We start from the raw sequence: 243793 nt of genomic DNA on the forward strand, positions 1-243793 counted from the left end.
ACAGTGGCCAGGCCACACTCACTGGTGCTGTCACATTTGCGACATAAACATTTGCATTGTTTATGATGCCAGAACACTTGTCCCATAACAACATAAACGGCCCATAGGATTGGGCGTAAGGTTCAGATTTTAGGACTTACTGAGGAACATTCCATAAGAACATAAGAACAGCCCCACTGGATAAGGCCATAGGTCCATCTAGTCCAGCTTCCTGTATCTCACAGCAGCCCACCAAATGCCCCAGGGAGCACACCAGATATAGAAATGCTTAGGACTGTGCTGTAATCAGGCTCCTTTGCAAGTACTTCTTGACTGCCTAGTTCTTGTTCAGTGTCTCAGTTCTCTTTCTGTTAATTTATCCTTTCAATCCCATGAGATCCCTTTCAATCTGTTTCTTCTTTTTTTTCTTATCTTCTGTTTTTCTTGTCAAATTTTTGGCTGAATTTGAATGTCCTAACAATCACTTAGGGCTAGACAAAAAAGTGAGTTTAAAACATCGTTTTATTGATATCTTGCCCTTTCTCAGGACATTGCAAAATGTTCTCTCCCCATGCCATTTTAACCTTACAACAATGCTATGCTATGCTATGAGGTGGGCTGGGCTGGGCTGGGCTGAGAAACAGTGCAACTGGCCCAGGGTCATGCAATCAGCGTTAACGCTAACTAGGGATTCAGACTTGGACCATGGATGGGATAAAGAGAAAGGGCAAGGCAAGAGGACAGAAAAGGCCAATGAGTGGCAAGCAGATAGTGGGAGAGAGAAGTGGATGAGAAGTGGGAGGGAGAAGAATAAGGACAAGGCAGACAGTGGGAGAAGAGAGCCTGGGAATGGGAGAAGGCAATTTCCCGCTGGAGAGGGGACAAACAGGAAGCAAATGAGGTCCCAGGAGGACAGAAGGTGCAGCAGAAGGAGGTGACAGGACAATAAAAGAATGAGGCACAGCAACTAGTCCCTGGAAGGGCTAGTTCCTGGGGGCTATATGGGGCTATAAGACTGTTGCACACCTCCTGCCACTGAGATCACCCAAATATTTCCAGGCTTGCACAATCCCCAAACCCCACCTGGGGACCTTCAGGGTGCATAAGGCCCCCATATCAAGGTCCTGCTCATAGAGGCGCCAGAATTCGCTCCAGAGGGTGAGGTGAGGAGGCCCTGGGAGTCCACCAAGTTGATAACAAAGTAATGAGGGTGTCTAAAGAGTTATTCAGGAACCCATCCCTAAGAGACTGTAAAAGAAACCCCACAAATAACCCATCCTGAGCAGCATGTGACTACAGTGAGACCTTCTTCTTCGACTGTGGAGGCAGTATGGTCAAGTCTTTCCCAAATCCCTATGAGGAAGCAAAGCACAGGGCATACCATGGCCTCTGTCTCAGCTTCTCTCTCTCTCTCTCTCTTCCATTCTTAAATTTCTTCCTAACTCCAACTTTGGGGAAAATTCCAGTTTTGGGGACAATTTTCATTAGAAAAACAGCACTGAGAGAAATGAGAATCTTTCCCAACATCACAGGCTCATCCCAAACTAACCACCCTTTCCCCCACATCAGGTATTTGCAAAAATTTAAATAAATGTAAGATCCAGTCTTCATTTCTCATCTTGCAAGGCATGGCTAGAGAACCTATTCAGATTGTTGACCTACTTCAGCGTGAGACCTCAAGCTGAGTTCTTGCACACACCTGGGTAGATTGGTGATCAGTAGCCAATCTCACATGGAGACGTGTGGTAAAATGATCATTTGCATGCCTGTCCAAGAAGGGCTATTTACCAGTGGTGGATCTAGTAATAGACAGCAAAGAGGAGGGAGTTCAAGCTATGGATCAATTGTTTGGGCAGATTAAACCTTAAGGCTAGAAACTCTTAGCCTTGAAACTTCTCAAATGGGGAAGAGAAGGTCAGCTGAAACTGAAGTATCCCACCAAGTCAAGTTAAACCAACAAGTAAACCAATTTGCACTGCAGTCTTACCTTGCTTTTTAACTTTTCCTTTGGGGAAGGTGTAAAAGGAGTCAGGCTGAGACTAATGCACACAAGTAAATAGGGAAGCCTTCCTCTCACTGAAGTCCTTGGTCTCTCACTGAGATGTGGTGGCCTCTGTGACCCCCTTCTTGGTTCTGCTGCCATTGAGCTATCCCAGGCAGGCCTTGTTCTGTCTTCAAACCAGGTCTGATTGTGAAGTAGGTTGATGAGTATCAGAGGGACGAGAGGCAGCAGTCATCTGCCTGGGATCAAGTGCTAGATCAGGTAGAGGACAATAATCTAGACCAGTGATTTTCAACCTTTTTTCCTCTCCCAGCACACTGACAAGGTACTAAAATTGTCAAGGCACACCACTGGTTTTTGGACAATTGACAAGACACACTAAGCTGTTGGTGGGAGGGGGCTCACTTCCCCCAATGCCCCAACTAATAAATGACCCTTCCCCAAATTCCTGCGGCACACCAGCAGACCATTCATGGCACATCAGTGTGTCATGGCACAGTGGTTGAAAATGGCTGATCTAGACATACATAGTTCAACTGAATTCAAAGGTCAGTCAAATGATTTTGCTCAGACTGAGAAACTAAGCCTGGAACAACTATTATACTGTATAATATATCTGGCAGGAATCCTGCCAGATTCCTGTGACTCCTAAGGTGATATAGGATGAAAAACTACAGTCCCATTTCCAGCTTATATGCAAATGATGTTTATCAAACCCTGGGAACTACTGTGGTAGGGCAAATTGTGCTTGATTTCTACATCCATAGTCCTTGGTTCAAGACCTTGGGATCCTACAATCACTTATAAGAAAGAGAGACATGTTGGTAGCAAGCTTTTAACTTCCTGATTCCCCATGTGCAGATGCAGGTAATTGTGGGCTGTACATGGGCTGCATGAAGGGCATGCATGCCTGTACATGAAGGGCACTGTTGTCTTCGATGGCTCCACATCAGACCCTTTTGACATCCGAAGCGGAGTGAAGCAGGGCTGTGTTCTTGCACCAACCTTGTTTGGGATTTTCTTCGCTGTCCTGCTGAAGCAGGCCTTTGGAACTGCAACAGAAGGCATCTATCTCCGGACCAGATCAGACGGAAAGCTCTTCAACCTCTCCAGACTGAGAGCAAAATCCAAAGTCCAGCTGAAATGTCTGCGTGACTTCCTCTTTGCCGACGATGCAGCTGTCACTACCCACTCTGCCAAAGATCTCCAGCAGCTCATGGATCGTTTTAGCAAGGCCTGCCAAGATTTTGGACTGACAATCAGCCTGAAGAAAACACAGGTCATGGTTCAGGATGTGGACTCACCTCCCTGCATTACAATCTCTGAGCATGAACTGGAGGTTGTCCATGACTTTGTGTACCTTGGCTCAACGATCTCCGACACTCTTTCTCTCGATACCGAGCTAAACAAGCGCATCGGTAAAGCAGCTACCACGTTTTCCAGACTCACAAAGAGAGTCTGGTCCAACAAGAAGCTGACGGAACATACCAAGATCCAGGTCTACAGAGCTTGCGTCCTGAGTACACTTCTGTACTGCAGCGAGTCATGGACTCTTCGCTCACAACAGGAGAGGAAACTGAGCGCTTTCCACATGCGCTGCCTCCGACGCATCCTCGGCATCACCTGGCAGGACAAAGTTCCAAACAACACAGTCCTGGAACGTGCTGGAATCCCTAGCATGTATTCACTGCTGAAACAGAGACGCCTGCGTTGGCTTGGTCATGTCGTGAGAATGGATGATGGCCGGATCCCAAAGGATCTCCTCTATGGAGAACTCGTGCAAGGAAAGCGCCCTACAGGTAGACCACAGCTGCGATACAAGGACATCTGCAAGAGGGATCTGAAGGCCTTAGGGATGGACCTCAACAAGTGGGAAACCCTGGCCTCTGAGCGGCCCACTTGGAGGCAGGCTGTGCAGCATGGCCTTTCCCAGTTTGAAGAGACACTTTGCCAACAGTCTGAGGCTAAGAGGCAAAGAAGGAAGGCCCATAGCCAGGGAGACAGACCAGGGACAGACTGCACTTGCTCCCGGTGTGGAAGGGATTGTCACTCCCGGATTGGCCTTTTCAGCCACACTAGACGCTGTGCCAGAACCACCTTTCAGAGCGCGATACCATAGTCTTTCGAGACTGAAGGTTGCCAATACAATACATGGGCTGCACAGCCATCAGCTTTGGAGAATCATCAACATGTGTAGGGAACACTTGGCCCAATCTTCATAGAACCAATGGATTGGGCATTAAAGTAAAGTCACTGTTCCCATAACAAAATGTCCCAGAACTTCTCATATGCTTACAGCTTTGAGGCTTGTACACAGCATATTGTCATCAATATTTGAATGTCCTAAAAAAGAAAGACAATTTTAGAAGTATAATTCCTTGTGGCAGCTATGGGACTAGTTTAGAGATACACATATCTCTATCTTATATTTAAGAGAAAGAGATGGAGTGAGGCCCCTTACAGCCCAATCCTATGCTCCCACCCACTGACATAGCACTGCTAGAAGCACTACCACTGCATCCTATGGTGGAGGTCTTCTCTGAGAAAGAGAACAATTGTAAGCCTCCATGACATGCGGGGGTCTACCTGAACCTGCGCTAACTAAAGAGTTGGCACAGGTCTGCAGTGATGCATGCCGGGATCAGGTCTGGGAAGGGGGATAGGATTTGGCAGCCGCTGCTGCCACCAAACCCACCCCCTTCCCAATCCACCCATCCCCATCACCATTCCACCCTCCCCTACACAGTTCCACCAGCACCCTACCTCCTCCACCATCTTGCCTGGATCCGCAGGTGTCTGAAGAACCACTGGCACTGACTGGAAGGTACAGGCCTGCATGTGCGCTAAGTAGCACACTGTCAGAGCGCCATTTACAACTGGCACTGACTGCTTTATAATAGTCAGTGCCAGCAGAAGACGCCAAATGATAAGTGCTGGATTGGGCTCTTACTTACACGTGGATGTCCGTGTGTGTAAAATCAAGAAATTAATAACAGAAGCAGCTAATGGCAGGGAGTGAAATTACAGCTTCTGTTCCTTCAAACTAGCTCATGCTGTTCTAATCAATGCTGGTATTCTTCTCTCTTGCTCTCTCTCACTGCTGGGAGGAAAGACATTTAGCATTCCAGCATCTCCTTCACATGGACTACTTGCTGAAACTTGGTGAGCAACCATCCAAAGAAAAGAAGCAATGAAGTTTTTTTTGTTTGACAGTGACCCTCAGGGCACAAGCCTAACCAGATCTACTCAGAAGTCAGTCCTATTTTGTTCAATGGAGCTTACTCTCAGGAAAGTGTGGTTAGGATTGCAGCCTTAATCATTTTTGTTCTTTATTGTTCAATCACAGTGGTGGTTGAAACCATAGCAAAATATTTAGCCACCACCAATGAAAACCAGCCTTCAAGGGGTTTTGGTGCAGTGTTTTCCTTCTTCACCACTGCACTGTGAACACAAGAAGCAGCCTTGATAGTGAATCATAAAGGTGTGCCATCTTGGTCAGTATTGTCTATATACTGACTGACAATGGAGCTCCAGGATTTCAGACAAGGGTTTTTCCTTTTGCTATCTAAAGATGCCAGGGATTGAACTTAGAACCTTTTTCATGCATTGCATTTGCTCTACAGCTGGGCTACATTCCATCCCCAGTGTCATCTTACAGGCTCCTAACCCTACCCACCCATCATGTATTGTCCTTGCAGTTTGGGATTGGCCTCTAAGATGGTATTTAATCTCCTTCCATTCCCTCCACTGCTGTGCAAACCCATCCATCCAAACCAAGTACTATTCCCCTTACAAAGGATGCACTAATCAGACACTCTGCTAGCAACCTTTCCTGCACTCTAATATGGTTTTCCTATTGGTGTCGTGTAGTCGTACATCAAAAACACAGCTGAACAGATGAAATAACCCCTAGTGGAAACCAATGCCACCTCTGTCCTTAAATTTGGAATATGGTTTGTGTAGCATGGTTGCATTGTGTCAATTAGTACCTCCTTTCTCCCATATAAATTAATTAACCATATCCCATAGCAAGATATATAGGAATGCAGGAGGCTAGTCCAGCTCCAGGGTTGAGGGAGCACTTGGTAAGATTGTCTTGTGGACCCTCTCCTACATCACTGGGCTTCTTAGGTTCATAGGGGCCTAGCGTTTGGTGGCACTAATAGTGGGTCATGTTTTTACCACAAACTGTGCACTTCTTGATGCTAGGTAACTAGCAACCTTCATCATGGTTTTTCAAGATGTCTGGATTGTTGCATAGTTTGGGGCATTCTGGTAGGGCCAGAACAAGACCCCCTAAGGCAGCACATCAAATGCTGCCCCTTACCTGATGATGTACATTAGTTCTAGCTCAGCACTCTCTTCCCCTCCATATTTTCTCTTCCTCTCTGTATCCCTCTTTCATTATAATTCAGAGGCTGGAAGGAGAAGGAAGAGCAGTGAAGTAAGCAGATGAATAGAGATGGACATTGTCCACCAACCTGCTCCCTAAGGTGACCAGTTAGTCTCATGGATGGGCTGGCTCTGCATTCTGGGAACAAACAATAGCTGCTACTAGTACAAGATACTATGCCTTTATAGCAGCAACCATTATTCCCATTGCTTCCAAGAACAATATCTGGGGCATTGTAGGACACCAAGATGGCAGCTGCCAGCCACCTGGAACCAAGAGTAATCCTTAAATAAAATAAATAAATAAATAAATAAATAAAGTCCAGGGCAGGAGATGATAGTGGGATTTGCCAAAGCACTGGGGTTCCAGCAGCTGCACTAGAGGTACTGGTTGTACATTCCAGGCTTTAAGAAGTTCAATTAGGCCTGCAGCTCAGAACATTTTGTGTTTCTTCATAAACATTATGGGCTGGGCAAGAAGTTGCAGTGACTGCTTCTCCAGCCTTGTTCCTCCATTCATCACCTCTTCCCCTGGCTGCTGTAGCAAGCAGGATATACCAATTCATTCCCACACCCGCTGGGGGAGGGCGGGAGAGAGACCACTGGAAGAACAGGGCCGAAGAAGTCACAGGTGCACGGTCTCCCGTATCTCAGGACTTTTAGAGAGAAGCAGAACATCTCCACAATGCAATCTGGCAAAGCAACTCTGCTTCCAGACTCTAATATAGTTTGCTACTATGCAGCCAGCTCCATACCCACCCTAGATAGATAAGCCTTTTGTGTAATTGTCTGGCTTTTACGCGTATCAGTGTTCCTTGGAACTGATATAGCCAGTGCTACTTGCATGAAATCTGCCATTATAATAATGCCTTACATATTTTGCTGGATGCTGCATGCTGAATTAAATTTAACTCAGAATTTCTTTTCTTCCATTGATACAGAATGTCTCTCAGACCAGGCAAAGTTCCAAGAGCCGTTTATTTTCCTCCCAGGACCCCAGAAACAGCTGGTAATACAATGGCCTAGTGGAAGGATTAAAAAAAAAAATCATTACCTACCGCAAGGCAGAATAGATTTAAAGCAGTAAAATGAAGGGGGAGGGGGAGTGGGAAAGTATTTATTCAGGTTCATAGTAAGGTAGTATGCCTCGCAGTCAAAGCTTTCACTCAAGAGGAAACTGTCAAAATATTATTTGCAAAATATTCTCCACTCCCTTTCAACAGAATTGGCCGATGCGTCAGAAAGAAAATTCATCAGAAAGAAATTTCAGTTCATTATGATGATCATATGTCTATGTTTTTTCCTACAAATACACAGTAGGTAGGCTCTATTGCAAATCTACTTGTAGGTGATGAAATTCACTCATGTATTTTTGAATTGAGCACTAATGCTTGGGGGGGGCAGCAGGAGTAGTATGAATGAATAGGTAAAAATTCTGATTGTCCCTGCAAACAAGAAAGAAGACAGGAAAAATGCTTTTCATTACATTTTGATGTTCATTTTACAAATGTTCAATTTATGACTGTATAACTCCATGTAAGCTTAGGGAAGTTCTGGGCTTCTTTAATGTCATTCAGATTTCTAGTTCATTATAGCAGTGATCTAACTGTAGAAGAGCCATAGTACTAATGCCATGTCCCTTGAAAGATGCATCTGTGTGATCTCAAAGTGATGGGTAAAATAGTTAAGTTAGACAGAATAAGAAACAGTGGGCATTTTTTAAATGCATCAGATAGTTGCATAATGTGTTGTTTTGCTCATACTCCACTTCCTGAGAAGTAAGATATTCGAGGGGCTGTGCTGACCGGATTCTGACTTCCTTAAAAATCACTAGAGGCTTAAGTGTATTTGTAATATTTGATTAATTTACAAATACATGGGATGAGCATGGGATGGAAGTAGATCACAGAGCAGCCCTTATGAATAACAACAGGTTTCCCAGAAAACCATTTTTGCCCCCTATAATTGCTGCTAACTTCCAGCTCCTTCTGATAGCTTCCATTTCTGATCAAATCAACCCTCTGTCTACTTCAACATAGAACTTGCTAAAAACACTTCCTTTGTTACATTACTCACACAAGGTGGGGGAGATGTTGCATTACTCACACAAGGTGCACCTGCTGAAATTCTCTCTCCTACACATTTGTTAAAGGTCCAGGATCCCTAAAGTTGAAAGTTTGCCCATCCCTTCTATAGACTATATTGAGGTAGATGAACTAATTAGGATAGCATCACATATTCACCAGCTTAATTCAGAGGGCATCTTTGCCGAAGTAGAAGAGTAGCCTGGGACCCACCTGACCTACATGGATATTTTGGCTAGAAGGTTACACAAGAAATATTTCAGTATGTGCTGAATACATATGGAGTAGCATTTTAAGGAATAGACAAGAGTAAGCAATCTGGCTGATATAAAATTGAGTTTGGACAGATTTGAGATTTTGAGACAGAAGATATTTCCCTTCACAAATGTCATTTCACTAAAGCAGGGGTGCCCAAACCCTGGCCCGGGGGCCACTTGCAGCCCTCAGGGACTCACAATCTGTCCCGTGGGGAGCCCCCAGTCTCCAGTGAGCATCTGGCCCTCTGGAAACTTGCTGGAACCCATTCTGGCCTGACATAACTGCTCTCAGTGTGAAGATGACTGTTTGATCTCTTGCATGAGCTGTGGGACAAGGGTTCCCTCCCCTGCTTGCTGTTTCACATCTGTGATGCAGCAGTGGCCTTGAAGGAAAGGCTAGCCTTGCTTTGTGCAAGGACTTTTACAGGCCTTGAGCTATTGCAAGACCTTCATTCATTCATACAAGTTCCATCTCTAATATATTCATTTATGCAAATTTATTCACATTTGAAATGTAAATTAATTTGGCCCCCGACAGTGTCAGAGAGATGATGTGGCCCTCCTGCCAAAAAGTTTGGATGCTCCTGCACTAAAGCATCAGTTATAACCATAAGCAAAATGGGATCATTGATTTTGTTGCTCTTTTTCAGCCCCATATTGTAATTTTCTAGTTCCTTCCAAATACTAAACGTCCTGATAAAAACCTTCATCTGGGATAGATTTGTCTGAGTCTACAAGGCATGATCCTATTCTTGCAATGGGAGAAATTTGCAGAACCTTGAGTAACGAAGCTTTTTAGTGTGTAATATGTCTACTTGTGTGTTGTTGCTTTTGTGAGCAAGTAATATTTTTATAGCTTTACTTACAACAAACTCCATCCTAATACAGTCAGTATAAAAACTGAAGTGCATTACATGATAAAAATTCACAATAATTCTGTAATGCTCTTATCAGGAACATATTAAATCAGAAAGATTCTCTCTCTCTCTCTCTCTCTCTCTCTCTCTCTCTCTCTCTCTCTCTCTCACACACACACACACACACACACACACACAACATACTGTATCAAATGTAACTAGGAACAAAGACTAGAGGGAACAGAATTTAATGGATTGTGATTACTGTTCTGGAACAGAGTGAACCTCCTTATAGCCCATGAGAAGACGATGTGAACTGAATTCAAACAAAGGACAGATAATGGATTTTACTGCAAGCAATGCAGTTTTGTTTTTGAAAGAAAAGATGCTCTTATAAGTTACCTCTCTGTAAGAGTCCAATGTTAAATAATAATGATGATGATGATTAATTAATAGTTATATGTAAAAACACATGCAAATATTTTGCTCATTATTTTATAGCATTTGTCCATGTAAGAAATATATTAATTCTCCTGGTTGGATGAATGCTAACATTGTTACGTTTAGGTTATTCGGTACTAATTTCATTTCATGTTGTTTGCTGCGGGAGCTTCTCTTCCTACCTCTACACAGCATACTTTCTATTTGATAACGAGCAAATCAGTGGTGCCTTAGCCAGTAATTTAAAGAGGTATAATTTTTGTTGGCAATTCCATCTTGTTGTCTGCCTCACTCCAAATCAAATGTTTGGACATTTTGTTTCCCTTTATCAGCAGGTGATGGGAGAAAACATGATTGCCTCGTTGCCTTCATGTCCTGCTTATCGGCTTCCCAAAAGACACTGTAGAAAACAAGATGCTGAACTGAGTGGATCTTTGGGCTGACCCAGCAGGGCTGCTCTTACGTCCGATGAATTCTCATGTAAACATATCAGGGACAATCCACTTAAATGTTCATTTGCACAAGACACCTTAAAAATGAATGGAAATTGTGTTAGGTAGAAGTTTGGGTGAACTTTCTGGTGAATTATAAATTTTGTTCTTTCTTGATCCACTGCAGGGGAGTAAGGAAGACTGGGAACAAAAATGATTATCTTCTATAACTTTGCTACTAAATGTCCTTCCTAAGGATGTTATCCTTTGGTTTTTCTCTGTTGTTATTGATGCTAGGATGGGTTTCATCTTACCAAAATAGAACTATGGTATTCTGCTACTTCCTGGGTAGCCATCTGTGTTTCAGTCAATTACTATAAACAAATTAATTAACAACACTGCGCTGAAGCAGGCTGTTCGGTGGGTTGATGCCTCCCAAGAGAGACCACACTACCATGTCTTTACAGCGATATCTTATCAAGAAGCCCTGCTTGTGGCAAATGGTTGTGTGGTAGCCCCTCTGTGACTCTGGATGGTTTAATGCATCAAAGCCATCAGGTTCAGGCCAATTACTAGGCACTGGTTCTTTTTATCCACATGGCTTTGCACATTAGGAATCATTACATCTTGGTTAATAGAGACAAATTCCTCATATGTCCACATAAAACAACAGGTGAAGGGGCTAGTTCTCTAGTCTGCACCACCAACTGAAACAAAACCTAGCTACATACAACACACATACACATTCATTCATCCTTTGTTACCCTTGCTTCTCTGTCCTGTCCCCCTAGCTTGACTGTTGATTTTCTTTCCTCACTTTCATCTAAATGCATATATTTTTAATCAGAAATGCAAAGGACTGAATCTGGAACAACCTGCATGCAAACAATGTGCTCTATTTACAGTGCAGGCCTATGCCAGTTTACTTAGAAGTAAGTTCCACTGTGTTCAGCGTGAAACACTGGGCTCCACCGTGTTACTCCTCTGCCACTGAGTAAGTGCAGCTTACTCCCACAGTAGTAAGCACAGGATTGCAGTTTAAAGTGTATATTAAGGTTGTAAATTACCCCAGGCAGGGACCTGTCTTTTATTTATGATACTCTTTAAAGTGCTACGTATGCTTATAGTGCTGCATAAATAATAATCAAAGGGAAATCATTTATCACAAGTCTTGTTTTATTTTGATGGTGACCAGGACAAAGCTCTGTAAAAACTGGCTGTAGTTCAAACCATCATGTGTTAAGAAAACGTGACAACCCAAATGATAGTGAATTTGTCATATTCCGACTCACGTTAATGTTTTCCTATCGCAATGGGAGTGGGTATATTTTCTTTTCCCTTGAGTCGGCCTGCTCTCTCACCAACGCCTACACACTCTTCATTTTTTGTGCTTTTTTTTTTTTTTTGTACTCTCTGCCAGCCTAACAGGCATTTCTCGTAGAAAGACTCATACAATTACCTAATGGTGCAGAACAAGCACGACAGCCCTCTCTGCTGCGCGCTCCATTTCAACAAGGATATGTTCGGTATGACTCAGAATGAATCAGGCTGGAGAAAGAGAACTGCAGTCTCACAAACAATAGATGACGGTCTACAGTTTACAGCCAGAATACTGCACTGCCTAATAATCATTATCCAACTGCTAGTTGGGCCATTCATTGTACATCTGTAATAGAATTTGTGTGTATGCCATGGTCGTGTCCAGGAAAATAAAAGTCATTGATTAACGACACCAAGACCCAAATCAGTCATAATCTGTGGTTACAAAATTGTCCGTATTATTGAAACCAAACAGTAAGTGGTATAATGAAATCAAGTTCTTCAGGCAGCCTTCATGGGCCCTGGCTCTGAAACGAGAGGAGAGGAGTTGGGAGGAGCACAGAAGCCTCTTTGCTCACTTACCACAATCTGGTAAAAAATCAGCGCTATCCAAAAGTCCATTCCGTTCCTACAGAATGTCATCACAAAGACATGCTGTATTTTAGACACAGCTCCTGTGCAGTTGAGAGTGACAGTCATCTGCAATCAATAGGAGTGGGCTACTTAGCTTCTTAGACGAGCAAGCCACCAAGATCGACCCAGAAGCTTTTATTGGGACTATTACCTGGCTGATGGTTGCAAAAAAAAAAAAAAAAGGCTAGTCTGGTGGGTCTTCTGGCAGTGTCCTCCCTTGGCCAAAGATCAGGTGTGGTGTTTACAATGAATGAAAGACCTAGATGATACTTTTCAGGTTACCAGCTCAAGTGCTATTGTGAGATCAAATTCTAACACAGTGAGACCAAAATAAAGAAAGTTTAATAGGGGAAATAAATAGGTTAGTGTAAATAATGAGCAAAGAAGAACCTGGCCAATTACGCAGGCAACCCAGTCCTATTCCTCATCAGCACAGAGCACTCAGCACCACTTTCACAGTCTATGCTACATGCTCTGGAACAGCCCAGGAGGGGTAAGTAAAGCTCTCCTTTAAAACGGCAATTCAATTCATAAAGAAACTCACAGGTGGCAGAGTTTGGACTATACAGTATTTTAAAACCATGAACCATTTCCACATGATACAGGACATGTACCTGATGTGTGCAGGTCTTAGTCCCTGCCTTCAGTTCCCCATGAGTTTCTTGTATGTGGGGGGGGGGGGGTTTCCATATAGCATGGAGGTTCCATTACAGCTAGATCTCCATGACAATGCATAAGTTTAATGCATAAGTCACGTATGCATCATGGGACTAAATACTTCCATTTGATCGAACCTATTGTCAATCAATTTCATTTGGGAAGCTCTTGAGTTCTAGTACTGTCCCTCCCTCCCTCCCTCCCTCTCTCTCTCTCTCTCTCACACACACACACACACACACAGTCTGTGTGTGTGTGAGAGAGAGAGAGAAAGAGAGAGAGTGAGTGAGCGAGCGAGAGATTCTCTTGACTTGTAGCATCCTTCATTTTAAGCCTCTATCATGTCACTCCTTGTCAATTTTTTTCAAAGCTAAGATTGAAGTGATTTTTTTTTAATGATTCAAAACACTGCAAAGAGAGGCAAAAGGAAAAAAGTAAGGTGCATGTAGCCAGGCAACAGAAGAGCCCAACTGCCAATGCTGAGCATTTCTCTGCTCTTAGACACTAAAAAGACTTGCAGTCCTGGGAGGTTATGGAGGGGAGAAGATGCCACCTTTTATGTTTGCAATATTATTTTTATTCTAGTGCAGGGGTGCCCAAACCCCGGCCCTGGGGCCACTTGCGGCCCCTCAATGTGGCCCTCAGGGATCCCCCAGTCTCCAATGAGCATCTGGCCCTCCTGAGATTTGTTGAAGCCCACTCTGGCCTGACACAACTGATCTCGGTGTGAGAGCGACTGTTTGACCTCTTGTGAGCTGTGGGATGAGGGCTCCCTCCACTGTTTGCTGTTTCACGTCTGTGATTCAGCAGTGACAGCAAAGGAAAGGCCAGCCTTGCTTTGTGCAAGGCCTTTTATAGGCCTTGAGCTATCACAAGACCTTCATTCATTCATTCAAGTTCATCTTTAATATATTCATTAATGTAAACTTATGTCAATTTATTCAAATTTTAAATGTAAATTAATTCTTTTTTCCCTGGCTCCCGACACAGTGTCAGAGAGCTGATGTGGCTCTCTTGCCAAAAACTTTGGACACCCCTGTTCTAGTGGCTTATTTATTCCTCCAAACCATACTTTTAACAAGTTGTAAGTTTCTCAGGGACAGAGCTACTAATATTTAGAAAAAAATGATGTAAGCTGCTCTAAGTCCATAGGGTAGAGTGGAGTATAAGTAAATCAAAATAAATGAAAGTGAAACCACATACCATAATTTCGATCACTACATAGGATATATAACAACTACTGTATAAGTGCGCAGGTGGGTGGATAGGTGTAGTCTATGGCAGCAAAAACAATAGTCTGTATGACCTGCCCTACAATGGAGCCACTGGAGTTCAGCGCAAGAGTCGAGTGGACCACCCAAAAGGTTACTCATGCCCTTGCCTTGAAAGTTTCTCTTCACCCCCAGAAGACAATCTGCACTCAAGCAGGGTCAGGGGCTGCACAAAAGCAGGCGCTCTCTGGTGGCTTTAGAGTCCATGGAGTCTATATGAGCCTCTCCCATTCCGATGCCCACATCCTGTTGGGTCATTAGTAGGTCAGGGGTCATTCCGTCCTCCTCCAGGTTGAATTTGCCAGTCTTCTCCTGGTGGGTGTGGGATGCTGCAGACCCTCTTCCCACCAGGGCAGAACTAGGGCATTTCCCTCCACTGCTCTGGGCAGCATTACAGTTTTTATGTGCCAGCCAACCAGGCATCAGTGCTGAGGCTGGAAGTCTGCATGTACTTGCAGCTGGCTCTGGCCACAAGAGTGTGGTTAACCTTGCTCCAAGTGGATTTGGCCAGTGCTCAGCATGCCTGAGCATCCCAAGCCTCATTGCACTCAGGGATGGCACTGGTCACATCTTAGTAGGCCAAGAGGCCTCTGATAGCATGTGGTAAGTCTGCAGTCCCCATTCTATAGCCTTATAGCACTGTGGTGATGGTGCAGGGGGGGGGGAGAAGTAGTTATGCCAGATCCCAACCCCCTTGAAGCTTAGAGTGGCTTCAAGCAGCTCTGCTCTCCACCTCAGGAGGTGGCACAAGTCTGAGGAGACCCATTGGGGCCAGGGTGGCTTACCCAGAGGTAAGGTGAAATGTTTCCCCTTACCTCTGGCTGAGCCACTTTGGGCATCTATCCTGGGCTGAATCCAGTACAAGCCTCTTGGCTTGCCTGTTCCAGTGCAAGATAGGATTGCGCCCTAAGAGAGAGCTCAGCCAAAACATCTTGCTGCTTGAATTGACATTCCAAATGCTGCCCCCTCCTTTCCTGGTGCTCTTGTCAGCCTCTGCTCCTCTTACGACATGAGTTTGAAGTGATCCATCTCCCTCTTCCTTTTCCAATCAAGGCAGTAAGAGGAGCAGTAATGCAGCCCCACAGTAAGGGAACAAACATTTCCATACCTTGAGGAGGCCTCTGTGACTGCCACCCCACCACAGGATGCGGTGCACACCTCACTGGCACTGCTGAACCGGTACTGAAAATTGGACAGGATTTGGCCCTTAGAATTTTTTATTACCATCTCCTTAACTTTTCCCCCCTGCTCCTTACCATGATGTGGCTCTCAACACATATTGACATCCATTATAAGAACAAAGCCCATTTGACCGTAGTAAGAATCTTTATCACCTCTGCTCTAGTAAAACCAGTTTATAGCTGTTTCTTCTCACAGTGCCTTGTGTATTCCAGTCACTTCTCCAGCCCCTACAAGAGATCATCTGTCAAGTCACTGGTGCCTGAACAGTATGATGTGTTGCCACCTGCTGTAAGTGATGAACATTTCCTCTGAGAAAGAACAGTCATGCATTTCCAGCTCATGCAACAGCTAACTCATGCAATGGCTTAACATGTTTATAGTGGAAGTCCTTCAGCTTGTTGTTTTATATTACAGATAACTGGAATAACTGATTGGATAAAAGTTGAAGCTATAATGTAGCAGTATAGCAACAATAAAAGTTAGCTTGTATAGTACTGTATATATGTTAAGGAAAAGGACCTGGGAGAAGACAGGGTGACTAAGGAGAGTAGTGCCTAGTGGTTAGTATGTACACACCCCTTACTTTCCCTTTACTGGATCAGCAGCTGAATGGGGAGGGGAAACTTGGTAGTTTTCAACACAATCATAGGCTATAGAGACCAGGCAGGAGATCAAGAGCACACTGAGCCCCTGGGGGTTTTGGAAGCGCCGTGCTCTGGAGCTCTAACTGTAAACCAGAAGTTGACTCCAACTGCAGATTGGAGCTCTCTGCTGTGGTGGGGGGGGACTCACCTAGGGGACTGCAAGCCTCCAGGACCCTCCAGGGGGCTGCACAGTCTCCCTGGGTATGTGAAAATGCTCATAAGAACAGCCATGCTGCATCAGGCTATAGGACCATCTAGTCCAGCTTCCTTTATCTCACAGTGGCCCACCAAATGCCTCATGGAGTATACAAGACAACAAAAGACTTGCATCTTGATACCCTCCTTTGCATCTGGCATTCTGAGGTAGGGGAAGGGAGGTAGGACTCCTGGGTGCCCGCAGTGCAACGGGGCAGTCATTTCCCGGTCACTCCCCTTAAGGGGAAAGTGTCCCTTTTATGTTTCAATGGTAGGTCAAGACCCACCAGTTTGAGTACTACTGAATTCAAGAATTAAATAAAATGGGGGAGGAGAAAGGTGAGTAGAAAAGGTACAAACATGCTAATGGAAAACACCATAACTCAGCTGAAAAGGACAAGCTTTTTGCTTGTGGGTGCACCAATCACACCATCAGACACCACAAGCAGAACCTAGCAGCACACACACTTGAGCATTGCTGTGCTTGGTCTTTAAAAACCTACATTTGATGATGCCATCAAGTTATGATTGGAGGAATGGAACCCACCCGCCACACCATCACACCTCTTCAGTTAGTTAGAGAGTTTTGGTTGCTCAATGGCACAAGCCTGCCACTACTGGAGGGACGGTTGCCATTCCAGACAGGAAGATCCCCAATCCACATTCAGCACATGGCTGGGGAATAATGGAATGTCAAATAAACAAAGGACAAAGGGCTGCTTATAGAAGGATGCCCCAGCAGCATTTTAGGCTACTGAACTTGCACATGGGAGTTTAACTCTGGGGAGTTAAAAATGTCCAAAATTAAGGAAAAATAGGCAAAAAAAAAAAAAAAAAATAGGGGGAAGATGGCATTGTTAGCAACATCAACTACACTTGTTTGTATTGCTAAATGAAGGACCCTACTGAGGTGTGGGCCTTAATAGGTGCCAACTGCCAACCCCTGATGTCAGCCTTGCTCATACCCTATGTCCCAAACATAGGGACATGTTTCATGGTTCTTATCCAAGAACCATAAAGGGCTCTGTTTAGTCATTTATTTCTGTTTGAGTAACAGAAAAAAAAAAATCTTTCTTATAAGAGTATTTGCAGTCACTAGGGTTCGCGACACCCGGTATGGGATGCCAGCGCATCAACCCCCATGCAGTGGGCAGAGCAACACCCCAGGTGGTGGGCGTGGACTCTGCCCCCACTGGTTTTTTGCCTGTATCTTTTGATAGAACAAAGACAGAACACATTCTGCATGAAATTACACATTGATATAATATGATAGTATTTTTCCAAATTATGATTTTGGTCACTAGCGGTGTCACACACACACACCCCAGGTGTTCAACTTACAAACACCTTATTGCAGCAGTTCTCAAACGTTTAGCACTGGGACCCACTTTTTAGAATGACAATCTGTCCAAGACCCACCAGAAGTGATGTCATGGTGGAAGTGCCTTCTTAGGCCAATTAAAATAAATCAGTATAAATAATTAAAGTACAACAAATAATTAAACAAGCAGAAGCCATCCCTGTTCCACCAAGTAAATTTCCTCTGTGGCCTGCCTGTAATAACACCCCCCCCCCCAAATCAGTAAGGTTTTCAGCCTGTCGTACACTCCCAGGATTTTGGGGTGCTCAGAGTTCTTGGTTCTTGAACCCTAGAGCCCTCAAGGACCCCTGTTCGGTAGTACTGCCACCACCCTGTATGTGCCAGTGTCTCAGTCCAGGGACACTGAGACCCTCTAGGCTTAATTCTATCCCTTGCAGGCACTGAGCACTTTCTTTAATTAAAGCCTCAGTACTCAAGTTACTAGTCCTCAATGAGTATTTGGAAGCTTGCTGAACGGCTAGGCAGGATTCTGAACCTTTGTCCCCAACAGACAATGAAACAGTAAAAGGATTTTTACTTTAATAAACACATAGGGTTACATAAGTTACAAAAGGCAACAAATGCTAGAGGCATAAAACTTCTAGGAAACATGTCAGCATTAAAGTAACAAAGCTAACTGGCTATCTCTATTATTCCCTAACTCTCACCTGGGTCAGCTTTCCTTTGTAGATCTTTCAGCCAGGTTACCTAAGAGGCCACATGGCCCTGGTGGAGCAGGCTCTCTCCTGCAGGATGTTGCACCCACAACCTTTTCCACCAAAAAAGCCCACACACCCCTTTGGGCTTTGTTCTTATACTTCTCAAGCTAACAGGACTGAGGTGACTCTGTACTCATTTAAACTGTCCAATCACAAGTTCTTGGGGACAGAATCTTCCCAAAGTGGGGCTGGATGCTACCCCTCTCAGCTCTCCCCTCCCCACTGGAGGTCTACAGCTGCATTCTATCTTTGATGGGCGCCTTAGGTGCTACATTATCACCTTCCATTGAGTTGTAAATTCCGTTGGCTGTTACTCACATCCTTGCAGCTAGGAACTGCAAGCCACTTCTCTGTTACTGGTTTACCTTGGTTCAGGCTCCACATGCTACTAGGCCTAAACTGTACATATTCATGACACATCCCTACCCAATGCCCGGTTCAGTTTAAGAACTTCTGTTTAAACCAGATCACTGTCAGGATCCACCAGGCTTTGCAAGTCTCAAAAAGGTTCACCTTATCAGCTGAAGCCTGTGTTTTGATCCTTTTTAATTGGGAGAGGGGAGGCTGCCTTCTGGAGCACTTGTTTAACTCCAGGTGCATAGGTTCAGGACCATTCTGGTAGCCTTGCAGTCTCCTTCACCTGATCTTCCACACCAGCCAAGACACATTTGCTTACTCATGAGTAAACACAACCATGAGGCTTAGTTTTGCTTTCCATAGGGCTCAATACATTAATCTGCTTGTAGGGAGGGACTTCCTTCTCAGGTGTTTTTGGGAGCTGCATTCATTGGATCAGGACAATTCTGGTGTTGTTGGATTCCTCTCAGCCTGCCCTTTCTGATGGACTAAGGCTGTGGTTTTCAAACTCTGCAGGGGGAGGCTGGGGGGGGGGGGGCAGGGGGAGGCAGCGACACAATCCCCAGGATGGTGTCCTCAGGGGGCTGCAGGGACTGGGATGCACCCACCAGTCCCTGCAGCAGCCATCCCTGAGTGCAGGGAGCCCTGCACGAGCGCCTGCAGAGCACACCAGGTCAGGGAAAGGGAGCATGGAGATTGCCCCACTCTCCCTTTCCCTGACCTGGGGAGCCCTGCAGGCACTCACGCAGGGCTCCCCGCACACAGGGACAGCTGCTGCAGGGACTGGAGGGTGCACCCCAGTCCCTGCAGCCCCATCAGAAGGGAAAGCAGAACGATCGTGCTCTGCTTCTGGTTTTGCAGAGCGGGGCACGATTGCTCCGCTTTCACTTTTCCTGACCTGGGGAGCCCTGCTGAAGGTTGCGCAGGGCTCCCTGCACCCCCAGGAGGCTGCAGGAGGCTTGGGCAAATGCACCCAAGCCCCTGCAGCCCCCCTGAGCAGCACGATCCTGCTGATTGCGCTGCTGCCTTCCCCCTGTGTCCTGGCTGCCCCCACCCCTTAAGGGGGTAGAGGCCAAGACCCACAGCCTGGGGCATCACGACACCCCAGTTTGAATGCCACTGGATTAAGGCAAGGTTGCCTACTTGTGAGTAAACATGCAATACAGCTCATTTTCACTTTCTATATAGATCCATGCATTTCTTGTTCTCCGGTTTTTTGGCCATAACATTTGATAGAAAGGAGATATTTCACTCTGGTTTTTTGCATTGCATTCCGCTTGAAATTCTGCATCCAACGCTATATAATATGATGGGGTTACCCCTAACCACCATGATTTTAGCGTGTCACCCCCAGTGCGCGTCACCCGGTGCGGCCCACACCCCTAGCAACGCCACTGTTTGCACTATGATATATTAATCCTTGTTTATTTACATCTCATTTCTGTTCTATCCCAAGCTCTTAGAGTGGGTTTTGATATAAAACTGTCCCTCATTATCCACTGGAACTCCTCTTGGATAAAAAAAATCTGTGTATAAAAAAGAACCAGTGGAAAAATAGATTTAAAGACCCACTTCAGATTTCTTGCCCCTCCGTTGCTCCTAATGGAATAAGGTCTTTCCTCAACATCCGCAAGGGTTTGATTCTGGGACTCCCTGCTGATACCATAAAATGTGTTAAGTAAAAGCAGTTTAACAAAATAAAGTGCTTCCCTTTAAAATTGTGGCTTAAAAACAGCTTTTCTTACTGTTGTAAAGAGGCAGTCAGCAATTAGAAATGCAAAGGACTCCCTACCTTTGCCTGGTGCACCTGAAGAACGGAATGGATTGCTTGCATGACTATCTCTCTACAACATTAAAAGCAGTTTTTTAAACTGTGATTTTAAAGAGATACATTTTTCCCCCTTCTCCAGGGATCAACACATTCTTTCTCATTTGCAGTAGCCATTTGTGCCGAGTTAAATCTGTTTATTAAAAAATCCATGTATAACAAGGTGGACCTGTACTGTATGTAGGGATGGACACAGCACGTATGTGCAACCTCAGTTCCCTATGCATTTGGAGCTCAGGTGAAGCAGCAGATTCTTTTAATATAGCCATGTTTTTCTAGACAGGGAAGGGTCTCTACGAAACCAACTTCCAGGGAATGCACTACATAGGGAAATGCAGGCATACGCTTGCAAACAGAAAGAGAAATAATATTTAAAGGACATTCAAAACTTGTAAACATTATCACTGTGATGTGATGTTTAAATGTTACGTATTATTTTTTATTATTAGGGCTTTGTCCAAGAAGGTGAGCATAAATCACTGTCTAGCCCAAATTCTCCCTATCCTGCCAACTATGCCAATTTGTCCCATCCAACTATACCAACTCCCTTCTAATGCCCACTTTTTGACTAATTAACACCCTCCTTTTCCAAGAACAACATAATAATAATAATAACAGGTATTTATATACCGCCTTTCTTGGTCTTTATTCAAGACTTTATTCAAGGCGGTTTACATAGGCAGGCTTTATTAAATCCCTATTAAATAGGGATTTTTACAATTTCAAAGAAGGTTCTTTCTTTCAAGAACGACTACATTCAAGGTGTTTCATTCCGATCTGGCTTCACATTCTGGCCTCCATCCTCCCACATTCAGAGCAGATGGAATTGCTTGGCTTCAGCTTGTCAGCTGCTCCAAGGTTGCCCAGTGCCGGTGGCCTCGAACTGGCGACCTTGTGGATGTTATCTTCAGGCAGACGGAGGCTCTACCCTCTAGACCAGACCTCCTGCCCTGACCAACAGCTGTGGTGTTCAAAGAAACAAATAGAGCTCCTTATCAATTGAGCAATTAACAAGAATTTATTACTACAAACACATACACTCCCTGCAAGTCCTCTTGTCCAGAGACTCTTCCTCTCCAAAACACCACTTAACTCAGTGGGTAAAGGTCTGAAGCCTCATCCAAGTCCAATCCAGTCTCCAAACCACAGTCCAGTCTTCCCAGGCCAGTCTTCTGCAGCCAAGTCCCTCCTCTGTGTCCTCTCCAGCAGAGTGTCTCCTTCAGCAGGGTCTTGGCAGTCCTCTCTTCTGTGCTCTCCAGCAGGGTCCTAGAAGTCCTCTTCTCCTGTAGGTCTGGGTCAGGTAGCCTTGCTTCTTCTGAAGCTGCCTTTTATCCTTGTATGTCCCATTAAGTCCAAATTAGGCTCAGGTGAGCCATCTCTTCAGTCCATGTCCATTCAAAGTCCCATCAAGGTCAAATGAAGCTCAGGTGTCCAACCAGGTCTCCATTGGCCTTGATTGATTACAGCTGTGCAGCCAGCCCTGCCCTTCCCAGAGCTGTCAAACAGCTGTCAAAACATGGGAATCACTGTCAACACCACATCATCCACCTGAAGATCTTCGGATCTTCCATTACAATCACCTTCACCTCTCTTACGGTTCAATCCAACTTTCCAGTGCTGATGCAGCTATGCCAATGTGGGATGCACTGCATCCTGTGGCAAGAGGGTAATCATGCAAGCAGATTGCCCTGAGAAACATTTGTTCCCTTATCTCAGGGCTGCATTGTGGCTCCATCAGCACTGGAAAATTAGGATCCGGCCCTTATTCTGTTCACTTTTCCTGCTGCCTCCTACCATCTCCCTGAACCACCTCTCTGGAGAGGTACCACCTCTCTCCTTTCCTCAAAACCCACCTTTTATACATGACTTTTAATTATCCTCATTCCGAATGGTGACCAATCTTTAAGATTATGTTACAGCATTGGCCCATGTTTTCCCCTCCTTGCCTTGTCTGTCCCTGCTGTCTTTGTTGCTTCCCCAGTATCTGCCTTAGACTGTAAGCTTCTTGGAAGCAGAGACATGCTTATGTTCCCTATGTATCCCTGTAGGTTTCCATGTACACAGATGGTGCAATAACAACAACATCAAAGGGTCTGAACAGGTGCAGGGGGAATGAAATTGCACCCACTGTTCTTGCTCTTGGCCTCTTCATGTACGAGTATATACAACCCGCATGTATACAAGCAGGTCTGATAATGAGGAGAGGATCTACATGCATACAGGCTTTCCACACATAAGGTCTGTGCACACAGAGCCCATGAATATGTGGATGTCAGAAGCAAGAGTAGTTGGCAATCTCCTTCCCCTTCTAAGCAGTCTATATTATATCCAACTGTACCTGTTGGCAACCTTCAGTCTTGAAAGACTATGGTATCGCGCTCTGAATGGTGGTTCTGGAACAGCATCTGGTGTGGCTGAAAAGGCCGATTCGGGAATGACAATCCCTTCCACACTGGGAGCAAGTGCAGTCTGTCCCTGGTCTGTCTCCCTGGCTATGGGCCTTCCTTCTTTGCCTCTTTGCCTCAGACTGTTGGCCAAGTGTCTCTTCAAACTGGGAAAGGCCATGCTGCACAGCCTGCCTCCAAGCGGGCCGCTCAGAGGCCAGGGTTTCCCACCTGTTGAGGTCCACTCCTAAGGCCTTCAGATCCCTCTTGCAGATGTCCTTGTATCACAGCTGTGGTCTACCTGTAGGGCGCTTTCCTTGCACGAGTAACCATAAAGGAGATCCTTTGGGATCCGGCCATCATGTATCCAACTGTAATATTCTAATAAAAAACATTTATTATTCGTTTTATTAGAGTCCTGGGAAGTCTCATGACTGAGTACCAAGAACAGTACTATTGCCTTATTCCCTGCAATGGCACAATCCTGCACATGTCTACTCAGAAGTAAGTACCACTGTATTAAATTTGGCTTACTCCCAGCAAAGGGTTTGTAGATTGCAGTCTAACTGTGGAGCTGAATTTGGAGAGATTTCTATTTGACAGCTCCACTGTTTCAATTCCTTTATTACAACAGAATTATAGTCTTTGAAATTTAATTCTTACAATTTTTCTTTTCTTATTCATCATGTCACAAAAATCATGTTGCAAAGAAAGGACTTTTTCTAATGGAAACTTTGCTCAGTTCTGGCTACCCAATTGTTATGCTTGAGAATAATCTTTGCAGCAGTTCTGTAAGTTGCATGGTAGAATTGTCTGCAGCCTACCTTTAAAATGGTCCATAGATGGCTGCAAGCCACAAAGGCAAAATAAAAGCAAACTTCCTTCCTTGTAAATAATTTTTAATAATAGATCTGAGTAGAAACCTCAGCTGTTGTCTGAAAGATGTTGATAATGTGCACTTTATGGCTCTTTGCCACTCTCGGTAGCAGTTGGAATCCGTAGAGCTTGAGGCAAAACATCTCATCACAAATATGTTCTTCAAGTACATACAACCATTAAGAGACCACTAGAGATGTTGATCTTTTGATCTTGTATCAAAAGTGATTTTGCTGGTCACGTGATGTCTTCCATTTTGAAAGCATCTTTGCTCCAGAAGCATGTAATTTTCCGCTGAACAGAATGTTTTATCACATTGTGATAGTGAGAAACTTAAAAAAAAAAACTTTTAAAAAGTTGCTACATTTAAACTAATTAAACATTAGCATTTTTTCTGTTTATATGCTACAGCTCTGTTTAAAATAATTTTACAGCCCAATCCTGAGCTGCCTAGGGTGCCCAGGCTCGGTGGCACTGAGAAGGGCTGCCACCAGCTCCTGTGCCTCCTGGGCTACTGTGGGAGGCGCCTCAGGAGAAGGGGACTTTTGTCCCCTTGCCCCGAGTAAGGTAAGCAGCCCCGCAAAGTAAAGGCGCTCGTGTAGGGCACGCAGCCCTGGACAAGTGTCTTGGATCCTGCAGAGCGGAGCTCCGCAGATCCGCCTCCCATCCCTCCCCCAGGCACACCTCCAGTCTGCCCCCCTCCCCATGTCACACCTCCCCGTCACGCCTCCTCCCTGCCCCTGCCCCCTCCTACCGTTCCGCAGCTCGGTGGTCCAGGAGACCGCCAAGCTGTGAAAGCTGGGCGACCGCCCCACACTAGCCCAGCACCAGCTGGTGCTGGACTAGCACTGGCCGGCGCTGGGCTAGCACCGGCAGGAGCCCGGCGGTGAGGCTGGCAAATGTGCCTTATGGCACGTTTGCGACAGTGCTCGGTGGCACAGAGCCATGCCGCCGAGCACAGGATTGGGCCCTTAGTCTGCAATCTTATATACAAACTTACCTGGAAGTCCCACTAAACTCATGGGGCTTACTTTTGAGTAGACATACGTAGTATTCCTCTGCAAATGGCTTTTCTGAGTTTCATGCACCCACACTGCCTGTGCCACAATGGGTTAGTATAGTGCAGTGCCAGAAGCCCTGACAGTGGTGTGGGTGTTGAACAATTATGCCCTTTTGAACATCAACTTGTTCCCTTCACTGAGATAGAAGTTAAACCATCTAAACAAACAAACTTTTATGATTGTATCCCTGGCAAGTCATTCCTACAAATATTAGAAGTCCAAGAAAGAAGATGACTCTGAGAGTGCAATCCTATGCATGTTTATGCAAAAGTAGCTCAGTTTAATGGGAGTTACTGGGAGGTGCATAGGATTGCAGTCTAAGGGCCCAATCCTAGTCAACATTCCAGTGCTGGTGCAGTCGCAATGTAGCTCCGAAGAAAGGGAACAAACATTCCCTTATCTGGAGGCAGCCTCTGTGAATGCTCCCCACCACAGGATTCAGTGCATGCCCTGTTGGCATGGCTGCATCAGCACTGGAAAGTTGAATAAGGTTGGGCCCTGGGTGGAATTAATTCACTCTACACTACAAACTATTGGCTAATAATAAGAATAAAAAGAGCAAAGATCAGAGACAAACAAGGGGCTGTAACCTAGCACTAGAAAAATTGTGTTGCATGCAGCTGGTTTAAGAATGGCAGAGAAAGAACTCTGTCTGAAACCCAGGAGAGCCACTGCCAACCACTGTGTAGGCTAGTGTTCTTCAGTCTTGGGGTTGGGACCCCAATGACATTGTGAAGCCTCAGCTATGGGGTTGCAACAACTTATAGGAATGAAAAAGGTTGAAGACCACTGGACTAGAGTATCATCAGGTAAAGGGGGAGGTATCTGGTGTACCCCTTCAGGTACCAAGAGATTGTATCCCAGTCATGCTCAGGTCCTTAGCAATTTCATTAGTGAAAACAAAACAGCTTTCATTAGTGCCAGGCTTCATAGTAACTTTTTCTGTTCTAACAAGAATATTTGGTTTCAGTAAATAGTGCTTGGTAGGGTATTACTGGAGTGGGAGGGGTGACAGGGGTGGGGGTGGGCAGATAGGTCCTGGGATTGGGACAGGATCGGCAGTGGGGTCCCCAGTTTCATACTGGTGTAGGCCGAACTGAGGTAGGTGGTCTGACTCAGGCAGCTTCCTACAGACACCTAAATTAAAACCATTCACTGTACAAAAGGTAAAAGAAGATGACAGTGGTCCTACTGGCAGGCTGACAATCTAAAATTAGACAAGCACTTAAAAAGATAAAATAATACAAAGCTTTACAGAAAGCTATATATAAGGTGTATAAAATAAGTCAGGAACCTCACAATCTCCAAGAACCAATACTATCATTGTCATACACAGAAGTTTGATTTTTATAGACATATCCAGTTTTATATCACTTTACACATTTACCCTCATCTTGTAAAGCTACAGCTAATCTTGCATCAAAAAGGTTGATCTGACTCCTCACAACAAATGTTGCACAAGTTCCAAACATTTCTTTTTGTCTAGTCAAAGGCAAGCAAGATACTTGACATCACCATGCTATTTTTTTTTTTTTTTTGTAAAACTATACACTGTCCACAATGATGTGATTTTCTGAAATGTTCTAGCACTGAACAATCCAAGCATTAACACATGGGTTAAATTTAACAGAATAATTTAGCTTGAAAATAAGTTGGGACTTCATTTTATTTGAGTTGTTAGCCTTTCAGATAGAAAGGTCATATTTTTAAGCTTTTCTGTTCATGCATGAATGACAGAAGCTTACTTTTAAAAAATGGAACTCTTACATTAATGATTGTATTAGCTAAGAGGCTTTGATAGTAGAAAGTACTGCAGTATTCTTCATGGAAATTCACAGGCTGGCATTGCAGATCCTCTGGAATGGAATAACACAGGTACATATTGATCAAGAGTAGTTGTTTGAGGAGCAAACAGTACAGAAGCACACCCTGTTTCAGCACACCATTGACTCCCTCCCCCAAACACATATTAACAAATGTTCCCTTACCTTGAGGAAGCTTCCATGACTACCCCTCCCATTGTAGGATACAATGCATACCCCGTTGGCATAGCTACATCAGCACTGGATAGTACTGGGCCCTAGGTCAGGTATGGTTCCAAAAATATGTAGCTACACTAACATGCCTAAAATGCCTTTATTAACTCATGTGGACTTTAGAAAATGTTTACCTTTTAGTTAAGAAAAATGACTGAGAGATAGGAAATGATAGAGGTTTCCAAAATTAGACATGGTGTGGAGGAAGTTTTCCTCTTCAGTCAGGACAGCTCAGCCATGAGGTTGACTGAAGGGCTTGCTTCAAGCAGTGAGCTGCAGCGGGTAGCAAACACCCAAGACCACCTACCCAAGGTCACCTTCCCTGATCCACTTGCCATACATCCCTGCCTTGTCCTCCTCGGAAAGGGAGAAGATTGGGGGGGGGGGGAGAAGATGAACCTCCACCAGCACCATTGCCAAGACTCAATGCTGCTGAGCTAAAGAAGATAGTAGTGGTCATACAATCTTGTTCCCTAGGATGCTCTTGAGCCATAAGGTAGATCATCACTTCTTTATCTCTTTGCCCACTAATGTTTCTTCAAAACTGGCTGGCACAGGCAAGTTTTGAAGAAGTGCCAGTACAGGAGTTTGATGGCAGTGATAATAAGGGGCTAGGCATGTGTGTGCCTGCACTAAAATGGGGCAAAAAGGGGGCAACAGAATTGCACCATCTCAGGCAGTTGAGCTTCAGCTGAGCCTGCTTGCAATACTACGAACATGTGATCACCCAGTTGGCAGAAGGCTCAAGAAGTTTTTCATAAATTGTAAGATGAGCCCTGCTGAATCAGGCCAAACACCCATCTAAGAAAGCAATCTGTTTCCAGCAGGGGCTCACCAGTTGTCCCTGTACAGCCCACAAGCAGGACCTGAAGGCACACCCTCTTCTGCTGTTGCTCCCATACAACTTATATTCAGAGGCATATTGTCTCAGAACTTAGAGGTGGCACAAAGACATTGTGACTAATAGTGAGTGATAGGCTTGTTCTCCATGAAAGGAAGACACAACAGGACACATAATTCACATACAGAATTTGCTTCCACAATGTGTTGTAATTGCTGCTCCCTTAGATCAATGTTTCTCTATGTTTGTCCTCCACTGTACCTCTTCACATGATCCACCTATTTGAAGTACAGATCATGCTTTGTTATCCACCAGGGTTCTGTTTCAGAACCCCCAGGGGATAAAAAAAAAGTGGATACCAAATCAGTGGAAAAATACTTTTAAAGACCCACTTCTATGTTTCTTGCTCTTTTACTGTCGCCCCAGAATGCACTGGTATAGCGCCAGGACCCACTTTTTAGAATGAGTCTGTCAGGACCCACTGGAAGTGATGTCATGCCTGGAAGTGACACCATCAAGCAGGAACATTTTTAACAATCCTCTGCTGCAATCCTACCTACACTTACCCAGGAGTAAGTCCCATTTACTATCATTGTTAAAAGAATATACATAGTAGCTTGTTAAAAGTACAAGTCTGTAACATTTCTCCAAATGCAGTGACATACCAGGGTAGCATCAAGTCTAATATATTAAAAATAAAATATTGAATGAAATGAACCACCTGAAATTGGCTCATGACCCACGGTTTGGGAAACACTGGATAGACTGTATATACATGGTATATACTGCATTCAGCCACTAGATGGGGTGAATAATGGAATCTAATGGAACGAAATTATAACTATTTAACAGAGTGAAGAGAGGAAATTGGATTTTGATGCTTTCTTCCTTGTTTCAAGGCATTTAAAGGTGGAGCTCGGTATGAGTGGGGAGTCAAATCAGTGGATACTGAGGCACCGCTTGTACCACCAGATGACATCATTGCCAGTTACTTCTGGGTCGGGAGACCAGAAGCAACCGACAAACACTAGTAAGAGGCTCAGGGTGGACAGGAGGGCTTTATCAAGCACGGAAAAGTGTGCTTGGGAGCTCCGTCCACTGAGGCAAGCCTGCAACTGCTGTTTGTTGTGTCGCATTGCTGGTCTCGTTGCCAGGAGGCAGGTGTCCAGGGGTTCTGTGAGTACCACTAGACACCACCTCAAGTACCACTGGTGCAGGGACATGCGGTGGGTGGGGAGGCAGGTGAAGCAGAGCCTCCCCACAGGAGTCGTGCGAAAAGTGCCGCCGCCCTGTGAGGCAGCCAAGCTGTCTCAACCCACGCACACTGCCTTAGAGGGTGGGGGGAATAAGGCAAGTTCATGGAAGTCAGTGGTGCACAAGGGCTACCTCCATGAACAGAGTCAGTACACCAGTGCATGCCAGAAGCTGGAGACAACACATGGGAGGGGGCTGCTGCTTCCACACCCTGTCTGTGGGCTTCCAGAAGCACCTGGCTGGCCACCATGGGCAAGATGCTGGCCTAGGAGGCCCTGTGACGTCACCCAGCAGAAGCCTCCCAAAGTAACGCCTCCTCCTTTCTACTCCCCGGGTCATGTGACCTCTCCCCTAACTGCCTCTTCGTTACCCGCCTCCAAGGCCCGGGCTCCTCTCAACGGACCAATCAGCGCGCGGAAAGAGCCCGGATTCTTACGTCACACAACCCCCGAGCTGGGAAACCTGGACTCGCTGAACACGCCCGAAACTCGAGGGGTTTTGATTGGGTGCCATCAGCCTTCAGGTCCCGCCTCAGAATGCGTGTCCGGCGTGCCGATTGGCTGCGGCGTGACTAGGAAGTGTTGCCCTGTAAGCGGGGTTTTAACAAAAGGGCCTGGGCCAATCAGAGGAGCCGTTTCTCGCCTGGCTGGCCGTTTGAAACTGTCAGGGTTGCTGTGCCTGGGAAGTCAGCAGTGGAGGCTGCACAGGTGAGGGGGGGCTTGGCTGCGAGGGGGGTCGCCCCAAGTGGGGTGCCAGGTGGGAAGACGGGCTGTGGAGGGCTGCACGGCTCTCACTTCCCTGACACCCCACAGCCTGCTGGAGCCCCAGGCTGCTTTCCCAGCACTGTGCCTGCCTGGACCCGGGGCTGGCTCTGCTCTTCACCCGCCTCCCTCTCCACGGTGCACGTCATGAGTCTGAGCCCGGCTGCATCCTTTGCTGTGCATAGTCCCCAGCCTGTAATTAGTCTGTGGAACTGCTTGCCACAGGATGTGGTGATGAGCATCTGGCCATCACCTTTAGATGCCTTTTAAACGGGGATTGCACAGTTTTGTGGAGGAAAAGGGCTTCACGGGTGACAAGCTGGGATGGGTCTGTGCAACCTCCTGATTTTAGAAGGAGGCTATCTCAGAATGCCAGATGCTAGGGAGCGCACCAGGATGCAGGTCTCCTGTTGTCTTGTTGCTCTCTGAGGCATCTGGTGGGGCCACTGTGAGTTACAGGAAGCTGGACTAGATGGGCCCTTGGTCTCATCCAGTAGGGCTCTTATATTCTTATGGTGCAGCTGGCTCATAGAGCCCTGCATTTCCATTGATAACTGTATAGAAAGATCAGAGCTTCCCTGTTGTTTTTTCTCTCTCTCTCTCTGACTTGCAAGTATGGGCTGTAAGGAAGGGCTAGAAGTACATAAGCATGGAGTAGGAATTGCTAGAGTAATGTAGCTACTAGAGCAAAATGCAGCAAAAAGAGAAAGAAAAAATGTGGCTAAGTCTGTCATAAGTAGTTTCTCAGTCTTGTCATCCTGTTGTTCAGTAAACCCAAAACCTCCGTAGTAGTAGTAGTAGTAGTAATAGTAGTAGTAGTAATAGTAACTTTATTTATACCCCAGCCTTCTCCCCAAATGTGTCTCTTGCATTAGTGCAGGTTCTATCGCCCTTTCTGAATATGCAAAGCATACTTGGAACACATGAGTATAGTCTATAGTCGATTCTCTTTATACATGCGTTCGCTTAACCTCAAGGGGCAGAATTTCTACCTTCTCTCCTTATCTGCACCTCGTTATCTTTGTTATCTGCTATGCAGAGGCCTTCCAGAGGCTGCAGGGACCTTCAGGATGGTGCCTGTGACTAGTGTAGAACCCTTTAAAAGCAGAAGCTTCTGTCAGTAATTTTAAGGGGATCTGCATTGGTGGGGGGGGCATTCTGAAGGTCCCTGCAGCTTCTGGAAGGTCTCTGCAGCATTCAGAGATATTTTGTCACTTCCTGTTGCACTCTGCTGGCTTCTTCTGGAAGGTCTCTGCAGCATTCAGAGATATTTTGTCACTTCCTGTTGCACTCTGCTGGCTTCTTCTGATGGCAGGGAAAGTACCACTTCCCCTCCTAGGATACCCCTTGTACCTAGCCTCATTGATCCCATAGGAAAAAGTCTTATTTTTGAATTTGGTATCCGCTAGGGTTTCCAGGAACCTAATCCTAGTGGATAACAAGAACTGTTTATTACTTTGATGGAATTACCTTAATGTTTATTACCTTGATTGAATCCTTACAATATCCCTTTAAGGTAAGCAAGTATTGTTACCCCTGTTGTAACTGGGGAGCTGAGACAGAGAGGTTGTAACTTACCCTAGACCACTTAGTGAGTTATTAGCAAAGGAAAGCTTTGAATCAGGGAAACTTGATTCACAGCTTAGGCTCTTGGGACCCAATCCTATTCAACTTTCCAGCATCAATGCAACAGTAATGCAGCCCTGAGGTAAGGGAACATTTGTTCCCTTACCTTGAGGAGGCCTCTGTGACTGCCTCTATACCACATGATGCAGTGCATGCCCCATTGGCATGGCTGCATCAGCCCTGGAAAATTGGATAGGATTGGGCTCTTGAACACTAAATTAAGCCATTGCATCTGCAAACTGGTATAAGCCTGAATACAACTTTGCCTGCAGGTAAATAGTTCCAACCTGTGTATTGATTTACTAGTCTAAGCTCCTTGTCTTATAACTGCTACTCATTTTTTAAAATCCTCATCTGTAAGTAGAGAGAGTGGTTTAGTGTAATGGCTAAGTTTGTAAGTTGGGAGGTGTCTCCAGCTCAAGTTTTACCTGAACCATGTGGCTGACTGGCTGATCTTTGTCACACTACTGTGTCAGTGCCTCTCTGATGTACGGAGGTGACTATTCTCAGTGTGGTCGCATGGTTAGAGGGTGGTTGTTGTAGTAAATGATGTACTGTATTGCAAATGTTCTGAAGTGCTATATAGTTACTAAATATTATCATATTATACATTTTTCATAGTATATGCCACATATTTTATACAGTATGCACCAAGAAATTGTAATGTTTGTCATAGACTTCTGTCTAGTCAAATAATAACCTACAGGTACTTACCATAGCTTATCTTGCACATTTTTATGATGGTTGGACAAAATGATATTCTGTTTTTTCTCACCCTGTGTTCCATTTGTTGTGTACTAGCCTTAAGCAACATCTTGGAGCTGATTAAGATAAAATGTTAATCCTAAACAGGAGTTGAAGGAATGCTGTTTCTGGAGGCTGCTAATGCCTGGATTTGAGTAATGTTTCCCCAAGAGCAGTGAGATACTCCATTTGTTTTAATCAAGGTCTGCAGACTCCCCTGTGGCCTTAGATGATTCTTTCTGCAGTGATGCAAAAGGCTTCTGGCTCCCAGGTTAGAGCTATTTTGATAGTTGTTGGGGTTTGTGACAGGGTGGAATCCTGGGGCTGCGCTGGTAGTAAGAAGGTGACCTTAAGGGCCCAGTGCAGGCTAACTTGCTTCTAATTTGAGAGATACAAGTTAGATTTTTCACAAAACAATCCTTTCATTACAAATAAGAACTGGGCAGAGGCAAACTGTCAGGACATGTTTCATTTGAGGATGGTGCTATACTTTTTGCCTCTTTTTTCTGTTTATTTTTTGACAGCTCTTTACTATTAAAACAAATGCTGAAATAAATTCATTAGTTTAAAGGTGCCACAGAACGCCTTGTGCTTGATGCTACTGATTAAACTGGTCACCCCTCGAACATTTCATTTCCATTTCATTTTTTTCTGGAATTCTACGGTAGAAAATTCCTAAATTTTCTACCTGATTTGGACCTTCCCATCCCTTTAGAAAGTTCTTGTGTTGGACCAGCATTCTGAAAGGGCTACTCAGTGCAGTAACCATGCTTGCCCTTTTTGGTCAGTTGGGTGAGAGGAACTTGACTTTGACTCAACTCATAGGACAGTAATGCCCACCTGATTTCCAGGTGCAGGAAATTCAGAGACTTGGCAGAGTCTCTGGGCATGAGCTTGGTGGGATTGGACTTTACCGTCCAGTGAGTTGACTCAAATTTAAGTTCTTAGGGAGGAAAAAGAAAGGTAAACAGCAATAGTTCAAACATGGCTACTACATTCAAATCAGCAGCCCCTTCTGGATGCTGATCCAGCAGAAGCCTCCCAAGGGGATAGGAAGATCCCAAATAGTTTTTTTTAAAAAAAGAAAGAAATTTTCACTGCAGAGTTCCAGAGGGATAGCTGCATTAGCCTACAACAGCAAAAACAATTGAAAAAGTTATAAAAATCAGACCCATGACCATGTGCTTTCCCAACATGGTGTCAGCAGTCGGCCATCCCAGTTTATTGTTGAAACAGGCAAGAAAGTAGACTGTGCTTGTCCATCTGTTACAGTAAACATGGAATATGGGGAAGTCTTTCTGTTACTTTGAGCATACAGTATATAGAACAGCCTCTATATGAACCATCTGACATAATGTAATATGAGAGAGGTCAAGTTTTGGATTTCCCTGCAACATATTTTTATTTCAGTAATAAGTTTGTGGGGTGGTGGGTTGTTTGGCATTTTCAGAAATTTCTTGTGGTTGATTTGTTTTGTGTATCTGTGTGTCAGTGTCATGGTTTTGTGTATCATGCCTTGAGCGCTATCGTATACAGGTAAAAAAGGCTTACAAATCCTACATGGGATGTGTGAAGAGAGTTTATTATTGCAACTGTGGACAGTGTCCAATCAGATATTACAGGGAGTCTGTGCATTTTCATAAGGCAAGAAGGGAAAACACTTTGTTTCTCTGTGTGTGCTTGTTACCTATCCATCCTTTCTTTTATGTAAGCACCACTGGAAACGGTAGGACCTGTTTCTGGTAAATATATATAGAACTTGACTAGAAGATAACTTGGTTGTTGACTCTCATTTGTGACCCAGAGATGCATTCAGTTTAAGGATAGCTTTAGATCTATCAGCTGTGGACTCAATGGAAGAAAAAAGCTATGTAGGTTTGACTGGCTATCTTTTTATTTCCTCTACCATGGTCTTCCCATACAAGCAGAAGGACAGTGTCCTGCCCTGAAAGCTATGCTCAGAAGGGAGTGAACTGTGTTGTGATTCATAGTTCAGGTCATGCACCCACGCAAATGGAACTAGAACTGCTCAGGAAAACATTTGTGGCTGCTTAAATACCCAGTCCTATTTGGTCATGCTGGTAGTGGACAGCCAGGATGATGTAGTGGTTCTGAAGTTGGATTTAGACTTGGAAGACCAGGTTCAAATCCCCACTCAGCTTTCTAGCAACCTTGCGCCAATCACATCTCCCAGCCTAACTGACTGCACAGGGTTGTTGTGAGGACAAAAGGAGGGAAGGAACTATGTACACCACCTTGAGCTCCTTGGAGGAAGGGTGATATAAAAATGTAAAAAATAAATAGCACATAGTGCTAGAGGAAATTTTGTCCAGTAGCAATAAACGGGCTTGGAATGGAAAAATAAGTTCACTTTCTGGAACTTTTTTTATAGGGTTGCCTTAATGCAGGATGTCATCCTCTGAGGAGAAAAGTACAAGTCCTGTTTTGCCAAAAGATTCTGATCGAGGCAGTTCTGTCTCTTCAGATCTTCAGGTAGGCCAGAAATAGTCTTGTCTGGAATTGCTGCAGTGGTTTTTTTAATATATAAAAGTGTGTATTTTAGGAACTGTTATTTGTAACTTTTCAAATTCTATTTAATGTCTTTATATTTTTAACCTGCCTTTCTCTTCTCTCCGAATGGGCATCTGTGGCAGCTTACAAAATCAAATCTGCTTATGGGAGGCATAGGAGATAATTTAACCCCTGATGTATGCTTTAGATGCCTGCCAAGCGGATAGCATCAGACATTCCTGGAATCTCATAAAGTGCACTGAATTCAGTGAGCTCACCTTGTACCTGTGAAACGAATGATGCTTCTTTAAGTAGGAAATAATTTCCCATCTTGGAGAGATCTGGGCCTAGAAGAAAGGGACATTGTCCAGAGCATTAATCCAAGATTGCTATGGTGTCTATTCTATAGTTATGAGTTAAGGCAAGTAATGTTTTAAAAACAAAAAGCAAGTCCAGTTGAAACAGATTTTTATGAGTACGTGAGAGAAAAGTATAATCCTTAGAGGGCAGAAAGCACTAAATATCAACTAGATTTAATTCTTGTTGAAGAATGTGCTATTTACCCTGAATGTTAGATTTCAAGGAGCAAGAAGGTACATTATGATCAAGGCAGGAGTCCATAATCTCAATAAATTCTCCCCCAATATTATGTGATCATATACAAAAGAGTGGATTTGGCCAAAATAAGTGTCAGAAAAAAGGTGAATTGAGATCTGGCCCTTTTAGATTTTGAACACTTGAAAGCACCATTAAAACCCGGAGATATCTACCTTTGGGGTCAGTGATCAGACTTCAGCTTTGCAGAAATATTTTATGAAGTAAGATTGCTACTCCCTTGGCTTTTGCACATTCCCACTGACAAAGACCTTTCCCACCAATGGAAAGTCTATGCTGCTCTCTAGCCAAGATATGAGTCTCTTGCCAAAAGGCAATCAATGCATGCAGTTCTTTCAGTTTGGTGAAAACTCTTGTTAGTGTTCCCCAAGCCTTTAATATTCCACATCAAAACATTATAGGCCAGGGATGTCAAACTCATTTCATACAGTGGGCTGAATAGCATTCATGATGCCTGCTGAGGACCAGAAGAGATGTCATTAAGCAGGAAATGTCATTAATCAGGTCACAACCAGGCATAAACACTTTTTTCCTCAGGAACTCGTTATATGCACATGACAGAAAATACACAAATCTTGATGATATTTTCAAGATATGTGAGAGCCCAATTATTACAAGGACTGCCCTTTCAGCCACTGCTCAGCACAGCTCAGAAGCTAAGAGCAGTGTATGGTGGTGCTGGGAGAGCCCAGGGGTCAGATAAAGTGCTTTCATGGGCTGCATCTGGTCTGTGGGCCTTATGTTCGATACCCCTGTTATAGGCCACAGATCAGAGTCCGAGTGAAAAAGTCTAATAGTCATTCCATAAGAGTAGCGGTCTTCGACTAGGTGCTAGATGTTTTGAAGTAGTTGGTTTCAACCAAAGGGAGTAAAGGGGTGGGAGAAATAAATAAGACCCAAATAAGCCTCCAGAAATTTCATGAACACAATCTGTACAGGATGTGTTCCTTATTTTAAAAGCGAAGGGACATGCTAAGTCTTGTGGACCTGGGGGAGCAATGTACTCCTGCCAGTTCAAGTGCATCGTCAGCAGGCAATGATCACGTTTGAAGTAGTGATGTAATAAATGCCATTGGATTGCCCTGTTCCAGTTTTTCTGTAACTCCTACAATTTGCGAATTTCAATGGCAAGAGCACACTTCTAGTTCTGCCATGTTAAACTTTGGAGTCTGATTTTTTCCAGGCATAACCCTTCAACAGCTGGCACTATGGCTTGGCTTCAATCTTCCACATCAGAGGTATGGCCCTTGGCTGTGTCTACCCTTCCTTCCAGTTGTCACACTGGTTTGAAGTGTGGAGACTGAGGTCTTGATTGAGGCCACATCAGCCACTGTTTAAAAAAAAAAAAAAAGTGTATAGGTTCTCATTATCCCAGGGTCAAAAGGGAGGCACAGGTGAAGACTTTATGGTCTTCTGAAGGCTTTGTGGTTGCCATTAGGGCTTTAGAAGTCTGCTTCTTCAAATGCACCATAAGAGTGCAAAAGAGATAAGAAGTATCAATCAAAGGAGCACTGATCAAAGGCACATTTAAGGAGAGCAAGCCCTGTCTCTGAAAATAAGGTGTTTAAGGTGCAGGAGTTAATTTTGTGGAGATAAATGCCTGAATTCAGTCTGAAATTGTTATTATAAGGCTGTTTTAACAAGGAACACACTGTGCAATGTTTGTTCTCCCTGCTATTTTTGCCACAGGTAACACTTCATGCATCTACTGAAGTAGACTGTAGTCCACTAAAACGTATGCCACAATAAATTTGTTCCTTAGGTGCCACAAGACTCATTAAAAAGAAGAAGCACATTTGTTTTGAAATTTAAATTCTTCCTCCAGGTTCCCTCCCCCTAGCAATTCATGATCCAGTCACATCCTTCTCCCACAAATATTTTAGCTTACTTTAACTCTCCCACAAATATTTTAGCTCACATACCATCCACATCTCTGTGTTGTTTACTTGCTTACTGTATTTGTATTCTGCCTTCCTCCCAAAGGGACCCAAGGTGGCTTACAACATAAATAAAAATACAAAAACTTAAACACAATTAAAACAAATATCTTTAAAACAGTATTCAGAACATTAAAAGAATAAAAAGGGCAACTGTAGCAATTTTATAAAAGCCCCAAGCCTGAGAGCCAGATGTTAAAAAGGCCAAGGACTCTGAAGGCTTATCTAAAAAGAAATGTCTTCAGGCCTCTTGGGAAAGTTGCAAGAGAGGAAGGTAGTTTGTAAATCAAGGGGGAGGGAATTCCAGAGTGTTAGTGCCACTACTAAGAAGGCCCTGTTTCTTGCCACCTTGTGTTAAAATCATGAGGTTCCTGTTTCATCTCTTTTCCTGACTTTTTTTTCTCCCAGACCACACTATTTGAGTGTGAGTGCATACCCATGGAGTCCTTCTCCTTTGCAATTCACTGGCCATTTTCGCTCCCACTTCGTCCACCCAATCTCTGACAAATCACACAGAAGTTCTTTAAGTGTATGCCCACTTCCAGTGCAGCCCCTTTCTCAGGGGAAATGGTTGACCTCGCCGCTGTTAAGGGTTCTTGGCTGAGTGTGAAGTAAGGTTTGGAATGACAGAGTAACATGAGAAAGGCAAGAGCCAAGCAGAGGCGAGTGTGCCACACCAGTGTTGTGTAGAAAAGCTGCTGAGGAGAAAGCTGTAGCATCTCCCAACAGCAGCAAGTGAGATGGGGATTAAGAAGAGGGTAGAGTTGGCAAGAAATGGGAGCAGACAGATTTCCACTTTGCTTCATGTGCCCACCCCACTGCCCAACTGCCTTGGAATGTGTGGGTGTAATTGCTGATGACAATAACTTTGCTAGTGGGCACTCTGTGCCCACTGTGCTGTGGCAAGATGATGGCCAAACTGATAGCAGCAGTGGAATATAATCATTGGGGCTGCACTACAAGTTGGTGGGGGGGGTGAGAGAAGGGTAGAAGAGGAGTGACACAAATATGGAATGAGGTTTGACTGTATATATCAGTATTGTGTTTTGTATATGAGAGAGGGTAGAGGAGTACCTGTCTCAGGACAAGTGGCTGGTTGCTTAAGCTTACATTTGAAATTACCTGCCTGCACTTTGGCAAAAAGCAGCCTTTAACTTTATGCAGTATTGATGCCCCATCCTATGGTGTATATTCCAAAACAGGGCTGTTCATTGGGGTCTTTTCTCAATACATATATGTAGGATTGTATCCTCAATTTTTTTTTTTTACTTTGCTTCATTTTCTTTATTGATGTGGTATCTCTGAAGAAAGGAACAGAGACTCATCCACTTACATGCTTTTCTCTTGGCATCATTGTCCCCTTACTGAAAAGTACTTAAGGAAATTGCACATATGTGTCACTTGACCTGCGCTCACTTCCTTTAATTATCTGCTCTGTTGGTGTTCTCTGCCATAGATTCACTGAATGTCCTTGAGATGAGTCTCTGCCCAAGTGCTTTCCATCTTAAAATGGGCCAAAGCTTTTTAAAATGAGAACTTTCTCATTTTACTTTCTGAGTGTGGCTCAGTTCTAAATTGATTTTTGTTGTGATGTAAAGGGGTTGTATTGTTTGATGGCAGAACACTTGGAAGAATCTATAGTAGGTGACCCCTTACTACTGTGGTTTCTGAATTTCCTTGTAAGGAACAGTTTTGTGCTCTAGTTACTCATTAAGGAAAGCTTCATTCAGCCTAAGCAAAGATATTCCTTTGGTAAGTGATAAATCCCTAGAAGTTGAATGGAGGTTGACAAAATTAAAAAACGAGATTTGACAAGTAGGATACCTTTGGATCATAAGCTTCCCTGGTGGAAATGAGCAGGTTTGGAAAAGGATGGGAACTGGCTTTGGATGTACCTGGTGATTTGAATTCTTCTCTGTGGAGTTCCAGTCCCCTTACACTGTTTCTCCCAGACTTTCCTATTGACACTGCAGCACAATGGCAGCCATGTGTTCCAGCATCCATTTCTGCTCCTCACTGCATTAACCTTTAGGTTTCTTCTTCCCTGATGTTTAACACATGAAGGGCCCACTTCTCACAACTCTCTAATTTTCTGCTTCCCCACTCTCTCTCTCTCTCTCTCTCTCTCTCTCTCTCTCTCTGGAAGAAATTGTGGTGACATCATCAAGTACCAGCAATTACTTCCAATCTTATTGTGCCAATCTGAGGATTGCCTTCTTCTTCGTCTTTAAAAAAAAAAGTGCTGCTGGCTTGTTTTGCTTTGGAAAAAGAAGTCAAAAAGGTGGGGCGAGTGGATCACAGTGGTGCCCCCCACATGGCACCCTGGGGTATTTGCATCCATTGACTGCCCCTCCCTGGTACGCCAGTGAGCATTATAACCATTCTCTCTTGAGAGCAGGCAGGTAAATAAATTAAAAATAGTTTATTTGAAAGGCATATGGAACAAAACGCTGGGGGAAGGATAGAGAGGTTCAGAACAAGACATGCATCCAGAAGCAAACAGCGAAGAGGGAAAGCTGTTGGCAAAGAGAATCGGAACACTATTCACTTAACCACCCTCATTTTAATCTAACTACTCATACTCTTCCAGGTCCTGGTCCTTATAGTCAGAAAGCAGCAAGGTGAATAAGTCCCTGTAACACAACTGCAGCTTCCTATGGAGAACATACTAAATAGCCTTGTGCGTGACCTTAAATTTTGGGTTGATGATGTCCTAGGCCTATCTGATTGTATGATTAACAACCACCTGAGCAGCCTACCTGCCCTTTTAACATGTTCACGTGGTCTTGGAAACCCAACTGGCTGACACATGCCAGTCCCAGTGGATGATCTGACTAGGGATTATTGTCTTAGCTTAATGTACACAAGCAATCTAAAATGATATATTGGCTCTGCCAGGACTTACTGCAATGGTTTGATTTCAAAGAATGTCTGGGAAGCATCTGATAACAATGGCTATTGAATCAGAATGACTCAGCAGCCTGTTTTAGAATGCTAAAGCATCTCAGAAGCTTTTGGAGGGTTAGAAGGACCCAAAATAACAAAAAATCAGGGATTTTCACCACACCAAATGTGAACAAGGTTTGCTGAGCCGACCAAAAGGGACCCAGGTAACCTTTGGTGGTCAAACAGTTTGATTGTGCTTCTGGCCATGTCTGATGAATACTGACAAAGTGTTATGATTCAAATATTTACTAAAAGCTTTTGTGGAATACTAAATACATGGAAGTTAAGAAAGTATAGATCTAGTTATCAATTCAGAGCAATTTAACTTTCTTCTTTGTACTGCTCTCTTGACCACAAATTTAATGAATCTTTGACTTTCTTTTTATGTTAGGATGAATATGAGGAGCTCCTCCGCTATGCTGTAGTGACACCAAAGTTTGAACCAAGTGTATTGCGTCAGTCAGATTGTGTAGAGGTTCGTAGGACTCCAGGTAACGTGACAAGACAGAAATACTTATCAAGCCATGAGTTTGAAATGGGTTTTTTCATGCATCAGAACAGATAGAAGAACCTTGCCATTTGGGGAGGGGGGAGATTCCTGGATAGTGTGTCATTGCAACATAGTTATGCCAATGAGTGTATTGTGGTACAACCTCTAGCTTGTCTTTATGCTTCTGTATCTGATTGTTTCACAGTCTGGAAGAAGCATATTATTTGAATAGATGAGGATTGCTTTGTGTTGTACCACTTGAAAAATACTCAGTAGCAGTTTGCCTGATATTCACTGCACCTATTAATTTTCTAGTGACATGACAATTAATGCAAGATAACTGGTTCATTTATAATAAGATTAACTTCAAGGAGATTCAGCACAGATTAGTTTCTTAAGCAGAATAGACTAGTTCTAACTAAACTGTACGTACAGTTCTTTGTCTAGTCAATTCGTTCCTCTAAGCCTGTGCCCTTGTGGGTGGGGAGTAGAAACAGCATGCTTGATATTTAACAATGTGCTTCAGTCATTTTTTTAGTTAACAATTTATTTCATGAGGCATTTCTAAAAATAACATTTGCCTTAATCTCTGTTCCTTTGAACATGTAAAACAGTCTTAAGTCCTTTCATCTTTCAAGGCATTTGGAAAGTATGCCATTCCCATAGTCCTGGTGTTTACAGGCAATTTTTTCTTCAGAATTATGAAGGATTGTCTAATGAACCTCTCAACAGGAAAAAAAGCTAGGACAATTTAAATGGGAAGAATTGCATGGAATCAAAGGGTTGTATTAGTTTTCACTGGGTCTTGTTTTGTTTATCTATCTCTTCTCAACCTTTTAGCTAACATCAAGTGTAATCTCACTCATCTATACATTAGTTTGTTTACTGAGGCCATTGTCAGAGAAAGGAACTTCAAAGAGAAGTCGGGCTTACCAAACCTTACCAAGGGGATCTACCAAGTATCTAATGGTTAGCATGCACATACCCCTTCCTGCTTTTGGGTTTCCTTTTTCCAGACCAACCACTGAATGGGAGGAAACCCTTGGTAGCTTGCTGCCAGCATCCCAGGCTACAGAAACCAGGCAGAGGACAGTCACCTTAGGCATTTATCTCCAAACTTTTGACTGCTCCATTAGGAAAAAATCTGTCTGGGCGTGGCGCTTTCTGTTCCATGCTGCAGTCATATCTTTCCAGCCTAGGGTAGTAGTTCCCAAACACTCAGGGAAAGTTTGGGATCCTGTAAGTCTTTGTGGGGGAGGGGAGGGGGTGGCAACACAATCACATGATTGTGGCGCAGCTGGGGACAAAGTGTTTTTTCTACTTACCTGGGGGTCACTGTGGCTCTCCAAAGGGTCTGGGAAGCCCATGACCCCCTCTGCAGGCTTCCCTGTACCTTCAAACCGCTGTAAACAGCAAAAATACCCACTTCCAGTTCTTATTGTGAAACCAGAACTGACTTCTTTGCTGTTTACAGCAGTTTGGAGAGAGACCTGCAGAGGGGGGTCACAGGTTCCCCAGACCTTCTGGAGCCAGATAAATAGAAAAAACCTTTTGTTCCCAGCAGTGGCACTATCATGTCACCACTGTCACTGTCAGCCCACCCTTTAAGAGGGCAGCAACAGAGATTACATGACACCCCAGTTTAGGAACCTCTGGACTAGGGGCTGTGTTGGATATAACAGTGCCCCCAGCTTCTACTTGTGGGTCTTGAGGAATGGGTTTTGAGTTCATACATGCTGTTCCTACCCCACCATCTCTTTTCGGTTGGTAACCAGAAAAAGAGGGAAATTTTTAATTTTATATATTTATTTGAAAGGAATTCTGTAGGATTTTTTCACTTACTGTAGTAGAAGAAAAAGGCATTCAGATACTGATGCCATGTCATTCAGTTGTTGCACAAGTGATGGTTACACACTCTGGGGTAAATTGCTCCTGTTGTCATCGAGCAAGCATCAGTCCGAATACCTTGCTGAAAACATCACACGTATATACTCTCTTCAGCAGCGATTATGTATAGTGACCAAACTGCTAGGATTCAAATATTGCAGGACTCTAGAATCCTAAACAATTCTAAGAACAGTTGCTAGATGATCAGCAACTGGATACTCATATACAGAATGGAGAGGGATATTTTCTAAAGGTAAGCTCTGGTTGTACTTATAACCTATATGACTACCTAGTGTTAGGATTTTCTCTTCTGCAGCTACATCTCAAGAAAGATTTATGAGAACTGAAGTTAAAACTGGAGACAATTCCTGCTGCTAAGCTGACACCGAGGCCCAATATGGACCTCATGAGCAAGCTCGGGTCAGTTTTCCTTAACAAACGTACTTACAACATGGGTACCTCTCAGATTACAAGATCTTTGTTTACAAATTCTCAAAATAGCGGGACTTGCAAATTAGTACTGGAAGACTAATTTACACTGAATTTTTTTGAAATAATGCTGGACAATTAGCTTCTAATGAACAGCATTGGTAGATGCTGGCAGGTTCCTGTGGGTAGGGGAGTCTCTTCTAAAGCCAGAAGAGAAAATAGAGAAAGAAAATGCATTCACAGAGCTGCCACTTACCAGTTTCTTCGTTTCCTTGCCGGCATCTTTTTTTTTTCCTTTCATCGTTGCCGTCTCAGCCATGAACATCTGCAACCATTCCCACACCCAGTAGCTTTCTTCATCAACCCTTCCCCTGTGCCACCTTGGGCAAGCAGAAATTACCAGTCATTAGCCTAAGTGTTCAATGACTTTTCCTCTGACCTGTACCATTTACATAGGTTCCTATGTAAAGTATTTTTGCAAAGTATGATGACAATGAGTATTTTTAATATACTCATTGATTACTGAAAGCTTAACCTCCACAGAAATCAAGAAGTGCCTGTGTATAGAACCATTTGCCAGAGAGGGAAAAGCAAGACAGCTATGAGGCAGCCTTTGTATTAGCTCCCTTTTTTGTCAACGGAAATGATTTTTATAATAGGTTTGTGAGCAATAAAGTTGTTTTAATTGTAAAGTGTGTAATTGAATAAGTGTGCAAAAGTGCGTTTGTTTAAAATGTGTGTAAAAAATTGTCTGTTTCAAGAGGCATACTCTGCATGTTCTTCTATGCTTTTCCATTTTGAGTGTCCCTTAGTTGTGCCATGGGACTTGTTCACACGTTTTATCACTTGTTGACTTTTATAGAGTCAGAGTTGAGAATGGTCATATTCCCTTGTGGAATTTCTGAAGGTGAAATACCATGTATACAGTGCAGGGTCAGGAAAGCCATATGTAAGGGATGCGGACAGATGGGAAGAATGATGAGATAGAAGCCAGTGATTTTGCACATGCCCTTTCTATGTAGGTAGAATGTATTGCAGTTTGAACTGGTGCATTTCCATTTTTATGTGGCCCAAGCATCCAAGAAACAGACAAAATAAAAATGGTTTAGAAAATGCTCAACTATTATGTTTACTTAAATCAGACAGTTTAAAACACATTTTTTTCTTTAGTGCTCCTCAGCTTTTTGAATTAACATTCGATCTGTGGGATTGCCATTCTCTCATAGGATATTACATTGTTAGTTGTGTGAGCATCTAGGGGAGCTGATGCTTTTGCAAAAAATTTGAATTGTAAAACCTGTTCCGTGCATTACATTTAATACAGTTCAATAGGAGAATTCCAATTACTAATAACAAGCTTTCTTTTGAAATAATAGATCTAGGGATAAAAATTATCTTCCAAGGAAGTTCCTAGACTTATTAGGAAAATATCAGAATAAACCCTGCTGCACTGTCAAATCTAGCATTTAAATTTTTTTTAACACAAAAATTTAATTTCCTGTCCTGTGTTATCAGTTTAGTTAATTAAATCTGGGAACTTGTAAGACTGGCACAATAAATTAAGGAGCAGTGGTGGCTCATATCCAGACAACTAAGTATTGTTGCTTCTTTAGGTGCTGATCTTCTAGTATTGAACTGATGTACTTGAGTGACTTGTGTTTGATATATATTTCCAGACTTACCACTGTGTTTATTAGTAAACAGCTGTGATTATCCTTGAAGTGTGTATTTTTTGTGCACATTTCCCATTCATCAGAAATAACATGGAGAAATCAAAGGCCCTGGAACACACATTTGTGGTGATATTGTATATCCCAACTTGAGTCATGTTGGTTTTGATGGAATGTATTCGGTACGTGCGTTTAAAGTTCTAGCCTGCTTATAACTGCCACTTGCTTCTTCATCTCATATCCATACCACTCTGACAAGAGCAGGAAGCTCTCTCCTTGAAGATATCATGCTTCAGAAGATAAGAAGAGCCTTGGTGGATCAGTCCAAGGGCCCATCTAGTCCAGCTTCCTGTATCTCACAGTGGCCCACCTTGCAGCCCACAATGGCCTTGGGGAGCACTCAAGACAACAAGATACCCATATCTTATCACCACTTCCTTGAAGTGGCAACAGGGCCACTCCTTCTTGAATTTGCTTTCTTTTCTCCTATTTCTCGTAGCCACTGGAACTATGCCCAAGCAAGGATTATCAATTACCAACTTTCTTACCCACCAAGTAGAAATCAGAGGTTTTCTCAGTTGCCTAAGAAGTGCAAAACAAATATACTTTATGGTACTTTTTAAAATGTTGTAAGTTGACTTGAAGGGCCTCTTTGGAGGTAGAAAGGTGGGATACAAATGCCTAGATACATAAATATATTTTATTCCATCCTGTCTAAACCTTGTCACTTTTTGAAACAGGAAAAAGTCCAAGAATGGATGAACGCCGACAAGAAATTGTCGGAATAGAAACCTGCAGGAGGAAACGTGGACGAACTCCCGATTTCACAACTCGGACAACAAGAATAGAAGGTATCACAGTAACAGGAAATTGGTTTATACCTTTGTGCCTAAAAGCATGCGCTGGGATTCATCTTAATGCACACATTAAGCACAATGGAGAGTACGCAAGCTTATTAGAAATGAAACTGTGTGGTGTAGGTTAGGCTGGGAGATGGTGACTGGCCCGTGGTCAACCAGTGAGCTTCATGGGAATGTGAGCCCAAGTCATCGTGCACCAGAGTGCCCCCATTTTTCATCAGATCCAGCATGGTCTGCAGGTTTATGTGTTTGTACAGTGAGTAACATGGCTACTCTCCAGAGAAGCATGAGGGATGATTTATATAAGATTTATATATATCCTAATTCTCCCCTTTCCCTGATCAGTAGCCCCTCTGCCTCATCCCCAGCTCCTGCAACTACTTCTCCTTTTTTGTTTTTGTTTTAAAAGCAGATAATATGGGGGCAAGGAGATCCAAAGTCATGGAAACATCTTTGTAAAGGGTACTACTCAGCTGTGTTCATAATTTGCATGTATTGCTATAAATACACAGAGCTATGACTTTCTGTTCTAGCTTCACAGTGCTATCAAATACGCTTAGTTAAATAACAAGGCACACCTGACAATACAACAAGTTCACGTATAAAAGAAAACAAGACTGCGTTGTAGATAGTAGCCTTACTCATGCAACTGCTTACATAGTTTACAGTATCCATTTCCTTAGATCAGGGGTGCTCAATAGGTGGATCGTGATCTACCGGTAGATCGCGAAGCAAAATGAGTAGATCGCGGAGTGCCGACCCCCCCCTTCAGGTGCCTCTGGAAGGAAACGCCAGGAGTAAGGCCCATTGTACTCAATGGGGCTTACTCCCAGGTAAGTGTGGCTAGGATTGCAGCCTCACAGCCTAATCCTAGGCATGTCTACTCAGGAGTAAGTCCTGTTATACTCAGTGGGGCTCAAGGTATACCAACATACATGTTATATGTTATGATGGCATGAACGTTGTAAAAAAAACTCTGGTAGATCTCTGGGCCTTGCTGGGTTTCAAAGTAGCTCTCGAGCCAAAAAAGTGTGAGCACCCCTGCCTTAGATCATATATTTGATTTGGACGCAATGTTATGGGGAGGGAAATAATTGTTCTTTTAGATATTTAACCTGTGATTTGCATCCATCAAATTCTCAGATCCAAATGGCAGCATTTTCGTCCTTTTTAACCCCCAGTTTCAACATCAGTAAAGGGACCAGCTGATACAGATCTGGAGGGGCTTTGCCCAGTCCCTTCAGATGAGTCTTCTTCGCAAGGGTCCTCATCTAGTCCAAGAGATCTTCAAGAGTCAAATGTGACGGAGTTAAGCCTTTCAGATGAAAGAGTGACCCAAATAGAGAGCATACTTGATCTCTGGAGTGGGAGTCTGAAGGTATGTGATTTATGCAAATTAGAAAATCCTTCTGTAGATTGCTTTGGGTATTGTAACATATTTGATCTAGTAGCAAAATTGTGGCAGGGAAACTTGTATTAAAGGGCTTACTAGGCAATGCAGCCCTCCTTGATTGAGTGGCACTTGTGTGCTTGTCCTTCTGTGTAAAATGTCAGTATGCCCAGGTATCTGTGGGGGTTCTGTTCCGGAACACACACACACACCCACCCGCAGTTAAGTGAAACTGCGGATAACCAGGGATGCCCCTCACTTCCGGAGAGCTTTCTGAGGCTGTCAGAGGCCACAAACGACTGCACACGGAGTTTTCAGTCAAAAACCAGAAGTAATATTTTTTTCTATTTTCTATCATTCTGAGACTCACAGTAGCCGTGGGTGGCTGTGCATGGCCTCTGTGGGCCTCAGAAGACCCTCCAGAGGTGAGGAAAGCCCACCTCTCCCAGCAGGCCTGATTGTGGGTATATGAAACCTTAGATAAAGGATCCGTGGATATGGGGGCCCTGTATTGTTTGATTTCAGAGTTTATAGCTCTGTTGAATCAAAAAAGCAAACTGAGCCTTGCAACATGTTACATACAAACACATGTGAGAGCCGTTTTCTAAAAGTGAAGCAGAGAAACAGTAGAGGGACATACCTTATCCTTTCCTGAGCTGTGCATTCTTGGCTCCAAATCGCTCAGCATAAGGTGGTACTTGCTCTGCAGCATTTAAAATACTTATTTGCAAGGGCATCCCTTGTTACTTCTCTGCTCTAAATAGAATGCAGAGTTGCTTTCCTGATTTCAAAAATAGTATTGGGGCTCCAACATGGGTGCTTATGCATAAGGTGTAACTAAAGCCAAGGCTACAAACACGTGTATTCTTGCATAAGATAAAGTTCCACTGAATAGAGCAAAAACACCTAGGATTGAACTGCATATTGGAAAAGTGCACCTTTTCCACCAAAACTCTCCACAATTCTGAATTCTTGAAATTGGATTATTTAAGCGGAGTTTACTTAGAAATGAGCAGCATTTTGAGTGAGAAACTTACATTTTCATTTCTATGGCAAAACAAGTAAACATTGCATCTCTACCTTGTTTTTCTGAGCCACTGGACCACCACTTCCTATTTTGCTTCCCCTCAGAGAAGAGCATGTTCATCAGTGTTTGTGAGTTGAAATTCAGAAGAGTTTGGAGTTGAATTTTTTCACTTATATAATACTTGTCTTGGAGAATTTTAGTGTAGCCCTTTGTACTCTAAGGGGATAGCAGGTGAAAATCTTTCTTTAAGATTTTCTTTGTTTTCTTTGTTCTTTTCTTTCTAAGAGGTGTTTGTTTTCTTGATCAAATTTAATTTTTACTGTTTTTAATGGGTATGATTGCTGACTATAAAGGTGACCAGCAGCGCAGTCATAACTTGCACTGGAACAGGCAGGCTGGCATGCCTACACTATATCCAGCATAAGTTTGGGGCTGTCTGAGTCTCGACATGAGACCAAGGGAAACTTTTTCCCTTACCCCAGGGAGAGCTGCAGCAGCACCAGTAGGTGGTGCAAATTGATGCCGTAAATCCTAAATTGGTGCTGCAAATCCAAGCAGCCCTGAGCTGCCCAGGACTAAGGCTAGGATCTGGCATAAGTACCAGATCCTAGCCCCGCTTCCCACTCCCCACCTGTGCGCCTCTGTGAACACCCACTGCTTGCCCTCCCCCACCCCAAAACCCCTCTTTCCCACCTCTTCCCCGCCCTCCCCATGCGTCCCCCAGACTAGCACGAACTTACCAGACCCTGGGGCTTGTGTTGGCACAGGGAGGCTGCCACGCGGGTGCTGGCCTATCTATCCCAAGAGTAGATACTTTTCAGCCTCCCTTGTACCAGCTGAAGGGGTGCTCTGGATTGCACCCTAAGGCTGCAATCCTGTGCATACTTACCTGAGAGTAGGTCCCATTGGACTCACTGGAACCTTCCTCTGCATAGACATGCATAGGATTGTGCTTTGACTTTTTGTTTTTTAAAAACAGAAACAAAGCATAAAAACTACGTGGCACTCATCTCATGGAGATGACTTTCTTTCAGGTGCTATAAATTTCTAACTCCAAGACAAAAAAAAGGCACTAAAATAGCAGCCAGCTGGGGATACAGAAAGCTTCCTGCCCAGAGCAGTGCCTCTTCAGGGTCAGGTGTGTGGAAAGTAGCCCGTGGCCTTCTCCTGTCTTGGTTTGGCTCATTCTGACTTATTGTGTCATTAATGATCAGTATGCTGTTGGGTAATATGATGCTGCTTTTAGAAATTGTGGTGCTGCACATCAGTGTATTTTTGTGAACTTGACAGTTGTGTGTTCTCAGCAATTGAAGATGGGGAACGATCATTGTTTCTTCATCAACTCTTTCATTCTCCAGACAAATGTTCTGACTGAATTGAGGAAATGGAAGCTTCATTTTATAGAACATCATATGCTAGAAATGACACAGGAGAAAGAGAAACATGCAGCACATGTGAGACAGTTGACCAATCAGCTGGAGAACCTGAAAGAGCTGCTACATACATACGAAATTTCAATGGGGAGAAAGGATGAGGTGATGCATTCTGCTACACTGTTATTCCAACATGACAAAGTTTTTCATTGTTACAAACTAGCTTGGTAGCAAACAACTGTCCCTTAATAAAGTAGTACACATTTGGAAACTGGGAACCTGTGTAGCCCAAGACAACCTCATGGGTTCTTACCACTCACTTGGGCCACCATTGTTAGAATTCCTGTTCCTCCAATTAAATTGGGGCTTAGCATTCAAGTCCAACAGATGCTCCTCTGAAAGGGAACTGGTCTCAGAAGGCACTGTATGTGGCTGATGGCCTTTTTTCCAATGGCTGTTTACTCCAAGAAGCAATTTTGGAGTTCCTTTTCGGGGGCAAAAATGTACACATTAATGAAAGCTGCACCATTGTGTTGAAAATCTCTTGTTTAAGGGTTTGAATTTCTTCTTGCTTAGGGGTTGTACCTGTTTGGCACAACTTCTAAGCAAGAAGAAATTTGAAGATTTAAAACAAGAGATTTTCAACACAATGGTGCAGCTTTCAGTAATGTTTACCTAGCACTATCATTTCAGCTCAGAAATGGTCATAATAGGTATTATTATTTATACCAGGAGTTTCCAAACTAGATGCAGCCCATAGCAAGCCTCTTTCCGTCCCACAGCCAGCTTCTGATTCCCTGAGAGCCTCTGGCCCAGCTGACCAAACACAACCAGAGTTGTGCCTGTGGGGTGGGGAATTGGGGTCCATTTAAGTGTGTGCTTCATTTGTTGGTGCTTGGAGAAATCCCATTCATTCATTCATCTAAGCTCCATCTCTAAAGTATTTATTTAAATTTTATATTTAATTTTTTTCCCAGCCCAACACTGTGCTAGATGTTTGATGTGGCCCTTCGGCTGAAAAGTTTGGAGACCCCTGATTTATACTGTAATTAGAAACTAGGCATGATATAATAGTTATAATGTAGCAAACTTCCTGCAGGCTCACAGTTTAGTGTACAAAAGCAATAAGGAGAAGAATTCCAAGGACCAAAACAAACAATTCAGCCAGCACTTGAAATCCCATTCATTTCAATGCTTAAATCTCTTGTATTGAAATAAGTGGAACTTGAAAGTGCTTAACTTCAGAATGATTGTGCCCAAAGTATAATTGACTTTAACCCATTTTTGCCTGGCCCATGTGTGTAAACATTTGATCACTGTTGAGTATATGCAACTTTGGGCAGAAATGGCTTAAGCTTGCAGAAGCAATGAAGAAATTACTACAACCTAAGTGTAAGAGAAATATCACTGCTGAGATGAACTCCTTTGTAGTTTTGAATAAAACTTTACTCTCTTGTAGTTTTAGTACCAATTCATTACACCTTTTTATTAATAATAATTTATATATTGCTTTTCAACAAAAAGTTCACAAAGCGGTTTACCTACTAAATCAAATAATTAAATGACTATATTTGCTTATTCACATATCACTGAATTTTAATGGATCAGTTCAGTTAAACTTCTTTATTGCTGATAAATGTTATCCATGCAGTTCCCAAATATAGTTGTGGTTTTTTTGTTTTTTGTTTAGGTCATTGCCAATTTGACACATGCACTTGAGAAACAAAAGGATAGAATAGAGTTAATGAGGAAATTCATGAAGTGGCGCCTTCAGCATCTTATGGGCAGGCAAGAATCCAAACAGGAGGTATATGTACATGTGATAGTTGAACAAGGGGTCAGAACTACCAAAGCATTTGTCAATCAAGAGTGTCTTGCTGGGGAAAAAAATCATAAATTGATTATACCGTTCTTGTGAACCTCTTTGTCACCTGTGATGGTGCATCTACTTCCGCATACTCTATCTGTGATCAATGCAGAGATAATATCTTGGTCTTACAGAATGTCCATGTACCATCCCATGGGGTCATATATATGGAAATGTTAAACGTGTTTCCTCTTCTATTGAGTGACAATAAGGCATATTGATTTGAACTGTAACGTGACCTACATGGATGCACATGTTTAGGTCAAATTTATTGTAAACTGCGTGCACCAGCCCATCTGGTGTGCAGTATGTGTTGCGTGCTATACTGCTCCGCATTTTAGAGATGCACCCATCTACCTCATAACATTTTGTCCTGCTTCTGTAGCACTGAAGCTGTAGGGAAGGGTGATGTGATTGTAGCATAGCTACAGCCCTGCATGGAGATTTGTGTCCAGTTTACTGAAGAAGCTGATTTCAGTGAATGGGAATCCCTGACCTTGTGTGCTAATATATTGTTCTAGGTATACACAGAGAGACTGGCTGACCGACTGTATGAAATGGGTTTGTTGAAGAAAGCGTGGTCCATTTGGCGCTCTGCTAGCCATAAAAAATGGAAAGATACAATGGAAAAGGCCTGCCAGTCAAGTGCTGAATCTGTACGTGTTGAGCTATCCAATGACTATGAAACTAAAATTCAGGAGGTAAGCAGCCTTCTAAATGACTCTTCCCTGTTAAACAGTTCACAAAGGCGTTCTTTCTGCAGTGAAATAGGAAGTAATTTCTGTTCCTTATAATATCAGTGAGGGCATACTTTCTGGATTCTTCTAGTAAATGACATGGGGGTACTTCAAATAATTTGGGATCAAATAATGGTTGGCAAGTATATTTGCATTCACAGTAGTTAAGATTGCTGGGACCAGAATGGAAACTAAGAGCTTAACTAGATGTTGGGAGCACCAATGTATGTGCTAAATGCATGCTTGCCCTGTGTATAAGGGGATGAGTGGAAAATAAACTTTTTAGTTAAAAAAAAAAGAGTATATGGGGGAGGGGAGCAAACCCTTCTCCCACTGCAGTGTGCCATACTTGAGTGCTTTTAACTATCTTCATTCTTTTCTTGTAGCTGGGCCTGGCTGGGGAAAAACTGCTTAAAACAGCAGCCAGTGCAAGATAATTTGTGGGGCAAGTTTTGTTCCCCTTCCACACTTGCGCTTATACAGTTGTGCATTGCTTAACGACTGAGATGCAGACTGGCAACCCAGTTGTCAAGCAAGCCTTGACATTATATGAAGCCTCCAAAAGATGAGGGGAGCCATGCTATCCTTACCTCAGGAGGCTTTTCTGAGCTTTACAGAGGCAGCGCTCATCTACATGCTGTCTCTGCAAAGCTCAGAATGCCCATTTCAGGTGAAAAGACGCAACTTCTGGTTTCCCAGGAAACCAGAAGTCACATGTTTTCAGCTGGAATGGCTAGTCTGAGCCTCACAGAGGCAGCGCATGAACATGTGCTGCCTCTGCAAGGCTCAGAAAAGCATTGTAGAGGTGAGGGAAGTGCGGCTCCCCATGGCATCGGAGGCTTGGGGGGGTGAACAGGGACCAATGGTGGCCATCACATATGTAGGCTGTTGCTAGTCGAAACATCAGTAAGTTACATTCACCTGTATTATAAAATAGTCCCCTTACCCCCACATGCATATAATAAACACATGGTTGCCCCCAAGATCCTGCTTGGTCCGAAGGTGCTTGATTTTTCAAAAGTAGATTAAGGACAACTAAGGAATCTTGTTATCATGAGTTGAGTTAAGAATGCCAGCATAATTAACCCTTCCAAGCAGGACCTTATTATAAATTTGTTGGCTCCACATGGTAGTTCTCCTGTCTCCCGTTTCATGAAAGCATCAGGTACCTGGAGGATCCATCAGACTCTATGTTTAGAGGCACTTAGACCCCAATCCTATAGGTGGCTTTTTCCTGTCAGAATGAACATTCAAGCAGTGCAAGGTCATTTATGGCTGCATGAAAACCAGGCCACTGTTGCATGCTTTAGGGCCGCTGCCGCAAACAGGCAGTGGCATACACAGCAGCTCCAGAAGCTTCCATTGGCACAGAAAAGTTGGTGGCAGAGTCGTGCTATGGGTGGGGAGGGCAGAGTGGGGGTGGTCCTTGGGGAAGGGTGGAGCTTAGCAGTACTGGCGTGTGCCAGATACTTTCTCTTTACCAAGCTGCCTTGCCCCTTTTGTCCCCTTGGCAGCAAAACGACTGCCATAGGTCCAAGGAGACTCATAGTCAATTTGCAGCCTACCTGGGAAGTAAGTAAATTTTTTTTTTTACTTATTGCCTGCTGGCTGTATGATTGCTCTCTCCCCCACCAACCATTGGAAGCAGTGTGTGCTCCATCAGTGCCAATAAACAAATAGGCTCAGCAGTATGTTCTTATTGGGATGAAACTTCTCTTGTTTTCTTGGTAGTTGAATGCCGCACTGGAACAGGCAAGAGCTGAGCTTGCAGATGTGCAGAATAAAAGACAAGATTATGAAGATACTATGAAGAAGGCCTTCATGCGTGGAGTCTGTGCGTTGAATCTGGAAGCCATGACCATATTTCAGGGCAAAGAGGTCAAACTTGACTACGGTTAGCATTATAAGGATAGCAAAAGGTCATTAGGACCAGCGGTGGTAACATGTCAGTGCATCACTTTTGCATTTGTTCTAATTTCCATTTCTCTGAAAGTTTTAGGACCATAAAAGGGTTATCATTCAGTCAGATTAGCAGGCAAACAATCAAAACTAAATGCACTACTGTCCCAGTTTCCTGATTTGCTATAGTAAAGCAAGGTAGGCAATGATGTCAACCAGAAAATGTGTTCACCCAGGAGCACCATATGTGCATTTTAAACTGGGGCAGAGATGTGTAAATAATTTGATTAGCTACTCCACTACTGTACCAATTTCCAAGAATGATTGTATGCTAACTAGTTCGTAACTTCTTTTCCTTCCTCTCAAACATACTATCACTTCAACCTTGCTTCCTTTGAGGGTGTTCACAAAGCTAGTCCTTTGTCTTTTTTCCCTTGATGTTCACAAGGCATTGCTTGCTCTAAATTAAAACAAACTGACTTTGTTTTAGGATAACAACCATAAAGCACATCTGTAAAATATGCGGCATTAGCATAGTAGCAAAAAGCAGTCTTTGGCCTATTAAGGAGTGAATCTAAAATGTCCAGCTTTTGAAGGGAATGTCCCAGACCTTTAAGAATTCTTCAGCCTTCCTTGCTTGAATCAGGCTCTCTCTGTTTCCATCACTACACCACCCTTGGTAAGCAGCACAATGAATGGAGGCAGAGAGAGCCTGATGTACACCTGAAAGAGCACAGAGAAACCGCCGGGCCCCTCTGAGCAGCCACTAATGCTATGTCATCTGGTTCTAGAGGCCAATTCATAATCTGGTCTTCCAGATTAAGAACTGAATGGCAGTGGGGTTGGGGTATCCATCCAGCTCTAGCATCAGTCTGTACCATGATTCTCAAGACACTGTGGTGCTGGGCACATTAGGGCAGCCCTTTGCATATATGCTTTGCGATGTCTAAATTCTGGAAGCAGAAGGGATCTAAGAAGGGTGTCCAGTACAGAGTAAAGAGTTGGTACCTTGTATATTCCTCAGCATTACTAGCAGAAGCAAAATACTCTTGTCCAAAAAGAGTAGATAACCTAAGTTACAAAACTTGCATGGCTATGAAATTCAGATTTCCTTGGTACAGTATGTGGCTTGCACTTTGGCATGGATTTTGCATTTTGCGTGTGTACTGAAGGGTATGTGTGATAATCACAGTGGGTATAATGCAGGATAAGGCTCATTATCATGAGAAGCTTCTTGTTCTGGCACTTGCTGTTACTGTTTATTATGCAAAGAGGGTTTGGTTTTCTTCTGGGACAGCAGATGTGGTTAAACATTTGGAAGGTTAGTTCTGAATGTGATGTAGCTAACTTACCACATGGTGGCACTCTAGTCCTGTAGAAACTTCTGTACTATAGAATTCTGGGAGTAACTGCAAAGTACGCGAACATGTGTTTGGGCACACACTGCTTTGTGTGTGACAGCATCACTGTGTTTCATTTTGATGTGTCCCTTGTATCTCGGGGCTGTGTTATACGATGTGACAGTGCATGCGATGAGGTGCAGTTCTCTGAAGAAAAAGATCTCATGAAGAATAGTTACTGTACACTCATATGCTATCAGGCTAGCAACTGTGTTCATTTCTCCCTTGTATCTAAGCTGTATTGCAGTGATTAACAGCACAATCCTAGACATATCTACTCAGAAGCAAGTCCCACTGTGCTGAGTGGTAACAAAGCTTGCATAGAATTGCAGCCTAAGACACTGTCAACAACTACCGGTGATCTTTTGATCCAGCCTGGTTCTGGTATGACTTGGTGTATGAGCAATACGGTCAATATGAAAGACTGCTGTGGCACAAATATGCTTTGGCTTGCTCATTGCTTTCATAATGGTCTCCTCCTTAAACAAATCCAGCAGATAAGGTGCTTCCTCTCCCACTTCCTTGAGATCCTTCCTTCAAAATCCATTTTTTTCTGTGAAGCTCTGGCTCAATACCTTAATTTCCCAGCTAATGCTAAGTGCGTGTAACTATGCTTGTGTATCTTCCCATTAGCCTTGCTTCTGCCCATCCTCCCCCCTTACGTCCCATGCTGCATGAATTAAGGTTATAAACACTTCTGCGTAGGGACTTGGATATTTTCCTTGTAGTGTTCTGTAAAGTGCCATGTATTTATGTAATAATTCATCATCCTCACCTTGGTGTATTTTTACCATACTATGTTGTTGCCAGACTAGTGCTGGCAATAAACATGGCAATTCTACGGCTCTCTAAATCAAGAGTATAAATTGAACAAAACTAAATTTAAAAACAAGAAAATCTCAAATAGCTAGCTGACTTCTTAATTAAACACAAATGCCAAGACACTGGTATGATTTGGGTTCAGTTTTTTCTCTGTCCTTATGACTTTCTGTTTGATTTTTTCATGTTTGTTTACAGTGGTTGACCTATCGGATAAAAGAAAAGAACCTGGTGCTAGCACTGGTGGTTCTAGTGGTCCTACCCCAAAACTCCCCCCTCCTCCTCCATCTCAATTTGATCCTCCGTCTCAGTTTGATCCTCCATCTCCATGTGATCATTCTTTGCCTCTACCTCCGCCTCCACCTCCAACAGCAGCTCCTTCCTGTGCTCCTGTGGATAATTTGGTAAGCAAGGGAACAGTGAGAACAGCCTTGATCAGGAGCAAGCTCTCGGTTTCATCAGTCCTAGGTTACATTTAACCATGGCAAAAGAAGATCAGGCCTAGAAAAGTTCAGGAGTAGGCTCAACCATTTTAAGCTGGCATGGCAAATGCTGTAAATTTGATTATTCAGGAGGTGATGTGTGGCTTGGTTTACTGTTCTACACAGGGTTTCCTTTTGCAGAAGAATCAGAAACTGCAGCTGGCCTGGAATACTACAACCAGACTGTGAACTGGTGCTGGCATATGGGGAACATATAACCCCATTGCTGCAGCTGCAGCTTTGGCTGCTAGTCCAAGCGCAATTCAGGCTGCTGGTCTTGTCCTTTTAAAAACTGCAAGGCTTAGGATCAGGGTACCCAAAGACCTGCCTCTCATTCTGTATGAAAGTGCTGCAGAGGCGTTTTTCTGTGTCCTGTTAATATCTGGTCCCTGATGAATTGCTTTTTCTTTTGGTGCAATTGTGGGATTTTTGAAAAAATGTTTTTTAGCTTCCATTGTCCACTGCCTTGAGTGGCTTCTATTCTGGAGAGGAAAATGCAGAATATCAAATTTTAAAATAAACCAAACCTGAAGTGGGTGTTGGCTATAGTTCTTCCCAGATGCTGAAACTTCTGCCAGGGAGATCCATGGCACTTCTTTTCTGCTGACCCTCCTTTGCTCTTATCAAAACTTTAAAGGCTTTGAATCCAACAAGATGACTAATGTGTTATTCCTTCTTTGTTTTTGATGCATGTTTTAAATTCACTGCTGTTTCTTAGTTTATTATGGTTGAGGTAACAGCATAGTAGGCTATTTGGGGCACTGACTGCGGGTCCTTGGTCATCAGAGGACCCATAGAGCGGGTCAACCTCTGAGTCTTCTGTCCTCATGGCAGTGATAGTGCCCATTGCACCATCGGGGATGAGTGAGGGGGCACTAGAGAAGTCTTAGCACCAGGGCCCCCAGCAATCTGGTGCCAGCAGTTATTACTGTGTGGTTATAGTGTCTTAGTAATGGGAAGGTGGAATATAATAAATTGCTGTGCCCCAGCATGCAGCAAACTGTTATACTAGCATTACAAGGATAATTACCCAGCAAAACAGGCTTATGTGTTGGTGTTAATGTTTAGGAGTGGGAAATTGATGGTGTGCATATTTGATACTAAGCTGAATATTGCAGTAACTCTTTCCCATGGTTTTACAGTTTTCTTCTCACCAGCTGCACGCAGTTACCTCACAGACCAGATTAGACTTGACTCCTTTGTTAATAGGCTCCAGTGCTGCTGTTCAAAAACTGGTAACAAACTAGATTATACTTTTATCATAGTTACGTTCATAGTTATGATTTCCCGGGATATTTCCTGCTGAAGGCCCTATGAAATGGAGTTGTACAGAACTTGCTCATGATCATGCAGTAGAAGTTCCTCACGCACTATGCTCCACATGTTTTCTAACCATATTCCACATAGCTCCATGTCAGTGTTACATCTTGGGGGGAGGGTCAGATTATGTGGGAGTTTTATATTGGGGGATGTAGTGACCCAGGGGATGTAGCTTCAATATTTCAATGTTTGGGGGTTGAAGCTATGTAATATTCATACTTGGAATGGTAAACAGAAGCGGATAGTAAAAAGCATTGTGTATTCTTTATGTAATTACCATGTGTTTTGCTTATCCATAGCCCATGAGTAGGGTTGTTACATCAGCACAACAGAAGGCTGGAAAGACAATCACTGCTAGAATCACTGGTCGATCTGACCTAGGATCGAAAAATCGCTTTTGCAGCAACCTATCTGTATTGGGTGTAACTCCTCCCATGAGTTCTGTTGTTGTGGAAAAACATCTTCCAGTCACTCAAGTAAGTCATGGAAAGTTTGAATAAGTACATGGAAGTTTTGATTTTTTTTTTTTTGCCCAATGTGCATTACTTTACACTTACTTACATTGAAATGCATCTGCCATTTTGCTGTCCGTTCTCCCAGTTTGGAGAGGTCCTTCTGGAGCTCTTCGCAATCCCTTCTGGTTTTCACCACCCAGAAAAGTTTAGTATCATCTGCAAATCTGGCTACCTTGCTGCTTATCCCTGATTTCAGGTCATTTATGAACAAGTTGGAAAGCAGCGGACCCAAGACTGATGCTTGGGGCACAGAGCTTTTCATCTCTCCCCATTGTGAAAATTGCTCCTTGACCCCATTCTCTGTATCCTGGTCTTCTACCACTTCCTAATCCATAAAACGACCTGCCACTCCCTGACTATGGAGTTTTCTCAGGAGCCTTTGGTGTGTCAAACACCTTCTGAATATCCAGATATGTTACTTGGATTCGTGTTTTTACTCCTGTCACTTTTCTTTAACTGCAGCTACACAGAGGTCATTTAAAGTGTTTTGAAAGCAATGTTTCTTGTCAGTCATTGGTTTTAAATGGACAAGAATGACCAGGATCAAAGCTGACTAAGAGAAGATTGACAGTATTATTGTGTTACTTTCCCAATGACAAGCAGTCGGGCTTCTTGGCTGGTACACAGGCAATGAACAGGCTTTTTGTTTTGCTTGACTCTCATTTCACTCTTCCTTAAACATCCTCACTGAAGTGGTTTTTACACATTTTCTATAAAGGAAGAACACATCAAACCTATAGGCTGGCTTTCCTAGGACTCTCTAAAGAACATGCATAAGAATTGAGAGTTCAGTGCCTTGCAATGCTTTTCAACAACTGGTTGATCCAATAAGATATCATGTTGACTGGTATAGTGGAGGGAAGAGGAGTGTAGATGAACACAATCCTTCTAAGCTCATCAAGCTCGCAGGGACAGGTATAAAGAAACTGCCATTGAACAAAACTCGGAGAAGTTCCATTTTAATATTTCACAAATATGACTCTTTGGTAATTATCAGACTCTTTCTATAATTAAACAGAACCCACATATTCCTTGAATTCTCAGATTTCCATTTTTGTGAGAGTATTATAGTTGCCCTATGAAACGTTTGAACAGTGTGGAGAAGTTGGTCATCGCTTATATTGTCTGGCCAATGCAGGAAGGCATCCCATAGCCCCCACAATGCCACTGGCTATGTTTCTCACTTCACTGCCTACCCAGATAACTTATCTATGTTGCAGCAGACATGTTGATATGAATACTGTTGATCTAATTCCATCTCAAACAAGATTAGAGAGAATATTTGAGCAGTTTTACCCCTGTTGTCTTAACATCCTCACAAAGAAGCTTGATCAAATGCTGCTGCTTTAAGACTAGGCTGTAGATTATCCTTTTTGGGTGTGAAGAGAGGTTTAAAGGAACTTCCAGGCAGTTTTCCATCCAGCCAACAGTCCCCCTCCCCAGGTAGTAGTGCCCGTATCTGCACCAATTCATTCAGATTGTGTTGAATACTTAAGCTTAATTGATTTATATATCACACCTTTTGTAGTGAAAGCATGGGCTGTTGCAGTAAATCATTAGATCAGGTGTGCCAAACTCATTTCATGCAGAGGGCCGAATAGCATTCATGATGCCTGCTGAGGGCTGAAAGTGATGTCATTAGGCAGGAAGTAATGTCATTAAACAGTTCATGACCAAAAATAAGCACTTTTTCCTGACTTGGGGATTCATTAGCTGCAAATGACAGAAGAGAAAATATACATATCTTGATCACATTAAAGATATGGGAGAGCTCAATTTTCAAGTGGTCTTCCCTTTCAGCAGAAACATAGGAACATAAGAACAGCCCCACTGGATCAGGCCATAGGCCCATCTAGTCCAGCTTCCTGTATCTCACAGCGGCCCACCAAATGCCCCAAGGAGCACACCAGATGACAAGAGACCTACATCCTGGTGCCCTCCCTTGCATCTGGCATTCTGACACAGCCCATTTCTAAAATCAGGAGGTTGCACATACACATGATGGCTTGTAACCCGTAATGGATTTTTCCTCCAGAAACTTGTCCAACCCCCTTTTAAAGGCATCCAGGCCAGATGCCATCACCACATCCTGTGGCAAGGAGTTCCACAGACCAACCACACGCTGAGTAAAGAAATATTTTCTTTTGTCTATCCTAACTCTCCCAACACTCAATTTTAGTGGATGTCCCCTGGTTCTGGTGTTATGTGAGAGTGTAAAGAGCATCTCTCTATCCACTTTATCCTTCCAGTGCATAATTTTGTATGTCTCAATCATGTCCCCACCTCAGCATGGCTCAGCGGCTGAAGGCCGGATAAAAAGCTTCTGTGGGCCACATCCAGCCCCTGGGCCTTACGTTTGACACCCCTGCATTAGATGAACAGTCTTTAAGCTGGTAATGTTTGTACAACAATTTTAATGAAACTGTGTTTCTAAGAAACCCATAATCATTTGTATGTGTTTATTTTCAATACTTTGAGGCTGTGGGATAGGACAAAAAATAATTTCTTCTTTGCATGTTTCAGCAAACTATATCTCAAGCCATTGCTGCTAAATATCCTCGAGCTGCGCATCCGTTTTCCAGCATTGGCATGACAGCAAGACCTTCAGGACACAGTGGGAAAACACATACACAGCCCCACAACAACATCCAGTCAATAAAGGTTGTTGACTAGGTTTATTGGTTTAAAATGCCTCTGTTTGCCTTAAACATGTGGAAAGAATTTTCCAAGTTCCAGTTCAAAATACTCTCTAATGTTTCCAGATTGATATAACAGTGGCCTAAGAATGCATCATGGTTTTTTTCTTTCAGAAATACTTATTGATGTCAACATGTTTGAGGCATTTAGAAAAAACAAACCACCTGAGTTTGTGCAATGTAGTTCTTTGTAACTGTAAATAGGGTATACTTGAAATTCTTATTTTCATAACCTATTAAATGTGTATTCTTATTTAAGGAACCAGCTGAATTTTTTAATAAAAAGAATGAACTTAACTTGTGTATGCTAAGTAACATGAATATTTCTATATTGCCATACAAAGATCAATAGTGCCTTATGCATAATGGTGCTTTGTTCTGAAAAGCTATCTGAACTGGTAACATAGCAGTCAGAGCTGAAAATCAGAAAGAAATGGAAGAAGGTAAAATTGTCTTCATCTGCAGTTAAACTAAAAAACACTGCTCTCCATAGAGGAGAAACTAGCTACATACAACACAGAATAGGAGGGGGGGAAGAATATTTCTAATCCCTGACTTAATTTACAAGAAGATGAATAGACTAATGCCAAGCTATTTATACAAGAGAGAATGTCACCAACAAAGATTTCTGTGTCTAATTCATTGCATTCTGCTGTGGGACTCATCAAATCATGACTCTTGAGTTTTTACATTTCAGTTTCTTCATAATTTACTCTTATGCTGAAATTTTGAGTCCTGCTGGAGTGCGGCCACAAATGGGCATTAAAGCATAAAAGGGTTGAGGGTGGTCAGCACTCTAAACTGAGACAGGCAGAGATGGGAAAAGCAACTAATCTTATAGAGTGTAATTCTAAGCATGTTGTCTCAGAAGTAAGCTCCACTGAACACACTGGCATTTATTCCCTGTTAAGTGTTCATAGCCTTACTGCAGTGCTATTCAAACTGGGGCGTTGCGACGCCCAAGCCTGAAGGACCTGGTCACTGCCCCCTTAAGGGGCGGGGGAAGCCTAGAGGCAGGGAAAAGGCAGTCGCATGATCCTGGGGATTGACACGACTGAGTGGCACGACTCAGGGGGCTGCAGGGGCTTGGGTGCACTTACCCAAGCCTCCTGCAGCCTCCCTGGGGTGAGGGGAGCCTGGCGCGACTTCTGGCAGGGCTCCCCCCAGCAGGGAAAGTGGGTGCAGAGCAATCACGCTCCACTTCTGCTTTAGCGGGGGCGGGGCGCGATTACTGATTGCAAGGACTCACTGGTTCTTAAACTCTACCAGAGTTTGAGAACCACTGCTTTAGTGGGTAAATGCTACTATCTTAAGATCACTATAAACTTCTCAGGCCATCTGATACATCAGAAGAATCTGTTCAAGTGGGAAGAGTTCATGATTCAGCTTCTTCCTACAATGGTGGCTTGCAGCTACCTGGAATGATAGAGCTGGCATGGACAGAAAATGCATCAGCTGCTCTTGGGCTTGCAATATTATACTACGGATTTAGGAAGGAACATAGCAATGAAGTAACAGCAAAAGGGCCCTTGGGCTTGAACTGCACCCTGCGAACCAGTGGTTCCCAAAGTGGTGAGTCATGACCCATCATGGGAACCAGAAGCAGGGCATTACCCCTTAAGTGGTCCTGCTCAAATGGCAGTGATGGCATGGCAGCAATCACAGCTCCATCACTACCAAGGGGCTTATTTCTTACCTGAGGGGCAGAGCTGGGTCCTGGAGGCCCACAGACCCCATCCAATGTCCTCCATGGCTGTGTAAACAATCCTTATCTCCAATCAGCAGCTACCATTTTCATGTGAAAACAGAAGTAACTGCTGATTGGAGATAAGGGCTGTTTACACAGCCAGGTAGACATCAGAGGAGTCTGTGAGCCTCCAGGAGCCTGCAAGAGGCCAGCTCTGCTCCTCAGGTAAAAAACTAGCCCCTTGGTAGCAACACTCCCCTGTAGGGAGACCACTGTCTGGGGACCACTGCTGCAAATCCTATCAGTCACTGACTGTGATGACACAAACTTCAAGTGAAGCAGACATAGCAATATCACAGCCAGAACTTTCATGTTCCCTGATTTTCAAACCTTGAGCTTTTCAGCTGTATTTAGTTGTGAATCAGTTTGTTGGGAGATAATATTGTCTAATTTATACAAAGATAGACTTGATAAAGTGGGTGCTAGTCTAAAAAAAATGCCTTGATAAATTTCTTAAGTCTTCCTTTGGTGTTTGCATAATGTATGTGTCAGCTTAAGCTCCAAAGTACACTTGCTGAGAAGTATGGAATTGCCTTGATTTCCAATTAATGGTACTTGCAAAAATGTGTGTTAGCATTCTGGAGTTGCATTACATGTCCAGCTATAATTGACATGAAGTTCCTCGCCTGCAAATAAATACTACTAATTTTAATAGCGCTTCCCTCTGTATCTTTGTTTAATGTTATATTTGTTACCACAAGTATACTAATCAGTTTAAACTAGGATTCACATTCCACTACCAGGAAAGCTTAGAACAGCCACAGCACCCCTGCTATTTGTGTTCACAAAATTGTGGATAAACCAGAACATTTTTATTGACACTGGAACTGGATTTCTGTTGCCTTGTGAATCAGTGGTGATAGTGAAATGTTGATGCAATTTTATCTTAGACTTGTTATGTGGGAGAGACTCTTAATGCAAATGAGCTGCAGCAGGATGTCTTTGTTGCCACAAACATTTGGGACATTTTAATTTTTCTAATGAGTTAAAACCTACCTTTCAACTTCTAAAAACCCTCTCCCAGCAGCGTACGACAAAATCAAGCAATTGTAAGATTCAAACAATTCAGTAAAAGTTAAACTGCATAGAGAATAAGCAAGGGTGTCATGAAATAAATGAAACTGGCAGAAAAAGTCTCCAACTAAGCAACATAAAAGCAAAGCAGGGCCTGGACTGACCTTTCTAGACAAGGCAGCAAATTTAGCTTCCCACACATTATCAAGGTAATGCTGTTAATGAGGCTGAAGTGCATTGGATAGGATTGGGCCCTTACTTAGGGGAAATAAGGGGCTGTAGTGGGAAGCTCTCTTTTGTTCCTAGTATTTAAAGGTACAATTTCTCTTGTACCTATTCAGTCATTCTGGTAAAATGTTTCAAATTGGCAATAGCGTTTGGATGGTTACTGAGAGACATAAGAGAAAGGAAAATTAATCTTTGCTCAGATTATTCCTATAAGATTTGAAACAAACTTTGCTTGTGCAAAGAATTATCCTTGATCATAACCTCCATGCTGTACAGCACTAAATCAGGGTGGTCTAACACGAGGTCTATAGGCTACATGCAGCCTGTAAGGCAGTCCTTGAAAAGCCCTACCTCAGCTTCCACCCACCGCCTATTCCTGCTTCCCTGGCTTTTTTATCTCCCTGAATGTCCCATCCAGAATATTACATCTCCCTTCCAATGTCCACTTTCTGATTAATTAACACTTCCTCTTCTCCAGAAATGGCAGCTGCTGAGTGCAAAGGAATTACAGAACATCTTAACAAAAATTTATTGCTATACAAACACTCCCTGGTAATTCCTCTTGCCCAGAGGCATTCCCTTCTCCCAAATCTTCACTCAGTTTAAGAGGTGAGCAAGTCCACAGCAACTTCAAAGCACAGTCCAACAGAATCTTCCCAGTCCAGTGGCAAACCAGCAGCGTCCCCGCATCTGCCCTTGGATGGGTCCAATGCAGATCTGTCAGGCAAAGTCTCAACTTCCCCCTCCGTTTTCCTTATGCTCCTTCTGGGGCTGCTTTTATTCTTGCAGAGTCCCTGTTATCCAAAATGAGGCTCAGGTGTGAGCCACCTCTTCAGTCCATGTCAAAGTCTCCATTGGCCTTAATTACAGCTGTGGACACTAGCCCTGCCCTTCCCAGAGCTGTCAAAACATGGGAATCGCTGTCAACATCACATTATCTGCCCGGTGATCTCCTGATCTTCCATTACTCCGAAGCACAGCAGGGAGATAAGAAAGCCCCACTGCACCCACTGCCTGCTTTGGCGACTCAGAAACTGGAAATAATTGATAGGATGTCATCACGTCACCACCAATTACTTCTACATCTGTGTACTCTGGGGTGGTACCAAGGTCATGCACCCCCCAGCTGTTAAAAGTTGGACCACCCTGCACTAAATAGTGAACAAAATCAGTGCTAGTTACATGCATTAAGGTTAAAAATTATTACTACAAATATTTCATATGTTCTGTATCTGACACAAACATTCAGTTCAAACATCAAACATGAAATTAGCTATTGCAGGAGGGAAAGTAGCATGTTCTCTCACCAAAAAGTTGTCTGTCCAGAACAAACTGGGACTGATTAGGAGGGGAAAAAAATTTAATCCTTCCAGCCTCACAAATGCATATATGAATAATTTGCATACACAGGAGGAAATGTCTTTCAAGAGCAACTGGGCAGGCTTTAAAAGGAAACTGGTTTTTTTAAAAAGATACTGCATATTATTCTAGAATGTAGTTTCAAGTTCATTTCTGTGGACTGCTTCATGAAATTGCACATTTCTTGGGATCTATGCCAGCATTATTCTCTGCACGAACCTTCTCTGTAAGAGGAAATACTCTTGTTAGGCTTGTGGTGTTTTCTGAAGTTTATAATCTCTCTCAGATGTGAACCTCATTTAAGTTTGCGCAGAACTAGCAACCCAATGTTCAGTTGCCACCCACCCATCTGCTGAGATCCAGCACAAAGGAGAGTCATTAAAGTGAAACCAGAAGCAATTATATCCAAACTTCAAAAATAAAGTTTGCTTTGCTAGCATTTTGTTAAGTATTGAAATAACTTCAACTTTAGTCTTTCGCTTGCTGCCATCTGGTTTCATGTATTGTTGTCTTGTCTTCCATGTTCTGATGGAATAGATGAACAGTTGAACATATTCACAAGTCTTTGCACTGTTCTCTTCTTTAGGAATTGGTGCTGAATAGGACTGAACTAATCTTTAGAATTTGATCAAGATTCTGCTTCCTCAGGTTGCAGTTCTCTGACAACTGAACAATTTCATGAACTTTTCCTGTTTTAGACATCACACCTTTCCTTCCATCTCCATGAATTTTATTTAAAAAAAACAACAACCACCACTAGAAAATACAAGTACAGCTTTAACCCACAGAAAGCAACCCATTATCCATTAAATCAGCAGGCACCAAACCCATTGGCTGGATCTTGCACCTGCAGAAAATCTTCCTCGTTGTGAGCTAAGCTGACTGTTCTGCACTGCCCCATCTTATCTTGCCAACCAATCTTCTCACAAAATCATGCCAGACAGCCACTTTCTGGAGCAACTTTGTGAGAAGATCAGCAAGCAAGATAAGATGGTGTGACGGTAAACTCAGCTCACAGTGGGGAAGGCCTTTCGTTTATGTAGTGATCTAAGGTTTGAAGACTGTTGCATTACCTGAAGATAGGATATTGCACTGCTAGAACTGGATTTGAGATAACCTGTATGTCTCACTACAAATAACATGTTTGGATGTAGTCATCTTAAAATGCCTTACAATGCCATTCCCCCCCCCCATTCTTTAAGTCAGGGGTGCCCAAACCCCGGCCCTGGGGCCACTTGCGGCCCTCCAGGACTCTCAGTGCGGCCCTCAGGGAGCCCCCAGTCTCCAATGAGCCTCTGGCCCTCTGGAGATTTTGTTGGCCTGACACAACTGTTCTCAGTGTGAGGGCGACTGTTTGCTCTCTCGCATGAGCTGTGGGGTGAGGGCTCTCTCCACTGCTTGCTGTTTCACGTCTGTGATGCAGTAGTGGCAGCAAAGGAAAGGCCAGTCTTGCTTTGTGCAAGGCCTTTTATAGGTCTTGTGCTATTGAAAGACCTTCATTCATTCATATAAGTTCATCTTTAATATATTCATTTATGTAAACTTATGTAAATTTATTCAAATTTTAAATGTAAATTAATTCTTTTTTCCCTGGCCCCAGACACAGTGTCAGAGAGATGATGTGGCCCTCCTGCCAAAAACTTTGGACACCCCTGCTTTAAGTCTAAGGCTCATCCTTTTAACCACATCAGTCCATTCTAGAAAAGACTCAAACTGTAATGGCTACTCATAAGAGTTGCTTACCAGCTAGTTGCTTGAATCCACCTCTTACCAGGTCTTCATATAAGTGTTTAACTGGATTCTGGTCAGCCATGAGGACACCATGTAGCCAGATTAGAAACATTCTGTGTCCATGTTCCTTGTAGCTCTTTTTTCCTAGACAATCATATAGTCAATCATATATGACTAACAGTCAGTTAGTCTGTTGGTTAAGAAAAAAAATGTACAGTAATGACATTTTTCACAAAAGCTGTTCGTTGCCTTGTTGACTCTAGAGGTATTTCCACGTCTATACTCCTTGACAAAGATTTCAAAAAGCTTTCAAAAAGTAGCAGCTTACGTTCTTGCAGAAGTGATGGCAGGCTGCGAACTCAACCATGTTTTCCAATTGACAAGGAGTGAAATCTAAAGATTATGGCTGCAAGTTATACACACTTACTCAAAAATAAACTCCTCTGAACTCAGTAGGACATGCTTCTGACTAAACATGCCAAATGGTTGAAATCAGGTCTTCCTCACCAGCCATTCCAAAGCTTGCCTAGAAAGGACTTGCAACTAATTTTAGGAATACTTCCAATTCAGTCTGCATAATGCATGGCTTCAGTTTCTACTGATATGATGAACCTATGTCCATATTTATCACTTCAGGTTGCAGGTGTTGGTTTACATGGCTGAATGCTCCTTCATACAAAACATCTGTACATATTGAAAAAAATGAGTCTAGAGCTTCTTGATATCTCTTTTTCTATGTAGAGGGACTAGTTGCATGGGCAAGCATTCAATTGTGGGAGTCCCTTCTTGCCAGTGAGAGGTTCACCTGCACAAACAAGACATGGTTTACCACTGTTCTTGCAAGCTTTCACATGGGAAAGGTAATATAAGCTTGCTAACTCTAAGGATTTGCCTCCCTTTCTATCACTACCACCCCAGTTGTTGGGGCCTTCAAATACAAGATGTGCATGCTCCTTTATCACTGCCTTTACAGGTTCTCTCTTTCAGGCCTGACTAATCAGCCAGTCACCATGCAGACTTCCACAGGAGCTGTAAAAACTCTGCTGCTTCAGACTTTATTTCCAATATTGAGCAAGAGTTCTCAATACTGTTATTACGACAGCAAGTATCCTGTATCAGGATTGATTGCCTGAATTACATGCTACACCTAGCCCCTTTCACTTCATCTCTTCTCAAAGGAAAAAGGCATGGGCCGAGGTGGGGAGGGGGAGATGAGACAAAGGGCAAGTTCTCTGTTTCATAATCCCAGTGTTTAGGACAGTGATTCTCAAACTGTGAGCTGTGACTTCCTGGGAAACCACAAAAACCATCCATGGAACTTGTGAAAAACCTACTGCCTTATACAATGTATAGGATTATAGCCCTATTAAGAAGCCATGGCCAATGGCCCAATAGGTTGCCGGTCAAAAACGTTTGGGAACCACTGCCTTAGGAGAATGTGAAGGGGGTGCACTGAACAGAAAGCTATGCCTGGCAGCCCATTGCATCTCAATACTGCACTGGAGGACTGTTTCCTTTAGATTGGAAACAGACCCAGCTTTAAACTGAAAAGCAGTTGCAAGGAGACTGCCACATTCAGTGGAGGAATGCTGGAAGCACTGCTTAATGTATTCTTTTCCTGCTGTTTGTACACTCAAAATTGCACTCTCTGAGCTGCTTTTCTTTCTGCATAGAGAAAAAGCTATCTGATTGCATTTTAAGATCTAGGCTCAGCCAAGAAAACTCATCCATCATGGTGTAATAATGAACAAGTACAGGCTGTATGTTATTGTGTAAAGAAGACTGTAACAGCTTATTACATTTTCAATGCTAGTTTGGGAACAACTATCCAAACTTTTACTGCAATTAATGCAATAATTATTTTAACTCTAATTGAGGTTTTTTTCCTAATACACACAAAGACATAAGCAAGGTTGAAATTTTGGTGAAATGTTTAGACTAATGGAAAGCTGAAACGTTAATTCCTCCATAAGCTAATAAACTCTTTAATTCCTCCATAAAGCTAAAAACTCTAGTCCTAAAATTTCCTGAAATATGGCCCAAAATTTGGAGTGAAAATGCTGTAATTTTTCCATCCAGTATATTTATATTTACCTGTCCACTGTTCTTCAATAGCCTTCATTTGCTCATCTGTAAATTTCCAGAACTGTGCTATCTTTTTCCACTCCTGCATTTTTAACTGATTGTAAGCCAAATTCCAAATGGAGGAGCGAATCTGTTTGGTTTGCAAACTGTGATCTTGTTTAAAAGATAAGATATCATTTGGTGGGTCACCACCACTTTGGAGATGATCCTAGAAAGTAAAAATTCACAAAGTAACCTCCACAGGTTTAGCCACGTGATCTATCAGAATTATATACCCTTCAAGTTCATTTTTGGAAATCCTCAAATTTTAACCTTTTTAGACATGAAACCCCACCTTACCCCCAAAAGGGAAGAGAGAAGGAGCATCAACAGATCCAAAAACAGGAAATACAGTTTTACTGATGCAGGTAGCTGAGTATGGAGTAGAGCTCCTATCCAGGAAGCTAAATACCAGAATTCCTGGCAGTAAGCACCTCTATCTCTCCTCCACCTTTTTCTGTGCCACTGAGTACCTCCTTTACTCTCAGAGCATAGTTAGCAAATGGTACCTGATGCTGGTATACAACAGAATAGATTCCCACTACCACACTGGAATAACATTTTGTATTACTTTATCCCTGATGCAGAACTAAGCAGAATCTGCAAGAACAGTCCTCAGCCCTGCAAACCTGCCTTCCAGTGCAAGCATTCTTAATAAATCAGAAAGGTACTGTATTGATCCACAATACAATACTAAAATAGCAATACTTTGCACACCAGCAGCTTACAAGCTACAGTACTGTGGCTTCAGATGTTTTTTAGTTTTTTGTCTCGATTCTGCTAGTGCAACACACAGCCATTTACTCATGTCATATTTTTTTTACCTACCTTTACCAGCAGTCTAGGTACAAATCAGAGTGGATAATTTGTATGAAGCTTAATGGGGGGGGGGGCAAAGAGGAAAGGGCAATTTGCACTCGGGGACTGTACTTGTGTCCTTTGAGTTATGAAGGTGAAGGAAGCAGAGTTTACCCCACAAAAGAAAAATTCACACATACTTCTATTTTCATTGTATGCCTGTGTGCTGTCTCAGACATTTTCCAGATCTAATTTTAAATAACTTCGCAAAAGCAGCATGACCTCAGAGACAGAACTGAAAATAGCACATGACAATTTATGAACCCTGTAAAGCAGTGTTTCTCAAACTGTGGGTCGGAACCCACTAAGTGGGTCACAAGTCAATTTCAAATTTATTTTTAAAAAGGGAAAGAGGGGGGACCCAGGAAACTATAGGCCGGTCAGCCTAACATCCATACCGGGTAAGATGGTGGAATGCCTCATCAAAGATAGGATCTCAAAACACATAGATGAACAGGCCTTGCTGAGGGAGAGTCAGCATGGCTTCTGTAAGGGTAAGTCTTGCCTCACAAACCTTATAGAATTCTTTGAAAAGGTCAACAGGCATGTGGATGCGGGAGAACCCGTGGACATTATATATCTGGACTTTCAGAAGGCGTTTGACACGGTCCCTCACCAAAGGCTACTGAAAAAACTCCACAGTCAGGGAATTAGAGGACAGGTCCTCTCGTGGACTGAGAACTGGTTGGAGGCCAGGAAGCAGAGAGTGGGTGTCAATGGGCAATTTTCACAATGGAGAGAGGTGAAAAGCGGTGTGCCCCAAGGATCTGTCCTGGGACCGGTGCTTTTCAACCATAAATGACCTGGAGACAGGGTTGAGCAGTGAAGTGGCTAAGTTTGCAGATGACACCAAACTTTTCCGAGTGGTAAAGACCAGAAGTGATTGTGAGGAGCTCCAGAAGGATCTCTCCAGACTGGCAGAATGGGCAGCAAAATGGCAGATGCGCTTCAATGTCAGTAAGTGTAAAGTCATGCACATTGGGGCAAAAAATCAAAACTTTAGATATAGGCTGATGGGTTCTGAGCTGTCTGTGACAGATCAGGAGAGAGATCTTGGGGTGGTGGTGGACAGGTCGATGAAAGTGTCGACCCAATGTGCGGTGGCAGTGAAGAAGGCCAATTCTATGCTTGGGATCATTAGGAAGGGTATTGAGAACAAAACGGTTAGTATTATAATGCCGTTGTACAAATCTATGGTAAGGCCACACCTGGAGTATTGTGTCCAGTTCTGGTCGCCGCATCTCAAAAAAGACATAGTGGAAATGGAAAAGGTGCAAAAGAGAGCGACTAAGATGATTACGGGGCTGGGGCACCTTCCTTATGAGGAAAGGCTACGGCGTTTGGGCCTCTTCAGCCTAGAGAAGAGACGCTTGAGGGGGGACATGATTGAGACATACAAAATTATGCAGGGGATGGACAGAGTGGATAGGGAGATGCTCTTTACACTCTCACATAATACCAGAACCAGGGGACATCCACTAAAATTGAGTGTTGGGCGGGTTAGGACAGACAAAAGAAAATATTTCTTTACTCAGCGCGTGGTTGGTCTGTGGAACTCCTTGCCACAGGATGTGGTGCTGGCGTCTAGCCTAGACGCCTTTAAAAGGGGATTGGACGAGTTTCTGGAGGAAAAATCCATTATGGGGTACAAGCCATGATGTGTATGCGCAACCTCCTGATTTTAGGAATGGGTTAAGTCAGAATGCCAGATGTAGGGGAGAGCACCAGGATGAGGTCTCTTGTTATCTGGTGTGCTCCCTGGGGCATTTGGTGGGCCGCTGTGAGATACAGGAAGCTGGACTAGATGGGCCTATGGCCTGATCCAGTGGGGCTGTTCTTATGTTCTTATGTGGGTCCCCATTTATTTCAATTTTTTTAAAAAATATATTAGACGATGCTACAATAATATATGACTGCATTTGGGGAAATGTTACAGACCCGTACTTTGAACAGGCTACTATGTATATGCTTTTAACAATAATAGTCAATGGGACTTACTCCTGGGTAAGTGTGAGTAGGATTGCAGCCTAGGATTGATAAAATTCTTCCTGCTTGATGATGTCACTTCTGGTCATGACATCACCCGGTGATGGACAGATTGTCATTCTAAAAAGTGGATGCAGGTGCTAAAAGTTTGAGAACCACTTTACAATGTAAAGAACTGAATTAAAATCATGATGTTGAACATAAATGTTTATTTAAAATTCATATAGACTACTGAACTTTTCCAAAGAGTGATCTGGGAGGGAAGCTCTTATCTGCAGATCCTGTATACACAGTTTCACTTCTCCATGGATCAAGAATCCACTGGGCCCCCTGCGCCACCTCCAGAGACAAGGAGGTGCCACCGGAGGCTCTTCTGAGCCCCACAGAGGCCACACACTTCTGGCAAAATCGGAAGTGACTTTTTAATGCCTTTTAAAATGTAGTATGAGGGCCAGGAAAGCTCTCCAGCTTCACACCTCTAGAGTTAAAAAAAAAAAAAAAGGATTTCGTATTTATTTGGCAGCAGCGGCAGCTGGAGATGCCACAAAACCCAGGTTCTTGCAGTTGCCAGGTAAGGACAAATGCCCCTCCCCTTTTTCCTTTGGCAATGATGCAAACCTGGAAGTGGGATTGCCACTGAGTCACCATTCCCCTGTAGAGCCTTTCAAACACTCAGTGGTTCCCTTCCCTTGGACCAAAGGTTGAGAACCACAGGTCTATGATAACTGGAGGTTTCAGAGGAGTCCTTTATAAGATTTATGCAGAAACTCAGGCCTTGTTCCATTGCCCTTGTTCAACAGCTGTTTGCAGTGAAGTGTTCACTGTCTCCTTTTGCCTATTTCAGTTATAAACAGCTGCGGATAGATATTCAGATGATAATAACCAGGTTGTAAAGCAGCCATTCCATTCTTGCTGGTACAGAACGTAATTTGCTAGTTCTTATATCATTACCCCATATGGAAGTCAACTGTGAAGACCTTCTCTCAAATAAGGGCGCAATTAACGTACTGACACAATGTAATAAAAGCCAGACAACTTCAAGCTTATCTAGGCTGAACCTGTACATCATGTTCTCTTTCTGAAGTTTCCTATGTCTTCTTTGTTAGTGGGTGGAACAAGACAGGAGAGCTCCGGATCTGCCACTTCTGGAAAAAAGAGCTCTGTGCTTCAAATTCCCCATATCTTATCATGTTTATTATGTTTGTTTTTATCTTGCTCTTTCTGCACAGACCTCCCTTAGTCATCTTTGGTGCTACATTATGGGGGGAAGATGGGCCTAAATAAATAAATATTTTGGCTTACATCTTACTGTCACAACAATCCTATAAGGACAGTTAGTATGAGAAACAATGCCATGCCCAGAGATATCTAATGGGTTTCTTGGCTGAACAGATTTCCTACATCCAAATTCAATCCACACTGTTGACCTTGCACCACATTAGTTCTCTGTTAAAGGAACATAGAACTACAGCAGTACATACTCTTTTGGCATAAAAATACCATTCTGCCTTTTAAGGACTGTCTTTGAACTGGACTTTGGTTAAATAATTTGCTGCTACCCTCTTGCAGTGTGACCAAGATTACATGGTGGAATGGGAGTTCAACTTTCCAAGATCCCTGCTGCAGATTGATCTGCAATCAGCATTACAGTTAACTGGATGGACTCTTCATGGGAGGGACGGGACCAATAGCAAAGGTATGAAAAATGCCATAAACCCTGGGCATGAAACAATGTGGTCAGTTCAAATGATTGTTCTGTGGCCAGCTGATCTTTTCAGCCTGGCTTCCAGCACGATTACTGCATTCACCACTAGGAATTCCACTAAAAAGTAAACATTCCAAATATGCTGAGTGATTCTGCCAGAATATCAGCACGTATGCATCATAATGAGTAATTCAGACAATCTGTTTGTGCTAGTAACACACAACAATCTAATCTGCAAAAAACCTGTTTGGCTATAGAGTGACCCTAAGAAAAACAACATTTTGTCTTCCCAGCCATTGTAGGAAGCAGACTGATTACAAAGAGAACAAAGTATACAGGGGCCCCCATTATAGGTCTCCCCATTATATATTTTCCCCAAACGTATGTCCTCAACTTTTTGAGGAACTAGATGCAAGTCCTTAATGAGCAAAGGAAGAACCCTGCTGGATCAGGTCAAAGGCCCATCTAGTCTACCCTCATGTATCTCTCAGTGGCCCACCAAATGCCCCAGGGAGCAACCAAGACAATAAGAGACTTGCATCCTGGTGCCCTCCCTTACATCTGGTTTTCAGATATAACCTACTTCTAGAACCAGGAGGTGTAGCCATCATGGCTTGTAACTTGTGATGAACTTTTCTTCTAGAAATCTGTCCAATTCCTTTCTAAAGGCATCTAGTCCAGGTGCCACCACCACATCCTGTGGCAAGGAGTTCCACAGATTAATGACATGTTGAGTAAAGAAACATTTTCTTTAGTCTGTCCTGACTCTCCCAACACTCAATTTTAGAGCTGTCCCCTGGTTTTGGCATGAGAGGGAAAAGAACATCTCCCATCCACTTTATCCATCCCCTGCATAATTTTGTATGTTTCAATCATGTCCCCCCTCAGGTGCCTTTTTTCTAGTTTGAAGAGCCCCAAATGCTGTATTCTTTCCTCGTAAGGGAGGTGCCCTAGCCCAGTAATCATTCTGGTCATTCTGCACCTTTTCCATATCCATGATATCCTTTTTGATATGGAACTGGATGCAATACTCTAGGTGTGTCCTTACCATCGATTTGTACAATGGCATTATAATATTAGCTGTTTTATTCTCGGTTCCTTTTCTAATAATCCTAAGCATGGAATTAGCCTTCTTCACTGCTGCTGCACATTGGCTTGACAATTTCATTGAGCTGTCCATCAGCACCACAAGATCTCTCTCCTGATCCATCACAGACAGCTCAGAATCCATTAGCCCAGTGTTTCTCAAACTGTGGGTCACAAGCCAATTTCAGGTGGATCCTAATTCATTTCAATATTTTCTTTTTAATATATTAGAGGATGCTACCATGGTCTGTGGCTGCATTTGGGGAAAGGTTACAGATCTGTACTTTTAACAAGCTACTATGTATACCCTTTTAACAATGATAGTCAATGGAACTTACTCCTGGGTAAGTGTGGATAGGATTGCAGCCTAGGATAGTTAGGGCGCAATCCTAACCCCTTATGTCAGTGCTTTCCAGTACTGACATAAGGGCAATGCAGCTCCAAGGTAAGGGAACAAACATTCCATTACTTTGAGGAGGCCTCCGTGAGTGACACCCAACTGCAGGATGCAGCACACGTCCCACTGGCACCACTGTGCCAGTGCTGGAAAGCACTGACATAAGGGGTTAGGACTGAACCCTTAAAAATTATCCTGCTTGATGATGCCACTTCCAGTCATTACATCACTTCTGGTGGGTCCTGACAGATTCTCATTTTAAAAAGTGGGTCCCGGTGCTAAATGTATGAGAACCGCTGCTTAGCCTATATGTGAAGTTTTGATTTCTAGCCCCAATGTGCATTACTTTACACCTACAGTACTTACACTGAAGTGCAACTGCCATTTTGCTTCCTATCCTTGCAGTCTGGAGATATCCTTTCGCTTTATAATCCCATCTGGTCTTCACTACTTGGAAAAGTTTAATGTCATCTGGAAACCTGGCTACTTTGCTGCTTATCCCTGATTCCATGTCATTTATGTTGAAAAGCACCAGACCCAAGACCAATCCTTTGGGTATGGTGCTTTACACCTCTCTCCATTGTGAAAATTGCCCATTGAACCCACTCTCTGTTTCCTAATTCATAAGAAAACCTGCCCTCTTAGGCCGCAATCCTACACTCACTTTCCTGAGAAAGCCCCATTGAACTAAGGAAATTTACTTCTGAATAGACACACATTGGTTGTGCAGTCTTTTGTGAGAGATCAAATAAAATAAGCCTTTGGTGAGAGATCATGGCAAATGCCTAATGAAAATCTGGATGTCTAATATAAACAGGTTCGCCCGCATCCACATGCCTATTGGCCTTTCTCTTCCTCTCACCCTCCAAACTTTTAAATGGACAGGAAAAGAAATCACAGTGATTAAATAGAGATATTAGAGGAGGGTTTTTATTTAGATCAGAGCTCAAATAAGTTTGTTTAAAACAATGAGAGGTGGAATGCTCCTTGGCCATGTGCAGAGTGCCTTTCAGCAAACAATGATTTAGAATTATTATTATAAGTCATATTTTTACATATTTTTATTTCATGTGAAAATGTTCTCAAAATGCTCGTATTGATGTAAAATTCTGCAGGAGAGTCATTAAAATCATTACTGGTTCAAAATGGGAGTAGGTGCTATGTTCTGAACTGTTATAAATGGATGAGGGGCTGTCCTGTTTTATTTGTGTTTGGGACTGCATGCCTCTCTTTACAGTTCCTATCCCTACCTTATTCCATGGTTTCCTATGGGAGAAAATTTCCTTCATGTGCAATGTTGGACATGGACAAACACATGGCCCCCTTTAATCCCTATTTCTTATAGGAGAAAATTCCCTTTTAAATACTGTTTCACTATCAGTCCAAGCTTTTCAGTACCTTACCCCAACTCATTATAGTATTATTAAGAATATTTATACATGCAGTGGTTCGCAAACCGTGGGTCAGGATCCACTGAATGGTCATGACCTGATTTTTGGTGGGTTGCCAAAGGGTGATGGACAGATAACTAATTGCCTCAAGCCCCCAGGTTATTAAAAAAAATTAGACAATGTAGCTGCTAATTAATGGCAAAGAGCTCAGCTCCTGCAGTTTGCAAGTATGTGTAAATATAGGGAGATAAACGTTTGAGGGTCTTTGGTTATTATTACCTATAAATAAATAAAATATTATTTCTTTCTAGGTTTCTTAAAAGTCTAGTAAACCTAGGTGGCGCCTGACAGTGTCACTTTAAAACGTGGGTACAGGTGCTAAAAAGTCTGGGAACCACTGTTATGCAGTATACTGACTTTCAGCAAAAGGGGGCTCCATATGCTTTGAAGTAAAAGAAAATAACCTCTGGGGAGACATATCCTGGTGAAAAAAACAGTGATGGTTTCAAATACCATCAACTAAAAAAGAAAAAGGGAAGCACAGAGTTGATTAGGGTTTGGATTGATAGGTTCTTATCAACTTATCAATCACAGTTGATAAGTTCAAGAGGGTTTAGCTTCTTACTCAATATCACATCAGTACTAATGAAGTTATAAGCAAAATTGGCCAGGTGACTAAACAGAGCATGTCCTCCCTAGTGTTCTTTAGCAGTTCTGCAAGGAAGCCACTACCCAGACTGTGAAAATGGCCCCAGGACTCCTAGCAACCAGGCATCCACACAGGCATATTCTTGAGAAATCTGCCTTAGCAGATGGGTAGGTAAACTAGAGTTGCTTCTTACCTGTTTCCAAGAGTAATACCTCTCCGCTTTTATAATCATATCTACAACCAAGGCGTGATTGCTCCTGGAAGCAACAGCTAATGCAGTTTTTCCTTGCTGAAAATGCAAACAGTGGATCAGTAAAACAGACAAAAAAACTCAGGCCATAGATGAGAAGTGGAAATAAGCCAGCAGCTGGTTCTATGATGATCTGTAAAGCTACGGTTCCAGTGAATAATAGCAGAATCCAATTATGGCAAACACAATCTGATGGGTGTTTCAAATTCCTGAAAATTAAAAATGATGTAATCCTCATGGAAGTGCTGAACACAGCAACACATACTCAGACTTCTGCTGTGTTTACAGTTCCGTAGAGTGGGGTAAGAATTTTTATAATGCTTCCAATACTGATCAGGCTTCATCTCCCAACCTGTTATAATCCAATGCAAATTCTACATTTAAATTGGCTGACCAAAGAGATAAGCCTTGGGTTTTCACAGACTCTCTTTTTTCCTAGGCCTTCTCCTTAGAAGTTGTTCAGACACCACAAACCCAGGTGATTATACAGTAATTCAAACCATGAGCAAGTCTCTCTGATCCACCCCTTGGCTACCATGGAACTCATAGCAGCCTAAAAGTCTACTTGAAACACCTAGAGATATGGCATGACTGTGTTTTCTTAAGAAAATCTAAAGTCACCGCACAACTCACAATTTTCCAGGTGAACTCTGAGGTAGCAGTGAGTCACGTGGGAACCAACAGGATACTCCAATATCCCTTGGAGTAATGTCTTTCGGCTGCTGGGTCTGTGGGTCTTCCTAGAGACCAACAGGATCAGTGTCAGTTGGCATGGTTCCAGGCAGGAAAATCATCACCTGGGAGAATTCCAAGGTGGGAATTGTTCCCACCTGCCCTGCTACCAATGAGCCTTAGGCTGCAATCCTAACCACACTTTCCTGAAAGTAAGCCCCATTGAACAAATAGGACTTACTTCGGAGTAGACCTGGTTAGGACTGTGCCCTTAGTCAGGCTACAGGAGAAGCTGGGGGCAGATAGGGAGATAAGGGACATGACAGGTTGGAGACAGAGTGGGGAGCATACCTGGCAAAATGCAGGTAAAGGTACCCTGAATCAGGTCATCTCCATGGCCTGATTGGAAAGCATGAATACCACCATCCAGTTAAATCTGAGGAAGCCTGAACAGTTGTGTTTTGTTTTAAATGAGACATTGACTATGATAACTTAATCAGAGCTTTAAAAACACCTCTTAGTATTTGTTTATTCCCCTGGGGGCTGGGGATAAGAATAGGCCCTCAGTTTGGCTGTACTTGTCAAAAGAGGCGACTAAACAGCCACCGGGTAGATGGGACTCGTCAGCCTGGGAAGGCAGCTCATCTGAGAGAAGGAAAACTCTGATCCCAAACCTCCACTGCCTTGTGGCTACATCCAGTTATGGAAAAGGCTTCATGAGTCAACCTCGAGGCAAAATCCGGAGCCGGAGTCCCTGAGGCAGTTAACGGCTGAACACAGTCATGTTCTGGCAACTCCTGCGACGCCACTGGAACCAACAGTATTGGCCTCTGCCTTTCCATTGGACCATTTCAGCGATGTGGAGAGGGGGGATTTGCTGCATGGGTAACAGCCTATCTTCCATACCTACTTTACCCAGGCTTCGCGCACTGGAGAGGACACTCTGTTCCAGAGCCACCATTCAGAGCGCAATACCATAGTCTTCCAAGACTGAAGGATGCCAACACACAATAGTATTTGTTTAGTCCTTTCTGGGTATGCAAAGCATTTCATGTGCATTATTGTTATTGTTAATAATATATAATAATATACAATAAAATGTAATAATATATTATAATATAACAACAACAACAGTATTTATATACTGCTTTTCAACAAAAAGCTCACAAAGCGGTTTACAGAGAAAAATCAAATAACTAAATGGCTCCCTGTCCCAGAAGGGCTCACAATCTAAAAAGATGCAAATGAATACCAGCAGACAGCCACTAGAAAAGACATTGCTGGGGTGAGGAGGACCAGTTACTCTCCCCCTGTTAAATAAAAGAGGAGCACCCACTTGAAAAAGTGCCTCTTACCCAGTTAGCAGGGATCAAGATAACATCATTCTCTTGATGTTATCCTTACAACAACCATGTAAGTCTGCATGGCCTGACCATGTTGCAGCTGGTGAGATGAGGCTGAAAGTGAGTGGCTTGGCCTAAGGCCTCCTTGTGAGTTCATGGCAGAGGCTAGATACAAACAAGGAAAGTCTTGATTCACAGATTTCACAGTACAAGCCTATGCATGACTAAACTGTGCATACATTTGATAGAATGATCAAATTCTTCCTTCAAGGAAGGCCATGGGACTCTAAAGGCCCCTTCAAGGAAAGCCATGAGTCCTCACAGAATCCCTGCAAGATAAGTTAAGCTAACAGATGACTTGCCAAAAACCTAACTAACCCTAACTGTTTTTGGTTGTGCAGGGATATGAAATCAGATCTACCCAGTCACTAGCTACTACAGTATGCCGGCTTTTTTGGTTAGGTTGATCCTAACAAACAGTACAATAAGCCAGTGGTCTTTAAAACTCTCAGAGTGTTAATTGTGTGTCTTCTTGCTGATGCAATCTCACATGGCTAGCACAACAACTAAGAGCCCAGTCCTGTGGTCAGCAGCACGGAGCCGTGCCACCGACCACAACTGCAAACGTGCAATAAGGCACGTTTGAGGGGCTCACTGCCGGGCTCACACCAGTGCTAGCCCAGCACCAGCCAGTGCTGGGCTAGCATGGGCATGGGGCGTGTGGCGGTCGCCCAGCTTCTGCGGCTCGGGGGTCTCCCGGACCGCAGAGCCGCGGCACAGTAGGCGGGGGCATGGGCAGGGAGGAGGCATTCCAGGTAAGGGGGGGAGCTGGCAGGGGGTGGAGAGAGGGTGGAGGGAGGCATGCCAGAGGGCAGGCGGGAGGCGTGTCGGAGGGAGGGAGGGAGGAGGATCCGCAGAGCTCTGCTCCACAGGATCCAAGGCGCTTGTGCAGGGCTGTGCACCCTACACAAGCACCTTTACCTTACCGCTGACCTTTTGGTTGGCGGTAAAGTGAGTAGCCCGCAATGAGCGTCCTGAGCGTCCCCTTCTCCTGAGGCGCCTCCCGCAGTAGTGCGGGAGGTACAGGATTCGGCAGCAGTCCTCGGTGCCGCCGAGCTGGGCGCTCCGGGCAGCTCAGGATTGGGCTGCCCAAGAGTAATCAAGAAGGGTGGGTACAAATGCAGGAAGTTCAGAGGGCTTATTTAATTAAAAATAGTTTGTTTAGTTAACTGTGTCCTGACTGCCTAATAGCACTAATAGCAAGCCAATCTTGCAACAAAGCCTATTCAGACACATCACTGACAACTATGTTTAACTCTAAGTTACCTAAGAACAGTCCTGCTGCATCAGTTCAGATCAAAGGTTGATCTAGACCAGCATCCTGCTTCCCACAGGAGCCAACAGAAGCTTCCCAGGAGCCTCTCGGAAACATACAAGCAGGTTTTAAAGACAACAGCCTGCCTCACTATAGCTTCCCAGAAACTTGTATACAGTTGCATATTGTCTCTGTACATGAAAATTCTACATAGACTCCATGAATGATAGCGATTGATAGGCGAATACTAATTTAAAGCCATTGAAGCTAGTGGTCATAAACACATCCTGTGGCAGGTTTTTCAACAGTTTCAACTCCTGATCTTCCTTTACCATAAGGTTGGCTTAGTTTGCAATTTCTTTTGCTTAGCTTTAACTAATAATTCTGTTCTTTTATAATAAATGATTGCAATTGTTTGTCCTTAGATGTCCTAATGAGTGTGATAACAAACTGTAGATAAGTGGAAGTCTAGAAAACAGCTGCTGCTTTCATAGTGCTACATTCCAGTCAATCCCCTCCCTACCAGCCACTGCCTTATCTGTAACCAAAGTACATTCCTGTTATTGACAGCTCAAGGCCACAAGTACTTCTGTGACTTTATTCAGTTATCTCTGTAATCCTTTTATACCAGTGGATTACATAGAGAACAGCTGCCCGAAACACAAATCTCCCATTGTTTTCATATGTTAAAGAGTTTAAGCAGTAGTGGGAGGCAAACTCATTGTCTGGGATGCTAAAGATGCAACCCTAACCCAACCACATCAGTGACTGCAGAATGAACAGGGACAAAGATCAGGCAGAATCGCACTTTGTTTCATTCCCTAGAACAGGGGTCTCCAAACTTTTTGGTCAGAGGGCCGCATCAAATATCTGGCACTGTGTTGAGGGCCAGAAAAAATTTAAATAAATAGAGATGGAACTTAGATGAGTGAATAATTGAATGAATGGGCTCATTCATTCACCCTCTCTGACCCTCAGAATGCGCTCCAGATGAAACCAGAGCACAGCTCCGGTGGTGTTCACTTGAGTGGGCCAGAGGCTTTCAAGGAACAAGAGGCTGGCCGCAGACCGGATAGAGGCTGGCCATGGGCCGCATCTGGCCCCCAGGCCAGGGTTTGGAGACGCCTGCCCTAGAGCAGCAATTTTCAACCACTGTGCCACAGCACATTGGTGTGCTGCAAATGGCCCACAGGTGTGCCATGAAAGTTTGGGGGGAGGGTCATTTATTAGTAGGGCCATTGGGGGATGTGAGCCCCTTGCGGGCAGCATGGGGTGCTTTGTCAATTGCTAAAAGCTGATGGTGTGCCTTGGCAATTTTGTCACCTTGTCAGTGTGCTGTGAGATGAAAAAGGTTGAAAATCACTGCCCTAGAGGGCTAGAAGCATACCTCAAATGACAGTCATTAAACGATATTCGAATTTGATGGTTAGATATCAAGTTTCAGTGCTAGTTCCAGGTGTCAATGGACACTTGGGCAAGCCACCCTGAGAGGGCCTCCCTTCTCCTGGTCAATTTCACTGCTGCTTGTTCACTTGCCCCCTCCCTCGCTCAACTGATGACCACATAGAGGGAAAGGGCAAGGTGTGTGGAATCTCAGACTGCTTTGATTCACTCTCATCAGAGCTCACATACGTGAACAAGGCAGTAGAGCACAGGGTTTGCATGCAAAGCCCCCAGGTTCAATCCCCTGGCATTGTCATGTTCTCCTTACAAGAATCCTCTTTGATCCTATTCCTGCTGTTAGTGGGACAAGACCTGCCAGATGCAGCAGTTAAAGTTTCTGTCTCTAATACGGACTTTTAATTTTGTAATAAAAGTTTGTTTTATGCTTTTCTGCATCTTGAATTCTGAAAGTTCCTACTAGTTGCAGAAATCCAAGAAGCAGAATTCCCCTATTTTGAAGATCATTCTTTTAGGACCTGGGGAAGATCCGTGTCACAAAAAAAGAACACAAATGTATCAGAAAACAGACAAAGGGCTAATAGAATGCTCGTCAAGCTTCAGGTAACTCCAGAAGTTTACTTAGACATTGGACAATAAATTGAGTGTCTCTTCACGGACACTTCATATACATGATCAAATTCAAATTGCCTGGGAGGTCTGTGATCATTGACCTGATAGGTTTAATTTTCAAAAAAAGAACTTGGCAAGTCAACTTCAATACCTTGTGTTTTGGCTTCCATAGAAGAGATTCATTGTGCATCAGTCATCCATGAATGACATAAATCGCTTCAGATTCTGTTTTGGGGACACATGTCTCAATAGAAAGCACTGGCTGAAAAGTGTCAACAAACTTTGCTTGGATGAAAGGCCCCAAAATGGCTGCTAGGTGGCACAAAATGAATCAGAATGGGAAAGCCCTTTTTCAAAGAACAATGACTCCTTTATATTATGTGAGGCTTTACCAATACAAAGAACAATAAGTACTGTATTTTAAGTTTGACCTAACAGATAGCTTGGCACTGACTTAATGCCAGACTCCTGCAGCTTTTATAAAGGAGTTAAATCAGTAGCTATATTTTAATGAGCAGTGTTTGAAGAGAACAGTACAGAGCAGTCTGTACTGAATACCAAGACAAGTAGGGGAATAACATTTCCACAGAAATATGAATAATAGAGAGTACCTTATCCACAATGCTGAGATCACAGCCTGACCTTAGCAGCATTTCCATTACTTCTACATTTCCAAGGTCTGCTGCCAGGTGTAGAGGCGTTTGATGTCTCTTGTGGAAACAAAACCAAACCAAAGAACATTAAACAGAAATTATAAAAATACAACAAAGTTCAACATTCAGATCAAATTGCATAACAAGAATCCACTGGAGAATGAAGGTAGTAATTTCTTATTATTTCTTAAATTCTCTTTTTATGTAGGCAAAATACAACATCAAATCACAGATCAAATACATCTGGAACAGTTTGTAAAGTAACAGTTTGTAAAGTACTAGTATATTATTATCAGGGAAGGGGGGAGAGGGAGTCCTTGGAGAAGGCAGGCTAACCAAGGGGAATGGTGCTTGGTGCTTAGTTCATCCACACCCCTTCCTATTCCCTGCTTTTCCTTTACTGGCCCAATAGCTGGATGGGGGGGGGGAAACCCTTGGTAGTTTGTATCTTCTGTTACCATTCCAGGCTACAGAGACCACACAGAAGAGGGCTGGCTGGGAAGAAATTGAACTTCAGGGGTTCTTATTAAAAATGAAACTCACAGTAGGGTCTGCAGAGTGAAGAAATGTGACAATTCACTGAATTACTTATGAATATAGACTAGGCAGACAAGGGATCAAGATCTAACTGCAGGCACAGATCCAGTATCTGCAGATTCAGTTATCCATGGTTACAGGGAAACTCCCTTGAGCCTATTAACATGTTTTAAAGTCTTACTGGGGCAAAAATCTTCTTGCTTATTGGTATAAGCCTACAGTCTTATAGTGCCTTACAGGCTGTCTCCCAGCAGCCAGAATACTTGGTCAACAGTGAAGGTCAACGAGGTCAACAGTGAAGCAGTAACTGATCCATTACTACCATCGCCCCACCCCTTAAGGGAGCAGCAATGGGTTTTCCTGGCTGGAGCATTGTGATGCCCCAGTTTGGGAACCTCCGGATTCTGCCATAAGAAAAATAATACAGTCGGCCTTCATCTTAATGCACACTTTACTTGCATGAACTCAAGTTTAGGCACTCAGCCCCCCTTCCCCCTAAAAAAAAGCTCACAGCGCAATCCTAACTTGTGCTGGAACAGGCAGGACTTCTGATTACTAGTTCACTAGCCACTTTCCATCTTTACACATTTGTGGCAAATGAACTTTTAGTCAGATTTATGGCATTACAAGTATAATGGACATACTAAGGGCACAATCCAGGGCACAATCCCCAGTGGCCTGTGCTGTATGCTCAACAGCTTAAGAGGCTGTTGATCACCTTTGGGTAAGGGAATAGTTTTCCCCTACCCCTTGTAACACCAGCCACTCCTATGAAGCTACTTGGATCTGTGCCAGCTATTTAGCTGGCACAAATCCGAGAAGCATGGTGTAAAGCCAGAGAGGTTAGGATACAGTGTGTGTTGCTGCTGTCAATCCCATCCCCACTTGGGCCTGATCTTCCTCCAGCTCTGCCCTCCACCAGCCAAAAATGCCCCCTCTCCACCCCCAGCCCTGCTTGCCACCCTCTCCCAGCCCTGCACCAACTGTTGCCACACTCATCTACACTGGCCTGCTTGGGACAGAATCTTGTACTGGCAGGCTGGTGAAAGTCATTGTGTTGGTGCGCCCTACTCACGAGTCAGTGCAAACATGCCTTACAGCACATCTACAACACCCCTGAGCCTGCGTAAGGGGCCTGCGCAGATTCAACAATCACTTTGGATTGCACTGTAATGCTGTTAATTCAAGAGCTTCCTTTGATATCATTGCAGTCTAAGGAATTGACTCAACAGGCTAGCCAGGCTGTGATAAGTGTCAAGGCGTTCTTAATCTCCCACTCCCACACTCAAACACATTAGGACCTTGGTCATATAGAGAGAAAGTATTCACACTTGCAGAGAAATGAAAACAGAACATCTCTGAATTATATGGCCCTAAAGCCATACTCACCTCATTGAGAGCGTTTATGTCATGGTTGGCATCTAGTAAATTATTTACCACAGACAAGTTATTTTTTATGACAGCTAAATGGAGAGGAGAATTCTTTTGCTGTAGATGGAGGAAAAGATTATTACAATCAAAACAATGAATCTATCATCTCAGTATTATTTGTTTGACAGAGATTTTTCATGATGACTTCTTCAGTTTGGGAAAATGTTTACATTCCAGTGGGCATAAGAAAGCAAAATTCTTTCTGCAAAGGGAACTGTATTTTCTAGGTGTGCTGTCTGTAATCATGTGGCAAATTATTATACATAATGAATTGGAATAAGATGATAAATCTACCATTGTCAAAAGGAAGGCCTCAGTCAAAATAGCTGCCTTGGGTTCCCTCTGAGAGAGAAAGGCAGGATAGAAATATGATAAACAAACAAAATACACAATCTCTTTAAATGCCCTGTAGAAGGTTGCTTCTCATGGGACCCCCTACCTAGGTGAGCTCCTTATCCTGCCACACATTGCAATGGTAGAACACTTTCTACCCTTCACCATAGCAGCAGTGGCAACAGCAACAATGGCATTCTAGCCAGCAGCACCTGGCTTCCAGCCACCATATTTTTCCCCTAAGTGGACGAAAGGTGAATCAGGGAGATTAGAGAATTTGGATTCTATGTTATTTGTCCGGAATCTGTCATTGTTTATTTCTGGAAAAGCCAATTAAAATTTCCAATAACAAAAAACTTAAATCTTTCTCCTCACACCTCCAAAGTTGCTATTCACAACAGAGAGGGGAACATATGGTATAATTCCATGGCCAATAACAACTTCCAAGAGAGAAGGATTAAAGTCAAGGAAATGGTATGGTAGAAAGGTTTAACCCCTATATATCAGGGATGTGCTGGAGCCACAGCACTGAGACTCAAGTTGACTCCCGAGTCTCCACCCCTCCGAACTCGAGTTGCCCATGAGTCATACAGGCAACCATCGCAAGTCATCCAGAGCCATTTTTTGAGTCATTTTGACTAATCAAAATGGATTTGGAGAAGCAAGTCAGGCTGCCCAATCCTAACCCACACTGGAACGGGGAGGTCCTGATTGTGGGGTTGGAGCCGGTTATGGATCAGCCCTGGGCAAGGGGAATTCCTTCCCCTTACTCAGATAATGCAGCAGCAGCCCAAATGGGGCCACTTGGATCTGCACTACCTCAGGAGGTGGCAGCCCCATTCCCTGCTCACCCACAGCCCGCCCACAGGTCTGCCCTCCTCCCACCTCCCAGACCCCTGTACTGGTCTGACTTGGCTGGTGCGGGCTTACCTGCACACCAGCCCAACAGGGTTAGGGCCAGCCACTGGAAACAGTGCACACCTGTGTACCAGCCTCCCTCCTCCAGAGTCGTGCGCTTTACAGCACTTTTGTGACACTCTTTGGCTGGAGCAAGGGACTCGTGCCAGCCAAGGGAACTTTCTGGATTGTGACCTGAGTCTTTTTGAAAAGCAGGTCAAGCCCCAGAAGCAACAACAACAAAAAAAGGCAAGAAAGCAAGCATGTGCACAGAGTCACAAGCACACACAAAAGTGAGTCTTGAATTGAGTCTATTTGAGTATTTTCATTTTTAGGATAAAACCCCTGAGTCCCAAGTTAATGCCCAGGTCTTTGCTACGTGATTTCGAGACTGTACGAGTTGGAAAAACATGTGTTTTTGCAACTCAAGTCCTAGTCATCCGAGTCTTGGTCCATCCCTGGTATGTACACACACACCCCCAATTTGAGCCTCAGCCCAAATTGTAGGCCCCCACAACTGCTTTCGGCCACAGAAAATACAAGACATCCATTTATAGGGCTCTCATGTCATATAGCTTTCCTTGACAGAGTCACTTGTGTCAAAAACATGGGGGTGTCAGCACTGGCCTTCCTTAGTAGGTACTTGTCAGAATTCTTGAGAAAACGTGCTTATGTTAAATGATTAGAAGTACTACCTAAATATTGAGCATTATTATCAGCACCAATCTGTGAAGCTACTTATAGTCTTAGAGATCAGGCAGGAATTAAAATCCACATAAGGAATTAAATAAAAAAAAAGAAACCTATGACTTTTTTAAAAATTTAAATCTATAAAGGAGGTACAGTACATCTTCAGGATAGTCCTTTCTTCTTCAGAACATATCAACATAACATCTTTTGGAACCTATTAATTAATTTTTCCTCTTATTTTTACTGTTAGGAGTGCCTCTCACCCACTCGGTCTGCCTAACGGCCTCACCTCAATCTGACAAGGAGATTTGCTGCCAAGAATAAATTCTCACTGTGGGTGTGAACTGCTAGTTCCTCTTTATAAGTTAAACAAAGGTGGGGGGGGGGAGAGAAGCATGACTCACTTGTGCTTCTTTCTCATGTCTCTGCAGCATTTTATCAAATGGGTCAGAAAGGTAAGCATGCTAAAGGAACATTTTGCCAAATTATAACCTTGGAATACTGGAGTTTAAGGGATGTTGTTCATTACACCACAGAATGTCAGCTGCACACCCGCATTCAAATCACCATTCTGATTAGAAATTTACATTTCTTGGCCAGTCTAAACCCAATCTAGCTCAAAAGATTTTTGTGAGGCTACAGTGATACTAATACATGGACATAACCCTTAAGGTAAAAAGAAGATCAGGGTAAAAAGGTGATAAATAATCATTCAGAGAAACAGGTAGACAACAGGTGTGGAAACAGGTGTGCACTTTAACACTGGACCTTTTATACCCTAAAATCTGAAAGGAAAAATAGCAGGTAAAACATTTAGCATTAAACATATTAACATTAAAACATATGAACTAATTTATCTTCTTAACCTCCGCCCTTTGACGAAACATTTACACATTCTAGAGCTCAATCCTATGCATGTCTACTCAGAAGTAAGTTCCATTAGAGTCAATGGGGCTTACTCCCAGGAAAGTGTGGATAGGATTCGGCTCTTAGTATGCTATGGAGCTTTCCATAAATGAATCCAAAATATTTTTTCAGGTCAGTGATATGATGATATAAAACATGACGATATTTTTAGAAACATTATTAAATTTTGCCTCTAGGAATGAAAACTGTATTAGCCTCACATACCATAAACAGGTGGTGGAAAATTGAATAAACAAAACAGTACTGCAACATTATCCAAGATGAGGAAACTCTTTTACTAACAAGCAAAATAAACTACTCAGATGATGCTAATAAGGATTAAATATTTAACATCCCAATCCTAAGTAAATCCCCATGCAGCAATGCAGCAGTGCATGCTACACTGCATCCCATGGGGAGGTGTTTGGCTGCTGGAGGTCCCCTTGCCCTGGGATAAGCCCCAGGAGCTTCTATGGGTCAACTCAGACCTGCACCAGCGATATCACTGGCACAAGTCCAAGTTCATCCATGCAGGCAGATCAGGCCCAGGAAGGGGGTTAAGGATACAGTGTGCACCAGCACCACTGATTCTGTTCCTTGGACCAATCCGCTCACCCCCTGCCCCATTCCCTTCCCATTTTACCCCCTCCTCATGCCCTTGTGCTGGAATTACTCGGTCCAGCAGGCCTCCCAACAGCGAACACAGGAAGGCTCTGGCCTCCCTGCTGGTGCACCAGCTAACACTGCCACAAAGTGCTTTGTGGTGCTTTTGCAACAGGGCACACTGACAGAACATGAGTTCCACCAGTGCAGGCCCTGCATAGGATTGGGTCATAACTTTATTACACTTCATAAGAATCACATCCAGTACAGTCAGCTCTGTATATAATCTGGGCCCCAAATATGCTAGAATATTAAAATATCTCTAACAGTAAAAGTGTAAGTTTTACATATAAAATTGTTGGTAACAGAGCCTTGCATAATGATTCTGCTGTAGAAATTTTATACCAGCGTACCATGTAATACGTGAGCCTTCTGTGTGCAAATTTAGGTTATAATCCCATGAACTTTTACCTGGGTAAAAGTTCACGAACTTTTTCACACGTTATTTCACGAACACACGTACACTAGCCACGCAGTTATGCCATATAAAAATACATTTGTGGGCCCAATCCTATCCAACTTTCCAGTGCTGATGCAGCCACAATACAGCCCTGTCTGGACGCAATCAGACTTACTTACTTGCATACAGTGCTATAAACAGCAGGACTGATAACACTTTCCATCCCTTCTACCTCCAGTAGGTAGAGGATTGAAGTGCTGATGGGAGGGGCTTGTCTGATTGATTATACCAAAAGAAAGGATGGGCACCCTTCCATTCCAACCAGTATCATGGAGCTAAAGATCAAGCAAAATTTTCTATCTTTGCTGTTTTTCCAATGCTACAAGCAAGTAGGGGGAGGCAGAGGGATGAAGAATGTATGGAGGAGGAGGGCTCCACTGGGAGCCAGTCTAAGGGGCTTCCTCACCTCTTCCAAGATCTCACAACCCGCTGACATCAAAAACCACATGAGTTTACTCATCATACATTCAAAACCCACATGGAGGATTCAGAACTCTCGCAAGAAAAAATGAAAAAGGTATTTGAATATTCCATGGAAAAACACAGATTTCTTATGTACAAGGAAACCCACATAGGTTTTGCATCCAAACATGCAACTATTCCATGGAAAATGCTAATTTTCACATAAGTTTCTGCACATTGGGTTTGAGCCTTAGCTTTAGTTGCAGTACAGGGTAGGCACAAGGGTGTGGTGCCAAAGTCATAGTCATCATTCGCATGAATGGTTCATTATTTATATAGACTCAGGAGCTCCTCCTTTCATAATGATGCATACATGCATAAATAATTACCATCATTTTCAACAAATGCTGTAAAGAAACATTAAGGATGTGTGTGGAAATATTTACTTACTTACTTACTTACTTAGAGCCCAATCCTGAGGTCTGCAGCACAGCTCCGTGTGGCACATTTGCGGGGCTCACCTCTGGGCTCCCACCGGAGCTAGCCCAGCGCCAGCCGGTGCCGGGCTAGCATGCAGGAGTCGCCTGGGTTCTGCAGCTCAGTGGTCTCCTGGACCGCCGGGCTGTGGAACGGGAGATGGGGGCGTGATCAGGGGTGTAGAGGGGCATTCCAGGGAGGGGGGAGGCATGGCCGGGGGTGTGAGGGAGGTGTGTTGGGGGAGAGGCGGATCCGTGGAGCTGAGCTCCACAGGATCCAAGGCACTCGTGGAGGGCTGCACACCCTACATGAGTGCCTTTACTTTAGTACCAACCTTTTGGTCGCCACTAAAGTGAGCAGCCCCATTGTGGGGCTGCTTCTCTCCTGAGGTGCCTCCCACGGTAGCGTGGGAGGTGCAGGAGCCTGGGAGCTCCGGGCAGCTCAGGATTGGGCTGCCCCTTACTTACTTACTTATTTACTCTGAGCGCAATCCAAACCTCTTGGGCCAAGGGACATGGGCCTGCCTGGGAGGGTCGCAAACGTGCTGTAAAGCACATTTGTGCCTCCTTGAGGGGAAGCCAGGCTGGCACTCCGAGAAGCACCGGCTTGTGGAGGCTGACAGATGCCTCTGCGCCAGTTTCCCTTCCGGTGCTTGCATTGGCCCCGCAGGGCCAACGTAAGCAAAAAAGGTAGGCATGGGGGGGGGGAAGAGGAGGGAGGGAGGCGTTCCTGGGTGGGGGAGGGAGGACGATAGGTAGCCCTGGGGTGGGCGGGTGGGGAGTGGGAAGCGGGGCTGGGATCCAGCAGTTCTGCCAGATCCCAACACCCGTTCCCAGGGAGAACGGAGCGGCTTCAAGCCGTTCTGCTCTCCTCGGACTTGCACCACCTCAGGAGGTGGCACAAGTCCAAGGAGACCCATAGGCGCCAGCAGCCCTAACCCCGGGGTAAGAGGAAAAGTTTCCCCTTGCCTCTGGCTAAGCTGCTGCTGGCCACAATCCTGCGCTGGATACAGCGCAAGCCTCCTAGCATGCCTGTTCCAGCACAAGTTAGGATTGCGCCCTTACTTACTTACTTACTTCATTTATATTCCATCTTTCTCGCAGAAGGGACCCAAGGCAGCTTACAACAATAACTAAAACAACACAATTATAAACATAATTTAAAAACAAGGTGAAAATAAAGGGTATAATACAAAAAAAACCAAAAAAAAAAAACCCCCACAAACTCTTACCTGAGATTTAGGACCAAGATCTATATTTTTACTGATAAGAAATTTGACCAAAGGTGTATGTCCATTCTGGGTTGCAATATGCAAGGCATTGTTATTGTGCTGAAAGAAATACAAGGCAGAAAAATAAAATTCTTGTTTTTATTATTGTTAATAATTCAAAGTAATTAGAAAAAGAACGCTCTTTGAAGATACCAAATGAAATTTTATTGTAACCTTGTGTCACTGTCAAAAACTGTTAATAAAGTAGACCAGTTGGGTCGGGGCGACAGTACAGAAAATACGGTTAAGTTGCATTTTGAAGAAGCTTCTATTCACAAAGCATTGAATGCTCTCTCATGGCAACATTTGAACTCTTATGTTGCACGTGTTTTGCGCAAATGATTCTTCAAGTAAAAAAAAAAAAGATAGAGTCTTTTCATAAAGCCGTAACTACTTCTTAAACGTATGAATAACCAGTTCAGTTCTTAAACATATGAATAACCAGGTAGTCTGCAGTTCAGACTTTGACAAGATTATTTTTTTGGAGCAAGTGGTCTGTGGTTCAGCCTGTGGCTCAATATCAGTTATGACTCAAGCTACACATACGGTAGAATACAGTACTTGAATTCTGGACTGCTCCACTTCAGATTATGAAGGGGAGTCATATTTTGAATTCACCCCCATGAAAAAAAATCCTGCATGTAGTAAACTCACAAGATGAAGAAGAGTTCTGCCCTAAATAAGCTCTCCAGGGAGCTAATTTATTACATGCAAAGAGGTTTTCTGTATGGAGAAGGTGAATATGAAGTGGAACTGTCCAAAATGTTACCACCACAGCTTACCACCTCACTTGCATAATGTATAGATTGTGTCTATGACACAGAAAGCAGAAAAATACAGGAAAATTCCAAGAATGCCAATACTGTAGTTGCTGTTTCTCTTTCAGCTCTTCTAGGCCACTGATTTCAATTAGACTGTAAATGCTTTAGATTAAGATACCATTAGCAATTAATTGGACACTCCAATTTACATGCTTTAGAAACCTTATAGGAGGAAAAATTGTTTCCTTTCTAATTTTGCAAAAATGAGTTGGGCATAAATTTTCTTGAGGTTCCACATGACCAGACCCTTAAAAAGAGCAGGGTTGCGCTTCAGCTACCTTTCCAGGTAGCAACAGAACGAAGAAGCAAGCGATGAACTAGGTTACGAGCAATGAGCAGCCATGTGCCATGGTCTCAGGAAAGGCCCTAGCACTTGTAAGTCAGTTCAGGGGGCAGGTGGGGGCAGGGAGAAGAGAGCAACAGGGCAGAGACCAGGGAAGAAAGGGGGGAAAATTTAGGCCATGAAGGGAATAGTCTATCCCCCTTCCAGGCCTCAGTCTGCCTTCCCAGGTCCACCTGGACATGCCACAGCAAAATAGCTTGTGCAGGTCCAAGTAGACCCATTCAGACAGTAGAGGCATATCTCTAGGCAAGGGAACAAATGTTCGCTTATGAAGAGGAGACCACCAGGAGTGTCCTATGGGCCCACAACAAGATGCAATGCACTTTATCTGTGGGGAAAGGGGTTTAGATAGGATTGGGTTGCCAGTTTGTTAAGTGTCTGTCAGATTGCAAGCAAAATGGAACCACTCCAAAATAAGACAATAGTATTATTCAGGGGACTTCATAGGTACTTACAGCCCAATCCTGAGCTCGGCACTCCGAGTTTCTGCCAGAGCACACTGTCACAAACGTGCCATAAGGCACATCTGCAAGGCTTACCGCCAGGCCAGTGCCCATGCTAGCCCAGTGCTGGCTTGCGCTGGGCTAGTGCCAGGCAGGCGCCCGTCCTCTGCTGCTCGGTGGTCTCATGGTGGTCTGATTGTTGAGCTGCAGTACTGCCCAAAGAGCTAAAGAAGAACAACTATGGTCTCGTTTCTGGATGGGAGATGGATGCCAGGCTGATAAGCTGATTTTATCCATTGTGGTAGAATGGAGTCGCTGCTGAGTTGATGTCCCCCACAGTGAGAGAGCAGGGGAGTATGTGAGAAGGTCAGCCAGCAAAGAACGGAGAGCAGCCTTGATGACCTGTTGAGACTATGGCTGCTTCTGAAGTTTGATAGCATGCAGCCAGAAGAGATAACCACACTGTGAAGGCAGCATCTGGTAACTGAGGGTTCTGTGAGTCTTTCCAAGGAATATAATGTACAAACCCCATTGAAAAATGCTGGTTTAGATTAGCCTGTATAGGTAAACCTCCTTGAATGCTGTTTAAAAATAAAGAAAGGCAGTGTATGTATGTATGCATGGTATGTAATGCCCCCTTTATGGACAAGAGATGAGCCATTGCACAGAATTACACAAAGGGCGCAATCTTAACCCACTTTTTAGCTCTAAGGGCAGTGCAGCTCTGAGGTAAGGGAACAAGCATTCCCTTAGTTTGAGGAGGCCTCTGTAAGTGCCACCTAACTGCTGGGTGCAGCACACATCCCATTGGCACTGCTGTACCAGTGCTGGAAAGCTGGTTATGATTTGGGCCAAAATAATTGCAATTATATGGTGGATGGATTGTTTTCATGTTAATTTGAATGGCTCTCAGACCTACAAATGTTCTGTAACTTAACTGACACCAAGGACACCAAGCATATCTACATACTTTGTTTGAGATATTGATGTCACTTCCTGCTTCAAGCAGTAGAGCTGCACATTTTTCATGGCCTCCTTCAATGGCTAGATAAAATGGTGTTTCATCATTCTAAAAGAAAATTAAAAAAATTATTGACATTCAAATAATTTTGAATTATCACCAGACTTGTAGGCAGCTACTCAACTGCTTGCCTGTGATAAGTATGGTATGAATTTCCTTCAAATGATCGGTGGCCCAGGCTGCTCAGCATAAGTGACAGATCCCGGAACTGCCACCTGCTCCCTGCCCGCCCACCCACCATGCCACTGGCCTGCTGCCTCAAAACGCCTCCCTCCTGCCTTCTCCCCACCCCCCAACCCCCACGCTGGCCAAGCTTGGCCAGCATGAACTCACCGTGCCCCAAAGCCCACATTGGCACGGGGAGGTTGGCACATGAACATGAGCCAGCCTGTCTCCCCCAAGAGTGGCACAAAAGTGCTATATGGAACTTTCATGGCACTCATCAGCCAGCACAAGGAACTTGTGCCAGCAGAGAGGGCACTTTGGATTGTGCCCTTTGCTTTTTCATGTTTACTCTGTCATTCTGGGTTTTCCTTGTGTTTTTACCTGATTGAATTCATTTACTTCTTTCCACTCCTGCAGAAGAACTTCCACCACCTCACTGTGACCATTTTTAGCAGCCAGATGCAATGCGGTGTTTCCTTCCTTAAACATGTGCAGAAACATAATGTACATTAATATTAGCATGAAAAACAAGCATGTATGGACCACATAATATATAGTGCTCTAATAGTGTTCATATAGAGCTCTATATGAACTTGCTTCACAAGCTCAGGTTTGACCTGAAAACTGAAATCTGGCAAGGGATATGCAATATGGGGTATGAATTAATGTAGAATTCTGGTAAGTCTGTAGGCAATATTCCTTGAATTTTTAAAACATGCTTTGTACAGTACGTAGTTAGTTTGGCACATAATGATGAAAATAAATATAGTCTGGTGTGGTTCACTTTTGTAACTTTAAGGAAAAATAAATTTGTTTTTAATTGTAATGTTGCTACTCTTGTCAGTGTATGATACTTTTCTGTCTTATATTTGTTATCAATCACCTTGTACACAGTTCAGCAGAATATAAACTATGGGTATCATCTGGTTTCCCTTCCTTTGAAGAAAGGACTCTTTCTCTGAACTAAGGCATCTATATCCCAGGGCCATATGAATCCAGCATTATTATCGGTCTTCCATGGAGTAGAAACTAACAATCCAGTCCTATCCGCTCAGCACTATAGGCTACACCAAAATGGTCACCGCTGTATTCAGTGAGGCCAGGGCAGCAGCCAGAGGTCTCCTCTGGGGAAAGGAAGCTCCCTTACCCCAGGTAATGGCACCGCAGCTCCAATGGGTCTCCTTGGATCTGCACCCACTGTTGAGTGGGTGCAGTCTTGAGGAGGCCTGTCTTGTTGGGCTGCCCGGCCAGGGAGGGGGGAATAGTACACAGCAGCAGACTCTTCCACCATTTCTGCCCCCTTCCAAGGCCCAATTCTCCCCTCCTCCACCTTCCCCTCCCTCTGTTTCACCCTCCCCCTCCTTCCCCAGCCCTCCTCCCACCCTGGGAAGCGTCACTGTTGGCCGGTAGTGAAACTTAACATCCATGGCTGCCCAGCACTGAGGCCCAGTACCAATGCTCCCTCTTGTCAGGTGCTGCAAATGTGCTTTACAGCATGTTTGTGACATCCAGAGCCAGTGATACACACATATTGCTGGTGCTGGCAACTTTAGGATTGGATCCTAAGTTACTTGGATTCAGTACTTATCAAAACGAAGCACCAATTCTGAGCAGGAGCATCAATTCTGGCACTCTCAATACAGAAAAAATTGCTTTTAAATAAGCATGGTTATTAGTAAGCTAATCTCTGGCATGAACCATGCATAGGGACTTGTCAAACTGAAGGCCAGTGAATATACAAATAAATACTGCATTTGGAGAACCAAGATGGTGTCCTAGTTCAGGAGTCACACCTGGAAGATCGATGTTCAAATCCCTGCTCAGCCATGAAGCTTCCTGGGTGACCTTGGCCCAGTCACTATCTCTCAACCTCACCTATCTCACAGGGTTGTTGTGAAGACAAAAAGCAGGGGAGGAGCTATGAGCAGTGCCCTGAGCTCCTTGCAAGAAATGCAATATAAAAATCTGAAAAATAAATTTCAACCTTTCTAAATTTTTCTTATTGGTTTAACTATGAGAATTAACTCCCTGTTTTCATGTAGTGTTTGGCATCGTAGATAAAATTAGAATTTTTAATTGCAGAAGTCATTTCTGACAAAAGACACAGAGCAAAATAACAACTCTTCATTAGATTTATTAAAAATAGACTTACATTGTCCTTTTCTGAGGTAAATAAGTTAAGAGACATCAACTCATTTATCATTTCTACGTGGCCCATTTTGGCTGCCAGAAGAAATGGCTTTCTACCTTTCTAGGAAACAGCAATGATAAAAATGTTATCAGAGAAATAAAAACAACAAACACTCATGTACAAGTTTTGCTAACCATTAGTGTGCCAATATACATACATATGCACATTCACATCCAGGTGGCTTTAATCAGCTCTACAATGAATAATATATAGCTGAAAGGTGTTAATGTGGCTTGCCTATCATCTATCTGTCTGTCTGTCTGTCTGTCTAATCTGGTAACTCCAAGACCAGATACAGGGCAGACCCAAAACATTCTTCTGCCTGAAGCAAAGGATGAGATGATGTTGCCATCCCCTGCCCCAGTACAAAAACAGCATAAAATTGTAGATTCAAAAATATGCCCAGTTCAAAGCAGGATGATACTTTGCGACTTTATTTAGAACAAACTAGAAGTGTCAAAGAGAAAGCTTTTTAGTGCTACAAAACTATTCATCAGGCAAATAATTAGCAAAAAGACAAAGGGAGATAATGTAAGGGCCCCAACAGTCTGTACTTTATAAAATATAAAGTAGTACTCTACTTGCAGATTTTGATCAGTTCTAAAAGGTATGATAGCTTTGATACACACAAACACACACGGGGGGGGGGGGGAGAGTGAGAGCGTTGTTCCTTCACATTATGCAGATATGCAATAGAACAGCCCTGCTGGATCAGGCCAAAGGCCCATCCAGTCCAGCTTCCTGTATATTACAGTGGCCCACCAGATGCCTCAGGGAGTACACAAGACAACAAGAGACCTGCACCTTGGTGCAGGATACCTGTTCTGAGGTAGCCTACTTCTAAAACCAGAAAGTTGCACATATCTATCATGGCTTGTAACCTGTTATTGACTTTTCTTCTAGAAATTGGTCCAATCCCTTTTTAAAGGCATCTAGGCCAGATAACAAGAGCACACCTTGTGGCATGGAGTTCTACAGAGTAATTACATGCAGGGTAAAGAAATATTTTCTTTTGTCTATGCTAACTTTCCCAAATAATCCAGGAAATATTCACTTGGAAACAGTTTCCCTGATTTCATCTGAGTAGCATGTTCTTGGAGCCTTTTGCTGGCTCCATAAAATCTGGAGCCTGAGCATCTTGTGGAGGTGATGCAAGACCTTGAGACAAACATCAAGTTTTTGCAGATTAAAACACTTATTTTAGGGCTATACATTTTTCTATGTATGTTTTAAAGCAGTGCACTTCTACAAGGGAGTTGGGAGTACTGTAAGTCATTGCAGGGGAGAGGGGAAGGCAGCAATGCAATTCCCAGGATTGCGCTGCTGCTGGGGATAGGAGGGGGGTTTTCTACTTACCTGCAGTCAGCACTGCAGCCCTTTGCTTGGCTCCCCCATGCAAAAGTGTTTTTTTAAAAAGGCACCTGGTTTCGTCATGAAAGCTGGAAGTGCCCTTCCCCCGTTTTACACTTTTGCAGGCATGGGGTACCCTGCAGAGGGCACCCCAGATCTCCCAGGACTGCAGTGCTGGCTGAAGGCAAGTTAAAAAAAGAGAAAAAAAACCCTCCCATCCCCAGCATTAGTGCGATCTGAGGATTGCATAACTGCCTTCCCCCTCTCCCTGCCCCTTAAAGGGTCATTGGCCAGTGCTTCCCAGGCAGGTGGGTCACAATCCACCAGTTTGGGAACTACTCTTTTAACATCATCTTAATGGTATTGTTCTACAAAGACTTGCTTCAGAGTCTTGCTCTGAACCTTTGTGAGGAAAAAGGACTGCAAATACATTTGGGATCAGATCCTGCATGGGAGTATTTTTGCCCATGTGATACAAATGTATCACTTGAGAAGATAAGAGGAATCAGAAAGATCATTGGAGCAAATGTTTATTCTCCCAGTATTCAGAAAATACAGAGAAAATTTTAACTGTGACTACATTCACACTCATATTATGTTTTTGAAAAGTATTCACAAAAATATTACTAATGGTATCAAGAAGTACCCATTGTTAGATACTCTCTATATAGATACCTCATCAGGTTTGTTGAGATCCAATAGATGAAGATCTTGGATGAAATAATCCACTATTCTAACATTATTGTTCTGAGCTGCAAAGTGTAGAACATTCATTCCTTCCTAGGGAAAAGACAGAAAAACAATGTAAAATAGACTTTAAAATTTGCCTGTACTTAATGTCAGCTTACATTTGTCAGTAACAAACCTGATTCTTAGCTTTTTGATCAGCACCTGCTTTAATTAACATCAGCATTATGTCCAAGTTTCCAGACCAAGCAGCAAGATGAATTGCAGTAAGTCCATGCTTCAAATGAAAAAAACAAAAGGAAAGTGGTAACAAAAAATTGCTAGACATCACAATGAAATTTCAAACTGCCCTGTTTTATTAAGATCACATTATATTGTAAAATTAACAAACAAAAGTAGGAATTTTAAAAACTCAGTTCTGTAGAATTTAGGTTATTTCCACTTAAGCCTGTGAATCTGGAAGTGACAACATCCTGATGGATATGTTGATACCCTGACGCCATGTACGTGTGCACATATAAAGTTCTTCTCATGTATTTCAGTAATTTGAGAACAATGTTGTATAGCAGTGATTTTCAACCTTTTTCATCTCATGGCACGCTAAGCTGCGAAAATTATCAAGACACACCATCAGTTTTTTCACAGTTGACAAGGCACACTCAAGGCCCCCAATAGTCCTACTAATATGTTACCCTCTCCCAAACTCCAGTGATACACCTGCAGACCATTCAAGGCACACCAATGTGCCATGACACAATGGTTGAAATTCACTGTTGTATAGTTTGTGAGTTGGTACCATCATCTTCACAGTGTAGACAGGGAGCTAAAGAGCATGGTTTGTAGTAGTTAACATTTGAGGTGAGATTTCACACTCTACTCTATATGTTTACTCAGAAGAAACTCCCACTGCATTCAGTGATGCTTACTCTCAGGTTAGTGTATATGAGATTGCAGTCAGTCATTAGATAAGGACTTTTTAATTTCATATTTGCATAGTGTATTATGTAGATCTACCATCAAAGGACATGGAACAAGATCTTTGTTTTACTTAACAACAGACAGTTTCTAATAGTGATGATGTAGCAAACAGTACATTCTCCTTATTCCCTTAAGGATAAAGATACAAAAGGTTAAAAACTGTTACTGAAAACTTTATTGGTTAAAAATGTACGAATAATCCATGGTGTATAATATAAAATATGCTTTATTCAGAACAGGGAGAGCCTTAACTCCCATGTTATTCAACACATGATGGAAATCCCTCCTCCCACAATCATAGGATGACTCAAGTGTTTGAAGAAGGGAACTCCCAGAACCCTACATTTCATTCCATGCGTGACTTGCTGGAGTGCTTTCCTTTCTAAGGAGGAGTTTTGACAATTACAAATGTATCCTATGTTCAGATTTTGCCTATTAATTGGAGTATTTTGGGGCCAAAGTACTTCTTTAGCTAAATGTGCATTAATAGGTGTGCTTAAAATGGTAAATGATTTTATTAACCAAAAAGGCAGCTTGGGGACAGGACAGATCCCATGTGGGACAAGGCATGTGGGGAAGAAGTGGCTATTTCTTTCCTGTCACACCATTTTTCTGTCAAAAATCACCCCTGAAGTAGCTATTTGCAGCAAATAGTCACTTCATGGACAAATAGACACTTTGGGGGCATTTTTCAGTAGGAAAAGTGTTATCTTCCCCCTCTCTGCATGCCTTTGTCAGACTCAATCTTCCAAATCCCTCTGCCCAACCATGGATGCTTTTTGTTAACAAGAAGTCCTTCCTGTGTTCAGCATGCCTTTTAAAAATGCATTTAAAATGAATGTGTAGTTTAGCCCTCAAGATAAATGTTAGTAGACAATTTTGATATCAAAAATTAATAAAATAAATGTCATTTTATTTTTCACATATTTTTGAGGAACTTTCATACTTTTCAAACTGAAAAAAATATTATTTATATAATAATGTAGCTAAGGAAAGCTATCAATGCAACTCTTTCCATATTGGACTCCTATATGCCTGTGTCAGCAAGTGTTTAATATAAAGAAGCATTTTGGCTTACCATATCTGCTCTATCTACTCTAGCTTTGTGATGGAGCAGAAAGTCCACTGCTGATATATGATTTCCTGCAACAGCAAAATGGAGTGCTGTGCGCTTTTGCTACAAAACAAAACAAGGTAAACAATAAGCACAGAATACCATTAAGGGGTTTTAATTACTGTAGTATATGCCATTTAACAAATACATACTTTCAAAAACTAACAACTCATACCTAACCTGTGCTGGAACAGGGTGACCGGCTGGCCTGTGCTGTATCCAGAGCTGGGTTGGAGATGATTGTGGCTCAACTAAGGGCAAGGGGATATTTTTTCCCTTACCCCAATCACTGCCCCAGCCACTGCCATGGCTTGCATCAGGCAAGGAAGCTGGTGCGCGTCCTTGCGCCAGCCTCCCCGACTCATGGACATGACTTATGGAAGCATGGACATGACTTATGGTACATTTGTGATAGTCCTGGGCCAGCATAAGAGACTTCAGTTGGTATCCTTCAGTCTCAGAAGACTATGGTATCGCGCTCTGAATGGTGGTTCTGGAACAGAGTGTCCTCTCCAGTGCGCAAAGCTTGGGTAAAGTAGGTATGGAGGATAGGCTGTTACCCGTGCAGCAAATACTCCCTCTCCATGTCGCTAAAATGGTCCAATGGAAAGGCAGAAGCCAATACTGTTGGTTCCAGCGATGTCGCAGGAGTTGACAGAACGTGACTGTGTTCAGCCATGAACTGCCTCAGCGGCTCCGGATTTTGCCTCGAGGTTGACTCCTGAAGTCTTTTCCATAACTGGATGTAGCCACAAGGCAGTGGAGGTTTGGGATCAGAGTTTTCCTTCACTCAGATGAACTGCCTTCTCAGGCTAATGAGTCCCATCTACCTGGTGGCTGTTTAGTCGCTTCTTATGACAAGTACAGCCAAACTGAGGGCCTATTCTTAGCCCCCAGCCCCCAGGGGTTGATCTTAAGACCTTAAGGTTACGCTCTTAGTTATTATCAGCCTCTGTACAACTCTAATGGCCCAGTCCTAACTGGCTGTTACACCACTGGAACACACGTTCCAGCAGTGTAATGTGCTTTCCAGCTGTTGCAAACATAACACTGAACAACACTGGGCCTGGCTGCTTCTGGAAGCGGTGAGCGGCTGGATCCACATGGCAACAGACCAGGGATACCCACAGCCTCAGGTAAAGCCATGCAGGGGCCAGAAGGTGGGGAGGGGGCAGAACAGGCAGGAGGTGGGTAGAACAGGGAAGAAATGGGGGAGGGGAGATGGGCAAAGTGGGTATGAAAAGGGGACAGGACTGGCAGCAGTGGCATCCACCAAGTTCTACCTTCCTGGGCCTGATTTGACTTCATGGATTAATGTGGACCTGCTCCAGTGAAATTGCTGGCACAGGTTCAAGTTGACACACCTTTCAAGGTTGAAACTCTCCTGTGGGATTTAGCAGACGCCATGTTGATGCCATTGCATTGCGGAAAGGAAGTTAGGTAGGATTGAGCTGTAACTTTACAATTGTTTCTTAATTGTTCCTTAGGCAACAGGCATTTGATTTGGATTGCTAAATTCATCCCAAAAACACAAGTGAATGATCTTATCTATGTAACTAACTCTAATAAATTCAATAAACGTAGACAAGTAGGTAAATATTAGGTAAGAGTCTACAACTGCAATATTTGTTCATAAGGAGGTAAAAAGTGCACATACTTGCATATACCTGTATTTTATTAGAAAAGTATATGCAAATAAACTTGTTCTATTGCATCTCAAACTCTATGACCTGATGCACAGGTTGGAACAATATTTGTATTCCTAATCTTACATATTGGCACAACTGCTGAAAATGCACCATGTGATCCATGGTGCTCCAAATGTTTTTGGCATTGGAATAAGGTCTTACTAGATAGATGCTGAATTCTTACTAGTCAAAGAACCTGTAAGCTAGCAATCTGGTTGAAAGTTTTGCATGTTTTTGCTGCGCTTCAAAAACCTGTTTGACCAGAATTGAGGGAGCCTTGGGACCCTAAAATGATTAACATGTTTTTACTGTGGCACAAGGTTTTCTGGACTAGAATCTACTTCATTAGAAGCATGAAGTCAGTGGTGTACAAAGCAGATAGCTGGGAGGGGTTCTGGTATGCAGGGGAATGTCCAAGAAGCCAGTAGTGCATGGGGGGTGACTGAGGCGGCACGCCCCCCCACGCAGTGCTCTGAGTATTTCCCAGGCTCTCAGGGGACGAGCACAGTGCCCATCACTTAAAGTGGTGAGTGCTGTGAAGTTCAACCCACTCCTGCTCCCTCGCCTCCACTTGGCTTCAAAATTCAGCCATTCCAGAAGTATCTTGTATATGAATATCATGATCTTTCACAGCAGCAGTATTCTGCTGTATATATATTCTGCAGTAAAAAAGAATATTCCTAGCTTTCTCATACTATGAATGTGTTACTGGGAAACAAATCTTTGATCTTGATTAAGCCTTATATTAATACGTAGAACCAAATTTGTTGACAAATTCTAGGTCAGCAATCACCTTTGAAGTGGTTTTGCCCGTAAGTCATTTCTGCCCAATGTTGCACATATCAGTGTTAGGAACTAGAGTCAGTGACTCAAACTCAAGTCATGAAAAGGCGTGATTTGGGGTGACTCAGCAACTCGTGAGTTGCATGTGTGGAAGACTCTGAAAAAGACACTCGTCCCCACACATGCTGACTCGAGTCTGCCTGTGTCTGGGAGTGCCTGCTTACTGTTTTTGCTGTGTGGAAAACCTCATGGGGCAGCATTCTGATCAGCGAGAAGTAGTGAGTTCCAGCCAGGAGGCAGGAAAGGGTTAATGTTTGTAATGAATGGGAGGAGGTGGCTCTCTTTTCCCATCTCTGATAGGAAAGAAGGAACAGGTGATCAATGGACAAAAGATTGGCATCCTCATATCTCCATTGGTTGAGGGAGGGCAGGAGGAGGAGCATGGGAGGAGGAAGCCTCATTGAATGAACAATTGCAGAGGGTCTAATTCAGGTGCAAGGATCGAGTCATCCTGGTAAGCCTCCCAGCTGCTGCAGGTGACCCCTTTCCCTCCTCTTGCCACTTCTGTCCTGACTTTCACTCACTCAGTTTCTCCCACCCCTCCTGCCCTGTTTGCAGATGGGATGGGGCAGCAGGAGAGTAGAACTCCCACATACACACACAGCCTGGCAGCAGCCCCATTTTTCCCATGAATGGCTTTTAAAGGGGGCGGCTCAGCCCAGGGGGAGAGAGGAGACAAGGGAGGAGTTCATAGCAATTACACTTTGCAGGCATGGCTCTGTTGTTACTTGGGAGGGAGGGGGACCCTCATTGAATGAGCGGCTAAAGAGGTACTACTTCTGAGTGGAGCTGCAAGGATTGGGTCATCCTGGTAAGTCTCCCAGCTGCTGCTCATGACCCTCCTCCCTCTCGCCACTTCTGTCCTGGCTCTCTCACCCTTCCCACCCTCTTTACAGAAGGTGGGGACAGCAGGGGAGTGTTTGAAGGAACTCTTGACACACATACACCAGCAGCAGCCCTGTTTTTTCCATGGTGGGCTTTTTAAAGGGGAGGGGAGTGACTTGGTTTGAGTCTGTTAGAGTTACTAAAAGATGACTCAGAGACTAGGAAAGTGTTCCTGTTAGGACTCTTTTTTGAGTTGAGTTGTGGGGGGTGGTAACTTGGCGACTTGACTCAAGCCCTGTTGGGTTTTCCCAATACTGGCATATAAGCAAAAAGGACCAAATGGGTACACTTGTGGGTCGGACAAAAATGGGTTGATATTTTTCAGGACAGCAGCAGAGTGTCCTGGAAGACAGAAATGTTCTCCCTTTTTGTCTACTTTGCAAACATTGAAAATTTTTCTATCAGAGTTGTGTCCATTTATTCTTTTTGATAGAGACCAACTTGTGCATTCAGTAGATCACAAAAAAACATTGTTGGCATATGAGGGCATACAGCACATTTGAGCAGGTGAATGAGCACTTGATGCTGTAGCAGAGCTCAACAAAGGATGGAATGGTTCACCAGAGACAATGGTAGGATAAAAGAAATGAATTTCTGCACACAACAATGAAAGTCTAAAAATGTATTGTCTGCCTCGAGACTTGCATCTTGGCTTTTTATCCTGCACATTAACAGCTGTGAAAGAACAAAAGCTCCTAGGAATTTCAAACCACCACCATTCTTGCTTAATTTAGTGGAAATAGGATGGAAGAAACAGGATTTGTGTGCTTGGGGATTATTTACAGAGATTGTCTTACCCTTATTCAAAAGTTAAGCAAACTGGGGTCCAATCCTATCCAACTTTAGAGCGTAATGCAGAATTGCCAATGGGGTACACACTGCAATAGGGGGCAGTAATGAAAGCCCAAGGTAAGGGAACAAATGTTCCCTTACCTTTCTGCACAGGAATTTAATTATGAATGGACTGTTTAGGTCTTGTAAAGCTTATTACACTGTCATAAAGTATTTTATACTTACAACATTTACAGCATTTATATTCACATTTTTCCTAAACAATCTCTCCATAATGTCCAGATTATTAGTTTTAGCAGCATGCTGAAATTCTTTTTCATCTGGTAGCACTGCAAAACAAAACACATGGACAGTTGCAATATTAAAGAGAATGTGTTCCTGATAGTTGGAGAACCCTCAAAAGCAGGTATTGGAGGGATGAAGTACAGGAAGCTGCAGAGGGTTAGCAAAATCACTTTCTCCCTGCTGGCACAAACAGGACTTTTTCCTTAGGACGCAACCCTGTATGTTTTTCCATTGAGAAAGAGAGGGCTTTTCCTATTCAATCAATATGAAAGGAGGGCTGTCTTCTCCCATACTTTCCACCCCGTGCTTTTCATTTAATACAAGAAACCCTTATCAGGTTGCCAAGTGAGCAGCAGTCCATACTCCCTCAGGAGAAAGGTTTTTGCCTCAGTGGCACCATGTCCTGAAATCTCCTTCCTTCGGGGACTTGTCAAGCTCCCACTCTGCACTCCTTCAGACATCAAACCAGAACCTGCCTTTTCCAAAAAGCTTTTCACCTAAGCCAGTGGTTCCCAAACTTTTTAGCACCAGGACCCACTTTTTAAAATGACACTCTATTGGGACTCACCCAGGTTTACCAGCCTTTAAAAAAGACATAGAAAGAAATATTTTGTTTATTTATACGTAATAATAACTCCTCAGACATCTATCTCCCTTTATTTACACATGCTTGCAAACTGCAGGAGCTCAGCTCTTTGTATGGCAGTTAGCAGCTATCTTACAAACGGCAAGAGCTCAGCTCTTTACAGGGCAATTAGCAGCTATAGCAGTCATTTTCATTCAGCTCACGGCATACTGAAAAGGCACTAAAATGATCAAGGCACACCACCAAGTTTCTGACAATTGACAAGGCACACCATGCTGCCTGTGGGAGGGCTCACATCTCCCATTGGCCCTACTAATAAATGACCTTCCCCTAAATTCCTGTGGCACACCTGTGGCACACTTGCAGCACACCAGTGTGACATGGCACAGTGGCTGAAAATGGCTGAGCTACAGTATCTGATTTTTGAATAGCCTCAGGGCTTGAGGCAATTACTTATCTGAACTTTTCATCACCAATTGGCGACCTACCCAAAAACAGGTCACAGCCCACCAGTGAGGTCCATAGTTTGGGAACCAATGGCCTAAGCTGATATATGCTAGTTTTGATTGCTGGTTATAACAGATGAGATTTTTTTTTTCTGCTCTGCTATTATATTTTTTCTGCTGCTATTGTTTCCATGCCCCTGTTTTTTCTTTGTTGTTGTTTTATTGCTTTCAGTTTTGGCATTAACCCCAAAGAATGACTTCTTGTAAACTGCTTAGTGAAAAACTAAAGTACAATGGAAATGGGAAAAAAGGAAGCGTCATTTGTATTTTCTGTTTCTCGACTGGAACTAACTCAAGCAAACAGACAAGACAGGCTGGTACTTCAACATTCTTTTCCTCAAGTATTTTGAGTCGGATAGTGAGCTTTCGCCTACATTCCTTACTTTCAGTTTTCTGTCTTCATAACAAGGAACTAGAAAGATGTAACATGTAGAAATCCCAGTATCTGAGGAATTGCTAATATCTGAAATATCAATAGGGTTGCCAAGTCAAGATTAAGCTCTTCTTGGAAATTTTTTCCTCAGGAATTTTTTTTTCCTTCTAGGAAATTCTTGGAAGCCTTGCTAAAATCTCCAGGACTGTTTTCAGTAGGTGGATGGAGGAGGATGTCGATTCCTGGTGACTTTAGGCCATTCCCAGAGTGCTGACAATCTTAGGTATCATTACTGAAGGAACTGGTGAGAAATAAAGGCTCCCTTTGGTTGTAAGAACATAAGAACAGCCTCACTAGATCAGGCCATAGACCCATCTGACATACGTATTTGTAACTTGGCCAGAGAAAGTAAACCTTGAGCAGCAATCTACCAAGAACTGTGGATTCAAAGTGTAATTTTCTTTCTGCTTTGGAGATGTGTGTCCAGGAGCAAGAGTTCCTAAAAGAGCCTTATGAGAAAAAGAGATGGCAGGTCGTTAAAAGAATTATGAATGTTATTTTACTGGGGAAGAAAACAGCAGAGAGAGTTGCAATTATCTTGAATGGAAGGTGAAGTAGTGGCAAGAAAAGGAGTTGTCTTGGAAATGTTTTAAAACCCTTTGGAGAAAGGATTGTGAGAGCCTGACCATAACATTTAGGAAACAATGAGTGCCAAAAGATCATGGTATTTATTTTGCATATTCATATTATTTGCTAGTGCTATACACTGCTGCACGTGTGTGGCTAAAGTGGATGGGGTACATGTTTAAATTAATATGAAAAATTAATTTCCCACAAAGTGATTTCACATTTGCAAGACATTTCATTTTTTTATAAATAGCTACCACACCATTGTCTTCCATTGCTTCTCTAGTTGAAATAACAAACAGGGAAAAAAACCAATGGGTTGTACAGTGTGAGGAAGTATATAATCCATGTTAAGTGATCTTGACTGTATGCCAGAGTTTAATGTTTTTCAAAGGTGTTGAGGCTTAAACTTACTGGAGTTACACCCTCAAACTTAACATACACATGACTTGCCCACATTACTCGTTCCTGACCTTTGCTTCCTTTCCTCACTCCTTGTTCCCCTCTTCTCTGTTTTAGATTGTAAGTTCCTTAAGGGCAGGGACTTGTCAATTTTTGCCTATGTTACTCTGTAAAGCATCTTGTGCCCTGATGGCACTGTATAGATAATAAATAATCATGAAGCTGTTCAGGGTCCATGGGGGCCCAGGAGTCAAAGAAGGGGGCCCAGATATTTCCTGGGATGTTTTCCTATCTCACTTGGATTCACTGCCCATATGGGATGCTGGATATGTGGCTGCTGCTGCTACCGAAAGCCATATGCGCTGGGCCAAGGAAGCATACATGATACTCATTAACACAGTGTTGATTCTGGGAGAAAACTGGCCTTCTACACTTTGGCTTGTGGATCCGCTTACCATAGGAAGCCCAGGGACAGAACTGCAGACTGTAAAGGAGCCCAGGGACAGAACTGCAGACTACAGCTGCTGCAGAAGTTTTGGTACACACAGGACACTTCCCCATTTTAGTGCGAGCCTAAATGTGATGATGCTAATTTTCCACAATGATTTTCTATATTCAAAAGATTTTAAAGAGACTTTCCATATTAGTGTATCGAGCTGCTGATGCTGCATGGGCATTGGGCTCTGCTTGGGATGACCAGCAGAAGCTCTGGGCTCCAAAGACTTTTCCAGCTGTCGCCACTCTCCCCCTCCCCATCCCTGTTCTTCCCACCTTGTCATCACCTTCACCGGCTCTGTTTCATCCCCTTCCCATTTGGGAAGGAGCCCAAAGAAACTTTGAACCCCCTGATAAAATTCCCCCCAGTGGCCTTGAAGTCACTGTCTCTTAGTAATCCTTCCCCCCCATACGCACACAGAGAATGGGATACTTCCCAATCTAAATTGTAAGATTATTATACAGACGACTGAAATAACATGTGAAACATTTTAAACTCCATGAATGCAAAGTATTGTTATCAATGTGGAAGACACCGCTGTCTGCACATATTCACATATGCTCTGTATTAGTTCACATTTTCAAGCACTGAACCAGGGCAGCCCATCCATTAGAGTAGTAGTATAGGTTTCATCAGTGGCAGATTTCATGAAGGCAGGAAGGCAGAAGATTAAGGGCACGCTTCACCCTGGGTCTGCTTCCACCACTGCTTCCCTCTAGCCCACTGTGGACACGAGCCACAGTGATCCACTTTCCACCCATGAAAAGCAAGCTGAAAGCAGATCATCTGCCTCTTTACAATGCTCCTGGTGCAGTTTCTTTAGTCATAGGACTTCCAGGGTGAATTACAGGGCCTGTGTGAACAAAGAACCTCCTTCATTCCCGAAGTCCCTTCAAATCAAACTGCAAGTCCCAAACTTCTGCAACTGAAAAGATGGTGCAAGGGCTGTGGTAAGCAGCGGCATCGCTAGAGGGGGTGCCAAGCAGTCAGTTTTGCAGGGAGCCTCACTGCAGTGCAGCCTGCAAGCTGCCCCTCTCCATCTCTTTCAAAGCCATTCCAGGCCGCTAGGGAAAAATGGAGGCAAAGCGCTAGTGGCCCAGAATGGTTCCAATGGGGAGAGGCTGCTTGCAGGCTGTGGTGAGGCTCCCTGCAAAACTTAGTGCTTTGCACCCCCTCTAGCTACGCCACTGGTTGTAAACAGCTGCTTTTTTTTTTTTAAATTGTGCAGAGGCAATACACCCCAGGTGACTTCTGGTGATGTTCTGTGCTGTGCCACCCTGCACTGAAAAGATCTGCTCTTGAGCTCTTATCACTCCCAGTATATGCCCTTCTATTTCATAGTGGGGAATTTCTGACATGGGAGGGGCGACATTTCTTCAGCACCTCTTACCTGCCCCCTCCTCACTCAGAATTTTCACTCTTAAAAGCCATTTCTGCCCAACGTGGCATATACGGAACAGGGATCAAATGTGTGCACCTGTGGGCTGGGCAGAAATGGGTACACATATTGATGTATGTTAAATGAACAAGGCACAGCAATTCAGGCTAGAGAAGCCACAAGGCTTGCCCAGGCTGCAAAAAAAGTGGCAACCTTTGAGTAGAGCTATTAATCCATATGCCCTTTTCACACAGACCCTCCAATACCCTTTGAGGATGGGGGTGGGACACTGAGAAAACGGAGCACATAGGCCAAAAGCGACCTATGCGGCTTCAAAGACCCTCCTCTACCACGCAACCGCGGGACCACCCGCTGATCCGCGCTATTGGCTGCCGGAGGCGCACGGAACCGTCCCCGCCTGGAGGTGCGGAGCTCTCCTCGCCACACTCACACGTGTCTGCGTTGGCAGCCTCTGCTGCAGCCGCCGCCTGCGGGCTACTGCCGTCCTCTTTGGGAGTCAGCTTCAGGACGCCCATCAGTCCGCTCAGCGCCCGGCTCCAGGTCTCCTCCATTCCGCTGCCGGCGACCAAGCAGTCCCTCGGAAGGCAGCATCGCCTGGCTCCTGCGCGCCCTGGAGGGTGGCGCTTTCCGGAGGCAACTCCCTGTTCGCAAGCAGCACCGGCCGGCAGAGCCTTTAGGTGTGTGCTGGTTTCCCAGTGCCAGCGACATACCGGTTCAAAAGTAACGTGGGGAAGGGTTTGCACGGGGAGCAAGTAAGCAAGAGGGTATGAGTGGTGGCCCCAGAGCTCAAGGTGCCACCAGCCAAAAGCTCTGCATGGAGAAGGAGGGCCGCTGCAAGTGCAATCGCGCCTAGGGAGAGTGTCACAGCTGGATCCCGAGTAGTGGCGTAGCTAGATAGGGGAGCAAAGCACTAAGTTTTGCAGGGAACCTCTCCTCAGCCTGCAAGGGCCCCCTCCCCTTCGGAGCCATTCCAGGCGGGGGAGCAAAACGCAGGCATATGCCTGGAATGGCTCCAAACAGGAGGGGCCCCTTGCACGCTGCAAATCCCAGTGCTCTGCACGCCCACTAGCTAAGCCACTGATCCCAAACATACAGCCACGCCGAAGCCCATTCAAACCAATGGGTGCGGGGGGGGGGGAGGGGAGTGGTCACCTGACACTGTATACTTGCAAAAGTATAAAGAAAATGAAAACTGATGTAATAAAAGGGAGAAACCACTAATTTTACCCTGGCTAAAACAAAGTTGCCCTGATCCGCTCAAGACCAGAAACACTTCTACATGCCCATCCCAACTGGATAGGGTAGCGTTTCTCAAACTGTGGGTCAGGACCCACTAGGTGGGTCGCAAACCAATTTCTGGTGGGTGCCTGTTCATTTCAATTTTTTAAAATATATATTACACTTGATGCTACTATGGTATGTGACTGCCTTTGGGGAAATGTTACAGATCTGTACTTTGAACAAGCTAATATGTATACTCTTACAACAATGGTAGTAAATTGAACTTACTCCTGGGTAAGTGTGGGTAGGATTGCAGCCCACAATTGTTAAAAATTTTCCTGCTTGATGACATCACTTCAGGTAATGACATCACTTCTGGTGGCTCCTGACAGATTCTCATTCTAAAAAGTGGGTCCTGGTGCTAAATGTGTGACAACCACTGGGACAGGAAATCCTGGCTAGGGAATCACATGCTCAGAAGAAGCACCAGGTGTTCCCTGCACATGGCCAGCATCAAGAGCTGAGGGCCATTCCCAACATTAGACTGGGAAAAACTAGGAGCCCTGGACTGTGCCAGTGAACCACAGTACAAAGTCCACCTTTAGGTGTTTCTTGCCTGTAGCGGAAATCTTTTAAAGCCCATCAACAACTACTCCAAACAGGAGATTGGCTCTGTCAGTTCTTGCAACAGATGATCAGTAGTTGGGTATTTAAAGACTGAAATAGATGTAGCTCTCTTCCTCTGAACGTGCATTTCTATGGACTGAGGACAATTAGGATATCTTATCTATGCCTTGCCCTCTGTATTTTCATATTGGAAACTGCCTCTTGTGGGTGCGGTCATGTTACTTTCACTATATTCGCTGCATTCAGTTCTGACTCAAAGAATTCAGAGGGTTCAGCTGTAAGATTGTGTTGCCCAGTTCAAAATAATTAAGGCATAATATTTTTATGATTGGCACCTTTGTTATTTTTGCACCCTCTGTTAAACACTAAAAGAAAAGAATCCATATGAATGTAAATAAAGGTGAGACAATAAGAAAAAACCAAAAAGATAAAATTGTAGGACTGCTAAGCAGGATGCAACTGTCAGTTTTTAAAAGCCACTCCAGGATTGGTAAATTTTGAAGAGACTTGTGGCTCTCAGATGTTTCAGGGCAAAACTATGGTCTATGCAGCCATGTATTGGCAACCTTCAGTCTCGAAAGACTATGGTATCGCGCTCTGAAAGGTGGTTCTGGCACAGCGTCTAGTGTGGCTGAAAAGGCCAATCCAGGAGTGACAATCCCTTCCACACCGGGAGCAAGTGCAGTCTGTCCCTGGTCTGTCTCCCTGGCTATGGGCCTTCCTTCTTTGCCTCTTAGCCTCAGACTGTTGGCAAAGTGTCTCTTCAAACTGGGAAAGGCCATGCTGCACAGCCTGTACTACTTTTCTTTTTTTTTAAGCAAAAAATCAGCCCTACAGGGAGGCTGCTATCTGAAACAGTGTCTCCTAGCAAGTTGTTTAAGCTTGTACACCCAAGGCCATTTTCCCCCCAGCATGCCTCAAGCTGCTCCCCCTGCATAGGGAACATCTTTTAATATCCGATAGCTCCCCCTTCACCTTCTGTTCAAGATTTCACTTCCCTGTAATGAATTCAAATTTGGAGGACCTGCAATGAGCTCCACTGGGACCAAGGATCCACACTCAGGGGGGAGAGAGACTGGACCACATATACACAGGAAGGAAGGGAGTCTCCATACAAATGGCAACCAAGATGGTAGGTACAGTGAGAAGGACAAAGGAAAAAGGAATTGACGAGAATAAAGGTAAGTAGAGAGAGGTGGGTGGGTAATATTTGTTGGTATATTTTGCTTACAGCATCTATTTTATGAGGCCCAGCATAAGGTTTCAGATTAATGGAAAGAATCTCAGCTAACAAAGTTTGTGCAGAAAAGCAATTTCTCCCAGCACCAGGCTGTGTTAGATGTTAACCTCTGTCCAAAACATTCCAGTTGGTGGGCGTTACATACCTATCTTGTTCTTGAATCAGTTCTTGCATCAGATGACTGCCCCAATTAACCAGCTGTAACACTGCCAACTACCATGTCTACTACTTTTTTTTTTAGTGTGCAAAGCACTTCATATGGACTATTGATGCAATCTTTACAAGTAGTCTAGAGTGCAAGCACGTATCAACTCTATGTTGCAGCTGGAAAGCTGAGACTGAGAGCAACTGGCTGGAATTAATAGATTAGAATTCATGAAGCCCAGATTGACAATAGCTCAGGGCCAAAATAGTGGCTGTGGCACAGCTTGGGGCAAGGGTGACACTCCCGGACTGGCATAAGGGACTTATGCCAGTCCAATGCACTCTTAGGATTGTACTCTGTATTCGTGGATCTGCACCAAACGTTACAGTGTGGTGGAGACTGACTTACTTAGTTGTACCAAACTTTAGGAAGACTGGACAGAGGGCTCAGATTTTATATGTGATAGAATGTTCAGGGCTTGTACTGGTAGAACCTCGTTTGCCATCTTGCCTTATTATAATATAGGCACTCTCCCATGCCTGTATAACACCATTGTCAATTTAAAAAGTATTTTGAAGTCTGTTTTGTACATGCATATGATACTAACATTTTGCAGAAACAAAGATTGAGACAACACAATTTCCTCTCAGTGTCCAAGGTACTCCAAGTGTGTCCAAGTGTGTCTCAGATCATGGAGAAGTAATGTACCGTAATCATATAATTTGAAATTAAAATCCCAATAAATGACATTTGAGCTGTCAACAGTGACTCCGAGAATCAAGCATATAGTCTCCAATGGGAAAATAGCCCTTGTCAAGAGGGACTTCACATTAAGCACCAGTGCAGCCATCAACACTGAGCCCCATTTGGTATGTGAAGTAGCTATAGCATGCCAAATCTCAGAGTGGGGCTGCTTGATCATTTACAACACTAGAGTAGTTCATTGGAGTAAGTGGATTTTATGGCAGTTATTCCTCAGCACTCAATGGATGATTTTGGTTTCAGCAGTGTATACCACAGTATTTACGTTATTTTTCCACATTTTTATACCAGCCTTCCTCCAAGGAGGGTGGTGTACACAGTTCCTTTCCTCCTTTTGTCCTCACAACAACCCTGTGAGGTAGGCAAGACTGACAGTGACTGGTTCAAGGTAATCCAGGAAGTTTCCTAGCTAAGTGGGCATTTGAACCTGGATCTTCCAGATCTATCTCCTGAACCACTACACCATCCTCGCTTTTTCAAAATTACATCTGTTCCATGGGACTGGGCTGTTAGGACTCTCTTCTTAGACACAGATTGACAATGTAGAACTAGAAAAGCTAAAATCATAGTTTTACTACAATAAGTTGAAATATGGTTTTAATAGTATACATGTATCCAATGCAACTAGAAGCTTTTTACATTGCAATGAGATTTGTTTTAAAAAAAATTTCAGACTTGATGCTGCAATCCTAAGCACACTTACTAAGAATAAGACCCACTGAACTCTGTGGAACTTATGTCTGAATAAGCACTTAGGGTAGTGCTGCAAGTCTGATTACATTATTTTGGAAAATTACATATTTTAAAAAATACATAATTTGTATAAACAAATATATTACTACTATTTAGAAAAGAAAGTGCAACAACATTTTCTTCACATCCTTTAATATGGTTGATAAAATCCCTTCATTTAAATCTAAGCATGATTTACTCCCAGGTGTTTTCAGACATTATTTGAAATTAAGTACATATGCAGGATTTCATGTTAAAATGTCCTGCCCTGCTTTTCTGTTTCACTCATGTAATCTTAGTGAATTAATCCAGTGAACTTCACTAACTCCCACTGTGTTCAATGGGACATATTCCCAGGAAACCGTGTATAGGATTGATGCCTAAGTGAATTTCCTCCTTAAAAGTGAAGTCAGTCAAAAGCAGGGCATGCTTTTAGGCAATTGTATTGAAAACATTTTATAAAAAGCCAAACTTTTTAGCACAGGCACAGGCAGTCTAATTCAGGTCTGTCCAAGGGTTCTCAGAAGTCATCATGCTCTTAAACATAATGAACCAGACCCCTCAAAAGTTGTGTCAATTCAGTTAAATTGAGACACAACAAGACTAGCTGATCTGTATTCAAGCAAACAATGAACAGAATGCAGATCTCCTGTTTAATCAGGAGCTAAGATTTTATCTCCAAGAATATGTGTAGATGCATGTGCATGTACAGAATGCCTAAAGTGCTTGAATTTAGGGTACTTAAATATACCGTGATTGCATATAGCCCTCTGATTTTCTAAAATGAAGTAGAAATTAGTCTTAAATATTAACATTTCTATCTAGATGAACAGTAAGAACCCAAAATTTAAGCCATTTCTCCCCAACATTGCTTATATGAAACAGGGACCCAATGTGTGGGCCAGGCAGAAATGGGTTAAATGCAGTGGAACCTTGGTATCCACACAACCCCCTGCAAATACTGAAATGGGGGCCCAGGGTCACAGTGCTGCAATAACTTACCTGGAGGCCACGCTAGACCCTCCAGAGATTTTACCAGCCTCCCAGCCTCCTCAGAAAGTCTCCTGGATGCAACTGGAAGCATCTGTGAGGTGTTCTAAGGTGCGGATAGGGAGAGCGCACTCTATATCTGATTTATAAAGTGGCTTTGTTCAGCAGAAATAAGAGCCCAATACTGGTAAAGTGCAATGAAATGAAGGCCAACAAGCATCAAGTCATGGTAAGAACTACTGACTATTAAAGGAAAGGCTTGGTGCACCTAAATAAAAAAGACAGCTGGCTGAGCAGCTGAACCCAAATCAACTTTCAGTTCACTGTCACCTTCAAATTATGAAAAGTTATTGTAAAAAAATTGTGTGAGTGTAGAATAGGAATTCATATCTAGGAAAAGCCTGAAAAATATTCTTTAAATAGAAACTATTGTAACATAATAGTGATCAAAAGTGTCCTTTAAATGTTAACATCTTCATTTGAAAAACATTTCTATAGTGCACTTAGAATTGTTTGACTTGGCTTTTTTGAATGGGGACTGGGGAGCCATTGTTCCAGATCTGAAATGAAAGGAAAAAATCTATCACTAATATATTAATCACAGTTAGTAGCATCCTGCTTGATAATGATAAACACTCAAGTAAAAAAAAAATTCACTTATAGCATACAGAGCTCACCGTTTTATTCCCACTATGGAGCTTGTACTAAGTTGTCCTCTGTCCAAGACGTCTGAAGAAAAAAGTAGAAATTTCAGTATTTTGATTGAAAACTAGAATGCTTGCTTTATCCAGTATGTAAAAAAGGGTGAACAAAAAATTGAGAAGGAAGTGGGAATCAATGTGAGGAAGAAGTCCTCCCCTTTGTCTCCCTCTCTCTGTTTCCCCTCTTCACCTCTCCTGCATCTCACCTTTCCATACACACTTCTTTCCCCTACACACCCTTCTCGTACTATTTTTATACCATTCTTTGCTATGCAGCTTTTCAAATGGCAGAGAAGAAGTTAGAATAAAGAGAACTAGAAGATATTTATGGCAGTGGCAACAACAGCTCTTCGGTCATCCTCTTCAGTACACTGCTGCCTCCAGATAAAAGCAGTCGAGCTACCCCTCTAAGGTGCTGCCAGGGACTCATGATCTTTTGCTGCTCATTAGAGGGCTGACTTGGGAGGGGGGGCTGGGGGGCTTCTGTTCTCCCAGGCTGAAGTGACACAATAAAGTAGAAGGCTGCCTATTACATTCCTGAAGTTGATTTCGGAATCAGGAGGGGTGCTAAAGTCACCCAGCCAACTTTCACACTCCAAACCAGTCCGAATCAGTTGACCGATGTTCAAACCAGTCACTGGAGAGCTAATGCTAGGCTGAGAGTTAATAATAACCAAGAGAGCTCCCTCCCCTGTCTTGAATGTATTTCAATGAGCCTCTGGAATCTGTTAAGAGACAAAGCCAGGAGCAGGGAGATCAACTCAAGAGAACACTGATGCAGTTCTTCTGAGACAGAACGAAACTCTCAATTACTGGGTCAGAGAACAAGGCTAGCTAAGTACATACAGTCAGTCCAGCAAGGCCCCCAAACTGATTTACAGGAAAGCTGTGGTAGGTTCAGGGCCAGATAATTTTCACTCACACTCTTAGGCAAAGAGCACTACCCTATCTTGCCCAATCCTCCAGTTTACCACTTCCCATGTCAGCTCTCAGAGAACAGAGGCAGCAAAAAAATACAGTGTGGAACTTCCCCATCTAAGAATCCTTTAGGACAAAACTTTTATCCATAATATTTCCTACATATTAAATTAACTGCTGAAATAGCCCCTTTCAAATATAAATGAAGTACTTCTGGTCAGTAAATCAGCCCCAACGATGATGTGAATTAAACTGTTCAGAAATATCAAAACATAAATTGTATTATGGGCAAGTATTTCTGAAGCATTTAAGCCACAATTCTAAAATGCTTACTCAGCAGTAACTCTTAAATATGCAACAGTGTTACTTTGGAGAAAGTCGGTCTATTTTTGTCAGGAAGCCCTTTTTAATGTATTTCAGAAATATTTAAATTAATCCTATATTATTTTCAATCTATGCTTAACATTTATAGAGTTTTGCAAAGGGTGAGCTGCTGTCCTTTACTGATCAACAGGAGAACAAATATGGCACAATCCACTGTAGATCTTGATGAGACATTTTAGTCCAGATGAATGTGAGCTAAGAGCCAGGATGCCCTCAACCATGAACTCACTGGGCATTTTATGAAACTAAGAGTGCAATCCAAACTCTGCACAGAGCAAGCGCATTGGCCACAGTGCCAGTGGAAGGTGTTGCAAACATGCCATAAGGCACATCGTGACCCCACATGAGTAAGCAGTGCTGGTCAGTGCTGCCTTTGGAGTCCCTGGCTGCTGCAGCAGCAGCAGATAAAGTGTCAAGTGGTGCAGGGGTGTGGGAAGGGTGGTGGGAGGGCCAGAACAGGGAGTGGGGCCAACCCAGGAGGGGGCCAGGATCAGTGGAAGCCTCCTCTGCTGTATCCCAAACCCCTTCCCAGACCAGGCAGCCCTACATGGGGCCCTTGGATTTCCAGCATCTAAATAGCCGACAGATTCAAGCAGCGCCATAGGTCTAGCTGGGACGTTACTTGGGATAAAGGGGAAAATATCCCCTTACCCCAAGGTGACCTCAAGCCAGCTCCCAACTAGTGCTGGATACAGTGTAGGCCAGGTGCCCTGGCTGCACCAGCGCTAGTTAGGACTGGGCTGACATAAAACTAACCTATTTTATAGGATTGTTCTAAGGATTATGGAGAAACCTATGTGAAGCACAACATGGCTTGTTCATCTAGAGATGTTTCTGACTAGAGAGAAGAATTCATCTTATAGATTCTACATAACTAAACCTTAGAATACTTCTTATTCTTATATCCTGCTTATATCCTGTTCGTGAAGTATTGGTTGCTTTTATTTGTTTCTTTTTTGAAGAAAACTAAGCCTATTTCTTCACAAAATGGGAAATAGCCAAACCTTTTTATTGAGACCTTATGCAAATTCAATTGTTGAACAATAGTGAAGGTCCAAATGTGTTCAAAACATGCCGTGAAGAAATGCTGAGGACTGGCAAACTAAATACTCACCCACACTTTTTGAATGTTCTGTCAACTGCTTGATAATGCCTTTGTTTAAACAAACATCCACATGCCTGTTGAACAACACAAGGTCCTTTGTTTTTTGTTCTGAATTGCAGACTGGACAAACCAAAATCTTGCTTTCAGTCATGTCAGAAATACATGGCAACTCATCTTCAAAATGCTCTTCTTTTGCCACTATCAATGATTTAGAAGAAACATCAACTTTGGCATGCGTGTCACATACTGAGTCAGCAGGAATGTTATATCCACTCTCACTACTGTGCTCATCATCTTGCAGCTCAGGATATGCATCTCTGCTATTATTGCTTGTGTTGTCAACATCTGTTGGCTTTGCTTCAACCTGTAGCTCACTTGCTTCATCTTTTTGGCATTCTTTCTTTTTCTCTGCAGACAGATCAGTCACATTCTCCCAAATTTTTCTATTTGCAATTTCCACATTATCTTTATCTAGCGTACCACTAAGGCAATTATCAATATGTCTGTTAAATGCTTCTAGAGTGGTATCTTGAGTCTCTTCAAAGCAAACAGGACAAATTAAGATTGTGTGTTCATTATCTTTTGCTTGTTCAACTGATGTCATAGATGACTGTGCAAACTGAAGGTGTTTGTTTGAAGATTCGTTTACAGAAGTTTGACTAATTTGCTGTCTTGTAGCTCGTTTTTTATTGAAAAAACTCTCTCTCTCAGGTGCTTTTGAAAAAATTTCCTCACCACATTTCTTAGGAGAGATACTAAAAACAGGGACCTGTTTTCCTGGCTTCAGGAAGTTGATAATGCTCTTTTGTTGATATTTCTTTTCCTCTTCAGTTAGAAAACCAGATACTCGTACACCTGAATACAAACAAGCCAAAAAACACTGCATAGTAATATTTAAAGTCCCATAAAAAACTAAAGTCGGCTACAAAATTACAGCCATTGATTATATTCTAATTTACACTTGTGCAATAGCATTCAAACACAGGTCTTCTTCACCCCTTCCCTCTACACACTGCATTCTCTGAGCCTCTCCAAAAATTGTTCCTGAGGTTAGGGAGGCATGGGGCTGCAGAGTAAGAGTGGGAATCCTTGAAAGCCAGGTGAATGAACTAAAACCAAGAGTCCTCTCACCCTCAAAAGCAGTTGTAGAGGAGAGCTCAAGGGGATGCTGTTGGAGAAGATGGTGGGGAAGATGCCCTATATAGGCTAATACAAGTACTGTTGCTGAAGTGTAAATTGAGATAAAGCTATAATCTATACACACACCACAAACAAACAAATTTCAATAAAGTCTGCTATGCAAGCCTAAATCTCATATTATTCTGATCTTATTATGAATCAGCGGAGCTTATAAAGAATCATTCCAGCTGAGCCATGTGTGACATCACAAATTTCATATACAAAAGGTCAGTTCCTAGATAAAGCATTCCTTATAACACTGATTTATTTTAAAAATGATCTCTTGAAACTGTTGAACTTAAAATCTTAAATATTTATTTTAAATGTTTAGATTTCAAAATACATGTTTCCTGTTGGTGCCAAGGAAAAAGGCCTTGGAGCAAACAAAATTATGCAGATTTGTATAGCATTTGCTACAGTATATTAACATGGTTTATCCTGAATCCAGTATTTATATTTTTATAGTATTGGTAACTCTTGGAAATTGGGAAAGAAGATTGTATAGCTAGAGGCCATGAACAACTGAAAGATAGCTATACAACTGCTCATTTCTTGAAAAGTGAAGCCTTATGAAGATACTGCCTGAAGGTTTTCAGGTGGATCTCCAACATGAGGGTCAGCCATCTTTATTTTCAAATGAAAGTTGAAATTCTGAGCAATCTAATTGCTGCATGGAATTCCTTTATGAATACTGGCAGATTATCCCTCCACATATCTAATCCAACAACAAATCTGTACTTTGGAAAACTAAGTAACTGCAAACCAACAGTTTAAAGAGAAGAGCTAAGGAGCCTTATTTTTAAAGTTTTTGAAAATGGTGTTTACCTTACTCAGAAGCCCATTGTGTTCCATAAGACAGTGTATGTCTATCTTACTCACCTCAAACAAACACGTCTACTTATTTTAAGAAAATGTTGTAACAATTTACATAAAACAATATTGATTCTTGGAGTATTTTTTTCTCCAGCTACAATAAAAAAAGGATATGTTTATTATTATGTTTGTGTTGCAAATGAAATTCCAACTACCTCAACCATTTTAAAAGAGATATTTACCCATCAGTCTTAGGCGCAAAGGTTGTGGGGCTAGACTCTCCTGTTCGGATTTAAGCAAGTCTTTAGCAACAGCGAATATTTCCTCTTCAGTAGAAACTGCAGACAGTACTGTTGTAGCTTTTGTTCTCACCTCAAAGTCTACATTCTTCAACTTTAAAGTGACAGTTCTAGCCTGTTAAAAAAAACAAGCCCTCTCAGACTGAGTTTTACGACCTTTTCCTATGAAGCTGAAGATTTACATTCTGAAATCAGGAATGTAGCTTAAGGCACACCATTCTCCTTGTAGTCCTTGTAGTCTACAGGTGAGAAAGAGTGTGTGCAGGAAGCATAATCAAGGACTACACTGCCTGCAAGGGTCACAGAGAGAAGGTAAAGGGTCTTAGGTGTCTGGGCATTACACTGCCTGCAGAGTCCTGCAGGCCATTGCATCAAAATTCCAACATTACAATAGAGGGAAAACCTCCCTGTGCACCTGAGAGTAGGTGCCCCAGTTCTCATTGAGAGGGATCCCTGGGGGAAAAAATGCAATGCTTTTCTCTGAGCAGAGCACACAGAAATATATTTCAGTCATCCTGGTAAACTCTGTTCTCTCCACTCTTTCTGCCCACAACAATAGACATTTTGCTAGTCAATTGAAATAAATGTAATAGCAATGAACATTGGTGGCAAAATCATTTCATTTAGATGCAGCTATATTGCATTAACCAAGAAGCATATGTAACTGTTTATCTCCTTTGGCTCACACCCACTCACAGAAGCAATAAAAACCTATATTTTAAATCAATACTTTAATAAAGGATTAATTGGATTATCACACCATCTAGGTGTAGATTTCTGGCCGATTTAAAGTTTTGCTTCATTGACTTTGTGCTGAGTATTGCTTAGGGCAACACTAGCCACAAAAACTAATATGCCTTTCTGCTTATCTGTTTAGATAAGCTGCCAGCTGTACATTGCTGAAAGAAACAGTTTAGGAGGCCTGTAAAATGGAGATTTAAGGGAAAGCAGATTAAAAACTCTTTCAGAGTCTAATGTGGACAGCAAGCTACGCGCTGCTTGTCCTGACAGAACACTAGGGCTATGTTCAGTTTCTGCTTTGAATTACCCAAGCACCATGAGAGAAGGAAAGAAAGGAAATCTAATATGTATGTGTAGGTGTGTATGAAAATTGTATTATTGTTTTGAAAACTGTTGAATTAAAATGCAAAATGTGGTTTAAAAAAATTTGCTTTATTTTCCAATTTAAATTCATGACCAAAGGGTTCTAATGCCCTAAATAAGCAAAGATATTATGAAAATATGAAAAATCATGAAATGTGACTATTTTTACCACTTAACAAAAACAAACACTTCTAGTTATGCATTATCACCACACACGCAAGCCACTTAAAATGTACAAGGGCAATTTTAAAGCGAATTCTTTTCACATTCAATTCAAATGCTTATAACTTTAACAATTTTACCAAACAGCAATGGAAAAAGGGGAAAAAGGGGGAAGCCTCCAGTACTATTTTACACAAAAGTGAACCTGTGACCCTAACTTTCAATCTGGACCTAGCAAACTGAAATGATGCAGTGCACTGACTATGCAACTGAGCTATGAATCAGGACTTCTTGGGTTTAAATCTTGCTTCTGCCACAAACTCACTAGGTGGCCACTTCCCTCTCAGCCTCAACTCCCCAACTGCAACATGAGAATAGCAAGGTTATTGTAGACATTACCTCAAGATAATACCTGTAAAGTACACTCAAAAACTACGTACTACACAAATGTTAAGTATTATCCATGCCCTTGAAATCTGATTAGCTTAAAGACACGATCAGTGCAACGTGTCAGAGCATGGGGCTGTCCGTAACTGTTCAGATGTTAGGGAAGTTGTGAATGCAATTACCTATTTTTTGGTCAAAGGCAGTAGGACATACAGTAGAAAGAAATGGGTAAGTAGTGATATTGTACCAGTCCTCCTCATTCCAAGTTTGGAGTACAATTCAAGATGTCCTCATTAACTTATAAAGTCCTAAAAAGATTTGTCCCTGCATACTTTCAAGATCAATTTGTTACTTGACCCATTACTATCTCTAATTCAGCACTGCTCCGGGGATGCTGTTAACCCAATTACTACTGCGGTGAATTTTCCTCATACTTATCTTGCATACTCTTAAGCCTGCCACAAGACTATGTGTCACAGAAGGGGGAGACGACTCAGAATTGCAGGCTAGCCAATAGCATTAGAGCTCACTCCCTTCTTGTTACCTTCTCTCCCCTGCTTCCTGAACCATGCTATGTATATGTGTAAACAGGTGTTTTAGTTGATAGAGTGTGCGTGCAGACAAATAGGTGTGGATTGTGTGGGAGCAGGGTAACCACACCATTCCAGACTGCTTTGGAAGCTCAGGGTGGTCATGGGCTTGTTTTCCCCGTGCACGAAGGAAATCATACGGTATTGGTGCATGTGAAATGTTCAGTTTTCCTGTCATTTTCTTTCTTTGGACCATGTTCCCCATTGATAAATCGCCCCATACCCAGTCCTTCTGCAGCCCCAGGAAGTTGCAGTGTGAAGGGAAAAGCAGAGGTGCATCTGATTTGATTCCACTGGGCATGAATGAAGTGCACTTAGGTTGATGGTGACTGACTGCTTGCAGATACTCAAGTGTTTGCTTCCCTGTGAAAGCAAATCAGACAACAAATCCATCCCCTAAAAACAACTTGTATTGATTCTGGCAAAACTTTCCTGCTCTGAAGGACCCCACCTTTTTCAACAGGTCTTTCCCCTTGAAGGAACCCAGTTTCCTTGCTTTAACTGCAGAAGTGCAGAAAATGTTTGGGGGAAGAGGAAGAGAAGTATGGGAAATAAAAATACCCTGTGAAAACTGTGGTGGGGAAATCACAGCTCCAATTAGAAAGTATCCTGCCCCTCAGAAAGGCAAGCTTCAAAGAGAAACTCCAGCCCCAGTGTTGCTGGGATTTCTGCATACCCAAAGTGTCTTCCAAGCGACAACTGACAATGTGGGAAGAGGGAACAACACAGGTTGTGCCATGAAGAAAACCATGGATTGCAGTGAATGTGTGGTTGCAAATCCCATGTGAGCTGAAACCCACTCTTGCTACTTCACAAGACATTAACAGGGGAAGAAGTGAAAGAAGCACTATACCAATGAATACAGAAGATCAAATAAATGAGGAAAATTTTGTTTTTTGATGTTACCTACCTTAAGTCCTTCCTTTTTCAAATCCTGGGCAAGGTCACTGCAAAGTTCTTGACACAACTTGTACTGTTCTGCAGTACTTATTTCATTAAATGTCCTATGTGCCAAACACACACAAACAAAACCACACACACAATTAAATTTCATCTTGGATAACCTCAGCTATGATTAACATGGCATCCTTAAATATCCCAAGCCAACTCGACACTTTTTTATTGACCCAGGTACTGTATAAATTAAACCAATTATTAAAAAGCAATATCAAAAGCTAAGCAGGAGAGATTTCCAAAGCTATTTAACAAAAAAACTTCATTCCACTTTCATGAGTATATCTCAAAATGAAATTTCTCAATTCATAATGGAGAATAAAAATTAATTAAAATCAAGGAAACAGCCAAAATATGGTTTTCTTTGCTTAATGCTTTATAAAATTGGAAGGAAGTGATGCTTGGAAACTAATGCAGCAGCCAAACATTAAATATACATATTATGTACACCCTAATGACAGAAAAAATAGCCACTGTTTCATTTTGTCTAGAGCAGTGGTTTCTAATATTTAGGAGCCTAGGGACTACTGAAACAAAAACTGGAATCACTGTGGACCACATGCAATCCCCCCACAAAATATATGTTTACATTTTTAATAATTAGAGAAAAATTAGATACTTATTATTTATAGAGAAGATTTATGGGTTGTGCTTTTGTTGATTGCTATGGGTAGTCCATTCTCAGTCCTCTTTGGTGGTCCATTGGGAAGCATCGAGCAAGTTCACACCCAGAGACTACCAGAGTGGAGGGAGAACAGACCACTCACAGCTGTAGCCAACAGTGGGCAGTCTGTTCTTTGCCCTCTCTGGTAGTCTGTAGTGAAGGACTCAGTGAGAAACAGGAAGTTACTGAACGTGATTTTTTTCCTGAGACTCGTGGACCACTTCTCAGGGTTTCGTGGACCACCTGCTGGTAATCAGTGGTCTAGAAGTTACTATAAAACATAGCTATTCTACAAAAACATTTAGCTATCTTTATTTTGTTTTCTTGGAACCATAATGTGTACTTTCCTCTTACTAATCTTGGAGAATGGATGGCATTTTAGGATAATACCTAGAAATCTGACAGATGTAGAATTGCAGTAGAACTACATAATTTCAATCTCCAGAGAACCAGAGTCTATAATGTTCCTAAAGCTGTTTGGCATTTGTAAAACAAAGTCCTTATTGGGACCCAATTCTATCCCTGCCAGCCACAGCATACAACCATGCCAAATGAGTATGCACTGCATTCTATCGGGAGGGTGGGTGATCAGATGGCCAGCAAGAGGTAAGTAAACATACCTTTTCCCTCCCAGCAGGCAGCCTAAGCACCAGTGGATCTCCTTGGCTAACACCACACTGCCCTTATGGAGTGTAGTGAACAGAACTGCTCCTGTTAAGTTTTTGACCACATGGTTGAGAAAAAAAATATTTTAAGTTGCCATGGGCTGGATAAAATCTTGTGGCAGGTCAGATGTGGCCTCCAGACCATAGTTTGGAGACCCCTAATCTATGACAACAAGATGACAATCATAAAAGCAGAACAGTCACAAAGTGAAAACTATGTTTGTTGTGAGTATATCAGTGTTGCCATAATGTTTTAAACACTCAAAAAACTTTATAGTAGTTTTGCTTCTCTGTTTTAGTGGTGAGGTTGTTCACCTGTAATCAATACAAGTACATACCTTTCAGTACTCATACTTTTTCTCTCTCCCTCCCTTAAAAAGGAAAAAAACAAGCATAAATTTCCAGTCATCTACTGAACTGCTGAAAATGAGCAGGTTTTAATATGCTCTGGCATAGGAAAGGCGGGATATATATAAATAAACAAGCCAACAAACCAATAAATAAAGCTTATGTTCCCAATAAGTTGTAAGTTGCCAGATTTATAAGAATTTTTACCCTCAGAAATCAACAGAATAAGTAATAAATAAAGAATAATTTATTTTAATTTCTACAATAAATGATTAAATATTTGCACCTCACATTTCCATAATAAATACTGGATTAGAGAAGCCTCTGTTTTGACAAAGTTTCAGGTAGTTTTGTACATTCATTATATGTTAAAAGTGTTACATGTTAATTAAACATATAGAAAACATCTAAAATAAAAACAAACAATACCACACAAAATACCTTTCCAAATATGTGGAACCCAAACCAAGTGAGATTTCTAGAAAATTACGCCATGATGTTTCAGAGAAGAGAAGAGAAATTAGTGCCCTCTGCTGGTAAAGTTCTGAGCATGTCACAATTCCCAGAGCTTTCAGCATTTTCTCTGTTACTTTTCCTATGCCAGGCACCTAAAGGAGAAAAGCATGCACAAGTGAAACAGAAATACCATAAAAACCATTAATTTTCTTATTTCTAGAGAAAACATTTAATCAGTCTCATTTGCTCCCAATTATCAATCAAGGATAAGGTTCTATGGTTTTGAATTTTGAAAAGCATGGAATATATTAGAGAAGGTTAACACACAATTAATGAACTAATTTCTTGGAACTGAATTTTTTTTTACAGTTATTTCATGACTCTACTGGCTATGGCAGGTGAACCTACTGCAATCTTCTGCACTGATGTTTGGGCAATTACATTTCCAGAATTTGAGAACTGGTGTAGTGCAGTGACCAAGGACCCTCTCCTATCCAAACCTCTTTCCTTGAGAAGGCCCCCATGACTGCCTCCTCACAGCAGATATGGTGCATGCCTTGTTGGCACAGCTGCATCATCACTGGAAAGTTGGATAGGATTTGGCCCTAAGAATGTGCTATGGATCTGCCTCTTGGTTTGCCTCTACCATGAACTCTTAATAGCTGGTTATAGGCAAGCTGTCCCCTTTTAAGCCACTTCTGCTCAACACTGCCTATGGCCTGATCCAGTGGGGCTGTTCTTATTGCATATACACAACAGGGATCAAATGTGTACACGTGAGGGCTGGGCAAAAATGGGTTAACTTCAGTTCCCCAGCTACAATGTAGGGGTAGTAGTACTTTATAGGGCTGTTATAAGAACATGACAATGCACTGAAAGGGTTTTGGACATTCAAAACACTACACAAATGTTAATTAAGAGGGTTCTGTTGAGCTATAAGACATATACACACGAATAATGAAGTTTATGCTGTATCAAATACCTTTATTTCACTTCATTCCAACCACCAGCAGAATTTAATCATAAATCTTTCACTTAATAAGCAAAGTCAGTGCTTAATTCAAAGAGATGTGTTTATGATTCCAGCTAGACTAGAAGCTCATCTTCTGTAGATCCCTTAATCTTCATAGTATAATACCCTTTACAGAACCAACTAAAAATGTCACAAAATTGTGTGCAAAACACTAACATGCAAAGTCAGAAGGGAAAGATGTTGAGCATGATAAAAAAGCTCCAGCTTCCAATTGTCTTACAATACAGCAGAAGTGGTGATGTATAAACATGAACTGCAATCTTACGTAAATTTACCTAGGAGTAAGTACCATTAAATGCAGTGGACCAATAGCACAGGATTGTACTTTTTTTTTGCGCTTTATACAAAAAAGCTTTTAGGCTATACTAAAAGCTACTGAACAGGAAGGGCCACTCTCCCTTGGAAATTCAAAAGCCAACAAGTATCTAGATCTGTTTCTAGTGCTAACTGAACATCAAGGTCCCTTGTAAGGTGAAGAGCAGATGAAATGAAGAAAACGTAATAATCCTTATATTAAGGAAAGTAGGAGAGAAATTTAAGTGATGCACTAGGCAAAGAATAAATAGAAACCAAATTGGGTAGCAATACCTAGTTGTTGGAGGGCATGTTTCTGCTAACCAAAGCTGCATCATCGCTTCCTTACTACTGAGAGACATTTTAGAAGGTCCTAATAATAGAAGGTTTAATATTACTGTCACTTCTGGATTTTTTCTCCTAATGGACCTCCATTGCTACCTACAATTTTTTGCCATAAACAGTTGGCCATTTGAGACATTGCATAAAGCCAGGATATAATCCTATATTGCATGTTTTCCCCCTTCTTGCCACAATGAAGGAAGGAATAATTCTACTTCGAATTATGGTTTGGAAGAATGCAAATTTGGCTGTGATGTCCAAATCTGCTGATACTGGCTTATTCTATGCTTATCCTGGTTCAAATTAAATGCCAAGCAATGAGAGTGCTACCATTATAGCTTTTAATTGTTTCACCATATGCCTTTCCCAATCAGATGGCCTTTCCCAATCAAACTGGCCTTACAGCTGCAATCAAAGTGGTCAAAGCAACAAATTCATCTCTCTAAATAAGCATTGCCCAACAAAAAATGTTTTTTATATGGGGCTTCAGAAATTATTCTTGGATATATCTGGCACACAGATTCCAAAAATGGCATTGGTTTTGCCCTATCAGCACTAGTTTTGGAGATATGGCATACCCACCTTAGATGCTGATATGAAGACAACTGGTTGAATGAGGATCGGGCAGCCCAATCTTGAGCTGCACGGGGTGCCCAGCCTTGGCAGCACCAAGAACGGTTGCTGCTGGATCCTGCGCGCCTTAGGCTACTGGCTCCTGCCCGCCTCCTGCATCCCCGCCCCACACCTCCCGTCCGCCCTCTGTCCACCCTCCCACCTCCCTGGAATGCCTCCTCCCTGCCCCACTTAAAGTGCCGTGGCTCGGCAGACCATGAGACCTTGTCTGGGCACCCAGCTGGCGCTGGGCTAACACAGGCGGTAAGGCACGTTTGCGACAGTGCGCGGCAGCACGAAGCCGAGGTGCCAAGCCCAGGATTGGGCTCTAAGGTGGCTACACAGTATCTCCAAGCCTAGAGTGGATAGGGTAAAACTGACGCCCTTTTTTGAATTGGCACCCCAAATATATCCAAGAATAGGTCTAACTTTCAAAAGGAACCAACATTTTGTGTTGGGCTTCATTATTTCTCAGCTTTTGATAACACTCTTTAGTTATTCTGTTTAATACTGTTATTATTTACCCTAGTTTAATACAGTTTTCAAAAAGTCTAACAAAAATAACCATAAAAGTACCATAAGACAACAAGCGTTGATTTTTTTTTAACTTCAGATTGTTTACTTCAGGTCTGAACAAGGTGAACACACGTGTTCATGAAATAATTTTTTTTTTTTAATAAAGGAAAGAATTCTAAATGCCTCAAAAATCATAGAACACTTGTGCAACAACAGAAACAGGTATTACAGGAAGGAAGGCTTGTGTTCTTCATCTCCATTATTGGGTTCTGACAGTCAGGGCCAGCTCAAGACATCTTCTTGCCAGAGGCAAAGGGCAAGGCAGCAACCTCAAGCTATGTTACCAAGCTAACATCAACAGGAGGCACTGCAAACTCATAAAAAGATCTAGGTCTTCAGCCTATCTCCAAGGAGCTCAAGGCTCTTTTTCCTCATAGCAGACCTTAAGGTAGTTATGCAAACACATTCCAGATTGCACACCATACTAAGTAAAATGGTGAGACTGGATAGGGAGCAGGAAGGAAGGAACTGCATTTTTGCAGGTGTACATGCGTGATCACAGCATGCACAATAATATACCTGTTATAAGGCAGCCCTTGTCCCAAAAGGCCCTAGTACAAAGAGAATGAGAAGTACTGTATGTCAATTGTAATCCTGACCCCTGTGCACCCTTCCCCAGGTCTAAAATCATCACTTCAGGTTTTTGGCATTTGCCCCCAACTCCCCCCCCCCCAGGCATGCCAGTGCTGTTTGTTAGTTCAAGCTTGGGTATAAACCCTTCCTTTTTGAAGACTGATGGAAAAAGGAAGGGAGTGGGAAAGATAAGCCAAGTGTTAATTATGAATTGAAGTGCCACATTACCAATGCATTTTTGGAGCATGCATTTTTTTTAATAGGCACGTTTGAAAACAAAACACGTAATTCACTGTTAGGAATACAGACAATGTAGATTCGGAAGAAGAGAAAGTGGAGAAAGAATTAATAAGAAAGTTTGAAAAGAGTAGATGACAACAGCCTACTTAAACAGCACCAGTAAAAAGGTTAACAATGTTATATGAAAGAACTGCACAAAACTTCTTACCTTTCTAATGGGTAAATTTTTGATAAAGTTCATTACAGCTTCTCTTTCTGGGGGGATTCTATACTGACCATTTGGTTTATTTTGATCACTGCACATTTTAGCCAACATTGTATTTGGAGCAATACCTAAGCAAAAATAAAACAAGCACCCTTCAGCCTGTTACTCGTGATATCAGTGATACAGAATTGGTTGCTATATTTTGTAAGCAAGAATATTTTTGTTTTATTTGAATTTATTACTGAAGACAGAAAAAGATTTAAAAATATGATTATGAAAGGTTCTATAGCACTTACAAGAATAAAAACAAATGACTGCATTTCAGACACAGGATTCTCACAAACTCATTTAATAAAACAATTTTATAACAGCAATGCTGAAGGGCAATGAAAAATAGCTTTGTGTGGAAACAACTTTTGCAGTACATAGATACTAAGGTTTTCATGGCCAAAATGTCCAATAGTCCAATTAATGTCCTGACTTGAAGGCCATGATACAATAAAATGTCTTTCACCTGACATCTCCCGCCCCATCTGTAGAAGGCATTTTCAAAGATCCCATGATTCAGAGATCACCACCCTTTCGTTCTTCCCCCCACCAAAGAAAGCAGAGTTTTAAGTTCTAACGATTGCTAAGCATGGGTTTTCAATCAGTGCCCAAGCTTTAGGTTGTCTATTAGCCAAATGACCAGCCACCAGCTATCCTTGATTGTTAAAGTGGTAGTGCTATTTCTTTTCCTTGTTCTTTCTCTGTTAAAGTGACAGTGTGACCCCTGATCTTTGAGTTCTTAAGGGCTGGGAGCCAGACATTACTGATACTTAGTGTTTCTTCTTTTCTATTCATATTGTGTCTATGCTTTTGCATTTCTATTGCTTCTATATAGATGCAAGTTTGGTAATGGTTTTCTGTAGATAGAATCTGAGTCTGGTTGAACCTTATCTCATGTCCAATTTCAGAAAACTGAAACCACCACCAATTTCTCTGCCTGCTGCAGATGGCAATGTCTCTTATGCCTAGCAATCAGTAGGACTTAAAACTCTGCTTTCTTCCAGGTAGGGGGAATGAGACGGTGGTGGTCTCTGGATCATGAAACCTTTGAAAATGTTCTCCACAGATGGGGGTGAAACATCAGGTAAAAGACATTTTATTGGAACATGGCCCTCACTTCTGGACACTTTTAACTGAACTTTCACAATAGTTGCAGTATTAGACTATTGTAACAAAAACAGAGTCTTGGTTTACCTTACATATTATATTTGTTAATTTTTATATGTACAAGACTCTTTATTATTATATAGAAACTGTATGCCTAAAATGAAATGTCAGGTTTTTGCATCCCAGGCTTGAGATTGTTATTAGCCAGGATGTGGCAGGAGGTCCTGATATCTGGGCCTGGTGTGAAGCAATCAGCAAGGCAGTACAGCTGATGCAATCAACTGTGCCTGCTGCAGGTGGGAGTCATGTGACTTGGTGAGAGATGGGTACTGAGTCACATAGGCTATGGAGGAATGCTGCAGTGCACCACTGGACAGCCAATCAGAGTGGGTCACAAGACAGTCTTGTGACTATGAGATCACCCTACTCTGACTGGTTGGCCCCAGTATATATGGGGCAAGCACAGACTCCTGGGTGTGGGTTGTTGTGGTGGAGTTTCTACGTGCTGTGCTGCTGGTTTGTGTGCTGATTTTGAACTGCCTTCTCGTGACTGTAACTTGCTGTATCCCTGACTTCTGGACCATATGACTGACTACTCTTCTGCCTGCTCCTTTTACCAATACATGCTTCTGCAACAAACAAGCCTGTGTCTGCTTCTTTGGCTCTGTTTGGGATCGCCTGCTTCTTGTGCTGTCTTCCTATGCTCCCATGCCACTTTGCTATCTGGAAAGCAAGGGCTATCCACCCCTGCTGACCTGACATGAAATGATCGATCTGTTCTAGAATTATGGCTCGAGAGCAGTGGTTCCAAAAGTTCTCCTCAGGAGGGAACTGCTTCTTTGGAGGGGCAGGGGGATGGCAGCAATGTGATCCCCAAGATCATGCTGCTGCTGTGGCTGATGGAGTTGACTTACTTTCCACAGCATCAGCCTCCAGGGTGTGTGTAGGGGTAACCCCATGGAGCTCTCCGCAGGGCTCCCCGAGCCTCTGTAAGTGTAAAAAGCCTATCAGAAACACTTCCGGTTTCCGATCACGAAACCAGAAGTGGTTCTCAATCATGATTTTTATACTTACAGAGGCTTGGGGAGCCCTGTGGAGAGTTCTATGAGGCTCCCCATACTTCCCAGAGATCGGCACCATGGAAGGTAAGTAAACCCTCCCATCAGCCCTGGCAGCAGCATGATCCTGGGAGTCATGTTGCTGCCATTCCCCTGCCCTTGCACCTTAAGAAACCAAAGCAGAGTGCTTTTCTAGCTGGTGGATCATGACCCACCAGTTTGGCAACTACTGTTCTAGAGTGAAAATACAAAGCAATTTTAACTTTGTAGTGGTCTATCAATGTTTTATTTTAGAATATGAAAATCAAAGTCTTTTCTAAAAGCCTAGAAAGAAATCTGCTTGTGCATACTACCTGTCATTATGCATGCACTTTACAACTCGTATATAGCCTATATTACTCTGTGCAACTCATTTCACAAGGAAATGTGTTTTTTCCCTCTCTCTCTCTCTCTCTCTCAAGAAAATCTATATTCTTTTCAGATATTCTGTCTTGTCATTATTCTTATCCTAATTAGAGGCACATTGAAGTTGTTTGCTCTGCTATCCATTCAACAATCCCATCACAGTCACCCATTACATTATGACCTCTTGAATATAATTTTTCCAATTTGGGTTACCTCTGGGTCAGGCAGATGCTTCTGTGCTGGCTCAGCATCATAAAAACTGCTGGGACATCCTCCTGCAATAGCCTTTGTCCTGTGTTTGAAAATATCATTTCCAAACAGCTATGTGCTTGGATATGTATTCAATCCTTTTTTAATGTCTGGGTTCAACAAGCTCCCTACCAAGATTGATATGTACCCATCAATTGGAATGCCAAACCCACCAGTCTAGATAAAAGGGTGGGATGACAAGGCCAGGTGATTTGCTCTCATCTAACCAGGAAACTCTATGAGATCCTCAAACCTAGATTTCTTGACCAAGCATAAGGATGGTTAGGTATGTTTTTTTCAGATTTGCTGTTAAAACTAATGCCCATTTGCAGAAGGCACATCCACTTACCTTTCAATAAGGAACCAGGATTACCGGAACAATGTAGGCAACTAGTAACAGGGACAGTATGACTAGCTAGATGTGTTCAGGAAATTTTTGGTTGCTCTTTCCACTCTAAGCCAGTCTGCTAACTTCACCAGTGCAGTGAAACATTCGGGTTTGTGTGCTTTGTAAACTTTTAAGTAGCTTCCCAGCTTACTCTGTTGGGTATTATTATTTACTGCATCAAATTTGGCTATTACTTTGTGTAACTGCAGCCAAGTGTAAGCATTCCCCATCAGCCTGCACATTTTACTTTTTCTACCTCCTCTTCCCCTTTTGTATAGTTCCCCTTTTCTTTGGGTTTTTAATAAACCAACAACATTTTCATTCCTGCCTGTCTTCTTCATATTCACAGGTAATTCAGGTGGTAGCCATGTCTGATCATTTGTGAGTACTATTGCAGCTAAAAAAGAACTCCTGGGTTCTGTGCTCTCTGGGAGGAGTGTTCTCTCTCCCCACCACCACCACCCATGGCCCTCTTCTATCTGGTTTCCTTAGTTCATGATGCAGCAGCAAGTAGATTTACTAGTTTTCTGCCCATTCAGCTGCTGACACTGGAAGCCTGTGAAGATGACAGTAGGAAGGGTGCATTAATGCTAACCACTAGGCACAACTCCCCACAGTGCAGCCTCCAGTTCCTTTCTTGATATCATCACATCAGTTAATTTCTCTGTAAATAAATCTGTGCATTTCATTACACAAGGGAGATATTCTGAAACATTAAATGTTGCTATTCAAATATATATGTATTTACCAGCACTAGCAGTCAGGTTTGTTTTTTGTTCTATCCGAAAGCGAATTTCCTCCACAACTTGCTCAGCTGATGTTCCAAAGACAACCGAGTTCATACAACTTGTTGATGGCTGTTGTTTCTGTTCTTCTACATGCAGCAAAGGAAGATGATCAGTCTGCTTATCCATCAGCATATCATCAAACAGGATCGGTGAACAGGAGAGAGTGCGCACACACACACACAGGTTGAGCCTCATTATTCATGTGGGTTCTGTTCCAAGCACTGACTTGGATGGCAAAAATGCACTATAGCAAATCAATATTAAAAAGTTTCTTTGCTCTGGTGTTTTAAAAACAGCCTAGCTGACCTTTGTGATGTAGGATTAGAGTCATTAAGAAGACAATCCATCAATCAGCTCCTCCTCCAAGCGCTTACAAAGCGCTTCACTCAGTCCCTCCCTTCACCAACACAAAGTGATCACCTTTCTTTCATGGGCTCAGGGGGAAGGGAGGGGTCCCCTGGAGAAGAGGACTGATGGATTGTAAGCCAGCTGCCCTCTCTCATTATGGAGGCTATTGTTAAAGGACTGTTCAGTTTTTTAAACTGATTTTAAAGGGGTGCATTTTCCCCTTCTCCAGGGATCAGCACATTCCTTCTCATTTGCAGAGGCCATTCGTGTTGAGTCAAATCTGTGTATAAAAAATCCATGTATAACAAGGCTGGACCTGTAAGTGTAAGAGACTATGGAAACTCTTTAAACATAACTCTCATTTGCAAATTCTTTTACATTGTAACAAAACTAATTTCAGCCCTCCTGCTCACTCTTTTTGCTAAGGTTTTGTAAAAACTTTTTTGTAAGGAATGGAATTAGGAGTTGTCATTGCTGCTGAGCAATTTTCTTCCAGAGAAAATTGTAAGGCCAATTTATCAACAAAGGAATATATTTCGAATGCAGACTTTGTTTCAGTGAGTTGCATTTTGCAACAAAAAAATTGGCAGTGAGTGAAACTGCACATTTATAGATATATTTCTTTAGATAAAAAGCCTACTTTAAGGGAGCAAGCCAGAGCTTCAATTAAGCCCATAATTCAGGACAGCATTAATTCCATATTTACTTAACAAAGAAGAGAAGACTTATCAGCTATTTTGACCAGTGTACTGTTTGGGAGAAGACAGTACAGGATTGATTAGGCTCCTGCTCATCAGCTATTCAGTGGCAATAATTGAGCTAATGAGGGGCTCTCAAGCCACTAAGTAGCCAGGAAGCTGCAGAATAAAATGGCGCACAAGCCAAAAATTGCTTCCGGGTCATGCTGGTGGCATGACCAGCTTCATTGACTGTGTTGTGCCACAATTCTCAAAATGTGTGTTGCAACCCACCAGGAAGCAGCATGGCACGGCCAAAGCAGCCAGTGTCAATTTGACCTGGAAATGATTTCTGGGTCGTGCACCATTTTATTCTGTAGCTTCCTGGTTGTGGCATGCTCGTGACCCACCAAAAACCAGGTCACAACCCACAGTTTGAGAAACACTAAGCTAAGCAATTGAACAACTTGATAAACCTATAAACATGACACACTTGATTAATGTTCATTAATAAGAAATCAGTCAACCTAATTAGCATCTTTCCAAGTTAGTCTCCCAGGCAATAGGAACAAGGTCATGGACCTTCTTCTACTGAAATTAATAGGGACCCTCAAGTGCAGAGGAGCTTCCTATGTGTTTTTCGACAAACACGAATTCTAGACCATGGCATCCATTAGTTGATCTCCTCACTAGCAGCTAAACAGAGTTCATTAGACTACCAACACACTTTAAGAAAGCAGCACACTTAAAAATAAACATTGTCAATCTTGTTGCCAAACAGCAATTCTATTAAAGATAGCTGAAAGACTCCACACTTTCTGAAAACATTCATTCTATTAAATCTGAGTAGATTTGCAGTGTTAAAAACCAAACTGAGCTGGTGATTTTCAAGAGGACTTCAAACAACTTGCTCTGAAATACTACAAGTAGATAAAGCAATATTTTAAAATCTTCCTGTATAACTTCATGGCTTAGCAAGTTACAATGTCAAAGCAAAGCACTGTTTTGTACATTTTAGAGTAATCTTATAATGCTTTGATGAAATGCCTTTTATTTTTACCTTCATGCCAATTCTTTCTTCTTTCCAAGTACTCTGTAATGTTCAAGTAGGCTTCATCAAGGCCCATGGGCATAAAGTGGGGATCATATTCAGCTAGTATTTTCCTAACCTTGATAAATATAAATACAAAAGTTGTGCTGTCATAGCAAGAAAATAGATATCCTTTAAAGTATGATGCTACCAGTCAATACTTACACTATATCAGTCATTCTTTTAAAATTCCATTAAGATATAAATAATTTATTGACATTCCAAATTTGTATTGCTTCTGGTCCACATTTAAAGCAGGAACGTACATGAGAAACAAAGATTATTCAATGAGCAAACTTAACTATATTATGCTGTGTAAATATACCTCATATGACATCTAAGGGAAGACATGAGGTTTATAGAGCACAATATAATTAAGTTCACATGATATCTGAAAAAACCTCCAGGATTAATGGGAGAAATTTTAGATCAGCATTTCTCACAGTGTGCTTCGAGCACTTGTGCAGATCCTGTGTATGCACCAGTGGGGTTCCCCAAGAGACTGTTTAGGAGTCTAAAGGGCTCTAGAGACCGAAACATTTGAGGACAACAGGCTTAGATAATCCAAATGTTGTACTTAACCTAAAGAATAGTGATCACATGCAGAATAGGGCTCCGATGCATAAGCTAAGTAACAAAAGTTATTCTTAGTCATTAATAAGCAAAAATTAATTTTCAAACTCTGATGAAGTGCGATTAACTTTATCTCTTTGTTATAGTAGAACTACTTTTGTAGTCTTTCAATAACATTCCTTAATAATTAGATGGACACAATTTTAAAAAGTACATGTACATTTCAGGAGTGTCTAACATAAGGTCTGCAGGCTGTATGTGGCTCAGGGAAGCTCTTTATCAGGCCCAGGTGATAATTGGGTCCTGCCAGTGCCACTGCTTCTGCTGAGGATCTGGGAGAGAGAGATGAAAGGAGGCCTCAGAAGGCAAGGAATGCTGCTGGGGAAGGGACAGGCCAAGAGGAGTGAGGGAAGTAGAGGCTGCCAGAGTGCTAGAGAGCCCAATTTTCATGCAGGTCACCCTTTTGCTTCTGCTGTCACTTCACAGAGCACCTCACGGCTACTGAGCTGTGAAGTGACACCCTGGCAGAAGTGCTGCTGCTTAAAGGGCAGCCCGTTTGATAATTGGGCTCTCCCAGTTTGAGAGGCTACCTCATACTGTATTGATCAAAATTTGCACATTTGCTTTGCTGTCAATTACAGCTAATGAATTTGTATGTGTGAACAGAGTACAGGTGTCCCCCACTCATTTGACAGGTAAGGGACTGGAGCAGTGGTGAAAAGTGGAAATGGTTGAAAAGCAGAATCCGGTCTATTTTTAGTTTACAAATGTTGCTTCTGATGCTTTTTTAGCTAGCAATTTGCAATTTGCACCAGAAGCAACATTTGTAAACCTCTGCAGAGCTCCCCAATCCTCTGAGTAAAATAACGATCAGAAAACACTGCCAGTTTCACAATTAAAAACCAGAAGTTATTTTCAATCGTTATTTTTGCTCAAGCAGAGGCTTGGTGAGCCCTGCAAAGGTATCCACAGGGCTCCCCACACACCCCCAGAGGCTGGTGCTGACTTTTGTTAAGTAAGCCCCCTAGGATTGCGTTGCTATTTCTGTAGGCGTTTGGGAACCACTGTTTTTACTCTACACATTACCTCTAAAATGTTGAGCTATTTCAATTATATTTTTACACTGGGGCTCAGGGATTGGGGCTTCATTTTTACATTGATATATTTTTACATTGGGGCTCAGGGATTGGGGCTTCATTTTTCTTGTAAATGAAAATACAAGAAATATCATTATAAACTGTTTCCTATATAAGCTGTTCTCAAAAATCTTTACAAAAATTCCCTATTTGTATCTAGCAATATCTGACCTTCTACTAAATTTTACTATTTAAATCACTATGAGTTGGCAACTATATACACATCTTCAGTATTATCTTTCCCTGCATGTTAAAAGAAACCCTACAATATGAACCTGTTATTTGTAACCTGGTAATATCATAGGAGAGTATAATGATTTAAACAAATACCGTAGATACTCGCCTATAAGGCAAGAAATTTCTGCCAACAAATCAAGTTTAGGTAATCTCCTCCCCATATGTGCGGGTTACTCAGGGGCCAGGGCTGTTCAGGGTCTTTGGGGCAGCCAGGAGAAGCCCAGAGGAGAGCAAGAGGACAGTGAAGAGAGAATTAGAAGGCAATTAGTCTCCATGGCGACCAGGCTTCAGGGCAAGCTACAGCCAAAGTTAACATTTTCATTCCTCCTGTGAAAAAAGTAGGCTCAAGGCTTCCATTTAAATCAAACAAGCCTCATTCTCTTTGGCAAGATCACACTTGACCCTTCTGCACCCTCATTCCATTTTGCAAATGTTTGGCAGAGGTCTGGTTTTTTAAACCCCAGGATGTAATCCTCAATTCCATCTGAAACGAAGTCAGAGCCTGCAATTCAGTGCACCGTTACTTAAGAATAACACCCATGGAAAGCAATGGGTCTACTTCTGAGTAAATCAGGTTGCAACTAAAGTCATGTATTGCTTAGTGAAAGGGATACGGACTGGCGCCCATTGCCAAGCAAGGCTTGACATTATGTGAGGCCTCCAAAGGCAAGGGGAGCACTTCGCGACGCTCACCTGTATGTGTAACTGCACTTGCTCATGCTCATCCCTTGTTGCTCATTCTCCACTGTAAACTGAATTGGCTTATACTCGAGTATCTACGGTATTAAAATCGAGTATCTGCTGGAATTAAAAGAAAATTGTGAGATCTCCAGTGTCCATCAGTGCCTATGCATGTGCGTTAGCTTCTCCTTTTACAAAAAAGAATGTTAAGATAATGAGGCCAAATGCACCACAGATACAACTAATGAAATCACTGCATGGCTCCAGAGGGGTAGCCGTGTTGGTGATTCACAACTAAAGGTACATAAGGTAATTAACACAGTGTTGCACCTGAAGAAGGCAGACAGGCATAGGGAGGGATATGTACACAAATGCATACAAACCTCTCTCTCTCTTCTTAGGGAGACTTTAGCATGACAAGATATCAAGTTTCAACTGATACAATGAATTTTTATCCCCATGTTACAATCATATAACACAATCCTATAAATAGTTACTCTGAAATAAGCCCCACCACGTTCAGTGGGACTTACAGTACTCAGCTAAATGTGTACAGGACTGCTACTTTAACTAGCCCAGCAAAGTTATCACCAGTTCCTGTGGTTGTGAATTTTAACTACATTTACAAACTTGTACAATGTGGGATTATTTTCTAAGGTCTTCTTCCAGAAAGCAACAGCTTCATGACAATTTTTAAGTATACATCCAAAATGTATATCCTGCATGCATAGGTTCTCTACAGCATATATATTCTATTTGTTTCTCTCTACTGAATCCCATAACAATCAATTCAAGATCCTAAGGGGTGGGGTGTATGGGTGTGTGAGAGGGAGAGAGAGACAGACAGAGGCAGCAGTTAATCTGAATTTTATATCTTTTACCAGGGAGCAGTTTACTTTCTTCTGTTGCTAATATGGTTATAAACATAACATTATAAGTAGACAAACATTTTGATGAATGGCAATGTTAAATAGCAGCAGCAACCTGAGCAGAGTTCATTGGGCAAGCAAAATAAAAATGAGTTCATGGCCATTACAAGGAGAAGTTATGTAAATATGATTTTAAGATACAGTATATGCTTGCTTTTAAGAAACTGGGACAGGGAGGCAGGGAGACATTTATTACAGATGCCTGAAAATCAAACTCATCCTCTTTGAAATAAAGAAAACTGCTTATCTCACTTGTTTTAAGTCAGAGAACTGGGGGCATGTTAAGGAGACATCTCTCTCGAGGGCAGTTTGTTTCTGATGACAGAAAAGAATGCTCAGCACAACTGACTAATTCAACTGATGATTAGGAAGTGCTAATAGACAAGCTGATAGTTATTTGTCTTAAGGTAGTTCTGTTAGAAGAAACCAATCCAATCCTAACCCATACACATATTTACACAAACACACACACTTGTGATCACTGTCTTAACCATATACCTTGTTCAGAATGAAAGCAAATTCATGAAAATATGAAATTTTGAAACAATCATTTTTCAATTCAAGAACGCTCTACAACAAATTAAAACCATTAAATCAATGGATGCTCCGCTACAGAATTAAGTTACTTACCTCTTTGCTTACTTCTTTATATTTCTGAAAGTTTAATGGCACTATAGTAAGATGCGGGCAGAGTTTCTTAGCAATAAATCCAGGCATTGCTGCACGTACTCCATATCTCCTAGCATGATAATTTGAAGTAGACTTAAGAAAACAAAAACAGAATTTAAAATCATACCAAACACTTGTTTGCCTTTAATAACAAAGCAGTTTGAAAAGGGTTATTTATTATGGCTAAATCCACATATAATGAGGCATGCTTAAGTCCCATTACAATCAGAAAGCAAGTACCACATTCTGCCTATTATTATCCTTTGCATTTGTATACTTCCTCAATCTGCAAAGCACAGGAGTGCCCCCCCTATCTTTAGACCCCACCCCCACCCCATGCATATGGAAACCGCTGATGGGGGGCGCCTGTTTCAAAGGTGGCCATGCATTAGTATTGTTTAAAAGCTTACCAGGGGGAAGTGCATGTACCTGGCTTAAACAGGTCACTGGAAGAGGATCTGAAGGCCTTAGGAATGGACCTCAACAGATGGGAAACTTTGGCCGCTTGGAGGCAGGCTGTGCAGTATGGCCTCTCCCAGTTTGAAGAGGCACTTGCCCAACAGACTGAGGCAAAGAGGCAAAGAGGCCCACAGCCAGGGAGACAGACCAGGGATAGACTACATTTGCTCCCACTGTGGAAGGAATTGTCACTCCCGAATTGGCCTCTTCAGCCACATTAGACGCTGTTCCAGAACCACTTTTCAGAGCGCGATACCATAGTCTCCCAAGACGGAAGGATGCCAATGAAGAAGGAAGCGTTTACGCTCACAGCACAATGCGAAGAGCCTGCCGGCAGCCTGAATACTTGATTAAACGAGCTCTAACACTAAACAAGAGTTAACTTCCGCTTTCTGTTTAGCGATAGAGTTAATCCAAAATTCAGGCTGCCAGCAGCCTGTTTATATTGTGCTGTGAGCTTAAATGCTTACAGCAACCTGTACAAACAAGTTACACATTGCCCCAGTAAACTTTGAAATGACTTAATGTGTGCAGGGGGGCGCGGGGTCCTCCTGCATCTGCTGGTAATTGAAACCACAGATACGAATCTGTGGATATAGGGCCCCATTTGTTCTTCATATCTCTTATCTTTAAGCTACTCTTACAACAATCCTGTAACAAGTATTATGCCCATACTGCTGTTGGGGCTAAGGAACAGCTTGTATAAGACCACCTAACACAGCGTTTAAAATGTTTGCCTTCCACTGCCCCCCCACTGCATGGTCCCTTTACTGGAAGTGGCACCAGAAGTAACTGGCAATAATGTCATCACCAGTTACTTCCTGATCGGGAGACCAGATGCAGTGCAACAGACACAGGTAAGAGACTCAGGGCAGACAGGAGGGCAAAAAGCACACACTGGAACTCTGCCTGCTGAGCCTCCTCCTGCAGCTTGTGTATTGCATTGCTGGTCTCACCACCAGGTAGCAGGGGTCTGGGAGTCCCGTGACTACCACCAATGGTACAAGAAGAAACACTGACCTAGTAAGTTAATGACAGAGGGAAGGTTTGACTGGGGAAGTCCTGATTTCAGGTTTAGCCTCTTAACCACTGCATTAGACCAACTTTTATATACATTACAAACCAATCTTTGATGCAAGGTCAGGTCTGGGCAAATGAACAGTCACAAAGGCATAAATAAAATGAGCAGTGTAGCTGCTCAAGTCAGTCTAGAAATGCCCAGGCAGATATTTTTATATAAATGATTCACATCCCACCTTTCCCCCAAATAAATGCACAGTTTAGAGAAATAACAGTAAAATTCAGAGAGAGAGAGAGAGAGAGAGAGAGAGATGAGAACCAAATGAGGGTAAAGATGGAACCTTATAGCACCCCATACACCCAAGCAGGAGTCACCCATTAACACCTTCTGGGACCCCACAGCCGGAAAGACTCCTGAAACCACTGCAATTCAGTACACCTAGGCCCAGTCCAAGACAAGCCAAATAAAGCAAAGACACCATGGTTGATAGTGTCAATGCCACTGAGAGGTCCAGCAGAACCAACAGGGAAGCACTCCCCATGTCAAGTCCCCTGTATAGATCATCCTCAAAGGAAACCAGAGCAGATTCATTTCCCAAGCCTGGCCTGAAGCCAGATTAAAAAAGATAATCCATTTCATCCAGAACTTTCTGGTGCCAAGATACCATCATTCACTTAATCACCTTGCTCACAAAAAGGAGATTGGAGACTGGCCTGTAACTGCCCAACACAGGAAGAGCCAGGGAGGGTTTGTTCAAAAATAAGTGTATCACAGACTATTTAAACCACTGGCAACATCCCTTCATCACTGATGCATTAACAACCCTCTCTGTCCCCTCTGCCAGCCCTCCCAGGCAAATTTGATAAATCAGGTTGTCCAAGTGTCAAGCAGGCTGGTCAAACAGTCTCGAAGTATCAAGGATCCAGTCCACAGTCCCAGGCTGTACAAGTTCAAAAGAATCCCAAATAACAGGACAATGTAAAGTGTTAATGTGAAGCCAGATGCAAGGGATTTTCCTACATAATTAGCAAACTTATCACAATGGGCAACTGAGTTGACCTCCTCTCCCCCTGATTCCAGATAAACCAGAACAGCTCTGTAGGCGATTTTCTGCAGATGCTGTGCTGCAAAGAGGAAAAGCCTTCTTCACTGTCATGGAATGTAAAGAAAACATTGCGGTTATATATTTGTTCAACAAAAGACAAATAATCTTCCACCTTACCAACATACTTAATGATCCCACAGCTACGGGCTTGTCCCTCAGCTCAGGATTGTCTCTCATTTCTACAGCTGCATAAAAGGCATCCATGTCAATGTGTACAATAGTACAGCTAAGATCACGGTTTTGATCCAATTCTGTTGTAAGCTTATCCACCTGTACATAGATAAATATATAAATGCAGAGCAATTAACCAGATGGCACACTATGATTTATTACCAATATAACCCTCCAAGGGAAAGTAGTACCATATAGAATAGAAACCATATTTCTAGATAATCTTGTACGTTAAAAAATGGTTGGGTTCAGACATAATGATATACTATGAATCCTGGGCATGTGCACAGCCTCCTCCATGTAAGGGGTCTATTTGTCTACAGCAAATCTCCCCTTGCATGTTGCATCTTCCATTTGTGATTTAGAGCAAACCACAATATGTTGTGTCCAAACCCAGAAAACCACAGTTCTAACCATGGTTTGTGAACAAGTTAGGCTATCAAGCCAACAAAAGACTGTAGTAATCATTTCCAAAGTGCTTCCAAAACAAAGCGCTGCAACTTAAAGAACCTGAATTTTATTCTGTATTTTCTGAACCACCAATTAATCAACCAAGTTGCACAAGATTTCTGAGAAGGTATGTACCAACACCCTCCACCTCCCCCCACCCCATCAGGACAAGGACTGCAACAACAACAGTGTCAATAACTTCTAAGTCTGAAGGTCAACAGAGCAAGAAAAACCAGTTGAGGCACTCCAGAAGGTATGCTCACAGAGTTTGGGTAAGAAATTGATGAACTTGAGGCACAGAGAAGGCAAAGTAACTTCTGCTTACTTAATTAGCAAACACTTTGTCAAAAGCTATTTTAACTGCATGTTTCTAAGAAACCAACACCATGGTTGCCTGAAGGTGCAACTAAGGAGTTTACCTATAGCAGGTTTTTAAAAATGTTGATCCAAATTAATGAAGTTCAGACAAAACTGAGGTAGGTAGCCTAGAAGGAACACTTTTGCCCTTTTTTCCCCTATATGGCTCATCCTTCTCAAGACAAAGAGGGTGTTACCTGTAATTGTGCTTTCATGATTTGTTGATCTGTGATTTTACTTTTTAGCTTCAGCATTTTTTCAATTCGTTCATTAACTTGTTTATCTTTCTTAAGTTCATTTTCATAAAATTTAGAACCCTGCCAAGAGATTAAAATTACAGTACTTAATATGCATTATCTTATTCAGCCTACCTCAGTTTTCTTCAGGTTATCAACATTACAAAGGCACACACATAAAAAAATGTTTTACCCACCAGTTTGTAACATCATGCCTAGGGTGATGAAAGTTAGGACATTCAGGGCCCAATCCTATCCAATTTTCCAGTGCCGGTGCAACTATGCCAATGGGGTGTGCGCTGCATCCTGTGGTGGGGAGGTAGTCACAGAAGCCTCAAGGTAAGGGAACATTTGTTCCCTTTCCTCAGGGCTGCATTCAGGCTAGACTGGTGCTGGAAAGTTGGATAAGACTGGGCCCTCAACCAGCAGCAAATGAAGTGGCATCACAATCAATGGACAAACACATGGAGATACACCAAGTATCAGCAGAACACTACATCAAAATATTAACTTGCAAACAAAAAATGTCATTTTTTGTAAATCACTTTAAGCCTTTGTAAGAAAGGCTGGACAAAATGTTATTAAGAATATTCATACATTCCTCTAAATAAATATTAAGAATATTCATACATTTTTTAAAATGAATATCATCATCAGATGCTACCTAGAGCAACAACATTACAATCTAGGAACACTGTAACATTACAGCTGTCTTTCGGCTCAATATGCAACAATATTAAGGATACAAATACAAGGCTAGAATTAAACAATTTATTTAAGTGATACCCCATTGATTCCAAGGGGACTAAATCCCATCAGAGAGTGTAAAAGTCAGTGCTTTTTCACGACCAGCAGAGGTCTTCACAATACCACTGACTTGCCATCATCTCCCTATAAAATGAGGTTGTGCACAGGTGTCCACAGTGCCAGGGAATACGGTACAGTACTAGGTTCAAGATAACACTCTCATTGCCCAGCAACAGTTGCTGCTGTACATATGTACTACCTACATGCTTCCAGAGAACAAAAAGGGCATTACTCAAGTCCTCAGCTAGCTGGAACCACTCACAGACCATTGTTCAGTTGCTGCTTAAAGGGAAGTTCCAACTGGCCTCAAAGCCCTATGATACATGCCTCCTGAGCTCAATTACAACCCTTGGGAATTCTCTGAAAAACAAGAGGGACTGCATCTTCTCCACTTAATGGATTGCAAGAATGAGAGAGAGTAGGCCTCCAAGAGCATTCATCCTCTGACCTATTTCTCTCTTGCTCATTAATACTTCTCCCCCACCATCTCCATTGGGAAAAGATGACAATGGAGCCTTCTCTGCTCCCTTTTCTGCTTCCTGATAATGGGAAAGTATGAAAAAAACTAGGATATCCCATTTTTGACTAATTAGAAAGGAACACACAAGTCTGTAGCCTAAAGCCAACCTCTCCCCAGACATAATCCTAGCAAGAAAACAACATTTTAGGGCCCCAATGTCTTAAGACAATGTCCTAAGACAGGGGTGCCCAAACCCCAGCCCAGGGGCCACTTGCAGCCCTCAGGGCTCCCAATCTGGCCTACAAAGAGCCTCTGGCCCTCTGGAGACTTGCTGGCCCGACGCTACTGCTCTCAGCGTGAGGACGACTGTTTGACCTCTCACCTGAGCTGTGGGACAAGGGCTCCCTCCACTACTTGCTGTTTCACATCTGTGATGCTGCAGTGGCAGCAAAAGAAAGGCTGGCCTTGCTTTGTGCAAGGCCTTTTATAGAACTTGAGCTACTGGAAGACCTTCATTCATTCATATAATTTCCATCTCTAATAAATTCATTTATGTAAATGTATTCAAATTTTAAATGTAAATTAATTCTTTTTTCCCCAGCCCCCAACACAGTGTCAGAGAGATGATGTGGTCCTCCTGCCAAAATGTTTGGACACCCCTGTCCTAAGTCAATGGTTCTCAAACTGGTGGGTCACAACCCACTAGTTCGTGTAACATTTCCCCCGTCCCTTTAAGGGGGGGCAAGGAGGGTGCTGCAAAACGGAAGTGCTTTGCACCAGCTTTTTCTGAACATTATTTATTTATTTATTTATTCATTCATTCATTCATTCATTCGATTTATATTCCACTTTTCTCCCCGAAGGGCACCCAAGGCGGCTAACAATCAGGTTAAAAATACAAAACAGCAGATAAATATTAAAAATACAAAACAGTTAAAACAATTGAAACAAGATAAAATACATGGATAAAATACATAGCACGCAGTAAAAGACAAACTTATAACAGCTGCCCTTATGGTGCCTCGAAGGCTTTCCTGAATAAAAAAGTCTTCAGGCCCCGCTGGAACGCTAATAATGAGGAAGCAGCTCTCAATTCAAAGGGGAGGGAATTCCATACTGTAGGTGCCACCACCGAAAAGGCCCTGTTTCTGAGGCTCAGGGAGGCTGTTTCCAAGCCTCATGGAGCTCTGCAGAAGACCAGCAGGGCTCCCTGCACCTTCTGCAGACTCCAGCAGTCCTATCTTGTTAAATGTAAGTACAAAGCACCCCCCTTCGCCCTAGTGCCTTCCCAGAAGGACTTACTGAGAGAGTAAAGCTCCCTTGAAGTTTGAGAAACACTGTCCTAAGATATTGATCAGAGTAATATACTCTGTGCTTCCTTTTCTAAAGAAACCTGGCAACTAAACTCAGGAACAACTTTTCTACTGGAGATTCCACATTAACATCTTCAAGGTACTAGCATCTAACAAATAAGGGCATGCAATTTTACCAAAAAGGTTAATGTAGTTGCACTGAACAGATTACCGCTGTCAGATTTTTGATTGAATAAAACCAAAGTTACTGCTAAGTTATTCAGCCCTCAGGGTTGTTGTACTCAAGCCATATTTTTTTCTGTAGATTATGATTTGTAAGGAAGTCATGCGGTTAGCACTTTGTCTATACATCTTTGACTTTTAAAATCTCGTGGATTAGGTAACTACTCAGCAATAGAAAGCACGTGGGTTACACAGGCTGCAATCTTGTACACATTTACCCAAGAGCAAATCCCACTGAACAAAGTGTAATAATTAAATATATGTAGGATTGCACTATAAGAATGCAATGAACACAAGACAAAAAAATCTAATCACAAATCCCAGTACCTTCAAGGATGCAGTTTAATGCCATACCATTTGGCCATAACATCCCTCCCATCAACTGTCAAAAAAAAAAAAATCTCTAAAGCATTAGGCTTTTGGTTCCCATTAGCAAGAAGCAAAAGAAATAACAGGAATGCATAGTGGAACTCCAGCCCAACTCCTCCATCAACAGGAACACTTGTGATGACAGTGGAATGGCAGCAACATCAGCCCAAGGCAGAAGCATAATGTTTTAGGCTGTACTAGTTGCAGTCTGAAACAACGAACCTCAAGCTAAAATGCTCCTGACTGTTAACTAAGTACATAGTCAGTAGGCACAGAAGCCCAGGAAAAGAATACTTTCTAAACACCAAATTTTGTTAGCAGTGTGCGTGCTTTTGCCCTTAGTTTGAAAAATCATTGTAATGACTAAAATATCTTGCATTTACACTGAACAGTGAAGTCAGGCAGTTAAATCTGTGTATCCTTTACTGAGTACAATCAATAACTGTGAAAAGCTAAGGCATTAGTGAAAGCTTATACAAACAAACCTTGGAGGCTTCCATTATGATTTTGTTGATCTTCTCTTTATCCAGTCCCTGCATTCCAGCTTTGTTATCATTGAGGCCCATTCTAAGCAGAAGCCCCTCTCTGGAAGAGGCTTTGCTTTCATTTGTATCTTCCATTGCACAAGCAGCTGAGCAATTCCTTAAGTTTTGCCCTGAAAAAGACAATATGCATCATTTTAATCACTAAACTGATGAGGTGATTCGCCATCACAATGTCATAACACAGGGGTGTCCAAACTTTTTTGCAGGAGGGCCACAGTCTCTCTGACACCATGCTGGGAGCCAGGGAAAAATACTACATTTAAAATTTGAATAAATTAACATAAATTTATATAAATGAATATATTAGAGATAAAACTTACATGTATGAATGAAGGTGTTGCAACAGCTCAAGACCTATAAAAGACCTTGTGCAAAGCAAGGTTGGCCTTTCCTTTGCTGTTGCTGCTGCTTCACAGACCTGAAACAGCAAGTAGAGGAGGAGCTTTCAGCCCGCAGCTCACACAAGAGATCAAACAGTTGGCCCTCGCACTGACAGTAGTCACGTTGGGCCAGCATAGGTTCCAACAAGTCTCCAGAGGATCCCTGAAGACTGGGGGCTGCCCATGAGCCAGATTGGGGGTCCCCAGGGGCTGCAAATGGCCCCAGGCTGGGGTTTGGACACCCCTGTATAACATATCACTTAAGCAATGATTGCACATACCACATTACATTCATTATTTTCTTTGAATACAATTCAACCATACCTCAAAGAAACTCTGGGGTGGTAATATCAGGTTGGACCCAAAGAACTGTCAATAGAAGAAAAATGGGGACTACCAGTGTTAGATAGTTCCACAGCAGTCTCATGCTTCTGTAAGAGGCTGCTCAAACACATTATCTTTGGATTTATTTTCACTTCTCTACACAATGATCTGATATGAAGTACAAATTCTGAATGTAACCCAGTTTGTTTTAAGTCACAGATAAAAAATTCCTTAATAAAAAGGAATTTGCACTTAACAGCAGCATTTTGCTCTGTACGAAACATGGATCTGCATTCAAGTTTTGGGGTTTTTTTTTGGCTCTTTAAGTGCCTAATAGGCACTCCCTGTGCAAGCTTTAAGCAGTCTAACAAAAGGAAAAGAAAGTAATGCTTTTCCAAAATGAGAATTGTTATATTTTCAAGTGAAAAGTAATTCACAATGCAGCTTTTCCAGATAAAGCTGGCTAAACAACAAGAAAAATAAGTGAGCGATATGTTTGGATTACAAACAGCAAGAGCCCTCAGTTCCAAATTCAATCACCCCATATACTTTGTTGCCTTACTGTTTGCATTGGGAAGGTGAAGGAGGTGATTGAGCAGGAACAACAATCTTGCTTTGTTTTTCTGTAAGACAAAGAACAATCCAGCCATCGTAGAGATGTGTTGCTAAAGTTTTCCTTTTACAACAAAAAACCAGTGCTTCATAAAGCTATAGCTTCCCTTATGCTTATCAATTTGTCAAAACAATATCCCAGATTAGCATTAGAATTTGATTACCGCAACAAATAAAATTAGGAAGGATAATCCCACAGGCTGAATGTGCATTTTGATCATCTGTTAAATTCCACAACAGAAGAACTACATATTTGCTACATTAACGATGTTCGGAAAGTTCAATATAATTCCACTATTTATTAGGAGCTTGACACTTATGTGACATTTTCATTTTACTGAATTCAAATTTGATTTTGTGTTATATACATATTTTATCAGACATTGCAGTATTATTTTCTGGTAGCTAGATTTCTTTTTTTAAAAAAAAATTCTGGAAATTCACCAAACTGGATTTTAGATCAATATTTAAAGCCTACTCACTTCAGCTAAAGGTGTTCATCCTGTTGCTTGAGCAGCAACAGATTTCCTCCCCCCCCCCTTCCATGCCACAGAACACTGCAAGAATCCAATAGAGGCCTGCATGCACATCACATAATCCTTCTGGACTATCAGGAGCATTCTTTCCAGCCACTAGAGCTTTGCAGTTTAGAAGAGCTCTGGTGAAACACAGGATTCTTGTCAGTTTTGATTTCCTGCTGGTTTGCATAGTAATACTGACAAGGAGAATGGTGTGATTAGCCTGCATGTACTCAGAAGCTTAGGAAGCTTGATTTGGCATAGGCTGTTTCAGATGACTGGTTAAAGAGTGTGGCATTGTTGCCCTTTTTATTTTAAAGGCCTGGAAATGACAGCATGTGTAGACAATCATAGCGCACAACTGAATATTTTTATAAATATCCACTAGATCCATGACCTAGATAACTATTAGGAATCAACACTATTTGCTTTAATAAAACAAATGGCAAAACTATGAATTTCAGGAGGTTGGTGTGTAAGATAACAATCAGGAATCTATGCTACAGTTTTTCATGAATTACTATTTTGGTTGCACCACAGCTGACATTGACTTACATATGAATCTAATTGTATAGGCTCACAGAAAAGCAGCTTAAGATAATGTTAAGGCTTTAACAGTGGTGTACCTGGGGGACCTCAGGTACAAGAGACCCTGGGTGGTAGGGCTGGGGGCCGGAAGCATTCTGAGACTGCACACAGCCTTCCCAGCCTTCAGAAAGGTCTTTAAATGTCAAGTCCGGCTTTCAGCTGAAAATCAGAAGTGATGTTTTAAGGCCCTCCCAAGGCCTTAGCGGGGGACGGGGGGATGGAACAGGGACGACGGACTAAGGCCTTTTCAAAATTCTTCAAAGTGGAAATTCAACAACATTACTGAACAAGATTCCCATTTCTGTTTAGTCTAGAAAGAGCCCCAATAGTCAGAATCCAAAGAACAACGATAAAGGAGAACAAATTTATGATATGACACTAAATCAAATCCCTTGTCCTTAATAGTTTCATTAGTCATCGAAACTGCTTGAGAGAAATAGGAAAATAGTTAACATTCTGATCTCATAACCATCTTTGTTTAAATTTGAACTAAAGCCAGTTTGTCTGATTCCTCCTTAGGTGTGGCCACCAAAACCAGAGTAATCCAGCAAAAGTACAGCCAAAACTAAGCAGAGGGTGATTGTTACTCCCTAAGGTGTGGATACTACATTTCTGATAATGTAAGAGCAGAACAAAATCAGTATCTGCTGGTGAGCAGCCCAATCCTATCCCTGCTGGAGTCACTGGGTGAGGTGGCACTAAGATGGTTACCATTGTATCCTGTAGCCCTGGAGGTCTCCTCAGTGGAGGGGACTTTCATTCTCTTACCCTGAGAAAAGCCCCAGGCCCTGCAATGGGGCTAATCGAGTCTGTGCCAGCTGTTATGCAAAATGTCCCTATTGCTGTATGAAGCATAACTGTACCAGATTTCATCTTTCTACTACTATTTCCAACTACTTGGGAATGGAGGAAGAAATGAAGATTGATGAGATGAAATTTAGTATGATGCTACAAAGGGTCAGAAGCAATATAAGATGGTGGTACACAGACCAACAGTACCATGGATAACTACCCTAAACAAATGCTGGACTGGAGTACATATGCCCCTTTCAATGGTTGAGTGTTCACAGACTCACTGTGGTTATTTTAGATGTAGTTGCTATGCCTGGACCCACAGCTAGTCACTGCTGTCATCTACAATCCTGTCAGACCAATCAACCAGGAGCCGACAGCCCAAATCAAGATTTACGTTGCTCCTCAAAACCTATACAAAGTCTGTTATTTTTAATCAAATAATAAATCAAATGTTTTGTTCAGTGTTACCAGTTAAGTAAGAAAAAATGCATTTCAAATACTGCTAAAGATATTCACTTTCTTTGGATTTAACATACTATGTTAAGGCCACACCCACAGTCAGACATAGGCATGCCACTCCGCAACTGCCTGTATCTTTAGCTGCCTGTATCGCTCACCACCTGTGACTTGCAAAACATGCATTTCCAACTCTAACATCACTAGCTGAGGAAAAATGTGCCCCTTCCTCATCTGAAAATTGGTTATCCCTGCTTCCCACCAAAGCCTAACAAGAGTCTTCCAGAACAATCCTATGTGTGTGTAACTCAAGGAAGCCCCACTGATTCAAAGAGAACTAGTTTCAACCTTTTTGCCACAGCTTCTAACGTACATTCAGCCAGCAGAACTGCAAAACGTCAAAATCAAAACAAGTTCCATCACTTCACCTACTTGTCATCCACAGCCATGCTTTCATCATTTCTAGTTGTGTTCAAAGGACCCCTATGGATGTTTACTCAGAACTAAGCGCCGCTGGGTAAAGTGGTCCTTACTCTCAGGTAAGGACACATAAGAAGAGCCTGTTGGATCAGGCCAAAGACCCATCTAGTCCAGCTTCTGCGTCTCCTAGTGGTCCACCAGATGCCTCTGGGAGTACACAAGACAACAAAAGACCTGCATCCCGTGGCCACTCCCTTGCAGCTGACATTCTGTGGTAACCCATTTCTAAAACCAGGAGGTTTCATATATATATCATGGCATGCAATCTATTATGGACTTTCCTCCAGAAATCTGTCCAATCCCCCTTTAAAGGAATCCAGGCCAGATGCCATCACCACACCCTATGGCAAGGAGTGCCACAGGTTAATTACATGCTGGGTAAAGAAATATTCCTTCTGTCTGTCCCAGCTCTCCAGACACTCACTGTTAGTGGATGTCCCTTGGTTCTGTTGTGTGTGATAGAAAAGAACATTTGAACATCCCTCTATCCACCCCTTGCATAATTTTGTATGTCTCAATCAGGTTCCCCCGTCAGGCACCTCTTTTCAAAACTGAAAAGCCTCAAACCCCATCCTGTGACAAGGTGTTCCACAGACTAATGACACACTGGGTAAAGAAATACTTCATTCTGTGTGTCCTAACTCTCCTGACACTTAATATTAGTGAACATACCCTGGTTCTGGTGGTGTGCGTGTGAGGGAAAAGAACATCCCTCTATCCACTCTCTCCATCCCATGACATGGACATCAGATGCCATCACCACATCATGTGGCAAGGGGTTCCACAGACTAAGGACATGCTTGGTAAAGAAATATTTTCTTTCGTCTGTCCTAACTCTCCCAACACTCAATTTTAGTGGATTTTCCCTGGTTCTGGTGTTGGGTGTGCGAGGGAAAAGAACATCCCTCCATCCACTCTCTCCATCCCAAGGCATATAGGTTAGATGCCATCATCACCTCCTGTGGCAAGGAGTTCCACAGACTTGACACACTGGGTAAAGAAGTAATTCCTTTAGTCTGTCCTAACTCTCCCAACTTTCAAAGTTAGTAGATGTTCCCTGGTTCTGGTGTTGAACGTGTGAGAGAAAAGAACATCCCTCCATCCACTCTCTCCATCCCATGCAGGTCAGCTGCCATCAACACATCCTGTGGCAAGGAGTTCCACAGGGTAACAACACACTGGGTAAAGAAGTATTTTCTTTTGTCTGCCCTAACTCTCCCAACACTCAATGTTAATGGATGTCCCCGGTGCTGGTGTTGTGTGTGTGAGGGAAAAGAACACCCCCTGTCCAAAAGTAGCACAAAGCACAGCAACCCTACAGCTCAGACCTAAGCATGGTCAGGTCACTGGAAGGAAGCCCCATTGAGTTCAATGAAGAGTAACCCCAATTCTCAAGTAAGCAAAGGAGTTCCCTTCTCCCCTCTTCGCGCCAAAAAGAAACCCCCCATGGCAAAGTGAGCAGGGAAGACCAAGAGAAGGGCTGGAGGACGGAGAGAGCCAAGCCACGAAAGCAGCCTCCTGACGAGCCCCAGCGCAGCAACAAACTCTACACACCTCAGTCTCAAAACGCCTCACTACCAGCTCCTACAGAAATGAACCTACACCAAGATGGCGGGCCGAGTTTTGAACAGCAAAGGACTACAGCAGTCTGGTGCTCAGAACTACAACCCCCAGAAAGCACTGAGGCCGTCTTGATTCTACCGTCCCCATCACAAGCCCCGCCCCCATTCCCAGAAGGCGGTGCGCCCTCAGTGGACTACATCTCCCAGCATGCCAGCGCGCTCCTCCTTCTCCCTCAGTATGGGCGGGGCGTGAGAGGATCGGCTGGCCAATAGCGGCACAGCTCGAGTAAGATGGCGGCTACGAGAGTAGGGCTGTTCTGAGGGGAGGGAGGTGCACTCGCTCCCGCCCGCCCGGATGGTTGGGTCTGCGAGAGCGCTGAGCTGAGGGAGGGGAGCTCGGGGGCTGCGGTGCCGGCGCTGGCCAGAAGGGGACGGGCGGCGGCAGGGACGGGGAAGGTGGCTGGGCGACGGCGCCGAGGAGCGTGTCGGGCAGGTAGCGCTGCCGGTGGTCTCGGGGCCCGCTGGCGCGGCTGACGGCTCGCCTCCATGTCGGACAACCAGAGCTGGAACTCCTCCGGCTCCGAGGAGGACCCCGAGACCGAGTCCGGGCCGCCTGTTGAGCTCTGCGGAGTCCTCAGCAAGGTAAGCAGCCTCTCCGCTCGCCTGGGTGGCGGCGGCCTCCCTCCGCCCGTCCGTCGCCCCCTCGCAGCCGGCGCTGAGTCTTCGCCCCGGGCACTGCACCTCTCCCTCTCGGGGCTCTGCGGCAGCGCGGAGGGAGCCTGGTAGTGACTGCCGCTGCTCCTCTGCCCACCGCCCTGGCGCCGGCGGCCTGCGATCCTGACTTCCTTCCCAGCTTCCTCGCCGCCCACTCGCAGAACGGCGCTTATGAGAACACAGAGAGAACACAGGGTGCTTGTGAGAGAGACACGCACACACACACACAGCAGGGTGCTTGTGAGAGACACACGCACACAGAGAGAGTGCAAGGTGCTTGTGAGTGAACACACACACAGAGCAGGGTGCTTGTGAGACACAGAGAGAGCAAGGTGCTTGTGAGTGAACACACACAGCAGGGTACTTGTGAGACACATGCACACACAGAGAGTGCAAGGTGCTGGTGAGTGAACACACACACACAGCAGGGTGCTTGTGACACACACACAGAGCAAGATGCTTGTGAGTGAACACACACAGCAGGGTGCTTGTGAGTGAACACACACACAGAGCAGGGTACTTGTGAGAGAACACACACACACATCCCAGTGTGGGATGCACTGGCAGGCAGTCCTTGTATGGGGTGGAAGCTGAGGCTGCAATCCTGTCCATACTTACCAGAGAGTAAGCCCCATTGACTATAATGGGGCTTACTTCTGAGTAGAAAAGCACTGAATTAGGCTCTTTCCTGCCTTTCCCTCCCTTTCCTTAGTGGAATGATCTCCTCCTCTAGCCAGTGTCACTTTCTCTATTCCCCTAAGCCCTATCCAGCCCACCCACCACTGTCTTTAAGCCAACATTGCATATATGCAACTGGATCAAATGTGTGCACCTGTGGGATGGGCAGAAATGGGTTTTAATGCTCAAGTATGTTTGTTGGTTTGAGGCAGGGCAACCTATTCGAATAACCTTCATGTTGGTTGGGGTGAATTTTCTTTGTTCTGTGATGCAGTGAAAAGGAAAAGATCAATCCATCAGGTTCTTGGTAAGAGCCTGGCAAAGCCTATCACAGACTATACTTGTAGGCACCAGCTTGGGTGAGTAAGGTTATGCAGATATGAGAGGGCACATTCACTCATTGAATCTGTAGCTAGGGAAAAGCTTACTTCGTGAGGGGTCTCTGAAGGCAAAACTTCCAAAACATTTTTCCTCCTTTTTCTAAAAGGAAATTGTATCACATGGTATGCACACGGTGAAAGCCTCAAGGAGGAGTGGCTTGGTCTTTGCTTTAAACATGAAAACAGTATAATAAAATAGAGTGACTGCATGACACAGGCCCAGCTCAAAGTGAAGTGATATCCAAAGTGGCACCCCAGTTTTCCTCTCCTTTTTTTTATGTATGCACACCCTAGTCTGCTGCTGTTTTCTTTCCCACCCAGCCACTTCTTTAAAGAACCAGGTGGAGCATATTGCTCACCTTGCTTATTTTGAAGAAGGCGATGACGACGATGACAGCAACAACAACGGGTGGGCCAAGGAGGCAACATAACTATCCCAGACCACCCTTCCCCCATCACTGCTGCCTTCTTCCCTTCCTATGTGCTTCTACAGAACAGGCTGGTCTTAACCATGCTGGGAGTGAAAGAGGACCAGTCCTGAAAGGGGAGCAATCAAAATAGCCCCCTGCTATTTTCTTCAGCCCCAGTGCTGTGATTGCTTTCTCATGGCAGTTGGCACTGAAGGAAGAGGTGTCAACTGCTGCTCTGATCCTTTTATTGCTTGTTCTTCACCTCAGGGTGAAGTGGCTGGGTGCGGAATGCAGGACACCCCAACTGGTTTGTTGCTTCCCTGAGGCTGTTGTTTGAAGCAGCTGCTTCACCTGGCCTCAAGGGTTGGCTCCTTGGCAGGAGGTAGGGAAGGCAGAAGCGATGTATGTGGGTGAAATCCTTTTCTGTAAAATTTCATTTTCTCTGCTTTGTAGTATGAAAACTTTTCTTACCTGTTTGCTATTAGAAACCTGTAGTCTGCTTACTCAGGAACATTTGTAAGCAAGGCATCAAACTTAAGCAGAATGAGTAAGCACTTCTAAAATTAGATTGCAACTGTCACTGTTCAACCTAGTCCCTTTATTGCAGGGGTGCTCACACTTTTTTGGCTCGAGAGCTACTTTGAAACCCAGCAAGGCCCGGAGATCTACCAGAGTTTTTTTTACAATGTTCGCGCCATCATAACATATAACATTTATGTGTACAATGTATGTTGGTGTACCTTGAGCCCCACTGAGTATAACAGGACTTACTCCTGAGTAGACATGCCTAGGATTAGGCTGTGAGGCTGCAATCCTAGCCACACTTACCTGGGAGTAAGCCCCATTGAGTACAATGGGCCTTACTCCCAGCGTTTCCTCCCAGAGGCACCTGAAGGGGGGGGTCGGCACTCCGCAATCTACTCATTTTGCTTCGCGATCTACCGGTAGATCACGATCCACCTATTGAGCACCCCTGCTTTATTGTATACACTTACTCTGTTACTCCTAGCTTTTGACTTTCTGTGTGCTGATGTAAGCAGTGAAAGCACAAATCACGGGATGCTTAAAACATGATCCTGTTGAGCAACTCCTGTAGTAAAGTCACTTCAGAACATAGGAAGCTGCCTATGTAGAGTCATTCTGTAGGTTTATCTAGCTTTAGTATTGGCAACATTGAATCACAGCAGCTTTTGGGGGTGTGTTTAGGAATCTCTTATTATCTGACCTGAGACCTTCAGAATACAAAGCATGTGCTCTGTCACAGAGCTGCAGCCCCTCATCAGGAAAACTAAGTATTGTCCACAAATTTCCAGTCATTCTACATGAATTAGAAGGCAGACAAAGTGTTGCAAATAAGGATTTTGGATTACAGGAGGAAAATATTGTGCATGTCATACAGAACAAACATCAGATTGAAAACACATGTAGGCCTGTGGCCCAGTATTACTTTTCAGATGAATGTTAGCTGCCAAAGAGAGTTAGGAGTCACTGCTGCAGCACAGTTTTGTGGTAACTCACTAGCAGATTACAAAGAAGTGGGGCTGATGGTAGGTCTTTTCCTACTGCGGTTTACTTCCACCACCACCCCATTGTTCCTCTTGACCTGCAGCCTAGCCTGCTTTTCCTAATCAAGACTGATCTCATCTGTTAGAGTTGCGATGGAGATACAACATTAAACCCAAGCCAAAGGTGCTCAGCTGCACTGATCTTTGAACTGTCTAGTTGTTGTGCTGGCAACTGGTGAGTGTGACACTCTTGCCAGCAGCAGACACAGAAAGCAGTGTGCACATATGGCGTGTAATATAACAGTTGTTCAATGTCTTTGTAATTTCCCTTCTTGTTAGAAGATTAAAAAAAATTAAAAGTGCCTATTTCCAACATCCTATAGTTTTATTATTAGTCAATGCACATCTAATATGATTCAGTTTAATATTCAGTTTATCACTGTAGTTACAAGACATTAAAATCCCAAAATACATCTGGAATTCCTGTGGCTTATTATGAATGCTGTGGATGTAGTCCCCCCGTTGGGGTTTATTTTTCCGTTGCATGAGCCAGTGTAACACAGGATACTTTTCCTGTTCTCATCCGTTTAGAAGTTTGAAAGTATTTTAAATTAGCTTCATATCTTAATGTACAAGAATAAGAAATAACATCTTATTTTATACAATAGATACTTGAATGGAAAAAAACATTAAGTAAACGTTATACAGTATATGCAAAATGTTAAGAATTTTGTATTTTAAATAATTATTACCATTTGTTGGTTACTTAATCTGTAGGGCTTGCTTCATCTTTAGGACACAACTATCCTTGTATAAGTAAGATAAGTCTTTTTAAAGTCTGTTTCAAGCCGTGTGATCTTAGATGTATCAGGAATGCTAATATTTTTAACATGGGTCACCTATAATCTGTTATATTAGCAGTATTAATCCAATGCCGAATCAATCTATCTTGACTCAGTTTTAGGAGCTTGATTATTATTCAAGAGTTAGAAACTTTTTAAAGTAATCAGTATTCTATTTATTCCCAAGTTTTAGAATAAATTCTAAACAATAATTATTCCAATAAATAGTGACCATAAACAAAGTTGATTACAGCCTTGAAATTATTCACTTTGGCATTGTATTCATTATAAAATGAATACATTTTTTAGAGTTTGAAATGTGTCAATAAAAAATTGTGTTTTCCATCTCATAGTACTGTAGTCCGAACATCTTTTTGTTAAAAAAAGTTAGTCTGAAAATATCACCCTGGTTTTTATTCTGCTTATTGGTTGGAAAAGAGTAAGTTATTTACTTTTTCTGCATGCATAGTTGATTAGTTTTGGATATGTTCATCACATGACTTGTTGAGTATTTCCTTTAAACTGAGGATAGTCGTAATCCTGTGAATTCAATTATATGAATTCCTTTACAATTTAATTTAAATTAAATATAACTGTTATAAGAGGTTCTCTTGGTCCAGAAGTTCACAATGCAGGTATTGCCCTGCTCTGAATGGGATTGCACTCCCTCTGAAGGAGCAGGTCAGCAGTTTAAGGGTTTGCCTGGATGTGCAGCTGCTCTTGGATTCCCAGATGGCAGCTTTGGAGAGAGAAGCTTTTGCTTAGCTTTGGGTTATCTGACAGCTGCAACCATACCTGAATGGTGTGGTTGCCCTACAGTGATCCATGCCACAGTGACATCTAGATTAGATTAATGAAAGTGGTCTATGTTTGAGCTGCCTTTGAAGATTGTTCAGAAACGGCAGTTAATACAGAATGCAACCACTCATATGATTGCAGGGGCTCATTGGTTCAACACAGTTGGGCTGCTGCTTTGTCAGCTACACTGGCTGCTGTTTCATTTCCAGGCCCCATTCAGGGTGCTAGTTTTGACTTTGGAGTCATTAACAGCTCGAGACGAGAATATTTAAGGGACTATCTTCTTTCATATAATCCAGCCCAACCTCAGAGATAAACAGAGGTGCCCTTTTTACAGTGCCACCATTCATGGAGATGAGGCAGATAGTAGCAAGGAACAGGGCCTTCTCAGTGGTGATGCCCTGCCTGTGGAATTCCTTGCCCTTGAAATTAAGAGTGGCTCCCTTCTTAGAGACCTTTTGACGGGTCCTTAAGACCGTCTTATTCAGGATGGCATTTGATAGCTGTCATGATAGATTTTAGTTAAATCTATCAGTGTAGATAGCATTTTAATTAAAAGTAATTTTTAGCTGTTTTATGTGATTCATTGAGGTCTGTCTTGCTTTTGATGCTTCATTATATTTTATAAACTGCCTTGATTGTCCTTATTGGAAGAAAGGCATAGTATAAATTCTTTAAATAGTCTTTGTTGCTTCTCTTTACACTTCCTCTAATTTGACTGCAGTGCTAAAGATAAATGACAAGAATTACATTGTATTCCACATACTTCACTTTATCTTTGGCTTTTCATGTTGGTTTCCATTCCATTATGATTAATTCTGTTTGCCTTTTGAGTAGTGAAATATGTGGAGCTAATTGTATTAGTATTAGTATTTATATACTGCTTTTCAACAAAAAGTTAACAAAGAGGTTTACAGAGAAAAATCAAATAACTAATGGCTCCCTGTCCCAATAGGGCTCACAATCTAAAAAGATGCAAAAGAACACGAGCAGGCAGCCACTAGAGAAGGCACTGCTGGGGTGAGGAGAGCCAGTTACTCTCCTCCTGCTAAAATGAATCTCAACATGTACATTCTGTTATAATTTAAAATGAAAATTGTGTACAGTGTCAGTTACATTGCCTTAATGTATTAAAGTAGTATTTTGATTTTAAAAAATTCACTGCACAATGTTTCTGTATGGAGTGCCACTTCTGCCTTAAAATTTTCATTGATCAGGATGGTTCCATGGTGATTGGTTACATTCAGCTTGACCGAATAGATTGGTTTGTGGTATCATTCTTACTAGTAAACTTCAGCATGGTCATGGGATTTCTGGAAAGTTGTTTAATTGATTAGCCGAGCTTTCCCCAAATTTTTGCAAGCCATGTGGGGTGGGTTATGATTCCATGTGCACTGGACCTGCACAGGCCCAAAAATGCCCCTCAGTAGTGACTTTTGGTGTGCAGACACAGCTTCCAGTTTGACCTGTTTAAATTATACACAGAGTGTTGAGAGAAGGTATACGTTTTTCTTTCTCTCTCATTATATTAGAACCAGAAGTCTTCCAATCAAACTGTTTGGTGTAAATTTAGGACCAACACAATGCATAGTTAGTCTGAAATCAGTTACAAGGTATAACAATGGGCACTAGTTTGAATCACTTCAAAAGGGCATTGGTCAACTTCATGGAGGATATGTCTATCAATGGCTACTAGTCATGACAGCTACACGTTACCTTCAGGTGCATAAGCAGTCTCTGAATACCAGTTGCAGGGAAGTAATGATGCCAGAGAAATACGATTCTTTCACCTGCTTGTGGGGGTCACTGTTGGAAACAAAATGCTAGACTACATGGGCTTTTGACTGGGTCCAGTGAGCTTTTCTTATGTAGAAAGACTTAAAAAAAAAAAAAAAGTCCAGCAATGATCCTGATCAGCTAAATCAGCATTGAAATAATTTGTGGAGCTTAGTCACTGAAAACAACTCTAAAGTGATGTGTGTAAATATGAATTATTTAGACCTGTTTTCCCCCCTGAAATTTAAATTTAAATATATTCTGGAATTGATTGCTTGGTGCTTGGGAAAGACTGAAAGAACTCCTAGAAATGCAGTTCTTATTTGATCAGTCTTGATTTGTAGCTTGCAATAAAACAAAAGTCAGGAAACTCTTTACTTCCCGCTAAAACTAATGGAACTTAAGTCTCCTTCAGTTTATAGTTAGTCATGACTAACATTCTTAAGATATAACCTAGTGAATGGAGAGAATTATTGAGCTTGCATTTTTATGCACTTACTTGGAGTGGGTCTTATTGAACTCAGAAGTTCTTGTTGAACTTGCTTCTGAATAGTCATCCATAGGTTAGGGCTGCAGATACTGTTCTGTGAACTCCTGCAATAATGCTAGTGGAAATCTTTATTTCAGTGCAGACCACAACGTGTCAAGGATTGTGTTACAGTATGAGAAACATTGTGAATAAGGAAGATATAAACCTAAGAGGGCCGAGGAAATTTGTGCAGTCTTGTGCAAAAGTATGCCCAAATGGAGTTTTAGGATAACTTTTCTCACAGAACATTCTTACGCTTAGTCAGAAACAACCCTTCCATCAGTGTAAGAGGCTTCTGCTTGTGAAGAGGCACTTCTGGATTCATGCCAGCGCCTTTCACTCTGGACTACTCAGTGATGTATCCCATACATAAACTTACTAATCAGTCTAATCAGTCTATTGTTTTCCCAACTTGCTGTACAGTCATATAATCATTTGTTATCACAACAATGCTTGTGTTCTTTGTCTAGAAACAGATTATATATCATAAAGAAGTCTTTGATACACAAACTTTCATCTTGGGTTTCTGATTAGGTCTTCTAACATTTGTGTGTATGACCTTGGTTATTAGCAGAACCATCTCTTGGTTATAGCAAATTGGGGTGAATGATCAAGGTTGTGCACTTTGATATCACAGTGCATCAGGTTGACAGCAACTCCCATCTACCATAGCTGTGGAACAGGATCAGACACCCTATCCCCTCCTTTCTTTATCATTTCTTAAATGAAGCCAAGTAGGAGGATGCTAGGAACCTGTTACTCCCAGCATCCTCTCATACCATGTGTTAAAAAGAAGGAAGAGTTGGACATGTGGTGCTGGTTCAGGCATTGGTCTGGTTTCAGCTGGGCCAGAATAAAAAAATGTTAAAGGAAGGCCACATACCCTTTGCTGTAGGAATCCTGGTTATCTACTGCAGTTAAAAGATTGATTGCTTTCATTGATTTTTGTTCATCATTTCATTAACTGTGATAGTTTTTCATTAATTTAGTTGACTAAAGGTTAACTTTGCAAAGATGCCATCATTTTCACTTTTTTTTTAATGAACAACCATGGGAACTCCCAATTCTTACTCATTATTTAGTTGCGTGCAAGTTGGGTATTAATGGTTCATAGGAAGCTACAGTCCAAGGAAGCTGCATATCTTCTGTTCAGGAGCTGCACAAGAGCTCTTCCATATGGACTCTTGTCGATTTGCTTTGTGGTCGAGGCCAGCCAATGAAACACTCCTCTGTCTACCAGTGTGAGGTAGAAGAGGTTAAGCTGTCACTCCAGAGGTCAGTGTAACTGTATACTTGGACCCACTGGAACTCTTATGGACTACATGTCACTGCTCAGAACATCTTTTCAGGGAATGGCAGTGGTTTTCAAACTCTTGTGGAGAGTTTGAGCCACTGTAAGTGCTTGCAGGGGCGGGGGGAAGGCAGTGGCGCGATCCTCAGGATTGTGCAGCTCAGGGGGCTACAGGGGCTTGGGTACACTTACCCAAGACTCCTGCAGCCTCCTGGGGGTGCAGAGAGCCTGGTGCGACCTTCAGCAGGGCTCCCCACAGCAGTGAAAGTGGAGCAATTGTGCTCCACTTCCACTTTAGTGGAGGCAGGGCGCGATTGCTCCGCTTTTACTTTTACTGCTGCGGGGAGCCGTGCTAAAGGTTGCGCCAGGCTCCCCGCACCCCCGGGAGGCTGCAGGAGGCTTGAGTAAGTGCACTCAGGCCCCCAGGATTGCGCTGCTGTCTCCTCCCTGTCTCCAGGCTGCACCTGCCCCTCATGGGGGCAGAGGCCAGGGCCCACAGGCTGGGCGTTTTGACGCCCCAGTTCGAAAAGCCCTGGGGTATGGAATCCGATGAACCTAGTGAACTCTTTACAAATGACTATATGGATCTCTTTTCAAAGAATGTTTACCATTTTAGAAACCCAAGATAAAATCTGATTAAAGCAAATTTCATAGCACAACTGAAGGACAGCTGTTGTCAAACGTTAAAATGAATGTAGTCAAATATCATTAATCCACTAGCGATTTATTATAGTTTACAGAAAATTGTGTATCTTATCTGAATAAAAAGCAAATTGCATATCTTGTTCTAATTGTACCCTGGGCCAAGTTGAAACGTGTAGTCTTAACCCATTTCCTCCCAGCCCACAGGTGTACACATTGAATCCCTGTTGTGAATATGCAGCGTTGGGCACAAATGGCTTAACAAAATGTGCATTAGTGCACATCATAGCTGTTTTTACAATTCTGATAATAGTTTCACAGTGGTAAGTTGTCAATAGTTTGTGATAAAAGGGAAAGGAGGATTGTTTTGGAGGAGTGATAATGAGAAAACAATTAACTATCCAGAAACCAGAGGCCCTTGATCCTAACCATTAAAAACTTTGCTACAAGTCTTTGTTTCTGAACCTGCCACAGTGAAAGATCAATTTTGTTTCTATGATGACAGCTGACTCTTCATTTAAAAAAGAGTAGCTGAAATTTACAGGAAAACAAACTGGGTACTAGAGTCCAGATTTGGTTTTCAATGGTATATTAGATACTGAACAAACTCAAGAAGTTGCTCACAAACTTTATTATGTAAAGATTACAGCCATACAAGAGCACTTTCATTTCAGAGCTTGTTTCATTTTGTTGAAATGTATTTGTTTTCTCCAGTGGACCAACTATATCCATGGCTGGCAGGATCGTTGGGTGGTCTTGAAAGACAACACTCTAAGTTACTACAAGTCTGAAGATGAAACAGAATATGGATGCAGGGGTTCAATCTGTCTGAGTAAGGCTGTCATTACAGTAAGTGCTATTTTAAAGTTGCTTTCCCTATCTGTAACATCACTACCCTCAAAATATTTCAGACAGTGGCAAATGGAAGAGAATCTGAATAATTTCATGTGATTGTGTCTCTATGCTATGATAGAAAAATCTTGTTTAAAAATGAGTGAACATTTAGAATTGGCCACAGAAAGGTTAGACCAGGGTGTCAAACACATTTCACACAGTGGTCCGAATAGCACTCATGGCACCTGTTGAGAGAAATGGCATCTTTAAGCAGGAGGTGGTGTCATTAAGCATGTGAAATGCTTTGCAAACTGAGCATTATACAAGTGCTCGTTACTGTTAAATCTAGGTACATTTATTTGTAAATAAAGAAGTTCTGAAGGGTTTCAGTTGTAGGAGTTCTAATGCTTTAGATCAGGGCTCTCCAAGCCCTGGTCTGCAGGTCGGAACCAGCCTTTGGAGACAGCCTCCCTCTTGTGAGCAGTGCTTACAGTTCCACCGTTCTGCTTCTGGCACCCAATCTCAACACAAGGATGCTCTGGGCAACATAAGCCTACTGGGGCTATTGGCAAAGACATGGTTGCAGCTGCTTTTAGATGAAGTACACATGTCATAGCAGGCACAAACTTGGAAGAGACTATTCCTAGTTTTGTGAACTAGGAATGGAGTACCTCTTCTAAGAAGGTACTTTTCCTCCATGAATTTGTAAGTACTTGCATTAAAAATAATTAAATGTGCTGCCCATGCAATTGGTCGTCACATTTTTTTAGTTTGTTGAAAAGGTATCAATGAAATGCAATACTCCTATGTTAAATCAGTTTAGCAGTCATTGCTTTCCTCACAGTACCCTGGGAATTGTAGTTTACTGCAGATGCTGAAAATTGTTTGTAGTTTGGTTTAGTTTCCTTAGATAACTATGGTTCCCTGGAGAAAAGGAAAGTCTACAAAATTAGTTGGAAGCCTGTGGGGTAAATCCCTAATTCACTGAGGAGAGAGCACAGTCCTCATGTGTCCATTCACTTATCCATGCATCTGCGCCCCCCATTACAGTACCTTTGTTTTTCCTTAGAAGTGCTTGGAGCGGGGTGTGTGTTGTTAAAAAAGAATATTGCTTCACTGAAGAACATGGGTATAAAATGGGAGATAGAAGGCTTGGCAGCACTACACGTGAGTGGGATCTTGGAGTTGCAATGGATCACAGGATGAACATGAGTCGGCAGTGTGATGAAGCTGCAAAGAAGGCGAATGCAATTTTAGCTTGCATTAATAGAACCATAGCTTCTAAGTCATGAGAAATTGTGGTTCTGCTTTACTCTGCACTGGTTAGACCTCAACTGGAGTATTGTGTCCAATTCTGGGTACCCCACTTTAAGTAAGATGCAACCAAACTGGAGCAAGTTCAGAGGAGAGTGACAAGGATGATCAGGGGGCTGGACAACAAGCCCTACGAGGAAAGGTTGAGGGAACTTGGCGTGTTCAGCATGGAGAAGGGAAGGCTGAGAGGGGATATGATAGCTCTCTTCAATACCTAAAGAGCTGTCATATGGAAGAAGGGAATAATTTATTCTCCACTATCTCTGAAAGTAGAACTAGAACCAATGGGTACAAACTGCAAGAGAGGAGATTTTGATTAATCATCAAGAAAAAATTCCTGACAGTAAGGGCGGTTCAGCAGTGGAACAGATTGCCCAGAGAGGTGGTGGACTCTCCCTCACTGGAGATATTCAAGCAGAGGCTTGACAAGCAGCTGTTGGAGATGCTCTAAGAGGATTTCCTGCCTAAGGCAAAGGGTTGGACTAGATGACCTATTATGCCCCTTCCAAGTCTATGATTCTATGAAGTGTAGGCAATCAGCCTGCATGCTAGAGGGAGACTAACAGAATGTTACCAGGGAGCACAGTTCATGCTGTCCATAATTCCTTGAGTTATGGACATCCAAGTTATAGATAGCTGTACTGGCAGTTTCACACATAATAACAATAATAATAATAATTAATAATAATAATAACAATAACAACAACTTTATTTTTACCCCGCCTCTCTCCCCAAAGGGACTCAACAAGCATGTTATGTACTTTGTTGTGCTAGTGCAATAGTTTGGACTGGCAAGAGGTACAGACCTCTGGAACTGTACATAGGGACTTAGTGTATAAAATGTGTGTTTTTTTAGTGTTTTTTTTAAAACAACCTTTTCACTTAAAACGAATGAACTCAGATTGATAGGCTGGGTTATCCTTATTTCTAATAGTAACTTTTCTCATAGCTTAATCCAGTGGTTCCCAAACTTACCATGATCATGGTGCTCTTTTTTCCACCTCTCCTTGGTGCCACCATCTTGGACTGCCCAAGATTTTGCACAATTCTTGTAAGATCCAAGATGGCGGTATCCTGGAGAGTCAGAAAGAAGAGGCCGCCAGGGACATCCCATGGCGCCTGTATGAGTTTGCCGCAGTGCACAGTTTGGGAACAACTGGTTTAATCTGTTTTTTACAACTTCTCTGGACAATGTCTTTGTTTTATAGATTGGTTAACAGTATTGCACAGTGGTATAATAAAATAGGAGTTACTGCTTTTCTTATTGTTGAATTAGATTTGTTCAGTATACACTACTGAATTTAATACCTTGGCAAGACCACGTAATCAAGCTCTGCACTGCATACTATTAGACTAGTGCTTTAGCACACGCTCAGTCCAATGAGCTTGAGACAGTTTAAAACCCCTTGTGAAACTATCTCACTGATAGAGCTTTGTAATCTAGTATGTAAAAGCATAAGTTAATAATAGTTCCACTATAAATATTTGCAGAGAAATCTGTCATTAAATAATGACATTTGCAGAAGGTGATAAGAGTATTTGACAGTGTCAGGTAATTTGCTAAAATCACCTCTTCAGAGATGTATAAATACTTAGTTGTGAACAAAGGTGGGATTTATGATCTCTTTTCTGTGACCTGTGGTATTTTTGGATTATTTCGAGAAGTCTTGGCAACCATTGTTTGGGAATCATTTTGGAACCTGAGAGGAAATGTAGGGGGAAGCAGTAAAACCTCTATATAAACACTCTTGATATTGTATTACAGAGGCTGTTGCTCCTCTTTACAATAAAGACTAAGGTTTGCTTTCTTAGTAGAATTTGTCCATTCTACAAACTTTAGCTGTGAAGGAATTGTTCTGAAAGGATTTAAAGGAAAAATATTTCCTGACAATGGTAATTCTAAACTCACCTTATTCTTACAATTAGTCGACCGTCTAACTTTTAGCAGTTCTACCAAAATCATCAGTATGATAAATACCAACTAAGTCTCTGATAATGTTAGCATTTATGTAATCTACAACATTTCACAGTAAAAACAGGAATGTTCCTGTGTATTGGTGGGGAGGGTGAAATGGGGGAGGATCATGCCTGGGAGGGAGTAGGGTTGGCAAAGGCTTCCTCCGCTGTATCCTAATCTGCATTGCCAGGCTCTAGGCAACCCTGCATGGGCTTCCTGGATTTACTTCAGCCATATAGCTGGTGCAAATCTGAGACGCCCCATAGGTTATGGTTAGGGCTTTTCTCAGGGTAGGGAGAAACCTCCTGTTGGCTCCTGAGCTGACTTGGATGCTGTGCAGGCCATGTGGCCTGGCTGCACCAACGCAGCTTAGGATTGGGCTGCTCCAGTCATTGGTTTCATGTTGTGGATAAGGAACTCAGAGGCATAGGTAATGTGATTGCTGAATATCAGTCATTGAATACATGGTAGACAATTCTTAATCAGAAATACGTTAATAGAGTGCCTCTGAGGATACACGGAAAGCTTTCACAACTAAGCAATTGTATCTTCTTCCCCTTCCCAACCACTTAAAGTTGCAAAACAATGTCTATGGAGTAGTGCTGTGTTTTCCGCACAGATTAAAGCCCCAATTTTCTTTCTAGAAATTAAGCAGTGACTCCATCTCTGCTAGCAAACTGTAACCAGAAAAACGCACATTCCATTTTCCGACACTTAATAATCTGCTTCTAACTTTCTCTTTCCATCAAGGAGTTGTTCATAAAAACAGATTTTTTTCCCCCACCACTATCTTGTCAAAAGTAAACCCTCCTCCTGGGTTTATTTATACAAAAACATATCTGGATTTTGGAGAGTGTTTCAGTGTTAGTGCTGGAATACGTGAAGAAGGGTACATTTGAGCATGTACACAGCATCTGTCTTGCCTCACCGCACAACTGCAGTCTCTTGCTCCTCCCAGAAGCACCTCTTATTTTTTTAAAAAGGCGGCAACAGCATAGTGGAAGGCATTCATATTAATGTTAATCTGTGACCAGTGTAGCTTTTTAGTAAGTTAAGGACTAAACCGATCAATTTGCTTCCTAGCACTGTAAACTTCAGTTGACACTGTAGCTGGCTTTTCTCCAATTTTCTTAAACCCCTCTGGTAACAATGTTAGAGTGCTATCCTAACATTGCGCTGGGCTGGTGCAAGTCTTGCCTCACAAACCTTATAGAATTCTTTGAAAAGGTCAACAGGCATGTGGATGCGGGAGAACCCGTGGACATTATATATCTGGACTTTCAGAAGGCGTTTGACACTTTCCCTCACCAAAGGCTACTGAAAAAACTCCACAGTCAGGGAATTAGAGGACAGGTCCTCTCATGGATTGAGAACTGGTTGGAGGCCAGGAAGCAGAGAGTGGGTGTCAATGGGCAATTTTCACAATGGAGAGAGGTGAAAAGTGGTGTGCCCCAAGGATCTGTCCTGGGACCGGTGCTTTTCAACCTCTTCATAAATTACCTGGAGACAGGGTTGAGCAGTGAAGTGGCTAAGTTTGCAGACGACACCAAACTTTTCCGAGTGGTAAAGACCAGAAGTGATTGTGAGGAGCTCCAGAAGGATCTCTCCAGACTGGCAGAATGGGCAGCAAAATGGCAGATGCGCTTCAATGTCAGTAAGTGTAAAGTCATGCACATTGGGGCAAAAAATCAAAACTTTAGATATAGGCTGATGGGTTCTGAGCTGTCTGTGACAGATCAGGAGAGAGATCTTGGAGTGGTGGTTGACAGGTCGATGAAAGTGTCGACCCAATGTGCGGCGGCAGTGAAGAAGGCCAATTCTATGCTTGGGATCATTAGGAAGGGTATTGAGAACAAAACGGCTAGTATTATAATGCCATTGTACAAATCTATGGGAAGGCCACACCTGGAGTATTGTGTCCAGTTCTGGTCGCCGCATCTCAAAAAAGACATAGTGGAAATGGAAAAGGTGCAATAGAGAGCGACTAGGATGATTACTGGGCTGGGGCACCTTCCTTATGAGGAAAGAACATAAGAACATAAGAACAGCCCCACTGGATCAGGCCATAGGCCCATCTAGTCCAGCTTCCTGTATCTCACAGCGGCCCACCAAATGCCCCAGGGAGCACACCAGATAACAAGAGACCTCATCCTGGTGCTCTCCCCTACATCTGGCATTCTGACTTAACCCATTCCTAAAATCAGGAGGTTGCGCATACACATCATGGCTTGTACCCCATAATGGATTTTTCCTCCAGAAACTCGTCCAATCCCCTTTTAAAGGCGTCTAGGCTAGACGCCAGCACCACATCCTGTGGCAAGGAGTTCCACAGACCGACCACGCGCTGAGTAAAGAAATATTTTCTTTTGTCTGTCCTAACCCGCCCAACACTCAATTTTAGTGGATGTCCCCTGGTTCTGGTATTATGTGAGAGTGTAAAGAGCATCTCCCTATCCACTCTGTCCATCCCCTACATAATTTTTTATGTCTCAATCATGTCCCCCCTCAGGCGCCTCTTTTCTAGGCTGAAGAGGCCCAAACGCCGTAGCCTTTCCTCATAAGGAAGGTGCCCCAGCCCCGTAATCATCTTAGTCGCTCTCTTTTGCACCTTTTCCATTTCCACTATGTCTTTTTTGAGATGCGGTGACCAGAACTGGACACAATACTCCAGGTGTGGCCTTACCATCGAGGCTATGGCGTTTGGGCCTCTTCAGCCTAGAAAAGAGACGCTTGAGGGGGGACATGATTGAGACATACAAAATTATGCAGGGAATGGACAGAGTGGATAGGGAGATGCTCTTTACACTCTCACATAATACCAGAACCAGGGGACATCCACTAAAATTGAGTGTTGGGCGGGTTAGGACAGACAAAAGAAAATATTTCTTTACTCAGCGTGTGGTCGGTCTGTGGAACTCCTTGCCACAGGATGTGGTGCTGGCGTCTAGCCTAGACGCCTTTAAAAGGGGATTGGACAAGTTTCTGGAGGAAAAATCCATTACGGGGTACAAGCCATGATGTGTATGCGCAACCTCCTGATTTTAGAAATGGGTTATGTCAGAAGGCCAGATGCAGGGGAGGGCACCAGGATGAGGTCTCTTGTTATCTGGTGTGCTCCCTGGGGCATTTGGTGGGCCGCTGTGAGATACAGGAAGCTGGACTAGATGGGCCTATGGCCTGATCCAGTGGGGCTGTTCTTATGTTCTTATGTCCCTTGCGCTGGTCCAGGAGGGTTCCAAACATGCTGTAAAGCACATTTGCGTCCCCACAAGTGTCAGCTGGGCTGGCGCAGGGACATGTGGTGGCCCACGGAGGCTGCATCCAGCCTCTGCTTCAATGGACAGAGTTGAGTACACCCTGGCTAAACTCAGTAGCATAGGGGTTGGGGGAGTGTAGGGAGGAGGGCTTCTGGGGCAGGGGAGGGCAGGCAGCAGGCAGGCCTGTGGGCAGATGGAGATTGATTGGGCAGATGGAGAGGGTGAGGCCAGGACCTGGCACTTGGAGGTGGAGGCTAGTTTCTAAGCATCATCAGTTGGGAACAGATGCACCATAGGGTTTTACCATGTATTTGCTCTCCACAGAAAATACATTCATGAAGAAGGCTTTTGTTTCTCCTGGATCAGTTGAAGCCAGTTTGAGGACAAGTGCAGTAGGGGTTGTGCAGCAATACCTGTGTGGAATTCTCTCTGAGTGCGTGCCTGTATGGTAGTCTGATCACCATAATGAACTTTAAACCTAGGATGATAAGAGCAATCCTTAGGTTGTTTCTTTTCAGGCCCTTTCTACCCCTCTGCATTTCTTGAACACCAGTTCCTCAATGCCAATTGACAGCTTCTCTCCAACTGCTCCCTGAGAACAGTCTTGGCATCACAGCTAAGGGAATTAGGGAGTCTCTTGCTGGGATTCTAGTGCCATGCCACAGCATGACATTCATTTGTATTGGTTTATTGCAGAGTAAAGTGAAGGGAATGATTCTGCTCTAATTCAACAAAATATTATCCTTGTTTGAAAACCTGCTGATTAAAACTTTTAAGGACCTGTTTTGGAGTCTCTGGAAAATTAATAAAAGTAGTAATACAGAGTAACAGGACTTATAAATGTAAAGGGAGTTTGGCTGCAAAGTTAGCAATGCACAATCTAGGACATTCAAATAATTTTAAAAATGGCTTCTTAAGAAAATTCTTTGATATTAAAGACTAAAAAAACTGATGTATCAGCTTTGTTCTGCATAATACATAATATTTTAAGTTGAATCTGTCTGTACTGTTTGGTTTCAGATCAAAGCAAAATTTAATGGTGGTATTTGTGGAGGTTGAGATCTGTATTAACAGTATTTATATACCGCTTTTAAATAAAAAGTTCACAAAGTGGTTTACAGAGAAATCAAATAGTGTTCATATAGTGCTATGAAAAGTGTTCATGCTCTGACTTTCTGGAGCAGTGAGAAGTTTTAAGAATGTAGCACTAGAAGCGTTAATGACTTTCTTGGGAGCAGAGATCACTACTATGCTCTCTTTTGTAATTGCTTCACTTACAAATACTGTATACAGGTTGGTCATTGGATGGCGTAGATTAGCAGCATGCTCCAGCAATACAAGTTACTTTCCCAATTGGCAACTCTGACTTCCAAAAAGTGTCTTGACCTTAATCTGGCACTCTCTCTTAGATTCCATTACAGCCCTTATCTCTTAAAGATCAAATCCTACTTCCTCTGACAACCGCCAGCCTATTGCCATTTCTTTGCCTATGCAAACCACCTGAGAGTGGGAGGAGATGGAATCATGTTGCACCTCTGTCCTTTCTTTCAGGTAGAGGTAGCCTGAGGTCATACCAACACTGTTGGGACCTCTTATTCAGAGAGGCATCCTTGTGCTTGCTGGATGGTCAGCTTGTGACCTGTTTAACAAAAGTTTGGGTCCCTGGTATGAAGATAGCTAAGAACCATCAACTGACATCTTGCAGCTCTGTGTGTGTCAAAGCTAAGAATTCAAGTGATCTGGCCAGCTGGCATTCTAATATGTAAGAGCAGATAAATCAAAACTATGAATCCATTTCTAAATTCCATAACATTTTTCAAATATGCATTGCTTTTAGTCTTATACAGAATTAACAGAAGCTGATTTGCACTTCTTGTTATAAACAAATCAGTAATTGAAATATCTTTTAGAATTGTAATTTTAAGTGTAATTTTGAGTCATTGATGGATTTTTAGTTGGCTGTGGTTCCTTTTTGTGCTGTCAACCTAATTTGTTTTTGCAGAGCATTGCCAAATAAATGGTTAAACCTGCCTTTTTCATTTTAAACCAATGCTGTGTGTTGCAAGTGGAAAAACTTAACCTGTAACATATGTAGCAGTTTATCACATCTTGTAAAAATGAGAATTGCTGTCATGAATACTCCTTATTTTTATAGTTCAGCTGTTTTTACAAGGACAAGATCAGACCACAAGATGGATTAACAAAATGTTTTGAATGTCAGTTTGCCATGCAAGACTTAATTTGAGTTAGTGTCTGCATGCCTGGGACAGGACTGTGATACGAAATAGTTGCATTTGAGCATGTGTAGAAAGTACCTCAGTCTTCACTGCTTGTTTTTGCATATCTAGTATTAGTAGGCAGGGTCTCTTGTTGCCAGCTGTGACTTCAAAGCAAATTTAATCTCTGGCACATTTTTGTGAGGTTCACTGTTGAAATAAATTGTGTTGCTTCAGAAAAGCTGTATTTACAAGTGAAGCATGCTTTCTGTTATCTACTTCAGATACATAAAATAACTAGTGTTTTAGGGTGGAAGCAAACTATGAGATCATCTGTATCCTGCCCCTCTCCTGTGATGTCCCTGGCATGTTGAAATTAGAAGCATGAAACTGCTGAAACAGGCTTCAAGGATGGTTATTCAACGTGCAAAGGTCCCATTTAGGCTGCAAGCCAATCCACACTTACTTGGGAGTAAGCCCCATTGACCATAATGGGACTTGGTTCTGAGTAGACACGCATAGAATTGACATCTTAGTGGTATTAATTTTGTCTGCCTTTATCTTAGGTCTAAACTGCTGATAGTGGCAGGAGCTGTGGGGTGGCCAGAACAACAAGCTCTTTGAATTCAAACAATAAATCTTTTATGTTCAAATGCATCCCTTCAGAATTGAAAGCAGAAAATTATCCTGACTTAGCAAAGAATTTGAACATGAGATTCATACTCATCAGCACCTGCTGAATGAGAGGCCATGATAGTTTGTGTGCCCTGTAGCATTCCCTTGTTTTGCTATAGGTTACTCAAGTGTCTGCCTTAAATGCTCAGCAGATTTCTTTGAATCAGTCATCTGATTATTATCATGTGATTCTGGCTTTGTTTCTAATCATAATATCTTCATAAAGAAAATAGGCTGATTATCCTCCTTTTAAAAAAACCCGATGAGTCCTTCAAGTTTTTGTGTATGGACAGGTTGGAAACTTAAAGGGAGTTGCTTAAACTGCTATCTGTTGTACAGTGAAACATGGTCTAATTGTCACTGCGCTATGAACTGTACTTCCTGTCTCCCACAAATTGGGTATTGCATATGACTATTGCTGAACTGGGTAGCATTCTTCAATTTTGCAATGTCGATTAAAATTCTGTTAATCTGTTAAGATTCTCTTGTAGTCTGTACTTCCTAAACCTTATTACTTTCAGATGTTAAACCAGGACTGTGAACATGAGACCCAGAAGCCTGAGCAGGTACTTTTGGAGCCCAGATGTGGCCTTTTGTGCAATTTACTGAACCATCTTAAGACTTAAAAGCTGTACCCTTAGTACAAGAAAGGGGTTGACTTACAAATCAGTACTACTGAGTATTTCTCCACCATTCTGTTTAAATTAGAACACAGGTATCAAGAAGTGTGGCATTTGCATTTTGCTGCAGATGCTAACAAGGGAAGGGTGTAGAATGCATGTTGGTGACCTGGGATTACTGGAAAAGGAGATTTGGATTACAAGATTGTTTAGTCTGGTGGCATGATGGGAACTACTTTGGCATGAGAATTTTAGAGGCTGAGGTGAGGCATGTAAAACAGCAAAAAATTAGGGTTGCCTTATTCCAGGTCACCAAATTATTGCAAATATTTGTTATAATAAAATACTGTATCAACAAATTTTGTAATTATGCAAACCCTGAGCTGCCCAGCATGTGGAGCTGCAGGGGTGCAGAAAATGGCTGCTGCTGCTGCATCCAGCGTGCCCTAGGCTGCTGCCTGCTCCAGAAAAGGGGACTTTCATCCTCTTCCCCTGGGTAAGGCGAGTAGCCCCGCAATGGGGCTACTTGATTCTACAGTGACCCAAGGGTCAGTATAGCATTTAGAGCCTCTGTGTTGGGCTTTGTTCCACTGGTCCTGCCTCCCTACTGCCCCACTCCCTCTCCCAGCACGCCTCCGCCATGCCCTCCCCTGCCCCAGAATGCCTCCTCCCTACCTCCCTCCATGCCCCCACCTACCTCTGCTACCCTGTGGTCCATGCGAGCAGCGGAGCTCTGGTGCAAATCCAGCACTCAGTTGCATGAGTACCTCACTGACTTGGGTGCAAACATACCACTCTTTTAGATGTTAATAATAAAATCATACTTTAGAAATGTGAAACAGGACCTGAATTGGAACAATTTGCTACTGTTGTTTTTTTGAGCCCTCCCCCTATAGGCACTGCAGCCAAATCACACTTGTGCTGAAATCCTGGGTTTATTTATTCATTCAGTTTTTACTCCACTTTTCTCCTAGATGGATATCCAAAGCAGCATATAAAAATATAATAAACACAATTCATAAATAAAACATAACTAAAAACAACCAGCAACAATCACTGTATAATAAGAGGAAAGAGGAAAGCATGAAAAATACAAAATGGCAATAAAGCATACCCATAAAACTCACAGAACATCCATTTCTAAAATGACCATAATAAAATTAGAAGGTTAATCTAACAAACATTTTAGGCCCCAAATGAAAACTTCTAAGAAAGGGGCCACTGGTAAACTAAAACGCAAACATTTCTCCATTGTAGCCCTATTGGCAACTCTCTCTTTTTCCCAGTGGAGGAAAAGAATTCCGATAGCTCATAAAGGTCCCATCCTCCCATCCTTGAGAAAGTCCCATCCTCAAACAACTGAATGGTCATTGTAACCTTTTCCTTACCTCTATAGGTCATATTTGTGAAAGGAAATAAAATGCATTTTGACCGTTCCTTATTGGTCAATCTCAGCTCTGTCTTTCATCATTGGTTAGATTTGAAGAATGAAAAAGCAGGAGCAGGTGCTTCTCACTGAATGATGGCACAGAATACTGCCTGCATGGCTTAACTTGTGTCTCTGCTTCCAGAGCAGCTAGAATTTTGTTTAAATGTGAAAGGGAGTGCTGGCTATTCAAGCCAGCTAATGAGCAAAATAGCTGCTGGGTGGGAGACATAAAATTCCATTAAAATACTTGTTAAAAACCCACTGATTTGGGAAATATGATAAGCGTAACTAAGATGGATGGGGAGATGTGAGCTACAGATTGGTCGTCAGACCTGAGGTGGAGCATATGATTGAAAGAAACATTAAAACCCAAATCCATGACTGCTATAAATGGCCATATCGAGTTCTTTTATGGTAAAATAGGAGCAGTTTTTTTGCAAAGTAATTTGGTGCTATTTGAATTTAAAGAGACATCTGTACCATCAGTTTTCCCAATATGTAAACATCATAGCATTGCTGACATTCTTTTCAGAGTGATGGTACATTGGAAGATATATAAACTGAGAAAGAAGAGGTGAAAATGGCGTTTTCAGACTAATGAAGTAGGAGATAATTTAGAGAAACACTTTCAGTTTATGGAAGTGATTGGTTGTGACCCAGTGGGACATATACTGTATCGTGGGTACACAGGAGCTTTTCACTCTGCTCTGGAAATGCGTGAGATCCTCTTCAGTGGCATTCCTTTAGATGCAAGGGGAAACCACCATTATCCATCTTGGTGCGTGCATGGAAGTACACTGTACAAAATTTGGGGGGGCCAATAAAACAACTGAAAACTATGACTATATAATGAAACACTCATAAAATGGTAGCTCTTTGATGGAATTCCCAGATTTCCCTCCTCCCCAGTTATTCTAGTGAATACTTTGGGGTCACCACAGGAGCCAGCATATGTTTTATTGAGGGATGCTGCTGCTTCTTTCCAGAAGGCATCTGTATAGCATGCCCCTCCTACTGGAGTTGGTATGCATCCAGAGCAAGCATCATTGCCCACCTGACTTGAGTCCAACTACAAATAAAGATGACAGATGACTATAACTTAAAGATGACTATAACAGGTGACTATAAAGATGACAGATGACTATAATGAGGTAGAACAATGACATCATCCAAAGAGCATATCAAAAAGAAAGAAGAAAGGTCCCCTGTGCAGGCACCAAGTCATTACTGACCCTTGGTTCTGACCCACTGACCCACTTCCACAGCGATTTCATGCCAGACTATTAGCTGGGTGGTTTACCATTGACCTCCCCAGTCATGACTTGGGTACTCATTTTACCAACCTCAGAAGGATGGAAGGCTGAGTCAACCTTAAGCCGGCTACCTGAGATCCCAGTTTCCGCTGGGATTGAACTCGGGTCATGGGGAGAGTTCTCAGATGGAGTACCACAACCTACCATTGCACCCCTCAAGGCTCTACAGAGAGCACATGAGGTCAAGCTAAAATAATCTCTTGACCTGACCAAGTTGCCATTGCAACTCCAGCCCATGATGATCCAGCCCATCTTTCAGGGAGTGAGATGCCATGTATGACAAACCATCATTTGGAGTCAGAAAGATCAGGGATTAAGTTTAGTGAGTTGTTGGGTCTCCATTTGTTTTCAGTGTTTGCCTTTTACTTACTTACTTACCCTTGTGCTATAAGAACACTAGTCTTTCATGTGCGAGTCTTTGTATATGCATGTTTATAGATACATTTTATCCCTGACTGTTTTCCCGGTGTTGATTTTTAACCCACCTTGCCTGCTTGACTCATCCCTATACTACTGTGTTCATTTTTGGAAACCCCAAGGGAATCTGGGACTCTCTCCATGCAGCTAGGAGGAAAGGTCTCCAAGGCAATTCTGTATGGTTTTAACCTTAGTGGTGACAGCACTTACTACTGCTTTGTATCAGAATGTATCCTGAGGGGACAATAGAGGATGCCTGGAGTAGGGCTTCCTCCTATCAGTCATCACACTTTTTATTGAACTTCTGTGCAGATAATAAAGTAGAACAATAAGGACTAACTACCTATTCTATAGAAATAAAATGTAATTACAGCTGCAACTGTTTGTTAGTTGGCAGTAACCCAAGGATCAACAAGATGGTTATAGTAGTTGCATTGGTCCATGGCAACCATTGTAATAAGCTGGAATGAGCTGCAGTGAAATCTTACTCTCCTGTTTCCCAGAGAGCTGAATGTACCCTATGAAAGCCATGCTTGTGAACTTCATGTAATAAGATTCTCAGATAATTACTTGTTATCCTTGAATTTCTTATTCCTATGTGTATACCTGATTTGTGGAGCTCCAATATAAAGGAAATGAAGCTTTTATAACCTGTGTTCTTGTGTATAAAGATGTTCCTATTTTTTAAAATAAAACCTTTAAATTTCAAAGAAGGGATGAAAAAAAAAACTGAATGCTGTTGATAAAATCAGGAAAAATTGTGTGTGTGAAGTACATTTAATCACCTTTCTGTCTGACACTATATATAGCCTAGTCAAGGGGTGTCAAACATAAGGCCTGCGGACTGGATGCAGTCCCTCAAAGCTTTTTATCCAGCCCCCATGATAACTGTGCTGTCCCAGAGCTGCCCTTTCAGCAATGCTGCTTTGGCCCAGGCTGTGGGAGGGAGAAATGGAAGGAGACCTCAGAAGGCAAGGGGCACTTAAGAGGTAAGGGGCGGTAAGGGGCAGATCAAGAGGGGTGAGAGTGGGAGACATTGCCAAGGCATTGGGAGAAGCCAATTATCATACAGGCTGCTCTTTCAGCAGTGATGCTTCTGTTGAGGCATCACTTTGCAGACCACCTCTCAGTTGCTGGGCTGTGAAGTGATGGCTGCCATAGAAGTGGCACTACTGAAAGGGTGACCTGTGTGATTATCGGGCTCTCCCATATCTTGAAAATATGATCAAGATTCACACATTTTCTCTTTCATTTGCAGCTAACAAGTTTCTATGTGAGAACGAAGTGCTTATTTCTGAGCATCAGCTGCTTAATGACTTCACTTCCTGCTTAATGATGGCACTTCTGGCCCACAATATGAAATGCATTTTACACCCCTGCCTAATCTGTGTTACCAGCTAAGAAGTCCTAGTTGTGGAAACTTAAGGAGCAATGTTGACATATTTCAAGCCAAGAATTGCAGTGGGTTTCTAAATTTACTCGGGTGTATTGTTTTCATATTGGAATACTATGTTTGCTATATGAGGTTGGAAGTTGCCATACCTCTTGGTCTTGGTACAGTACCTTCTTGCCAGGTTATTTTTGGGAGGAGGAAAAAAACCTCAGTTTTGCAACTTTAGGTATTAGGGTTAATTTATAATTACATTTATAATTTTTTTAACTGACTGGGTTTCCTTAAGTCTCACAACAAGAATACAAAGCATCAGAATGCTACAGAAGTATTAAGTTTGTCCACTCTTTCAGCATTACATTTTTATGTATTCCCTATCATGGTTAAGATTAGTGTTCTATAATCATGGTTAAGATATAGTGTTCTATAGTGTTCTGAGCTTTCCCAGGAGATTCCACTGTCTTGGCAGTAATGGTGAAGAATTAATGTTGAATCAAGCTGAAGGCCCCAGCAGGGAAAGATTTTGAAAGACTTGTTCCGTTTGTGTATGCCTGGCATGGATTGAGTAATTGACTGCCTGATTTGGTTTTTTTGCTGTGCGAAGAGGGGGGGGGGGAGGCTCCCCCCCTCAGCTGTTTATCGGTGTGAGGAGAAATCATAAAAGAGATTTGCCAAGCTTGTTAGGGTTATCTGAAAATATAATTACAACTTTATAACTTTGAATTTCGGTGGATTACAGAGTAATTGTCCTTGGATAAAGTTTGTGTATTGGAGCATTTATTGCCTTGATTTGATACTTTTGTTCAGGATTGTCTGAAAACGGCTGGATGTTTTGACATTCTTGAGGACTGAGGAATGTCGGTTGCCAAGGCTACAAGTATAAATAAGAGAGAACAGATAAATAAATAAGAGAACAGAAACAAAACAAGAATAGTGCACCAGTGACGTCTAGTGGATTTAAAAAGACATTGCAAGAATTTGATTTGTGTTTATAAGTGGAGCAAGGAAGATAATACGCTGAGGTCATCTAGTGGTCTTAAAGAACATTGCGAGCAAAAGATATTTGAGTTCCACAGGAAGGAAGAATGAAGATGGCGGGTAAGATCCGAAGTTTGCCAGCATCGGAGACAGGATTTGGAAAATTAGTACAAGAGGAAGTGAAAGGGAAAGACTGGAAACAGACTGTGCAAGACAACATGGAAAAACTGTTGGCAACGGTACAGCAACAAATAAATCAATCTGCACAGATTCAAGCCAGCTTGGATGTTTTAACTAAACAATTAGATGAACCTAGTGGACACCTGATGGATGTGAAAATTACACCAGAAGAAAATAAACAAGAGATTGAGAAATCGGGACAAACAATAAGAAAAGACCAAGTTAAAATATCAGAGAGAGAAGAAAATCAGCATGATGCAGAGTCAACATTAATGGAAATTCAGATGGATAGTGCAGCTCAAGTGGTGAGGATACAAAATATACCAGAAGAGAGAGAAGATACATCACAACGGATTATTAGATTAATATCAGAATGGATTAAGAACATAAGAACAGCCCCACTGGATCAGGCCATAGGCCCATCTAGTCCAGATTCCTGTATCTCACAGCGGCCCACCAAATGCCCCAGGGAGCGCACCAGATAACAAGAGACCTCATCCTGGTGCCCTCCCTTGCATCTGGCCTTCTGACATAACCCATTTCTAAAATCAGGAGGTTGTGCATACACATCATGGCTTGTACCCCATAATGGATTTTTCCTCCAGAAACCTGTCCAATCCCCTTTTAAAGGTGTCCAGGTCAGATGCCGTCACCACATCCTGTGGCAAGGAGTTCCACAGACCGACCACACGCTGAGTAAAGAAATATTTTCTCTCGTCTGTTCTAACTCTCCCAACACTCAATTTTAGTGGATGTCTCCTGGTTCTGGTATTATGTGAGAGTGTAAAGAGCATCTCCCTATCCACTCTGTCCATTCCCTGCATAATTTTGTATGTCTCAATCATGTCCCCCCTCAAGCGTCTCTTTTCTAGGCTGAAGAGGCCCAAACGCCGTAGCCTTTCCTCGTAAGGAAGGTGCCCCAGCCCCGTAATCATCTTAGACGCTCTCTTTTGCACCTTTTCCATTTCCACTATGTCTTTTTTGAGATGCGGTGACCAGAACTGGACACAATACTCCAGGTGTGGCCTTACCATCGATTTGTACAACAGCATTATAATATTAGCCATTTTGTTCTCAATACATTTCCTAATGATCCCAAGCATAGAATTGGCCTTCTTCACTGCCGCCGCACATTGGGTCGACACTTTCATCAACCTGTCTACCACCACTCCAAGATCTCTCTCCTGATCTGTCAGACAGCTCAGAACCCATCAGCCTATATCTAAAGTTTTGATTTTTTTGCCCCAATGTGCATGACCTTTCACTTACTGACATTGAAGTGCATCTGCCATTTTGTTGCCCATTCTGCCAGTCTGGAGAGATCCTTCTGGAGCTCCTCACAATCACTGGATTGATGCACTGAAGAAGGAGATAACTAAAGAATTGGATTCAGTGAGAAGAGTGAGCACTTTTTATTTGAGAAAACACATATTACCAAGAGAAATTCATGTGAAATTCATCAGAACCTTTTACAGAGATAAATTACTAAAGGCTTCACAGGAAAAGGAATGGACAGTGAATGACAATAAAGCTAGAATTCTGAGACATGTTCCATGGAGAGTGAGGAAGAAGAGAAAAAAGAATTGTGAAGGCAAGGTGTGGAGACTGGCTGGTGTGGAGACTCACCTATAATTAGAGTCAAGATTTGGGAGAGACAAATAAGGTTTCTATATGGAATAAATGCCATTTGATAGACTATTGTTAGAAACTAAAGAAAAATATATTTTTAAAAGTATGTTTTTATTGGATTTTGAGATGTAAGAAAAAACAATGTATGATAAAATGGGCATAAAATACAGACCATAATATCACAATAGATCAATGGGAACAGATCTAGAAGCATGATATAAAACTTATTAGAGCAACGAATTTTAAAGAAAAGATATATAAAATGTTCTATAGGTGGTACATGACACCAAAAAACTGGTAAAAATGAAACAGAATATATCAAGTAGTTGTTGGAACATGTAGTGGATATGTAAAAAAAATGCAAATCTATTGGAGAATGGCAAGAAATGTAATATAAGACATTGTTGAATTAATGACATCGCTGAAATGTGAATTATTTTTGTTTAATATTGTTTTAGATGTTATAGATAAAGAAAACGATGTGTATTTAGTTATTATGATTTTGTAGTGGGATTTTATATGTTAGATATTGGAAGGATTTTATTTATTTTTATTTAATAAAATATTAAATAAAAATAAATTTTATTTATTTTTATTTAATAAAATATTAATATTTTATTAAAATATTAATGAAAGATGAATTAATAGAGAAAATGAGGCAATGGATAGGCATTCAGAAATTTTGGATTAATAACGAAAACCGACAAATTGTGTAATGGAAATCTTTTTATACTTGGTTGAAAATGAAGTTTTAGAAATAGGGCATTTAGATGATTGCATTATATAATATTTGATATGATATAATAGACGAAGGATAAATGAAAAATGATATTAAGAGGTAAATTTAGAAGAAGAAATTAAGATATGTAATGATTTATTAGTTGTAGTGATACATGATAATGATATATGACTTCCTGCACCCCCTTTTTGTGTGTGTGTAGTGGTATGTTTTTTGTGTTATGTGTGTTTGTTTATATTTGTTTTTGGAAAATAAAAAAAGGAAAAAAATTAGTGTTCTATAGTAGCTGCCATGTTTTTGCCCTGTGTATGTGAATGTCGGATTTGAGCAGTAGTTGAGTTTTGCTCTTATTTGTAGATGAACTATGGTGGAATTTGGCATGTATTAATACAAGTTGACTAGGTTTTTCACATCTGTATTAACAATTCCGCACTTTCCCTAATTGTCCCCTAAATAAATCTAAATGGTGTACTGTACTTGGCTCTTTCACTTGCCTCAGGATAATGGGGACATGTCGCACTTCTTTGTCGTATCCTCTGCCAATCCAGAATCCTTGTATCTCGCTGTAAACAGAATTACTCCTGTGAGAAAGCTTCTGTGAATTTTTAAAAATGTATGCAAACTTCTGTATTCTGTTCAGTTTTTAATATAAGCCTTTAAATTATTTCTCCATCAAACTTTTCTTATGTATCTAAACATAGTGAAGAGTTCTAGCAAGTTGCTTTGTAAAGGGCATGAATCTAGAACAAACGTTCAGAACCTAAACAAATGTTTCAACCTTAAAACCCTCTCTCCTTTTGTAATTATTCAGATTGAACTGTACTTTGTAAAATCCAGTGATAACACATATTCATCCTGGTTTTAAAAGGTTAAGTTTTGTGTGGACACATTCTACTTTTACTCATCTGAAAACGTGCATATCTAGAAAGGCAACTTATTTCTTGCTCCATTTTAAGACACAGAAACTAAAGGAAGAAGGAAATCTATTAGTCTGTCTTTTCAGTTCTCCCTCAACCCTTAGTCAATCACCCAGTTTGCTGAGACATTATTTGGAGCAAAGTCTGCATTCAGAATCTTGAGAGAAAGTAGACTTTGACTGTTCATGTTGGCACAAAAAGCAAAAGGCTGTGAGTTTTGCTGTAGGAGTTCTTAATTCAAAACTTCTGTCCTCAACTGAGAAGAGAGGAAGTCTCAACTCAGATGCTGTTCCTGATTTTATTCAGTGCTCTTCTTACTATACCAATTGGACATAGATGTATCTGGTTTAGTAGTTCCATGAAGTCAGACTGAGGTTCCATTCTGATACATTGGAGGTGCACTAAAGCAGCAAGCACTTACTTTCTTATTGTAAAAGGGCAATTACCTTGCATGAGTTCCTAGACTCCACAACACAGTGCTCATGCAAATAGATTACTTGTTTGGTAATCTGCTTCCAGTTACGGATTAGAACCAACTCAATCTAAGCATTTTACAGGAGCAATCTTTTCCTTCATGTAAATTAGAGGTCTCCAAACTGTGGCCCCGGGGGCCACATCTAGCCCATCTCATGGTTTTATCCGGCCTGCAGCAACTTAAAATATTTTTATGGTTAATTTTTTGCTAATGTTTGACATTTATACTCACTATGTATCATTTCTCTGTTTAGGCATGGCAGTGTTTCTTTGTAATTGTCGCATTTCTCTTTTGTTCTGAATCATAGTATGCTAATTACAAAAAAGATCCAAGTAACTTATTCATTCGTTTTAAATTTCATTCATAAAACCGGTTTTTTTTTCCAGCCTATGAAAATGTATAAAATATACAATGTGGCCCTTGTACTGAAAAGTTTGGAGATCCCCTGATGTAAATATTGTGTGTGTGTGTGTGTGTGTGTGTGTGTGTGTGTGTGTGTGTGTGTGTGTTGAAAGATTGGTTTTGTTTTTCCAGGTAAATATGACAAAAAAGCTAGGGGTTATATCCTAACCTTTGGTGGAGTATAGTTCAGTTATTGGAAATTCCTTCTGCTCATTGAAGAAGTGTTATACTCATAGAAAGATTCTTGTAAGAGTACATTACTCTTGCAGCATTGGAGGAGCTTCCAGGGATAGAGCTGTACTATGCCAAAGTTGGGACAGAGCACCTAGGTTTTTTTTTTTTTTACTGCCATTGGTTGGTATTCTCTTCATGTCCTGCTGACTACTTTTTCTGGCATATTTCAGATCTGGTAGTTGACCAATTTGTGTGTAGGTGTCAAAGTTTATTGTTCTTCTCTTGCATTATGATTATCTCATTATTTTGTCCAAAACTAGTATGCCTTTGCTCCAGAAGTCACCGTGTACAGTCAGCCCACATCTTAGTTGCACTTGTGCAAATTCAACTGTGTGTGCTCAGCGAAAGAAAACCGTAAACAGTTTTCAAAAACAGAGAAAACCAGGCAGTTCTGCTTGCCATTCTACTTACTCAGTACATGAGGATGAGGTTGGAGAATGGGTTCTCTCCTGCCTTTCAATTTTTAAAAAGCCAGTACATATTTTTCAAATGCAAGAGACTTTCAAGGTAATTCTGAGTGTATGTGATTTTTAGCTTTGCACACCGATTCTCGAATGAAACTCCTACAAAAGCTGTGAGCTGACTACATATTTTCAGGATGGAAGATAGTTTTGATTGTACAAGGTACATGATTTTAGCTTTACCCTCTGACCTCAGAACGTGACCTTAGCATAAGATGCAGGCTGACTATATATACTTGAAACGGGAGCCCTTATGTTGGTAGCACTCTGCCAGGTGTCCTATTTAGACTTTAAAACCCTAAATTTTGAGTGATGTGTCAAGCTTTCAACATAAGGCTAATGAATAATGTCAACATTGATTGAATGAATTTAACCATTTGTCTTTAATGTTTGTCAGCAATAAAAGCACAGTTAGAACTTGTAAATATGCATTGCTCAAGTTTAGATGTCTAGTGTGCACCAAAAAAGTTAACTATTCCCCTTAGAATCTTCTGGCATTTAAAACTTAAAGGAGAGAATGTTATACAATTTGCAAACAGAAGTATTGACTAGCACTAGTAACTTACAAAAATTAGCAAAACAGCAATAAAAATAATTCCAGGCAAGTAGCTTGTTGAAGGTATGGGATAAGGACATTTCATCTCTGATTGATATACTTCCAAAAGCTTTTTAAAGCTGCAGCTGCTTGTTTCAGAATAAGCATTGTACAGTCATGTGGGAATCATGTGGGAATATGAACTACAGCAACCAACTGTGAGTGCTCTCTTTCAAGAGACCATGTGTAAGAGCTTGTGTAAAATAGTCCTCCTCTATGAACTTCTTCAGGCTTGCAACATTTCCTAAGGTTTTCAGAAAGAGAGTGTGTAGCCAATCTGCAAGTCTCCCTACTGCAGTGTTTCCAAACAGTGGGTTGGGGCCTACCAGAAGATCACGACCTGATTGGTGAGTAATGAAACTGACACGCTGATAGCTGAAAAGGAAAATCATATTGAGCCCTATGGAAGGTGAAACTAAGCCACACATGCATGTTTACTCATGAGTTGGCAACCATGCCTCAGTCCACTTCAAAGGCTGAAAGGAGTGCACTGCCACCAGAATGGTCCAGATCTGAAGAACACAGGCCCCCCAAAAAATTCTTGAGAAGGAAGTCTCCCCTCTAAGCTGACAATGAAAATGATTGAGCCAATGGAAAGTGAAACTGAGCCACACATGTGCGTTTACTCATGAGCAAGCTCCTCTTGTTTTCGGAGGGTTGGGGTGTGCACTTCTGACGACGATGTGATCAGTTATGAGATCCCGGCATAAGCCAGAATGTTACAAACTGGTGCACACCTGTATTCCTAGTTAGACACATCTTCTCTCCTAGTAGTCCAGATATTCCACTTTAGAGGGAAGTCTCTGTGTTGTATATTAGAACTGACAGGGAGGAAAGTAAGAGACTTACAGTGAGATCAACTTCCAGAGGGATAGCCATGTTTGTTGGGTCTGCTTCTATGGACTAAGAGTACTGTGGCATCTTAAAGACTAAAATAATGTTAAAGTGTCTTGAATAAAAATCTACCAAGCATTTCACTTTATGCTTTGGATGAAGTGGGCTTTAGCTTACTTTGGCAAAGCACAAAGCTTACGCTAAAATAAATAACATTTTTTAAAACTTCAAGATGCTAAAAGAATTGGTGGTGGTAGTTTTGTTTTTAATTTTGGGATCTTGTGACAACTCTTCATGGCAGATTTGACATCCTGCTTTTATTGGTTTGATGTTTTTTAAATGTGAATTGATTTTTAATTTTTTTTATTGAAATTTTTCAATTAATTGGAACTTTGTTTCTTAATCAAAATTTGGGACAGAATAGTCTTTCTATCCCACCTTTTTTCTAAACACAATCCTTCTGCATCTTCAGGGGTTGGCCAAAATAAACTTTCTACTTGGTATGTGGATAGCTTATTTTACAGATATGAATGTATGCCTGTAATGGATCCTTGTTTATATAATGGTTCCAAGTCTTTATAATTTTTAAAGGCCTCATATTCTAAATCTTCTTAGTGGTGGTATGTTGATAGATGATGATGATAGTCTTTATCTCCTCAGTTTGAATAGCTCTTTATGTATATAACAGTTGAGATGAAACAGGTGTTTCTAGCATTTTCCCCCAAAGACTTGTCCGTGAAACAGATCTTCAATAGACATTGAATATACATTTTTAATGACTTTTCAAGGTATTGAGTGGCATTATGACTCCTTTGTCTTGATTAGGATTGTAATTAGTGATGGGTTAGACCTTTTGTAGTCAGGCCTAGAACTAAGCTTTGGAAAAAATTAATTCCCACTTAGGAAATAGCTCATTTTTTGATGAACCCAGTTTCAAGCCCGGTTCAGATCTTGTCATGCCCTAGTTGATATAACTGGAAGTGCAATAGGATCCATTCCCTTGTATTACTTATCCTAATATGCCAAATACTTTTCCTTCTTGCCCACCTTCTTCCTCCAACCCCTTTCATGTTGCCATAGTAGGAACTGCTTGAAAATGGGAGGACACTTCTGTCTTCCTTCTTTCATGCCTAGCACACTGGTACAGCTGCAGTCCAGATACTGAGAACAGTGGGAGCATCAGTTTTTTTTCAGTGCTACTGATACATGTCAGTAGCTCTGGAAAAATAACTCTGAGTGCTGTTTGTGAAAGTAGGACAGGCCGGGGTGGTGGCAGTGGTGGCGCACAAGCACCCAGAATGATGGAAGGGGCTTCAAATCAGTAGGAGAGCATCTGCTTTGCATTCAGATTGGTGAGCACATCCCAGTCCCTGCAGCCTCCCTTAGCGACATGATCCTGGAGATCGTTGCCTTCCCCCTGCCCCTTAAGGGGGCAGAGGCCAGGGCTGTCAGGCTGGGGCTTTGTGATATCCCAGTTTGAATAGCTCTGCCTTACAGGATTGTTGCAAGATTCTTGGCATACTCCCAAATGCTATTTTTTTTTTAAAGATGTTGAGTGATTTGCAGTATCTTGCAGTTGTCACTGTTCATCTCCTTCGCATTTAACTCTAACTCTCCTAATGACATTGCTTGTCTTATTTCCACAGCCCCATGATTTTGATGAGTGCAGATTTGACATTAGCGTAAATGACAGCGTTTGGTACCTACGGGCTCAGGATCCAGATCACAGACAACAATGGATAGATGCAATTGAGCAGCACAAGGTATGGCTTCTGTTCCTTAGCAATTAATAATGGTACATAGTTAAAGATATGCCTCCAGGGGATTGCTTAATAACTTGAATTATATATTTTTTATTACTTCAAATACAGTGATGGTGTGCCCAGGCACTAGAAATTATGCTCCCTATTCTTGCATCATATGTTGAACAAATGAATGAATTAAAGGATTGCTAAAAGACATTGCACTTGACAAATGCTGTAGAATTCAACATTATTCTAAGCAATAATGAGAGACCAGCGGATGTCATGAATCAGTGTATGGCAATGCAGAAAACAGCCATTATATCTAGCAAGTGGAGCTTAAACCCACCAGAGAAAAACATATGCTTGATATGCAGTTCAAAAATAGATTGTTACATTAGCTAATACTAGGATTAAATACATGTCTTTTCCTGTGTTCATAAAGACTGTCAATTCTAAAAGATGTTGTTGGGTTAACTTTGGATATTGTGGATAAAGGTGGCTCATTTGACTTAATGAAAGGTCAGGGGTCTGAAGTTTTCTTAAACAACATTCAATGAGGTAATTTTTGTATTGGTTATATATGCTCTTTCCTCTGGTGTGGTGATTAAGTGTGAAAAAAACTAAGTTTATAACTGGCTTTAAGCAACTTCTAATTTTTTTTGGTTTGGATTTAGTTCAGTTCAGTAAGACCTTTATTGGCATAAAATACAGAGAGAACAAAGCAAAACAAATATACAAAGACAACACAACATAAGCATAAACATCAGTCACTGTCCAGAGTCCCAGGGCTCTGTCTGGCTATTACCCCAGATAAAAAGGAAGCAACATTATCCAGAGTCTCAGAATCAGGTGTGGAAAGGAGAGACTGAAGCATGATTGAATCCTCCCAGCCCTGCATCCTAGCTAACAATGGGCCTAGATATTTCTTGCGTGACGCATCATGTAGCGGGCAGTAAAAAAAGGTATGCATTAAAGTCTCAACGCAATCCCTACCACACTTGCATTTCCTCTCTGGGTTTGGATTTAAATGATTCATGCGGATATGATCATGTCAGAGAGAAGCAGTAATCCTTTAGATGCTATTCTGTAGTATAGAAAACTAACACTGCATTAAGCATCTTCTTCCTATGTTTGTATGGAAATTCTTTGATATTTTATTTTTTGATATCAGATACTTATAAACTGCATTTTCTGCCGCGATGGATTGCAGAGTAGCATAAATTACCATAAAATACAAACACAACAGTTTTAAAACAAAAAATTTTAAGCCAGCAAAACCAAAATTTTTCAAAAGTACAATTGTGTTGCTTAGCAACGTTCTGACCAGCGTCAGCCTGCATATGCTGTGGCCACCGCTGGTTCGTGTTCACCCCCCAAGCCTCAGGAGGCAAGGGGAATACGGCTCCCCTCACCTTTGCATAGCGTTAAGCCTTGCTTGATGATGGGGGTGCCAATTGCATCCCTGTCTTAAGCAAGGCATGCCTGTACATCTATTTTCATCATCTTCCTAAAGGACAATAGAGAATGAGTCTCCTGAGAGAACATTCTGTGGAAGTGAGTATGACTGTCAAATTCCTGTTCTGCTTATGTGCTGATTAACTGAATGAGAAGCAGAACATGGAACAGGGCATTAGCTGCTGATCTTAGAAATGGGGAGGAGCACATAAGAGAAGGGTTTTAAAACTATGTAGGGCCTAGACCAGTTAGGGCATAAATGACAAAACAGCACTTCGAATTGTGTCTAGAAGCATGTGTAAGCGTGCAGTATGATAGAGCCAAAACTGCAATGTGTAACTCCTGCTCCTGTAAGAAAAGGGTAGAGGGGAGAAAGGAGGTAAAACCTCAAATTGATGTTCAGAACAAGATATATTTGTTAGTATTTTTGCAAATATTGTATTAAAGCATTATGGCCAACATGTTTTAGTCTCAGCCTTTCTCAGGAGCACAGGGAGAATCTTTCGAATACTTGCGATTGATTCCACTGTTGTGGAATTCTAAAAAGCACATATTTCTGGAAAACAGAGTTTGTACTACTTTCTTGTAAGCATTTTAGAGTTCCACACTAGTATCTTAATCCTAAGAAGTTTCTCCTTGTGCTCTTGAGGCAGGCTAAGGCCAAAACAAATCTGTTGTACTGAGTGCTTGTTTGAGGCTTTGCTGCCTTTTTTCTTCTTGGTTTTCGTGTGGTTCATCCCTTTTTCTGTATAAGAGGGACTGTTGCATTTTGCACAAGGAACATAGGAAGTTGCTTTGTACTGAGTTGGTCCATCTTCCTTAGTATTGTAAACCCTGAAGAAGAAGCAGCTCTTAACTGTTTTGGACAGGAATCTTTCTTTTCCCCAGCTAGAGACTGAACTTGTGTCTTCTGCATGCAAAGTTAACTTCAAGTTTTGGCAAATATTGGAGGTCAGCTGAATGAAGAGTGCATTCAGTGATCGGTAGTAACTAAGTCTAATCAGAGTCAAATTATGATCCAAGAGGAAAGAGACTTAGGGAGCAATCCTAACCAACTTTCCAGTCTATATAGTATATATAGTATAGCTGTGCCAGTGGGGCCTGTGCTGCATCCTGCATTTTGGGGGGGGGGGGCAATCATGGAGGCCTTTTCAGGCTAAAGCAATGTTGGTTCCCTTACCTCAGAGTTGCATTGCCCTTACCTCAGTGTTGGAAAGTTGGTTAGGATTGCACCCTTAGTTGGCTGGCCATGCTAAGATGGCATTCTTACCACCTAAGGTGGTATTCTTGCCGCTACTCTCACACCCACTTTCACTCCAGCTACCATTTGAGAATCTGTAAGAAATCAAGGTCAAGATTACAAGCCTACTCCTTACAGGATTGTGACCATGTCGAGTATAGTGAAATCGACTCTCCCATCATGTCTTGGTTGGCCTCCCATCAACACTTCACTTGTTACATGAGGTTTCAGTTTTTTAGCTAATAGTTAGTCTATATGCATATCCAGTCAGACATTCAGGCATAGCTGAAGTTTCCAGAAGTGGAAACTTCTGATACTTCTGCAATCATTGTTGGTTGAATTGAAGCATACAATTTTGAAAATGTGTCTAGTATTGTAACTGTTGCATTCTATCTGTCAGTGTGGTCAATTTTGGATTGGAATAGTGTTTCATAAATGCTGTTTTAAAAAACCATGATTCTACATGCCTGATATATAGGATTTGTGTGTTTGAACAATTGCTTCTTAGTCCTTTGCTCAAATGAAAATACGTGACATTTTAGGGATTTAAGAAGCGGTTTGGGATATGACATTGGAAAAGTTAAGTAAAAGTTTAAAAAAAAATCACCAACATACTTGAAGCCTTGGCTGTGCAGTGAGAATCTCTTTAGATCTTGGCCTGTGCTTCAGTGTCTGCTCCAATGAACAGGGTTCAGCCATCAATGTTGCTGTTGCATGAATAACTAGCAGTGTTCAACAGTCTCTTTAATGACATCTGGAACAAGTGTCACCCAGTGCTGGCCTCCAGTATCATGGAGTGCAAAATACAATTTGCAAAGGCCTGCTGAATGACTTTCATAAGTCCAAAGGTTCTTGATGCAATGCTGGAAACTACATCATTCTCAAGATTCATAGTTTTGTGGAAGTTCTGTTCATCTAGAGCAGGGGTGTCCAAAGTTTTTGGCAGGAGGGCCACGTCATCTCTCTGAAGCTGTGTTGGGGGCTGGGGGAAAAAAGAATTTACATTTAAAATTAGAATAAATTTACATAAGTTTACATAAATGAATATATTAAAGATGAACTTATATGGATGAATGAAGGTCTTGCAATAGCTCAAGGCCTATAAAAGGCCTTGCACAAAGCAAAGCTGGCCTTTCCTTTGCTGCCGCTACTACATCACAGACGTGAAACAGCAAGCAGTGGAAGCTCACAGCTCATGTGAGAGGTCAAACAGTTGTCTTCACACTGAGAGCAGTTACATTGGGCCAGCACAGGCTCCAACAAGTCTTCAGAGTGCCAGAGGCTCATTGGAGACTCCCCAAGGGGCAGATTTGGAGTCCCCGAGGGCCGCAAGCAGCCCTTGGGCTGGGGTTTGGGTACCCCTGATCTAGAGTGATGTGGTGTACTCTACACCATGTTCTATGAAAGTGACTGACAGGCCAGCTACTTGGTTGAAACATTTCAATATACTATTGACAGTAATGGGAACAGGGTTATGTGTTTTTTTTTGCAACAGCTGTTGAAGGGTTTCCTGCTAAGTCCAAAATAACCCAGCCAACTATTTATACATGTGACATTTATGGACAATTTTGAAGAACTATATCAAATAAGCAAATTTTGTATTACAAAAACTCAGGAATGAGAGAGCATGCTTAGCCATTGTGGTTCTCCATTTCTTCTGCTGTATGATTTGCATTGCTTAATAGCAATACCAAAACTTCAGTTTCTCCATCTGACTGGTATTGCCAGATGATGCGTCTGCATTGTTATAGGGCTGGTGGATGCTCCCTCATATTTACTTTTTCCTAAAGTAGTAAACATGAAGTAAACATGAGGGGACATCCACCAGCCCTTTAACAGTGCAGTCTCATCAGCTAGCAATGGAGAAACTGGAGAAACGGAAGTCAGATGGAGAAACTGAAGTTTTGGTATTGCTATTAAGCAATGCAAATCCTACAATAGAAGAAATGGAGAACCACGATGGCTAAGCATGCCTTCTCATTCCTGAGTTTTTGTAATACAAAATTTGCTGATTTGATATAGTTCTTCAAAATTGTCCATAAATGTCACATGTATGGATAGTTGGTTGGGTTATTTTGGCCTTAGCAGGAAACCCACAGCATGCGTCCTGCTGTGAACTGGGCTGTACAGTTTATACCGGCTATTTCTGAGATAGACAGCAGATGGAAATTGTGGCTGGTTTATTTTATTACAGAAATTTGAATATATGATCCTGTACACAAGAAAAGGTTGCATGGAGAACTAAATAGCTGACTCATGAATTGATCTTTATGCTTTCTAGTTTATCAGAAATTACTTCCTAATAAGGAAAAACCATTCTCTGGAGTCAAAAATAGCACAAAGATTTCAGTTTCTCTGCCTTTAGTTTGGTGGTCCTTAGTATTAGAGGAGCACCATACCCACCTTGTTGGTGCACATTTAATATATATTAATTTGGTGGTTTTTATTCTCAGTAGGTCTTATGAAAAAATAACAGTGCTTCACTTCTTTTTGCTGAAATTCCCTGCTTAGTAGGAGGCATGGCAGAACTGGTAAACATTAACTAAAATAGCCATTATCAGCACACTGCTTGATTGTTACCTAGATTGTCTCTCCTGATGAAGGACTTTGTTATACACTAATGCCTGCTACAATGTCTTGGCATCTTTTTTTTTTTTTTTTAAAGCAAGGTCACCTCAGAAGAGAGAAATTTAAAGTGGAGAAGCAGTGGGCTGCTTTACCTTTCCTTGATCCAGATTACCCTCCTGTGTGGCTTCCCATGGAAGTTTTAAAGATGTGTTTGCTATTGTGAACAGAAGTTTTGAACCCAAGAGGGGGAGGGATGGAGCATATGTGGATGATTTGGAATAAACTAAGGCTGCAATCCTAACCACACTTTCCTGAGAGTAAGCCCCACTAAACAAAATAGGACTTATTTCTGAGTAGACCTGGTTAGGATTGTGCCCTAAGTGCCCCTTCCCTTGCTTGCAAACTTGACTTCTCCAGGAGGCTTTTCTTCTTTTTAAGGTACTAGTACTGTTAAATGCATTAGCATGTCACATGTAGTTATCCTCTAAGGCTGCAATTTTTGACCTTTTGCATCTCACAGCACACTGACAAGGTATTAAAATTGTCAAAGCACACCATCAGGTTTTTGACAATTCAAGAGGCATACTATGCTGCCAGTGGGCCCTACTGATAACACATCTCCGATTGGCCCTACTGATAAATGACTTTCCCCCAAATTCCTGTGGTACTTCTGTGGATCATTCATGGCACACCAGTGTGCCATGGCACAGTGGTTAAAAATGGCTGCTCTAAGGGTATGGCCTGTAACTTTATGATAACTAGTGGACATTAGCTCTTCAGTTTTGTGATGATTATTTTTCTCTACAAAGATTCTTGTAGTTGGGACTCAATGCAATTTTATAACACAATTCTGGCTTCCTAATTCTAAATGAAGTAAGCATATTTTTGTCATTGGAATTTTAGCTATGATAAAGAATTTGGTGCAGTGAGAGGCTATCCTTGCTTCTCTTTAAACTTAAGGTATCCCATAGTTATCTGAACACTGCAATCTGTTTGAGAGTCCCAACTAAGCATTTTATTTTATTTTATTAGTTTAATAGGCCACTTTTATAATAAAGTGCCCAAAACAGCATGCCACAAAAACACAAATTAATAACAGATACCATAAAAGAGCACATCAGTTCAACCACTTGCCGTTCCTATTTCTGTTCTTGCTCATCTTTATGGCAAAGTTCTAAAGTCACAGAAGCTTTGGCATATCTAAGTCTCCTGGGCTTCTTTCACCAGCCAGTACTCTTTGAAAACTACCAGTGTCTAAGCTTTAGACACTTTTTTTTTTAAATCCCCAAAACCAAAAATCAACAAATGTGAATTTCAGTTTGCGAAACATGACTCTCAAATGTTAGTTGAAGGAAGCTGAGGAGTTTGCACTTAAAGCCAGACATTGGTAAACTTACAATCATTTAAAACTAGGCTGTCTTGAAAACAGTTTAAATGAAGAATAGCTGGCATGTAATGGAAGCAGGATAAAGGTTACTATTGGACTTTGACCAACAGTAACCTCAAGCAGTGTCTTAGTACTCTTTTTATTGCTTCCATCTAGTGGTCATTTGTGTTTATTGCATGCAATTTTTGGTAGGATTTTCTTCACATTGTTTGTGACCCTATCATCAGCTGTAGTGTTTAATTATGTAGTCTATAGAGAATTTTCCATGGTGGAAAATTAGGCAGCGCACTAGTGTTGGTACACTAAAGAATGTGTATGTTGTAGGCAAAATGAAGAGTTAGCTATAAAATGCAATAGCTGAAACAAACTATAAGAAGTTTTCTCTGATGTGATATTTTCTAGAGCTCCAAATTGCAATTTGCTTTTATAGACTTGTTTAGTCAGTTTGCTTAAGAGACTGCTTGTCATATTCTCTTGGCAACTTGTTAATGCTTAATGACTTCCCAAAGTTAAAAGGAGTCATAGTTTCTGTAACCTTGGATTTGGAATGTTAGAGACTCATGCAGGGTTAGTGCCTAAAAATCTGGCTCTGATTTCATCACCAGCTTGTTGACCTCTGAGCTCCTCAGCTGGTTCTTATGCTTTTATCAACAGGCAGTGTAGAAACTGGCATGCCCATAATGGCTTTGTGAATTGACATGCCCATAATGGCATTGTGAATGCAAATTCCACTAATCTGGATATTTTTTTTCTTTCTGTCTTGAAAAAAACAAGTGTCTAGTTCTCAAGAAAAAATTACAAGATATTTTGGTAGACATCGTTCATAAATTGAGCATATTGTTTTATTGGTTATCATGTTACGTTTTGCTAAGCTTTTATCCATGTAAAGTTGGGCTCAAAGCCTTGCACAATGCTTGCACTAACCCTGTCATTTCCTCCTGTCTTAAACTCCCTTTTCATTGACTGCCAAGAAACTTTATAATTGTTTTAATGAGTCAGGAAGTGAGGGGCAACACTGCTGTAGAAAGAGCATCTCAAGGAACAGGAGTAACTTATTGGAAATTGTGACAGGCCCAATTAACTTCCAAGTTTACAGATTTTTTTCATCAGGACCCTAAAAGATGCATTAAAAAAAATAAAACCAAAGTCAATATTTTTCATACACAGAAGATAAGAATTAAAAGTACTCAATCTGCCAATATTTTAAAAATTAAAAACTTCCATATAAAGAACACATAAGGCTCAATACAAAAGTAGTCTGTTTTTCAAACAAATGAATCTAATAGTGTAGAATTTCATATCCACAATTAAAACACATACCAGTACTTGTATGTGAATGAGAATCTCATGCCCAAAAGCAAACTTGGTGCCTTCTTCCACAATTGTCTTATTACTATTCCAGAAGAATGACTCTGTACCAAGGGAAAGATTTACAAAATGCACAGCACCTGGATTAACTGGAGGGAATTGCACTGAATCATACTAAAGATTGCATGTCTAAATCCTCATTTAACTCCCAAGGTGCCAGACAACCTAGGCTCAAAATCCTCTGGGTTTCTTTCCTTTGTCCCTGTAGGCACTGGCTTGTTTAAGTCCAAATCTTCAGCAGCAGTTCCTACCACACAAATGAGTAATACCATTAAACCTGCCTTTGAGGAAGGGTTCTTTGAAGATGCATATCCCAACCAGGATACAACTTTTTATTAAATTCAGGGCTTTGAGTGTTGGTCTTTTTAATGGAAAAACGCTCTTCCACTTCCAAACCTTTTTTCCTTTGATTTTTTTCTTGGTCTTTATAGTACTACAGAAAAAAACAGCTTCCAGTAACTATTCTGACTTACACTGTGTAAGCTGTACCTTGGCTTCATCAGCCCCTTGCCAGCTGAGGTGGCGCTCAGTAAGGTTATATCAAAGAGGCATTGCTCATTCAGTGTTCTTTCTATATCTGAGCTACTGTACCTTTCTGCATAATTTGTCCTCCCTTTCCTGCTCTGGGCGCTTTTGTGTTCTCTGATATTTACAGTCTATCTGCCTTCCTAGTCATCTTTCTTCTGCGTGTTTTCAGTATTGTGGCAGCTATGCATGCTTCCTCTGCAAGTCTCATCCTCATTTGCTCCTTGTCCCAGAAAACGATTGTATCCATAATCTTTCCCTATTACTCTATCCAACATTGCATTCACCAAACTTGTCCTCTGTCAATAGGCCTACTTTGGTGGCATCAAAATTTACAACTGATCTGTTTGGTACTCTGGTCTGACTCCTCTTCTTGCCAACCCTGTCCATTCTCTTGATCTTGTTATCTTGAAGGATTGCTCTGTATTTATCAGTTTGCTATTGTGTTGTTCCTCATCTGGCCGTTATCTTGTCATTTCATTCGCCACCCTTACCTTGCCCCTCCATCTGACTCACTCATTTCATGACCTATAATCTGTTAATGGTGCAGATTTCTCAGGAGTAATATTCCCCCTTATCTCCTCAGTTATTTCTGCTTATTCCTTGTAAGGTGTCAGGGGACTTGCATCCCAGAGATTGTCAGTTTACACATTCCCTCCAATCTTCATTTGATGCTCTGGACCTTGATTTCAACCTGACGGAGTATTTACTCTCCTCTGTCCCTACCAATTGACTATTTGCAGACCTGATCCCACAGTGCCCAGGCATTCCCTGGAATAGCGTTTTCCATCTTAAACTCTCATATCTTTAACTTAGATTTGTTTTTACTCACTCTTCCATCAAGCTTGTTTACCCAACAAATCTCCAGGCCTTTAACTACATTAATGCTCTCAGGTTGTGTGCTCTGGAGGAAACCAAAAGACTTGACACACCTTGCTCACTTTAAATGCATGTTCTCTTCCTGTTTCTACAGAATTTGTCTTCTCTGTCTTGAATTCTCTACTAAAGCCTGGTCATTTGCCTCCCTTGCTTGCTTCCACCCAAGAGCTCACCTCTTTTAGTGATGAAATTGAATAGCACTCACTCAACTTTCCTGAATTCTTTGTTCTTTCTTCCTGAAATATCTCTTAATGAGATGGTCACTTTGGCTCCCTTTTTTTCCAACTCTGCTTCTGATTCCTTATAATCTGTTTTTCACCTTCTGCAAGCCACTAAAACTGTCCTTTCTAAAATAAATGCTCCTCATGATCAACTCCAAAGATCTCTATTCTACCCTTGTTTGCTCTGAACTCTGCTCTTTCTGAGATACCTGTTCTTTTCTGTTTGAATCCCTCTTTGCCTTAGTTCAGTGATTCTCAAACGTTCTTCAACCCACTTCATCGTCTGTGGTGGTCACATCACACCCCAAGATGACTTGCAGCTTCTGGGTCATGCCGCAGAATGCAAGGTCACATGCCAGCACTACCTGGAAGCCTCAGGGCATTCTGGGGCACAGCATGGCCCAGAGTGCTTTGCGGCTTCCAGGTGGTGCTGGTCAGTGGCATCCCTAGGGTTCGCATCACCCAGTGCAGGAGGCCAGCGTGTCACCCCGTACAGTGGCCAGGGCAACACCCCAGGTGGTGGGCGTGGTGATCTACCATTACCCTGCCTCCACTGGTTTTTTGGCTGTACATAAGAACAGCCCCACTGGATCAGGCCATAGGCCCATCTAGTCCAGCTTCCTGTATCTCACAGCGGCCCACCAAATGCCCCAGGGAGCACACCAGATAACCTCATCCTGGTGCCCTCCCTTGCATCTGGCATTCTGACATAACCCATTTCTAAAATCGGGAGGTTGCGCATACACATCATGGCTTGTACCCCGTAATGGATTTTTCCTCCAGAAACTTGTCCAGTCCCCTTTTAAAGGCGTCTAGGGTAGACGCCAGCACCACATCCTGTGGCAAGGAGTTGCACAGACCGACCACAAGCTGAGAAAAGAAATATTTTCTTTTGTCTGTCCTAACCCGCCCAACACTCAATTTTAGTGGATGTCCCCTGGTTCTGGTATTATGTGAGAGTGTAAAGAGCATCTCCCTATCCACTCTGTCCATCCCCTGTATAATTTTGTATGTCTCAATCATGTCCCCCCTCAGGCGTCTCTTTTCTAGGCTGAAGAGGCCCAAACGCCGTAGCCTTTCCTCATAAGGAAGGTGCCCCAGCCCCGTAATCATCTTAGATGCTCTCTTTTGCACCTTTTCCATTTCCACTATGTCTTTTTTGAGATGCGGCGACCAGAACTGGACACAATACTCCAGGTGTGGCCTTACCATTGATTTGTACAACGGCATTATAATACAAGCCGTTTTGTTCTCAATACCCTTCCTAATGATCCCAAGCATAGAATTGGCCTTCTTCACTGCCGCCGCACATTGGGTCGACACTTTCATCGACCTGTCCACCACCACTCCAAGATCTCTCTCCTGATCTGTCACAGACAGCTCAGAACCCATCAGCCTATATCTAAAGTTTTGATTTTTTGCCCCAATGTGCATGACTTTACACTTACTGACATTGAAGCGCATCTGCCATTTTGCTGCCCATTCTGCCAGTCTGGAGAGATCCTTCTGGAGCTCCTCACAATCACTTCTGGTCTTCACCACTCGGAAAAGTTTGGTGAACTGTACCTTTTGATAGAATAAAGGTATTACAACGCGATTTATTTCATTGCATTCTGCATGAAATTACGCATTGATTGATATATGACATGATGGTATTCTTACAAACTGTGATTTTAGTGATTTTTGTCACTAGTGGTGTCACACCTCCCAGGTGTCAACTTACTAACACCTTATTGGAGCAGTTCTCAAACTTTTAGCATCGGACCCACTTTTTAGAATGACATTCTGTCCAGGACCCACCAGAATTGATGTTATGGCCAGAAGTGACATTATAAAGCAAATTAAAATAAATAATTATAAATAATTAAAACAAATAATTAAAAAAGGGGAAACCAGCCCTGTTCCACCAAGTGAATTTTCTCTGTAGCCTGCCTGTGATAACACCCCCCCCTCCAATAAAAAGAATCAGTAAGATTTTCAGTCCTACCCAGTTCAGTTTAAGTTCTTATATATCAAGCATATCACTAACAGGACCCACCTGACTTTACAAATCTAAAATAGAAAAAAATTCACCTTACCCTCTCAAGCCTCATTTTTCATTCTTTTTATGAGGAGGAGGCTGCCTTCTGGAGCATTTGTTGAGCTCCAGTTCCATCTGATCCAGGCCATTCTGGTGGCCTCACATTTCCCTTTGCCTGACCTGCCCAGGAGCCAAGGCATGTTTGCTTACTCATGAGTAAATACAACTGAGTGGCTTAGTTTCGCTTCCCATAGGGCTCCATACATTCACCAGCTGGATAGGAGGGACCTCCTTCTCGGGTGTTTTTTTGGGGGGGGCTACATTCATTGGATCAGGACCATTCTGATGTTGTTGGATTCCTCTCAGCCTGCCCTTTCCAATGGACTGTGGGCCCAATCCTATCCAATTTTCCAGGGCCAGTGCAGCTGTGCCAATGGGGTGTGCATTGCATCCTGTGGTGGGGAGGCAGTCACCAAGGCCTCCTCAAGGTATGGGAACACTTGTTCCTTTACCTTGGGGCTGCATTGTGGCTGCAGCAGTGCTGGAATGTTGGATAGGATTGGGCCCTCAGCCAAGTTCACCTGCCCATGAGTAAACACATGGTATGGCTGTTTCACTTTCCATAGGGCTCTATGCATTTTTTGTTTTTATTGCATTCAGCTGTAAATTCCGCATACAACGGTATATAACATTTTTAAAATATATTTTATATATAAAATTTGTATTAAAATCTATTTTAGCATGGGTATGGATCTAGTGGGCAGGCAGATGGCCTTACACTCCAAAGAATCCTGTCCACATCCTCAGGCCCCACAAGCTGAAAAGAATCCCACAAATCAGGGCTGACAGAAGTCATGGGGATATCAGAAGACATTGTCCATGTGGACCAAATTTCCATAATTTTCATCCATCTAAGCTTGCCTTTGCCTCAGGCTCTCCAAGCTTTTCCCCACCCTATCATCTTTTTTTTTCCTCTTGTTTTGTGGTGCATGGCCTCTACTCATTCAACTCCATCATCCTGTCGCCTAAGATTATCTTGGTCGCTACCATGGCTCTAACCATTCTCCTTTGCTGTTCCCTGTGTCCACTTCCTTTTCTGAACATGTATTTATTATTTATAGGATTTTATTTATAGGATTTTTAACCCACTTTCTTCCCCATAAGGGGACTCATGCTTTATATGCTGTCATGTCTCCCCTTCTGTGTGGCCTGTAATTTACCCTCTTCAGTTTGTAAACAAGTTTTAAGTATGTGTGCCTGTATTTGTCCACATTTATTTCTCCATAGTTTATTTTTGTAAGCTCCTTGGAGGAGGGACCTGTCTATTGTTGCTTACTAAATTTTGTAAGATATCATGTATGCTCAAGCTGCAGTAATAATAACTATGAGTATAGACTAATAATTTTAAATAATTTATTTGGAAAGAGAAACTCAGGAGCTGAACCCAGCAATGCATTTAAAGTTCTGTCAGGCAGGTGTGTTCCCTTTATTTATAGGTCTTTGAAAATGTCCCTTGAGAAATGGGGTGATCTATCCTCCTGTGTGATACATGTGAAGCATAGACGCCACCTAGTGGGTATTTTAGAGTTTACTAAGACAACTAGAAGTCTTGAAGCTTTTGCTACTCACCCTTCTCTTCACCAGTTTTTAATCATAAATGGTACTATGTTGCCTGTTTCCACTGAAGCAGCTGCAATGATGGAAAATGCACAAGATGATTTATTTCTCATTATTGTACAGCTAGGAACACTTTCTGGTACCCTCTCTTAAGGTACCTGAATTTTCCTGACAACTTTCACAGTGGAGAGAGGTGAAAAGCGGTGTACCCCAAGGAGCTGTCCTGGGACTGGTGCTTTTCGACCTGATCGTAAATGACCTGGTTAAGCAGCAAGGTGGCTAAGTTTGTGGATGACACCAAACTTTTTCAAGTGGTGAAGTCCAGAAGAGATTGTGAGGAGCTCCAGAAGGATCTCTACAAACTGGGAGAATGGGCAGCAAAATGGCAGATACGTTTCATTGTAAGTAAGTGTAATTATGCACATTGGGGCAAAAAAAATCAAAACTTCATATATAGGCTAATGAGTTCTGAGCTGTCTGTGATGGATCAGGAGAGGGATCTTGGGTTGCTGGTGGACAGCTCGATGTGAGTGTTGACCCAATGTGCAGCAGTGGTGAAGAAGGCTAATTCTATGCTTGGGATCATTAGAAAAGGTATTGAGAATAAAACAGCTAATATTATAATGCCATTATACAAATAGATGGTAATACTTGGAGTATTGTGTCCAGTTCTAGTCGCCACATATCAAAAAGGATATCATGGAAATGGAGAAGATGCAAAAAAGAGCAACTGAAATGATTACTGGGCTGGGGCACCTTCCTTATGGGGAAAGACTACAGCATTTGGGGCTCTTCTGTTTGGGGGAAAAAGGCGCCTGAGGGGTACATGATTGAGACATACAAAATTATGCAGGGAATGGACAGAGTGGATAGAGAGATGCTCTTTACCCTCTCACACAATACCAGAACCAGGGGACATCCACTAAAATTGAGTGTTGGGAGAGTTAGGACAGACAAAAGAAAATATTTCTTTACTCAGCAAGTAGTTAGTCTGTGGAATTCCTTGCCACAGGAGGTAGTAATGGCACCTGGCCTAGATGCCTTTAAAAGGGGGTTAGACAAATTTCTGGAGGAAAAATCCATCACAGGTTACAAGCCATGATCTGTGTATGTGCAAACTTCTGATTATAGAAGTGGGTTACCTCAGAATGCCAGATACAAGGAATGACACCAGGATGCAAGTCTCTTGTCTTGTGTGCTCCCTGTGGCATTTCGTGTGTGACTGAGATACAGGAAGCTGGACTAGATGGACCTTTGGCCTGCTCCAGCAGAGCTGTTCTCATGTTCTTAAGGTGTTATGAAAACTTAGTTTTCCTGAAATAGTCTTTCTCCCTTTCCCTTTAAATTTTTCAGCAGCAGCTCTAGCAAGATATTAAAGAATGCGCATGCAGAGTTTGGTCACACTTAAATTTTTTTGTAATTAATTTTTCCTCCCTTTTACTGTTCCCTGTTTTCTGGGAGTTATTACATCAATTTGCCCCATACTTCCTAATTCAACAAATCCTTACGTTGCTGCTGCTTAGTTTTCTGTCTCTTATTTTGTATCCAATAATAGTGAATTATGGATCAACTAAAGTAGTATTTCACATGTACACACTTCGCATGGTATTCTTGGTTAGGATCTTTTAGTTTATCCTTCCTCATACTACTTTTAATTCTCAGGTATGGCTTTAATATCAGAAAAGTGTAGCTGTTACACATTATAGTACCAGCTAAGGGAAATGTCTGTTTCTGTGTTAAGCTTCATGAAGGTTAATCTAAATATGGGAAACCAGGAAGGCAGAAAGTGTGTAGCCAGTACTCATTTCCCATGAGTCTGTGCTTTTTCTCTAAAGCATTAGTGACCCACTTAAGGAAATCCCTGTCAAACAGTAGAGTCGACTGCGAAGGTCTGAACACATTTAGCTGCTGTGTTGCTGAATGCTGCTTCTCTGAAAATGTGTCTTGCTGCTGACACCATCGCCTACACCAACAAAATTGTATTGCACAAGGATTAGGATCATGTGCCTTTTTTCCCCCCTTTCTGTAATCGACCTATGAGACAGCTTTCTGAAAGGAATAATGGAATCTGTTCAGGGATGCGAAAATCTGGTGAAGATGTTGCAGTGTGCTTATAATGTCAGTTCTGAGTGTGGCTTTGAGGCTACAACCCATGCATGGATATCTGATAAAATGGCTTCTGGATGTTCGGCATGGTAATGGGCATTAGTGTTTTATGTGTTGATTGCTACAACAACAGTGAGCAATTCCTTTCATCTCAAGGCAGTGACTATTGGTTTTTCTGTTGAATAGCCTTTGGCTGCCTGTGTATATTTTTTAGCAGCTTGAAGTATTCATACTTTGGGTGGAAGACGCTTGTACATCATCAGCATTCCTCATCTCGATTATAACAGCTGTTATTTCGACAGTGAATTGCTAATGATCTGCTCTGCAAGACATAAAAAGTGCGGCACTGAACTGCTCTGGCTTAGATGTTGCAGTAATAGAATGGTGGGGCTTGGAACAAAGCTTGCTTTCATTGTGTTTTCTCTCTGCATGCTTAATCTGTTAACCATACATTTATCTGTGTGCTATTTAACAAAACATTGCTGTCCTCCTTTTTGAAACCAAAGTCCCAGACCTCAGAAATGGCTTTTTAAAAATTTAGTGGTAACTAAAACATGATTCTGTCTTTGATTGTCACGGATGTCTCCAAATATGGAGTTCTATGCACTATAAGTGTTGTTTTCTGTGCTTGGTGCTCATAGCAGATAACATTGTAAAATATACTTTTATTGCACCTCTTCAGTAAAATTAAGTAGGTTTCTAATATTCCATGTACTTTGAAATTACAAGTACTAGAAATCACAGTATATAAAACAGAGCTATTGAACTCAAGTGCACAATGTTAATTGAGTATACTGCTGTAGAGGTGTGTGTGTGTTCCATCTGAGAATTCTGTTCAGCAAATTGAGTTGAGTTAGGACAGACACAATAGTACTTCTGGCATAATGATGAACTAAGGCAGAAATATAAGGGGGCTCTGTCTACCCTGTTGAATCCTTTGTCAAGCAGTTTGGTGGCTTTTTCAGTCAAATGTATTTTTTTATATAGCGCCTGCCTAAACATTTTAGTTCTCATTTATCTAACTAGTTATCTGACTTTGTGTCTGGAGGTACAAACTGCATCCTTAACGGATACTTGTGCTTTCTCTTGTGTGAAGGGAGTCTTGTTTGACCTGACTATCTTAATATACAAATGTCAGAGAAATTTCCTCTTCTACTTCTTTTGGGAAGGGGAAAAAATAATTTGTCCGTAGATATGTGGGTCTTTTTGCAAGCCCTACTTATAACTGATTAAAATTTAGGGGGACTGAATAATGGAAGTAAAGGATAGACATTGTATTGATAACCTGTAGGAATGGAATATGCAATTTGTTGAATTCACATATAGTCTCAACATCAGATACTTAATATACTGCTTTTTAATTAAAAAGTTCATGAAGCAGTTTACAAAGTCAAATTAAATGGTTTCCTGTCCTGCTAAATAGAAGAGGAGCATGAATTGAAAAAATGTCTCTATACCTAGTTAGCAGGGTGTACCGTATGCTGTTGTCATCCTCTTAGATGTCCTTGGGCAGAATCCATGTTTTGATTGTGTATTCAACCAAAACTTCTCCATTGGGCTTTCAAAAAAATCATATCAATACTGCCTTTGGGATTTTTTTCCCCGGTTCTTCTTTCCTGGTTGAGATTTCAGATTCAGGAACCTTTATTGGCATAAAATAAAACAACATATGACAGTACATTTAAACCACACCTAAAACAGCTCATGTGCCCAACCAATACACTGCCCTTACTTACTTATACCACGCCTCCTCAAAATTGAGTAAAGAAATTTTGCAACCTGCCGTGTACGTGCCTCATCATTGCCTAATAGCAACTGATGTAGCACAAAGTCCCCCAACCAATGTTTGGAAGGCAAAAATGGCCTGAGCAACTGCGAACACAGATCGTCAAACCATTTGCAAATTAAAACCATATGTGGAAGAGATTCAGTGTCCAGAGAGTTGCAGCTACACATCCTTGCTTGCATGCTCAGGCAATTGTATCTTTACAACGCGCCAGGGAGAAGGCTCTCTGTTCCTGTGAATTAAATAGGAAATATAAGTAGGCGGGCCGTTTATCCAGGATTGGAAAAAGTGAAAGCTGGAGGGGAGAACAGGTTGTGTTTGTGGCTGCAAACAGCTTTTGCCACTCTAGGTTTTCCTAGAGTGGTTTTGCCACTCAGAGTTTTAAATGCCAGCTCTGGTGAGAGGGCTCCTAACAGATCTGCTGAGAGACCTATGGCCTGGACCTTTTTGAGAAACAATGTCAGGCCCAGGGAGAATGTTGGGTTAGTTAATAGGTTTCTGAGCAGAATATCTTGCTCAGACGCATAACAAACCCTTAGCCAAAATTCGCAGAAACTCACCCAGGCCATGGTTTCTAATTTATGTTGGCCCACTTCCAGATATAGTACTGCGTATGGGATACAGCATGGTAGAGCAAATATTTTATATAAACACCATGACTGGATCCTCTCAATGCTGGCACCAAATGCAGACATCCAAATCGGTATTCCGTAGGTGGTTCTTTTCTATATCAAGGTTTAATCCTATATCAACCACTTTGTGCTACAGTTCTTGGACCTTAATATTATTCTTGAATGTTTTCAAAAGCTGGTTATCTTATTGCTGCTAGGTTGAGCTTAATTACTTGTTATTTATTAACCTTCCTCCTCCATAAACTTAAGATATATTGTATTCTTTTCAAGGCAGAAGTTAAAATTTTATGTGTCTATCATGTATTTTTTTATGTTTTGAGAGTCGGTTGTAGTACAGTATTTTTGTAAGTGTTCTAAAATATGGTTCCTGTTTGATGACTTCATTTCTTAAAGGATTTTAAACCTGAGAAAGTTCACTTGTTTAAGCACAGGTTGAAAGCCAGTTCAAATACTAGCATAGCACACAGTTATAGGAAAACTGCTTTGTAAGCAAGCCTCCAGCATCAAGATGTGACCTTTTACCACAAACTCCTACAGTCAGAAATGGATGGAGAAGTGATTGTAAACTCAAGAAGGCAAGCTGATGATAGCCACATAAAATTACAGATCCCCTGCTTTGTTGCAGAGCATTCAGCCTGATTCATTAATAATTTTGAATCCTTTTCACCTGTTGTAATGTCAAATCTTGCTTGCTTAGGAGTACTACATTTTATTTAATTGTTTCATACGCTTTTGCTTAACTTCAACATTCATGCACCCTGGTGGTGCACCACAAAGCCCCCTCGAATAATTTTTTCCTGTGAGCAACCCCAGGATATCTGTGGGAAACTTGCTTGGTTCAAGACCTGATGGGTAAGGGAACTGGGGAAGCAGATACATCTTGCCCCATTGAGTCAAGCTACCATTTATGTGAATGGTGAAGGGAGAAAATTTAGAGATTAGAGGTGGGGGTGGAAAGAAAGATAAGGAAATGCTGACTGCTTAGTTTTTGGAGTGCTGTGTGATAGAAGAAAACTTTCCAATTAACTTTCAAATCAACAAATTTGGGTTTATATCATCTTTTCAGGTTTTTAAGAATATAAATACCTTCCTTCCTACAACCTGCTCTTTCAGCTACTACTTTCCAGATTCAGTCAAAGTAACTTATATTTGATGCCTTTCTCTAGGCTAGTATCCTGTCTTGGGAAGTAAATGGGAGCCTGTTGGAAGAAATTCCTTTAATACAGATTTACCTTCTGTTGCATGTTTAATGCGTGTATTGCTCTTTCTTCAGACTGAATCTGGCTATGGATCAGAGTCAAGCTTAAGGCGCCATGGTTCTATGGTATCTCTTGTGTCTGGTGCAAGTGGATATTCGGCAACATCCACCTCTTCATTCAAAGTATGTGATGAACAATGCAGGTATCCTGGAAAGAACTGTTATATTTTAGAAATATGTATGTCAGAAATATTTGTCAGTGGGGTGCTTTCTCAGTACTTTTCTGAAGCATGCTTAGCATAAATCCAAGGCCCACTGAATGGATTATATTGTAACTTCTCAGGGCTGCAGTCCAAAAAACTCATGGACTTGAGAACTGTGTGTGAATGGCACTTTCTTTGAAGTTTCTATTGCAGCAGCTCCTGCTTGAAGGTACAGACTTTTGTCTGACTACTGAAAAGAGAAGCAGCTTGTTTCTTTGGCTGTGACTGCTGAGGAAACCTCAAAGAGCTCCCTAAAGGTCCACTCTTGTTGGACCACTGTGGTATTGAATTTGCATGATTTTACTTTAGAATAATCCTGGAAAAATGTTGTGTATTTGTCCTGTAAATAGGACAAAATGTCTCCAAAAATAGTTCTTTCATTAGTCTCTCTTCTGAAGAATTATGCAGTATTGAATGTAGAATAAATAGGCGTAATGAGTTAAGATGTTAAAAGTCAAATAATATATAAAATACATAGTTCGCAATCATTCTCTGGTTTTTGTAAAATGTTCAAATAGAGAATGAATCTTAATGTGAACATTGGTTACTTTGAACATACTCTTCCCACCCACCCACCCCCCACAGAATGTATATTAGACATACTGTCTAGTTAATGTGTATCTTATAGTACAATACTACTTTGGTTGTAATTCAAAAGCCAATGTATTGGTAATTAAGCTGCTTCAGTGTTTCTAATTTATGTACAGTGTTTTAAACAGGATGTATATCTTACTGCAGCTAATTATAGTTACTAAAAAATTAATGTTTTGCAACCAACTCTAACAGTCAAAGATCTCTTTCATCTTAATATATTTCTGTAAGAAATTGTATCCAATTATGTGTGTCCTATGAAAACTGTATGCTTGTATTTGTATTGTGTTTGTAATTACATGTTTTGTTTTAATTTCTGCATTTTCAGAAGGGTCACAGCTTGCGTGAAAAGCTTGCTGAAATGGAAACCTTTAGAGATATCTTGTGTAGACAGGTTGATACGTTACAGAAATACTTTGATGCTTGTGCAGATGCTGTCTCCAAGGATGAATTTCAGAGAGATAAAGGTATGGAGAAGAGCCTTGGCTCAGTAGTCAAGCACATGCTCTAATTCGGAAGCTCTCAGGTTCAGTTTCTAGTTTCTCAGATAAGGCAGAGAAATTCCTGTCTGAAACCCTGGAGAACATCTGCCAGTCTGTGCTGTGGCAATACAGTCCAAGATGGGCCAATAGTCTGACTCAGGGGTGTCCAAACTCTTTGACAGGGGGGCCACATCATCTCTCTGTGTTCGGGGCCGGGAGGGGGGAAAAGAATTAATTTGTTTCAAATTTGAATAAATTTACATAAATGAATACATTAGAGATGGAACTTACATGAATGAAAGAAGTTATTGCAATAGCACAAGGCCTATAAAAGGCCTTGCACAAAGCAAGGCTGGCCTTTCCTTGGCTGCCACTGCTGCATCACAGATGTGAAACAGCAAGCAGTGGAGGGAGTCCTCGTTCCGCAGCTCACGCAAGAGTTCAAACAGTTGTCCTCATGCTGAGAGCAGTTACGTTGGGCCAGCATGGGCTCCAGCAAGTCTCCAGAGTGCCAGAGCCTTATTGGAGACTGGGACTCCCCATGGGCCAGATTTGGAGTCCCCGAGGGCTGCAAACAGCCCTTAGGCTGGGGTTTGGGCACCCCTGGTCTGACTTAATGTAAGGAAGCTTCCTGCAATCTTAAACTTTACCCCTTTGCCTGGGGTAAAGGGACAGAGCTTATGGAGATACGCAGACCTGGTGTCAGATGTTCCTGTCCTAATCCAACACAAGTGTGCTGCAGCTGTGTGAGCTTGACCAAGAAAACATCAAATAGCCATGTGCGACCTGATCTTTTGAATGTTTACTTGGAAGTAAGTCCTCCTAAGTTCCGTGGGACTTGTTCTCTAGTAACTGGATAGGATTTCTGTCTTAATAGCAAAACTGATTAAAATGTATAATGTGGTTTGCTTTGATACTGGTTTGACCATTGCTGTTCTCCACACTAAGGCTTCATATTTACAGTCAGTATTGTAAAAATGTAGCATTGACATCAACCAGAGAGTTCTTTTGCTTTTACTAGGGATCCAGAAGCACAGCGTTGCTTAGCAAGTGATGTCATGGAGTGACTCATCTGAAACCAGTGCAGTGCTAGAGCATGATTAAAGATCCCATTAAGTGCTTTGCTGAACTGACATCTCAGTGTAGTCTCCAGTTAATGGGGGTGTATCGCCTTCTTCTCCCACCTTCCAGTGTTTGGATTCTTGTCAATTCTAGCTTTCTACCGCATGCAGACAAAGTAAAAATAGAAGTGTGTTTTTTATATGTGAAAACTTGCTTGTATTTTTCTGCAAACTATACTAACAATGTAGAAAACAGGCTTTTGAAAAATCCCACAATTTTTAGCTGTATAGAAAAGCTGACTTACCTTCAGCTACTACTGTGTTTTCCTTCTACAGTTGGGGTTCTCAGCTTATGCATATTAATGATCTATCTTTTTGCTTGCTGTAGTGGTAGAAGATGACGAAGATGATTTTCCTACAACACGCTCTGATGGGGAGTTTTTGCCCAATAGTAATGGTAGCAAAGAAAAATGTGAGTATGCTTAAATGTATGATACTGTTCAGATTATTTTAGTTATATGAAACAATCTAGATATTTATCCTAAAAGACTCGAGCAGAACAAAATAAAAGTCATTAAATAAAATAGACCTTCTTTAATTTTATTGAGATTTATCTGGCTATAGTGGTTTCTACACGCACGGCTCCAAAGTTCTTTTTTCAATATTAACACTTCTAGATAGAATAAAGAGTTTAAAAGCTTTTGTAATACATTTTTCTTGTAAGTTAATCAATTTCCTATGCAAAACAGAGTTTGAGTTCCTGCTGCCTGGATATTACATGGAAACAACCACAAAGTCAGTGCAACTTTTTAACTTAATGATTACTTGCGATTTTAATATAAAAGAATTGTATTGAATGTTAAAAATATTTTGATATTTTCTTGGTGACAACTTCTTGGTAACTCGAGGACTAGTCTGTGTTCAAACACAGACATTTATCTTCTGTGATAGAAGACATTTAGAGCAATCATGCAGGTCTCTTGTTATCTGGTGTGCTCCCTGGGGCATTTGGTGGGCCGCTGTGAGATACAGGAAGCTGGATTAGATGGGCCTATGGCCTGATCCAGTGGGGCTGTTCTTATGTTCATGCCAATTGCCCTGTTCCAGAAGTCAACAAGATTTTCAACAGGACCAGACATGCCAAAAGGCAATTAAAGTTTAAGTTGCTTATATTTTATTGCCTTTTGGCATGTCTGGTCCTGTTGAAAATCTTGTTGATTTCTGGAACAGGGCAATTGGCATGATTGCTCTAAATGTCTTCTATCACTTCATAGAGTTTGGCTGCGTTCCTTTGTATACTGAATTTGCTTATGACAAGGAAGCAATGGGGTGATGCTCAGAGCACAAGCGAAGGATGAGAGAGTCCACTTGATCTCTAGACACATTCTTTTTAAGGTTTGTTCTATAGCAGTGGTGATTGCAGAAAGAGCTTACTCTTCTGTCACCAGTGCATCTGTACAATGCTTCAATGTGGTTCTGAGCTTTACATTCTAGGGCCTGGGTTGCTTGGGAGGAACTCTGTTGTCTGCTGTGACCTTATTATGGATCACTTAAGTTAAAATTGTTCACATATATTTTTACTTAGATACCACAATCGTTGCTCATGTTCTTGAAGTTCCTTTGGTCTCCTTTTACCACAGTTGCTCAGATGAACAGTTTTTGCAGCTTTAGGACATGGACAGGGTGCCTGGTGATATCTTTGTAGCTTATTGCATCTTGCCAGATCAGTAGATTGGTTCTCAGAGAAAGGAAGTAGTTTCTTGAAAGTAATAAAACCATTCTGAAAAAAATCTTCTTGTACTTGGATGGTCTGTTTCATTTTTATCAAGCTCTTTTTTTCCAAAGAATTCAATCAGCAGATATGAACTATTCCCTTATCCTACCGGTACCCCTGTGAAGAGGACTGAGACGTTGTTTGGTCCAAGATCACCCAGTGTACTTTGTGACTGAGGTGGGATTTGAGCCAAGGGTCCCCCCCCCATTTAAGTTCAACCATCTAATTACAAAAGCACAAATTCCCAGTCTGTTTCTCGTATTCACTCCTTGGGTAAGTTGCTCATGTATATGGTGATGACCCAACTCCAGTCACTTCTGTACAATACCAGTTACCCTAGAGCAGTGGTGCTCAAAGTGCCAACCACTGTGCATCGAAAACAGCTTCCCTGGTGCAACGGAGGCAAACTGTTCCGTGGGGGAGCTGCTAATCTTCCGTTCTGATCTCCCCCAAACCATGCACCTCCCAGCCACATCTGCCCAGAACTCCAGGCACACAGCCAGCTGGGGCAACGCAACATGGAAGTGGCTGACTGGCGCATGGTTTGGGGGAGATCGGAATGGAAGATTAGCAGCTCCCCCGTGGAACAGTTTGCCTTGGTCACATGGTGGACAGGTAAGCATGTGCGCCGGATCCAGCCCATAGGCCACGGTTTAACCTGCCCTGCTCTAGAGCCATATCATGCTGTCTTCAGGCCTTATTTTGGACAGGCCTTGGTGATCCTGGCTTTCATTCTGTCTTGGGAGACAGATGGTGACCCTTCTGATTCCCTTTGACTCTCTGTACTGATTTTCTGTACTGTTGAATATAGTATCCTTGAGCACAGCATAGTTTAGTGGCTCTCTTCCTTCCTTTCAATAGATGATGCAGGAGATAAAAGGGTATTTAATAGTAGTGGTTTATTATTTTTTAACTTTGCCAGTTTATAATGTTGGGTTTGATTTGAGCATTTGTGTTGTGATAATTGTGTTTTGATTTGTTGGCCTCTTTAAAAAAGGGCCAACTTGTGGCAGCCCAGTATTCCCACCTTCCTCAAACCCATGCAATTCTTACCTGACCCCCTTTGTTCTGCAGAACCTTTAATCAAAGCGGGAAATGAGGGGTGCACTAGGAACACTTCCAGCATGCTTCACATTTTCTGCTTTGATTGAAGAGCCCATGTATAGGAAGGAGTGAGATTGTTTCACTCTGAGGATCAGAATGCTGCAATTTGTCATCCTTACCTTTCTTCTTCCTCTACCAAACCCAGTGAAGGAAGGAACAATGTGACAAGGTGGCGGGGGCCAGGTCGCTCTGCTCTGAGGTTTGGAATGTAGTGATCCTGCCTGCTTACTTAGCTTTTTTCCCCACAGCTCTTTTCACCAAAATGGGAAATGTGGAGTGTGTTAAAAACCATTCTTTAGAGTCTAGTGGAGGAAGTCACAAGATCTTTGTGCAGGCTTTTTAAATGGGAATGCAGAGTATGCAGGGAGAAATATTGGCATGTTCACTGGGCTTGGTGGAGGAAGATGCATGGCAGGGGAGACAGATTGGTACACTACAAGGATCAGAACACAGCTATCTCACTTCTTTCTCTGTATGGGCTCTTTAAACAAAGCAGGAATTGTGACACATCTTGGGCCCGATCCCAGCATGCCTCTCTTTTTCTGCTTTGGTTAGTGTTGTTGCTACTGTTGCATGCTTGGAATATTTCATACTTACTAGTAATTCCCAAGTTTCTCTTCTGTTTTGGCATATCTTGTTAGCATATTTCCCATGCACATGAGAGCCATAGTATTAAGTATCATGTTGAGTCTCAGTTGACAAGTTCATAGCAGCAGGGATATTTGTTTAGAAAAGAAGCAGAAGCATGCACGTCTTAGCCAAAAGTGCTTTACCATGTAAGAGGGAGATTTTTTTACTACAGGAAAGCACTGTGTTTTTTTTTAATAATATGAAGAAACAACAAAAGGTTTTCTTTTGAAATTCTTTCCCCTACAGGTTGCCTGGAGAAATGAGATGGGTTAGTTCAGGATATAAGTATATTTATTCTGGCAGTAAATGCAGGTAGTTGTCCATTTACCTGTGACATTAGAAATGAAAGTACCAACTGACAGTTTTTGTGAATTATATGACTCCTGCAATATTGAGTGGGAAGAATCTTCTTGTAAAACCACTTAATAATTTGTAAGGTTGTCTTTGTAACATTGAATATTTTCTCATTGGCTGTGTCTTTAATGTGAAGATAAATGGGTCTACTTTTAGTGACTAATTCCAATGTGATAAAATATAAATACAGGCCAGCTCATTCAAGTTCATTGTGCAGATTATGTATGAGTGTCTTAAGCTGTCACTTTGAATGTTTTTTCTCTTCTTTAGAATTTATAAACTCCATATAAGTCCTTTTACTGGAATAAGACACAGGTTTTAAAGTTCCCTCATCTATTTCATGTGTGCACAATGTTTTTCTTTTTATTGAGCTGATTTTTTTTCTTTCCCTGAAGAGATGTGAAAGGCTTTGGCTTGCCATATTTTTGTTGGGTTTTGTCTTAAGGATAATGCCTCAAATTGGCAAAGTGTCTTTTCCAGTGGCTGCTGATGCTTCTTCTGTATCTTTTTAGATTGTGAGCTCTTGTGAAACATTTTATTTTATTTACTATGTACAGAACACTGTTTCGTGAACTTTTCGCTGAATATGATATAGACATATACTGCTGAGAGGGCAGAAAGGGAGTTACATATTGAGAGCCAGGATGATGAAGTGATTTGGGAGTTGGACTTCAACCTGAAAGATCCAGGTTCATAATCCCCACTCATCCATGAAGCCTTTTGGATGACCTTGAGCCAGTCATTATCTCTCAGCCTCACCCGTCTCACAGGGTTGTTTTGAGGACAAAAGGAGGGGAAGAACAGTGTACACCACCCTGACCTCCTTGGAGGAAGGGCAATGTAAAAATTAGAAAAATAAAAAAATACATATTCTTGCAATATTGTCCAGAGGGGAGCTGCATGATTTGGTAATGGACTGAATATGGTGAATAAAGAAGTGGGGAGGGGAAACAAAGATAAAACCCAAACTTTGAGTCTGTTCAGCAAGCTGAATAGTGACATTGTCAACGATTAAGGGGAGAGTACACAGAGAGGAAGACTTGGGATGTTCAATGAGAAGTTCATTCGTGGGCATATTGAGCTTAAGAATGGCAATGAAGCATCTTTGGAATGAGGGAGAATGTTCTAGGGTAGAGAGGTGGTGCTGGATATAATCAGCATAGAGATACTGGAATTTGATTAAATCACCAGAGAGAGAGCATGTAGAAGAATAGCAGGGGCCCAAAACAGAGCCCTGAGGGGTTGCAACAGAGAGATGAAAAGAGAGAGAACTACTTCCCCATGTGAAAAATCTGAAATAACATTGGACAGGTAGAAGGTCTGTGTCACGGGGTCCTAGGGCATATTGACCAAGAGACAATAATCAGATACATGTATCAAATCGGCAGAGAGGTCAAGAAAGTCACAGTATCAAGACCTTTTGATTTAGCAGAGAGAACATTGGTAATTTATGTGAATGCAGTTTCAGAGGAGTGCAGGGAATGAACAACCAGACTGAAAGGGGTCAAGAGGAAAGGAAGTCTAGATACAATGAATAACTTCTGTTCTAGGAATTTGGAGTCAAAGGGTAGAAGGGATACTGTTGGAGAAGGATGAGTTGAGGATTGGAGGATGGCTTCTGCATTTTCTCCCACATCAGAACATGTACACCGCTGTGCAGCAAGTGCTTGCGACCCTCAGAAGCAGCAAAACATTTACTATTTTGGAGTGTCTCCAAAGCCTGCCACATCATGAAAGACCAACCAGCCCTATTCGAAATCCTCTCTGTAATGCTAAAGGGAAGAACTTGGAATAGGACCATTGGCAATCAAGGATGGCCCAAAAATGTGGACGCCTGGTTAAGCACTATCATAACATAGCAGATAAAAGCATGTGAAATCCCTGCCTCAGTCTTATTTCAGCCATGACCCCATCCATTTGCCTCAACTCTCAGATATCACCTTTTGCTTCTTTCTGTAATATGGGAGTGATTATATCGACATTGTGGGAATCCTGGCAGTAGTTACTGTGAGGCTGTTCTTGTGAACTGCTTTGAGCACCCTGAAATGCTGCACTTTTGACGAATAGTAACAAATGAAGGTAGTCTGTTGAAGTCTTTGTTACAGATAGATCATACACAGTAAAGGAAACCTAAGCTAGATGTGAGATGCTCGGTGCTATGTTGCTACGTTTGTTTGGGAAAAGCCTTAGTATGGATTACCCAAAGAACCCCTTGATGGTGCATTGGACAGGTGATTCTACTGCCAGAGTTCATGGTCAACCTGGCCAGATTGGCCCTCTGATGGTCATATGCTAGTGTCAGTCTAGCTGACCTCTTATGCTGCATCTGGAATATACTCTTGAAACACACTATACACTGGACTATGACTACTAATACAAGTTTTTAACAAGCAAACCTGTTCTCAATACAGTGGTGCCTCGCAAGATGAATGCCTTGCACACAGAAAAACTCGCAAGACGAAAGCGTTTTTGTGATTTTTTCTGGTGACTCGCAAGACGAATTTTTCTATGCCGTGCTTCGCAAGACGAATTTTTTCTATGGCCGTGCTTTGCAAGATGAATTTTTAAAATTAAAAAGTTGAAGTTTTGTGCTTGAAATTTTTGAAATCCTCTGTACAGTATGTATGCCTTTAAAGAGCACTTAATAAACACTTTGTAAACCAAATTTGACTTTGTTCTGACTTTTTTTGCCCATAGGAACGCATTAATTAAATTTCAATGCATTCCTATGGGAAACCATGCTTTGCCAGATGAAATTTTCGCAATACGAAACGACTTGTGGAACGAATTAATTTCCTCTTGCGAGGCACCACTGTATGTCGGCACCTGACATAATTTGAGTGTTTAACCATCCCTGTTATATATCAATCTATATTTATAATCTTCTGTCTCATATACTTTTAAATAGTTCATTTTTTTAAATATAAACAAGCTTAACAACAGATGTCTGGTGCAGTATAAGGTATTTGAAACCACTGTAACCAAGGAGAATTCATCTGCTTAGACATAGTAAGAATGGCTGTTACTTTATCTGTGGCCATTATGAACTTGACCACTTTTTAAGGATACTTTTTAGTACTTCAGAGTAGATTCAAGTGCATGATAGTTATTGATTTTGAAATGCTGAATCTCCTACGCTTTGAAGGTGGTTCTGTTTTAATTAGGTCCCACTTCAAGCTGTCAAACCGTTATTATTACAAAAGTATTCCCACTCCTTCCACCCACATGTTTTTTCAGTGCAGAACTGTAGAGCATAGAAAGTGGAATTAAGAGACTATACTGAATTTCTCCTATTGCTTTCTCCAAGCTCCTGCAAATAACTGAACTCTAGTGGGTGTGCCAGTAATTTAACTCTGGCACAGGCCACTCATGTCTGTAACATATTCATTTGAATAACACTGGTTCATACTGATAAGTCTCTAATCTATTTTAGTGTTTCCACATGTAACGCCCAAAGGAATAAATGGCATAGACTTTAAAGGGGAAGCTATCACTTTCAAGGCTACAACAGCTGGAATTCTTGCTACACTTTCCCATTGTATTGAGCTAATGGTGAAACGTGAAGAAAGCTGGCAGAAAAGATTGGATAAGGTAAGATCTTGCCGCTTCTACAACGTATACCTTGTTCATTCTCGGTCCTGGCACTACATGTGTTAAGAGTAGTAACTTGTGTTCACATGAAGATGTAGAGCTTAAAAGCTCTTCTATGTCATCATCTGTGTGATCTCATTGTGAGGCAAATATCACATATTGCATCCTGGTCCTCCATTGAGTCCTCATCGCAGTAATGACCTGATGATGTGTTACTTCTTACCAACTGCTTTTGAGGCTTGTTTCTTACAAATTAGTAGATCAGATTGGAATAGGAACTTTAGAACCTATGTTTAAATCTCACAGGGAATCAAGGAAAATCCCCTTCCCCTAAATCAGCTATTTTCAACCACTGTGCCATGGCACATTGGTGTGCTGCGAATGGTCTCCAGATGTGCTGCAGGAGTTTGGGGGAGGGTCATTTATTAGTAGGGCCAATGGGGTTGTGAGCCCCCCACCAGCAGCATTGTCAAATTTGACAATTGTCAATTGTCAAAAAACTGGTGGTATGCCTTGACAATTTTAGCACCTTGTCATTGTGCCATGAGATGAAAAAGGTTGAAAATCACTGCCCTAAATTAAGGATACTGTTCATGTGTTGATGCTAAAAGCTTTTATTTGTGAAATAGTATTATGTAGTGCTGAAGTTTAACCCCTTGTGTTGGGGAAATGGGAAGCTATTAACCATACCTGTGTAATTTAACTCTGTATAAATACGATAGAACTAATGCAGAAATTATTTCATGAGTAGTGTATGTAATATATGCTAAAGAAAATGTTTATGCAAACAATTTAAATGCCTAATTTCTATGGGTTGCCTATGAGATCAGTTCTGATTATCTTAAATTTGAGGAGAAATGCAACATTCTTGATTTTTTTTTTCCAGTAGCAACTTGTGTTATGTCTTTTTCCAGTTATCTCAGCTGGTAGAGCACAAGTTCTTATTTATCCTATCTAGAGGGTTTCTGATGGTTCCCAAACTTTTTAGAGGCCCTAGAGCAGCCATTTTCAACCACTCTGCCATGGCACACTGGTGTGTCTCAAATAGTCTGCAGGTGTGCCATGGGAGCTTGGGGGAGGATTATTTATTAGTAGGGCCATTGGGAGATGTGAGCCACCCCACCAACAGCATGGTGTGCCTTGTCAGTTGTCAATAAACTGATGGTGTGCTTTGACAATTTTTGTACCTGATCAGTGTGCCATGAGACGAAAAAGGTTGAAAACCACTGCCCTAGAGACTGCTGCCTGATTTATAAATGCCTAGGGGTGTGGCTATAATGGTGATTGGGCAGCAGTGCTCCTTTCCCAGTAGCAGCTTATTTAAACCTTAATGCTCAAAGCATAAGCTGCCCTGTCAGATTTTTGTGGCCAACAAAAAATTGGGTGATGACCCACTGGTGGGTACCGAACCCACAGTTTGAGTACCGCTGTTTTAGACAACTGTAAAGGAAATCACTTATACAGGGTGTCCACAAAAACACTCCCTGATTTCAAACAGGTATAACATGCAACTTTATTGTAATAATCTTTCACAGTTAGTAGCTTCAGATGCAGGATTTCATTCAGTTTCATGTGGTATATGGTAGCATTAAAGGCACTCAATGTGCACCCCTCTGGTTGCTCAGCAAACATCGATGCGATATTCCCCTTCAGTCCAGACGCTCTGCAGTATATCTGGAGTTATCATGCAAACTGCTTCAGCGATCGAAATTTTCAGCTCCTCCAGGGTTGTAGGTAGTGGTGGTACGTAAACTGTGCTCTTCACGTACCCCCAAAGAAAGAAGTCACAAACAGTTAGGTCCGGTGACCTTGCAGGCCACTTGCAGAACACCTGATCATCTCGTCCAGCACGACCAATACATCTGTTTGGCAGGTTCTCATTGAGAAATCTCCTGACAGCAAGATGCCAGTGCGGCGGAGCACCATCTTGCTGGAAAAGATAGTCATCATGCTCAGCAGCTAGTTATGGAAACATCCAATTGCTCAGTATCTCCAGGTAACTTTGACTAGTAACAGTTCCTCCCTCAAAGAAGAAAGGACCATACACTGTCCTCTCTGATATGGCACAAAACACATTAACTTTTGGTGAGCCACAACACTGTTTGATCTTGCAAATTCCAGTACACACCAGCTGTGTTGCTGTGGGGTGGCGGCCATTTTTAGATTTCCTTGCATCCCTGTGGTTTTCAGGTAAGATGTCTAATCACCTGAAAAAATGAAATAACTGTTGTTAGAGAATCGGTTCACAACATGTTTATCAATATATTTGAATTAGTTTAGATATCATAACATCGTGAAATCAGGGAGTGTTTTTGTGGGCACCCTGTATTTTCTAGCTTGTTAATCTATTAAAAATACTAGTTTTATTATTTTGCAAGCCTTTGTAAAATTCCACAAATTGAAGTTAAGAGAAACTCAAAACTTAGCAGAAAAAGCAAATATGTAACTTGACTTTTTCCAGTGCTTCTCAAGAATACAATACTTTAGGTAACGGGTAGTACCAATTATTGAAAGAAAATATTCTAAAGATACGAATACACTTTTAGTATGTGTTGGGAGAACTTGAAACATATTGCCTGTAAAACGGCCTTTTCTACACCCTTGTTTAAATAGTGTAACTGAACTTCAATATTTACTTTTGAGTGTTCGTTCTCTCTCCTTTGCTGATATGAAGAATAACTAGCAAAAAACTTCTGAGTTCAGTGACTGATGGAGTAAAATTTATATTCAACTTATTTGAATTCTGTGTGAACAACTCTGCATAAATACCATTTCTATTAGAAGCTGTATTTCTTTCCCAATATTAGAAGAAGTTCAAGGCATTGGATGGTTAGTTATATTACATGTAACGTTATAAAGGAATGCCTTCCATTATGCTGCTTTCTTTAGCACTGATTTGTTACAGTGCTCTTTGTCCTGATGTGATTGACAACTTTTCCAGTCAATGGGAGCAGGGCTTCTAGGAGGCATGGGGTCAGTCAGCAGCGCTTTCCTGACTAGAGATTATGTTATAGTCTATTTTACACAGTTCTTGACTTTCAGAATGGCTTCTCTGCATTATGAAAGATATTACTGTAGTAAATCTGATTACCTTGGTTCTTTCTAAAATGTTGCTCTGGAGTTGGAGCAGTAAAACAAAAAGGTATTTGTTGCAGAAATTAACTTATTTGATGTTTTTGAACCACTCATGCTGTTCTCCAGCCTCTTAGTGACTTTTGAAATGATCATTTTTCCAGTTTGAGGGAACAAAATATAAGCAAAAAAGCATTCACAGGAATACAAGTGCAGTGGTCATCATTCTATTCCTGGCTATCTGTGACAAACAGTTGTAGCAAAAGTGTTCATACCTCTGAATTTATTTTCTCTTTCAGCGGTAGCTAAATCACTAAAACCTTAATCATTCCTATACATTTATAATTCGCATTTCTTTCACGGTGAAAGTCAACACAGCATATATGAGGTCTCCAAGCATCCTCCCATCCAGGCACTAACCAGGCACTGCATCATGTGTCTTTGGACCATGCCCTGGAACCAGTATTTCTTGCAAATTTTCTTCTTTTTGCTACTTTACAAAACAGTAAACTTTTGACACATTTTTGTTCTGCTTTTTGTAATGTGATTTTTTAAAAGAGTGCTTATCAGTTCATGTTCCAATTTGTGTCTTAATGTCTGGTTAGTAATAAAGTTCTGTTCTTGTGATGTCCTTATAGGAAGTTGAAAAAAGGAGGAGAATAGAAGAAGCATACAAAAATGCCATGACAGAACTGAAAAAGAAGTCCCATTTTGGAGGGCCAGACTATGAGGTATGAAATGTGTGCAGTAGCTCAGCTATGTTAGTTCATAAAGCAACATATCAGACAGAATTGTTACTCTCTAAATATCCAGTATTTACCTAGGTTCATGAGTAACTGAAAGCAAGGCTTTAGTCAGACCTTGAGAATCAAGAAAAGGCTGTGGTTTAAATACATTTTGAGGCACATTTGCTAACTACGCCTTTTGCTGAAACCTTTCCCTTTTTAGTCAGTGAATAATAGAAGTGTTGCCAGTGCAATCCATCAGTCTGTTGCATGTGCTGAGTCACACAGAATATGAAACTGAGGAAGGCAAAATAGATCATTACTGCTTCTAGTGGATTTTCAGTCAACTTGTGCAAAATAAAATATGAGAAAAGACAGCAGTATTAGAAACTATGATGTGCCTTTCACATTTCTTCCATCATTAGCGCTAGCTAACTTCATATTTTCATGAAGTCATCTTTATGTCCCAGCAGCTGTGTACATCGGAATGACAATTGATTGAGCTACCTCAGATACTCGCCTATAAGCCAGCCTCACATATAAGTCGAGGCTTTGCGCAAAAATCATGGAATTTTCTATGACCCTCAGATATGTTTGGGGGGGGGGGGTCCCTGACTATAGTTTTGTCTGATTTTACCTGAGGCTAGATCTTGAAAAATAACCTACCAGTAATTGTTACCTAAGAACTGTACAGTCTCTAATTTATTAAAAATATAAAGATCATAAGATACATTTTTATTAACTTTTAAAATTCTGATCTTCACAACCTTTTTGTAAACACTATCAGAGTAAGTGCACTGTAAACAAGTCGTTCCCCACCTGGGGTACACGTACTCCTAGGGGCACTTGACAGGACGTTTAGGGATAATTGATGAAAAAGAATTGAATAATGGCAGAAAAAGGCAGGTAGTGCTCCAGAATGCCTTGTAAGGCAGGAAGGAAAGTAGCTAGTTGGTTGTGAAAGCCCCACCAGTAGCTAATTTTTGGTCATCAATTCATGCATGAATCAGTGATTGAACACCAGCACAGTAAAAAAAGCTGAAACATAATATGGAAAGTGATCAATCACCCAAAATTTCTCTGGACGCTTCTAGTGCAAAACAGTGCAAAGGCATAGTCTTCAATTCTTCAAACAGATAAAAAGAGAAAATACTGGAATGAATACATGAAGTATGGGTTTTCATATAAAGGAGATGAGGTCTTATATTAATAATTGCAAGCTTTTAGCTAATATGAGGGGTACGATTTATGGAAACGGGCTGACAAGGGTTATGCAAGTGAAAAAAGATTGGGAACCACTGCAGGAGAACCATCAATCAAATCCTTTTTTAAGGTGCCTGGTGTGTTAATCCAGAGCAGGGGTGCCCAAACCCCGGCCCTGGGGCCACTTGCGGCCCTCAAGGCCTCTCAATGTGGCCCTCAGGGAGCCCCCAGCCACCAATGAGCCTCTGGCCCTCCAGAGAGTTGTTGGAGCCCACACTGGCCCAATGCAACTGCTCTCAGCATGAGGGTGACTGTACGACGTTTTGCGTGAGCTATGGGCCAAGGGCTCCCTCCACTGCTTGCTGTTTCACATCGGTGATGCAGGAGCGACAGCAAAGGAAAGGCCAGCCTTGCTTTGTGCAAGGCCTTTTATAGGCCTCGAGCTATTGCAAGACCTTCATTCATTCATACAAGTTCATCCTTAATATATTCATTTATGTTAATTTATTCAAATTTGAAATGTAAATTAATTCAGCCCCCAACACAATGTCAGAGAGATGGTGTGGCCCTCCTGCCAAAAACTTTGGACACCCCTGATCCAGAGGCTCTACATATAACATACAACTTAGAACACATAACTGGGAGTGTGCAAGTCAATTCACAGTGGAGAGACAAGCAACAAGAAGAGACTTTTACAAGTGCAGCTGCACATAGTCGCAACCCTGTTTACTCAGAAGTAGACCCATTGCTTTCCATGGGTGGTGTTCTTAAGTAATGGTGCACTGAACTGTAACTTGGACTTTGTTTCAAATGGAAATGAGGATTACATCCTGGGGTTTAAAAAAACAGACCTCTGCAAAATGCAAGCATTTGCAAAATGGAAGGAGGCTGCAGCAGGCTCTACTAAAAAAGGAGGCTTGCTTGATTTCAATGGAAGTCTCAGGAACAATGAAAAGGTTAATTTTGGCTGGAACTTGCCAGGAATTGCCTTAGAGATTAACAACCCTTTAATTATCTCTGCATTACTTCCTTGGTGCTGCTTGAAAAGCAACTTTTCCAGAGTTGCTTGAAATGTTCTGACCCTTGAGGGACCTCATAAGACAAGGTGATAATCTAAGCTTGATTTATGGGCAGAAATTTCTCACCCTATAGGTGAGTATCTATGGCATGTTTGTTTATATTCCCACAAAGATGTTTTTTGGGCATGGCATCTTGAAAAGATGGACAATCCAGTTGAATTTAAGCACTTTCATGTATCAGTCATTTCCACGAAACAGAGCATTGCATTGAAATTCATGGAACTTAAGTGTGCTTACATTTGGTGAATCATATTGGACTGCAGTGCTATCCATATTTACAGGGAAGTAAGTTCTGTGAACTCAGTGAGGCTTCTGAGAAGACACGCATAGCATTGTACTGTTAGTAATTTTAAAATGCTCACATCACTTATCTATACAAAAATATGCAAAACAGTATAATCTGATATCAGGCAGTGCTAACCCTGAGAAGTAGAAATACCCAGGTCTCTCAATTTCTAAATCCATCTACTTCCCCCATATGTATATAATGCACAGTAGTGTCTTATTGGCAGAAGTACTTTCCATCAATACAAAGAGAATTCCACTCACAGAAGGAAAAACCCAGGGGCTGTTCAAGATTTGCCTTTCATCATAACATCGCAAAAACCCCGTGAGGCAGGTGAGGCTGAGAGATGGTGATTGGCCCAAGATAATCCAGGGATCTTCATGATCAAGTGGGATTTGTTCTCGTACCTCCCTGGGCTTAGACCAACACTGAAACCTTTACATCACACTGACTCCCAAGTGTGTGTCAGTAAATTTCTTTCTTGAAACAGTGAAACCTGTTTGCTAAAGGGAACAAGTGAAAGTGATTCATGGGCCGTTAACTGTAACAAGAAACCATTTACCTCCTAGTCTAGGGCTAGGGCTGCAATCCTATACGCAACTTCTTGGGAGTAAGCCCTGTTGAACACAGTGGGAGTTGCTTCTGTGTAGACATTACTAGGGTTGTGGGGTACTGCTTCATCTACTACACTATATTGGCTCTCGTGTAAACTGACTTGATGGAGAAATGTGATAGCCATTTTAAAATGATGGCAACTCACCATTTTTTTTGCAAGAGTTATACAGCCAATTGTGTCAGTAAAAATTTCCCTGACCACAAATTAACCTTTTCCTTTTGAAGAAGAACTGGAATACATCTGGTTTCCTATCTAATAAATTCCATCCTTTATTGATCTTTCCTATAGGAAGGTCCCAACAGTCTGATTAATGAAGAAGAATTCTTTGATGCTGTTGAAGCTGCTCTTGATAGGCAAGATAAAATAGAGGAACAGGTAATTTACATTTAGATATGCAGTTCAAGTTCAGAACATGCATGTCACAATAAAATTGCATTAAGGTACCTTTCAGAACGCAGTCACACCATTCAAAGCTTGCATACTTATGTGAGTTAATGCAGTCTGCTCAGTATTTATGATAATGTTCTGCTGTACCCACTAGGGCACTACAAACGTGAATGTTTGAGAACTGTGATACCTTAAAATGAGCATAGTGAGTTTGTTGTCGTTTGAGGGCACAAGTTCCCTATGTTGTGATTTTTCTGCTTTTTAATTTTTTAAAAAGGGCATGCATTAAAGCTACAAACAATTGCTGTCTGTGTGCAGCACAGCCTTTATGTTAAGACTTCACATTCTGCCTGTCAGAGAATTATTTGTGGCATTTTTTTGATATTCATTAACACTACTTCCAAAGCCTGTTGCAGACCAGTGAATGTAATTTGTTCTCTTAGTCCCAGAGTGAAAAAGTCCGATTACACTGGCCATCATCATTGCCACCTGGTGATGCCTTCTCTGGTGTGGGAACTCACAGATTTGTCCAAAAGGTAAGATGCTTCCTGGGCTGCTATTGAAGAGGAATCATTTGGTTGTCCTCTAATGTGACTGAACTGTTGTCTAATCCATGAGAGTCCTGGTAGACTGTGAATAAGATCATCCAGTTTACTTTTCATTTGCAGGGTAAAGAGGATGCCTTTTTGAGAGGAGTTGATCTTGGGGTGCTTCATTTAGTTAAGCATCTATGCTTGCAAATTAATTCTGGGGCAAGTTTGTTTTCCAGATTCCTGAAAGTTTTTATTTTGCACAGTGTTGAGCTGTATGTTGAACTGGTGGATATGAAACAACTGATAGCTTATTTTGTGTATCTCAAACATAACCAATAACGTTTGGCATTTATGGGAATGTATTCTTTACAGGTTCCTGTTGGGAACATTACATAATAGGTGCATGAAGTCAGCATTTGCTGCTATGCTCACAGCTTATGGTGCTTTTGTTTTTCCTTTTCTTCATGATCTTGTGCTTGGAAGTTGGTACTGAATGCTCTGTTGTGCCTTTGTTCTGATTACTTGGTTTTTTCTTTGTCTGTTTCTGTTAGCCCTATAGTCGCTCTTCCTCCATGTCTTCCATTGATCTAGTCAGTGCCTCTGATGATGTTCACAGATTCAGCACCCAGGTACTGTATGACTACAAGGAGTAGGTTTACATATCTTTGTGCTGTATTTCATCTTCTTTATTCCTGTTCTTTCTTCATTAACATTTGTGCTTGTTTTAAACACAGAACATATGGAACTATAGAACTTTGTGTTCCAGCCCTTAAATTCTTTTTCATTGTTTGAACGCTTGCCACTCCATGCCAAGGCCTAGTTCTAGAGCAGGATTAACTTCTGCAACATAAACATAAAACTTCTTTAAGAACCAGCATTTTGAATAACTTTTATCATAAAAGCAGAAAGTCACCTGGACTGTGTACAATGAAGATGAATTTGGTTTCAAAATAGCTGCTGTTGTATATAAATCCCAAATGTTCCAAAACTGTATTTTTCCATACTACTCCAAATCAGATACGTCTGAGTTAAGCAGCATTCCTTATACTTCAGCAAAACTCTCAACAATTCTGGAATGCTCACATTTTTACTTAAATTACTTAAATTTAGACTGCATTTGTCTTGGCAAAGTATAGATTGGAAATTCTCAATTCTATTTCTCCCATTTGAAAATATCCATTATTCTGATGCACTGATCTGATTACACTGGGGATATAGTGTTTGAGTGACTTGGAAGTTAATATCAACAAGATATATTTGTAGCAATCTCAAGGACACTGAATGGTTTACTCCATTTTGTCCAACCTTCCTGTTATCTTACAGATGAATTTTTCTTTACCTGCTCTGTGATTGAGAAGGACTTGTGGTCCCATCTATCAATTTTCTTCTGCTTTCAGTGTAGTAGAAAACTTGCAAATTATCTGTAAAGAGAGAAGAAAAATACATATCCTAAAATGGGAAGTTTGTGGACAACTGGTTTATGAATCTGTTCTTAAGGGTTTGATCCTGCAGACTGTTGAGATATCATGCCCCTCAAAAGCTTATTAAAGACTCTGAGATCAAAAGCAAGGAAGAATGTTTCAAAGCTTCTTGTAAATCCAGAATAGCAGGCAGAGTACAAATTGGGAAAATTCCATTTATCACAATTGCATTTAACTCACTGGTCTGATAGGTAGAATTCTAATATTTGAAAGTGAGAATTATGAAATACATTCCAGAAGTGGAGGAAAAACACATCACTAGAAAAATATCCTTTTGGCTCTTTGTTTTGAATTATTGCTGTCATGTACAATTGACAGTGAACCTCTACCTATCTAGGTTCTTAATGTTGGTGTTTATTTTTAAAAGTGGACTGGTATCTTTGCTTTTGAGCTACACTGAAGTTCCAGAAGGACTTGGCATGGACAGGGCCAGCTCCAACCTGTCTACTAAACAATGGAGGAAGAATTGGGGTGGGATAGACAAGTGCTTAGAGATGCAAAAATCCTTCATTCCTCAGAATCTTCTGAACCCTGGCACCAAATTTGTAAAAAGGATGTTGGTACTTGGATGTCACTGGAGTGACAAAAGCATGTAACTGAACACCATTTGTTCAGATTGTTTAGAATGAAATTTGTTACTTCGGACACTTGATTCCTGAAAGAGGGCATGTTGTGGAGTATAGAATCAGGTTCACAACAGCTTCATCTTCCTTAGATAAGGCTGAACAGTGATTTTGTTTCTGTCCCTGAGGCTGAAGGGCTGCACTGTTGATTTTAAGGATAGTCTCTGTATGTAGAGATCAGAACTGATAGACTGTTTTTGGGATAATCAGTGTAGTCCATAAAGTGTATGACATGGTGTTGTGGCCTTGAAGTAGTGGCTGGATAACTACCTGACTTGCTTTAGTTCATCCTAGGCAAGAAGTTTGCAGTGACTTGTTATAGGTGACTGTTCGTTGTAGGTGACCATTTGTTGTCTGACTGTGGGGTTTTGCTTGGGGCATGTGGTCTGACTTAGCTTCAGCATACTTCTGATATACAACTCCGCATTACCTTTGCTTCCACTCTGCTTGTGGAATATTACATGGATAAGCTTGTGCTAGGGACAAGGCTGTGTATATGTTGTGATCTGCAAAAAAAATCACAAAATGAGGAATTTGCAACCCAGTTCCAGAAACTCCCCTTTTATTGTTTTAAGAAAATAAGTTTCTAACTCTTCTGGCCGTGAAGTATTTAAAAGACTTTGGACAATGCCTGCTGATGATGTCTGAGAAACCTGAGTAATGATTGGGAGACTGCTTTTCATAGCAACTTGCCCCTTCCCTTCTCTAGCAAACAGTATAAATATATGCAAAATAGTTTTTGAAAAGTGAGATTAATTATGCAGAAAAAGCTCCGGGGATGTGCCTGAATCAATCCCCAAATTTCTAACCCCTTGACTCGAGTCACAAATGAGTCATAACAGGCAGCCATCACAGCTCATCCAGAGCCTTTTCGACTTGAGTCCAAGTCTTTTCAAAAAGCAAGTCAAGCCACTAGTCAGGTGCAGCTCCATGGGAAAAAAAGGAACTGCTGGTGGGGTGTGTGTGTCAGAGTTCTCATTTAACACTCCCCAGATGTTCCTTCCTAGCTGCAGTCAGCAATGTAGTGAAATCATTCACTTAAACCACCATTTTCATTTTATGATGTAAACAAATGCTCTGCTGTTATTCGAGCGAGTGCAGTGCAGCACAAACTATGGGTTCCCTACTAAACCCCACCAATGATCCTGCCATTCACATCACAACTCCCAATTCCGCCCTCAGAAGCAACACCGAGCAGTACAACATGGACGGACCTACAGGGAAGCGTCTGAACTTGGCAAGGCGAGAGGGGATGGGCAGCATGAGCAGACAGAGGTGGCAGGTGGGAGGAGGACCTGCAGCAGCCAAGAGGACCCAATCCTTTGCAGCAGCTTTACTCAGAAGTCCCACTGTGGTCAGTGGGGCTTCCTCCCAGGTAACCATGGAGGAGGATACTAGGACTGCATTTTCTTTCATTGCAGCCTGTGGTGCACAGGTGCACTGGCATGGGAAAGAGACACACAGGCAGTCTGGGGTCAAACAGGTGTTGCTGACTTGCCCCTTCCCTTTTGAGTTGAACAAGACAGCCCATTGCCCCCTCCTTCTGTTTCCTTCCCCCAGCCTCATGCAGCGTCCCTCCTCCCAGTCTCTTCCTCCTGGAGCCATCCTACCCTCCCACCAAGTCTGCTGCTCGCACCAGACTAAATCCAGACTTCTGGATCACTCACAAAGTCTTCAGAGGTTATATGGGAGCTGCCAAAAAATAGTAAGCAAGCACACACATGCACACAAAGCAGACTCTCCAAGTCTTTGGCTAAAAATGTCTAGTCTCCATGACTTGAGTCTATTCAAGCCTTTCCTTTTTCACGGTAAAACCTCCAAGTCCCAAATCAGTGCCTGAGTTTTTGACATGCGTGCCTCAAGTCCTCACAAGTCACAAAATACACGTTTTGGCAACTCATGTCAAGTCTACAAATCATAGGTCCCCATCACTGAAAGGCTCTATTTCAATAATTTAAGCAGGTTGAAGAACTCACTTTTTCTTTGCATAGAATTGTTATTGCTTGGACACAACTTTAATCTGGATGGCTTTTTTAGTTATGGATACTCAAGCAGTCCTTTGGTAGTAAGAAGGAACTCCATAGCATTTTGGTCAGTTATCACTACTTTTTCAGTTCCCTGCTGCCTGGTCAAGAGAAATATTTGTTATATTCTTGAAGACTCAAGACACCCAATGCCAACCCTTATAGCTGTTCCTCCTCTGTCACCGGTCCCTTGTTTACCAGGGCGTCATGCTTTACAAGGCCCTGAAGGATTAAAGAAACTCCCTTCCAGTAACCTGGTACTGTACCAGAACTCAGGACAATAGTAGACTCAGTGCAGCTCCTCAAATGAAACTGAATGTATTTACCATGGACAGTTTGGCAATAGTCTTTTTCTCAAATAGTTCAGCTGTATGATCCAGCAGTGATACAGTTCAGTTATTTTAGGTCTTTTCTACCAACTCCAACTTCCGTACTTAAATAGGAGCTGATATGCATTTTGAGACTACTTAGCTCCTCCACCTTTTAGTTGGCCATTTGAGAAGGAGTTTAAAATCGTACTGCCCTTCCTGCACTTCTTTAACTTAAATAATTTTGGGAGGAAACCTGTAGATTGAATAGTAACCAACTTCACACAAACAGAAAAGTAAACAGGAAAAGGAAATCTCTACTCACGATCTGTTCAGTTGGTTCTCATGAAAAAATTGAAACTACAAGGCTAATGGCATAAACTTTTTTTTAGTTAATCGTACCTGCATTACAATGGCTCTGTGCTGAATTACTCAAGTGGGTACAGTGTATGCAGGTACAAGGAGAAAGGGAACTTTTTGGCCAGCCATGCTCCCTAATACTGAAATGCTGCATCTGCATCTGCAGTTGATGAACATGGGAGGCCATGGCTAGCAAGTACATCTCATTCCCTCTCTATCGCGGTACACTGGACAAGATAACTCCGGGTATATCTGCATACGGCTTAGATATCCCTAATTATAAATGTTATGAGTTCAAGTTATGCTGTTGTCCAGTGCGTCTATAAATATGTTATTTATGTATGTTGGAGGAGGGAAGCTGTCTGAAGATAGAAGACAAGTTGATAGCAGCATTGGCTCTTGAAAATATAGGCCACAAGACGTTGGTTTGCCTGTACCAACCAATTAGGCAACATGTCATGATGCACTTGCACAATAGTTCTCCATACATACTTAAACACCAACATTTATTTCTAAAACCTTCAATAATGACTGTAAAAAGTATAGAAAATGTGCTTAGTTCTAATTATATGTGATGTTGCATTGTGAGAAAATTCCCTTTTGAGCAATTGATTGATTTCTGCCATGTTTAAACGTGTCCCAATTTTCAAGCAGTCTCTCTTCTGAAGAGCACAGGGAGAAATCTTCACATTGTTTCAAAGAAGAACCAGATTTGTCTGAATCCTTTGACTTGTGCTTGCTCATTTGGCTCCAGAAGTTCCTTTGTCTCAATCAATTTCTTTCAGGAGTTCGGTTGCTAGTTTCTTGGTTTGTTCCTCGTAGTGAACAAAGACTAGCTTCTGTCTGCAGAGGAGGAGGTGGAGTTATTTTCATTAAGTTTTTTAAAATTTGTCTTTGAAAGGTGGAAGAGATGGTACAGAACCACATGACATATTCATTACAAGATGTGGGGGGCGATGCCAATTGGCAGCTCGTAGTTGAAGAAGGTGAAATGAAGGTAAATATAGTACAACTGTTAATGGGGAATGTAACTGACTAAAATTAGTTTTATTGCACTACAGGGATGGTTTGGTTTGGTACACACATTTGAATCTGAGCAAATTACACATGAACTGGGTGCTTCTTCAAGTGACAGAGATAGCAGAATATAACCTTACTGCAAGTTTTTTATTCCCTTTGGAGTAAGTTATTCTTGCCTCCATTATTTTACAGTCCCCACTGAAATGACTTGTCTCCATTTTTTTTTTTTTGCATTTTTTTTTGCATTTTGCATTTTTTTTTTTGTTATGGGGTGCCAGAACCCTAGCCCCTCCAATGTGCTGCAGGCTTCTCCTACAGACCAAAGACTGAAACCAGAGACTAGCAACCTATCCTGATTGATGTGCCTATTACAGCCTGCTCCAGGATGGGAGATGGGTAGTTCATGGCCTCCTCAAGTCTGGCCTCCAGTCTTGGATTAGCCAGTTAACTTTCGGCGCCACTAAGCACTGAAGCCAGTTGCTGGAGGAGGTGCCCGTTTACCAGACTGGCCCTACTCTTCTGCATGTTCTGTCTTGCTTGCACACCACTAAGCACTTGAAGCAGTATGCCAGAAGCAATTGCTCAGAACTCTTGGCATAGTGAGACAGACAGATATCTCTTAAAGTAAGAAAAGTCTTGTTAAAAGGTAAAAAGAAAAAGACAAAAGCCACAAGGCAAGATTGGATATTTCAGCTTAGAAGCAAAGTAAAAAATCTAAATCTGATTAAAGAACCACTTAGGCTGAAGATCTATGGTCAACTCTTATATTGGATGGACAGCTTGAACTGTGAGCTTTGAATTTGCTGGAACAAATTGTGCCAACTTTTATTTGGTTACTGAGGCTTGGTACTATAGACTTCTTCAGTGGTCAGTTCTGAGGTGAGAAAATCTATCTTAGCTGCCCGGACTTCTAAATTTTTGTCTGGTGAATGGACAAGCTCACTGGACAAGTGCAAGCAAAATCCAGTGAGGTACCTGGTGCCTTTTTGCACAGGGGACAGGTGTCAGCCACACTGGCACTGCTCAGCACACTTTCCATGCTAAGCCCTCCTTTCTTTAAATGTACATACCCAGGATTACTTTTGCTACCAGTTTAACTCCTTTTCAAATGAATTCTGTGAATTCAAATGAAAAAGGCACAGGTGCATTTTTGGTTAATCCAAGCAAACTTTCTCAAATGTTTTTAATTTTTGTATTTGTTCAAAGGTGTACAGGAGGGAGGTGGAAGAAAATGGCATTGTTCTGGATCCTTTGAAAGCCACACATGCAGTCAAAGGGGTGACAGGACATGAGGTCTGCCACTACTTCTGGAATGTTGATGTTCGTAATGACTGGGAAAGTAAGTAATTGCTCTAGCTACTGTTCAAGACTCATAGGTAGCCCTGTTGGTAAATTAGAAAAAAATGAGAAGGCCCAACAGTGTAGCATTTCTTTATATTATGGCCAACTAAAATGTCAGTCATGCTCAGCTTCTTCCCACATGATTTCGCTTAACACTTGACCTGCAGAAAAGTTGTGTAGTGCACAAAAACTTGCTCACTGCTTTGTGACATTTTAATTAGTCTTAATAAAGTTCTGTCTCCATTGGGACTTTCTTTTGTTGTTGTGTGTGTTGGTCTGGATATTGTATGAAAAGCTTTAATTATTTAATTGTGTGTTTATTTTCTTTTTAGCAACCATTGAAAATTTCCGTGTTGTAGAAACCTTATCTGATAATGCAATCATCGTCTATCAGACACATAAGGTAATGCTTCACATTTTTAATGGTGCCTTTACTTCATAAGACTTTAAACCAGTGGTTCCCAACTTTTTCAACTGGTGGCTTCCTTGACCTACTTGGACCACTGACCGTGGCTCCCAACTAGGCTACAATTCTATACATTGGATAGGGTGATGGGTTTTTCGTGAGGATTCTGCGGCTCCCCAGGGAGCCATGGCTCACAGTTTGAGAACCACTGCTTTAAACTCCTATAGTGACATCAACACCCTTGGCAGTTTACATAGTATGAGCATAGTATAATGACAACTGGAAGCATCCTAACTATTAAAAATGGTTGTTACTTCTGATCTAGGTCAGTTGTGACAGTGAAAAATTAAGTGTCCAGTATTATTACTAAGAACTGGAAATGGATAATGGAGCAATTTTCTTAACTTTGCCCTCCAACTTTTGGGTTCTTTTGGGATTTGTATTTTCTGTCCACCTTTTTAGAAGTAGCTAAGACACCCTCAGGAACACTGTTGACAATGTCTCTTCACTTATTATGTAAACTAACAATTAATAATAATTGTCAATAAGTATAAATAATTAACTCATTGAAGAAACTGTAGCTAAGGAAGAGCATTGATCTTCTCATGCTGACTCCAATTGAAACAGTTCAGGCAATCATGGTAAACTGTCTTGCCTGGGAAATTGGTCATGGCCTACCCTGAGATTGTCCTTGTGAGTGTCAAAGAATATTATTTCCCATTCTTGTTAAAGCTGGTTATCCTGTTCAACTCTAATGCAAATATTTATTCAGCACCAAGTACATACCTCTGACCTCGGGATTACTCACTAAATCCACTTGGTCTGAAAGCATGTGAACTAGTTATATCTATTTTGAGATAAATCAGAATGAATCACGCATAGAGCTGCTCCATAGTGTTAGCTTGAATTCTTTTCTCTGCTTTATTGTGCTGCAATTTCTGCCAACAGCACATTTTAACCTAAAATAATTTTCCACTCAAGAAAATGTGCATTTATTTGATGTGTGCAGTGATTGTCAACTCAACCCATGAAACCTTTTCAAGAACAAAATTCTTTTTAAAAAATCAGATGCTCATCTATGTCAGTGATTTTCAATGAGTGTGCAACACATTAATGTGCCATGCATGGCCCTCAGGAGTGCCACAGGAGCTTGGGGGAGGGCAGTGGCATAGCTAGCAGGGGGGTGGTCCGCCCCAGGTACCACCCTTGGGGAAGTGTAACACCACAAATGCCCCAACATTGCTAACATCTCGAAGGTTAGGAGTAACCCCATCATGCCATATGCCGTTGGATGTGGAATTTCTAGCGGAATGCAATGCAAAAAACCGGATTGAAATAACTCCTTTCCATCAAAAGTTATGGCCAAAAAACCACAAACAAAAAATGCATTCAACCCTATGGAAAATGAAACTGAGCCATATTGCGCATTTACTCATGAGTAGGTGAACTTGCCATAGTATGTCAGAAAGGGCAGGCTGAGAGGAATCCAATGACACCAGAATGGTTCCTAGCCAATGAAAGCAGCCCCCCAAAAACACCAAAGAATGAAGTCCCTCCCTCCAAGCAGACAAATGTATTGAGCCCTATGGAAAGAGAAAGTAAGCCATAGGGTCATGTTTACTCGTGAGCCTTGGCTCCTGGTCAAGTCAGGCAAAGAGGAATGCAAGGCTAGCTGCGTGGTCCCCATCTGATGAAAGTGGAGCTCAACAAATGCTCCAGAAGGCAGCCCCCGCCAAATAATAAACCAGGGGCTTGAGCTGGTAAGGTGGGCACTGAGGAGGGCTGAAAATCTCACTGATTTTGGGGGGGGGGGGTGTTATTACAGGCAAGGCTACAGAGAAAATGCACTTGGTGAAATAGGACTGGTTTCCCCTTATTTATCTGTTTTTCTTTAATTATTTATAATTTTATTGTGCTTGATGATGTCACTTCCAGCCATGACATCACTTCCAGGTGGTCTTGGTTAGATTGTCATTCTAAAAAGTGGGTCCCGGTGTTAAAAGTTTGAGAACCACTGCTTTAACTCAAAACGGGGCAATGAGACATCGGGGGGGGGGGTGACACCCTAGTGACCAAAATTGTGGAAATCGTGACTTTTAGGAATAATACCATCATGTTATATACCATTTAATGCAGAATTTCATCCATTGCTTGTGGGGAAATATTCACTGCATTTATTTTTCTGGCCATTATTATTATTCATTCCTTGTCATGACTATTACTGTCTCTGTTTCATCTACCTCACAGGGTTGTTGTGAGGACAAAATAAGGGGCAGAACCATGTATACCACCCTGAGCTGCTTAGTGGAAGGGTGGTATAAAAAGTGAATTAAACAATATAATTAATAACTAATATTTAATTACCACAATTCTATGTAATTATTAATTAATTGAGTCATATGGGGTGACAAAAATTTATGGACCCCTGGTGTCAAATGACCCTCTGGGGGAGGGTACTTTGTTAGTAGGGCCATTGAGAATGTGAGCCCCCCACTAGCAGTGCAGCGTGCCTTGTCAATTGTCAAACTGATAGTATGCCCTGAAAATTTTAGTGCCTTTGTCAATGTGCCTTGAAATGAAAAGGTTGAAAATCACTGATCTAAGTTGATTCGTCTAAGATTAAACTCTAGGACTGAACTGTTTTCAGAGAAGAGATGGCTTTCTCACTCTGACCAGGGAGCAGGAGTAATTCTATTAGGAGATTTAGGAGATCTCCTATTCTATTTAGGAGATGGTACATGCAGCAGTGGGCTCAGCTGTGCTTTCAGGCAAAAAAGACAGGGCTTTAGCAGGCTCCAGATTCAGAATGGGCCCAGCTCTGTTTCACGGCAGCAGGCTTGAGGTTTCTCCCTCCCTCAGAGGACCCGGTCAGAGACCAGGGAGATAGATATGGCAGATTAGCACTTCACTTTTCTGTTGCAGTATACAGTGGACCCTTGGTAAACGTGGGGATTCCATTTCCAGGACCGTACTGAATGCTGAAACTTGCAGGTTTGGGCACCTGAAATCCTCTGAATAAAAACTAGGTGTCACAATTTTCAGCCTTCTGGAGGCCTCAGAACGCCTTCTGAGGGCCAGGAGGCTTCAATGGCCTCTACAGGCCTCAAAACACCCTCCGGACAACTCCCGTCACCTCTGAAGGGTACAGATTGGATCCACCCCCGCAGGTTCTGAACCTGAGAATAGTCCAATCCTCTGCTCCTGAATCTGCGGGTAAGGAGGGCCGCCTGTACTGTGCAGGAATACCACAGTGGCTTTATTTGACATTCTGTCTACTGGAACTGCTGGCTTACACCTTGGAGTAGGTTTTTTTCAGGATTATTTTTCCTTCTGATATGCTGATATTGGATTCTCATTAAGTTCTCTTAGTATATGGAGATGGCCTAAGGCACCAGTATTTATGGAGCAGTAGGTGATATACAACAAGGATTTATAGCAGTGTAAAACTATACATGAGTGGATAGAGAGAAACTTTTCTCCCTCTCACAAAACTAATATATCCCCAAATAGTTGCTGCATTTCTCTGCAGGCTGGTGTAGTAATTCAGAAATTTAATTACAAATCACAGGTTCCCAGTTCAAATCTCACTGCTCTAGGGATTTAGCAAGTTAATCTCTGTCTCAGCCTCCTATCTGCAATATGGGAATAACTCTGACATACCTTACAGGATATTTGTATGGTTTAAAATGTATGTGAAGCACCATGAACACAGCTGCATAAGTACATCTGCATTACTACTTACTGTTTGCTTTCCCTATAGAGAGTATGGCCTGCGTCTCAACGTGACGTGCTGTATTTGTCTGCTATTAGAAAAATACCAGCTTTCAATGAAAATGATCCTGAAACATGGATTGTCTGCAACTTCTCTGTGGAACATGATAGTGCCCCTGTAAGTAGTATCTACCATACCTCTGAGGTTTATTGTTTTGGTTATACTTTTAGATTTCTCTCCAGGTACCATAACCTAATTCTTTTCTCATATGCAGTGTAAACTGGGCAAAGGGAAAGGATGATTAAAATGGCTATTAGCAAAAAATTTTTATACGTGTCAGAATAAGTTTTTTTCACTGAAGTGAAAGTGGAGGGACAATATTATGTCTTCTTAATCAGCATTATCAGTGTAGCAAACTAAGTGTTTATATTTCTTGACAGTTGAACAATCGATGTGTTCGTGCCAAAATAAATATTGCTATGATATGTCAGACGTTGGTAAGTCCACCAGAAGGGAACAAGGAAATAAGCAGAGACAACATCCTATGCAAGATCACGTATGTAGCGAATGGTAAGGCATGATTCTTTTTACCTGTCTGTGTTCAAGGTTTGTGATGAATACAGCATTCTAGCAAAAGGCTCCCCCCCTTAGCTGTGAAGCACCTCGGTTTAGGCGCTATGGGTTGTATTCTAGCCCTACAATATGCAGTTAAGGAGAGAGTTTCATTTTGTATAGATGCTGCAATTTGGAGCCAACCTCCTCAAAATTGGTACAATAACTGTTTATGAAATTGACAGTGGGTTGAACCTAAGAGCCAGTGGGGCACTGCTCCATTGTTGGAAGTTCTTGTTAGCTGGCAAGGGATAACGCCAAGAGCAGTAACTTGTTTGGCCACACTGTGTCGCTCTAGATGAAGGTTGTGTCTTACAACTGACTTCATGTGTGGATACTGGGCTGTGTATATAGCATGACTTGTGAGGAATGTCCATATATTTTGTCATATATTTTGTCATATTTTGTCAAAATGGGAAACATGACCTGTATACATACACTGAGGAAATTAAAGTAGTTGACCAGAATGGAACGTGTTCACTATTAAAGTGAGTTGATAATTGCTGGGTGTGCATAATTTCCTGCAGGGAAGAGACCTCCAAAGTCCTTTCCAACTAACATTCTGTGAGTTATTCATGTTGGAAACGTTGCAGCCCTTAGCAAGAACAACACTCATTGCATGTACTTACTAATAAAACATTATTTTACTTACTTTTGATATAAAAGGGAATTTAGCCAGCATTTGCTTGCTCAGATATCCAAAGTATTAGTGCTTGATGGCATTGATACCAGTGGTCTTTGTTTTTGTGACAACTCCGTGACCTGAGTAACTATTACTAACGTTTTACATATGGGTTTTTTTAGAAAGTACAACTTGTGAAGGCTACAAAATGAGTTCAGGACAGAGGCTGGAGATAATTGGTGCCTACGTGATTGCATAATTGGAGTTGCTGTCCAGGGAGCAAACAAAGCTGTTCAAACTGGGGGGAGGTAGAGGGAGGCAGCGAATAGGTACCCCCCCACCTTCCCATTTTTATCTAGAGTATTTTCACTTTTTCTAGAACAAGCTTGACTCTGATTTTTATTTGCAGTGAATCCTGGGGGTTGGGCTCCAGCTTCTGTGTTGCGGGCAGTAGCAAAACGAGAGTACCCCAAATTTTTGAAGCGGTTTACATCTTATGTGCAAGAGAAGACAGCAGGGAAGCCTATCTTGTTCTAGTGTTAACAGGTATGTAACACTTGGCTATGAATCCCTTTAACTTTTGCTTTTTAGGTATGCTAAGAAATACAATTTTACTTAAAGCTGTAATTTTTACAATAACAGTAAGCTGAAATCTTCCTTGAATAGGAAGTGAAGAGAGTTTTGACTAGGGGTAAAGCTGGAGTTTGAGAATCAGCCTGATGTTTTGGGGATGGTTCCCTCATTACCAAAGTACTCTGAAAATACTGAATTTTCTGATGGGGTATCTGTCTTGAAACTTGTCTGAAATTTGCTGTTTTGATTTTTGTTACTTTTTGGTATAAAACTTTTGAGTGTAAATACAGGTGTGCATCACTTAACGATCTTCTGCTTAAGAACAGGCCACATGTACGATGGTGGTCGAAGTACAACAAAGAGGCTCTTAATGAGGCAGTCTCATCTCGCATCCTGCAGCAGAGTGTCTGTTTACACAACAGAGAGGCTCTTAATGCAAAGAAGAGGCAATCTATCTCCAGTAGCCTGTGCAGCCAGCTAGTTTCTGGCAGGGAGTATCTGTTTTACCCAACAAAAGCACTAGATTGGGCTGAATGTTCACTTAATGACCTAATCGCAAAATGGGGATTGGATAGCATATCCCCGTCAATTGGTGCCCATCTAAATTGATGCTCACTCCTCTCGCTCTCATATTATAAATAAATATAGATATATGTGTGTATTCTCCAGCTTCTGGAGGGTATGATATGGTTGCATGAGTAATATAAGAAAGAACGCCTGGATGGAGTTCCCTACTATCAGATGTAGATAAATTATAACTAGGGGCAGTCTAAAATGGTAAAAATGAAATAACACTGCTATAACGTGAAATTGGGCTTATAAAATGATAAAACACAATATCCTACTCAGCTAATGAAATAACACTGCCATGTGCCTATGTGGAGCATCTTTGGATGATCCTGAGTGCTTTTGACTGTGTTTTTAAGCCCCTAACTCTCTCAGAGTTCTGTTGCTGTAACTGGCTATAGAGTTTTCTGAGCATGCTGCCAAGGACAATGCATGCAGCCCTATGGAAAGTGAAATTGAGCCACAGTGCACTTTTACTCATGAGTAGATGACCATGCCTTGATCCATTGGAAAGGGCAGGCCAAAAAGCGCAGCGCCAACAGAATGGCCCTGATCAGATGAACAAGAAGGAAGTCCCTTCCTTCAGCCTGATTAATGTATTGAACCATATGGAAAACAAAACTGAGCTACACTGTCATGTTTACTCACAAGTAAGCAAATGCAAATGCTTAATGGTTCCTTGTTATGTTGGTATATTTTTTTCCTGCACTTTAAAACCAATTTGTTCCCATAGCAATTCAATGCCATGTTAAATTCTTTTGGTTCAAGTTGCTATCTTCTCAGTGTTTTAATTTGGAAATATTTTAATTTGTGTTTGGCAGCATTAGGTTCATTGCAGTTGTTCATACAAGTAGCATGCAAATCTTAAATGGCTCCTATAAGTTTAATTCAAGTAGTTGAGCTTTTCACGGGGGGGGGGGATATGAGAGAGAGAGATGTTTTATTTCTGTGGCTATGTCTGCTGATAGCCGCAGACATATAACACATATATACCACCAATATGACAGTGATTACACTTGATAAAAATGCTTTAAAATTGATTAAAATATGGAATAAAACACAACACTGCTTCCAGCCCTTTTTTTAGGATAACACGTCATCCATAAAAAAAAACTGTTTTAGACTGCCTCTAATATAACTTACCATATATACTCATGTATAAATTTTAAAAAATGCCCCCTTCCCCCCTTTAGTTTTCTGTTACTGCCTCAGAACAATTACTGGCAAGTTGTCTTCAAGGAATTTCACACACCCATAGGTTTTGCCCTAGACTTATCCATATCATAGCAAATTCTATTTTGCCTTGCAATTTGCTTTCAGCTTATCCATGAGATAGACTTATACATGAGTATGTGTGGTGGTGGAGCCTTGCTGGCTAATGCATTGTTGCATTTTGCTATTTTCCTACATTGCAAATAAACTCAGTATTAAACTCTGAAGTTCTCTCCCTTCTGTTCATTCTGTGGGTGTCCCTTTTTTTTTTGTTGTGCAATCCAAACCTGATGTAATGGCTTTCAGGAAGGGATTTCTGAATGGTGTCCTTTGAAGCCGTGATGTGAGAATTTGCAGAGAAAGCAACATTGCATTTTCATGTTCAGTAGTTCTCCTATTTACAGTGTTCATGTTTCATAATACTGTCCTGGCTTTTGTGACAGTAAGCAGAACTGATAGACATTCATTTTTGTTTTCTAGTGTTTGGAGCAAGGCTGTGTGAACATTCCACATTGGAGAAATGAACCAAAATGAATGCTCCAAGCTGGAAAGTAGGATCTACAGTCTTATGGCCCAAGTTCTGGATTCTGTACTCAGTTGAAGAAATACTGTAATGCCATGAAGCTGAACGTTCACTGTCTTCTGCTAGCTCACCTTGCTGAATCAGTGTGTAATTATAAATACATGTGTTGATACATGTATATGGCTGTATTTTATTTGCGTGCTTTAGAGGAGAAAAATACAACTTTGGGTCACCAACTTGGTTTACTGCTTTAACTTCTGAATAATTTGAAAAGCTTTTGTTTACTGTGGAACTTCATAAGACACTTGCACAGCTCTTGTTTTTGTGTACGTCTAAAGAGCACAAAGGACAAAATGCACATATAGCATACTGTATGTGCTTTATATGCACAAAAACCTGTTGTGTTCTGACTTTTTTCAGGTTTGCTGTAAACTCTGTGTGTCCTTCCAGAGGGGTTTTGTGCTTGCTTTGTATAATCATAGTCATTGCTGCTGGTTTCTATGATAAATCATCTTGTTATGTAAAACGTCTCAATATGTGAGGGCTGTCAAGATCCTTATGACTTTGCCTTTTCTGTGGTCTTGCTCCTATGAAGACCTTCTAGGTTCTGATGGAGGAAGTGTGAAAAGCTTTATTTTTTTCAGATATCTTTATATTTCTATTGTATTTTTCAGTTGTGTATTACGTGCTACAGCAATTGGGTTACTGAACATGATTCAGAAATTTCTAAATAGATACTATACAAGAGGGCATGACTACCAGAGAAAGCTATAGCAGTGTGTTGCCCAGGTTGTGCTGTGTGGGCTGCTTTCTTGCAATCACATTTAGGGTTTTCCTGAAACTGCAAGAAGCTACACTGTAATATTTATTGAAGCAAATCAGACTACATGAGAACATTCCCAGTCTTGAAGAAAGTGTTTTCTGGCCTGCACATTTGTGTTTTCTGTTGAATAAAGCTGTGCTATATGAAGTTCATATTTAGAACATTTCACACACACATACACACGCACGCACGTGTGCACACACACTTGTCCCCACAATCTGGACTGTAAGAGGTGCAAAAATCTGTAAAACCTACATGTCAAGTTCCCCTTAGTTGCTGTGAGAGAACTTTCAAATATCTGCCTGTCTTTCATACCAAGAAATAACATAAGAAGTGAACAGTGAGAAGAGACTGGTAGTCCTTTAAGGAAATACCTCGTTTGATGGTTGTACTTTGAAATGGAGATTATTCAGACATTTTTAGTTGTTTGATCAGCTTGTGTATATATAGACAGACAGACAAGATTTGAATATATTTTTGGAAAGAGCAGAAAGTCTTATTTCATATAGAGTAGCTGAACCTGAAAGCAAGGGCAAGTACTTTTTAATTAAGATACAGCTGATGAAAATCTTTAGAGGTTGGAAGCAATTTGCTTGGGTATGGTGATTGTATCTGTGGTACGTTAAGGTTGACACAACACATGCACATGGATTTCATGCTTTTTAATCTCCTTTATTTGCCTTTCTTTCAATGATGTGCATGGAATATGCCTTATTACAGAATAACTCTGTTCATGATTTGAACATGTAGAAAAGTGCCTATGGGGTAATGCTAGTAAGGCAAATATGATGAAAAATTAGACGTGTTTACTAATCACCAGTAAGCATTTTATATACAGTTTCTTATACCTCAGATGTGTTTAATCTTTTTACAATCAACTGGAAAAAAATGTTTATTCACCATAGCCACTGATGGGAACTTCCAAACAACAAAAAATGCTTAGACCCTGATTACAAATTTAACAATATACCATTCTGGTAACTATATAGAACACATGTAAGTAACTTTAATTTAATTGGATAGCTTTATTTTACAAAGAGATGGAAAGTTTACAAAGCGGTATATAAATCTTAATATCATTAGTTGCATTTGCACTAAATGTGATGTATTTTGCAATTATGTAAATAAAAATTACACTAAAGATACTATTTGTAAAGAATACATTTTACTTTTAGACAAGTGGTGTCACTTCACTAGAGCTAGCCCTGCCCAGTTGATCATTGGAGGCTTCTTAGGATACATGGCAAGAGCTAAAAACTGGCATAAAAGCTTTTCATGAGAAACTGACACTTGATCAGTACGTGCCAAATACCTCATGCCCCTTCCTTCCAGAATAGAATTCCCTCCTTCCCCACCTTTTGATTGGCTCTTTGAAATTGGACACTCCACCTGTCTTGAACTCAGACTTGTTTTCTGCAGTCTGACGATGGCCTCCTTTGTATTTGGTAGGAACTAATAAGCAGATGCTCCAGTTTATTTTGCATTTACTTTCGTATAAATTAAATCATACGGGGGATTCCAGTGAATGCAGAGCCTTCACCACAGGTGGTTTTATCTTCTCAGCATCTGTTGTTGCCTTCAAAGCCTAAATCTGCCACCACATCAAAATTCTTTACATCACATGCTAGACTGCATTCCTTCTTATTTAGTTGTGGGGGGAAATGGTCAGGAAACAAGGGCTGATCAACCTGGTTTTTAAAGCCTTTCATTAATGTGTTTTTCATTCTGACTAAAACCTATAAATTTCTTGGAATCATGATGCTATTTCACCTTGACAGAAATTACTTTTTATATTATTGGGCTGTGCTGGTTCATCAGAAGTTGTACTGGTTCTCCTTAATCAAAGCGTCAAATCAAATTTTTACCAACCTTTTTGTCAACTGTTGTATAGCTATATTTGAGTTGCCACTATTCATCTACATACTCAAAACATGAATCAATTTTTACAGCATCTTGAGTGTGTAGAGTGTGACTGTTCTATGATAGCTTTATGATCCTGTAAACTTAAAAAAAAACTAAACAGAGTTGGCTCTTCCATGTTACAATCACAAATTTGAAAACCAGTATTTAAAAGTGAAAAGTATTAAAAGATATTATAAACAAATTTCTGCTTGGTTGTCATTTTTAATAGCACTGCTGAAGTAACATTGTTATGATTCTAAAAAGCTACTATTATACATGGATTTAAAATTTGCTTTGTTTACATAAGTAACAATTGTTTATGCAGAAAAGGTAATTTAGAATTCAGGTTAGTAAGTGGAGCTTACAGAGCAGGGAAAGTACATGGGTATACCCTATGCCATTCTACATATGGTAGAAGAGAGCATGTAAGAAAATTGGTCCAAGGCTCAACCTGTATCTCTTCATGCATGCCTAGGAGGTGAGACTCACAGCATGATAAATTGTGAAAAGGTCTATATTCTGAGATGTGCTGTGGAGGTAAGATATTTAAAAGTAGGTTTTGGTATCACTCTATCACTGTTGACTTACAACCAGACTGTGCAAGTAAGATGGCTGCTACCATGTACAAAACTGCCCTGCAAAACCTAAGTGTGGATTGAATAGTACATTCACTAGCCATATTTTCCCACAGTGACTTTTTTCTGCCTGCTACAGTCACAAGCGCAAGTACTAGCTGTTGGCTTGTATGGTCTGTTGGAAGAGTCTGTTGGAATGGGGGTGTTTTGACACACTAGAGGCTGCTGATTTCAGCTACAGAGGTCTTATGGGAAAACTAACAGGCTTCAGAGCAGTTGGGTAGCATCCAGAGGATTGTTGTGGAGGAAGGCAAGACAGAAAGCAGTCAGACCAGTTCATGTGAAGTGGAGTGAGGTCTTACAGATACTGTATACCTTGGAATGTGTCACTCAAAATTACACATCAGTTTAAGTTGCATAGCCTTTTGCTTCATAAGGTAATCGTGTGTGATAACACCTTATCTGGGATCTGAACAATTTCAGTTCTAGTGACTCCAACTAAACCCCTGGATTCTAGGTTAATAAGGATTGCCAGATGTTCTGATGAAGCAAGGACATCTGTTATCTTTACATGCTTAGTTTTTGAGCACCAAGATTGATTA

General features: G+C 41.9%; 4 protein-coding genes across 7 annotated transcripts; 2 read left to right on the forward strand and 2 right to left on the reverse strand.

Annotated features, from left to right (window-relative positions):
* The first annotated feature begins 29725 nt into the window (after positions 1 to 29725).
* Positions 29726 to 61359, forward strand: POC5 (POC5 centriolar protein). 2 transcript variants are annotated; one of them, XM_066617287.1, is made up of 14 exons: positions 29755 to 29768; positions 32396 to 32463; positions 34585 to 34685; positions 40593 to 40692; positions 45418 to 45528; positions 46719 to 46915; positions 49313 to 49489; positions 51018 to 51134; positions 51716 to 51895; positions 53663 to 53825; positions 56248 to 56453; positions 57674 to 57766; positions 58151 to 58327; positions 60890 to 61359. In XM_066617287.1, exons 3-14 carry the CDS (start codon positions 34602 to 34604, stop codon positions 61037 to 61039), a joined length of 1755 nt encoding a protein of 584 aa, XP_066473384.1. In that variant the 5' UTR covers positions 29755 to 29768; positions 32396 to 32463; positions 34585 to 34601; the 3' UTR covers positions 61040 to 61359. The 2 variants fall into 2 exon arrangements, with proteins under 2 accessions (XP_066473383.1, XP_066473384.1); XM_066617286.1 differs by lacking the exon at positions 32396 to 32463 and having other exon boundaries at positions 29726 to 29768.
* Positions 61360 to 62959: 1600 nt separating this feature from the next.
* Positions 62960 to 110210, reverse strand: ANKDD1B (ankyrin repeat and death domain containing 1B). Its single transcript, XM_066615911.1, has 15 exons — positions 110075 to 110210; positions 105196 to 105299; positions 100727 to 100825; positions 98849 to 98947; positions 98659 to 98763; positions 96595 to 96693; positions 94824 to 94922; positions 94227 to 94325; positions 91611 to 91709; positions 85510 to 85608; positions 83542 to 83640; positions 77531 to 77626; positions 69236 to 69434; positions 67154 to 67285; positions 62960 to 65634 (listed from the first exon to the last, which is right to left on the reverse strand). Exons 1-15 carry the CDS (start codon positions 110193 to 110195, stop codon positions 65576 to 65578), a joined length of 1608 nt encoding a protein of 535 aa, XP_066472008.1. The 5' UTR covers positions 110196 to 110210; the 3' UTR covers positions 62960 to 65575.
* Positions 110211 to 114219: 4009 nt separating this feature from the next.
* POLK (DNA polymerase kappa) lies at positions 114220 to 153638 on the reverse strand. 2 transcript variants are annotated; one of them, XM_066617288.1, is made up of 15 exons: positions 153571 to 153638; positions 147804 to 147973; positions 144109 to 144228; positions 143051 to 143203; positions 140310 to 140441; positions 136094 to 136202; positions 133969 to 134094; positions 129969 to 130093; positions 126076 to 126242; positions 125625 to 125657; positions 123914 to 124007; positions 120704 to 120875; positions 118479 to 119324; positions 116039 to 116090; positions 114220 to 115921 (listed from the first exon to the last, which is right to left on the reverse strand). In XM_066617288.1, the coding sequence occupies exons 2-15, from the start codon at positions 147936 to 147938 to the stop codon at positions 115837 to 115839; spliced, it is 2349 nt and encodes a 782-aa protein (XP_066473385.1). In that variant the 5' UTR covers positions 147939 to 147973; positions 153571 to 153638; the 3' UTR covers positions 114220 to 115836. The 2 variants fall into 2 exon arrangements, with proteins under 2 accessions (XP_066473385.1, XP_066473386.1); XM_066617289.1 differs by lacking the exon at positions 153571 to 153638 and having other exon boundaries at positions 147804 to 148012.
* A 329-nt stretch (positions 153639 to 153967) lies between these two features.
* CERT1 (ceramide transporter 1) lies at positions 153968 to 242818 on the forward strand. Of its 2 annotated transcripts, XM_066615905.1 has the most exons (18): positions 153968 to 154220; positions 163858 to 163992; positions 187656 to 187772; positions 206832 to 206939; positions 207939 to 208077; positions 209542 to 209625; positions 216449 to 216606; positions 220317 to 220409; positions 223876 to 223962; positions 224418 to 224510; positions 225059 to 225136; positions 230205 to 230300; positions 231530 to 231662; positions 231997 to 232067; positions 235831 to 235959; positions 236223 to 236352; positions 237426 to 237562; positions 239849 to 242818. In XM_066615905.1, exons 1-17 carry the CDS (start codon positions 154125 to 154127, stop codon positions 237551 to 237553), a joined length of 1875 nt encoding a protein of 624 aa, XP_066472002.1. In that variant the 5' UTR covers positions 153968 to 154124; the 3' UTR covers positions 237554 to 237562; positions 239849 to 242818. The 2 variants fall into 2 exon arrangements, with proteins under 2 accessions (XP_066472002.1, XP_066472003.1); XM_066615906.1 differs by lacking the exon at positions 225059 to 225136.
* Positions 242819 to 243793: the final 975 nt, after the last annotated feature.

The sequence above is a fragment of the Tiliqua scincoides genome, chromosome 2 (genome assembly GCF_035046505.1).
Source record: "Tiliqua scincoides isolate rTilSci1 chromosome 2, rTilSci1.hap2, whole genome shotgun sequence".
NCBI classification, from domain to species: Eukaryota; Metazoa; Chordata; class Lepidosauria; order Squamata; family Scincidae; genus Tiliqua; species Tiliqua scincoides.

Coding starts and splice junctions, on each gene's coding strand:
- ANKDD1B (XM_066615911.1), bottom strand. CDS start 110,195: ATGGAGGAGACCTGGAGCCGGGCGCTGAGCGGACTGATGGGCGTCCTG. Junction 98,948..100,726: donor GAGTAGATAGAGCAGATATG/GTAAGCCAAAAT, acceptor TTTCATTTGAAG/CATGGACTTACTGCAATTCA. Junction 94,326..94,823: donor AAGTAAATGAATTCAATCAG/GTAAAAACACAA, acceptor ATTTTCTTTTAG/AATGATGAAACACCATTTTA.
- CERT1 (XM_066615905.1), top strand. CDS start 154,125: ATGTCGGACAACCAGAGCTGGAACTCCTCCGGCTCCGAGGAGGACCCC. Junction 225,137..230,204: donor TTCACAGATTCAGCACCCAG/GTACTGTATGAC, acceptor TGTCTTTGAAAG/GTGGAAGAGATGGTACAGAA. Junction 230,301..231,529: donor TTGAAGAAGGTGAAATGAAG/GTAAATATAGTA, acceptor ATTTGTTCAAAG/GTGTACAGGAGGGAGGTGGA.
- POLK (XM_066617288.1), bottom strand. CDS start 147,938: ATGGAAGATACAAATGAAAGCAAAGCCTCTTCCAGAGAGGGGCTTCTG. Junction 140,442..143,050: donor TGGGATCATTAAGTATGTTG/GTAAGGTGGAAG, acceptor TGTTTTCTTAAG/TCTACTTCAAATTATCATGC. Junction 120,876..123,913: donor TGAAAAAGGAAGGACTTAAG/GTAGGTAACATC, acceptor TTTTTTTAACAG/GCTAGAACTGTCACTTTAAA.
- POC5 (XM_066617286.1), top strand. CDS start 34,602: ATGTCATCCTCTGAGGAGAAAAGTACAAGTCCTGTTTTGCCAAAAGAT. Junction 40,693..45,417: donor AGAGGTTCGTAGGACTCCAG/GTAACGTGACAA, acceptor TTTTTGAAACAG/GAAAAAGTCCAAGAATGGAT. Junction 45,529..46,718: donor TCGGACAACAAGAATAGAAG/GTATCACAGTAA, acceptor TTTAACCCCCAG/TTTCAACATCAGTAAAGGGA.